This window comes from Simochromis diagramma, unplaced genomic scaffold, assembly GCF_900408965.1.
Source record: "Simochromis diagramma unplaced genomic scaffold, fSimDia1.1 OVJJ01000205.1, whole genome shotgun sequence".
In the NCBI taxonomy this organism is placed as follows: Eukaryota; Metazoa; Chordata; class Actinopteri; order Cichliformes; family Cichlidae; genus Simochromis; species Simochromis diagramma.
Window position 1 is genome coordinate 4,064,754 of NW_024386782.1, and position 286,104 is coordinate 4,350,857.

Sequence of the window (286,104 nt, forward strand, 5' to 3'; positions counted from 1 at the left end):
TAACTTTCTTCCTTCTCTCCTCCTCTCTCATTTTTATCATTCATCAGCTTCTCGAAGTACTCCTTCCATCTTCTCAGCACACTCTCTTCACTCCTTAGTACATTTCCATCTCCATCCAATCATCCTAACCAGCTGCACATCCTTTCAGATCGATCTCTGCCTTTTCTCCTTCCTTAGTGTCCAGGCTCACATTAAACTCATTATATGCCTTTTCCTTTGCCACCACCCCTGTCTACTCCCTTCATCTCATTTTGTCTTTGCTGAGCTCTTCCTTTGAAAACTTTACTGAATTTCCTTGTTCTACCACCAAATCTCCTTGTCCTCTGTCTTCTGTCCAAAATACCTTCTAGACACTGAGTGTAGTATAACTTCTGTTAGTATTAGCTTACCAAAAACGCACAGACACACACCCTCAAGACAGTTGCTTTAGCAAGCAAAATAAATTAAAGAAATGCTGTCTCATTTATGCTAGCTGAGCTCCTACCTGCAACACCTGATTGAACCTACACAAAGGACAAGTGCTTGTTTTTGCCAAAATAAAAGCATGTAACTATTCACAGCAGTTGTTTTTCACTAAAAATGGCTACCAGAGTTTCTTACTGGGAAGGTGAACTGCAGCAGATGCCAGCTGTCTGTATTAATTTAAGGATTGAGAGAAGAGGTAGTTGCTGTATGAAGATCAGGTATCACTGAAGCAGCACATTCCCACAATGCTTAGAGGAGGAAGGAGGGTTTACACAAAGGAGGCTGGGATTTGTTTTAAAACACTCCCTCCCTCCCTCCCTCATCAGCTCCATTTTTTCCTTCTCATTTGTGCACTTGTTCCTTCGGAGACATCCTCTCTGTTTGTTGTTTTTAGCGGGCGCTGCTGACAGATAAGATTGATCTCGCTTACCTTTACCTGGAAATAACAGAAAACCTGTCTTCTCGTTCTTTCGGCTTCATTTCAATAGCAGGTAAGATGAAACCGTCCTCGGAGTTAACTATTATTGTTTAGCATATGAGCATCAAGTGGATAGAAGTAGTTAACAAGCATGAAGGGATTGCGTTAGCAAGCTAACTTAGTTTACTAACCCCGTAAAACGCAACGCTGCGTCGCGAACGCGGAAAGTTTTAAGAAGACGTGAGCAGGAAAACTGACTCGACTTGAATGTCTTGAATTTGGTCGCTAAATTAGCATAACTTCAGCTCCGTATGCCAAGTAGTGGGAAAAACAGGAGTCATAAACTTTATAAACAAGGCTGGGACACGTGTTCAGTCACCTGTTGGCGCTCCCTTCTCTCTCGACTCTCCTGGCTTTACACCTATTTGTTCCTTTCGGTGAAAGCAGATTCACTATGACAGGTTCTTCAATAACATACGCACTGAATTAAAGTTACCTTGTCATTCCTCACATTCACATTAGAATGTAGTCAGAGTTTAGTTCGAGAGTTTCTAATTATCATGTTTAACTATCCTATGAAATTAAGAGTATTCTCTGAACTTTCCTTTTGGGGTGTCAAGTCACTAGCTACGCAGTGACATTAATCCATAACCGTTAAAAACGTACAAAAATACGGTTATTCCATACGCGGAGTGATATTCATATACAACGTCGAACCAATAAAACGCACAGGAATGGAACGTTTTTCCTTTGGCGGAGTGATACGTAGAGCTCTGCCAGCTGCACATATATTAAAATTAGGACGTGTTGACCAAAATAACATAAAATAAAAATAAGTAAATTTTAATAAGAAATGTATCTGAAATGACTGAAATCCATAAATTTAATCATATACAACTGAAAAACCTCAAGTAGAGCAGGGCGATATGGCCAAAAATATTTATCACGATATATATTTGAAAATTTGCGATAACGATATAACCGACGATATAATTGATGCGAGACAAAATACAACTCCACAACATTACTAGCGCAAAAAGACAACCTTCCATTTATTTTCACTTAAACAAGAAGCTGTTTTTTATGTACATTAAAGCTTTATAAAAATGTAACAGTGCAAATGCAAATTCCTTGCTGAAAGTTTAACCAAAAGGCATTTCCAGTAGAAATGGGCTGACATATCCTGAGCATAACCATGTATAATATCCACTGAAGTTAAAAAGAGGTGCTTTGCAACATTAAACTGCAGTGTGCAGTACGTATTTTTCGGACCATAAGGTGCACAGGATTATAAGGCACATTAAGCGAAACAAAGCAGTCAGATAAATCAAACTTTATTAAACTCATTCTTCTTGCTTCCTCCACTTCTGTACCATTGATTCATTAATGAATGAATTCTGCTCTATTCCCATGTTGCTGCAGTATATTAATGACTAACCTTGTATTGTGGATGGATTATCTCAGTTGTTCTCCTGACTGAAGTTTGGTCCGTTTACAGCACCCTGCCATGCGATTGCATTTGTCTCTAACTATCAGGAACTTTAACGTTAACTTTTATAAGTGGAAAAGTGTTAGTGTTCCTCCTCCAGCTTCACTGTTTATATTATGCTAACATAGCTGTGTCGCTAGCGATCACGTAGCACATCATTATATACCAGCTAGCCCAACTTCAGTAACCCTACAAACGTCACTGCTGTTTAGTTTCCTGTCTTCATTTATGTTGGAAGTGATAGCAGAGCTGTACATTTGAATTTTTCCAGAAATCTCAGTCAGAACATGCTACATCATGCTTAGGTAACTAGCGAAACTAGCGAGGTAACTTCCGCTAGCTTCCTGCTAACTTCTAACTCCGTTAAATGTAATAAATTTTGTTTTCATGGATGCCTGGAAGTTAAACTTCATAGTTTCAGCTGGTTAAGCAGCAATGCTGATCGTTTTATTAAAGATGAAAGAATTGAGACAGTTTTTAACTCTCAGTGATGCTGCAGTGTTCGTTTGACCTGAAGTATACAGAGTTTAGGACCCAGATTTAGGAGCATCTTAGTCCGACAAATACGACAATAACGACTGCCGCTTGCATGTTCTGCAAAAAAATGTGCTTTGTCGTGTATCTGACGGACAAACACCAAACCAGTTCCACATCACTGAAGTTGCACCATTTTTACAAACCAATTCTGGTTCATCTGTTTCACTCAACAATCGGCCATGTGCGTATGAAAACAAAGGCACTGCGTATGCGCATTTTACTCATATTCTATCGCGATAATTCATTTTCCTATCGTTGCCTAACATTATACCGGTATTACCGTGAACGGTATAATATGGCCCAGCCCTAACCTCAAGTGTCAGCTAAATTACAATTGCTGATAAATCTTGGTGTCCGCTGAAATGTAGGCTAGTCATAAAAGTTTTTAAACCTTGGCTGATAAAAAAAAGAAAACAAAAAAATACAGAGCATTAAGAAGCTAGTTGTATATGTAAGCATATACGTTGTAACAGTAAAAATAAAAACAATGTATGTGTGGTTTTTAAATAATGCCTCTGAAAAATATTTCTGATAGACGTGTTTATGCAGGTCTGAAACCATTAAAACTTTAGATGTAAGTTTGAACTAAGAATTTTAGACAAACCAAACATAATCAGAAAAGGAAAAATCTAAATCTGCTTAACAAAGCTTAACAGCTCTAGTTGGAAGTATAGACTGTATACGAAAGATGGAAGTAGCCATTGCAACGTCATTACACCATTTGTTTTGGTATTCGCAGCCTCAGGTCTAGCGTTTTATTGGCTACCATTTTGGGGTTTTTGAAGCCAGAAGTGGCCATATTTAGATGAGGGCAGAATGCTAAATTATTACCTAACACAAAAGAGCAAAATAAAATCATATTAAGATCTGAAAGAGTTCAGGTGTAGCAGGAAAATTACAGAAGTGGCATATTAACTTTATTATCTGAGTAAAATTGAAGCACTTGAAATTGGATTAAATGATAGAAGTAACAAATTTACCCTGCAAGTTTAAGTTCACTGAAAGGTTAATCTTTCAAAGTTTTCGTGTACATAAAGCTTAGAGCTGAAGACAATTTTTGCTGGTTTTAAAAGTGAAGATTTGAGAATTTGAAGGACTGGGCTGTAGTTACGTGCTGCAGATAATTAGTGGTAATAAAAGCCCAGAGAGGCAGACAGTAATTACTGACTTTTTAAGGGGCTTGTTCAGATTAAGTAGAACAAGATACAAAGCATTAAAATATGTTAAAAACACAACAGCCTTAATAAAAACAGAGTAGTTTGGACCTGGAAGCAGGGTTCATACGTCATCACTTGACAACTGGATGGATGTCTGTACAGGATGTGATTATTATTTATTTAGGTTTTAAAGAAGACATGAAACATTAATCATATAAAGGCAAATTTAGATCATGGAGCCCTGCTCTTGAAGACTGACGTAGATGTAACACTGTCTGTGAAGCTGGATTTAAGAAATAAATACTTCAAGTTTAAGTTTTAAAAACATGTTTATCGCCATTTCTGTCAATATTGAACTACGTCATGTGGTTGGTTGTGACTAATAGACTTAGTTTATGTTGGCTAACTAATGACAGAATCGGTAACTCAGAGGAAAATAAGGACAATAAGACCATTTTTGATCTGCACCTGGCTGCAACAATGAGTTTTGTTAATAACCAAAGATATACTGTCCACTTTGACTGTGTATTGTTTGGCTAGCTGCACTCAAACTGAAAAATGCAGCTGTTAGCGGCCATGTTTGGGTTTGTAAAGCACTTTTCATGGTTGAATCAGAAGAAAAAATATCCTGGGTATATTAACGTGCTTTTTAAGGGCTTTGTACCGTATCATTAATACATCTTTATGTGATATAAAGCTCACATCATCATGTGTTTATATATCCCAGTATGCACTGTAGGTAGGTGGATAGAGCCAAATATTGATATTATCAAATTAATATCGGCACGATAAGATCAATACTTTGTTTCTATCCTCTACCTTTAGTATGTAGTCCACTGAATTGTGTTAACATATTATTATTATTATTATTATTTAATGAAAATATATACCTCAAATTGTGGAAAGTAAAAAACTGATTTAGTTGTCATAAAAATGTTTTCAAAATTTGCAAACTGATGATTCATCTCATAAATCATGACACACTGCTCTCGCCTACATAAGCTGACTTTATAAGATAAAAGTATAAGTATTGGTATAGGCAGTACTAGCCATTGTATCAGATAACTGCCTAAATTTACAGTATTGCACAACAATGGAAAAAAGCTCAGGCGTGTCTGATAGCAAGAGTTGTGTGTTGCCCTGCGATGACGTTTTAGTATCTAAAAAGGGAGCTACTAGCAATTTCCGATAAAGCACAGAACTTTGCAAAGTATGTAAGAAATCCACTCCTGATGAATACTGGAAACAACAAACTTGTTTGGCAAAAACACACCGTACACCGAGGCTACAAAGGAGGCGATACTATCAGCTGGTGATGTGTGGCCTAAATGTAAACAAATGAATCTGCTGAGCATTACAAGCTGCATTCAGCTAGCTGCACTTCATAATGACAGGAAGTGCAAACAGTGGATGATGCGCTTACATGTTGGAAAAGCAGGGCTTTAAGCAGCTGGTTTAAAAGATAAAATAAAATAATAATCCAAGGAAGCGAATATTTTTTCAATCTTATTGTGTGACATCAAGCAGCACATTTTGTCATGTTTACAGCCGTATTCCAAAATGGAATAAATTAAATGGACCTTTGCTCAATATTTTATTGAATTACAGCATCAAGTCTTTTTGAGTGGGATGCTACAAGTTTTTTTTGTGAAGTTTCTCCCATTCTTTTTGGCAGAACCTCTAAAGGTCCATTTTCAGATCTCTCCAGAGATGTTCAGTCTGGGTCAAGTTTGGGCTCTGGCTGGGCGACCCGGGGGTATTTAGAGTGGTCCTGAAGCCACTCCTTACTGGTGCGCCTAACTTTTTTTCTTAGGTCCGCTAGCCGTAATGCTCCAACAATAAGGTACACTTTTGAGGAAATGAAAGGATTTTAAGTGCGCCTTATAATCCGAAAAATACGGTACTGAAAAAGTTCTTGTGCTTAAAGTGTTTCACTGAGCTGAAATTTAAACTCAAAATATCTCAAGATATATAAAATAAAAAGAAAGTCAAAATTAAAAGTGCTTCAAAGGCTTCGAACTGAACATCTCAGTATCTGAACATCTTACCTTGGGCATGGGCATCTGAGAGGTTCTGCCCTTGATTATCTCTGATTGGCTTAGACCAAGATATGGGCATAATGTGTGTCTGTTGTTGACCACACAGAGACATTCAGAGTTGCGGCTGGTCGTACCAACCTAGGATTTTTTTTGGCGGAACATTAGCACATTGGCGGAATGTGCAGGTGTCGCCGTACACTATTGGATTATCTTGGGAATTCTCTACGTTATTTCCCCTTTCTGCGCATCTATGCAGAGATGCACATGACACACAAATCGATCGAACAGCAGCAGCACGGAGTCAGTGCTGCGATGCTTCAGCGGCGTGTTCAGCTACTCTAAGCAGCACCTTCATGATTGGTTTAGGCCACGATATGGGCATAATGTTGTCTGCTGTTGGCCACATAGACTTTCAGAGTTGCGGAGACTGTTTTATATACTGTTGGAAGATGAACAGGTTTTCGTTAAGGATGTCTCTGTACGTTGCTACATTAATCTTTCTTTTGAAAAACATCCCCCCCAACATGATGCTGCCACCACCATGCTTCACTGTAGAGATGGCATAGGCCAGGTGACGAGCACTGCCTGGTTTCCTCCGCACATGAATTGAAGGTCAAATTGAATTGACCTACTGTTGCATTGTAATGTTGCTGCTATTTCAGTAGGTTCACACCTAAAATTAGGTATTAGGTGAGTCATCAATGACAGTAGCTCATTGAAGAATAGAAAAGGCCTTTCATTTACTTACACTTATAAATGCTGTGAGCACTGATAATGTTGAGTATTTTTGTTTCTATATCGTCAATCTTATCTTTATCACAGACTTTCTTGAAATATGATGGGATGATTAGCGGCTGTATTGCCCACCAGTCATTTGTACTACAGGTCCCACTACAGGCTCGAGATTTAGTGAAGGAAGGGCACCCGGAGTAAAGTCTATTCAATCAATTATAGTAATCCATCTGTTATAGAAAATAATGGAGCGGCTAAAAGGGCCTTTTGTTGACATTTAAGGGAGCTGCAGATGAGTGTTGGAAAGGCGTTAAAGCAGCATAATCGGTCTAATGTTTTTTAAATTGTTTTACAGTATATTCAAGTATTAAAAATTGCACATAATATACTTTAAGGTTTCTAAGGTTTATTAATTAGTCTCACACACTTTAATGAATTCAGGTGAACCAATGGCAGCTTGAAATGGTGAGAAAATACAGTAAACGTCTGTAATCTTATAAATTCAGACCACAAATGGAGCTGAAGGCCTTGAGGTTGGTGTAACATTTAAAGGTTTAGCCGTGCTCTGGGTTATCCAGGACTCTAACTCCACGATGCAGACGCATGCTCTTGCTCCAGCCTCACATTGAGGACTCGGTAAAGGTCGGATTCACCTCTTCATACTGACAGAAACACATTGGCATGCGATTACAGCACACTGCAGTGGAGTTAAAAACACCCTGTTTCTAGTCAATAAGTAAACTGTGTGTCAAGGCTGCACGAGAGAGCAAGCACTGCAGTATTTCTCTCTCTGATCATATTTTCTACTGTAGTTATGTGTGAAATGTACATTGTTTGGGTTTTATGAGGGCCAAGAGCAAATAGATCACTGGATTTGTGGCCTTTTCAGGCTCTGAGCTGTGGGTGGCCTTGCTGGGGCTGTCTTGCCAGGAGAAGTCCTCCTGTTGCTATGCTGCTGTAAAGCTACTCTTCAAACACGTCATTCACCAGTATTTTCCCGTCTCTGTCCTCTGCAGAATACTCGGCAGACTTGCCAGTCTTGTTTTTTGTTTTTATTTCCTTGCAGAGAACGACCTGTATTTCACGCTGCTCTGCTCCCTCTCCGCCCCATGTGGGTGAATCATTTGAGGTGTGGCTTCTGCCTTCAACGAGCTGTTGAATGATACAGCCACTACATAGATAACCATATGCCATGCAGCTTAAAAGCTGGTTTTTAAAGAAAGTGCTGTAACATGATACAGTAAGGCATGATGCTGTCTTTGTATTCTCACTTTTGTTTGTTTTGTAACCGTTTTGATTTATGTGGACATCATAAAAGATATCTCGCCCTTATCTGGTCTTTTGAGTAAATTGAGTAAATACAACTTCAGATGAACAACAACTGATTACATCTTATGTACATCCAATTTATTAATCAAAAAATAAACAAATATGCAGATGCAGGGTGTGATTCAGTTGCTGGTAGAGCCACCTTCAGCAGCAGTAACCTGAAGTAATGGTATCAGCCTCTCACATCACTGCAGAGGAATTTTGGCCCACTCCTCTTTATAATGTTGCTTCAGTTCATTGAGGTTTGCAGACATTCGTTTATGCACAGCTCTCTTAAAGTCCCACCACAGCATTTCAATAGGGTTGAGCTCTGGATTCTGAAAATAAAACATAAGAATCAGTGTGAGTGACTCTGTCAGTCATTCATGACCCACTTTCAGTCAGGCTTTAGCTGTTGGGCAGATGTCCTCACTCTTTGACGCTAAAATACTTTGGTATACATCATGGTGCACTCAGTGACTGCAAGGTGCCCAAATCCTCAGCTCTCTACTGATGTGCTGTGTTTGGGTTTGTTTTTTTTTTTTTTTTTTTTTACAGCCAAACATCTCTGCTGTCCAAAGGACATCTGTTCAGATGCAGTTGTGCACTCACTCTCTTGGCATACCTGACAAACAAGCCAAGTGTATTCAGTCTTTTTTTTCCAATTACTCTGTCATGAACTTTTATGAACCTTAACATTTAACATGCTAACTGAGACTTCCAGAGTCTGAGAGAGAGCTCTTGGGGTTTTTTTGCGGTTTCTCTGAGCATTGCACTGTCTGACCTTAAGATTATTATTATTATTCACATTATTACATGTGAATAATCTTTTGCACTGCAGAAAGATGCAGTTCGATTGTTTGGAAATGTCCTTATAGCCTTTCCCAGATTGATGGGCAGCAGCAATTGGTTCTTTAAGATTGCTAGCAAAAACATCTTTTTAGAGGTGCTAACACCTGCTTATTATCAATGAGTTGCTTTTTATTAGCAGACCTACGTTTCACACTCTTAATTTCTGTGGAAGCAGTAAGGGGTTACTGAGTTTTTCACACAATGCTTCTGTGTTTTGACTTTTTGTGAATTAAGTGCAATATGCCCCATTTTGTAGTTCATCCTAGATTGTATTTCCAGATTATTTTTGTTAAACACACTTATGTCCTGATATATAAAATGTTAGAAGTTAAAGGCGGTGTACCTACCTATTTACTTTGACTGTCTCTAACTTGCTTGGCTCATGCTGTAGCTCTGTATCCTAAAGATCACTTCTGGTTCTACAAATAAATAACATGATGGCAGCCAAAAGAATAATGTTGAGGCTCTGAAACTGCTTCTTTGAAGAGTGTGCTGCAAGTATAAGTTTAGATTTCTTCTTGTTTTACCAAAAAAAAAAAAGACATAAGTTTGCAGGCGAGAGCTGTGTGTGTTTATGAGTTGTGTCATAGTAACGTGTGTGTGTGTGTGTGTGTGTGTGTGTGTTTGTGTGCTTTAGGTGTGTCTGGCTTTGAACAGCTACTGCCTTTCCTCCTTAAACTGTGGGGTGAAATGATGAAACTTGGAGCTTGGGTGTGGTGGGAAACCAGTAAAATACAGATCTTTGCTGCTAAAATTGTGACTGTTTTCGATGTTTACTCCCATCATCATTTTCTTCATTGCGTTGTTCATTCTTTTGTCAGACCTCCAGCAGGCTTTGCTGCTGCTGATTAAACACATGTAGGTGTGTGCAAAGACCAGTAGATTGTTATTGCTGACACTTAAGCACCCATTAGCATGCGCACACTGCCAGCCAGCAGGCCCCCATATTCTTTTTTTCCTCCTTTTGTTTCTGTGCACTAATTTAAGTGTCTTTTCTCTGTTGCCCCCCCTTCCCCCGACCCTTGTCTCAGGGAAACGGTGACGCGCTTAAGTTGGAAAACAAGCGAGGCAGAAGTGTTAGAAGCAGATGAGTCACTCAGGGTCACAGAAAAGAATATGATAAAAAGTCATTTGAGGGACGAGGAAAAGCTGAGTGTAAAAGGATGTGTCCGTAGTCATCTCCCTGCAGAGATGCAGATCTCTGAGTCAGGAGGAAAATGCTGAGCGAAATGACCCTTCAAAGAATAAAAGGAAATGTTGATCTGTGTTTGTGCAAGCAGCTGCTGTACCTGTGTTAATTGAATAAATGACATCACTTGTGCAGCTCCACTTGTCTTGCATAATTTTTTCTTCTTTTAGTTAGCCTGAAAGCTGGTCTGACTTGAGCTGTGTTGTCACAGTTTGCTAAACCAGTTCCCTCTACACAAGACTAGATCAGTTTTGTAACCACTTGTCTGCCAATATTGTTCTTTTTCTTTGGTAGGAAGTCTTTTTGTGTAACTGTCTGAGGACAGAGAGATTTCAGAGCCGAATAATAAAGTTATATTTTACTTTATTTCCCCTAAAATGATAAACTTGTGTTTGAGTTTAAGTTGTGGCTTCACAGATGGCAATAAGCAATCACGTTGTGACCTTCAGCGGTATCATGTTGCCCTGATTCTACATAAAGTTTCTGTCTAAATTGATATTCTAGTAGTTTGCTTTAATCTCCAGTCACACAGACCTGGAGACCGGTTGATTGGACGGTTGCTTGAGGTTTAATTGCTGTTGTTACGTGAAATTACTGGCCGAAAATTGCCACTACATCGAAAGACGCCTTAACGCCCACTCACATCCTGGGCCATCTGATCTCAGGAATTCGCATGATAAGGTGGGGCCAGGTTTCACAATGAACGCACCCGAAACTCTGGCTGATTGGGACCCACACCCAGTTTCACACCTTGGCTCAGGTGATTAGAGGATCATCAGGGGGTCCTTTTGTCCCTCTGTGGGGGGATACTCCCACTAGGTTTATATCTGGGACTCTCCACCATTTGACCTCAGAACTGAAGAAGCTTCTCGGATGAGAGGTGAAACGTCTTCAAGTAACTTAAAGAAGTCCAGACGCTTTTCTTTGCAAGCTCCTTTGACATTTGTGATGCAGCAAATTTGCTAGAGATTCAGTGTTTTAACCACCTGACACTTTAGTCTGTTAAAAGTCCTCATCTTTCTGCTCATGTTTCTCACAGATTGTTTTTTGCTCTCTCACACAGCCCTGGGGAGAGTATTTCTCCCCCAGCCCACAATGGCCTTTCAGCCAACTTCCTCGGTCCACGCATGACTGCCCCCCACCCCACCCAAAAACGCCAAAATCAACCCCTCTCTTCTTACAGCAACACAAGCCCCAGGTGTGTACGTCCCCAGGTTTAGTTTTACTCCTGATACAATAAATAGGCTGTTTTCTAGTGAAGAAACTCAAACCTAACCACACATTCCAAGTTGTGTGATGTTTCTGTTATTCTTTGTGACGTTGTTCCTTTGTGGGGGGGTTTTCTTTCTTTTCACTCAGAGATTGACAAATTAGCACAGATGGAGGAGACCGATAGCTGGAGAGATCGGTTGAAGCTCTCCAGTGAGGACTTGACTGATCCCATCAACCTCGAAGGTCAGTCGGTCAAGCACGACCTGGAGCTGCTCACAGCTCCTCACTTCTGTCACAGTCGGAAAATAATGGTGGAAACTTCCTGGGTGAAAATATCTTTTATAGTCTTTGTTGTTCTTGTCCATAAATATATTTAACACAGTCCAGTGCTGCTTAGTTTTACTCACTTTTAATATTTTTGTATGCAGTTGTATATAAATAAGGAAAAGACCTAAATCTGTTGCTATATAAAGAAAAGTTATTAAAAGCAGATTCAAAAAAACCTGTGTAACCAGCAGTGAATCACTGACATGCACTCATATGACCACAAAGCACAAGCCTTGTTTCATGTAACGTGTGTGTGTGTGTGTGTGTCATCCAGACTCCCATTATACCCTGCTGCAACTCGAGCTTGAAGCCGATGCCCAGAATTTGGAGGCAGACTCCTGGAGTCTGACTGTGGACCAGAACTACCTAAAGAACCTGAGCAAAGACGAAATAAAAAGACAAGACATCATCTATGGTACGCTGAGCTATACTGAATCAAGTTGAGGCCTAAATGTTGAATGCTGTTTTGCTCTTTATGGGTATTTTTCTATAACCTGTCAAAATATATCCGCGCATAAATTCCTGTGTTTGTCAGCGTGTCAGAATCTTCTCATGTCAGTCACCCATTGAATTGAGAGCTCTTTCTAATGCCTATAATTATGATTACAACAGCGGTGGTGGATTCTCTCTTTACCTCATAGGACCTTTTGCTGAGACACACTTCTGCTGTGACAATAAGTACGATGACATTAGTAATTCTCTTGTCTGCCTTTGAACGCTGCTTTGACCTGCTGACCCTGTCTTTTACGCTGCATTGGGGAAACATTTAGAGTCACAGTGGTTGGTGCTGAGAAAGAAGAATATTTTATCAAGAGACTTTCTCTTCATGTACTTCCTAGAATTGATCAAGACCGAGGTGCACCTCGTGCACACCTTAAAAATCCTTCTCGGGGTCTTCATGCACGAGCTGAGGCAGTCCCAGCTGATAGAAGAGGGTCGGCTGAAGAGGCTCTTCCTGGGCATCGAATCCCTACTCAGAGTCCACCAGTACTTCCTCAAATGCCTCAAAATGTGCCGAAACCAGAGTCAGGAGGAAGGAAACCCGATTAACTACCAAATATCACAGATAACAGATGTCCTCATCTCTCAGGTAAGCTGGGAAAGCAGTGCGCCGTATCTGCTTACATGTTCATTATTTACTCATCCTGAGGGTAAAATGCTTTAAAAGTTTTTATGGTAACACAACACAACGCAAAGTGATGCGTAAGGTCAGCTTCCACCAAATACTTTCAGGAATCTGGAAGCCGTTTGTTAGAGGTCCAAAAGGGGAAAAAGGTCCTGAAATTGGAGAATAAACAGGTTGTTCAACATCCTGTAAGGATCAGACTTTTCCTGATTGAAATTCCAATTCCAAAAATAAGCCTGTCAGAGAGCAAAAATGTGAGGAGTGGCTAAACCAACAGTCTGGTTCATTCTTGAAAAAGGAATGCACTGACCAGCTCAGCTACTGAAAAAGGCCCTAACAACCACAGACCACAGACAGACCTTGATAGTCACAGTAGGAGTGATTATCAAGGTCTACAAACAAGAGAAGGCTTCATGAATGGAGGTATAAAGGGATTATAACAAGGTAAAAACCACAAGAACAGGAAGGCCAGATTAGACTTTTACTTTAACGAGAGCGTGCACAGTTCTGAAATAGATTTTTTTTTTTTTTTTGACAGATGACAGAAGCAGCAGGATGAATTGTGAAGCGCGCAGGGCTCTTCACTCTGCCCAGATTTAGCCCGATTATGCAAAACTGAATGGATGTTCACCCAATATTTTCTTAAGGCAAAGAAATAAGATATTCTTCAATGCGCAAATGAGTCAAATGAGTCTGACCTCAACCCAACAGGGCAGTTTTTCAGTGACTCAAGACAAAACTGAAGGCACAGACCCACGAACAAAGAGCAGTAAATACATGCAGGAACGATGCAATGCCACTGACGTCATGTTCCCACACACACTTTTTTTTTCATGCTCCCCATTTATCAACACATTTCCTGAGTGAGAAATCAGAATCCACACAGTGCCACACTGTTATAGGCCCTCAAAGTAGTTTGGGAGTGGGTCAAAAATGCTCATGTGGGATAGGTAATCTTCTTATATGTCTGACCTCAACTGGCTGTCATCAGTGTGGAGGACTAGCTGCTCTTCTCCCAAATGACAGAGCTCTTCACCCTGTCTTTAAATGAGGTGTCATTTAGAGGAAGCTCAGTTCTGCTGCTCGTATTACTCAGTCTTATTCTTTAGGTCAATACCCAAAGGTGAGCCGGAGGTGAGAGCAGGTAGATCTGCTGTCCCTGGAGCCAGGCTGGGAGCTCACTGACCTTGAGCTCACTGGCCTTAACCTGTAGAGCCCGTCTACGTGCATCCCTCTGTGAGCTGAATTTGTTGTTGGGCAAATCCAGACACCTCTGATGATTTTTACAGTCATTGGTCAACTGGGAAGCAAGAAGGAAAGCTCGGATCTGAATTTTTCTGTTTCATATTCATTTTTCACACAAGTAGAAATGTTAGTCTTCGTTCTCTAACCTCTGCTTCTGACACAGTGTATGGAAAACATTTTCCAGTGTAACTCGATGCTAACACAGAGGGTCCATGTTTATTAAAACGCCTACACCTGTTGTTGTTTTCTAGGTAAACTCACAGATCTGTGAAATCTTAACGCAAGTCAGCACATCAGCATATATCAATGTCCTTCTTTTAAAAAAAATCTTTTATTTCCAGCATCCACACACCAGGAAAATGTTGTTGCGTGAATTCAGCACATCATTGTTAGTATTAACGCCTTCATATCCCTTCCTCTCCCCCCCCCCCCCTGAATTATTTCAGTTTTCAGGTTCAATAGGAGATCAGATGGTGGCTTGTTACGGGATGTTTTGCAGCCATCACTTAGAAGCCGACCGCATCTACAAAGATCTGATCCAGAACAACAAGCGGCTGCAGGCCCTCGACAGAGTAAGAAATCCACACTCGCTGTTCGCATCAAGTCGAAATGATTTCCTTCAAGTTTTAGCTGAAGAACAAGAGCAGGTCCCCTTTGTTTATCCTTAAATTTAGATCAAGTGTTTACAGTATCAGGTCACAGGAACCATTGTGTCAGCTGCGTTCTTTAATACAAATACAAATTACTAAGTACGAGTTTTCAGGTACTGCAATGGAACTTTGCTTTTTCAGGCTGTCTTTGAATTCAGCCCCTCTGCAGGTTGATCATTTTCATTCCTATCAAACGATGCGGCATAGATATAGATATCCAGTACGATTATTTATTTATTTATTTATTTTTCTCATTGACATCTGATGTATTTTCAGCGTTTTTGACCAGTGTATTTCTTTGTAACCACACAAAGCGGCATGTTTTTTCTTATTCTTCAACATGTTGTGTGTATCACTTTCTCTGTCTTGCTGTCTACTGTCAAACAGTGTTTGAGACTTTCTCTTTAAACGAATCATACAGGGCAGTCACACATCTGGTACTCTAATGTAATCTCTTGAACAAGCAAATACAGTAACACATTTGATCAAGTTTCTAAAATGTATGAAACTTCTTTGTTTTTATTTTATTTTTTTATAAATAAGAAAATAGGTCAGCTGCCTCTGGTGCGGAGGTTGGGAATCTCCGACTGCTTACTGTTGGTGACTCAGCGCATCACAAAGTATCCCGTGCTGGTGGAGCGACTCCTACAAAACATCGACGGTAAAATCTCAACAGCCACCTTAAAGAGACTTTCAGTGTTTAACTAAGCAACATGTCTACAAGCTGAAATTAGTGAAATCTGCTCACCTTGCTGGCTGCAGGGTTTTAAAAAGAAATAAATGTGGTTGGATCGTTTATTTCTCGCTCCTTACAGCCGACACAGACGACCACAGGTCTCTCAGCGAAGCCTTGGAGTGCATCAAAAACACCATCGCCCAGGTGAACGCTCAGGTCAAAGACTATGAGAAAGCCGCTCGTGTGAGAGAGATCGGTTATCGCCTGGATCCAAAATCTGTGGGGCGGCTGAACGGAGGCGAGGTCATCCGCAGGGAGGATCTGATTCAGGGCAACAGGAAGCTGGTGCATGAAGGCGCGGTCACCTGGAAGTCATCTGGTAAACAGAAAGGTGTGTGACGAGCTCTAATGACTGTGGCCTTGCGTCTGTGTATGTCTGCGTTTTACCAAATATCCAAAGTAAACAGTGACTGACGGTCCGGTCAGTTTTCCTGAGTCCCGACCTGAAAAGGATAAAAGTCCTCAATGAAAATGTTGGTTTTCAATGTTGATTTGTTGCGATAAATTCTTCATTTTTATTTTTCTTAGTTATACGTTGTTATATGTTATAAATTTCTGTTTTATATTTTGTAGACTGTGCAGAGAGACGATAGTTTATTAAGACATTTTGATCTTCGAGCCGAGCTGCTGAGCTTGTAATATGAGATCACAAACCAGCAGGTCTCATGTTAAACAAGCCTGAAACCTGAGCTTTTGACTTTTTTTCCTCATTTTTATTCTTTCTGCTTCTCTTGGTTCAGCATGATATTCGTGTTTATGTTTATATAAATAAGATTTAGCCACACAGATTCATTTTCAACTGCAGTCCTCAGCAAGTTGGTGGTATTTAAATGAATGAACAAAACCAAATGCACAGAAGCACACGAGCAAAATTAAAACGCAGGAGCATATGTTAAATAAAACACACACGCATGTAATATATCAAAGATCAAACTTAAACTCAAACAGACAAAAGGTGTCACAATCAAACACTTTGATCTAGTAATGGCTGTTTTATCTGTGTTCCGTCTTAAGCACATTTAATTATATGTAAACTCAACGTGCTTAAGACGGAACCTGTGTAGGTTTTTACAAGGCCTTGAGGCACTGAGAGCAGCAAAATAAAACAAACCAAAAAAAACGAACATAAATGCTCAATATAAGAGGATTGTTTTGAACTGTGAGTCATGCAAAGCTGCTCTGAGCATAATAGAGACTTTAAAGCCTGCTGCTTACAGTTCAGAGTGTGTCCTGCTTTGTGAAACAGGTTTACTTCCTCGTGCTGACAGCAACATCCATTAGTGTCGTATTCGCTTTGTGCGGCTGTTGCCTTTGAGATATTGCCACAGAGTTAAATTCAGACGGGGGAAGAATTTGTAATAATACAAAGAGCATGTCACACGTCTCAGCCAAGTGTGACGCACATGAAGATTCCCACAGATTTCCACTCATGTGTCCATATTTATACTTATGCTTTACACATAACTTGGACCCGCCTTGTTTTCAAAATGCAGTGGTGACTGTGAAGCGATCAGCAGAGGTCAGATGGTAAACTGAGGTGAGCGTGTGTGTACTCTGGTGTGATTTTAATGAAACTTTGAGGATTGAGTGCTCAGTGGATTACCACTTTGACTTCTCAGTGCGGCTTTTGTCAAAATCCGAAACAATCCGACAACCTGCAAAACTACTTTTTTGTCATTAAGCGATGATGAGCAGTCCTGTTGAGTCACAGCATTAAGTGCTTGTGTTGTTTTGATGCTGAGCAGCTTTAATCTCCCCCTGCAGACGTCCATGCTGTGCTGCTGTCAGATGTGCTGCTCCTCTTACAAGAGAAAGACCAGAAGTTCGTATTTGCTGCTGTTGTGAGTTCTCCTCAAACGTTAACGGCTGACACCGTTTACACACCATTTACTGTATCATTTATACATAAAAGGTTTCACTGCATTTAATAATAAGATCGGTGTTTATGATTGCGCCTCGTGCAGGATAACAAACCTCCAGTCATCTCCCTTGAAAGACTGATAGTCAGAGAAGTGGCCATGGAGGAGAAGGCTATTTTCCTCATTTGTGCACGCACCGTCGGCTTGCCGGAGATGTATGAGATCCACATGGGCTCTCGAGAGGAGCGCATCACGTGGGTGGCCATCATACGAGAAGCGTTGGAACGGTAAGCCGAGTGCTTCTAGGAAAAACGTTCAAACGATGTACGTAGTTTCTGGAAAAAGGAAGCCAGTGCAGTCTTTGGTATGAGGTCATCTCACTAAAATGACCATAGTGTAGTATCAATAGTTCTCTATGTACCCCAGGTCCTCCTTGATGGGTGGACCAGTCTGAACTAAAGTTTGCATCATCAAACGTACAGCAAAATCATTTATTATAAATTTTATATATAAATTCGCATTCAACATATGTCACCATGTGTAAATGTGTAACCAAAATTTAGTCTCTGGGGCTGAGTTTTGCTCGAGTCACCTCTAAATATTAGAATGAAGATTTAGAAAAATTGTTGCAGGCTCAGTATCAATGTGTTCAATTAAAGATCAATTCTACTTTGGTTATTGGAGTCACACAGGAAGCTTATCCAGGGGAAGCTCATTGGCTAATGATTAGTGTTGGGATTAAATAATTTGCAGTGCCTTAATAATGCTATGCTTTTTATTAATAAGTGCTATAAAGTTGTATAGTATAGTATTAAGTGGACACAGCCCTGAAAAATAAAAGCATTGGACCATGTGTCCTTGGGGATTCACCCTTCGCTCCACCCATCGATCCTTTCTGGCTTCCTTCCAGTTAGCAAGTTAGTCAGTATAAATGTTACATTTCATTCAGAATTCAGAATTTGGTAACATCACTGATTAAATTGCCTCCTAAGGGAGATGTTTTGGGCGGGTCCTTCCAGGAGATCAGGATGGAATCATTGCTGGAGACAGTGATTCAGTTTAATTCACTTTTATTTATATATAGCTCCAAATTACAACTGTCACCTCAAGTCGCTTTATAGCGTAAATACCCTACAGTAATACACAGAACACCCCAACAATCACACAATCCCCTTTGAGATGGCTCTTGGCGGCTGTGGGAAGAAAAGAAACCCTAACAGGAAGAAACCTCCAGTTTCTCCAGGGAGAAGTTGATCTCTGTTTAGACTGACCCTGACCAGGATAAGGTACAGATGGATTTTATTTGATGCATTTTATTTCTAAATAAAACAAATTCCTTTTCTTAAATCATGGTGAGTGAAAGCCTTCCTATTAAATTAAAAACAAGTCAATTATTTAAATTGTTTTTAAATCTGGCCATTGGTTAACATCTCCCTGATCAAAGTGTGGTGTCTCTTTACTAAAGACTTGAACGCTAAAGCATTAAAGCAGCCAACAGCCAGCTTTTGTTGTCTTTGTGAGATCATACCCATTTATTTCTTAGTGTTTATATTTATTTTACAGATTATTTCTTATTGACACTTGTGCATGTGTTAAAGTGGCACGTTTCACGTCATATTCTCGTCCCTGTACAAATAAAAATGTATAAATTCTAATTAAAAATGATACATAAAAGTGGATACTGAGTAGGTTGTCTGTGTTTTTCAGTCATCAGCAAGAGGTGCAGTACAATGAAATGATCACTACTCTGCAAAGGTTTCAAGGTAAGACGGCCGAGAACATCGGCCACTTTTGTGCTCGGCAAATCCTCCGGTGTGACATTTTTGCAGTAATTAATTTGAGGGAAACTTGACCTGATTTTACTGCATACATCTTCATAAAGGAAAGGGATTTAAAGGATTTAAAAATTGCATTTTTGGAAATTGTTTTGGAGATTTGCCAGTTTTTAACTGATTTTGGGTTTGTGCTCACCCACCAGCCGGAAGATCAAAGAGTGTGGAAAACGACCTTCTTCCTTTCTCCTCTTGTTATAATGTTAGGTGTACAAAGCGAGAGTCACTGTGTGCTAAGCAGTGTTGGGCAAGTTACTTCTTCAAAAAAGTAACTGAGTTAGTAACTGAGTTACAATATTCTAAAAGTAATTAATTACTTGAAAAGTAACTATTGTGTTACTTTAAAAAAAAAAAAAAAAAAAAAACGTTTGACCCTCTGGGTATAATTGGCCATTTTTAACTACTTTTGATGTTTCCTCTACATTTCACCTTTAAAAACTATTTACTTTGCCGTGTTTGGTATCATTGTTTTCAGCACAACCTCACGTGTCTGAATTTACAGTTATGTTTTCATTTTGACATACTGTATTAACACAATTGATCTAAAATCAGACAAAAAACATAAAATCAGAGTAGAAAAAGTTTTTTTTTTTTTTTTTTTTTACTGTAACAACCACAAACATGTTTAATGAATCATATTTCATAACTTTAAATGCAAATATAAATTGTCAATTTTAAAGTTAAAGTTTTGCAAACAAAGTTATTTGCATCCATTTACCTTTTACCTCGATTTTTTTAAATAACCATTTCAAACTATTTACAGAACAATCAGCTGTTCTGCATTCAATAAGACACACACACACACACACACACACACACACACACACAAAATTATTTGTGCCACTCCAAAAAAATAATTTCTGTCCACTATGAAGGAGAACATCACAGCCTGATACCTGCAGGTCTGACAGCAGCAGGTGTATCACTCCTGTTTCTACCTGGAGACAGCAGTCGCCTCATTGTTCTGACACACAACACAAAACTATCCACAACACTACACACTAACTACACAAGACAACACATTAACTACACACCCCAAACACGCTAAACGTCACAAATCTCTCACATCTCAAAACTCGCTCTCTCTTTTTCTGCTCTCTCTCTCTCACTCCTAAAACTTCCCCTGTGTTTTTTTTTAAAATTTTTTTATTTTTTATTTTTTTTTTGTCATAAGCAGAGAGTGCTTGCTAGCGTGACGAAACTATTGAGGAAAAAACGCCGCGTATATATTGTTTATCATGACTCTGGTTTTACGTGGCCTATCAACACAATTTAAAAACTGGTATCTATCACCTTGTTGCTTTGTCTTTAAGTGGTCATGTGATTGTCTTACCACGACTACTTTATTCTTCCTCAGTCAAACAGCAGCACTCATGCGGTTGTTTTGCCTCCTTAGCTCCAGGTGTTGTGCTAGACAACGATCGTGATTACCGTCCGTGGGAGCGCGCGCAGCTGCTTAAAGCTGTAGCGTCCAGATTACTTACGTAGGCAGCTACTTCCGTGCAACTGATATAAGATGCCGTAAGCTGAACACAGCTTCAACCGTCTGTTTGTTGAAAAATAGTAACGGACCGCGTTTTCTTGTTAGTAACTGTAACGGCGTTGTAATGATAGGAATAGTAATTAGTTAGATTACTCGTTACTGAAAAAAGTAACGTCGTTACTAGTAACGCCGTTATTCCCATCACTGGTGCTAAGTCTATTTTTCTCTGAATAAAAGGTTTCCACTGATTTATTTATTTATTTTCATGGCGCAAAAAAAGTGCTTTTGTTGTGTTCTGCTGCTCTTCAGCTCATCTTAAGGAGAGGGACGACCGCATAAAGGAAAGTCTGACAGAGAAGCAGCAGCTCTTTGCTGCTCTCTATAAACTTGTGACTGGGCAGGAAACCCCCTGTGATGGACTGCATCTCGTAGGAAGCGCCAACGACCTCCAGCAGCGGGAGATGCTGTTGAACACAGCCATCGACGAAGGTGAGGGAGCGACTGAGATGGAGGTGGACTCAGTTTTGTTGTAGTTTCCGGTTGTTTTGTGTGGTGTTGCTGGAAAACAGCCGCGTTTTTAAGGTAGAAGACTTATGCTGAAGGAAAAGTGAAATTCACGTCTCACACTGTTGAATCATGAGTCAGCAGTGATCTTATCTTTTAAGGAAGAGATTAAAGAATTGTTTCTTTTTCTTTTGTCAGTGGAAATCCTGCAGAACCTGCTTGCCTTGAAGACGAGCAACACAAACGCTCCCGTGGATGAGAGTAACGCAGGGGGAGGAGTGGCAGATAGTCAATCTGCAGCTAGCACTTTGAAATGTAAGACCGATGTGCTGTCCTGCTTTGTGTGTGGCTCTTATAGGACACATGTATACTAAAGTAACACAGCTAATGCAGAATCAAAACTGTGACATGTTTAACTTGTGGTGACATCAGTGAATGGAAAGCTGCCTTGTAATTTTCTCAGTTACCTGATGGAGGTATCGGTGGAAGTGTGTGGTGCCATCTTTAATCTGTCAGCTCCCTGCTACATAGTTTTTGATTGTACCGATTAGAGCTGATGTGAGCATGACACAACTGGTCTCACATCCAAAGATCGGCAATACGCTTCTTTCAAACGTACCACAACCACTACTCATGATCTGCTAAAAACAAAGACATCCAAAACCTGCAGTGACATCGAATATGAATGATGAGAGGATTTGTTTTTCTCAGATGGCGAAGAAGCTGATGACCTTGAAAATTTCAGTCCCCCGACTATGAGCCACAGCTTTAGTGACCAGCTGCAGCAGCAGCACCACTCCTCCGAAGGCCCAGAACAGTCTGTGAGTGATGTGAGACGATGTGAGAACCTGACGTCCATCCTGTGGTGAAACATGAACATTTACACCGTTTGTGCTTTTTCTTTTTTACTTCCAGGCTGATGAAGAACCCCACGATGCCTCGCTGCTACATTTAACCGAGGCTGAGGTCAAAATCTCATATCTATCGTCTTAGTTACTGCAATCGTTTCCTCTGTTTTATTCATGAATAAATGTTACTTTTTTGCCCCCCCCCTTTTTTTTTCTCTTTACAGGTTTATGACAGGGTGATAATGCTCGGGCAGATGCTCTATAGCTTAAAAGTAAAGCAGCTTATCTTAAATTCGGATGTTTCTCTGTTTGGTATCAGCCGGCTAAATTAAACTTTCCATCGTGCAGGCAATCGTTGCTCAACAGGACAGCCAGAATGCGCTGCAGCACGCCTTCCAGTCGCAGAACCAGCGGGCCGCTACCTTCAGCAACGCTTTGTATGAGTACGAGAAGCAGCGCAGCTTGGAAAAGCAGAGGGAGGAACTCAACAGCTTGAGCAAGCAGCAGGCGCAGCTTCGAGAGGAGCAGCAGCACTGGGAGAAGGAGAAGGAGCGGTTCAGGCGCCAGATGGAGGTTCAGGAGGCTCAGCTGAAGCAGAAGGAGGAGGAGTGCAGGAAGTTGGAGGAGAAGCTCAGCGAGGAGAAGACCGAACTCGACGTGCTGAAAAAAGAATACCAGCAGGACCTGGAGAGACTGAGGGAGACCACAAGATCACTGGAAAAAGAAAAGGAGCGGCTGGAACACGACAAGGAGCGATTGGATAAATTTAAGAAGAAGTTCATGCCAAGCTACGACGATCCCACACAGGTGAGGAATGGGAGTGGAATTAGATGAATGCAACATTTATCACCATTAACGGTGTGATTGTGTATTCATGTGGCCATTTTTTTGTGTCCACTGAGCTAAACAAAAGGAAATACAATCTCCAAGTATGATCTAGTGAGGAAACATTACACCAAGGCAAATTCAAATGTGAAAGAAAATTTAAATTGCGTATTTATTTTTTTTCCCTCCGAAGTGTTTGATGTACTCGTCATTCAGGGGAAGCACAGTGAACGGAGGCACTCTGACCTCAACGCTACAACTCTACACAAAACCGCTCGATTCTCTGGAAATCCCCCCAAAAGTTCCACCGCGCAGGGAGAGCATCTGCATACACCCGGCCAAACCCAGTCTGCTCCCCAACCTGGTCAGCACCACCAACCAGGCGCTCAAACCTGAACCCGTGCAGCAGCAGATCCCCAAAAAACTGGCCAAGGAGAAGGACAAAGTCTCCAAGAAGAAAACCCACAAGAGGGCCCAGAGCGCAGGTCAGGAAATAGGTTAACGTTTAAAACCTGAAGTTTAATATCAGGAAGAAATCCAGAGATAGATAGAGATATATATATAGATATTTATTTATATATTTTTATTTTCTTTTTCTTTTTCAAATATTAGTACTGAAAAGTATTTATCAACACTTAATCCAGCCGTTACACCACATGGCTGTGAACTGAAACTATTTCTCACTTCTGTGTTTCTAATTCCAGCCTCTATAGACCTGAGCGAGGTCACGCCCATCCAGGTGACGGTGAAAGAAGGAGGAAGTCTGAGGTTCCAGGGAAAAACCAGTCCTCAAAGGATCATAAATACAGGTACGACCGGAGAAAAATTTTAAAAAAATGTTTTTACTTGGTTGGCTAAGAAATAAGTAAAATGGATCTCAGTATGTGCTAAACGTGCAGTCATGGCTGGGAAAAGCTGCAGGAGACACAATGAGCAAATCGGAGTCGAATCCCAGAGAGTATAAACAAGTTTTAAGTTTGGATTTAAAAGACTGGATGGAGGGAGCAGATTTGACTCTTCAGTATTTCACTTGTCAGTATTTTTTTTAACTAGAATTATTGTGACTGTGTGCACTGAACTTGTGAACTCGTTGCCTTTGAAATGAGACCGAGACCAGGTCTACGACCACTAGCAGTCATTTGCCATCTTCCAAGCAACTTTTCTTGTGTTAACACGGCAGTAAAATTGCAATAAGACAGGAGACATGTTCATTTTGTGTGTGTGTGTGTGTGTGTGTGTTCAGTTTGGCAGTTACTCCTGTAACTTCTGTAATCTGGTTGTGATGCGAATAACTGTGAAGAATCAGCCATCCACATCACATTAAGTAGTTGTATTCAGAGTCCAGCCAAAAGCGCAAAGATCTGAAGCAAAACTTCCTCCACAAATAGTGATGTAGTTCCTGCAGGACAGCAGTTTACCTGCAATTTGATGTGGGCCACCTTGCATTTATACAGAAATGTATCCAGAGTAAAAGCAACGAGTGGAAACGCCCGTGATCGTATTTGTAGTGTTCATCCTTAGTTTCTGAATGACTGAGCAGCACCCTCTTGTGGAGAGTTTGTACCTTTTCAGTTTGGTGGCACAGAACGGACGTGACTGAGGTCCTAATAATGAGATCCTGCTCTCATGTCTCATAAACAGGAGGGACATAAAATTAGAAATGTGGTCATTGCAGTGGGTTGCACTGCTACACCTGTACAAACTGCCGCTTCAGTAATAAACACCACTGAATTTGAGCTTTTATTTCCCTGGAGTGCTGGATTTGTCTTCTTTCTTCCTTCAGATACTTTCAGTCCTCCAGCATTTGTCCAGAACGTGAAGACGCCTCAGAACCTCAGGCGGAGGAGCAGCGACACTACTCCACCAGCTCCACCTCCTTTCCCCAAGGACATTGCCAAACAGAAAAAAGAGAAGGAAATCTTTCTTTAATCCTAAATTTCAGACCATCGGGCGAGTCTGGAATTATAGACGGAGCTGTGAGAAGACTTCAGGATGACCGTGTGTGTGTGTGTGTGTGTGTGTGTGTGTGTGTGTGTGTGTAAAGAAATAATTGTAAACAAAGCAGATGTTTGATGAATGTATACACCGTCCTGCTAGAGCATGTTGAAAGAGTGAAGACGTTTGGCCACGTTTGTACATTTGAGAAAGATCTTATTTTGTATTTTTATGGCCAAAAAAAGGTGTTGTTGTTTTTTTTTTCTTTTTTTAGTCATTTTTGTTTTAAAGTACGATCTGTAGCCATGTAGCACTCGTGTCTTAAGCTCTTGCTTTTATATAGTCAACGATGGTGTGTGAGTGAGTGAGCAGTACATCTGACCGATTTACCTATTTAAAACTGAAATGTAAAGTATTTTATTTTACTTTTGTTTGAGTGAATCAGATATCAATGATTTTAAATTTTTTTCTTTTTTTTTTAACCTGCTGAGCATGTGTACAAATTAAAAGTGTGTGTGGAAGTAGTGTGAGCGCATCGTTAAATGAACATGAACAAAGGCTCAGCAGGTTGCATCCACAACACTTACAACTCTGTTAAAATAATGTTCTGGGGATGTGAAATATTTAACCTCATGTGCCTAATTTTCTCTGGTAGAAACACTCTCGCTCCTCTTTGTTCCATGTAAAATATTTGACATGTCGTGGAATAAAAGCAGGCTGATTTTATAGTTGTGTAAATTTTTTGTTGTTGTTTGTTTAATGACTTTTGCTGAGGGTTGAGCCTCTGAAAATAAAACTAGATGTGAAAATCATTTTAGGCAGGTGGAAGTTATAATTACTTCACTTTTTACTTGGGTAAAGAGTACAAAGAACACAAACACTCATCACACAGTCCGCTACGAGCAAGCAATGGGTGATGGTGGGGAGGAAGAACTGCTTTCTAACAGGAAGATGCCTAAAAATTATCTTAAAATTCAGTTTTTCTCTTTGGTAATTTTAAGTTAAAATGTGGACTTTTTTCAGCGAGGGAGAAAAGCTAAAACAACCAAGGATCAGTAAAAGTTAATTGAGGATTATTTTGAACAGCAAAGCACGAGTTAGACTCCAAGAATAAAAGTTATCTATTAAAATATATAGCAGCACATACGTCACTAAAGGGCCTTTTGCAAAACCACTAATAGTGTGCTGGTTGATCAGATAAGTGACCCAGAGTAAATTGGACACTCTCCATCCTCCACTGATGAGGTGACAGAGGCTCTTTGTGCTTGCTGTTCATCTCTGCAGGGACTTCTCACAGCTGGAAGGCCACGAAGAAAAGACTCATTCAGAGTCTGGAAGGAAATGTGAACATAAATCACCCCGAGATCAGCTCCTGGGGCGGGGGTCCAGCTAAGCCGAGAAGGTTCCTGGCTCAAGTCTGCTGGTCCTGGCTTTCTCCTACAGCCCAAAGGCCAATTTAGACCATAACAAAAGCAGAGTCCCACCTGTCCAGCAACAACACATGGGAGGTGTGGCGGGGCGTACAAGACTTTATAATCCACAGAGGGTCTGAAAACAGAAAACCTGAGTGCTCACAGAGGAGATAAATTGCTTCTTCGCCCACTTGGAAACACCACAACAGCAGCCCTCATCTGCTTCAGGCCTGCTCCCATCCTCATCCTCACCTCGTTCCTGCACCGCTCCACTCACTTTACGGAATATGATGTCAGACGTGTATTCTTAGCAGTGAACCCCAGGAAGGCTGCCAGTCCAGACAGAGTACCTGCAAGACGCTAACAGCGTGTGGCCACCAGCTCACCCTCATCTTTACCAGAATATTCAACCTCTCACTAGACTGGGCAGCCATCCCACCCTGTCTAAAATCAGCCACAATCATCCCAGTGCCGAAGAAGTCTCCCGTTACTAACCTGAACAACTACCACCCTGTGGCCCTCACTCTGGTAATCATGAAATGCTTCGAGAGACTAGTCCTTCAGCACATCAAGGACTACCTCCCCCGAGACCTCGACCCCTACCAGTTTGCATATCATGCGAACAGATCCACAGAAGACAGCATTGTCAGAAGACAATACAGGAGCGCTGAGCCCCCTCCTGTATTGTGTCTACACCCACGACTGCAGTTCCACCCACAACAACATCATCATCAAGTTTGCTGATGACACCACGGTAGTCAGATTCATCTCAAAGGGAGACGAGGCAGACTACTGAGAGGAAGTCCTGAAATTGGCAGCATAGTGTTCAGAGAACAACCTGGCACTGAACACCAACTTGTGGACTTCAGGAGGCACTGACTTAGCCCCCCTGTACATCAAAGGGGAGTGTGTGGAGAGGGTCCACACCTTCGGGTTTCTCAGTGTCCTCATCTCCGCTGACAGACAACATCACAGGAGTCGTCAAGAAGGCCAGCAGCGGCTGCACTTCCTGAGGCTGCTGCTGAACTTCTACCGCTCATCCATTGAGAGCCTGTTGACATATTGCATCACAGTATGGTACGGGAGATAAAGTGAGGCTTCAGAGAGAAGTCAAAGCAGCACAGAAGATCATCGGCTGCCCTCTCCCCTCCACGATGGACATTTATTCCTCCCGCTGCCTCAGCAGAGCAACAAAAATGATCAAGACAGCACCCACCCTGGTTTTGACCTGTTCAACCTGCTTCCCTCAGGGAAGCGCTACAGGTGCATCAGCATAAAGACTGACAGACTCAAAAATAGTTTCTTCCCAAAAGCCATAACCACCCTGAACTCACACATGCACTGACAATACAGTCCCACCCCCAAATCCAAGGCCTTCCCTCTATAAACAGACTACACAATTATCATTACTGTGCAATAGTTTACGTGCAATAACCCTGTAACACTGTAAATATATAACACTAATTATTAATTCCCCCCATATGTATATTTTATATATTCTTTTGAATACTGCTCATATGTACATAGTGCAGCAGAACTGAGCACCTCACGCCCGTTTCTTTTACCACATGTTTGCACTGCGTAGGAGATGCTCTGTATCTCATTGTACATGTGTATAGTGACAAAAGGCATTCTATTCTATTCTATTTTAGATTCAGCAGTGTGTGGATATAGAGTATAGATAAAGTGTATAGAGTAGATCAGTCTTGAAAAGTGTGATATAAGAAACACAGCAGGCCTAATATTAAATACAATGGTTCTTTATTATACATATGCCTGTGTGGAGGCATTAAAAACCACTGGGTGACACCAAACTATCCTGGTGAATGAATAATGTCGTCCAGGAAACTGTTCAATCACATTCGGACACCGAGGCCGGACTCACTCGCAGCACGCTGCTGTCCAACATGATGCCCTCGGGTCAGACAAACAAAAGCAGAACAAATATGGGACAAGTAGGTCGTTACCATGGTTTCCGTATCTTTAAACCCTTATAATTATGCATAAACATACACGTACACACACATGAGCCGACAACAGGCCGTTTCATGAGTTAAAATGCTGTGCAAATGTTTCAATACAAACTAAAAACAACCAGAACCACATACTCTCCAGTTCACACATGAAACTGCAGCACTTTGAGTCCAGCACACGGTTTTCAGAGAGCCTCCCCCCCACTCCAGACGTGGACATGGTAAGGCCAAAAACCCAACTCTTAATATAACACGAGCACCTCCCGGGCGATGCAGACTGCAGCGCTCAGCAACATTTACAAAGTCTGAGTTATGTATCTGGGCTAAAATCAAAATAAAAGCATGCAAACACAAAATGTAACAAAAGCTTGATGAGAAAATAACAAAAGTGCTTTGGCTCAGTCAACAACCAGGTTAGCACCACATTTTAAGGGGTATGAAACTTTTCAGCGGCTTCATGCTCTGACTCTGGGACACACGCTTCAAAAGGGCTTTTTAAGGGGATTTAAGTCTCCGTGCGTTTCAAATTAAGTGCTTGAAAACTGATGGGCTTGCAGAGCTGCTGCCATCGCTTTCTCGTGTTATGACCCAAGTCATGATGCTGTGTGTTGTTTGTACTTATGTAAGTTCCAGGTGGAGGCAGATAATTGGCTAAGCATGGTATGAGGCTGGCTATATAGTGGAACTTATCAAGACTGGCTGCCCCGCCCACTTTCTATTTCCAAACAAGCTGTGCATTTAGCCATGGGTCTTGTGTTTAGTGGTGAGCTGTGTGACCAAGTTACTGTGATGAGAAGAGCTTGGTTGTCTTGTATTGACTGTAAACCTTGGTGATCTGGTTGCTGTTGGGGTTTTCTTTTAAAACCTTTTTCTCCTGTTTAGCTTAGTGATACAGGTAAGAGGCCTGCATTTTCTTTTGGGTTTCTCGTCATAGGTAAATCAGTTCTGTTTCATTTCTGGAGTGTTTTGTTTGTTGTTTTGGCCATTCCCTCCCTGATGCTTGCTATCTTTGGAGATTAATAAAATATCTGGTTGTTGTGAAACCGCAATCCTGTGGTAGCGTTGGTCTTTCCTTGGGAGCAGGCAGCGTGGGCATTACGTTTCCTTTTCTTTTTGGTTTTTTTGTGTTGCGCTCCGGTTTCCCCTTGGCTGGGTTGTAGCCAGGACCTTTAAAGCCCGGTCACACCAGAAAGATGAACAGCTAAATATTTGGGTCCGAGGCTTGGTGACTGTGGCAACAAACTGGATCAGAGTATCTTTCCACACCTCTCTGTCATCAGAGAAGTTTTAGCACTTTATTCTGAAGACTGAGCAAAATTTTATATTCGTTCGCTAACAGGAGCACCTTGAGGTCAAACACATCTGAGTCTGCTCTTCACTCGCATAGTAATTGTTCGATTTAGGATCCACTGTGGTGCAGAGAGGCAAAAACTACAAAATAAATGTGCCTTTCTCCAACAAATTATGAACCTGGCACTACCTTTAACTGCTAGATAAAAAAAAAAACTGACTGCTATTTAGAATTTTTTTCTTTTGTCCAAAAGCAGAAAACAATGTTCGAGATGCCTTATTTTACAAGTTTTGTTTGTGTGATCAACATTTCAAAACCCAAATACTCTGTTTCTTATACATAAATGAGAAGCTGGAGTAAGAATGAATATTTAAATCTTTAATTTTCTGTTTGCCACCTAATATTTTACCATTTCTCTTTTTTCGCTCCATCAGGTTAGTTGGATCCTGGAGTTATTTGTATGAGACTGATCAGGCACTAAATACATTTTTTGATTGCTCAAAGTTCATTAAAGTTTTTTTTCATGGGAGCAAAACATGCAGCTCACGGCTCATTCGGCTCACTAATTAATTCATTACCACTATTCCTTTAATAGCGATGCCAGTATTTCTACACAGCAACTACTACTATCGCTTATTTTTTTCTGCTCTAGACATGCCGTTTGAATTGTGAAGCACTAAAACCTCCACATGTGAAGTTTTTCCCCTTTTCTCTGATCTGTAACACGTCAGGGTGCTCATTATAATTTATTACGATAATACGATTTATTAAACAATAGGTCAAAAACATTTTTTACTCAGGTTTAGATCTCAGCTTTTAAAAGGTCTTTTTTTCTCCATAAACCACTTCTTAAATGTAAAGAAAACCAAAAATCAGGAGGGGTATTTTTTTTAATCTGCCATTTAGCTCTGGTGTTACTGGTCAAGTTATACATTGCACTGTTATTTGCTGGCGTGACGGGGTCTTTAGGTTGGCACAGAGCTGAGAGGAGTGGAAATATTTATTGTTTTCTCAATGGAGTAGTGTAGATTGACTTTTCACTCCCCTTTCGGGTGGTGCAGATTGTATGTTAGTAGGAGGTGGTGATGGGACCGCTTCTGTTTGTCTGTGCCCGGCTGAGCCCGACATTCAGAAAACACAGATTCGTACTTGGCACCGAGTGCAAACAAGCATGAGTATGTGAAATGTCCACTGACTCGGACACACTGTAGAAAGAAAATGAACAAAGTAAACACGGTGAAATGGAAAAGTGCCGTACTAGACGTTATTTCAGTTGGGTTTTTTTTCCTCTTCATTGCTCTCCACCGGGGGAGTTTTCTGAGGCGGGTCCTGGGGGGAGTCTTCACTCTGACTGGCTTGCTCCTCTGCGGTTGGTGACTCTGGTTTAGCTGAGGGCTCCTTGGTCGGCGGCGCGGCGGTTTGTGTGCAGTTGATCGGTGCGAGCACTATGGCAGGCTGCAAGGGACAGAAAACAAAAGCCTGCATGAGTGAAGGGCGCCAGGCTGAACACAAAATTTAATGACAGGAGCTACAGGAGAGCAGAAGGCAAACAGAACCAAACGCTACACAGGCACAAATTTAACCCCAGCTAAAGAAGCTTTGTGCCCTCAGAGGTATTCGCAGGAATAGAAACGTCCCACTGAGGTTTTTAGCCCCATCAAGCTACACAGAAATAATCTACATCAACATCAGCCCCACTAATGGAGTCAGAGTTTCCCATGTGATCACTACTTTATCATCAATGCAGAAATGAAGCAAGGTTAAGAGAGCAGAGGGAGGTACTACGAAGCAAGTTCATAAAGCCAGGCTTACTTTGTGTTAGCTGGCTCAACAACACCTAAAACCCCAGTCAGAGGTAACAGGCATCTCAACAGTGGTTTTCAGCTTCCTGTGTTAGCTCAGGTTTTCTGCTTCAGGCTCTGAGCATGCTCACAATAAAAAGCAGGCATCTGATGAAAGTTATTTTACAGATTTAATATTCTTGTTTGTAGTCCTGATAAATGGACAACAAACAAACAGACCGACTTTCTAATCTGTGTTTTTTAAGCTGGAATTTCATCAGACTTGGCAGCAGATTTAAATAAAATACAAAAACAATCGTTTTCTGCATTAGAAAATAAATGCTAACATATTCCTGCCTCTCTTTCGGGGGTTATAGTGAAACACAGCTCTACCATGTATGTAATCACTTATGTATATACAAAAATTTTTTATTCCTGTGCTAATTTTATTCTTTTTATACAGCTGCTGTCACAATAATTTCCCTTGTGGGAACATGAATGTATATATCTGCACATGGCATGTATAAAACCTATTGCTCCAGCAGAGAATCTGAATCTATCTAGAATCAGTGAAAACGTGGCACTTTTTAAATAGCTTCAGTTACCATGGTGATCAAGAAAGCCACCCCCGGGACACTGAAAACTCTGACTTAAGGCTCGACGTAGCTCACTAAGCCATTGATTTCGCTTCGTAGTACGCTCGTCGGGGTGTTTGATGGTAGAATGAAGCCCGGTTTGAATACCTGCAGTGACATTCACAGACAGCTGAGCCCTCAGCAGCAGACTAGAGCACACCCACAGTAAAATAAAGGGTGAGGAGTAGCGATGGAGGGGGACAGTGAAAACAGAAAGAAGCAGTTGGAATGGATGGAATTATTTAAAGGGGTTACTCAACTTGAAATTCTACTTTAGTCTGCATGTTATTTAAACCTAGATTTTTTTTTTCTCCTTTTTTTTTTGTTAAGTCTTTTTGTTCTTCCGTAGTAGGCAGTCATATCAAACTGGTATTCACCACAAATCCACTTCCAGTCCAGAACTGGGGCAACTCCCTGCGCCACAGCGCAATACTGAGGCTGGTGAGCAGAGTGCAAGGCACCAGGTAGAGTAACGCCGGCTGACCCATCTGCATCACGGCCAGCGCCACGAAGGTGATCAGCAGGCCGATGCCGTAAGCTGACGGGAGAGAGACAAAGACAGACGTCACTTTAGCTCCTGCAGGTGTTCTGCAAGTTGGTCTGCTGCTATATTCTTATTTACAGGTCGTCCTTGGCCTGCTTCTACCTTACTCACTGAGTTACAACCATCAGAAAAGTTATTGAAGTCTTTTGTTCCTAGACTTGTTCCTAAAGCTTGTACCAGATCTGGCAGGAAAATGAAATCATCTCTTTTTTGCTCTAAAACTGAAGTCCTCGGGAGAGGAAGTGCTGATGTTTTCTACTGGCTAGTCTTAACAATCTGTTTATTACATTACAAGCACCACGGTCATTTTTCTCGGGGTAAAACGATTAGTTGAACTACAGAGCAGAACCTCCCCTTATCAATGTCATTCCCACCTGAATGAGGTTCATCATAACATCAGCATTTCACAGAGTACAGCCCACCTCGATCCCCTCCTCCAGCCCACGTACGTACCGACTGTACAGGCCATGAAGTAGATCCTGTAGGATTGTGTTAAAATGTCAAATCTGTGACAGTACACAACCAGCAGACCTGAGAAAAGAAAATCAAAGAGGCATTCAGAACAAAGGGAAAGACTAACAGCAGTGTTTCACAAAGCTTTCTTAGCAGACTTCCATTTTTAGTATTTGTTTTAAATTCTTTGATGAAAATCTCTCATCTGTGACAGACTTACTGTTGGACACACCCTTGCTCTTATTTTCAAAGCATGTGAACTGTGTCATCATAAAACATTTGATTTGCATACCTGGTACCAAGATATCTCCGAAGCCAAGCAGGGAGAAGGGGCGGTCACAAAGAGCCAGGGGGGAGGAGTTTAACCGTGGCACTTTAAGCACCATGGGAAGCTGGAGAAAACACAAAAATTAACATTACCATCAACTACTGAGCTGAGACGGGTGTTTGGAGGACTTAACCGAGGTGTACCACGTAGGCTCACCTTTTCATGTGTGGAGGAGTCAGAGGGACCAGCTGCTACCTCCACCATTATACTTTGCCCACTCTGGAGAAAAAGTAAGGAGTAAAAACACAAAGAACACAGCAAACAACAACTAAACTAAAGAGACGTGCATGACAACCTGACATACCTTTGTGAAGGAAGGTGTAATAAATACGAAGAAAACATCATAGACGAACAGGACGGTCATTAGTAAAGTGCAAGCCTGCATCAGGGAGCAAAAGAAAACACAGTTTATGATCAAACTTTTATTAAAACAATCAAACACCGTTAAAAACCTTTCAAAAAAAAAAAAAAAAAAAAAAAAAAAATATATATATATATATATATATATATATCGCGTTGTGGTTCAGATCTGTCACCTTAAATGTGGGCAGCCTGACTGTTTTGAGCATGTAGAGACAGAAGGCGATCCCCAGGGCGTCCTGTAACACCCACGCCCACCTGGAAGACACGTAACACATTAGTCAGCCAGCACCATCACCATATCATGTACCTCAAAGGCGTCATTACACACAGACTTTACGCCACCCGACACACACACCCACAATAATTCTGCCCTCAAACCAAAATTCTTGGGTGCTGGAAGAAAGTGTGCAGCACAGCCTGTAGGAAACCAACAGCTTCAGCTCTTTTGATACTTCAGCAAAAGCATCTTTCCAAGTGAAAGTGAAAATTTTCCCCCCCAAATATAGCACCTACGGGGTCACTCTGAATTTTAAACCAGAAGATATGAACTTCTGGAGAAGCCCACAATAATAATTCCTTTCTCAAAAAGCTGAAATAGCCCGAGTGGTGACACTTCTGGATTATGTGATAAGGTATCTACTATTAGGGCTGGGCCATATCATACCGTTCACTGTAATACCGGTATAATGTTAGGAAATGATAAGAAAATTAAATATCGCAATAGAATATGGGTAAAACGCGCACGCGCAGTGCCTTTGTTTTCATATGCACATGGTGGAAAAAAGCATGGCGGCGACAGAGAATGAGAAGGGCGAAAGAGGATCGCTGAATAAAACTGATGAAGCAGAATTGGTTTGTAAAAATGCTGCAACTTCAGTGGTGTGGAACTGGTTTGGCTTTCGTGCCCTCAGATACACACCAAATCGCATTTTTTGGTAGAGCATGCAAGCGGGCCGTCGTTATTACCGAACCGATTTTATGTGGTACACGCCGCTCAAAAATCTGTCAAAAAATGTTTTAGTACGACTTTGCTAAGTTACGAAACCACACCGCTTGATGGATTGTCGGAGCATTATGGTTACCGTAGTCGGGAGCCTCGCCGAGTGATACGTACTGTGCTTGAACATAATATTACCGCACTGAGTGTGTATAACCTCTTTTTAAGTTTTGTGGATATTATACATGGTTATGCTGAGGACATGTCGGCCAATTTCCTGGAAATGCCTTATGGTTAAACTGTCAGCAAGGAATTTTCATTTGCACTGTTAAATTTTTATATAACTTTAATGCACATAAAAAACAGCTGCTTGTTTAAGTGAAATTGTAAATGGTCTGTATTTGTATAGCGCTTTACTAGTCCCTAAGGACCCCAAAGCGCTTCACACATCCAGTCATCCACCCATTCACACACACATTCACACACTGGTGATGGCAAGCTACATTGTAGCCACAGCCACCCTGGGGCGCACTGACAGAGGCGAGGCTGCCGGACACTGGCGCCACTGGGGACACTGGCGCCACCGGGCCCTCTGACCACCACCAGTAGGCAACGGGTGCCGGGTGAAGTGACATTATTAGTACAAAAAAACCCCATCAAAGTTGTGGAGTTGTAAAGTATTTTGTCTCGCATCAGTTATATCGTCATCGCAAATTTTCAAATATATATTGTGATAAATATTTTTGGCCATATTGCCCTGCCCTATCTACTATGAAACATTTAGTCACAGGTTATGGTTAAAAGTTTACTTTCTAATGCGAGCCAATTCTCATCTAAGTCGAAAGGGCTGCCTATAGATAAAGCTTAGACCCAGACAGAGGTCTAGGTTTTTATTTTTTTTATTTTTTAAGCTATCGCAGTTATTACTATCGGTATATCCTGGTTATTTCCCACCGCTGCACATGTCAATCAATAGTATTCCTTACTCCCATTCACCTCAAGTTAAACTTCGTACCTGACCTCATTTTTCGCCTCTCATGATTATTCCCCCTTTAATCGCTACAAGCTGGTGAATTTGACCTTTTCTTCTATGACTGTGAAGCCCTGCAGCGCCTTTGTCTGTAGCTGTAGTGGAATGAATTCAATTGTTTTTTAAATTTTGTGTTGTGCACTCACTGGTCTTCGTTGCGAAACACCATCCAGATGATGCTGACACCAATGCAGAGGGCCGACAGCAGCAGCATGCGGATCTGCGGCCGCTTGTGCAGGTACGGCAGGTTGTTCTCCGGGATCCTTTTTTTCCAAAACATAGGTCAGATGTCAACACTTTCTCTCAGAGAAATACAGTCACTGTTAAGCATGAAATGCAACTAAAAAGTGTTTTTATTAGCATTAATCTCCAGATAATCATGTTAACCATGTATCATTTGGTCTACAAACACAAGAAAAAAGGGTGTACAGAAGAAACAGGAAACAACTGCTCAATCCACATTGCTAAAAAAAATATTTAAAAAAAGGTTCCTAAACCGTTTACTCATCATGCTGTAAGTATAATGAGTATTTAAGTATTTATATGAGCTTTTCTGTTTCCAGGGTGGAGTGATTGTACAGCAGGCATCTTTATTGAATTTAATAAATAAGAACTGGGCGAACAAGTTTGAATTTATTTTAGATTTGAGAAGCTCAAACATATATATACCCTGACTAATATTTGGTTGAATCATCAAGTTGCACCTCGACCAGACATAGAAAACATACATGTATGGAGAGAAAAAACAAAACAAATGTCATGCTGTTTAAAGCATCGTCGCACCTGCTAATATGACCTGAAGACTCACCTGCACTTGCAGAAAGGAAGTCTCCTGACGAACGGCCACAGGCAGCTGTACAGGCCGACAGAGGAGGCCAAACAGAAGATCCTGATGACCCAAATGGCTAAACGGTGAAGAAACAGCAGACAGAAGCTGAGTAGATATTATCGTGTGAGGAAACCCGCTTCTTTGGCATCCCCCCTCCTTAAACACCTGAGTAGTGGTATTGCTTTCCCTTTTGTACACTATTGCCATCCGCAGCTTTCAGCAGCTTTTTAATCTGTTTAAAGGCGAAATGTTATCTCAGCCATTGAGCTCTTTATCAGTGCAGCCATTCTTTACACTCAGCAGGGTTTGACTCTGCTGCAGCTTAATGCCAGACAACAGGCAGCTCTGCGAGAGGAAATGATCTCTGAAGAATCTCAGTTTACCCTGGAGCTAAATGGAGAGGGGATTATTAATTTAATAAGATTAGTTTAGAAGCTTGGACCTTTTAACCAGAAATCCTGTTTTATTCATTTTGTGTATTTTCTTGTTGCACCTGTGTGTGATGTGCATTTTTTTTAAAATTTCTTCACCCTTCATTTTTTTTTTTTTTTATTCACAACCTATTCTACTGTATTGCATTTTAATCTTTACTTATTTTGCTCATTTGATTGATTTTATTTAATTTAGCTCCTTTCTATTATTTGGTTTTTACCTTAAGTAAAACACTTAAATACTTGCTTTGTCGTATTGTCTTTTTATTTTGTTAGCAAAATATTTATTCTACTTATTTAAGCTAGTTTTTAAAGGAGGAAAGAGGCAGCAATGTTAAAGGCTTAAGACACTGATGGTGAGCCTTCTATCATCATGGACAAAGTGAGACTGCACAACAACAGGATTAACAAGCCAGCGACTTTATGAGTTCAGTGCCAGTGATTCCTCCTGTGCATTTTTGTCTAATTTTTCTGGGGATTCTGGGGAATGGAGTCTAATAGACTAAGTTTCATCATCCGAGCGACATAAATGTTAAAGAGGTATGCATTTCTCAGCTGCAGTGAATAGATAGAATAAACTGTAGAAAACTAAACAGGAGAAAGAAGAAAACAATTTTAACATAAACCTGATCAACCCTGGCAGGGCCTCCTTGGATGAGGGTGTCTAGTGATAATGGCCGAAACAACCGATGAATTCAAGGTCCACCACTGACGATGTGTCTAAATTTTAATGATTTAGATCAGATCTCTAATCCCTAAACCTAACCAAGGAAAAAAGGCAGATTAGCTTGTGTAGAACGAATGTGTGCCACTGGTAAAGTTTCTGGGATGCTTTTCCTCATAACACCCATCCCTCAAGATTTTCTCCATTAAAAGCAATGCATTGTCAGGAATTGTGACATCTAGTCCTTTACCAAATCAACTTGGCTTTTAAATTTATCAGCAAGAGAGCAACAATATAGGAAATAATAACCGTATTCTTAATATAAGGACCTTCAAATATCAGTAAATTGATTGCTGAAAGTATCAGAAGTGAGATTCAGAAACGTGTAAATACGTTTTTTTTTTAAAAAAGAAAGGGAGCGATAGTTATGTTTACCTCTAAAGAAAACTGACCACAACAAGTAGCATGTACCCCCGGAGGGGAAAAAGTGCCAGCATTTTACTTGTTTCTATCTGCTGGCTCTGCATATAAAACACTGGGACACAACGAACCTCAGCTGCCGAAAACTATGCTGCACAAACATGTAAATGAGCTGTTATCAAGGATGTACTCAGGATGGGCCTGAGTGTGTTTAAGCATTAAAGTCCAGCTTGTTTGACTAACATAATTAACGTGCTGTGCCCGGGCGCGGTTCAGTTAGACTCGGTACAGTATGCATGTACCTGCATTCCCCTGCACTTCCCTCTTTAAAAATAACTCTGAAAGGAAAGCGTTCCACCGCTTTCATAATCAAGTCCCAAAATCCACAAACTCATAAAACTCATCAGGCTCTGCAACAGTGTTTTAGTAAATCAGAGAGTGACTGTGAGAGAGGAGCTGCTGCCAAGATAAATGTAAGCATCCTCTGGCACAGTGTGAGCACTGGGCAGCAGGAGGACAAGTGTCCCTAATCTGAGTAAGCTACTGCATACTGTAGATAAAAAGAATATAAACTTGCCAAGTGGTGAGGAGAAATTTGACGTTTTAAATTAGTTAAAAAAATTTGACAATGAATGCCTAGTAAGTCCAGGAATTATCCATACAGGTGTTTCAGTCAAGAAAAACAAGGAAACCTGTAAGATCCAGTTAAAAGCTGCAGGCTTGAACTAAATCAGCTGCTCTGGAACCATTTTTCTGATTCTGACAGACTGTAAAAGTAAGCACATCCTAAATTATCACTTCATTTGATTCTAAACTACAAACGCTTATTGCAAAAGCACCGTTCTGTGTTTTTTTGCACTTCAGGAGGGTTTTTTTTCAAATATGTTTTGCTCTGTGGTTTTTGTGCACATAGCAAATGCTGTTTTTTTTTTTTAGGTTTTGTCACATCTTTTGCACAACCTCAATCCAGAGAAAATCCCTACTGAGTGACGCCAAGCCACAGTGAGTAAGGACAAATTAAAAGCTTTGAGAGGCTAACCGCCCCCAACACACTAATGAATACTGGGTAGAAGGAACTGAAACCACCATCATTTACTGGTCCCATAAACGTGCTTCTGATCTAACGGATTTACTTATCTTTTAAATGTTTCCTTCAGCGCGACTAGTATAGCAGCGGTTATATTCTGTGTACGCTTCGTGTGTATCTGCATCGTACCCAGGTGGTCGTAGAAAAAGTAGAGTAGCACCAGCATGTTGCAGCACATGACGACGAACACACAAATCATGATCGGGGTTACGTCTACGGTCTCCTCCTCTTGCTTCTCGGCACTGTCGTCCCGCTTGTGCTTCATGTACCGTCTGCAGGAGGACAAGCAACAGTGAGTAACTCTAAAGACAAAGAGTATATATGCACACATGTTTGCTCTGAGGTTTTGTCTTTCACATTTTAAATTGCAGATTATGGTCCAATTTTTGGTGATTTACCAAAACACACGGGATAACCATATTGCCATTAAAAGTCTATATTTATAGTCATTTGGTCAGCTGGCTGGCATTCACTTCCATCCTGAGTTGAAAACACGCACTCATGATCCCAAATGTTTTTTTCTCTGCGGTGCTGTGCGTCAGCGACCCCATCTCACTCTGCCCTCCTTCACCTCAGAAAACTCCAAAAAGATGGACTCAGATTGGGTTAAGCCAATGAGTCACCCATACTCAAATAAACAGTGCTGCCCTTTACTGGAGTCGCAGCGGTAAGATGCAGATTGCTTGGTTTGAAAAGAAGAGAAGCACTCATAGTCACCCAAAAGGAAAGTCTTTTGCAATCATGCACTTGTATTTTGTTGCCAGGAAAACTCTGACCAATGTTCTCTGGAGCCTCTCCTGATGAAATATCTCTAATGTAAATTTAGCAACTGTGACTAAATGCACCGTTTGCACTCGCTGAAGGAATTTCTTTGATACCTAATACTTGCATCATTGTATTTTTGTATCACTTAATGCAGTTTTGTTCAACCCAGACTAAAATCACTTTTTAACTTTAATTTTTTCAAAAAGTCTGAAGACTCTGGCTGTCATACTGCAGTACAGCTGAAACTCTGACACTATGGGATTTTCCACTGAATCGCTTCCACAGAAGCACTTTTACAGGACCAGTAAACTTACTTCTTGCTGTCTCTGCTGCCGGCCCAGTAGCCTCCAATAGCCACCGTTCCTACTGCCATCAAGAAGATGATCACCATGTTATAGTCTAACACTGGCTCATTGGGTGCGTACATGGCAACCAGCTGTCCTTTACCAAAGGTCTGCAGAAGTAAGAAACAGCATTAGATTTGCCAGATGTCAACCTTCAAAACTAAATAAAACATGCCAAAATAAGGAAGTGCTACTTAATTTATATTAAATAAACCCTAATTTAGCCTACTTCAAAGTAAATTAACTCTGATGTTGTGATTATTAAGCCCAATTCAGTGCATAACACTGGACTGAAGTCATGAATTGCAACAAGAGTCTCCGTCATGGTGCTCAGTTTTAGATACACTTTTCCACTTAGATACATTTTCCACTCCACTGGAAAAACAAATCTGTCTGAAAAGGAGCATTTAACCAGTTGCTTCCAGCTGGATAGACGTGCCATGTGCCGTTTATCGTGTATCAAAGCTTAAACCATCTCTAAGTAGTTCCCTGAACATGTCAATCAGTTCACTGTACTCAAATGGACTCTGCAGTCACCAGATCTCAATCCAGCACAGCACCTTTAGGATGTGGTACAATGAGAGATTCTCATTGTGGACATGGAGTTAACAAATCTGCAGGAACTGTGTGACACCATCATGTCAATAGGGAGCAAAATCTCTGAGAAATACTTCCAGCACTTTCTTGAATCTGTACCATGAAGAATTACAGATGAAAGGTAGTTTACCCTGCTACAAACAAGGTACACATATTAAAGCATCCAGTGACACAGAATTAGAAAAGGGATAATAAGGCTAGGTGTAGAGCTTCTAAAGTGAGAAGAGAAATATCGGTTGGTAGCTGACTTCTCACCTTGCTTATATCCAACATATCAGAGTAGCTGAGCAGTGCCACGGGAATGTCAATCTCTTCATACTGAGTCTTGTTTCCTGCTGGTGGCGTCTGTAGGAAAAAAACAAAAACAAAGCACATTTCTGATTTGTCATGAACCAAAAGACCTGTTTAATTCTGACACAGAATAGCCGTGAACAGCTGTCTCACCAGTCTGTCCTTGCTGACGATGAGCAGGCCCTTGGCACCATTAATCTGGGCCAGGCGAACTTTTTCATAGAAAGTGCAGTTCCCCCTCATCACCATGGGGATGCGGTTCGGGAAGCCTCCCTCTGGGACCTCAGAGGGTGAGCACAGGACCGATGTTGTCAAGTCATGGATCTGGAGACGTGACTTTGAAACAAAAGGTTTGGAAATACTCTCAGAGGTTTCAAAATACAGTAATTAGAGATGTTGTTTGTTTGAATTAATTACTCATTACGTACTGTTTATTATTCTTTAATGGAACAAAGAAGCTTCCTCATTTAGTGTAAAAAGGGGCAGCCTTGTCATAAAAATCCTTGTACTTCTAAAAGACTAGTTTGTTTCTCATTATACACCTATATCTAAAAATAAAACCCTTGTGCGAGTATGACCTAAAAACTGTAATTCTTGTATTTATTTCTTGTTGCGTGTATTACTACAGCCTAATATATTCTGATATTCATAAAAGCTCTCCAGTGATTGCGCTTGGTTCAGAAAATAGCAGCTTGACTCTTAACAGGCAATAAAAGTAGAGATTACATTTCAGCATCCTGTCTTCCTAAGAAAAGATGTTGTACACTGAGGCTTAGGCTCATTGCACTGTGTGGCCTTGAAGCAATTTGAAATTTTACAATGTTTGGTTAACCCCCTTTGTTAGTGACTTACTGCCTTATTGAGATCCTGAGGTAAACGTGCCCACTGGGAGTTGAAGAATATGCAGTAATCCTTTCCTTTGCTCTTGCCCTTGTCACTGAAATGGGCCATGCCGTACTCTCCCACCACCTGTCAACATAAAAACAATGGCTGGATCATCTCACATGTCCAAGAAAAAGTACATTTTTATATCACAGAGTTGAGCTTTAATTCTAGCAGCCCTATAAATGTTGATGTTTCCCTGTCTGCATCAATTTGAGACGGTATAAAAATTCCCAAAAGCCTTTTTGAAGCTATGATTAAACTATTCGTACCCCTTTTAGTTGGTTTTTGTATACCCTTCTTCATATAAACGGGGTGCACACAATATGATAAACCCTTGTATGTATAATAAAGCTCAGCAGCACTACAAACTACAGCCTTCAGTGTATAAAAAGGCTCAGTAACAGCTCCTACAATCAGGGTTCCTGCAATGTACTTGAAGTTAGATTTAAGGCTTTTAAACACATTTGTCAAATACCTCTTCTTTCTTTCTCTTTCCACATGACAATCTTTAGCTAGATTAATAGTTTTTTCACTGAACACAAAACAGAAAAACCTGTTCAAATTTTAGTTTGGCTCACTCAGTTATATTGTTTCTGGCAGTGACTTGAAATATTTCACTCTTAAACTCTAATTTCAGACGCGTTCCATATTTTACAGCACTACCGCAGTCTAAGTTGTCAGTGGTTAACATCATATTCGCTGTCTCGTAATCACTGTGAAGATAAACCCAGTGTCGGTTTCAGGTGAGGTGAATCGATCGGCAATAATCCCCCTTCATTAATGCTGCATCAAAAGGTGAGTAATGTGTGGGTTTCCAGGGCCCACAGAAATCTCCGCAAGCTAACAGACATAGCATCTATGCTAACGTTCCCGGAAAACCGCAGGGAAATAAAAACCCAAATCCTTGTTTGTTAACCGCAGGCTGCTACCCGACAAAGACGCACTGAGGGACAGTTTTCGAAGAAACAGACGTGGTCTCTCTCACCTTCTGGATGAGAAAAGCGACCCAAATCAGTGTTTCGGGGACCCTCATGGTGTCTAGCTTGTTGTTGTCTCCCCCATCGACCAACCAACCAACCAAACAAACGCTTGGCTCGAACTCCCTGCACGAGAGCCCCCAACGCCGGCTCTAACAGGCCGCGCCCATTTCGTTCGGCTAGGCTTTTTAATTGGATGATATTGTCATGTGCCACTTTGCTGTTTGGATAAAAACAGACTGCCAAAAAACGATAAAAAATAGTAGCGGTCACTGACAGCACGAAAAGCCTAACATGCTTTACAGTTAAACATAATTTTTTTTTAAAAAAAAAAAAAAAAACCCAACAACAAATAAAAGAGGAGTTATAGAGTTTGGTTAAAAGTTTTTCAATTCATTAGCATGACTACATAAGTCAATCAATCAATCAATAAATAAAGGGAAACAATTTTTCTTCAATTTTTCTTCATTTTCTTCAAAAATGCAAAACTCTCAGGATGTTTAACCCAAAATTTCTAAAAAAAAAAAGAAAAAAAAAAGAAATAAAAAGAAATAAAAATACAAAAGAAAATTCCAAACAAATACCAAAAAGAAAACCCAAAAAACAAAAAAACCCATTTGTATGCAGGTGATTAATTCCAATATCTTGGAGGTAAGTGGAGCGGCTGCTCCTTGTACAGCTTCTGCCCCTGCTGAGCTCATCACTGGACCCAGTTCAGTTTGCCTACCAACCTGCTGTGGCACCGGAGTGGATGACCGTCATTCACCTCCTACATCGTTCAAAAATCATCTTCACTGAGTTATCCAGTGCCTCTAGAACCATTCTTCCCACAGTTCTGAAGGACAAGCTGGAGAACATAGAAGTGGACCATCACCTCACAACATAGATACTGGACTATCTGACCGACCACAGTATGTGAGAACTCAGGCTGTGTGTCGGACAGGGTCATCTGTAGTACGAGGGCCTCACATGGAACAGTTCTGACTCCGTTCCTCTTCACCATCTACACTGCAGGCCTCTCCCACAACTCCACCCAGTGTTTCCTGCAGAAGGACGGACAGTGTAGTTTGCTGGGGCAGCAGCATCACTGCTGAGGACAGAACGAGCCTGAACAGGCTGATCCAAAGGACCAGCTCTGTTCTAGGATGCCATCTGGACCCAGTGGAGGTGGTCAGTGACATGATGGCTAAGCTGTCATCCCTACTGAACAACAAGATAAGATAAACTAGGTTTACTAAGATAAACTAGGTTTATCTTATCTTATCTTACTTCAGTCACTTTAATTTTAAAACTGTGTAATTTTAAAACTGTATATACTGTATATTCTGTGTATTTATTATTTCAATCTTATTGCCTGTTCTTATTGTCCTTATCTTCAACGTTATGCTGCTCTGTTGTTTGTTAATTGTCCCTTGGGGATAAATAAAGTCTTCTGATCCTGATTCTCCTATCTTTGATAAAACAATTATCATCTACATCCCCACTCAGGTGAGGGATCTCCGGCTACTTGTCCACAGTCCCTGGTGGTCTAGTGGTTAGGATTCGGCGCTCTCACCGCCGCGGCCCGGGTTCGATTCCCGGTCAGGGAACTAATTTTTCAAACAATGTTAATTCTGCACATATCAAAGTCTAACTATGAACTCCTTGCCTCTTTTAACCGGATTTACGCACAAAACTAAATATCCTACTCTCAAAATTCTAGCATCATAAGACATGGACCTTATGGATACTGTCGTCCTTACTTAAACTCATAATTTCCAAGAGCAGAGTGTGGAGTATGGGCTCATGGGAAGATCCGAGAAGACATGAGGGTCTACTCGGATGTCTGCACAGAGTAGCAGATTAAAGCACTGATGAGATCTTATCTCTGCTGTACCTGCACCTAAACGTTGGAACAAACCAGAAGCTCATAGTCAAGCTCATATTCAACACATGTTCAAAACATGTTCACTCTCAACCTCCAATCAGCCTCCATCTGACGATATCAACATTATATGCAGGATTCTGAAGGCGCAAAAATGGATTCCCTCAGTCCCTGGTGGTCTAGTGGTTAGGATTCGGCGCTCTCACCGCCGCGGCCCGGGTTCGATTCCCGGTCAGGGAACTAATTTTGAAAATGTAAGGTCGATGAAAGTTCTGTTCATTCCTACCCTGCATCAACCCTCCTGCTAAAATCCCGACCTATTGCACTAACCAGATGTTAATTTCCAGAAATGTCTCTGTCATAGCTTTGAAAACATACTCGTATTGTGTCTAATTACAGTATTTTAATAAATTAGTCGTTATTAGCAAAACCCGTTGTTATGCATTCACTGTCTAATAGTGCACCTCTTCCCTGCTCTGGCCTCTCTTTAATCTTCGCTGCTGCATGCTCGGTCTTGTTGCTCACTGACGTACTGCAGCAGGCTGATTCACTCAACATGATGTCATTCCATATGTCCTCCCTTCTGTCCGGTGTTTACCTGCGTCAAGATGCGCAACGACAGCGGAACTTAAACTACTTCAACTTTCACAATAAAGGTTTTCTTACAAAATCAAGGCTAAATATTTCTATTTGCCTGATAAGATCTTAACTTAAACTTAATACAGTGCTGCCACATAGTGTGAAATGATTCTTATTAGTTTTTATGGCTGGTTGATATTGTAAACAAAAAAAAAAGATTGCTAAAGAAAAAGAACTGTGAAGCCAAACGAGAGCCTAGCTATGGTTTTGTGGGGCCTTAAATAGAATTTGACATCACCCAAGCTGACCACATCTTGATTGAATTGAAGGTTTGTTTGATGATTCTGTTGATCTTATATTACTGATAAGTATTTATGGAAACATTACTTCACGCTTCTCTCTTTTCTTTTTAGCCCCAGAGGGATAAATCCTTTTGGTAATAGAATAGAATAAAATAGATCTTTATAGTCACTGTTACAAGAAAAATGAAACATAGTTTGGCATTCTCTGTTGGCACCATGTAGATTTACATTCAGATTGTTTTAGCATAGGAGAAGGAGATAAAAATAGACATAAGTTTAAGGGCACCTTCTCAGGGAATGTGTGTAACACACAATAACGTTAGTATCTACACAGTAACACAGGCATTTACACACACACACACACACACACACACACACACACACACACACACACACACACACACACACACACACACACACACAAAATCCAAATCTACTTGCAAGTACAGTGTGCATGAATGTGATTCCAGGTCTGACAGTGAAAATGATAACATCAGTAGCATTAAGTTGTCGGTCTATTAACACACTTATGATTAATATTTTGAAAATATTTAATAATATGCTGACAAAAACACAGGCGCTGGAGGTGGCGGAATTGAAGATGTTAACACGTCAATTGGGCGTGACCAGGACGGACAAGATTATAAATGAGTACATCAGAGGGAGACTTTGAATTGAGTGGTTTGGAGACTGCATTGATTGGCGCCGAAGGTTAATGCTTTTACTTTTGAAGGACACCGGAAGCTATGTGTTCCGCCGCAGTTAGCCTGATGTTTCTCAGTCGGGAGTTCACACACAACTACTTGGCAGAGGAATGCAGCACTCGTAGCCAGCCGTACTGTAAGTATCTGTAGTAGAAATCCCTTCACTTTTGTGTGACTAAATATATGCGTTGTTGTCAGTATTTGAGTTACTATGAATCCTTTTCTTTGTCTTTATTAAGCGCTGTGTTTCTACGGGACGCTAATGTTAGCTTCACAGCTAAGCTAGCTGGTTTCCGTCGTCGGGATTCCCTTTATTTCTTTCCTTAAATTCTTTAAACAGTCTTCAGATTCTAATAAGTTAACACGACGATCCCGTTTCACGAGTTTACCTTTGTGTTTGCTTTAAATAGGTCTTCCTTTGTGCCGTTTTTCTTTTATGATGGAAAAGTGCAATATAAACGTCGCAATTTAGCATCTTTTTAAAGTCATTATCTGTGTATTGTCAGTTAAACATTGATTCATTTGGCTCGTAGTTTGTTATCTAGCCAGTGAAAGGTAACATAGTTGGTTGTGTAGTCCCTTTAATTGAGTCGGAGAGCTGATCCTGGGAAGGACATGATGTAGTAGGACTGGTATGCAGAGGTCTGACATCAGCTAAAAAGTCTCCAAAGCAGTGTTGACTCCAAATAAGGAGGGAAGAAGCCCTAAAGTGCTAACACTGTCTTATCACTTCCTCCATACTCTGTGGTGTCTGTGGCCTCTGTGTCACATATCCACGTTTAAGTTATTTTTTTTATTTTTTGACTGCAGGAAATCTGAAGGCGTTACTCCCATCATCATCATCATCGTAAGAGTCAGCACACCATGGCTGGCTTCAGGCAAGAGGATGTTGAGTTGTACTACGAGATGGGAGAGGAGCTGGGGAGGTAAGCTTTGTGGGCCTGTTTTAAAACGTTTAATTGAAAGCATTATATGTGAAAACCCTGCTTTCTTCTGCATTGCTGTCCTATCCAGCTGTTGTGCTGTGTGCTTCAGTTCATCTGAAAGTGTAAGAACACTTTTTTGCATTTGTAAGACACATTTTTTAAGTTGTGTAAGCGATGAGTTTTCAGCTTATCAATGCTTTCCATAATTAAAAACAGATCTAAATGTGAAATGCTGCTTGAGATGGATTTTAATGCCAGGTTGGGACTGATCTGAACAGGGCTAGATATTTGATATGTGTGAGCAGCACTGTATTAAATGTCATCTTTAATTCTTTTCTGCTGTGCTGGATAGTTTGTGAATGAGTCATCACATTTTTGGAGATGAAACACAACTTTCTGGCTTACCTTTTTTTTTCTGCAGTAATGCAGCAAAAGTGTGACGTCACTGCCTCTCAATGTGCCCTTGCACCTCTGCTGTAGTGTAAGAGAGGGGATGGGTGTGTGTGTGTGTGTGTGTGTGCGTGCGCGCGTGCTGTGTGCGCGCGCGCGCAGATACTAAATGGATCTAAACCACACTGTTTTATTTATAAGTCTGTTTTATTCTATGTGGAATAAAACAGAATTTTCTTGTTTTTAGTTGTGTTAATGATTGTTTTGTTGTGCTGACAACACACTGTTTTGCTTTCTTGAGCTTCAGTCAGAGATTTTAACTTCTGTTTGGATAACAGACATTTAATTTAATTCTGGATGGAGCACTTTCAGTGGCAGAAACTTTTTGTCACTCATCCAAGTAACTTCTTCAGTTCAGTCTCTGCTGACTGCAGATTGCAGTACCACTGATTAACAATGGGCTGTGAGGTCGGTTTCATGATCATTGATCAATGCCCAAGAGTACCTTTGTTAGGACGGTGTTCTCTCTGTGTTGTAGTGTCCTGATGACACATTTGTGCTCTAGTGGATGATGAGAGTCAAAACCTTAAATGCTGATCCGTGTGCGTTGGTTTACGGTACACATCGACTTTTAAGTGTGCCCCATTACTGATGGAAATTTCACAGTCTAAGAAGGCTAGCACAGCACAGTTGGATCAGGCTTAAGCAGTATTTACACTTGTAGGCCAGTGGCCAGTGACTCTTTCAATGATGAGGATGTACACATCCTGGACAGGGAACATTTATGTGAAAATGGAAAGACCATCTCAGAATTGAGGAAGGAGCTCAGGGTACATCTTTCACCATGTTACAATGCTGTGATTGCAGGCCATTGATCAGTGGCCATGATAATATGCATATCAATGATCATGAAACAATTGTTAATCAGTGGTGCTAGTTTTGATCATCATCATGTGCGGTTTGTTGGTGAATTTTGGCTCATGCTTCTTCACTATGTTGCTTTAGTTTATTGAGACATTGGACATTCATTTATCACAGCTGTCTTGAGGTCTTTTCACAGCATTTCAGTCTGGTTGAGATGTCAGTTTTAATTTGGCTGTGGCAACACCTTCATTCTTTTTCAGTCATTCTGTTGGAGATTTGTTGCTGTGCTTGGGGCCATGTCCTGCTCCATGACCCAGTTTCAGCCAAGCTTTAGCTGTTGGACAGATGGCCTCACATTTGACTCTAGAATACGTTGGTATACAGAGGAGTTTGTGGTTAAGTCAGTGACTGCAAGGTGCCCGTGTCCTGTGGCTGCATTACAAGGCTGGATCATCACCCCTCCACCACAGTGTCTGACAGTTGATGTGTTGTGTTTGATTTTGCTATATGTTGGTGTGCATTATGGCCAGATATCTCCACTTTGGTTTTGTACGTCCAAAGCAGATTGTTTCTGAAGTCCTGTGGTTTGTTCAGATGCAATTTTGCAAACCTAAGTTTTGCTGCCATGTTTTTGTTTTTTTGTTTTTCCCAAAAAATTTAACAAACTTTAACATTTAACATGTTAACTGAGCTCTCTAGAGTCTGAGATGTAGTTCTTGGGTGTGTTTTGCAGTTTACCTGAGCGTTGAATGGTCTGATGTTAGGGTGAATTTGCTAGGCTCTAAACTTATGGGATGACTTAATCCTAAAGATCAGCAAACTCCCAAAACGTCTGCTTTTATAGAGGTCCTCACACTTACTGTTGATTGGTTGATCAAGTACATTTGATGACCCTCTTAATTCCTATGGAAGCAGAAAGGGTGTGCTTTGTTTGCCATAGGACTAGGGCTGCCACGATTAGTCGACTAGACACGATTACGTCGACTATTAAAATTGTCGCTGACTAATTTAATAGTCGACGCGTCGTTTGAAGCTTTGTAAGATCCCAAAAGACGCAGGAATAAGTAGTAGGATTTAAGAGCCACCACTCTCCCAAACTTCCACCTGGACAACAAAATTGAAAAACCATATCGCAGAATTCATAGCGTGGCCCAGCCAATTCCAGTTTTAATATTACTCTTATTTCTCTTTTAACATATTTTCAGGTGAGAATGTAGCCGTGTAAACTTCAAGTATCTGAGCCGACCGACACATCGTTTTCACTACTCGGGTTAAACATGATATATAAGTCACTTTGATAACTTAAAAATGTTATTGTTTGGCTTTTTCAGTGTTTTATTTGTTCGTGAGTAAATCGGTTTGACTGAGATTAAAGTTATTAGATTAGATTAAATTAAATTTAACTTTATTAATCCCTCGGGAGGGTTCCTCTGGGGGTTTCACACAGCTGAATAAACATCAAGCAGAAAACTAATTAAAGAAAGTGTGAGACGGTCGAGAGTTTACGCCAGCGCCTGGTTATATTTTAGATAGCAAGGAGCAGACGGCAGAGTTTCACTCCACCGAGGGAGCTCGTGCCGTACTACCCGGCTTTCTTTAGACCGCGAAGGCCGGGTCCTCAGGTGGAAGCAGCCTCTGAATTTGGACACCCCCGCTGTTTCCGGGCCGGTGTTCTGGGAATCCATCCTACCTGACAAACCATCCTACCCGTTGTTTCTGCGCATGCGCACAACACGAAATTAAGTGGCGAACCATCCTACCTTTGTGAATGTGACCTACAACCATACTTTAACAGCTAAATTAAGTGGCAAATCATCCTACCTTTGTTAATAAGAGCTAGAAACATACTCTGACGGGTGAAATTAAGTGCCAAACCATGCTACCTTTGTGAATGTTACCTATAAGCATACTTTAACGGGTAAAATGAAGTGGCAAACCATCCTGGCTTTAAGAATATAAGCTACAAGCATACTCTGATGGGCAACATTAAGTGGCAAACCGTCATACCTACTTAAATTTGTGCTGGAATTACTCTGTGACTGCAGAAATGTGCATAAACTACCTACGGTAGGACGTTTTGCCAAAGTAGGATGGTTTGTCAGAACACGGGTCAATAATAACGGTGACATTTAACGTATTTTATCCGATAAATAAACACTGTAAAATGTATTTATCACCCCCCCCCCCCCCCACAGCCCTTTTGAATGTCTCCCTAATTCTGAGGTCTCAAGGTTGGCAAGTATGGCCACAACACCTCACTTTTTTGCCACATGTATCGCAAATCACGTCTCAGCTGTTTGTGGAAGTAAAATACGTCCGCACAATTACGCTCAGCCATTGTTGTGAGTGCGCACACCAAGGGGCTGCGAGACATTTATACAGCCATATTTCGCACATGACTATGAAAGGCGGAAGAGGAAGTAGTTCCTCTGAATGTAGACAATCTGAATGTTATAGTTTCTTTCCACTGTGTTCCTGTTAATGATAAACTATAAAATTTACCCTAAATTACTAAAATATCGATATTTTAATGTGAGAATCGATTCTAGAACATAAATGATTGGTATCGGAGGAATCGATATTTCAGGATCGATCCGCACATCACTAATGCTCAGTTGTCAACAATGGCGGCAGCTAGTTAGTGTTAATATTACTCTTATTATTCTTTCTGGGTCACAAAATAAACGTTTAACATATTTTCAGGTGAAAATATGTTAAAAATATGTCAGCTGTGTAAACTTCAAATATCTGCTCAGTTTATCAAGACATCACATATTTTCAAAAGCGCTCCGACGTGGGTAACAGACGTCTCACCAGCTCGATAGCTAGCCGGAGTTCAAGGCTCACTAGAGCCTGTGAGAACACCGGACTCCCGGCAAATCGTTTTCAAACCCACCGCTGTCTTTCGCTACTCAGGTTAAATATATATAAGTCACTTAGACAACTTAAAAATGTTATTGTTTGGCTTTTTTTTTTTTTTAGTATTTTATTTGTTCCTGAGTAAATCGGTTTGGCTGAGATTGAAGTTATAGTTTTTACACAGCTGAATAAACGTCAAGCAGACAGCTGATTATCAGCTGTCTGCTCTGTGTAACACTAGATACAACTGAGGTTATTAGCTAACAGCATTTAGAGGTCTTTCCTGATAAATATCTATGATGATAGACAGACATGCAGTGCCTTCTGCTTAAGAAACATCTTTTTTTTTCCCATCACAACATGAGGTAGGAGAACATTGCGTTGACATCTCTCTGATCTTTCCTCTCTGCAGCGGACAGTTTGCCATCGTCCGTAAGTGCAAGGAGAAGAGCACAGGCATCGAGTACGCAGCCAAGTTTATCAAGAAGCGGCGGCTGTCGTCCAGCCGGCGGGGGGTGAGCCGCGAAGAGATCGAGCGCGAGGTCAACATCCTGCGCGAGATCCAGCACAGCAACATCATCACCCTGCATGACATCTTTGAAAACAAGACGGATGTGATCCTGATCCTGGAGCTGGTGTCTGGAGGAGAGCTGTTCGACTTCCTGGCAGAGAAAGAATCTCTGACTGAGGAGGAGGCCACGCAGTTTCTCAAGCAGATCTTGGATGGCGTTCAGTATCTCCACTCCAAACGCATCGCTCACTTCGACCTCAAGGTCAGCACTGAGGGGAAACTTGAGGGGCTCTTATACAGCGGTGGTAGATGACATGTTGGTGAGAGCAGACAAACACGGCTGCCCTGATTCTTTTGGGCTAAAAACATGCTAAAATATATTTTGGGCTAAATATCTTAACATTAATGAAATCATATTTTCAGGGAGGACTACTCTCAATGGGGTTAATGTACTGATCTTATTTTTGATAGCTAAAAGTTAGACATAAGCTTCTAATAAAGGAAAAGACTACTAATCTTTATCAATAAAGATACTGCAACATTTAACTTCACGAGGATAGAATAAAAATCATATAATAGGATTATTTCTGTATTATTTTAGTTGGTGGATGATGGCATGTACAGGAGCAAAGCTGCTGACAGTGGTGATAAAATGCAAGTGTCACGGTTCAAAAGCTCAAGTAGAAAATGCTGCTTTGTCAGTGTCTAATGTCATCGACTCGCCCTCCTCCTCCTTTCAGTGATATAGTTTTTTTTTTTTTGTTTTGTTTTTTTTCTCCATTTGTTTTTATTTTTTATTTTTTTTATCTTTCAGCCTGAGAATATCATGCTGCTGGACAAGAATGTCCCCAACCCCAGGATCAAGCTGATAGATTTTGGGATCGCTCATCAGATCAAAGCAGGAAACGAGTTCAAGAACATCTTTGGAACACCAGAGTTTGTTGGTGAGAGCCCGTGGCCTCCTAAATATTCACTTCCAGCCTTGTGCCAGATTGTTTCCATGCAGTGAGTCAGACCCTGTGAGAGGGTGATCGTGGCTTCAGATTACATCTGCTTTGAATTAAAGGGCTCATTCCTGTGTTTTACAGCACCAGAAATAGTCAACTATGAGCCACTTGGACTGGAGGCAGACATGTGGTAAGATACCAACCTGTTTTTTGTTTTTTTTTTGTCCCCCCCACTTTCTGAAGCTGTGGTTTAACCTAACAGTTTTTACTGATCTTTATTTATCCTCTCGTCTCTGCAGGAGCATTGGTGTCATCACGTATATTCTGTGAGTGAAGCTTATAGTTTGTAAAAAAAAAAAACAGAAACCACCTGATTCTTCAAAACGGGCTCTAAAGTAAAGTTTCTGACTGGTTACAGGTTGAGCGGTGCCTCGCCGTTTCTGGGCGAGACCAAACAAGAGACGCTGACCAACATCTCAGCTGTCAACTACGACTTCGATGAGGAGTATTTCAGCAACACCAGTGAGCTGGCGAAGGACTTCATACGACGTTTGCTAGTAAAGGATCCTAAGTAAGAATATCTTTGATTTTTATCCAATGCTTGTTGAAGTCACAATTCCAGAAATGTATTAGCTATAGCTATGGCACATTGTTGTTGTCTGCTGTGATGAGCTTTTTTCTAGACTTGCAGAATTTTAACTTTTGCTTATTTACCTTGATCAATCAATCAGCGGTCGCTCAGCTGCAGCGGGAAGATAAAAAATTCTTAAATACGTAGTGTAATGATTGTAGAACATGCAGAAACTAAAAAAATGCAGCACACTAAATCAACAAACACGCGCATGGTGAATCTCTCTCTCTCTCTCTATATATATATAGATAGATAGATAGATATATCTATCTGAATGTACAATTTGCATAGAATATTTGTATACTTCATGCAGATGCTGGCACTCACAGTGCCCTGGTCTTCAGCTTTTAACCAACACTAATGGATTTTCTTTTGCAGGAAAAGAATGACCATTGATGACAGTCTTGAGCACCCCTGGATTAAGGTTTGCAGTTTAAGTCTTTGTTTACATCTTTATAGATTAAACATTCAGTGAAGTGGGAAAAAAATTGAAGAACTTCATGTGAAATTTCACATCTGATAATCAGGCCAACTGAAAATATGACTCTTTTTACTCCCATCTTTTGGTTCTTGTCATCAAATTCTTGCTCGTTTTTCAGACCTGTACCTTTTTACCTCTTCAGGTCATTAAGAGGCGGAACGTACGCCAGGAGGACAGAGATCACAAGACTGAGCGCCGGCGCCTGAAGACTACTCGTCTCAAGGAGTATACCATCAAGTCCCACTCCAGCATGCCTCCGAACAACACCTACGCCAACTTTGAGCGCTTCTCCCAGGTGCTCGAGGAGATTGCGGCGGCCGAGGAAGGCCTGAAGGAGTTGGAGCGCAACCAGCGCTCTTGCCGCGAGGACGTGGCAGCACTGCTATCGATATATGAGGAGAAGGAGGGGTGGTACAAGGAAGAGAACCAGAGCATCTCTGGCGACCTGAACCACATCCGCCAAGAGCTGCAGCGCACGCAGACGCAGCGCAAGAAGTGCCAGGAGGACGCGCGGGTCACTATGCAGTCGGCCAACATCCTCAAGCGCAAGTTTGGGCGCCTGGAGAACCGCTACGAGGTCCTGGCCGAGCAGGTGGCCTCCGAGGTCCGCTGGGTGGAGGAGCTGGTGAAGTCAATATCGGCAGAGAAGGACGGCCTCAGCTCTGGCAGCACGCCGTGAGCGGCGCTGACATCCAGCAGTGAGGGTTTCATCATCAAGCTTTCCTCTTGCCTGTCGTCTCTGCTCGTGCACTACACAGTGGAGTTTGAGAGGGTCAGTCGTCATCATAAGCTACGCCGCCGCTGTCGCCCATCAGAAAGGGAAAAAATAAATAAATAAAAATCCTACTTTTATGTCACGTTTGAGAGAACAAGAAGCAGAGAGGCAACATGTGAAAGCCATTCCTCTTTGAAAAATCATTCCTGTGTCAATGAATTTATTTATATTTTTACTAATTTCATGTACTGTAATTCAGCTGTTTGCTTGTTTTGGGGTTGTTTTTGTTTTTTACACATAGAAATGAATTAATTTGTTTACTTGGTTATTATTATACCTGGTTATTATTTTAAAAATTGGTCTTAACTTGCTGTTGCTTTAAAAGCCTTCACTCTCCAATCATCTGTTCCCGCCTCAGGTCACATGAGAAAGCTTCACAATATTCGGTGTATAGTTTCAGGTTTGTGAGGCATTAGGTGGTATTTATTTTTTGCCTTTTTACATTTCAAATGACTTTAAAATTCATATTTGGGAAGTGTAACTATAAATTATGCAAACCCTCAGCACAAAATAAAAGTTTTAGGGCTTTATTTTAATGTCTGATTATTTTTTATTTTTTTTTAATTTTAGAAGTTTATTGAACATTTCTGGGAAAAATAAACTGATTACATATTAAACAGAGGCAATTTTTAGACTTTAGGGTTAGTTTTTCACAAGTTACATTAACAAAGGTTTTTTTTTTTTTTTTTTTTTTTTTTTTTTTTTGTGCACCTCCACGACATTTTAATGCAAAAGAAATCACCAGCAAAGTATAGCAATAATTATTTTAACCAGTTTTATTTCAGAGACTTTGTGCAAATATTGCAAACGTTATTTCTTATCTTTTCCTTTTTTTCTTAAAGTCAAAATAGTCTGGAAGAGAGTCTCTGTTTTACCTGTAATTGGTATCAAATTACATGTTTTTTTTTTTCCCAGTAAGTGTCCCAGGAAACAATTTGTAAGTTGTTCTTGTTTCTTGAATGAAATGGAGCAGTGGGAAAACCAGATCTGGGAATGTATATACTCGTCTTTGCAGTGCCTGTAATCTCATTGACCTTATTGCCTCTGTGAGCACTCATCCGTCACCCAGTGAACATCATCTGCTCAGTGTCTTAAAACGCAGTGACTTTTGCACAAGCAGCCTTGTAAACCAAATAGTGTGCATGGAAACTCCGTACGTATGCTCTAAATCCCTGCGCACCTTAAATGCTCCATCGATGAGTTCCACATTCAGCCGACACATTCCACATGTACAGCATAGAAGGCATTGTTGTATAATCTGTAGTATTTTTCTGTAGAGAAATGTATCCATTTGCACTTATGAGTGTAGAGGAATTTTAATGTATTTTAAGCTGTCTGTTGATGTAAGAAAGAGCTGTAAAGCATCTGTCCAGACTCGTTTCAAGCAAATAAAAGTGACACTTCAACCAAAGCTTACCTGTGTGTAGATTATTATTCATTTTATCACGCTAGCACAACACCATGATGCATACAACATTACAGGAGTGAAATCGCTTAAAGTGAATATACCCTTTTTTTTTTTTTAAATAAAATGTCTATTCTTTTTGAGAAACTTAAAAATTATGTCCATAATTATCTGGACTATGACAAATTAGGTTTTGTCTCTGCCTTCAGCTTTGCATTTGATAACTGAAAATCATGCTGTGTTGGGCTGAAGTCAGGTGATTGGCTGTTGAAGAATATCAGTGACCCACCAGGTTGCTGTGGATTGTTAACTATCTGTACTGGAAGGTTTAGCCCTGTACACTTCAGCATTCGACCCATCATCAATATAAACACCAGCAGTCATGCATGCCCATACCATAATACCGCCTCCACCATCGCTGAAACTTGTCTGAGCCCCTCTCTGTTTATGCTCCAGGAAAAACCACGAGGTCTAGCTCAAACTTAATGCTATCCATCCCATGGACTCATCTCAAATCTCGTGGTGATAGAGCCTTCTCTGTGGCAGGTCCCAGACTTTGGAATAGTCTTCCCCTAAATATTATATTAATATAAAATAGATCTGCACAAACACTTGATCCATTTAAATCACTACTAACGACACATTTTATGCCCTGGCTTTTAACACACTATGACCCAAGCATTTGTCTTATTTAATAGTCTTAGGACAAAAGAATTAAAACAATAACTATCATTGCTTTATATTGTTATTGTTTTACATAGTTTCTTTTTAATGGCATTTTTATATTGTTAAGCACTTTGCAGCATCGTCTGTCTGGAAATGTGCTACATAAATAAATTTGACCTTAAATCAAATTTCCTGTTCTCCAGTGTAACCGGTGGCTTGCACCTTGTTGTAAACACTCTGTATTTACATCTGTGAAGTCATCTTTTGATTGTAGACCTTAACGGTAATACTAATACCTCCTAAAGAAAGTTCTTGACTTTGTTAGGTGTTGGAAGGCTGCTTTTGTTAACAGTGAAACAATTCTGTCATCATCCACTTTAGCCGTCTCCTGTGGTCTTTCTGGTCTTTGCATTCCTTCCTTTTTAAAAAAACAAACAAACAAAAAAAACCCACACGTTGCATTAACACAGCAAATCTCAGTTAGCGAGTAAGCACAGATCGCTCTGTGCGTGGGGCAGCCCCTCGCAGTTATGCCGTTAATGTCATTTTAATGAGATTAATGCTGACAACACCAGTTTAAGCAAAAAAGTGAAAAAGACAAAGAATGAATTTTAGATAAAGAAATTGACCCTAAATCTCAGTAAAAAAAAAAAAATTACACAAAGAAAACACTACTGTTTTCTAACTGTTTTATTTGTATATTAATTATGACAACAATAAATAACAATAAATAACCTTGTAGTCAGTAAAACTTTCATAAGTCAGCACAACCGTTTGCTGATGGTGAACGTATCAAATTCCATCTTGAAGACAGGAGGCAATAATCTGCTTTGTAAACAGTGAGATTGTACCGCGTTTGTCGAATGTAATGATGATCATTTGTTCTCTTTGTCTACAAATGATACAAAAAACAAAACAAAAACAAAACAAAACCATTTAAAAACCATTTTGAAACAAATGGATAACTCGAGTCAGAACTGCTACGATCACTACAGCGAAATGACAAGCGGTGAGAGAAAGAACTGCTCATCTTTGTTGCTTTGGCTCACTTCTCATCTCAAAAATAAATGAAATCTGACCGTCTCAGCGTCTGTTAACATCTTTAACTATTTTAGGACATTTAGGGAAATCACTCCTGTTTATCAGAACTAAATGAAACTCCAGTTTTAGCTGTTCTACAGCAGCTCATAGTTTGTTTTAGAACAGATTTTATGGATGACTTTTAGGGCCCTTCATGGCCTTGCTCCAGGCTATATCGCTATCCTCTGAGCACCATATGCACCAGCATGCACCTGGGGTCCTTGGGCAAAGGCGCTAACCTTGCCTGAGGAAATCATGTCAGTAGAGTCAGCCACTTCCTTTAAACCCATTTTTATGGGAAGGCTTTTTTTATATGAATTTCCTTTGAGACATCTTTTTATCTCCCACAGTTCACAATCCCTGACATTTTTACTACAATTTATTGGTCTTGGAGTTTGTTTTATTCTGTCTAATGTCAAAATCTCACCGATCTCACAGGTGTAGCGCGAGTACTGAACATACTGGAAGATATGCACAGAAAATGAGCGCCATGTCAGTGCAGAGGAAGATATCGGAGCACGTGAAAGTCAACAGACTACAGAAAGATGCAGAGGAGTTTTTCACCTTTGATATTGCAAATCAAAGCATTTGATGCAGCAGGCAAAATTTCATTGCTGTAACTGAAAAATTGTACTCAGTAGTTTGTTTCTATGGCAAATGTCACTTGGGCTCCATGGAGCCAGGCAGCGAAGAAAGGACCCATTAGAGCACGTCAGTATTCATGTTTGGATTTCTTCATGTTCTATTGTGAGTTTGATCCTTTGTTATATTTTTGAATCTGTTTTTGGTGCCCATTTGATTCCTGTCCCAGGTGAGAACTTTCAGGTTGTGTGTGTCCTTGTGTTATTTTCTCTTCATTATTCTAAACTCTTGTGTTCCTTTTGTGTAACAAATGAGTTTTCTGGTGTCTGTGTTAAGTTGGGGTGAAAAATAAAGTGAAAAACAAAAAAAAACAAAACAAAACAAACAAAAACATGTTTTTAAAATCACCTGTAGGTCAGAATTTCAACTTATCAACTCAAACTTCTGAGAAAATAATTTTCAATAAGATAATATCCCAAATTTTGACTTATTGACAGCAAAAAAAAAAAAAAAAGTTTTTGGTAGCATAAATAAACTTTCATAGATTGTGGTCTCCTGTGTGTTGCTTTGAGTTTTACCTCCTCCCCAGTGATTACCTAGTTTCTCTGCACCTGTGTATCATATCCCCAGCTGTCTCCACTTCCCTGATTACCCTGTGTGTATAAATAGTCCTTCCCCTGTTGCCTGGTTTGCTGCGAAGAGTTGGATTTTTAATATGGTACCTTTTTGGTTTAAGTATTTAAATGTAATAAAATGTTGCATTTTAATCCTTCAATATACAAAAGATGGCAAATATAGCCTTTTGCAGTTTAACTGGTTTTGAGTGATTATGGGAAACTTAAATATGCACTGCTGAGACTTGTAAACGTGAAACTATCAGGAGAAACGAGCCAGAGCAGCTGAGGTAAAACTGTAAAATCATCTGAGAGCGAATCGACTTTGAGTCCTTGGGTAATGGAAAGCTAAAACCCGGAAAAGTAGTTGGCAGTGGTCTTTTAAAAAAAACAAACAAACAAACAAACAAACAAACAAAAAAAACTGCAGTCAGTTCAACTCAGCGAGCTCTGCTCTCTTTTGTGACAGTGTTTAAAAATAGGCAGTTTAAAGATGAGCAGCACTTCCTCATTGTCTCTGCAGAGATGAGGAGATCCTTGCTTTTCTTTACATTCACTAAGAGGAGGAATGTTACGTGTTTATGCATCTTTGAGGGAGTTGATGTGCGCGCAAAGCTTCAGTGCGGGTCCCAGTTTAAGGTTCATGGTGCTGACCAGGTGATCCTCTGTGAGAAGCAGCAGAGCCTGCCCATCTATTTCCTGGGAGCGAAACTCCTCGGCTACATCAGCACCACCTGATGGAAAGAGAACCGGAGTGGTCATTCTGTGTGACCGCCTCGTTTTCCAGTTCTTAGCTGATAGATGTAGCACCCAGTGTGGTATTCTGCTGCCGAAGCCCATCTCCTTCAGTTTCAATGTGCCAACAGTGCCAAATTTAAAGTAAATCACATTTTTTGCTCAATCTGATGCTCAGCTTGAATTCAAGCAGGTCGCTGAAGATATTTGTGCTAACGAGCAATTGAACAGGTGTACCTAATGAAGTGGCTGGTGGGTGTACACTATGTGCAGTCACCCTTAATCAACCAGCACATGTCCACATGAAACTTTCATGCCTGCAAATCATATTTAACCTGTCAAAAACTGCGAGAGAGAAGCAAAACTTACCTTAAAGCAAACCCAACACACCAAACTACAAACCGACACAGACGTGCTGCGAGGTCAGAGGTCGTACTGTTAATGTTTGCCATTTCTTTAGCGATAAAAGCTGTGCCTCAGGAGTGTGAAAAACCGCATTACCTGGCAGGGTGCTGATGTAGGAAAACACTTGCTCCACGTTCCACTGAGACGGACAGCCGACGTCTTCTTCTGCGTCTGAAACGATGATCGTTTCTACGGTCCTCTGCTCCCTCACCCTCTCTTGCGCTCTCTCAGCCTGTTTTCGAAGCCTGGTCGTCATGGGAACGGGAGGTTCTTCCTCCTCTTCCTCCTCCTCCTCGTGATGCTCATCTTCCTCTCTCGGTGAACTCTGTTGGGTCTCTTTGGAGCCAAATGACCTGTGGGCCTGAGAAGCACAAAGACACAAAAATTCACAGTGTATTTCAGAGCTGGACTTCATACAGTAACAAACAGAAAGCAGGTGTTAGACCGTGTCTCAGGTGAGGTTTAATTCTTACCAGTCTCAAATAAATTTTAGTTATAGCTCATTGTAAGTATTGACTTTGAGCTGCAAACCTCGTGGTTCGAACTCAGTGGAATGTTTCAAGCATCAAATAAACATTTAAATGTCTTTTTAGAAATATTTCCAACCTGTTTCCACCAGAAAAAAACATGTATGCATAACCACCTCTGGAGTCTATCAGCCTTCAAAAATCCATTTTTGTTACACCTAACTGTAATAATCATCAGCCTGTAAGTCTGTTCTTCATATTTTTGAATGAAGAGTGATTTAAAACAGCATATAACAGGGCAACATGCTTGAAAGCTCTGCAGCCTTAACATATTTTTGCATGAGTCATTTTAATGTTTGTTTCCAGAGCTGATAGACATCTAAGAATCTGGCCACCTGCAAAGCCCATTCGGCTGTTTTCATTAGAGATCCCCATCTGCCAGCTGACCCGATTACCCCCGATATTCTGTCCAACATGCTGGTTTGCTTACGAATGTGAAGCCGTGGATCGTTTTGTGTCTGCAGTGTGTTTGTGTTGAAAACAAATTGCAAAAGAGATGACATATGTTTTTCTTTTTGGACTGTGAGAATAAGTTGACAAGATGCATACGATGTCGTTTTTACTCACAGCAAAGAGAGGCAAACCCAACACAACTACCAATAAAGTCCTTCTGGTAGATAAGTGCTATTAGTAAAACCTCCAAAGCTGTTCTTCTTTAAACAAACAGGTTTGCCTTTGTTTGTCATGTGAACATGTAGTTAGTCATTTACTGTTTGCCAAACTTGCACACAAACACTTAACTGATGAGTATTTCAGGAAAGCCAGGGGTGTAATTTCCAGGGGGAATAATCAGATCTAGCCAATATAACCCCCCCCCAATAAAATTATGAATTGTCTTGCATAAATAGGCTGCTGATTTTCTTTACTCATTTCTGTTAACACCAGCAAAATAGTTGCATGTTTAATCATCTGGGAATTTACCCAGATTTATTTATTTAGAGAGACAGAGATCCTGACCCCCCTAATGTTCAGCACAAAGTTACGCCCATGAGGAAAGCTGCAGAAAGCGCGATATATGTCGTTTTAACCCTAGAACATTAACGTGGAGTTTTAGTGACTGCAGAGCTCCAAACCTCCTCTGATTAACATCAGGATAAAAACCGTTCACAGGGAGCTTCATGCCATCCATTTCAGTGGCTGAGCAGCTCCTGCAGGTAACCCAGTATCCTTTTCGTCCATACAGTTTATACATGCATCAGGCCGACGATACTACTGACCTGCATCACGAAGTGCTCTCTGGAGGCTCCGTTGACTCGGCTGGGGGGTCGTCCTCTCCTTCCCAAGGGCCTGTGAGCCATGCGACCTGCATGCAGCACCGCGATACGCTTGGTGCAGCTCACACTGAACCTGAACAAAAACAGCCGTGAAATGTTTGATTAACCCTTAGAGCACAGGTGTGTGTCCTTGATCCAACACAGCTGATTTAAATGGCTAAACAACCTCCTTCAGGTGTCTTGACCCAGGTTGATATCTAAAACCTGCAGGACACCGGCCCTCGAGACCTGGAGTTCGACACCCCTGCCTTAGAGGATCCTGGGGACATGTTGGGCCATTCCATTTTTTTAAATATTTTTGGCGGTGCTGATATTAATTTTATCCTCAGGCCAAAAAATGTCCAATTGAAAATCACTGAAAATACAACTTTTGATGTTTTCTGCAAAAGTGCCTTGCTGCTGAAATGATAAGTGTGTGTCCTACTGATGTTGGATGATGGTGTGCATGTGTGTGCATGTGTGTGCATGTGTGCGATGTCCACCTTCAAGTCTGTTCTCTTAGAAGGCCACACTCGGTGTTATGAACTAATTCGATAACAGTGAATGATGAGAACCCTTTCAGAGCTTCAACAATATCTCAGCAGCAGGAACCAAAACAAAATTGGACTTTATTTTGGTTCTCACTCAAGTAGTTTATGCATCTGCACGGCAGCCACAGTTAGAAGTATGCGCGGCAGTGCAGGAGCAGTCATTTTGGAGATGGCAAGACTTTACAGCGCACACAGGCTCTGGAAGTGATCGTGAACCATGAGTGTTAAGATGGCATCATCCTCCTCTGAGGACTCTGAGGCTGACATGGAGGAGGCCTCAGAGGTAGAAATGGACCAGCTGGAGTCCAGCTCTGACTCATCTGAAGGTGAGAGTGGAAAGGTTTGGTTGAAGCAGTGACAGGATAGACTCCTCAATCTCTTCTCCATCTTGGTCAACCCCATATTTTGGTCCCCCACAAAAACTGCAACGCTCTGCAACGCTCTGCTACGCCCAGCTACGCCCCAGCAGCCAGAGGTTTGATCCCTGGAACTACACACTATCCCACCAGCTATGCACTGCTGCTGGATGAAATCCTGCAGCAAACTGTGGCCCTGACAAACCTCTTTTCCTTAGGGTAAAAAGAGTGAGGATTTTTTAAGGGTTATTTAAGAGTAAATAAATGCTCTAAGAGCTTGGAAGGAAATGCGTCTGGACTTCTTTAGGTTTTTTGAAAACTATGATGACCTGGATGACGGATAACCTTCACAGATGGTTAATAAGTGCATTCGTCCCTAATGTTATTATATCACATCATCCTTGAAGTCTGTGAATAAGTTGGGAAAGGTAGCATCGGGACTCTGAGCTGTCCTCTTTTTGTTGCTTTGATGGAGACTCCGGGGGAAACCTGGGAGTGATTATCTACTTGCGTCAGCGGGCTGCAGATGTCAGATGATGTAATTCAACTTTACTGACACAGACTGTAATTTTCTGTAGTTTCTGTGGAAGAAAAAAGTGCTTTGTTGTTAAAGCAGACAGTTCGTGAGTGTTGCTCATGTTTTCCACAGACTCTAAGACAGTGTGGTGAACCTCAGCCGAATGACACACACCAACACTGAAAACAACAAAATAAAAAGATTCAAAATAATGAATCATCATTGTTCTCACGGACAAAGATCAACTTTTCATAACAAACCATAAAATATTACAATTTACACAGACTTTGTATTATGCATCGGCCCTGTGTTGTGAAACGCTGATTCTTGGATTTTTCTCGCCATCATAAATTCTTATTTTGTGTTTCTTTTTAACACACCCCTTGTGTTCCTCTTGTGAGTGCTTCTTCCAGCGTACTTCCTGTTTTATTTTGAAGGTTGGATCCTAATGTGGTTTTCCACTACTACTACTACTATGTCCTTTTACTTCCCATCTTTGCTCTTTTAATTTCTGATTTAGGTTACCTGTTCCCTAAGTCTGCATGTCTTAACCCCTTTTTTATTTCATAGTTTGCAAGTGCCCAATGCATCTGCTCCATCGCTTCACATTATTTTCTCCCATCGGTGATGGGAGAGGAGGAGGTGAGGAAGAGACATGAGAACAAATGAGCTGAGGGAACAGGCACTTAGAAAATTGAGTCATCCTCACAAATGTCACACCTCATTTTAAAGAGATGCCAATGAAATGTGTCATTTTTGTTCTAGCAGACCCACAGCTGGATTTTATGACATCAGACATAACTGTGCTCATGACAATTTCTAATAAATAAATAAATAGAATTACTTTAATTTAACACATGGTGCTTTTTTGTGCATGGCAGAAACTTTGATCATGTTAAATAACGTGAAAAAAGGATGACTTGTTTAAAAAGAATCCTCCTCCCACTATGACTTGTATATTCCAGCTGTTTCCCACAACTCTTTTATATTCTAAAGGTAAATAAATGCATCCACAGTGGACACGCATTTGCATTCTCAATTATAGCTAAAGCCTCCTCTCTCCTCAGTATATTTTAGGAATTGAGATTTCCTTCAACATGGTGAACTGAGATTGATTTCATGGTCACGGGCAGCAGGATGGAGGTGATGAAGCGCCTGTTTTTTCATGCTGGAGGACCACTGAGCTTACGTGATGGTGAGGTGTCTGCATTCACGTCACAAAAATTGGTCTGATTTTAGTGAAAGTCACACACGATGACCATAATGATGGGTCTTCGTCTGAGCTGTGCTCAGGTTGCTCATATTGGTCGTTTTACTGCCACTTTTCCGTTCTGCACTTCCCAGATTACAATAACCTGTGAGTTGTGATGCATCATGAACCAAAGGAGCTACTAGATGATTAAGGTTTTGTTTTTGCTTGGTTGTTTTTTTTGTTTCAGCTGTTTCAGTGTCGTTCTTTATGTTGGCGATTGAACTGTCTTTGGCCTGGTTGTCTGTGTTGGTTATAGGTTAAAACCCCTTCTTTCTTTCTTTTTCTTTTTTTTTTGTGGCAGCAGTTTTTTAGCATATTTTTTATAAGTTTTCCCAGCAGAACTCTCACCTGGATCTCATGTTGTTAGTCTGAACTTCAAATATATCATCCAGTCATCCCCACAAAAGGTTCCCAGGGTTAAGGTAATTTCTTTTTGTTTGTTTTTTAAAACAGCTAACAGCACTGTAGCCTAACAGAACCAAAACATTAATTGTTTTGGAGCTATTTTCATCAGTGGATTAATTCAGATTTCAGTCCCTGCTGAGTATTTACTGTATGATGTACACTCACATAGCACATATATTTGTGCTAACTGGTCGTTAGCACAAATATTTAATCAGCCTAGCACACTGCAGAATGGCCAGACTGTTTCAAGTTGATAGCAAGGTAACAACTCAGATAGCCATTAACAACTCATTATAACCAAGGTATGCAGACGTAAAACCTTGAATCAGATGGGCTACAGTAGCAGGAGACCACAGTGGATACCACAGTGGATACCACAGTGGATACCACTCCTGTCAGCTAAGAACAAAACACTAAGGCTCTAGTTCACAGGAGCTCACCAAAACTTGCAATAGATGATTGTAAAACTATTGCTCGTCCTCGATTTTCTTGGTACACTTTGGGCCTCTTGTACCGACTGAGCACCATTAAAACACCACAGCCTACCCGAGCTGCAGACTATGTCTATCCCTTTATGACTATAGTGTAACAATCTAATAATAGCTTCTTTCAGCAGGATAACACCAAAACCCCAAAGCTCAAATCATCTCAAACTGGTTTCTTTAACATGACAATGACTTCACTGTAAATGCCCTCCACAGTCACCAGATCTCAGTCTAGTAGAGCACCTTTGAGATGTGGTGCAATAAGCAAAGCTTATGAGCTTATGGCTGATGAGCGTCTCGTAATAACCTACAGTTTATTCATGTTAATAGAGTGAATCACTGAAACTATGTTTCTTTTGTAATAAATAATTACACTAGAGGACAAAACTTAGTACGTTGTGTAAATGTTTTATTTACCTTCTGACACACGACATGGAGCAGAAGCGTTTGGAGCGCAGAAACGTGCAAGCGTAGCCGCTGCTTCCACAGTACTCACACTGCAACACGTCTGGCACACTCTCCCCGAGCTCTGCAACTTCAGAGGACCAGCTGTTAATCATGCATGTTCACACACACACACACACACACACACACACACACACACACACACACACACACACACACACACACACACACACACACACACACACACACACGCACACCTCTCTCACCTTCTCCTGTAGGGCCATCATTTTCCATCTCAGAGTCAGATGAATCTGACTGGTCAGCATCCAGAGGACTGTCGTCTGCTGCATCCCCATTGGTCGGTACGTCCTGGGGTTCTGGAAGGGAAGCCTGCTGCTCCGATAACAGTGATGTCCGACCCACCTGCATTGAGTAGCACATTCAAAAATTGAAAACCTTACACCAATTTTTTAAACCCAAATGGCAGAAAAAAAAGAAAAAGAAAAAAGTTTTAATTCACTGAAACAAGGTTTCACACAACTAACGTCCTGCACAACGATAACACTGCATGCTGACAGATTACAAGTTGGCACTGACCAGTTCCTCTCACTATAGCCCTAACTAGTTGCATCAAGCTTCCTTGTAAAAAGACACCTTCTGCATAAATGAGCCATGCCAGCAGCTTTGATAAAGTGACAGACATCATTTGTTGACTGTAGAGCATCACCAGTGTTATAATGTAAAGACAGTGATGCACTGTCATATTTCAATTGTCATATTTACATCTGTTTATAATATTAAAATGAGACATTTACTTAAGTTTTAAATGCCTGGAAAAGTTTTATTCCACCTTCCTCTCCTCACCTGCTCCAGAAATATTTTCATTTTGTTTATACACACATAATTAAATAATTGATTAAAGCTGATTTTAAGTGCTTTTGTAGTGCTTCCCATTAATCAGCAGTGAACTTTCTGCACAGGGCACGTCCACATACCGGGAACGGCTCCAGGCCCTCTTTGATGACAAAGCCCTCCACGAGGTGTGTGAGGACGTGGGTTGACCTCTTGGGGCTTCCTGGGAGACTTGCAGGGGCAGAAGGAGGCTGGCTGGGGACTTTTGCTGAAGCAGGGAGGAGGGGAGGAGGTAAAGGAGAAGGTGGTGGAGGAGGAGGGTTGTTGGTGCCACTATTGCCGCTATTGTCAGTGGTCGTGAGCTGGGAGGACTCCTCCACTGGAGGACTCCTCCAGTGGCTGGGGGTGATGGAGGATGAACCCGTCACTGCTACACAATAAAAAGCATAAAGAGTGAGGGGTGAGGGGGGTCTCATGGAGGCAGGTTATCCTGTTAACTGAATAATTCTGTACCTGAACCATTTTGATTGGGTGGTGTAGCGGTCCCGTCTTGTTCTGAACTTGGAGGATCTTTACTTTCCTCTGAGCTCAGACTGTTCACGTTGCACTTTTGCCCCAACTGAAAATCAAAACAAAACAAAACAAAACCTCATTCAAACCAACTCATAATCTACTCAGGAGCTCTTCAAAGCAGGACGTGCTGACTCACGGGTGTAGTTTCGTTGGGTTTGACTGGATGCACTTTCAGATCAACAGCCACCGTTTGAGGAGGTGGCAGGTTCTGGTAGGGCATCTGGACCAGAGCCTCCGCCACAGGCAGTTCCCGCTCCGTTAGCAGTACCTGTCCTGACTGGACAGCCAAAGCCCGGACTGAGTGCAGGGACACCCTGTGAAGGGAGGCCGGGGGGTTCTGGGGCAGCCTGGGGAGAATGAGAGGAGGAGGAGGAGGTGGAGGCTGCTGGCTCTGTGGGAATGAGGTCCGACGCTGTGGCGCAGCCACCAGAGGAGGTGGCTGAGGCTGAACGGCAGCAGCTGGGACTGAAGTCTGAGGTGATGATGCAAGCATGCTGGTGACTAATGGGGAGGAAGAAGAAGACAGGGCTGGGGGCTCGTTTCGTAGTTGTGAGTGGGTGCTGGAGGCGGTTAGTCTTTTAACCGACAGAGGAAGAGGATTGGAGTGGGTATCTCGGGGTGCTACTCTGAGGGCAATTGGTTGCAACTGTCTGCTGCTGGGAGCCCCTCCTGTGGCCTGCTGGACGATGAGCTGGTGGTGCGCCACCTGCTGGCCTACTGGACAGGACAGCTGCTGCTTGACTAGAGTGTGGGTTTGCACTGGAGGGTAGGCTGCAGAGGGAGCACGAGGAACATAATAACCAGCAGGTGAGCTGTCATTAAAAACTTAACCTGACAAAAAAAGCAAACATCTGCATTACATGAACATCAGTATGCTTGCTGCATGGCTTGTATCAAACCAAAACCAAGTGTCCACCCTGAGTTTGTCTCTGGCCTCTTACACTTGCAGTTATCTCAAACCGTGGAAGACACAAACTCACCTGGGGTTATAATCTGGGGTCCTGACACCAACGAGGTGGCATCAGATGGCGCTGTTTCTGTTGAGCCATCAGTCAGTTGGGTGCTCTTCAGCCCACAGACTGGAGTCTTGGATAAAGAGGTGGCTGCAGGCAGGGCCTGGGACTCGGTGGAAGGTTTTAAGATGACGCTGTGGGCTGTAGCCAGAGCTCCCGGCAAATGGGTACGCAGAGCCAGATTCTGCAGCGAGTATTAGAGGTTAACAGTTAGTCTTCGCAGTTATTAAAAGTTTCTGGTCATGGAGTAAAGAGCCAATGCTGTACCTTGTCCTAACACACTGACATCACGTAAATAAATACAGAAATAGTGGACCTATTCTGCTGTTCCTTATATTATGATCTAAAGCAGCGGTCCCCAACCCCCGAGCCTCGGACCGGTACCGGTCCGTGAGTCGTTTGGTACCGGGCCGCGAGAGTTGAGGCTCGGGTGTGAAATGTATGGTTTTCAGGGTTTTATCGGTTTTCAGTGTTATTTTGTTATCGTTTTTATAGTTAACTCTGTTTTCCTGGGTCTTTTCACGTGTGTTATGAATAAATCTTCTTTTTTCGGTACCGGTACTAGTTTTATTTTGTTGTATTTATCCGCGACACCTTAAAGGCCGGTCCGTGAAAATATTGTCGGGCATAAACCGGTCCGTGGCGCAAAAAAGGTTGGGGACCGCTGATCTAAATAATGTATGCAATGTTGAAACAAAACAAAAAACACAACCCGCTTTGCTCTTTACGATGTCAAAGAGGGGAGGGATATCCTTAATGATGAGATCAAGAGGGGCAGCAAATCAGAAGAAAGTAACTTTAAAGCTGCGGGCAGTGAGCAAAGCTACTGCGAAAGAGTCCAAGGACAATAAGATGGAGCCTGAAATGAGCATAATAGGTCCACTGTATGTTCTGTAACAGCCTGATTATGATCACATAATTGTGCAGCACTGTGGCAGGATTGTACCTGAGAGGAGGTAGGTAATGAGGAGCAGGAGGTCACAGTGGGGAGGTCTGACTGAATTGCAGCTACTGTGGCTGCAGGAGTTAGAATCAGCTGGCAAGGATAGAAGCAACAGGGAAGCTCAGACACCACGTTGGTTAAAAATCAGCCATAAAAAGTTGCTCATGCACTCAAAATGGCAACACAGTAAAGCAGCATGAATGCAGCTCGAGATCAAAGATGAAAAGGTTTCTACCATCTGAGTTCGAAGGTACATCTGAGCTTGGTTACAGCTGGCAGGTCTGTTTCCTAGAAGCATGGCCTGCTGAGATATTGTGGCTGCGCTGGCAGTGGATGTCTGAGTTCGACCAATCAGCCTTGCGGTCACTGGAGATGCTGGTAAAGTTATCTGGATGAGGGGCGGCATGATGAGAGCTGTGACAAAAACTAAATATGCTCAGGTGTGTATTTGTGCTCAGAGTGAGAACACACTTAAGCGCTTACCGAGTTTTGGGAAACACCCGCAGCCTGAACCAAACTGCCTGTAGAAGAAGAAGGTGACCTCTGACAGACTGAAGCCTGAAAAGCAGTGAGAACATGTTTTACTTTCCATTCTTGATCCTCACACAGACACACAGCACATAGACAGACACCACCCGACCTGCTGGATGGCGGCCAGACTCTGCAGATGTGCGGGATGCTGGTGCTGCTGCAGGGCTGCTGTCTGCAGCATGAAGTGCTGCTGCTGGGCTGCGTACATCTGATGCAAGTACTGGGCCGCCATGCTCTGAGGTCTGTTCATGGCATGTTGGATCACCTGTTGGATCACACGATGTACATTTTCTTCAGACTGGCTAAAAGCCTTACAAGGCTATTTATCTACTTTAACAACAAAATCTAATCACCTGTTCAAATACACTATATTGCCAAATGTATTCACCCGTCTGCCTTCACACACATATGAACTTTAGTGACTCCCATTCTAAATCTATAGGGTTTATTATGATGGGAATTTTTGGTGATTTTTCCTGAAATGTAGTTGTGAGGTCAGACACTAATGCTGGACAGTCAGATTGCCAGAAGGAGAAGGCTTCTCCACTGCTTCAGAGTCCAGTGGTGGCGTGCTTTACACCACCACATAAGACGCTTTGCATTGTGCTTGGTGATGTAAGACTTGAATGCAGCTGCCATGGAAACCCATTCAATGAAACTCTCTACACACTGCTACTGAGCTGCTCTGAAGGCCAGCATGAAGTTTGTGGCCTTCAGATTTTACTGAAGGTCACAAACTTTGTACTATAACCACTAACGGTTGAGTGAGGAATATTTAGTGACGAGGAAATTTCATGAGCGGACTGGGGCTACCTGATCTTGCACAAATGTTTGTAGAAGTAGTCTGGATGCCAGGTGTTGGATTTTATACACCTGTGGCCATGAAAGTGATTAGAACAGGTGAATTCAATGATTTGAATGGGTGAGTGAATATTTTTGACAATACAGTGTATATACTATGATGCATAATTACTACTATTGTTTATTCTTTGGACTGTCTCGTAAAAGTAATACCTGACAGCTTGACAAACGACAGTCAATAGACAATTAATATTCAGTATATCAATATGATAAATGCATACTAAGGTCAGTGGTACTGTTCATTACTTGGATCACCTTTAAATCAAGTCCTCTGTGTGCACTTTACAGAAATACTAGGTACTGCCTACAACGCTGACTGTGTGTTTTAAAAATTAAACAGTTATAGGTATTTTCCACAGCTTGGACTTTTTGCCTGTCAAGCACACCGTGCGTAGGGACTGTAAGCAGCTTCCTGTCTATTACCCCGACTCTTTACCTGTGAAGTGAAACTAAGACTAAACGAGCCACACACATATCGGTCGCAGGTGCAGTTTATTACCTGGACTGCTTGTCTGTCTGGTGGGATGATGCTGAGGGAGGTAGAGGGCGGCTGGGCGCTGGAACTGGGTGTTGCCATGGTGACGACAGATGATGACGATGCAGTGGTTACTGTCTTACTGGTGTCTGCCTGTCTGTCTCCTGGGCTCCGTCTGTCCATGTCCCAGATTACACACAGAATCAATATCAGGAAATCTGTGGAGATAAAAACAAAAAAAGGACATGCATTAACATGTGCAACTTTCTCTGATTCATGTGATTCATTCACTCTAGGCAAAAAAAAAAAACCCCTAACAGACAGGAGCTGGTGTAGAAAAATCATTTTCTATGTGAAAATATTCCCACAATTTTCAGGTTTCTTCCTGTTAAAAGGGAGTGTTTCCTTCCCACTGTTGCAAAGTGCTTGCTTTGACAGGTTGCTTGTTTTTTTTGTATTTATTTATTGTTTTTTTGTTTTGTTTTAAATACTGTTGTGTTTTTACCTTATAGCACCAGCGCTTTGAGGTGACTGTTCAGGGTGCGGGACTAGAAAATAAGCCTGAATTGAATATATTTTAATGTGTCAAAACTGAACCCTTCCCTCTTGTCTTTATTTTTTTATGACTTGCAGTGGAGTGACAGGTTTTAAATGACTCCACTTTCTTTTAAGAAAGCCAAATATAATTTTAAATCATTTATGGCAGTTTTACTTCAAGAAACATTTTAATTAAATTAAAAAAAACACCTCACACAAATAATAGACACCCTACCTCACAGGGAGCTTTGATCTTCTTGAATTAAAAATGAAATAGAATAAAATAAAACCAGGTGAACAAAACTAAACTTGGACTTTTGAAATAGAAACATAGAACCCTGACACTTATTAAATTAAGTGAATTTACAATAACAGAACAATAATAACAGTAATATTTAACATTATCACCAAGAAATACTTTTAAGTTTTTAAAATCTTGTGTGAGGTGGGGTGGCACGCACACCTCTGTAATAATTTAAGAGAATTTTAACAACAACAACAACAACAATAATAATATTAATAATAATACAGTAGCGTGGGTTGTATAAATCACGCCTGTAGCCGCGGAATATTGATTCTTTTTTTTCTGATTGATCTTCGCTGTAGATTAGTAAACGCGTGCAGGATTTCCTCGACAAAAACCCTGAACCATCGGATAATCCTGATATTTAATGTCGAGTCTGTGAACCTTCACAGACTACATCCAGCACATCTGGATGACACCCCCCGCCGCTCTGCCCCTCACCGCTCACACTGCGCATTATGCATGCACAACCATCCACCTCTTGTCGGCGATACTTGCCTGGTTTTGGAAGACATGGGCCATCAGGAGCTGACCATACCCCGACACACTGTCCCAGTCATGAAGCCCTCTGATGCGTCAGCGCTGCTTAAAATGGTGATTTAAAAAAAATCATGCGGTGTGCTGCGAAGCAGGCAGCATATGATGATAAATAAAAAAAAAAGCTTCGGCACAGCACCGCTCGCAGTGCGGGAGGACCCTCCACAGCCACAGAAGAGAGGAGAGGCGATGTCTGACGATCAAACGCTTTTTGTTTTAGAATGAATGAATTTAAATTGTAGGCTCGTGATAAGATGTGTTGTCCCCCTGTTTATCACTAATATCGCTGTCATGTCACATGACCACGTGGTCTCGTGAATTCATTGTTCTGTCACTCAATAATATGTTCAGATGAGTATGTGCTGCAAATTCGTGTCCCGTGAGTACAACAAAGTCAGTTTTCTTCTTTTTAAGTACAGTTGGTTCACTTTTTACTTTTTTAATGAAGACAAGCGGGGACCATCACCTCTGGATGTTGTATTTTTCTTTTTTAAGCTTGTTCTCGCTGCATTTGAGTCCTAGTTTATTGTTTGGTTTCTCGTGTTATTTGTCACTCCTCCCTCCAGTCCTCCATATCTGTTGTTTCATCATTTGAGTCTTGTATTTTAAAATTGCTTGAAAGCTATATATTCGTAGTAGGTTCTTGCTTTATTAGTTGAAGAATTGTTACCAGCTGACGAACATGAACATTTCTCTGGACTGTACAAGTCTAACAACCTTGAAAGACTGACATGTTATAATAACATGTCAGTCTTTAAGAGCACAGGCTGAAGATACAATTATCTTAGTTCAGTTTTTCAGACATGGTGAAGTGAAACGTTTGAACTTTGAGGGGAGAGGCCAAACGGACTGCAACTTCAGAAAACACTTGCAAAAAGAAAAATGCTGCAAAAAGAAAAATGCTCCAAAAAGAAAAATGCTGCAAAAAGAAAAATTCTGCAAAAGCACACAAAGCACAACGGAAATAGGAAAAAAGACAACGGAAATGTTTCTGGGGAGACAATAACCGGACGGACCAGTTGCACGAACCAAAACATGTATGTATGGCTGTATCCCAATTCAGGGACTGTTTCCCAATTCAGGATCTGCAGCCTTAAAGTACGCAGCCTTAACGGTCCTCAAGGGCCGCGTACTCAAAGACTGCTGAGGCCGGAAGTGCGAGGCTTGTAGGCTTGTGAAATGGGACGGTCTAGCCTCCGTCGCGCTGCCCAGGTTGCCTAGCAACCATGATACTAACAGCTGGAAACGTTTCATACAGCTTTGTTTGACAGAAATGAAGGAGAACATATTTTGTACATTTGTTTCTACATGAGCTTTGTGTGATTTGATAAGTATCTGAGGCTGAGACCACAGGACTGTAAAACATGATTGTTGGGCTTCATTTCTGTGCTGAACAGTCATTTAAGATTAGCTAGTAAATAACAATTAGCTAATGTTGTTCATGAGACTAAAGTCATCTCACTTTGGTAATGTAAATATAATATGGCCAATATTATATTAATCATTATTAGTTATTACAGCAGTGAACATGAACTCTGTGCCAAACACTGAGCTTCAGTTAAGATTCAAGTTGCAGTTATTTATATGTCCTATCACCTTAAATCTTCACTTAAACACAAGTATCTGTGACAGTGTATATATAGATGTATTATATATAAGAGACAAATATTGTTCTTTTAATATGTTAGCATTACTAAATTTGGCTCAATGCTTACATATGTGTAAAAAGCAAATGTACGAGCTGTGAAAACTGTTTCTGATAGAATGAAGAGTAGACTGATATATGAAATATTCCTTTATTGGGTGAGAAAATCAGACCATGTCATAACTGCTTTAAGTCATACAGAATAGATATCAGAGCCTTAAACAGGCTGACTTCTGCTAAATGGGTCAAACTGGGCAGAAAGTCTACAAACACATAACATCCTTATAGAATATGATATAACACTATAGATCAACTTAGCTCAGAATATATAAAGCATATAAACAATTACAGCAATATGATGCAACAAACACAGCAGTGCTACTGATCCAAAATACTCAAAGCTTCATAGAACTGAAACAAACATTTATTTTTAGCTCCATTCTGCTGCTGATACATACTTTAGGTTTCTGAACATTAAACTTGTTTCTGCCTTTCATAGTGTGTAACTTGAAGGCCCTGAGTACTTTCTCCCACACTGAAAACACTGGAATGATAAAATTATTTGAACATTACCTAATAAGACTGATTCAGGACAGACAGTTAGTTATGTTAAACTTTCCTAGCAGTCCTTCACAAACAGGGAACAGTCTGTCTATTCTCTCCATCTGTCAGCTGCTGCTGGCTCTTCCTCCTCCTCTTCCTCACACACTGCTGAGTTTGTCCTGGTGGATCATCAGGGGTGCAAAGCCTCACAGATGATGTGCAGCAGTGGGTCCCTCAGTCTGTCCTCACTCTGGACACTTGCAGTTGTCACACATGGAAATCAAATGTGTGATAAGCTGCAGGATTCAAACACAAGTATAACTTATAAATACATGTTCATACTTTTATTCCACAATCAGAGAGAAAGAAACAGAGAGAGAGTGCAGGACAGACAGACAGGTGACAGTCTCAGGTGTATACACTGCTACAAACAGGAGGATTTAGTGTTTGTGTTATTACGAGTGCTAAACAAGAAGAGTTCCAGATGGTACAGTGGACACATGTGTGACTCCTGTGATTAAAGCATCTTTCTTTCAGCTTAAGGAGTGAACCGTCAGCTCGTTCAAAGTCTGTTTGGCTCGACACCACCGAACAGAGGCAGCAATATAACATAGCTAACATTAACAGTGCAGTGAATCCTGCTTGTGCCGTGATATTCAGGACTGCAAACCGAGCAGCATCACTGACTTTCAGCTTGTTGTGTTTGTGGATATATGACTGACTTTAATTATCCACAAAATCATCACATTCGCTGTAAGATTAAGGTCGACTATCTAACGGCGTATAAAGTAAAGGCTTTAAAACAAAGTAAATGCTGAAAGTACAAACATCGCTAATGTCACATAACTTTGCCGGCATGTGGCCAACAGTAATGTTTTAATGTTCCTCATTATTAAACATTTGCACATAAATAAGTGACATAATATTCAGAACTTACTTTTGAAAGTTTACTCTTTGGCCGCCCCGCTTCCACTTCTTTGAAGTGTCTCCCAGTCCCAGTGCACTTGTTAGCATGTTTTGGTTCGTGCAACTGGTCCATCCGGTTATTGTCTCCCCAGAAACATTTCCGTTGTCTTTTTTCCTATTTCCGTTGTGCTTTGTGTGCTTTTGCAGCGTTTTTCTTTTTGCAGCATTTTTCTTTTTCCAGCGTTTTTCTTTTTGCAAGTGTTTTCTGAAGTTGCAGTCCATTTGGCCTCTCAGGGCCACTGTATAAACATAAAACAACAACAAAACAAACTATGACTAAATCTCCTGACAGAGGACATGGCCAATTTCAAATCCCCAGGATCAAAGAGGATGCTAACACACATGCGCAGAGCAAAAATGGCAGCTCTCGCTTGTTCCTGGTCCATTTTTCGATCCTGCAAAAGTCATTGAGCTTTTGAAAGCTTGAAAATAAGAAAGGAGGCAACTGGACTTTTTTGGGTTCGCAAAGGTGTTTCGCCTCTCACCCAAGAGGCTTCTTCGCGTTTTGCAGGAGGTTTCTTCCTGGTAAGAATGGAGGTTTTCCTTCCCACTGTCGCCAAGTGCTTACTAGGCGGTCATCTGTCTCTTGGGGTCTTTATAGGGTCTTTAAAGCCCCTTGAGGCGACTGTTATTGTGAATTGGCGCTATATGAATAAAACGGAACTGAATTAAAAACAAATTGTGGAGTCCCATCATCCATATTCTTCAGTCCTGTCATCTTTGTCAAAGTAGCTTCATTTCCTGTAATGACTGACCCTCTCCCAGGACCCAAAATCATCCCGGAACTCCATTTAACTGAACAAGCTAATCATCCCAGCTTTTTTAAGAAATCCCAAGCTCAGTTTCAGGGAGTTCGTGAACCCGACCTCCAGTCTACATATGTAGGCCTACTGATGTGTACCCACGTGCGTGAAAGGAGCATACTACTAATAATGACACACACACTCGGAGGTTGGTGCAAATCGTGGCTCACGTAGAGACGTCACGGTTTTTCCCAAACTTTATCTGTATTTATTAAAGATTACTTTGTTATGGTTAGGATATTTAAAATAAAATCAAGTTCACTTTGTTACAAGCAGAGGGTGGTTTGGGTTAAAATAAATATCCTTTTAAAGCTTCGTTTTACACGGTTGCTATGGTGACGAGTCCCGTAATACTGTGTTGGGAGGAGACACGAAATTTAAACACTTAACACTTAAACACCTAAAAATGTGATATTTTGCGTCAGAATAAAGTTTATTTTACTGTGATTAGATTTGGTCACGGCCGGCTCTCATACCATGACTAAATCTCAAACTCAGGAGAGACAAAAATGATGCGAAACTTTATGCTGATTTCATACAACGTTTGCTAACAAGATTATAGAAAAGCTCAAGTTAGCTCTTATATTATAATCTTGTCATAGCTTACGTCTCCTTTTTTGCTTTATCCGCATAAGATTTAAAGATTTTTATCTTCTGTTTTTGTCTTTTGTCTGAAAAAACGACTGAGCGTCCATCAGCTGGCACATGTTTTGAGCTACAGCTACTCCTTCACCACATCCATATCTGTGTGCTTCCTCGTTTCCTCCTGCCTGACAGCTCCACATATTCAGCATCCTTTGTCCAATATATCTCTTTATAAATCGGGAGACAGACATAGTTTTAATAATTATTGACCAGTATCATTGCTATCACAGTTTTCTAAAGTGCTTGAAAACCTCTTTGCACAAAGATTTGATAGTTTCATTGAAAAACATCAACTGCTAAGTGAAAGTCAGTACGGATTTCGACGGAACAGATCAACAGCAATAGCATACTATTGAAGACATTTCATCAGCAACACATCATAATAAATATACTATAGGGGTATTCATTGATTTAAGAAAAGCTTTTGACACTCTGCAACACTCCATCTTGATTTCTAAGTTAAGAACTTATGGTGTGAGAGGAATAGTATTGAACTGGTTAAGCAGCTATTTAGATAATAGGTTTCAGTATGTGCAGTGTTTAGGCAATTCATCTGATAGAATGAAAATAGAATGTGGGGTCCCTCAAGGTTCTGTTTTAGGACCAAAACTTTTTAATTTATACATAAATGACATTTGCGATGTGTCAAAAATGTTGAATTTTGTTTTGTTTGCAGACGATACAAATTTTTATTGTTCCAGAGAGAACTTGAAAGAATTGGCTAAAATTATGGTTATTGAAATGAAAAAAATTAAAAAATGGTTTGATGTAAATGAGTTATCACTGAATTTGGACAAAACAAAGTTTATGATATTCGGAAACCGTGTAAAGGAGGAAGAGATAGTATTTTCTATAGAGGGAGTATTAATTGAAAGAGTGACAGAATTCAGTTTTCTGGGTGTAATAGTGGATGACAAGTTAACATGGAAATCACATATTGAACATGTTAAAAAAAAAGTTGGCTAAAAGTATTTATATCCTGGGTAATGTTAGATATATATTAGATTACAAGACAATGAGAATATTATATTTTTCATTGTTTCTACCCTATCTGAGCTATTGTGTTGAAGTATGGGGGAATACATACGTGACTAATATGAAACCATTATACTTATTACAGAAGAGAGCGCTTCGAATTATGCATAATGTTAAATATAGAGAACACACTAATAATTTGTTTATAAAATCGAAATTGTTAAAACTAGAAGACATAGTGAAATTACAGACTTTAACTATTATGTTTAGGGCGAAAAATAAAACACTACCTCTTAAGTTACAAAGTTTATTTGTATTGTGTTCAGAAAATGGGGACAGCAGAAGGAAGTTTTATTTTAAGCACCGGTTTGCAAACCCTTCCTTCTGTCACAAATCAACCCTGACACTCGATGTTCCTCTGCTCTCCAGAACATACCTCCACCTCTCCAAGCTCTCTTCCACCTGCTCCCTACTCTCACTACAGATCACAAACACATTTCACAGAAACTACCATCAACCTGTCATCAGCATCAACCTAATCCCTGATGCAGGCCTTGTCAGGCCTGATAGGCGAGCAAAACTAGTGAACTCAAAAGCAAAACCAAGAGAGACCGTCCTAAACTTTTTTCATAAAGACTTATTTCACACAAAAAGGAATTCAGACAATAGAAGACTTGTCTAGAACTCTGGGGAAATGCACAGGTCTGATGAGGCACAGCCAGGTGGTCCTACTGGCTGAGGAGCGAGAAATCCAGAACTCCGCCCCAGGAGGGGCGCATGAACCGGATCTTGACAACCCTAACCTTGAACTCATCTGTCACTCCTACTGCATACCTCATACATGCCCTTATACGTAGATTATGAGGAACAACTTTGAAAGAAAATACAAAAAACCAAAACAAAACCCAACCATCCCCCCAATAATTGTACTCAGTCTGTTTGTAAATATAGTAAACATCTAAGTTGAATTAAAAAGAATATTCTATATTTAAAAGAAGACAAAGCATTTCACGTTATTTTAACCCCCACCCCTTCCTTTTATCACAGCAGCTAACTCGTTTCTAAAATTAGATTTTTATCTTTTTTTAGTACATGTTTTTGTCACCGGTCAATTTTGTTGTTCTTTCCAAACCAATGCGCTTGAATGCGCGACATGTCTCGAGGGTCTTTCCTTTCCGAGCTTAAATGTTTGAACACGAATGCAGCACTTACCTACATAAAAGGCCTGAGTTGGTACAGTCCAGTGATGCCAAAAGTTATATTTGACGTTTCAGAGTTTTTGACAGTATCCCACTGGTTTGTTATACTCGATAAATAATAAATCAATGTGAAATTGTGTGTTTTTGTGTTTTAACAAGACACAATTCAGGATGGAACGAATATATCAAGTTATACGCTGCCCCTGTTACATTCCGATAATGGACTGGCCCGTGGTTAGGCCTTTGCAGTGGGGAGTTGTTTGGCGGACCCCGCAAGTTTTTCTATACTTTACCTGTTATTTTTGTTTGTCTAAAGAAGGGCAAATACTCAGCTTTTGGCATCACTTGCTTCGTTATTCATTTGGTTTGTCGACGGACCGTAAAAATTAACAGTTTAGGGCGTGGTACCGGGCCAAAGTAGGAAGCAAGGTAGATAGGAAGGACGATATCGTTGAGTCGGACTGTCCACGGCTGAGCTTATGATGCCGACGTTGCGGGATAGCACCATGTCCCACCCCGGCGAGAATTCCCACCAAGTCCGGGTGAAAGCTTACTACAAAGGGTAAGAAATAACCATGTATTTTAGTATTTAATATATCCAATTGGGAATAACTTACTAGCACCAGTTGGAAAGACTGCTAGTAAGCTGGCTAACACTAGCTCAGTCAGCTAACGGCTGGCTAATGTTGGGAACCACCGGGTTTCGGTAAACTTGGGCAGGCGGACAGGTGACACTGTCCAGGCGCTCCGCCTGCGAAAAGTCAGTCTCGGTGGTATCTGAGAAATTTTTCAGCTACACGGCGAAATTGTCATGTGGTTTAAATTAGTTAAATCTGTCTCAGCATGAAAGCTTTGGAGCTAGTCTCTCAGCAGCGGGCTAACAGTTGCTATCTAAGTTGATAAGGATTTGGCGTCTTGTTATTGATCGTCTTTACATTTATTTTGTCCTATCTCTGGCAGCACAACATGTCCTAAAATACCGCTTTTGTGTCACTTCGGGAGGCACAATGTGATAGCAGGAAATCCTAATAGTTGTTGAGCTTTCACAATAACTGAGGAGCTTTGAAAATCCAAATTAAGTAGTGATGTTCATGCCTTTCCAGTTAGACAATGTAATGTAGACCTATTGTTTTCAGCCTCTTATCCAGTACTTACGTGATATTAGTTACAACAACGAAACCATGTACCACTTTTATATGTAGATATGATGAGCTCATTATAAATAAAAGTAATTAAATCTAAAGATTTGTTTTTTATTTTGTTTCAAAAAATTATCAAGCTGTAATCAGGTTATAACTGTGTCACATACAGTAAAGGACACATGAGCTGGCAGTGGGAAATCTTTTGGTTTACAATTCCGCTTCCTCAAAAACAGCAGCAACCATCATAAATGTTTCTGACTAGTTTAGGAGCAGTTTATCAACTTTTGATGTTCACACTGTAGCCAGAACTGTAATATCAGGGTTTTGCCTGGCTCAAAAAGGGGTAAAGAGACTGTGTTATTGAACTTTCCAGCATTTTGTTTCTATTTGTGGCCACTTGCTGAACAAAAATCAATTTTAAGCTTAGTGCAAAGATGCTGTTTGAACGTATTCTTATCACAGTTTCGGTGATTTTCCTTTGTGGAATGTCAGAAGCTCTCTGATAGGCGCCAACGTGTTTTCTATAGAGGAAAACCCCGGATAATCTAATATTTACATAAAGGAAAGCCTAAACCAAGTCAGTTAGCAAACAGACTTCAGCACAAGACCTGAACAATACACATCTACGTATTGTCCATTAATGTATGACATATCCAGGTGGACGGCATTGTCTTTGAGTTTCTGTCATGCTAAATAAGCATTTCGTTTCACAGTTGATTGTCATGATAGAAATAATTGATTACTCGGTTGTTTCAATTATACTTTGCCTCTGTTTGATGGAGTCAAGAGATTGGAGATCAGTCAAGACTTGAAAAGCGTGTAGTGCAAGTCATCTCAGCCATACCCGTGTAACACACCTCAGTACCTCTGTGATGTGTGTTGATTATTGGGTGGCATCTCGCAGAGAGAGGCATGTGAAATATTTCTGACGCGACGGCTGAGGAATCTCAGCTATGCTGCCAAAGAGAGATTGCAGTGTAATGGTCTCATGATTCTGCTATCGGGATGCATTAAGCCAGGATGTCATCTGAGTTGTTTTCTTTCGCTGCAGAAGTTAAGACTGAAAGATGTTAGAGCTAGTAATGCACCAAATCGATATAGTAGATTATGCAGTAGTGTCATGTCGAAGCTGTTTACCGACTGTTTTTATAAGGCCACAACAACACATCTTTATACACCTTATTGTATGAATCATCGCACAGTGTGACATATGGACGTTGAGAACGGCAATACTTCCTGTGACAAAAGACCAGAGATGGGGAAGGGAGCTTTTTGTAGAGCATAAATTTTCAACATTTTCCCCTGTGGACTTAAACACCATGTAACTTGGAAAATTTTCATAATATGAAGATAAAATTTTAAATGATGTCATTTAATACGTTCACATTATTGTTTAAAGAGAAACAAAAGAGCAGCTTCTTCTGAGGGGGTGAGGTGGGAGGCACTGATTTTATTTTGTTTTTTTAACTTCAGATCACTCTCTTGGGTTTTGGGCATTGTGACTTGCATTTTCCCGTAATTTCGTGACATTGGTACTGACACAATTCCATTAATTCTGACTGAACCGATTACAGCTAATTAATCCGAAATGAAAATAGACGGTGGCAGTGTGGCTGCTTGAAAACAAGAGCCTCTTTCATGTGACATAAAAGCGTTAAGACTTAGCAGGTTGTTCAAACACTACAACAGCTGATTTCACAGATTAATTCCATATCCGGTGCTAAAATCATTATATATGAAGTCATATGCTATAAAACGCCCACCTCCGTGACTTTATCAATGAGCTTACTCTCTTATCTGCTCTTAGTGTGGGGTGTTTTCTGGGTCTGTTCTTCACTGTTTGCATGTTTGCTGTCAGTCAGTGCCAGCAGCAGATTGGTGTCAGCCTGTAGCAGTCACCAACGCGTCTTTATTTTTCTCTCATTCAGGCTGCAAACGCACTGACCGTATGACCAGCAACTGATGGCGATGCTTTTATTTTATAGTCTGTTTCTTACGGTGGCAGAGGGTCCCAGGGGCTCAGCTGGATGAGTGGGCACTTGTTTTAGAGGGTTTTTTACTGCTCTCCCGTATGATAGAAGAGTCAGACAAAAAGACATACACAATTGAGTATGGAGAGATCTGGGGAAAAGTGACTCCTAACAGGGGGGATATGTGCATGTGTGGTGTAGACCAAGATAAATCATGAACCCAGGATTCCCCAGCATAACATAACATAGCATAACAGGTCTAGTTGCTGTAAAAATGAGCTAAAGTTCCTACATTTGAAGGTACCTTCAACAGGAGTTAAAAATAGTTGCCTTCCAGGTGAGATGGTTTGGGGATGTCCTATTTGATGTGGCCCATTACATTCTGGAGTTTCTCTCAGCTGATTCAAGAACATCTCGGTGTACCTGCAGAAGAATGCGAGGGCTGACTATGGAAAGATGGCTTTCCATCTTTTCAGTAGGCTTTAAATGCCACGGCACAGGTAAACACCTTATTAAAACACTTTGAATGTTTGAAAGCTATAGATAAAGAAAGCACTAAAAATGCATAAATTATGCAGAAACGATTTACAAATTCTAACAAAACAGTGTCTTTATATCGCTATAAATAATTAAAAATAAGTGGTCCTTAGTGTGGTAATGGACCTCTTTAAAACGTGACTTGGCAGGAGATTTTTCTGTGTTTTTAGCTTTTAACCTAGTGCTTGTCTATTTCTTTTTTTTTTCTCTAGATTTTTTTTTGTTTGTGCTGGGTTTGGAGGGCAGCCATCTGATGTTTTCCTCTTTGCTCTTGTTTTAATGATTCAGCTTATCTTGGTTGTGTATTGAAGCACAAATTTAACATTATTTTTGCTTGCCTTTCTGTAAGAAAAAAGATAACCCATAGTTTAAAATGTGTAAACCTTGTATACTTTTAGCTTGTCTTCTTAACAAAAACCTCAGTTTTTTGTTTTTTTTTAATTCACTGCACTATTTTGCCAGGAAAATTGTTTGTGCAGATTTGCCGACACAAACTAACACAAGGTTTCCTGTGTGCCAGATTAACTTCAGGATTCCTGTGTAAGGCATGTTGTTTGGCAGGAAACTAGGATTACACAGGCCTGATGGAGCAGTGGAGTTATTTTCCTCTTTTGAAAGGATTTGCTCTTCTTTGTCAAAGACTCTGCCATCTGCATCCCTGCTCGAAGGCCCGGCTTTGTTAAAAATATGGCAAGCAGTTCTTCCCTTTTCTCGTTATTTTTGGTCTGAAAGCCCCTCAAGAACTCAACCGCCGAGCCACCCACCTAAACGCCCATCTATCTACCAGAATGCTCCTCCACTGTATCTGATTCTCAGATAAATATGTGCGATTCCTGCATTGTAAGGTCTATGTTGTGTGTAGCTATGGCTCATGTTTTGCATATAGGTGTTAAGCATAATCTTGTTTCTGAGATCAGGAGGAGTGTGTTTGGCTGCTGTTGTTTTATTGCACAGAGTGACACTCCCTGTTTAGCTCTGCAGGTGAGCTATGTTGCCTGGAGACCACAGCATCCTGCGGTCAACACCAGCAAAGGCCAGACCTGACTGGGAGGATGGACTGGGAGGAATCGGGGAATTATTTGTTTGTTTTGGAGGTGGGGGGCTGTTTTGGTAAAAATTTTGCATGGCTTCATTACACGACATGTCTTTTCTTTAGTGCGTATGTGAGCGTTATGTTGGAGATTAGCATCTGTCTGTGTTTTCATGAAAAGCTTTGCTGTGCGTGTATATGTGGGTCATGTAAACTTGGATGTGGTAGCGCTGAGTGTGAGATGAATGGTTCTAGGGTCTGTGTCAGCCCTCATAGGACCCTTCTCCTCGACCCTCCTCCATGCTTGATCGCTCATCAGTGATGAATAACTTCATGCTGGGCAGTTGGGACTGCAGAGTCCTAATCACAGCTATCACCCCCTCCTCCTCCTCCTCCCTTAATTTAGCCGTGCTGTAGAACAGGGCACAGGAATGCCAGACTCGTGTGGAATGCTGTTTCCTCCTTGTTCCTCACGAGCGACGAGCTCCTAGTTGCTTATAACACAAATCTTCCACCACTCGAAGGAATCCTATAGCACGGCTTCTTTTTGAGACAGGTCACTAAATTTCTACTTTACTTCTTTACTGTGTTATTTGTCTCGTAACATGTATTTCACACAAATGGAGTAAATGTTTTGAACCAGACTGACCTACTCTCTAATGTCTGTTAATGGGGTGGGGTCTTTGAAGAGCCACTATTCCCGTAAACATGATAAATTAGCATATACTTAAGGAAAAGAGTCTGAAATGCCAGATATAACAGAAGTCTATGCAGTTTTATTTTGCCCATTCATTGAACAAAACCTGTTTGGCAGGTATCAGAATATTTTTACACCCACGAAAAAAGGGTGTAATTTGGCAAAAGGGTGTTCTGTGGCCGTTTTTATGTGTAAAATCACTCACAGAAGTGGAAACTGCAGAGTGTCTTTTGTTTTAGTCTCACACAGTGCGCAAACAAACCACAAGAACAGCAGTGTGGTTATTATAATTAACTGAAACTAAAGATTGAAATGGTGTGAGACTCCATTTTACTTAACTTAAATAAAAATAAAAAAACAAAACTGCAGCTGAAACGTGTTGTGCTAACAGAACTAAAATAAATAAATGAGAATTACTCTGCCAAGGCAGCTCACTCATTGGGCAGTATTTAATTTTAAGGGAATGGCATTGTATTTTTTTGTATATATTCTTGTTTTTTGTTCTTTTTAAACTTAAGAAATTTGGGGTGTAGTAAAAATGCCACATTTTGGGACAATTTGAATAAAGTCAGATGTGAAATTAGTCAGCGATCAGTGATATCGGAAGTCAAATGTGACTAATTGTGTGATATTTAGAATCCCATATAATAATATAATTTGCTAATTGCCAATACAAACAAAAGCAGTAATTCTAAGCGTAGTTTTAAAGATAAAATACAATTGATGAAAACTTGAACTGAGTTTCTCTTGAAGAAGAGGTCAGAGGTCCAAAGTAACATAACAATTAGAATCCCCATATACCATTCCCTTTGTGGCTGTATGTTGTCAATAGAATCAATGGCAGTTAGGTATGTAGATTTAAAAAAAAAAAAAAAAAAAAAAATCTATATAGCATTATTATCACTTTGGCCTTCAGATCACTGTTGACCTTAAAGAGAGGTCAGAGGTCAAATCTGTAAATCTTTTTACAGTACGTGCTATATGTTGATGATGAACACCACACTCATGAGAATCATAGTTATAAGGCTTTTTGTCACTTTTTGTCCAATAAATCATTAAGTTGACGTTGAAGACTAGATGTAATGGATTGTTAACATGACCCTACTCTACGCCCCACAGACAGAGTGAAACATGCAAACACTACTAAAAACACTACCTCCTCTGTGGAAGCAATAGTAGTAATAAAAAGTAAAAGTAAAACTGCTTTATTTTTAATCCTTTGTCAGTATGGTCAAACTGAAAAGCCTGAGGGGGCTTTGGTGTTTTTTTTTTTTTTTTTTTTTAATCACTCTGGCGTGTCTTTTATGTTACTTAGTCATCTGTCTCCACAAAGTGAAATGTTTGTAGTGTAATATCTGTTCTGGACATCTGAAATGTCATTCTTGAAAAATGCCACCTGTATTACAATAATTAAACTAATAAAGACAAAACTGAGTATTTTAAATTGTGGAAACTAAACTGAAACCATCATAGGTTTCTTTATTTATGTTACACATAAAAAGTAATAATGTACCTAACTGACCAGTTTTAGCTTTTAATCTTCTTGTAGTGCTTTGCCCTGACATCAGGACAGATGGGAAAATTACTAATGCAGTTAACTCAACAGCAAACTTAAAACTTAAAACTGTTAGTTAACATGTGAAGGTTTCTGTTATGAATTTGCTGAATTACTTACAAGTGAAGAATCCTAATCAAAAGAAGCAGCACGTCAGTCATCAAAGAGCTGCCTGCTTGGTGGCCTTGAAAAACAACCTCTTTCAATTAAGTTCAGCACAGTCATTATTGGTTTGGAACAATCAATAGTTTTTCAATTAAAGTTAGACTTAATGAGGACAAAAAGGGAAAATGACCAAAAGTGTTTAATAGATTTTCAAAAAAAATGCTGTAAATTTTCTGTCGACCGTCTTGTGAATTGAGTGATTGTTAGTGTCATCTTGGCTCATTGTGTCAAGTGTGAAAACACATTACCTTTGTGCTTCCTTACTTTCAGTCCTGGTGAGATTAAAAAAGAGAAACCATTCAATAACAGTCATGTTCATTATCCACAAGTCTTTTGGTTTTCTTTAGTTCATTATTTAACTGATATTTAACTGTTTATGTGAGAAATTATCTTAAATGTTGGAAATGTCTAAACTCTGAGAATCCAAGGTGAGGTCTTTTTAATTTGTTGCATCATATTTTTAAAACAAAGAATTCTGTAATGTGAGAAGTAACAGGGTTTTCCTGCATCTTTAAAATAAAAACTTTTGAAACGGAAAAAAAGTATTTCTAGCAGGACTTGTTTTTGCATTTAAAAACAAGTAACAGAAACATGATATATTGGTATTGGCATTTATAATGACTGAAAAATGATGGTTAATAAGAAAAGACAGGAGAAACACCCTTCAATCATGTTATGAGTGTTGATGTTGCATTGTCCACCAGAGGCCACTCTGCAACTTCACTCTTGGCAACACGTTTGGAACGCAACAAACACAACAACCAGCGGAGCAGAGTTGTGCTGATTGAAGTCAAGTAATCCAAGAGTTGCTGTGACTATGAAGCACGATTATTCTTAGCCTGTCATGTTATCTTGTTAGGGACTCATAAATAACTACACATAACACGTGCAAGGGAAATTTGTTTGTTTTGTGTATTGTGTCTGTGGAAGTGGCTTCAGAAGATGGGTACACTGGGGATGGACATGATCAGCAATAATACTCAGGTAGACTGTGGTGTCAAATAGTCCTTTCCCACTAGTACCTACTTGTCTTGACTCAATGCGGCTTCACTCAACTCTGTTTCGGTCATAGAACCTAATGTGTGTGGATTTGTTGTAGCACACGGCGGAAAGTCCTGTGATATCATTTGTATGCGGCATGAATGCCACAATAATGGAGGACATCAAGGCGATGGTATACCTGGTGCCCGTTGAGTGGTGTTTTGTCAGACTTGGGGACTGCTGTGTGGGGTTGTTTTTTTTTTGTTTTTTTGTTTTTTTAATGTTTAAATTTTTTTTAGAAATGGCTACTCTAAATGCCATTTAGAGTAGCCATTTCTCTTAATGCCAGGTTTAAAACATGGTGGATTTGATTCTCATGACTCTTTGAGTTATGCCACTGACTAGCCAATTGGTGGCATGTACTCTCTTGAAATCACATTTTTGAATCGTCTCAGATCACTTGGAACCCTGGCCAGGTACTACCACATAATGGAAACCCCTAAAAACTGAGTCGAACTGTTCCGAGCTGATCCGACTAGGTACTAGTGGCAAAGGGCTATTAAGCAATGCCCAAAGTGTGCCAAAAAATATCCTCCACACCATTACACCACCATCTGAACCATTGATAAAAGGCAAGCTGGATCCCTGTTTTCATGTTGTTTTGAGAGTCACAAGACTCTGTTTTTCTGTTGTCAAATTTTGGTGATTCTTTGTGAATTTCATCCTCAGTTTCCTGTTTTTAGCTGATAGGAGTGGCACATGATGTGGTCTTCTGCTGCTAAAGCCGATCTTCTTTGAGATTTGACATGTTGTGCATTAAGAGATGCTCTTTTGCATACCTTCGTTGCAGAAGACATATCTGAATGCCAGTTACTTGAGTTGTTTCTGTTGCCTTTCTTATAGCCTATAAGCAGTGTGGTGATCTGCCTCTATCATCAACAATACATTTTCACCAAGACAACTGCTGCTCAATGGATAGTTTGTTTCTGAGATTATTCTTGACAAACCCTAGAGATGGTTGTTTGGGAATACCCCAGTAGATTTCAGTAGGTTTCCGAAAGACTTGAACTGAGCAACCATGCCACATTCAACGTTGCTTAAACACCTTTCTTTCCCATTCTAATACTCAGTTTGAACTTCAGTGGCATGTCTAGATGCAGTCCATGTGACTGGCTGATTAGTTATTCACATTAACAATCATTGAAACAGGTGTACCTAATGAGGTGGCCAGTGAGTCTATTTTTGATCACTGTGTTCTACTTCTTTCCTGTATCAGCTGCAGTCTTTAGCTGAGCTCGTATCTGTGTTAATGAGGAAGTTGTTTGAAACACTGGAGATTTGGCTAAACTTTAACTACAGCATAGCCGCACAGTATTTAATGAACACCCTCAGCTCCGGTCCAGTCACACGTGACTCAGTTAGTCACTCGCTGGCATCAAAACGGCGCTTGGATCATGTACAGTCACGGTGTTGGAATTGTAGTGCGTGTGTGTGTTCATATACTCTTGAACCTTTGATGTTATCAGGGTTTTAGTAGGAAGTGGAGCTGCCATGCTGGTCCTGGAGGAGAGATCAGACTTGAGGAGTGCTGTTTCCAGTCTTTTTCTCCTCCCCCTCCTCTCACTGGTAATGATTAACACCAGCAGGATGGAGGAAGAGGGTGAGAAAATAGAGAGCGGAAGGGAAGGAGAAGAAGGCATCAGACTGTCTCTTGACGTCAGCATATTATTGCTTTATTCATTCTTGATGTGTGGTTTCGCAGACAGTTTAATACCTGCTGTGCGGAAGCTGTGCGCTGACGAATCATTTCAGATCCTCCTGTTAATGTCTTTCACCAGCTTATTGGTATTAATTATGTTTGTTCCCTTTTGAGGACTGAACCTGCATTGACCCCACACACCTCAGTCTGTCCTTGAACTTTTGTAGTAGCTGCCTTTAAAAGACTAGGATTTTATAATTGTGATAAAAAGCTTTCAAGTTGATGAAAATCTGGAACCAGCTGGGATGAAGGCTGTAAAGGGAGTAAGAGGTCTTTGTCCCCGGCTGGAGGTGGGGAGTGCATTTACACATCACTACCTTTTTCCTTGTTTTTGCCCATTCCCTCTTCTCTCTTATTCCTGATCCTGCTCCAGTAGCCGCCTGAGATCAGATCTCTTGTCGCCTGCAGACCTGTAAAAGCTTGTGTTTCACATCTCTACCCCCATCTTATTGTGTAGTAAACACAGGCAGCAGGTAACGTCTATCCTGGCGCTAACATGAAATTATGAGTGGAGTGCTGACTGCTTCCATGGGGATAACTGCTCAGCAGTTCTTATGTTTTTTTTATTTTTTTATTTAACAGGTACAACACCATGCAGTGTTAAAGAGTAAAATCCTGCATTTTAGCCAAATTGTTTATTTAAGCAGGTAGAAAAATCTATACAACCATCCAACACCTACATCCCTTTAATGACTAATTTTCCAAATGTGATGTGTCTGAATGGGACCACACAGTCCCCTCTAGTGGTGACACTTGTGCAAATAACACGACAATCTTTTGTCTAACAAATTCATTTAAAGGAAGTGGGAAAAGGCCGTCCTATACCATGTGTATAGTGCTTTGCCCCTGAGTCGTTTCCCCTCTCTCCTCTCTTACATTGTGACTAATCCTGTAAGGACATTTTCCAGTTTACTTTTTTGTGCTAATTGGTTTGTTTTTAATTTGTCACCCATTTAAAAAAATCTTATCTTTGCATCTATCTGTTTCTGCCTACTTTTTAGGGTAACTCCCCCTTTACCCCTAAATAGACGGGGCTCATAAAATTACAAAAAAACGAAAACAAAGCTGGTGTTCAGCAATGGCAAAATATTTTTGCTTTTCAGGGATTTTCAGTGTTGTAATGATGAACAACAGATGATGAACCTGTGTGCCGGGGCAGCTATGGGGTGGCAGTCATACCGAGTGATCTAAATGGTAGGGGTGCAACGATACACAAAATTTACGGTTCGGTTCGGTTCGATACTTTGGTGTCACGGTTTGATATTTTTTCGATACAAAAAAATGTTCATGCCTTTTTAATTTGTCATTTATTAAAATTATAAATATATATTTTAACTCAAAAGTACAGTTTTTAAATTTAACCCTAACCCTTGTGCGTGTTTTTTATTTTGACAGCGAATGCGCACCTGCGGACCACTTATGTGCAGCCCTGGTTATTTAGCTCGTCATATTGCAGCCACAGAAATTCTTTTGTCCATGAAACCATAAAGCTGCACTTTCTTTTTGCCTTATAGTCTGATTTGTCATAACTTCTCCGTTTTGTGGTAAGCTTTTCTTTGGCTGTCACTTCTTCACCCTGACCTGTCTTATTTGGCTCAGCAGAACTAAAATATATATCTGCCTGTGAAGGTTCTCAGTCATCCAGGTCATCGTAGTCAAATATATATCCTGCTGCTTTTACACACGCACTCACATAAGCTCAGCGATTCTCTGCGCGATCAACCTCTCACATGTTTAAGCTTGCTGCGGGAGATTTCACTTGTCATGTTTGCATAGTAAGCTAACGATTAATAAGACGATGTCAGAGGAATTGGTGCACAAATTATCATCACTCACAGATCAGTGCTGTCGCTCTCTATACACAGTTCGCACGATTGCAAAGTGAAAGCAAAAAACAAGCGCAAATTCAAACGCGATTTCAATATGTCACATATTGACAGTGGCTCACCGATGCCAATGACATAATTACCCAGCTACATTTCTGAAAGAATGCAAAAGCATTGACATGTATTTTTCCTTCCTAAAATAGCCCGACGGGCAGGGCAGAGATAGATTTTGGTAGCCCGACTGAAAAAACCGCTAGCCCCGGGACGTTGGGCTAGCGATATTGCGAGCCCTGTATCTGATTGAGGAATCACTCATCTTTGGAAAAGAGAGTTTATTACAGAGAAATGGCTCTTTCCAAAATAAAAGCTATACTATCCGCTTCTTCTGGGCTATATTCTCAGCAGCATATTAAACGTATAAGGAGAATCATGTGCTAACAGCTGTCTAAATGACTCGGGTAAAGTTTGCATGCATGCTTGCTTGTTTTTTTTCTGCTTCCACTTGTCTTTGCACTAGGATGATGTCGGCGTAAATGTGCAGTCATATTCGTTGTGTTCCCACTAGTGCTTTCAGGTTAATCTCGTTGAAATGACCTTAACGCCACAACACAGCAAATCTCCGTTAACGAGCTACCGCCGATCGCCCCGTGCATGGGGCTAGACGGCCAACACGTTAACGAGCTAACTGCGCTAACACACTAGTTCCCACCCATGTAATTGAGCATTGCGTGGCACATCCAACATACTGTTTTACTTTAGTCCATGACTCGCTTACCTTCAGGGTCATACGTCACATGAAAACCAAAATAATTCCAAACGCCAGATCTGAATGAGAGTGGGGGAGGTCCATGTTAAAAGGAGAGCTTAACTTCTGTCTCGCTAGCTTGCCCTGCGCTCTTCCTTCTGATGATGCTGTCTGTGTTGAGCGCTCAGTGAATCTGCGTTCGACTACTCCGCCTAGGCTGCACTGTCGAGCCTAGGCGGAGTAGTCGAACGCAGATTCACTGAGCGCTCAACACAGACAGCATCGTCAGAAGGAAAGTTGATAAAATAAATTACAAATGTTGTATTGTTCGATACATATGCGTACCGAACCGAAAGCACTGTATCGAACGGTTCGATATCGATACGAATATCGTTGCACCCCTACTAAATGGATGTTGTAAGACTCCTTGAGATGTCTGGAGATGTTTGAGCTTTAAGGGAGGCGTGGAAACTCATCTATGTATAGGAAAGAGGGTGCAAAAAAAACAAGAGCTTTGTAGCCAAAAATGCAAAAGAATAATTGTTTTATGCTATTTATATTGTTTTCATAATCATTAGAAGCCCAAATCGTCTGTCCATCCTTCCAGGGTTACAGGAGAGCTGGAAGCAAGAAGCAGGGTTACTCTCTGGACAGGTTCCCAGTACATTAAAGGCCAAATTAGCATCATACATGAGATGAAGGTTTGATCAGCGATTCTAGCATTGTCAGAAGTTATATTTGTTCTTGACTGAGCTTCCCTGCTTTTCCATAAAGGGACTGCAGTGGTGGACAGTGAGCCCTAAACCACAGCGGTCACGGTCCAAGAACAGCCACTATCAACTGTACCATTTTGTTTGAGTGTGCGGCTGTCTCACTCACTCCATGGCAGGCTTTCTCGCTCTTGTTTTTGCTCTTTCTCACACCCACAGTCATGCTGTACAGATGAATGCACACACAAATGTGACAGACTGTGACTCACATACAGCAGTGTTTAAAAAAAAAAAAAAAAAAAAGTGCTCTCTCACCTCTTTTCTGCCCATCATAAGTCTGACATTCTCCAGAGTTTTTGTTTGACGACATAAGCGAGAGCGGGGGACAGATTGGAGGAGTAGAGTGTTTAACAAATCTTTATGAGTAATGACTAGTGCTGATACAATCATTTATCATTTGATTAGCCAGTTATTAAATACAAATGTCAAACTTTTCTCCTTTCACACTCTCAAATCTTTCAGGGTTTCTTACATTTCAATTGAGTATTACTGTATTTTAGATTACTGGCCAGACAAAACGTCATCTTGAACCTTGGGGAGTTTTATGATAGACATTTTTTGTTCTGCATTGTGATATTTAAAGGACTGAAAAGTTTGTACAAACAGTAATCAGCAGATTATGTAATAATAACAATACATTTTCTTCAGCAGCCTTAGTAACAATATTTGATGTCTGTGAAGTGGATCATAATATTGTATCCATGTTGCAGAGAATGGATCTATGCATGCACTGATATTCAGAGTTGAAACACTAGTCATTCAGATTTGTTGACTAAGGAGGCCATTTGTATGTTTGTGGAAATTAACAAGAGGTATATAATGACATATAATAAGAAATAAATAGTGTCTGCACTCGGTTTGCACCCACAACTTTTTTTTCCTCTCTGCTTATGAAACTTGTTTCTTAAACAATACAGAACAGTGCAGAACAGTGTACTGTGCTGGTTATGGATGGATATAGATAAGATTACATTGCATGTTTTCAGCATCACTGTCTGTACAAAGTAGCAACGTAATGATTCTCTACATCAAATCATACATTGTTTTCCAGATATATTTGGTATCCAGATGGATGAGTTATAGTTTTATGAAGGGGGGCAGATGTCGTGTAGGCTGTAGACATGCTTTCTAATACTGTGAGTTTAGGCATTTTAACATGTGAGTCTATGGTGATTGGCTCACTTTTGGAATCACCCTCATATGGCCTTTAGAAGTACTACAGCTTTTGGCTTATCATTTTCTTTATTCGCTTTTAACTCCAGAGGTTCTCGGCTGTATAAAATATGGGCCTAACTTCTGGGTCTGAAATTTGAAGGCATCTGAGAAGTACCTTAGACCTGCATTCTTTTTGATGACCACCAGGGGGCGATAGCTATAATTGCAAAAAGAACTTGAAAGCTTCACTTCTCTAAATATGTTCCTGATATTTTATGGTGTAAATTTTTATTCTAAGCATCAGAGATGATTATCCAGGACATACTCATTGGCTATCAAAGACATTAACCACTGAGAGTGCAGTACAGTCAGCTCTGCCCTTTGTTGGTCGCAGCCACTTTCAAAAGATGAGGATAGTAGATATGGAGATGCCAGTCTTGGGGTTTCAGTATAGGACTTCAGAAACCAATGTATGATGGTCACATCACACCCCTAAAAGTGATATGTTGTAGCTGTATTTGTTTTTATTTATTTGGCCTTGGTATAAATAGTTAATACTGAAATTAATCTAGTGGAATGACTTTTATTGGCTGTGAGTGCGTCTAATAGAAAATGTTAGTGGCAGGAAAGTCAAATATTGACTCTGTGTTGGTATTGATCCAGAATGTCTGATTGTTTCAAGTTAAATAATGTACTTGTTTTTCTTTCCTGCAGGGACATCATGATCACACATTTTGAACCGTCCATCTCGTACGAAGGCTTGTATGGGGAGGTGAAGGACATGTGCTCCATGGACAACGACCAGCTCTTCACCATGAAGTGGATTGATGAGGAAGGTACGTTTCTAATCAGACTGCTGCCTCCACCTTAAGGTGAACAGCCATCAAAGCTGGGGCTTTTTCACAAATTAACTTATGGAAAAACAACCATTATAGAAATATGATTTAGGAGCCACGGGTTGAATTTGGCAGCATATGATGAGCGCAGGCTCACATCAGCACATATGTCATTACCACTGAATTCCATTACCATTGCATACGTCTTGTCAGTCCAGATGTATGCAGGCTGATTCAGTCCTTTGTCAGCGAGTTATTTGGCAGAAGTCATTGTGTCATAGGAAAGATGGAGATGGAACCATCAGATCATTCCACTCAGGAGAAGGTCGGCCTGCTCAAACTCATTAGACTCAGATTAGCTCCCACTGATAGCCACCCACGTAAAGTCGCTGGAGTCATTAGTCTGTGTGAGGCAGAAAAGCTGCTTGATGTTGTTACTACATACTCTGTGCTTGCTGTCTCTCCTCCTGCCCCCAAAGAGCACACCGTGAACTCAGGTCATCGTCGCTATAATTACAGAATAGACCTGGAGTTTGTCTGTATGTCTGCCTGCTGCTGATGTGTGTTTTTAAAAATACTCCACTTCGGACACTCAGTTTTCCTATAAACAAAATATAGTACTGAGTTAGATTAAGTCTTTAATCCATAAAAACGACATCTAACAACCTCCCCTTGTACCCTTAATTTCAAAACTCAGTGAATTACTTTCAGACAGTTTAATATGGCCATGGCACTTTATACTCAATGGTTACGATAATCTTTTTCACCATTGTACGTGAAAAACTTGCGATACATCGTGTATATTGGATATATCACCCAGACCTACCTGAAATATGATAAAAACTGCTCAGTTCAGAAAAGAACGCCAAGGGTTACTCCTAGTGGGCTTCAGAAGTTAAGGTGACTTCTGTATGTAGGTGGCTTTTCTTGTAAACACAAAAATGGCTTCTTAACAATTACACCTAAACCAGTAGGCTGATCTTGAGATAAAGAGTTGAGAGCCAGCAACCTGAGTAAATCATTTTGGGCTTTGGGAAATTGTGTTTATAACAAATGACTCATTTGTCAATCCAGTGAAGCAGTAATGAAAATATTTTAATTGCAGCCATAAATATCAAGGGTGCTCCTTACATACACTGTACAAGACATGCTTGAATAAGCTTAAACAATTAAATCTTTCAATATCACAAAGCATTTTAATACGTCACCTTTTTGTCCATGAACTTCAAAAACAGAAAATTCTTCACTATGTTTTAAAGCCCAGATTAGTTCAAATTTTCAGGAAACATGATAAACCTGATGAACCCATTAAAAAAACAACAACAACCCCATAATAAACCTGATAAACAAAGCGTCACTTCTGTCCTCTTCCTGAAACCAAAACTTTGTCTGTACTGATTAAACCAGACTGTCACGTTTACCTTTGACACAATAGTTGCTGCAGTCCACCCACTAATTCAACATCCACCTCCAGCAGTTTGTATCATTTTAAATTTGCACAATGTGTCATAGTTTCCATTCCTGTGCTATTTATACTATCAGCATTTAAAAAAAAAAAAAAAAAAAAAAATTTTTATGGTGATCGTTCGGGTCGAGCGGTAAGAGCAGAATTGAGCGTCGCCTTGCCCAGCCTCCTCACGAGTGACCCTGGACTTTTCCTGTAAATGATGAGGAAGTAATTAGATCTGTGTTTGAGTGGCATTTTAATTATTGATCACTGCACAAATAGGCATGTACAATTAAAAATAAAAATGTTCGAAATGGCATCATCGACGTCTGCTCACACCCACACACTTTCAGTGTTTACTTAAAAGTTCATGTGTTGCGCTTTGTATCACACCTACGATTAGAGTGAATTTTTTTGTATTTTAAATGTCAAACTGCCCCGCTGTTTCGTTCACCTTTAACTCTTACAGCCTTTTGCACCGTTTACTGGAAATACAGTTTACCTACCTCTTAATTGTCCTTTGCAGCTGCTTCCCTTGATGTAAAAAAATTAGCATCCACTTTGTGGATTTTCCTACAGGCCACATCTTAAATGCTGTGGTTTCCTTTTTATATTTCTAAGCAGGCTTTAATATTTGCATCTGGAAAATGAAATGCTGATATTTTTGAAAGAACAAAGGAGAGGGGGCGTTCAGACACACCTATTAACTAATTAAATTCCAGTAACAATTTTGGCTTCCACTAATTATTAAAACAAGATCATTGTGATGAGACAAATGTGCTAATTTTTGCCCCTTCATAAACATTTGTCTCTTTATAAAACACCAGATTTACTCCCTGTCAGACTATAGCAGGGTTATTTTGTAAAATTAGAAAAAGAAATCCACTTAAATGTGCAAAATCTACAAAAACCTTTTTGATGGCTCGGGAGATTGAGATTGGCTTTATGTGTCTCTGTGTTTCTAATCTCTATTGCTAGTATCTATTCTAGAACCATAGGAAAAAAGGTGTACATTATGTACTCTACACCGTAATTTTAATTTTTCTTTCTTTCTAAAGAGGAAGCTCATTGAAACTTAATAAATGTTGTTTTTCTTTCTGCAAGTAGTTTTACTGCAAAGGAAGTAAAAATATTCTCTTGTCCTCCCACGTGTGATTACTCCCAGTAACTTTGGTTTCTTGTGTTCATGTAAATGTGGTGAATGACATCTGGTCTCTCCTCCGCTGCTAGGTGACCCCTGCACTGTATCGTCGCAACTGGAACTGGAGGAAGCTCTGCGTCTCTATGAACTCAACAAAGACTCTGAGCTCATTATCCATGGTGAGCCTTTCTGCTTTTCACACAAGTCCTTTTTTTTTCTCTTTTTTTCGGTTACATCTACACTTTCAGCGTGTGTTCCTATATGCTGCTGTTAGAAATGTGTTAATTCAGACCAGTTCTGTAATAACTCTAAGAAAAGCCTGTTATTGTTGACTCTTTGCTTTCCCAGTGGTCTACTCACCTCCCTGTTGGGCTTTTTTATAACAAGCCAAACTGGCAGCATTACTGTTTGTTCCATTTCTGGTCATTAAGCTACAGTAGAACAGCCCTCAGGCCTGGATCATGGCTGACAGCCAGTACCAACACAGACTGCCACAATTTGACTTATTAGCAGTTAATGTCCTCCTTCATAATCAGGCTCTCCTGCTTTTACAGAGTGAAAAGCGTTAGTCCTTAATGTTGTTTTTAGTTTATAATTACAAGCACCTTAGGCACAAGACAACAGAATTAGAACAGAATTACCTTTTTTTTTTTTATTGTGAGCCTGTGTTCACTGCAATAATAGATTCTAATATATTTAGATTTTTTTTCTTGTCAGAATGAAAAACATTTCCTTGCTTTACTCATTTATCTGCAAGCAATATCATTTTTTTTTCTTTTTAGCATTTCAGAGTTTTTAACGATTTAGATATAAAAACATCAAAATAGACCATGGGACGTGAAAGACACTGACAAAGTGATTTTGCACAGTAAGTTACTGTGTAATATTCATTTGCCAAAGATCTAGTACACACTATCCGATCCATATCAAGTTATGTTGTCTTTGGATATGAATTCACAGAAACCTCCCACGTTTTTCCAAAAAGCCTTGCAAACATCTTCTGACAAGCAGCAGTGTTCATTATTTGTTAATTTTCAGTGTTGGAGTTTGAGATTCTTTCCTATTTTCGAGCTGGGTGGGGTGATCTTCGAAGAGCCAGCCACCCACCACATCGGCCGATGTGATCTATTTGCTGATAGATTGGCATTTGTAACAACCAGTAAAAGGAAAATTAAAGTAAAAGGTAAAAATGAGACAGAAGAAACGCCCGTCAACCATGTTATGAGTATTGGTGTTGTGTAGTTTGCGATCTCCACCTTCCCTGTTGGAAACAACCAGCATGCAAGCAGAGTCGGGTGGAGCGTAAATGAGTAATCGATGACTTGTTGTGATAATAAAATAACATTAATTTTAAAGTGTATGATCCTATTTTCTATTTTAAGGACTTTTAAATAACAACACGTAACAAATGTTAGAAAAATCTGTTTAGTGCATCTCTGAGGAAAAAATATATGTGTCTGCAATAAAAATCTCATATCAAACAGGCTGTAGTCATGGCTACAACATATTTCTATGAGAACTATTATTTTTTGCAGCACATAATAAAGAAAAAAAAAATCATATAGTTTGTCCAGCAGAGCATGCCTGACTACAGACAGTGTTTGACAGTAAAGTGATAATGTTAATTAAATTTTCTAGTGCAACTGCAATGCTTAAAACCGACATAACAAACAGTCAACCTAAACATCTGTCCGGTGGCTTGTAGTTTTCTTTCTTTCTTTTCTTTTTGCTTTTTATGCATCAGTAATCATGTACATTTCTGCTTATGTCTGATCACAGATGGCTAAATAATGCATACAACAAAAAGGCATCCAAACATATGTTTAATGTGCTGCTGAACTGTGAAACAGCATTACTTCTGCTGCTGGCGACTGTTTATGGGCCCCGCAGCTAGTTTACCGTCTAAGCTTAATCTGTTTGACATAGACACAACCTCATGAGTCCAGGCTGAGGGGCGATGGTTGTATATGTGGGTAGATTTGATTGGCAGGCTGTGTGTGTATGAGTATAAAACCTGGGGCTGTGGATAATGTAAAGATTTAATATAATCAGAGGTGGTGGGTCAAGAGTGCAGCAGATTCAAGTGTGATGACTGAAAGAGGATGAGTGAGACATGAAGGGGGATGTTTAGGAGAGGAAGTGAGGGCTCCGTGAGGGGCCACCAGGTCTGCTTGTTAACGAGCTCTTTGGCTGTAGCCCACGCCTCGTCTCTGACTCACGCTGCCCCCAGTCTAACTCGAGCGGTCTCTGCTGTCAACTTTGATAAAAATTGTCTTTTCCCAGTTTGTGTAGTATCATACACAAATACACATCATACACACCTGAAAAGAAGTTTTCCTTTTGCTACAGGTTCACCGTGACGATGATAGAAATGTCTGACTTTAAGACTGTCTAAAGTTAGTCATCCTTTTTCTTTCCAGTGTTCCCCTGTGTACCAGAGAAACCTGGCATGCCTTGTCCGGGAGAAGACAGTGAGTTGAACCTTTTCTTTCTTTATTTTTACCTCATTTTTAGCAGCTGAACAATCCTGCATTTAACTTGTATTTCAAATCTATCACACACCAAAGAAACCTTAAAATGGCACAGTGGTGTAATGGAGACTGTTCAATGTCTGAGTCCAAGTAAGGACGCTTAACGAGTCTGTGCAGAGAAACAGAAGTTTGTAAAAGCATAGAAACGAAGTACTGTTGCAGAAAATAAATTATCATTTGAATATGATGTATGCACAAATTATTGTCTCCTGAGGACAGGAAGCCATGTTTGAGTAACCTCGGTGTACAGTGAAAGGCCTGTAGGTTTATCCAAGTGAAAATACAGCACAATAGTTACATAACTGAAAATTAAAAGCAATACATGCGTGCAGGAGATGGGATGTCCTTACTGTATAAAGATACTTTCAGCCAAAGCAGAATGATCCCTGTGGTGGTTTGATTTAGATTTTATACCGGATGCCATAACCCTCCGATATATACAAGCTTGGGCTCAGGACTAGGAGAAAGCTTATGACCTCTAAGGCTGGGTTTGTGTCTCCTTCCAGTCTGCTTTGCATGTAAGGCAAATGGGTTAACTGCTACACCATAGAGCCACTCTGTTTTTCTATAATTTAGAAACACATCCACCTCCATTACAAACAATGTGATTCAATGGCTGCCTATGAAGCTGTGAGACAGTGTCAGGCTCACACTACATGATATTTTTGTCTGTTACCATGGTCACTGTGTGAGATTAGGTGATTATACACTCATAAAATCCTGCCTTTTCATCACCAAGAGACATGACAGACTACACGTTCCTCTCATAGGTGTAGTCCTACTGCAGAACGCGCCATAATGAGGCTCTGCCACTTTTTTCCAGAGTGAAGAAGTGGAATAATCACACTGAATAATGTGGTTCAAATTCACTGAAGTTTATTTCATGCAGGAGAGCCAGTAAAGACACATTGATGGTTAAAAGTCATAAGAGATGCCGACTGATTCACAGCTTTGACTCAACATGCAAGAAATGAATTCAATGTTTTTACCTGTCTAAAAATCAAAGAGAGAGTATCGAACCACATTTATAAACTTTAACTCAAACAGTTTTAGCACTTTTCAACAAACAAGATTACACAGAAAATCCACAAAACATTGCAGAACGTGTTGTGATGGTGGTGTTTCAAATATGGTTGTGAATTTAGAAAGTTTACATTTTTGTCCGATCACACGTGTGAAGCTGGATGCTTTTTTTTTTTCTTCTCCCCTCCCTCCACAGAGTCGATATATCGCCGTGGAGCTCGACGCTGGAGAAAGCTTTACTATGCCAGCGGTCACGCCTTTCAGGCCAAACGCTTCAACAGGGTGAGACGTAATGAATTGTGTAGTTCTCTGCACTGCTATGCCTATTTTTAAGTGGTTTTTTTTTTTGTTTTCGATCATCTAACGTGCTTTAATTCAACAGCAGTTCACCAGTAACAATCGAAATACATACTGTTTAGAGGGGCTTTGTGAGTTTCATGTGGTTGCTGGTAGGTAGCATAACAACAGCAGTGACTCCAGACATGCTTGCAAACGTATGGGACGGGTTGGACTATCATATGGACGTATGCCGAGTGTCCAGAGGGGGGCACATTGAGCACAACCATGTATTTTAAAATTGGCATTACTTAAAAACTAAAAATTTAAAATTACTGCAATCTTCCATGTAATTGTGTCATTCTTTTTGATACATCCTTTATTTCCCTTCTGTTTTGTACATTAGTGTCTAAATATTGCAATGGCTTAATGGAAGTTTTAAACCTCAGTGATTTTAAAGTAGTAAGGGGGTTGATTCTAGACGAGCAGACTCGTTCATGTTTCAGAAGTCATTGTTGTCTCTGTGCCACTCTTTGGATTATTCTGTGTACTTGATTGTGATAATGATTTTTGCTCCTCTCGCCCACCCGAGCAGCGAGCCCACTGCGCCATCTGTACAGACCGAATCTGGGGTCTGGGAAGACAAGGCTACAAATGCATCAACTGCAAGCTGTTGGTTCACAAGAAGTGCCATAAACTGGCGACAGTAGAGTGCGGCAGACCGATGATCCATGTGAGATCTGTTACCATCAATTAATCAAATACACACTGAACGTTTGTCTCTGTGATGATTGTACTTTAATGATGGATGTTATTCTGTAGGATCCAATGATGCCCAGCACACAGCCGAGTCAGCTAGACCCACATGAACAGCCAGGTAACACACACATTTAAATCATTTCAAGTTTTAAAGCACAGTTTTCTCTGTTAATTTACATAATATAGTCTGTGAAATTAGCCTCAGAGGCTCAGTTATGTAAGACGGCTCCACAGTGCGTTCGTGCGTTATCACCGATGACTGACGGCATCACCGCTGGGCATTGGGCAGGTTAAGTTGGGTTATGTTAGGTTGCGCCTGTTAGAGTAGCACTATCCACCCAACTCGGTTATGAGTGGAGATGCAATATGAAACTATAAATTTTATAATGTGATCATGTTAATTTAATGCATCAATGGTAGGGCTCTGCAATTAACCGAAATTTAATTTCGGCTCCAGCTGCGACTTGCAGTAATTTTGAAAATAAGACTGCTGAGATAAAACAATTTTTCTTTAGATTTTTTTTTTAGTTTTTTTTTTTTTTTAAAGCAGTACCACCCCCAACCACCCGAACACACACATGCACGAACATGCACCCACGCACAGGCTGTATTAGCTCAGGTAGAGACTAGGTTTGAAGCACACTACCAAACAGTAAATGCCTGTTGTTTCAGAATTTGAGGTATGTGATAAATAATCTTAACACTCACTAGATTTAAAGTAATTATTATTTTTACCACAGTTCAGTGGTCCCGTAAGAGCACCCTGTATTCCAGTGGGTGCAGCAACACACCCTAAGACAGCACTTGTACTCCACCAGAAGCACTGCAGGGCATTTCAGAAGCATCCCAAAAATGTCTTTCTGCTCTGCGTCATGAAAGATGTACACAGAGTCAGTTTTTGATTAAGCCTGTGTGCAAATTAGCACGAGGGGAAGTCAGTTTGGTTTTGTTTTTAAAATAAAAGACCTCATGCAGACTAAGACCTGATTTAGAGTTCTGTGTAGTCTTTGTTGAGCCTACGATGTAGCCTTAGTAAGTGACCGGCGTCGTCGGCATTTACACATACTGGTGTATTACATGTTATTTATCATGTGGGTGTGTCCCCAGTGTTTTATATGTGGTGCTAGCCAAATAAAATACTAGGGCTTTCCCTGGATCCCCACTCTTTGTGGTAGTCAGGTTTTTCCGGGGGCAAATGCATTCATTTAATTCTTTGTACATTCTCTTACATCAATCCTGATAGTTTCAGCAGTCTTCCTCTAGGAATTTGCTGAGTTTTGTGATTCTTTATATTGATGCCATGGTTATTCTTTATACTAGGGTGATGATTTTTTTTCTTTCATTGATAAATTTAAAAACTGCAGTGAAATGAACAGGAGAAATCAACAATGCTGAGCAGGTCAGTCACAATAGTTGCGGGCTAAGTTGACCCAACGTTACAGAAGGTTAATTTTAATCTTAATTTCCCACTGAAGCATAAATCAAACACGCCACAGACTCGCACCATGTGTAGTCCCAGGGATTAGGAACAAAATGTGGAGCTGATTTTGAGTGCCCATTATTTTATTGCCAGTGTTTAGATGACACCGAACTCAGCAAGGAGCTTGAAAACCTGGACTACACGTTGATCAGCTGATTTTGGGAGCTTACCAGCAGCTCCAGATTTAGGTGCAGTTGAGTGGTTGAGAACTTTGAAAGAGGTTAGGATCATTGTTTGCTGTTAGAGGGGCACCTAAAGCTCAGTGTGCCATTATTGAAGTGCAGATGTCCTTGCTTTACTGATATTGTGGCTTGATTAACATTAAAATAATTTATAAGGTGTAAAGGCATACTTTCCTACTTATGTATTCACAAAATGGTCTGGTTTTGTTGTATTGCTAAACAAGGGTCAATACAAACTGGCTGTTTTCTTTTCGAACCAAGGACAGAGAAATTACTCTGGTGCTGCAGAGCTGTGAACAAAGCGTGTGACTGTCTCTCACCTATTTTCTCTCATCTCTCCTATTTTCCTTTTTCCTCTCCTGCCTCCCCCTCGCCTTCTGTCTGTCTGTCACTCTGTCACTCCCCCCCCCCCCTCTCGCAGGCCCTCAGAATAAAGACTCCAGAGAAAGCTTGACTTACGATGGAGAAGAAAAAGAGGTGAGAGAGAAATCTTTTCAAACGCTCTTGATACGTGACTCATAATCTGTCAAACCTGACACGCTGACTAGATGGATATATGTATATTTAGAAATTGGTGCTGTTTGGGTGAGAGGGAGAAAGATCATCTGTAATTGGAAGCAGGTTTTCATCTGTGAGGATTTGGGCGATCCTTCTTTCACCTGCTGTGCATGCTGGATGCAGAGAGCGTGGAGACGTAGGCACCTGTGTAGTGGTGTTGGTATTGATTTCCTTTGGTAGAGCTAATAAAGTAACCTTTTATCACAGCTCTTAACACCAGAGGCTGATTAATGGCCAGGGATGCAGTTTGGAGGTTGGTAGGGAGGATTGTTGGATGAGGCAGGAGAGCTGGAAATGGATAAAGACTGAATTGAGTTGGACGCCGATAGACTGAGATAAAAGAGGGCAGGCCGAATGATGTTATCTTCAGCTCCATGTGTGACTCTGGGGATGGGGTTGTCACGTGAAGGGATGTTAGATAGATAGGTAGTCGAAACGGTTCACTACAGGATAGATTACAAGAGAGCAGAGAAGGCGGGCGAGGAAACGGTGAAGGTGGGAGTCATGTTTACAGAGAAGGACTATAATACAGCCAGGGATTGATCTAATGGTAGCAGCATGATGGTATTAAATCGAGACAAGAAAGTCATTACTAAGATTTATTGCCTAAAAGTGGTGCTGGGAGCTTTTTTAATATCATTTACAAAATCACCCAAAGGAAATCACACTCATGCTCAAACCAACTCATCAGCTCTGTCAATAGTTCAGTGAAAAAAAAATATCTTGAGAAAGTCAGAGCCAAAACCATGCGTGATTAATCGGCTCAGAGTTGAATTCATTATGTTTTTGTTATGATAGTATTTCGTGCTCGGCCCCATCACTGGGGTTCCTTACCTTTTTTTTAATTTTTATTTTTTTTATATTGCACCTCGTAGGCACGGAGTAGCAGAGACACAGGGAAATCGACTTCCAGTCTGGGCCTGGCTGACTTTGACCTGCTGCGGGTGATCGGCAGAGGTAGCTACGCCAAGGTGCTGCTGGTACAGCTGAAAAAGACGGAGCGCATCTATGCCATGAAGGTCGTCAAGAAGGAGCTGGTCAACGATGACGAGGTAAATCAGAAGAGGTGTAAAGACTGCTGATGCCTGACGTGCTTACCAGACATATAAAAGAAATCAAAGAAATCTGGATGAAATCTGATGAAATTTTTGTACTTGTGTATCAAGGGCGATCTATTATATTCTTTTTAAGATCCATATTTTTATTCTTTGGAGTCGCTAGAATAGCTTTGTATGATTCAGTTCAAAATATTTGGTTTATGCTATACGAGACTCCCTCAGATCATCCTTTGTCTCAAATTAACAGAACTGTACCATAAATATGAGAAAAGGTGGGCAGAGTAAAATGGAGATGGCCCGTCAGAATCTAGTAATAGATCCATGTCCTGATCTAGACCGCAATCCACCTGTTGGTGAACTAGGATTTAGAGCATCTGAAGCCTGAGCTTTTGGCTCACACGATCTACTTACACATATGGTGAGCATGAGTTCATAATAAAGGCTTCTTAAAGTGCGTAATTTCCACCAAAATTGGGTGATTTTTGTTGTCCTATGCAGTGGTTTGAAACACATTTTTACACAACATCATGGAAAATGATTATTTGAACCAGTGTTTTTGCTCCTTTCTGTGTAGGCGTATGTAAAGAGGACGCAGTAAGGCCGTTTTAACAGCTGCCGCTAATGATCTTCTGTTTTAGTTGCTCATTATTTTTTGTCTTTGATTAACTGTTTACACAGTAAAATGTTTGAAAAACAAGAAATTGACAGCAAAGTTTCTTAATTTACTAAAGTGGGACCTTCAGATTGTTTGTTTTGACTGTTCAGAAGTCCAAGATCCAGAGTGTTTCAGTTTTTAATGCTCACATGGAAGGATTTTCAAGCACAAAGTGGCTTTTTGTTCTTAATGGCCTTGAATGCCAGTAATTATCGAAATAGGTGCAATTATTTCCAGTCAAAACATCATTAATAGTTGACTAATCACTTGAGATTTTAATGTTCTCTTACTGACTCTTTAATAGATAATCAACTGACTCGATATTTTACTGTTTTTGATTTATTCAGACCAGCAACCTCCAGAGGTCTAAAGCTGTGTATATCTGCGAGGATGGTGCCACTGTCACTAAAGTCCATACAGTGTGACAAGACGCCAGGACTCGCTCTGTGAGGTTAATTAATAATTAAGCAATCAGTCTCCTGTCAGTCTAATTAATATGACTAGAACAATCAATGGGAGCTGTTATTGCTAACACGCTGATTGGTGTCATGTGATCCAGCATCGCTCTTATGTATCCCTTAATACTCAGAGTTAGAAAGACTGGCGGCTTCGAAGAGGTCTGTCAGCCTAAGAACGTGCAGATAAACCATCACGTCATGGAAAATTGATCTCCGTGAACACATGTAGCAGCACAGCCGGTGGCAGTGGGAGTAGTTAGCCTTGATTAGGCGCACTTAGCGTGATTGACAGATTGACAAGTGCTTCTCGATCAATGGCAAAGTGTTGTGCCGTCCCTGCCCTGTCAGCGTGAGCAGCATCCGTGTCCAGACATATTATCATCCAGCTACCGATAGAGGCCAGCCCCCGCTTCTACTGGCTCAGCCGTTTTCCCCCACCGCTGTCCACCTTACACACAAGTAACTCTCAGGCTTTGTAGGATGGTCGATGGAGCCCTGTGCTTATTCAGCTTTTAGTTAGCTCAAGGGCACTATGTCACAAACATCCCTTGATTGACATTTGGATGTTTCTTTGTGTGTTTTTGTTCCAGGACATCGACTGGGTTCAAACAGAAAAGCACGTCTTCGAGCAGGCCTCTAATCATCCCTTCCTGGTCGGCCTTCACTCCTGTTTCCAGACAGAAAGCAGGTGAGCTTTGCTATTGCACGAGTCGTGATTATTATTATTATTATTATTATTATTATTAATTTATTTATTTCGCTAGGCTTTGGAAAAATCCTCTGTAAATAAAGCTACACCAATTTACAAAGACTGTTTATAAGTCTGAGGAGGGACTGCTGCCTGAATCAGGTTGTGCTCGTCATTTATTCAGATTTTAAGTTACAGTTTTTCTTTCTTCTGATTATCAAACAAAGTGATTGAGAAAGCAGTCAGTGGGATATAAATCCAGAGCATATCTTTCCTTAAATTTTACCGTCCCAAATGAAATGAATCTAAAGACCCAGATTCATTTCTTGCTACATTTACATATTTCTAAATTTTCTAAATAAAGCTTCACAAATGCATTGCATGGCTTCTCGCAGAATTGCACTGTACTTGTGGCAGTATTGGAGCCAGGGTGCAAAAAGAGGGACACCACACTTTCTTAAATACATTAATAAATATCATTAAATATCCCCATAAGAGTTGGACAATCAGCTGTCTTTCAACTGAGTTCCTCATCACCACAACAAACATGGTGAACCAGCCGTAATGGACGGCTGCAGGTTCTAGTTTTCTGCAGGACTTCTGTCACCAGCAGCATTACACCACGATGGCGTTAGAATTTCTGAAGATTAGGCTTTTTGGGGATTGGTATGAACATAACCTGATCAATTTAGGGATGCACAAGAGGGAAGGGCTGGGGCTACCTGGTTGGCTGAAGGGGATTGTTCACTAGTAAATAATTTGCACCCTTGTTAATACACCTGGACAACACCCACCCTAGAAAAGTAAAGTTACAGTCAGTGAGTAACTATGTTGGAGTAAATACATAAATGCATCCCTGTGCCTGCATACGTTTCCTCCTGCAGCCCAAAGACAAGCATGTTAGGTGAACTGGTGGCTACAGTGGCTGCAGGATGTGAGCTAGCTCAAAGTGCTGTGTGAATGAGTGATTGGTCCTGGGGTTCAAGACTTGGCTTGTCTTCTACAAATATAAAGTTGGTGGTTCCTACCCACTCGAAAGCATCTTTGGGCAAGGTACCAAACCCCAGATGAGGTCATCAAAACACCATTGTACAACAACACAGTTAAATATGGCGCTCCTGTGGTTGAGGTATTATTACTTCTATGTAAACAAAACACTTGTTTTTAGGTCATTGAAGCATGTTCATGGTTAAGGTTATAGGAAAATCCCTGTCACGGTGAAACATGTTTTGTGACCGTAAACGTAACTAAAATGACAAAGTTTGGTTTTAGAAGCTAACACATAAACAGTCCCTTGTGTTTCATTATACCGGTACTTTAATCCCAAAGCAGCGAAGAGAGCACAAAGAACACAAGCAACACAAAATTATTAAGTGCATTTTTATTAGGTCATGTGTAAGGCCTGGGTTAGACTTCTGCAGGGAATCTATGTGGGACCTACAGTTTCGGCATGAGTGGCAAACGTCATTGCCGACATTTACGTTTGTGCTCCTCCGTTCTGTGTTAAATAGCTTGTGGTCGTGTCCTGGTATTATATGTGCGGTTACACCCACGATGTAAACAAATAAAATGCTGGGACTTTTTCCCTTCTGGGTCGCCGCTCTCTGTTGTGGACAGATTTTGTCACTCGAGTTTTTTTTTTTTCACTTCTTTGTAGATTCCCCTTTGATTCCCTTACATTCCAGTAGTTTCATCTGTCTCCCACCAGGAATTTGCTGACATTTGTGAGCCTTTATATCAATGCTATAATTATTACTCCTTATATTGAGGCGTCGATCAATATTCACTCACTGATAAATTAAAAAAACAGCGGCGAAAAAGGTATCGCGGGTCATGTTACGGTGTAGTTATGAAATGTTGGTGGATGTATATGTTTGAAATAAAAATGAACTGAACTGAAGTATAAATCAGTCAGGCTGCTAAGTTATAGTAAAATCAGTTAATTTTGGTCATTGTTGGAATCTCTTATTCACTAACTTCAAATTTAAATACAGGGTTATATGGTAGGGATTTTGGCCCTACCATATAACCCAACTGTCTGGTGGTGCAGGTAGGAGCTAAAAGAGCCTCAGGCAGCAGCAGACTCATGGGAGACTCGTGCAAACCTGCAGGTGGACTGTGAGGCCCTGAATTTTGACTGTCATCAATATTTCTCAAGTTCATCTGAGAGAGCGCCTTGAAGCGCCTTGAGGCAACTTTTGTTGTGATTTGGCGCTATATAAATAAAATTTAATTGAATTGAGAGGCAGATTTAATAGGTCTTAGTGATCGAAGGCTTGCTCTCCGTCATTACATTTTGAGCTGAACTGAAGAGCAAGTTTGAGATTTGAGTGAGGGGCAAAAGTACGCAGCTGTAAAGGAGAGATGTGTTCTTTTTTTGTGCACGAGAACTTCATAAAAGCAAGAAAAGTAATCGCTTAGTGGAAAAATGTTTTGTTATGTTTTTATCGCCTTTGGAAGTAAAAATTTAATTGAAGCTGTAGTAAATATCCACCCCAGGCTGACTGTGTTAGATGCAAGTTTTATACAGTGAGTGTAATAAAATCATTAAAGCACATTAGCAGGAAAAAAAATGAGAGCGCTCATCCAGCCACCCTGACAGATGTCTTATGGATGATTGAAAGATGACTAATTCTGTATTTAAGAGAAATTAACTTCTGTTTTCTTCTGCAGACTCTTCTTTGTTATTGAATATGTGAATGGTGGAGATCTCATGTTCCACATGCAGAGGCAAAGGAAACTCCCAGAAGAACATGCCAGGTACAGTCTGGCCATTTGCTTCACGTGTGATTAAAGGGACAGATGCGTTTTTAATTTCTTTATGCAGCCGGAGCTGAATTTAAAAACACAGTAATTTCCCTCTTTGTGTTTCAGATTCTACTCAGCAGAAATCAGTCTGGCGCTCAACTACCTCCACGAGCGGGGAATCATCTACAGAGACCTGAAACTGGACAATGTGCTGCTGGATTCTGAGGGTCACATCAAGCTTACAGACTACGGCATGTGCAAGGTGTGGTTTACGGATTAATGTAGTTTGTAATGATACCGCAGTGCACTTTGGATAAAAGCACCTGCACAGCTGCAGACGTGTCGGTTTACAGCCCTCTGAGATGATCTCACAGCTGATGATCTTTCTTTTTTTTTTTCTTCTTTCAGGAGGGCTTGAGACCTGGCGATACGACGAGCACTTTCTGCGGTACCCCCAATTACATCGCCCCCGAAATACTCAGAGGAGAGGATTACGGTGAGGATTACGACATGGAAGCACTTAGCAGAAATGCTATCTAATTCTGCAGTTAGAAAGTGTGTGAGGCAAAACTGGGTTTATCTGCACTAACACACTCAAGCTACATTATATATAAACAATTCAACAACTGTAGACAAACGTAGGAACACTTTTTCTTTGGATACATATTAGTTTTTTAAATTTAGGATATATTTAATTTATTTAAATGGTGCCCGACATACAGCAGTGATCTTAGTGCCCAAAGGAAAACTGTCACCACTGTCGCCAATACCCCACAATACACAAGTCAGGTATCTTACACTGTCACCATAAACCAGGGCTACTAGTGGGTAGTGACTGGTTTTTTGCAGAGTTTTTTGCAACCCCTGGGTTATTTATTTCTTGGTTAAAACAAACAAACAAACAAAACAAAAACACCTAGCTGAAATTTGTGTATGGTTCTGCTTTGCAATATAAGCGTGTGCAACAGTCTTTAAATGTTTTCCAACAGTTATTGAAGCTGTTATTATTTAAATCAGCTCTATTTTCAGCAAATGTAATGATAAAGTGCATTAAAAGTTTCCTAACTACACCCCGAAAACAAGTTTTAAAAAGCTGTTTTCTCCTGGAAGTTGCTCTTTTAGCACCATCTTTGCTGTTGGGGATTTCTCAACTAATCTAATCTGGGTAATTCAGGACTCCTCTAATGTCTCTAATGGTGAGGCACACCTATTTGCAGGATGGGCTTAATGTGAGAGGGGGAAAATAGGAGTGAGAGATGTTCTGTTACTCGTGTAGTCCTCTAACTTTCTTTCTGAGGTGTCATTTTAACCCCTCAAATGTAGCAGAAATCACATTCTGCCGTGCCGTTAGCTTGTCCACATGGGGATTTTTGGTCAAAGTTATGGTTTATATAGCATCCACACCCCCTTTGATGAAAAGTAAAGACCCAGTTGGGTGACATTTAATGTCTAAAAACGGTAGTTTTTAAAGTTAAATAGCGTGCTTGTCTGTTTCTCTAAATCTGCTGACCTCTGCCTGTGTATGTCTTACTTGCCTAGCAGCCATTTCTGTCTTCATTCAGCAGCTATTCAGTTAATGCTACATTAATTCAGTTAATTTGCGCGGTTTAATTATAAAGTTGAGAGACAGCCCAAAAAGAAATGCAGTAAAATGTAAAAATGTGCAGATACATTTGGGGGGGGGAAAGAGGCATTTGTAATATTCATTGAATCACAAAGAAGCAGATTGAGGGAAAAATTAAGTTGTAAAACAATTTTGTGAAGGAAAAGTTTGAGATTTTGAAATGCTGATTAAACTTCAGTAGTACTAACAGTTACTAACACAATGGGTTTGTTTGATAACATTAACTCCATTCTTTAACACTGGTTCATCTACAAAAGGCATTTTGTAGAGGCAGCCGTGCACTAACAGAAGTAGCTCGACTTGAACGGACAGCTTTATTCTCACATTTCGTCTTTATTCTTAAAATTTTTACTTTATTCTCAACGTTTAGACATAATGATAAATGAATCATAAATAAATGCTGCTCCATCTAAACTCATATAAAGAGTCCAAATTGTGTGAAGCTGGCAACTTAAAGCATCTTGTAGTTCAGATGTACTTTCAGCTTCTCGGTGAAATATCAGTTTCTACATCCTCAGTGCTGCGTGTTCGACTATCCACACACGCAATGCTGTAAAAATAGAAAAGCCTCCTTGGTCACCAAATGTGGTGTCATGGCAACAAATTTTACAGTTAAAAGAAAAAGTTTTTGATTGTTTTTCCCTCCTTTATTTAAAAAAAAAAAAAAAAACAACGCATATGAGCACAGCAGCTGTTTTTAGACACAGTAGGAACAGCACACGTGTGAATAATGAAATTAATGACGGCTGGGTTTGATTTTAGCTGCTCGCTCAGCTGTCGCGCTGCCGAGGCTGCTTACAACACCTGCGCTCTTCATACTGTGATGGCTGTAGTGGGAATTTTATTTTATTTTATTCTTTTTAAATGGGCCGAACGGCAAATTGTGTGGACATCAGAGTCACAGCAGGGGCTGTGTAGGTCCACCATTGTTCTGAATGTGATCCTCATCATTCAAACTGTTAACCCGATCAATGAGATGATTAAACTTCACTGACTCCACGATGATCACACCTGCTTGTCTTTGTGTACAGAAAAACAAATGTCAGGCCCTTTTTGGGGATTTTGGTTGTTACTTATGAAAGAAATCAGCAAAAAACAAATTCACTGGGTACCGTAAATGCATCAGTTGTTTGAGTAGAGGAAGTCATGTCAGATCTGACCTTTTTTTTTTTTTTTTTTTTTGTCTTTATTTTTAGTCTTTACACAGAAAACTGCGTTCCAGGGTTTTCTTTCCTTATTTTAATAATAATTTACATACATTAAATTATTTTTAAGTTTAAAAAAAACTTAATGAAGTCAAAGACTGCATATAAAAGATGGACTTTTATAGAAGGGGCGACTCGTGTGGCTGCAGAAACAAGTCAGATTGTATATATGATCTTCACATATTTTTATCCAGAACATGAGAGGAGGGTGTAGTTTAGGGAAGGTCTACCTTGTCCCTCAGTTTTTCGGTCTTCCCCTCATTTATCATGTCCGGTTTCAAAACATCAAGATGGCGATAGCCAAAGGAATCAGTTTGAGGATGCCACAATGGCATCTAAAATGTTCTGTTTTCTCTTTCATGTCTGCCTTACTTGTTTTACAACTTTCACATCATTACGACTTCTTTTCTGTCGTTGTTTTGACAGAAATTTTGAATTCACAGAAATTTACCCTGAGTAGATTTTAAATTTTAAGTTGTTTTTCAGCTCTATCTGTTTTCTTAACATTAGGGAGATATGGATATTTAATGTGATTGGAGGATTTCCTCCTTGTAAAGAAGAAACTGGAAGTTGTTTTTTCTGTAGCCACTTCCATTTTCGATCCAGTTTCTGGTTGGCAACATATCAGGATTACTTAAGCTTTGTTATGTCCCATATGTTGTGCTGCTCGCCTCACATTCATATTGTGAAAATGTATGCAGTTTACATTAAAAACAGCCTTATATCTCCATGTTTGCCCTTCTCCTTTCATGCTTATGTCATCAAGTCTTGTCCTGTTTTAAATCACATAGTAACACTACAGTCTTCTGAAATCTGTGCTGTGGAGCAAAACCAGATGTTTGAAAGTGCTGTTACAAGTGAAGTGACAGCTAAGATTTGGTGAAATGATGCAGCTGTTCAGTTCCAATGCACATGTGCCAAATTCAAGGCCCGCGGGCCACATGTCTCTTAATTTTTAAATACATTTGGCTCGCTCCGTTTTCTCAGCTGAGGATGAGGTTGAGCATCTTATTAGCACTATTAGCATTATTTTCTTGACTAAGTATTATAAAGACTACGGTACTTGTTTCTAGACTAGCTTAGAGCTTTATGTGGACCAAACTGTAGGTGAGAAGGTGGTGTGAGACATACAAATGAATTCACTGGAAATGCATCTGTCCTTCATTTTCTTTCAGAGTTAAACTGATTGTGACACTCCTGCCCTAATGGCTTAAAAAAGAGAGAGAGAGAAATAGGCAATCTGAATAATGTGCTTGTTGTCGAAGGTGTGATAATATACAGAAACCCCCACTTTCAAAGTGAAGGTGGTTGCTATAGTAACCCTGACATGCTGGTGTACTTTGAAGTTTTGTAAGTGGCAATTAAAAGTTCCTCTTCTCTAATTGCAATAAAGATAATTGTGCTGCTCTTTTTTTCTTTTTCTTTTCTTTTTTTTTTTTCCCCCCTGCAGTCGTCGGTCATTTGTGGTGTTTTGGCGTTTCAAAGCGTCAGAGCTGTAACGTACGATATGTGTGTGTGTGTGCGTTTGTGTGTGTCCCAGGGTTTAGCGTGGACTGGTGGGCACTAGGCGTGCTCATGTTCGAGATGATGGCGGGCCGGTCGCCCTTCGACATCGTCGGCAGCTCCGACAACCCTGACCAGAACACAGAAGACTACCTCTTCCAAGGTAACAGCATGCTTCTGCGGTTCGTAAAAAAACTGCTGAGTTCATGCAACACCTTCATGTCGACACCTTTCTATTGGCTTCTCTCAATACCAGGAACATGCCATCTGTTACAGAGAGAAGTGTGAAACCATGTGTCCCCCACCCCCCCACCCCATTATTTTAGTATAAATAGGGTTTTATATTGTGTTTGTTTCTTATAATTAACAATGAGGTGGGTTAACAAAAAGATTCATATCTTGGGCTGCTGCGAGCATACCCAGCAGGATTGAACTCATAACAGCAGCAGTGTTGGCACCATCTCATCCTCTCCTCTTCTTGTCCACCCCTTGACCCTTTTTCTGTCACCTCCTGCAGTAATATTGGAAAAACAGATCCGAATCCCACGCTCATTGTCAGTCAAAGCTGCCAGCGTCCTCAAAGGATTCCTCAACAAGGTAAGAGAGGGTCCGACAGGGCTGTAGCAGTGCCACCTCTTACTGGTTTTTTTTTTTTTTTTTTTTTTTTTTTTTTTTTTTTTTTGGGAAATGTATCCACTTTCCTTGCCAATTCTCTCTTCTCACTTTCTCCACCTTTCTTCTCGGGTATTGGACTTGTTATCTTTCCTTTCCACCATAGTCTCCCACCGTCTCTCACCCTCTTCTCGCTCTCACTCCCACAGGATCCCAAGGAGCGCCTGGGCTGCCACCCTCAGACGGGCTTTGCCGACATCATGGGCCACCCGTTCTTCCGAAACGTCGACTGGGAGCTCGTGAGTGATTCAATTTCATCCTCTGCTTTTCTCAGTCAGTTCTTTCAAATGAAGGAAATCAGCATTGGTGCATGCCGCAAGTCGGATAGGTCAAAATAAATCCATACAATTGATTGCGGGGGGAAAGGGGGAGAAAAACGAGCTGCCGCGAGACAGCAGAAGGTCAAATCTAAGTGCGCAGGGTCGCCATCTCCTGCGCTCTTTCTCCTGCCCTGCAGGTGTAGATGCTCTGTCAATACTGAGGTTATTAGCTGTGGGGTGAGACTTGTTTCTTTGTGAAGAGCAGGCAGCTAGAAACAGACAGGCCAGGCAGAAGACTGACAGCAGCAGATACGATTACACACACACACACACACACACACACACACACACACACACACACACACACACACACAGAGGAAGTTTAAAGACGGAGAGGAAACGAGAGGGGACGGATCACACGGGGCCGATATGTCGATCTCTGCGTGTCCGGATTGTCGAGCAGTGATTCATGTTGACGAAGAAGCCATTAACACTCTAATTTCAGCGCCGCTGTTTACAAATCGTTTCATTCACAAATTTCGGCATGATTACTGGAACCTCAGAGAAGCTCGTAGGTTGGCTCGGATATCGCTGATGCTTTCTCTGAAGCTGCGGTTTGCACTCGTTGCCACTAATACTGAAAACCACATGCTTGACTGGATTCTTGCTATGACTGGTATTTGTGTCTGTGTATAATCCTTATTTATAGTTTATGCCTGAAAACCAGTATGAGTGTGAATACAAATGTAGAACGCAGTGCAGGAAATGAAGATGTGGACCTGTATTTACAGATGTTAGTCACTTGTTTGGTATCTGGAAATGACTTGTAGAAAAAAAAAATACCGGTGAAATTTAAACTAGGGCTAAAAATACTTCGTTATTTCTGTTGCTTCCTGTTATCAGTTTCAGCGATGAGTAAATTATCACCCAGGAGTCTTTTTAGGTTCCTGTTTTGACCCTTAGAACCATGAAATGAGTGTCAGATGAGACTCACGGCCTCATGTTGATATTAGCTTCAACCTTACATATGAGCGCATGAATGAATGAATAATGTATGTATTGTTAATGTATCCAACTGAAGGACTGATGAGCTGATGGGGCCCGAACTGTGCTCATGGATGAGCTACAGCAGGGGTCGGCAACCTTTCTGATGATGAGTGCCATCTAAAATTTCCTCAGAAGTCAATGTGCCAATGTTATGCAATCATAACGCCCTATATTAACAGTTACACATTATATCGAACCACTTTATAGAATTATATTTGTTTGCAGATGTTTGCAGCTATCAGCAAATACTTATCAGCTATTTTGAAACAAAAAAAGACACTTTTTATCCATAACAAGAACTCCATAACAGCAAATGAACTGTACAACAGAAAATGCAAATGCTATTTATGGTCTCCCCTCAACAATAATAAGAAAAATAAACTGAGCCAATATGGCATGTTTGTTAATACAGAGATACACATGTTAATGTGATCTCTGGTCTCCCACTCAGAGACACACGTCTCAGAGTGTCCAGCATTCAGACGGCTACCTGAGGACACTCTCCGTGTGAGAAAAAATCTGCTCACACAGATCTGTAGAGCCAAATACTGTAAATAATATCCCTGCAATGTTCTGAAGACAGTTAACCTTGTCAGGTAATGATGTCCAGCAGGTGAAAATGCAAGCTCCATGAACACGCACAGCTGTGGATTCCAGCTGCGTTCGTAGTTCTGCAAACTTTGACCCCCACAGAGTCGAGCTTTTCAGTTCAATCAGCTGCATTTCAATGTCGCATTAACTGGCATTAACTCGGCCAGTTAATGCGAGACAAATCCAGCTGCTCATTAAAGCTTTCTGGTTTGATCAGTCTTGAGTCTACGGATGTATCCATGTATTTCCGTGGTGTGATCTCTGGTCTCCCCTCAGAGGCAGCACGTCTGCGTGGAGACCCGGATCACTTAAGTATCTCTGTATCAAAAACATGCCATAGCAGTTATTTTCTTATTTGTTGTGGGGACCATAAATAGTTCATTTCGTTGTAAGTCATTGCTGGGAGTTGCTGCGTACAGGGAGCTCCGAGCTTTGCGTGCAATGGAAAAATTGCACTGCCAGCTAGCAACGTCCCTCTCACCGGTAGGCTAAGTTATTTTTAGCCAATTACAAGTTGAATCTGGTAGTTGGGGTTGTTAGCTAAGATACCGTCATTAAGAAGCCAATATGGCACAACTAATGTGTTTATGCGAGCTAATTTGCGATGTGCACCGCTGGCACGGCCATTTATTTTTTATGCACCTTCTCAGATTAATTCACTGTGTGTCGTGCCCAGGGCTGGACTGGGACAAAAAACCAGCCCGGGCATTTTGACTAGAGACCAGCCCACCAGGTATTGAAGCCTTTGAATGAAAACAAACGCTGTTGTGACAGTGATGTACACTTTCTTGTTGGTATATGTATGATTTCTATACATTTTACGTCAGATAAAAACTTTGGTTGTAAGATTCAGATAATTATTGAATAAAAGCTAGATATTTTAAATGAGAATAAGAAAGTATTTCTTTGTGCCCCCCTTTCCCTGTTAATGTCCTACCTGGCCCCCTGGCAAAACTTGGCTAGACCCGCCCCTGCACAGTTACCAGCTGTCAGCTACTTAGAAAAAGATCCTGGTGTTATTTGTCTCTCAGAAACAGTTCATAGCTTTCCTTCAACTCATTCATGTCACCTAAAAGGTAAACTTGTTTCTCCATCACCTGTTCAGCTCTGATGATCCAGTAAGGACATCTCCTGGTTTCATCTTCATGTTTCCCTCTCACCACATATCCAAACCGACATCATGACCAGCAGCTTTACAGCTGTGGTTCCAACAAACATCAGCTGATACTAGAAATTAATATTAAATAAATTCTAACAACAGCTGATCAAGCTTAAACGTGCTGCTGTTGTTTAGCGCAACATCCGCTGGTTTCCTCTTTCTGGCGCAAAGTGGGCGATAAACAAAAGCCGATCAGCTGATCATTGATCAGTTTCATGATTGAAGTAGAAACAGGAGAAAATATGAGAGAAGAAGAGGCAGCTGTGCGGCGTAAATACACAGAATAACTTCAGCTTTGTGTCTTTTTCGTTGTAGCTGAAGTCCGGGACAAACTGTGTTCCTTTTCACCTCAATACGAAACGCGTATTATTTTCTCTGAATACCAGACGATTCCATTTTTTAACGGGATGGTTGGCAACTCTACTAACTAACCTTATGAATAAAATAAAGTTCACTATCAGTAACATCATAGCACCCACCCAGCTGTATAGAAACTCCGTCATGCTTGTTAGTACGCAGTACGAGTTATTGTAACTGACTAAAAGTCAGCACAACGAAAATAAACTCCACCTAAATTTGGTTTATATCTGACCCAGATAGATTGCAGGTCATAACTTCTTACCTGAAGTTCAGTTCACCTGACACTCGGACCGGCGGCCGCCACGGGTCTCTCCTCCTCCTGCCTCCCCTTTCTCTCATCCAACTGCTGGCCTCTGTGGAAGCGCCGCCATTGCCACCACCAAACAACTGAGTTATTTTTACACATTGACCAGCATCTGGCCAATCCACCACCTCTCATTGTTTATACCGTTACAAAAAAAATAAAATGCCTGGTGGGCCGATGGCCAGTCCAGCTATGGTCGTGCCATCAGTTAACCCTTGCCCAGGGTTGCCGACCCCTGAGCTACAGAGTCACTGACCTTCTAGTTTTGTGTTTTATAAAAGGTGGAGAACGCACGCAGATGAGAATTCTAAGGTCACATCTGCAGAATGTGCGTATTTCTAATCTGATTAATCACCCAAAACTCAAAGTTAAAGATGCACAAAGAGATCTTTGATGTCCTGAAACCAAGTGAATACATAACATCTGCACTTGAAAAATGACAACAATTGGAGGAGGGGGGGGGGCTTTAAGGTAAAGGATGAAAGTGAATTTTGCAGTTTAGGGCTAATTGTGTTTAATACTATTTGTTTTTGGGGGGTTTTACTTAATTAGAATGAAATTATACTGTTGTGGTATTTTTAGCAATGAGAACAAATCTGTCATATCTGAATTTGCTGTCACGTATTCGTCGTACTTTACTAAAAAAAAGTTTACATTTTCTACCCATTTATAAACTTAATTAACTCTCAAGTGACCTCTTCTAGAGTCATTTAGGACCCCGCCACATGTTTATATGTGTCGTGACATTTTTAAATTGTAAAAATACTAACCTACCTCCAATATCTTAAATTTCTCATATGAAATTGGCCCATTGATGTGGCATGGATAATGGAAAACTGTGTCATCAAAATATTACTCTGCACAACATGCATATATTACAGACACACAAGATATCTTTACCCCTTGAAAGCCTGTTAGGAGTGAGCCTTGAAGCTCTTTTGTAGAGTGATCAGCTTCTATCATATTCTGTCAATACTGTGTTAGACCTCACATTTATTGACTTTATTATAGAGTTCAAGGAGAGGGGTCTCTGCCTATGCAGCTGCCTATGGAAAACCCCAGAAACCGTTCAATGGGCATCCAACCCTCGTCTTTATTGATATACCAGGAGGTGGTCAGGTGTGATGTGTATGCTAAACAGAAGCCTGGAAGCAACAAAGGATTAATAAAGCACCCTGACTGTGAAGACTTGATTGTAATTTGTTGATCAAAGTTAGTTTCCAGTTTGGTGTTAAGCTCCCAGCAAACTGTAATACACAATTCACTCAAACACACCTTAATTATTAAATTTGTTTGTTATTGAAAAGAAAATACAGGAAATTAATATTTGACTAAATTTGTAAACTCTCTCCAGAGAAAACGACATTTAAGTACATCAGAACATTTTAGAGTGTTTCATAGATAAAGACAACTCTTAAAAGCCATTAAAAGCATTACTGTATAAATTATAGTATGGTCATTTAAGTGTTAAACTAATCCAGATTAAACCTGCTTTATATCTTATAAAGAAGACAGAGCACGTAACATCAGCTTTATCTGCACAGACAGACAGACAGGGCAGCTCGCCAGGATCACCATGACCTCTTTTCCCTGTTTGGTCTGGAGCTGAGACCCAGCACTCGGTCAGAGTGTCTGGAGGATCAGCTTACAACCCTCCCACCCCCTTTCCCCCCAATGCTGATGTTAAAGTTTGCCCCGCAGTGTGCTCTCTGGCCTGCAGAGGGAGCAGTTATTGCCCTCCAAACAAGTGCAGTAACACTCGGGACATAGAGCTGCACGTACACTGTGATAAATGAAACCACAGGCAGAGGAAATGAGTGGAAGTCCCTAATAAAAGTTTTTATTCTGTGTTCAAATTTTTTTCATTGATTGTACTTATTTGTACTTTTGTATTTCTTCATATATCTGTACCTGAGCTGAGGTGACGCAAAAATTCCCCTGTTGTGGGATCAATAAAGTCTTATCTTATCTTATCTTATCAAATGCTTTTGAGTGGAGAGGACGTCACTCAGGCCTGATTACAGCTGCGGGAGAGCTTATCCTCTCAGAAATCCTGTTGGACAAACTCATATACAACCTTGATACAGTCACTATTTGAAGCTTCTTAATAAGACTGCAAACAAGGATTGTTTCCATTATTCACAGATTATTTCTCAATAGATTCATCTCTTAGCGTATGAAAGGTGTGAAAAATATAGTCACAGTTTCTCAGAGACCAAATAGATGCTTTGAAATTAGATTTTTCTGGCCACTCTGAAAAGCTCTTTTTTTTTTCTTTTTTTTTTGGTTAATCAATCACAAAAATACTTGCAGATTAATTTTCTATTAAGCAACTAATTGGTTATTTAAAGAATTATTGAAAAACTGGGTCCTACCTTCGTCCTTTGCTTTACTTCCAGCTGGAACATAAACAGGTGGTCCCTCCGTTCAAGCCCAACATCTCAGGGGAATACGGACTGGACAACTTTGACGCCCAGTTCACCAACGAGCCAATCCAGCTCACGCCTGATGACGAGTGAGTCAGCGCTTCATTTTGTGCTCATTTCCTGTTGCAGCCTCAGTTTTCTGTCGATTTTAACCAACTTTTTGATCTTTTCTCCTCCATTTTTTTTCCTTTTTCAGGGACGTCGTGAAGAAGATCGACCAGTCTGAGTTTGAAGGCTTCGAGTACATCAACCCTCTGCTCATGTCGGCGGAAGAGTGTGTGTGAGGGGGCGTGGCGTCTGTGCACACGCACACCACACACACACACACACACACACACACACACACACACACACACACACACACACACACACACACACACATGCACGTGTTTACGTGGCGTCTCAGTGTCTTCAAGCTGCATGTTTACGAGACAACCCGATGACATCCACCTTCTGTTCGAGGGCCGCACACATGCACAAGTAGAACGCTTATTTGCCAAAACGAATCTCACACTCTGCCATTTATAGCCACTTGTCCTTAAGCCTACCTTCTTTCTTAATTATTTTTATATCATGTAAATCTGCACTGATATCAGAAATATCTCGTCGGGGCCTCTTTGTCGGTGGCCAAAGTGGCTGCTAAGTTCTTCCAGTGTCGCTGTATGTGTGGTGGGGGTGGGGGGGAAGAGGCACCGCCCCCTCACGACAGATGAACTGCGCTTCCTCTTCTTCCAGCTGGTGGGGTGTTTTCAATCCATATTTTATTTGTACATACATGAAAATACTAATGAGGATAAACGTTAGACAGCGACTTTTTAGCTTCAAGCCAGTCGGACAGCACTGACATCTTAAAGTTTTTGGAATTAGCTTTGTCACGACGTCCCCCGCCCTTCTCTTGTGAAAAAATCATAACACTAGCCTTTAAAAAAAAAAAAAAAAGAAAGAAAGGAAAAGAGTAGAAATGAAAAAATAAATAAAAACAATATATTTTTCTCATGTTTTGTTTACCATTTGTCAAAGTGTTAAATGTTCCAGCCCTGAGTAAAAAACAAAACAAAAAAAACATGAATGGTCAACGTCTGGAGGGTAAGGGGCTACTTCAGGTCCCTTCTTCCGCAGTGAAGGAACCGAAGCGGCAACGTAACACTAATAACAAGGAAATGCGCTCAAACTGTGAAATGAAGACGCTCGTTCTGGAAAAATGGCACACGATACCTGAAAGCTGGAGCACAGGTTTGTATCTTTCTGCGCGGGGGCTGTTGGTGACGCTCACATTCATACAGAACCAAAAACTAAACACATGAAATGTCTTGCTGGTACGTATTAGAGGGTACAGAATACGTAAGGAAGATGTGCTGTCATAGAAATATATATATTTAGATCCCCCTCTTATTTTAACACATCTTTCTAAAAATTTATGATCTGTTATCTGTCTTTCTTTCTTTGGTATTCATTCCATGTTTGTTTGTTTTTTTTGTTTGTTTTTTTGTTTTTTTGTGCTGCAAATCAAATATTAAAAGAAAGAAGAGCTCAAAAGAGCAGCGGACCGCACCGTGAAAAGGTTTTAAAGCTGTAACCCATATCCACTGGACTCAGTTTTTACCATGTTCGGCCCACAGTTTATTTTCTGAATTAGATATTTTATAAAACTGTTAAAAACATAAAGCATAATAAAGACTCGCTCTGTACCTGCAAACTGTAAGCGGGGGTGCACAAACCTCCGGGTCCTCCGGCGGAGCACTCTGATCTGTTACACTTGTTACTGTTGCTTTGTTGTTTCTTTCTTTTGTGGATATGGTTAGTTTTGATTGTTTTTTTTTTTTTTTTTTTTTTTTTATCACTACATTGATTCCAAAATGTTACTGGGTGATCCCAATGGAAACACTTTTTGTTGTACTTGTTGTGTTTTGAGGATGTTTGCCATCCACAGGACACTGGTGAACTTTATTATTAGCGTTCAGAGGAAAAAAAGAAAAAACAGACACTAAAATAAACATTTTATTTCTCTCCTTGTGGTAATATGTGTTTGTTGGTGTGGCTCTGTCTTTGGTTTAAAAGGCACTAGTAAGTACAAAAGCGGAAATAAATTAGAGCTCTTAATGAATTATAAAGATACTATTTAGGAGGAAAAGCCTTTAGTACGTTCAATGAAAAGCAAGAATTAAAAAAACAGAACTAGAGGAAGTGGGAGTGAATGCAGTACAGGGTTCAGAATTTCATTTTTGTGCATCAGATATTGATTGTGGTTAAAAATACAGCAACGTTTCTACTGATTTGTTTGATTCAGCCACTAAAAACATATATGTAACACTTTCTGTCCCCTGGGTTATCTTCAGAATAGTTACCATGTGGTTCAGAGGAATAATTAATATTCAGTACGAGTTTTCATTTCCCTTTGAGGAGCTTTGGCAAGTAGATCTCCGGTGACGTCACAGCAACGTCACCGCTGCTCACCGTGCAGCTGAGGATTCAGATGTTTTGATAAAAAATTTAACACAGTTGGGAGTTGGTTTTTCGTGCCAGGGATGAAACGCTGGGTATCTTTGCCTCTGCTCCTTTTCTCTCTACATTTTTTTCCTTTGAGTCTGTCTCTCACTGGTCCCTCTGATTACATCACTCGGACATCAGAGACCCTGATTAATGATGGAAATAAACCTTTTGGTTCTCGGAGGTGCATCATTTTACTCTGTAAAGCATGTACTTTACTTTCTGTTTCATATAATGTGGTTCATTTCACTTTCGGTCAGTGTGAGTGAGTGTACTTCAGCGGTTACACACCCACACACACATTAACTGATAGTTTCAGTATTGCATACAACAATTCCCATCATCCTGCTATAAATTAATCTCCTGTTCTTGAGTATAACCGGTGGTCTGCACCCTGTCATTCTTCCATTAATGAAGATGTCTGGTGATTATACACTGATAATGATACGCCTACTTCATCGAGAGTCTAGACTTGGTTAGATGTAACGTTATTTCTCTTAACCATGGAAATAATTCTGTCATCATCCACAGTCGTCCTCTGTGGTTTTTCAGGCCTTTCAATGTTGCTGAATTGTCCAGTGCATCCATTCTTTTTACAAACGTGCACCAAACATCAAATTTATTCATTCAGATAATTAATGACAAAGAAAAATGTGATTCGTATAAACAATGTACACCAATCAACTAACTTTTATTTGACCTGATTCGATTACATTTGATATTGTACATGTATAACAAAATTTAAACCTTTAATTTAAAGTGAGGATTTTGAGCTCTTTCTCTTTGAGCTCTTTTTTGCTCGCTCGCTCTCTCTGATGGGTTTATTTGATTTATTTTGGTCTTTAAGCCTAACGATGGCGTCCCTCACTTGTGCTCTCATTTGTTTGAACCTCACATTGAGAATTTAAGTAAACATTTACCAAATGCAAGCTTAAACCCTGAAATCAACTCGTATTTTGTCACTGAGTAATCAGGGAACCAAGATTATTATTGTGATCTAAAATTAAACTAAAACTAGATGTGAAAAGAGAAAACTTTCAAAAATTCTATACAGTGACCAAATTCCAGATTTTAAAGTGGTTTTAAGTGGATGAACAACTTGTATACTTTTAAGTAGAATAATACCATTTTTCACCTGTTTATTTTTCGCAGGCACGTCGTAGACTTTTTAATCTGAAACCCTTTCTCAACCTTATGCAGTCGTAGATTTCATATCGCTGGATTCAGCACAGCTGGACCTCTTCATCAAACCCCGGCTGGTGTTTTTGTGATGGTCCCAACCAAATCTGCCTGCAAATAATTAATTTATTTTTATTAATGACAAATATGTTAATGCAATAACCAATTTCACATGTGGGAGAGAATATGAAATACTGTGCTATGTGTGTTATACTAGAAGCAAAGACAAGTAGATTCTTCCTTTTGGGATTTGTGTGTGTGTGTGTGTGTTTAAATCCATCGAGTAGTTGTGAAACTTTGGCAATAAAAGTTCTAATCGAATAAATAAAGTATGCTGCACCAGTGACACCCACACTGGAGCAGTTTTTCAGGGTGGCTCTTGCACTAAAGAGGATTTTTCTTTCTTTGGTGCACTCTTGGGCTCATGAAACATCACAATGGGAATTTTCACTGCTGCCCACTCCCAAACATGAGCTCTCACCCACACGAGTGTCTGGAGAGAAGGGAAATATACTCGAGGTGCAAGGTTGTGCTCTTTTACTCCAGCTCCCTGTGGCTCTGATGGTCACATGACTCCTCTTTGACTTTTAGAAGGGTCTTGTCATCCCGAGTGGGCTAAAAGGTCACGAACACAGACAGCGCTGTGTGTTAAGAGGTGAAAGTTAGGTCATGGAAATAATGGTGTGTCAAAAATAATAAAATATATTGATTAGTGTGCTGCAATAGCTCGCACAGCAGTGGGCAGGGAACCATCCTGCTCCTCTCAACCATCGTAGAGGATGAACCAGGAAATTTTGTAGAAATTGCTCCCTTTGTGCGACTGCAGAAGACATGGTGCTGCAAGCAAGACAAGGATAAATGTCTTTTGCATAATTCTCTATTCCCGTGATGGTATATTTGACATTGTTCCTGTGCCCTCTCTGGTGGAGAACAGGGGTAGGCCTCCCCAGGCGCTGTGGCTTCACATGGCCCAGTGGAAGACACGGGGAAGGCTAACCTTGCATAATTAATGATGTAAAACAGGGAACGGGCTGAAAAAAAAACATCCTGTTCTAATTGCACTTATCTTGTTGGGTGTTTTATTCCGTCCCTGGGGGGATTAATTAAGCAACACAAAAATTATACTTAGTAAAACACACGGTGAGGTGCATCTCACTGCTTTTAGTGGCGCTCTTCACTGTAACGCTAATGACTTACTCTGAGTGACTAACATCTGCAGTCAAACATGTAGGCTTGTTTCATATTTGTCACTTAAGTGACTGTAAACGATGCCATTAAAGCTTCTTTAGCCATAGTGTAACAAAAACATGGGAGGAACACCTTCATACTGTGTGTAAATGAGTCGGGTTGACATGTGCTCAGTAAAGACAGCAAACCGACGACTGAAAAGTGAAAAAAAATCTTATCAGAGATTTCAGTTTTAGTTGGTTTGATTTAGTCGTTGGATATTACACCACACTCCACTTCAAAGATTAAAGACTAAAAGTACTTTTAATTTGTCTTCAAATTCAGCAATACTCTTAATCCATGTCGGGGGAACTGGGTGTCTGCATGTGTCTACATGCTTACATATGTCCTCCTCATTAAATCTGCTCTACCCAGCAGCAAGAAGAAACCAGAAACACAGCAACATATAATATAACCATAGAGTACAGTGCAAACGTCTGGAGCCACCCCTCATTTCTGCATATTTTGCTGGGAGAATAGGAAACGGGTGCAGTGATTTATTGAAATGTGCAAACTTCCATAATGTTGAGGACCGGACTCTGGGGAGGCCAATCGATGACTGACAGTGTCCACTGTGTGTTTCCACTGTGTGGTATGGTTTTATTGCATTGGCTGAAAAATGAAGCCGTTTCCAATCAGACACTTCCCAGATGGTTTTGAATGCTCGATCAAAATTTGATGGTACTTTTCTGCATTTATGATTTCATCAGTTTTGACAAGATCTCCAACATTGCCAGCTCAAACTATGACAGTGCCTCCACTGTGTTTTACAGATGGCTGTAGACACTCACTGCTGCACTTCTTGTGATCTCCTTCGTACATATCAACGATAAATTGATCCAAAATGTGTTGAAAGTTTAATATCTACATTCATCAAACCTGTTTCCACTCATTTTCAGCGTAATTCAGCATACCTCAGCCTTTTCTCCCTCTTTCCCTTCCTTAAGAACGGCTTCTTGACATCTGCCATAGATATTTTTGCCTACCACTTCTTCTTTTGTCCTCCAAGGTTTTTTTTAATTTAATTTTTTGGACTTTGAAGTTTTGTTTATTTAAATAATCTATTTAATTTCTGGTTTGTTCAGTGTTTCCATTTACTTCATGGATTCTTCTTCAGAGTTTTTCTTCCTCTGTCTCGTCAGCTGTGATTTAGTCCACCTGTGTCTCGTCGTCCTCAGCTGTCTCCACTTCCACTGATTGCCCTTCTGTATATTTATGGTCACTATCTCTCCTTTTATTTATCAGAGTGACCTGACCCAGTGTTACTCTGTTTTTGGTTTAAGTAAATGTATAATGTTCTGTTTTTCTCATTTTGTACTGTGTGTGTTCAGTTGATCAGTCTTCACTTTCCTCCAAGCGTCTGCATTGAGGTCCTCACTGCATTCAGTCAGTAGCCTCCACTGACCATAACAGTTTCCTCAAATTTAGTATGAAGTATAAACTGTAAATCATGCCAAGATACGTTTTTCAGCTAATAATGCTTTGGGAATCGGCTTGTTGCTCCAAAAATACTATTATATGCTATATATTATGTTATCATTAGAATTTTTAATTGATTCAACTAAAGAAATACAACAAAAATGGGTTTTTGTGACAGGTTGCTAGTAACACAGTGATTAAAGATATAATTTGAAATTGGTTCTTAGCAAAGTTGTCTGTTATTGTGTATAATCCCTTGAGTTAGGTGAATTTTTATCCTAGAATTATTCTTAGGTCAGTGTTACGTAGCTTAAAATAAGAAAATGGTCAGGTACAAGGACCGGAATGCAAATGAGTGAAAAAGCAGCCAATGTCCAAAGACAAACTTCTGAAAGCCTCCAGAAAGCCTGAAGAACTCCAGACTGCTTTTAAGAAATTAGGAAAAAGTGACTCCTTGGAAACAAAATATGAAGAAATGAGGGGTGACTCAAGATATTTGTACAGTATTGCATGTAGCATCAATTATGTTAAGTTCCCCTTAAATATCAGAGCAGTCACAGTTACAGATGTGGATCTTATTAAGCTGCGTGACAAGGTGTAGCGTTTGGAAATCCCCCGGTATGATGATGTATGCGTCTGCCACATTTCTGTCTGCTCTTTCCCCCCCACAGCAGTTTCTCATTTTAGAGTGTGTTGTCATTTTTTATTTCATTCTTAGTACATAAATCACATACTGGCTGTGCGTCATAAGGGGCTGTTGGTTTAAGGCTATTACTCAGAAGACAGCAACACCGAATACTAATTTTAACTTGACTCAAAGTACATTATCTGATGAAAGTGAGCAGCGCTGTCTTTTTTAATAATCTGTGAAACGGCTTCAAACACGGGATTATGTACGGGAGTGAATAATCCTGACCAGGACTGTTAATGTAGTTAACTTCCAGCAGAAACGCTGACATTTATGATGACAGTGATGAAGAACCTGAATGTTATTTCAGTCATTCAAGTCTGCCAGTACAGACCTGCTTATTAAAGACAGGTCCCTACTGCTGATGCAGCCTTTCTTATGTGTTGCACCTCTGCATCAAAAGAACTGTGAATTTTGAAGACCATCTCTTACAGTGAATTTGCGCAAAGGAAGGAATAACATTATTTTGGTGTTCACATGTGACATTATTGTGCATTTTTCAATAATATTCACATGCAGTCTAATTAAAGGATGCACTGGACTCCATAAAGATGTTCAGGTATTGGAGACCAGTCCAGGTTAAAGTGGACCATCTATGCTCATCTCCAGCTCTACATTTATGCAAGTCTTCTAGAGTAGCTTTGTATGATTTTAAGTATCAAAAATAAGCTTCTTTGTCTTATGCTTGGCTTTGTTGCAGCACCTCAGGTCAATCACTGTCTGAAACAAGCTGTTTGAAACCCTCTTTGCTTAAGCAGAACTGTCTTGTGGTTTACTGCCGCTCACGAACAGAAGCTTTTACCAACAGGTGGGTGGGGTTTCTGTGCCTTCAACGATCACATTAAGGATATCCTCTTTCTTTGAAGTCAAACAGAGTCAAAAACAGAGCGCACACAAGGATTTCACATACAATGATCTCATTATTTGAAGCTCTTTCTCATGATCTTACACCTCTGTAACGGTGTGTATATGACACAATACGAGGTGGAATTATTATTATTATGTACAGCTCTGTGTAAAACTCTTGAGTCACCCCTCATTTCCTTGTATTTTGTTTCTAAGAAGTCAAACTTGTAATTTTTTAAATGGTCTTGAGCAATAGCTCTCCAGGCTTCTGAAGGTCTCTCAAAAATTTTCTTTGGACACTTAATGATTCATAGGTCAGGCCAAACACAAAACTCTTGACTGCTGTAGTACACATGGCACTTTGTAACAGGCTGCCAGTAACATACATATCATTTGTTTTAGTTATCTTTAGTTAATAATTATATAAATATCTACAGTAGATGAACAGTATCTGAAAGTGGTGTCTATAAGCAAAAGGGGAAAAAAGACTTGAGAGATGCATCTGACCCTTCAGCTGATCTACTGTTTGTCTCTACTGACGCCTTGTCAGAATTGATCTCAGTGCTGGTGGCTGTCAAGAAGCTGTTCTTAGGGAAGGGACAAAAGGCTCAGGTATACCAAACTGCACCATAACTGGACTGAAAATCAGTGCCAACAGGTCTTGCAGAGGGATGAATCCAAGTTTGAACTTTTTCATTCAAATCATCATCAATATGTCAGGACACGGTGAAAGCTGTGTCATGGTTTGGGGCTGAATTTCAGCCTGTGGCGTTGGGGATCTTTTCAAAACAGATGGAATTACACTGTGTAAGACCATCTGGACAGAGTAACACTGATCTCAAACACACTGCCAATGCAGTAAAAGCATACAATGCTTAACAGGTTTATTAGACCCATTAGTAAATAACAAACTCATTCTTTATATTTCTGTTGAGAAACATAAAGCATGTGCAAGCTCTTTACCTGAAATCATGTTTTTAATGCTAAAATAATTGAATTTTCAAATTTTCCATTTTATCAGTCATGGATTGGCCTCCCCAGAGCTCGGATGTCAGCGTTATTTAAGCGGTGTGAGATCATCCTGACAGAGGAGAGAACAAAAAGTCAGCCAACATCCAAAGAAGAGCTTTGAATGTCCTTTAAGCAGCCTGACAAACGACAAGAAAGCTTGTCTAAGAGAGTTCAGGGTGCGATGAACTATAAAGGTGGTCATACCAAATATTGACATCCAATTTCCATTTATACAGCAATGAGGGTTGACTCAACACTCAACACAGAAGAGTACATTTATTCAGTCACTGCTCCCTACATAAATGACTCAGTGAACTGATTATAGAGCTGGGGAAAAGCAAACGCTGCTATCAGATCAATACTTGGTTTATTCAGATTCCATTGGCGGACTGGTCTGAGATATCAGGACAGGAAGAATCTCATGCTGTACTTTGATTATTTTAACTTTAGCAGCTGCTACATGAGTTAGAGGTGCCCTGGTTTGGATCATTTGCGATGGTTTCTGGTTTCCAGATTTTGTTCTGCTTCCCAAACTCGAATCGGGTTTCAGAGTATTCTGGTGTCTCTCAGATTTCTCCAAGTTGTGTACCAAATATGATTTAAGTTTCCAAAAAGTGGGTCATGTGATTTAGAAGGGTTTAGAGGGAGCATATTAGCGTCCAATCAGTCGGATTTAATATCAGCGTTATTTAAAGCACCTAATTGCATAAAATTTTACATAGTTCCCCGCTGCTTCGTGCTTAATTATAGGAGACAAATGATGATCTGATACCGAGGAGAAACCAGATACATGCTGACACATCACGGAGAAGAAAACCTCGCGAGTGTCCTTCTGACACTTCACACTCTGCGGTGAAGGCGCGAAGACCTCAGACCACCACTTCAGCGAGCTCCACAAACATCTGCTGAACGGCTTAGTACGTATTTCAATATCTGCTATTGATCCCAGATGAGATGTATGAAAACAACTGCGAGGTGTCTGGCCCCAGGGTCCACTTAGTACTAAGTCCAATAACGGTTAGACAGGCTCTCTGCTAATGGAGAGGCTTATCAATGCAGAAGACTGCTACTCTCTGTCTGTGAACTCAAGCTCCCCCCACCACTGTCCTCTTCATCCTTTGGATGTGTTTTTTCTTTTTGCTGCATACCCCTAATGAACAATCAGTGCTGGTCACATTATTGCACATATGAGATTAATTTACTCCCTGCAGTACACAGAGTGATGTTATTACAGGAAAATCAATGTCCCTCTTGTTGTTCTCTGGGGCTGGATGGGGTGTATGCACATCTGCTCTCATAATGCAATTGCTGACCTTGCTGTCAGAGAGCGAACCAGTGAGAGAGGCAGAGAGAGGCTGCGGCGAAACGTCCGACCGTGTTGTTTATCAAAGCTTTATCGAGCCTCTCTGTTCTCACAGACGTGTGACATCAGATTGTGGGTCAGCCAGCCAGCCACGGTGCACTCCAGCTGAGAAAACGCCAGCATGTGTCGACAGAGGAAGATAACCTTCACAGATTCCTGCAGAAAACAGGACTTTTATAAATGATAGTGTGGATTCAGATTCGAGAGTATTTAAAGTTAATACAACATGGCCGTCTTTAAATTAGAAAATGTAACGTCTAAACATCCTCGTAGTCAGATTTCATTAACTCTCACAGTGCCTAGAAGGACAATGGTGCTCCTGAATGACCTCTTGACCTTTTTTAAAAGAAAGGGCTGTATTAAAAAGGGGGGGAGGGGAGCTTTGGGAGAGGAAACCACCCTTTTTACCCAGTGAGTTTGCCCTCTATTATCCCACCCCCTCTCTCTAGCTGTGTGTGTGTGTTTTCTACTGCAAACTTGATGGGAAACCAGTGAGATAGATGAAGCAACTGGAGTGCCATTTCGTGCCAGGAAATATCAACTGAGGCCACGTCAATAACCACAAAATGATCTAAGCCATAAATAATCAGACACATGAACTGCTGTAAATGTAATTTTGGAAACTGATGACTTCTGCTTGTATCCGTTTTATATCCTTGTAAACTGAATATGTTTGAGTATTCTGGTGGGTGGCTGGATGGAAAAAGCAAGACATTTAAAGATGTCCGCACAGAATTTTTGAACTGATTTTCTACAGGAAAGTCATCCTGAAAAGTTTTGGCTTTGCTACTCTTGACTTAAAGTTGTGGTAATGCTCGTTTAAATGTCCCGTAGTACGTGTGACCTCGATCAGATGCTTTCGGTTGCCATCAACAAGCTTCTGGGATAATTCCGGCTGGATATTTGACCACTCTTCTTGGCAGAATTGCTAGAATTCATTTAAATTTGTTGGCTTCCTGTAATCTTACAGTTGCTCTTACACATAGTCAACAAATCTTCGATATGGTTGATGTTAAATTTGAGTCTCTTTCATCCATTTAAAAACTGGTTTTTATGTGTGTTTTAGATTATCGTCCTACTGGAACACCCAACTGTGTCCAAGTTTCAATTGTCTAGCTCAGAGGGGTCAAACATAAGGCTCGAGGGCCAGAACAGGCCTAGCAAAGACTCCAATCCGGCATCCAATTATGGCTTTTACTTAAAGTTACATTTTATAATTACCTTCCATAAAATTTAATTAAGACTTTCACGTCCAGGGGGCAGCGTTTTGCCACTTGGTGTGTTGAGATGTGTTTGGAGCTATCCCGCTGTTTGTGTTTTAATATTCTTCTTAGATACTCCCATATTCTCAAGAGGCGTTGACATTTGAAAGCCAGAATTGAGTATTTCTTTCTGTTCTGTTAAAAGAGGGTTTTTTCTTCCAACTGTCACCAAGTTTTTGGTTTTACATAGTAGTCCAGCACAGATCAGCTCATACATAGTATGAAATGTGATTGTAGCGTTATAGCTAGCTGGTAATGATCCCAAGTTCCAATTATATAGAAGTCTATGTGAAAATTGTCCTCAGGTCTTTTTGCTCTGGACTGTTGTAGACTGGTCATCCTTATTTTGAATTGTAAGTATGATTGTTGAGGATATGCTAATTAGCAAACGAGGGGGTGGTTTCACAGTTGCATCTACCCCTCTCTCACCACATCTAATTTCAAAGGAACAAGGTGGTGATGAAAATGCTGAACTCATAAACTCATAATGAAATTTCCCCAAATAGTGAGAGGCAGCAGAGTGACTATGTCCATCATTTATATACAGGCTATGCTTTCAGTCTACTTGGTGCAATATATGTAAGTCAAACCAGGGAACTGCAGAAAAAAAATCTTCCTTTAAATCCAAACATGGCAATCCATATAATTCAAGAAAAAATAAATAAATAAAAGAAAACCCTGTGTAATTTCTGAAGAAATAACAAACTAGCATGGCAGCATGGCTTACATTATATAACAAATAAAGCTGACCCTTTAAAAAATATATAAACTCCATCTCCAAAGGTTGACTCTGTTCATCACACGTCCAGATGAACAAAATCAGCCTTTGGAGATTTACTTACCTGGATGATTGAGAATGCATCAAGATATATAAACTCCAGTTTCCTTTTAAAAAAAGTTTCCCATACCCTTTCAAATAGTTATAATAAGGCTTATAGTAAAATACAATAAAGAAATATGTATTAAAATAATTTCTCTTATTTAGTGTGTAACATTTTCTTCCTTTTCAAAATAATGGTATTATATTTTAGGCATTTAAAAGACTGAGGTTGTATTTATAGTCAATGGTAGCTACTTCATTGATGGCTTTGGATTATTTTAAATTATACAAAAAATACCTCAGAGGGTATAAATGCTCACCACAGTTATTCAAGTTATTCAGTACAAAAGGATGCTTAAACTCTTGTACAGCCTTGCCTTATATGTATTACAACTGTATCAGGCCACAGAGCTGCTCCATTGAGCTCTATTATTGTTATTAATATTAATATTTATAATAATACATAATAATACATTAGTTATTAAGATGATCTCAAGCTGCAGCAATAAAGTGAAATGAGCATTAATTAATTAATATAGATGATTCAATATAATAAGGTATATGATTCTGAAAACAAGTGCACTTGCTTTACGTAAGACGAGATAACTCTTTATTGTCATTGCACAGTCATACATAGCACAATAGTACAGTGAAATTGGAAAACTGCCCCATGTCAGGAAGACTTGGAAAAACAATTAAAAAAATAAATAATTACACATGGCGATAACATGGAGTTAAGATTAGTGCCATTTCTGATATGACCTCACAGTCTAAATCCTTGTTTAGTCACTTTGTAAAACAGTTGTACATGTTTTTCTTTCTTTTTTCCTTTTTTTTTATTACACTGAACAGACCTGTTATAATTCTTTAACAAAAGGATGTATTTAACACATCTGTATGGGGGGTGTTTTTCAAGTTGTTTGTTAGATTTGCCCCCTCCCCCCGCCGGCTCTTACGCCCCCCTTTTAAAAAGCTGGGGCCGCCTCTGCAGCGTTACCTGCTCCTGAAGGAAACAAACCTCACAGACTGTGTGAGACAGACAGACACGCGAGCCGACAGACAGGAGGAGAGACAGGCGAGAGACACCCCCGCATAGTTTCCGTCAGCCGGGTGACGTCTCCGCCTCTCGGCCGTGTGCAGCGTGACGTTACGGCGCTGTAGTGGAGCCTCTAGCTGCATCTTGTTGACGCTCCGCCAGGCTTTTCCAGTACTGAGAGGACCCCGGGAGAGTGAGGACGGCCGATACACAGCGTCCAGGCAAGTGCTCGCCGTTTCAAAGGACGGAGCCGGTTAAACGGGCCCGTTAAGGAGGGACGGGAGGTTGGTTTGTTAGTAGCGAATCCGAGCCGGTGATTAACGGTTACGGTTGAATTCCTGCGTTTGGCCGACAGTGAGTAGCGGAGTGAAGGGGAGCGAAGCTAATCTGCTTTAGCCTGCCGTATCGGTGTCTATCTGGGGATAGCCAGTCGTGATGTTAACGCTTTCCGTGCTCTCGGTAAGCCTGCTTTATTAGTCTCTGCGCGGGGTTAGCCTGCCTTAATATGGTGGCTGTTTATCCCCCCCAACGGTCGCGGTCAATGCTTACAATGTATATGAGCGCTGAAGTCGGTTCTGCCTGCTTTACTCTGGTTGTTATTGCTGCTGGGGGAGGGAACTGGGCAAAAGTGAGCCCGTCTGTACTCAGGGGAGCTGGGTTAGCCTGCTTCACAGCCCTCTGAGCTGTTCAGACTGCTATACGAGCGGCTGTATCGGAGCAAGGCTGACTGGGGTGGTCGGGCTAGCTAGCGCTATGATGATTTAGTGTTAAAGGACCTGAGAGCTGCTTCTCAGCGGGTTTCCAGTCAAATGCGCACATTTTTTACACTCAGAACATATTCTTGTTTTAAATAATCTAGCACTCATATATTTAATATTAAACGCTTATTGCAAGTGTTTTGACCCTTAGTGACAAGTGCTCTACCTGTGTTTGGAGGGGATTGGAGAGGGGAGATTGCCACGGGTTTAAACCTCACCGTGCCCTCACCAAAATCGGCGTGTGCGCATAAATGCCCAACCGTGATGCCTTCACCACACCACAGCAGACTGTATCGCAGACAGTGAATGTCATTATCAGCACTGTCTGCATACCAGTGCCGAGCCAGCAGAGGAGGCGAGGTAGAGGCTGCAGACTGGAGGAGGAGGAGGGGGATAGTTGGCGTTATACGCGGTGTCCTTGCACCAAAAAAAAAGGGTACTAAGAAGTAGTGCGGGTGACGTGAATAAGTCCAGCTCGGGCGAGAGGCTGCGCGAGAAAAGACGGTGTGTGTCTTGGGGGAAGTAAACCGAGATAGATTTGTTTAAAAAAAACACACGAGAAAAATCGGGGCAAACGCTCCTTTATGTCAGCCACTGATTTGAATTTTGCCGTGTTTATGGCTGTTTTGCCAATCGGCCCACGGTGGTATTTGCCATTATTACGCCCACAAACATCCACCCGTTTCAGAGGTTTTGCACCGCGACAGCTTTTTTTCTTCTTCTCGTCAGTCGGTGGAAAAAAAGAGAAAACGTCGGGATGCTAAAATTTGCAGAAGCATGCAAAACCATGTCTTGTGGTTAATTAACCGAGTCTGCCTGTTTACCTTTTTGACAAGCCAAAAATTCCGTTTGGCGTGTGTGTGCGCGTGCGTGTGTGTGTGTCTGTCTCTATGCGTGTATATATAGAGAAAGAGCATTTCGTTACCACACCAGAAAGCGTATCATCAGAGCCGAAGTGCATGGAATCTGCTGTCTCTTGCTGTCATATTGCAGCACCATAATGCAGCCATTACCAACTACAAGGCGTTTTAAATTCGGTAAAGCCGCTCGGTGTTTACCTTATTAGTAAAATCCGAGAGTTAAAAACAAAAAGGGAGACGGAGGGAGAGAGAGATTGGGGGGACATCGGTTTCCACAGTGCTGAATGTCAAGCTGTGAGAGGATTGAGGGAAGGGGATGACTGCTGTTAACGCTTTTATCAGTTGTTTTTCACGGAGTTGATGGGGTCAGCGTGGGGTAAGCACACCTACGGGAGCGTACAATATGGCTGGGAAGGGCACTTTCATTTGCAAAGTGAAATGTTTTTGAGCATTGTGGATCAGCCGCTCATTAACAATGTAATGACGGGGGAGAGGGGGGGGTAAAGGTAGGGTGTTGGTGGTTGTGGTGGTGGAGGAGGATTTCTGTTTGTCTTGTGTGGTCAACTGGTTTGGCTTGTTAAAATTCTCACTCAGCGCTGAGAAGTTTTCTCGTTTGAACCTTTGGTGGATGCAAATTTCTTCCTCTGGGGTTCAATTACAAGAGCCAAGAAGAAAACCCCCGTGTTTGTGTGAAGTATGGTAATGGCCATTTGGTATAGCGGGCCAAGCTGACAGCCGATGACTTGTTCAACAACCCCGCAGGGACACCATTAAACCTTTAATGCTCCAGATATTTTTTCAGTTTGTTCATCTGTCTACAGGAAAGGTAGAAAAGACTGTGATTAATTTTTTATTTCTATTTTTTCCTTGTGTTTTCATGCTCAGGGAACAGATCAGACGATAGAAATCTTCAGTAACAATCATGCATGTGTCTCATCGCCAGAAGATTTGAGAAGAGTTAAGGAGGAAAAGAGACCCAGAGGGATACGAGAACTTGGTCAGCTCGCAGAAACGACAATAACCCTGTGCTTAGATATGGCCAGCACCCAGACCAGCCTGAAAACCCCTTTCAAAGACTTGACCTCATTCAAGGGCAACATGAAACGGCTGTACAGAGAGCGGCTGGAAGATGCGCCCATCAAGAAGCGCGTGATGGCGGAGATCAACCTGAAGCGTCGCAGCTTGGACTCCCTGCCCTCCCTCCCCAAAACTCCCAAGGTGAAGAGGGAGCAGACTGAGGACCCACGCCCCGACTGTGACATGGACATGGAAGGCCGGGCTGAACTGCACATTATGGGCTCTACTAAAGCCCTGGACCTGAGCCCTGGGCTTAAACACACACTGGCCCAGTTCACCCTCAGCAGTCAGAGCTCCCTCGGGGGCCCAGCCGCCTTCTCTGCGCGCACGGGCCATGAGCATTCCCAGGCCGGCATGCCCCCCCTGCCCTCCCCTCCTGTTTTGGGAGGGGGCCCTTTGCTGGTTCCTTGCGACAGCTCTACTGAACTCACCCACTCCCTGCTGGAGGGAGAGTCCATCTCCTGCTTCGTTGTTGGGGGCGAGAAGCGGCTCTGCCTGCCCCAGGTGCTCAACTCCGTGCTCCGCGACTTCTCACTGCAGCAGATCAACACCGTGTGCGACGAGCTGTACGTCTACTGCTCTCGCTGTGACGCCGAGCAGCTGCACATCCTAAAGGTGTTGGGCATTCTGCCGTTCAACGCGCCTTCCTGTGGCCTCATTACACTGACGGATGCACAGCGGCTCTGCAACGCTCTGCTGCGTCCTGGTGCAGCCCTGCCTGCTGACCCCAGCGGTAAGCTGTCAGCCCAGGGCCTCCTGAAGGAGAGTGAAGCCAGCTTCCAGGTGGAGCACCAGTGTCTGGGGAAGTGCCAGGGTCTCTTTGTGCCCCAGTTCTACACCCAGCCCGAGGTGCCCTGCATCCAGTGTGTGGAGTGCCAGTTGCTCTTTTCACCGCAGAAGTTTGTCATGCATTCGCACAAGTCACCTGATAAGAGGACCTGCCACTGGGGCTTTGACTCAGCCAAGTGGCCCTGCTACCTGCAGCTTGCCAGAAAGTACCAGGGGACCCCGGAGGAGCCCAGACTCAAGCAGCTGCTGGACGAGGTCAAAGAGAAGTTCCACTATCAACTCAAGAGGTCGCTAGACAAAGTAAGTGCACCTGTTAGTGATACCTGTGTAAGCTGAGTGTGTCTTTGCTTGCTATAAATCTTCATTCATCACCATTCTGCTGTTTGACTGGTGAAAGCTTTTCTGTTGAATTAAAGTCTCCATATTTGTTTGTCTAGCTGACACGTCCTCTGTCCTGCCCTCTTCCAGACTTGTGTTTTGTGTGTTGGGCTCATTTGAATAAAATGGCTGGTGTTTTCTTAAACCAGTGTTGACCTAGTGTGTGTGTCTGAGGCCTGGGACAGGTGGTGACATCTGCCTGGCCAGGTCTGATCAGACGAAGTTAGGCCAGCTGGCCACAGCTGAAGGGGAAGTGCATCATTTGTCCCCCCGGGTCACCTGGAGGTCGGTGGGAATGTCACTGAACAAAAGGCCAATATGCGAGGCTCAGGAAGCAACCCTGAAACTCTGGTACTGGAGTTATCTGTCAGCACCAAGGTTATTATAGCCAACAAAGACTTTTAAAGGGAAAAGAAAGAAAACTAAGTGACACAATATTGCACTTACAACTAACTGTAGAGGAAATGTTTAGTTTGAATTATTGTTTAGTCAAATTTGGTATCGGAACCTACCTGTATGTGGGTACATGTCTATGGGACCGAGTCAGCTGCCGTCAAAAAGTGCTTTATTCGTATTGTAATATCTAATCTGTACTTCTGAGAGAGATGCCCATGGCAAAAGCCCTCCATTTTATAAACCTAACTAGTAAAATGAATAAAATCTAAACTGAAACCTAACATTTTCAACTATTAAAAACTAAACTGAAACAGGGAAGCCCACACTGGAAACTAACTGGAGCTAAACAGAGTTAAAAAGGAAATAAGCTGGTCTCTTTTTTACTGACTAATAACTGGCCAGTTTACCCAGGTTTACTTCATCTCCATTCTTTCAGCACAGTCTGAGATAATGGCTGATGGAAAGGAAATCTCGTGCCGTTCACAGCTTAGGAGCTTTTTGGCTGGTTTAAAAAAAAGAATGTTGGAACAGTCTACACGTACTGAAAGCCACACTTTCAGTAGTGGAACATAAACCGATGTTAAGCAGGGCTGTGCAGTTAATTGAAGCTTAGTTTCAGTTATAGTTTTGTCTGGCAACATTTATTAAAAGAAATTTATCTTATTTTAACTTTCAGCAGACCACTTAGCTTTATTTAGTCACTCCCAGCACATTGGAATGGGTTTATATTTGATTTGATTGTGATTTTTTTTTTTTATTTATTTATTTTTTAATTTAAATTTACTGCTCCTATGTATTTTTTTTAAGTTGCTGTGTAGAAAGGAAAAAATCATGCCAGTGCAATATAGAAGCCACAAGGGCAGCGATCCTATTGAAAGGTCAGTGTTTAGAAGAGGAGGAGGGGGAGAAACTCCAGCTCGTTTCACTGCTATTAACTGGTTTATGTTGTCTCATGACCTCTCTGTGACCACAGCGGACTACCCCGGTTTACACTGTATTCTGGGTGAATGGCTGGTTAGCTCACACGCAAATCTATATGCATGTTTTTGGTGAAGTTAGCTGTCATTGTCAGGATTTATATGTCACTACTTGGCAGCTGGTTGCATGCAAGACTGAGCAGAGTTTGTACAGAGTGTGAGGTTTGTACGGCTCAAGACACACAACTTATGTGTGCGAGACAGAGGAATTATTTGCCTTTTGCGAATGCATCGGAAATAGCATCTACCGTCTCGCCCAGCGTCCTGACCACATTCCTGTCTCGCTTCTTCCCAGCCGGTATGCATATTGGAAGCCACAGACGTTCTTTCTGAAAGCCAGAGACATTTTTGTAGCTCAGAGGGAAACTAGCGCACAAACTACTGCACCATGTACCTAATGTCGAGGGGGCTGATGAGTCCCGCAGTATCGGTGGTGTGTGTGTTTATGTGTGAGACACATTGCCCCTGTGTGTGTGTGTGTGTGTGTGTGTGTGTGTGTGTAGGCCAGTATGACACATCTTTGTTTCTCTGTCTCACACACTCACACATTGCCAGGCCCTCTGGAGCATGTGTCTCACCACAGTTTCAGGTGCTGTCTCCTCTGTGAGGTGATGATTTTTTAAATTAATTTTTTTCTCAAAGTTTTTTTCTCTCTCTCATTTTCTTCTTCTAGTTAAAACCCCACAAACACCAGAACATGGTGTTTGTGGGGTTTTGGTTTCAGTGGAAATGGTTTTTGCAGGGTTAACAGCAGTGGTGAAATTTTATGTAACAGTTATGCTGGTGTTGACAGAGACAGACAAAGTCACAAATGGCTAAAATTCCTGGAAAGATGTTTGCATGAGAGTGTCCAGGAAGCAGGTGACTTGATAGAGGATGCCAGTATAAACTTCACACCCCTCCCTCCTGAACAGATTTACGAGTGTGTGAAAGGTCAGTGACCGGAGGAACACGATGACCTCGTACTGAAGTCAGGACACAGGGGCTCTCCCTTCACGTTCAGCCACTCTCTGTATGTGTATTCCTGTAATGAAAGTGTGCGTTAACTGAACAGGAAGCGAAACAGACGGACGTGTCTCTCACCCTGAACATCCTCCAGACTCTCTGTGTCCAGCCGCCTCCACCGCACTGGCTGCGTGACTCATAGTTTCCACATCCCAGTGGATGTTGGTGGACGGCCAGGCAGGCAAGCTCATAGTTGCGTCTTCTTTTTAGAAAGATGGCTCGCCTTCGTGCGTGTTGGTCTAACCCCAAATGTATACCGTTACCCAATGTCCCTTATTTACACACAGTGTCAATGTGCACATTTACAAGCAGTTTTAACAGAGATTTCTGGGACCTCATAGAAAACAAGAGGGGAGCTTTCTGGAATTCCCCCCCCCCCTCCCAGTCCCAAATCCTGCTCGGACTGTTTGGCTTAAAAAGGTGCAGTTAAAAACTCCAGGACCTGTGCTCCATAAAGGCGCTTTGTGCCTGGAGGCAGTGCTAGCCTGTCTACTGATCCCTGCTGTGTAAACAGTTTACTAGACACAACCAACGCACACAGCAACAAGCTGAAACCTTATCACCGGAGTCACTTTAGTATTCGACAGACAATGATTTCATTTTGACCTCAGGGTTTGTTACAGACGCTCATTCTTTAGACTGAAAATGGTTCCTCATATTTTTAAAGCCATTTTCAAATGTATTGTGTAAATAAGCTCATGCTACTAAAAAGTTTTTTTTACACTATAAGCGAGAGAGGAAAGAGCAGAAGCAATGTGATTTGATATTTTGGGCTTGTTTCCTAACGCTAATGAGCAGCCCCAACATGGTGGGTGTAGCAGTTTGCTGCTTTTCTTTTTTTGCCTCAGCCTTGTTTGTAGCGTTGTGCTGGCCCCGAGTCAGAAGTGTCAGACGGAGAGAACAGCCTTCCTCTGTCTGTCTCCCTGGCCGGGTTGACACAGTGGCTGCGGCACAGACGGCAGACAGCTGCATCTTTCTGGCTTCCTCTATTTGCTATTTGGAAACCAGTGACTTCATTACCGCAGACCGGTGCAGCTGCACTCTCTGGCTGTCTCCTGGGCTGTTTGTCTGTCTGCTTGTCAGTCTTTCTCTTGGGCGGTGTCTAATTGGATTTTGGCGAGCATGCTAATCGTTCGCTGCGCCTGCCTTCTTCATCTACCTCCCCTCGACATTCAAACTGCCTGCCTTCTCTTGGATTCCTGCCCTCAGACCCGCAGTCTGGTCTTCACGCTGCCACCCATTGCTCACCATTACCCCCTTTCTCCCAAATCAGACGTTCTCACATGTATCCGTAAACAGTCAATGCCCCCTCCCTGGCCCCAATTGGCGAACAGTAGCAAAGTAGGCAGCCAAATGACCCGATAAGTCAATCGTTACATAAGCAATAAGACCACTTGTGCGTTTCTGCGAGGTGGATGGGGAAGAAAGGCCAGCGCCTATTGATCGGGTCTCCTTGATGGATATGGCGAGTTGCCGGGTGACACGAACACTGAATAGAGTGGGGGTGGGTGGCAGGGGAGGGTGCATCAAGAGGAGAGGGAGGAAGAAGGAAACAAGAAGAGTGAAAGGAGCAGACTTTTTTTTTTTTTTTTTACAGAGGGCACAGCCAGTGTTACATAAGTTCCTGTCTGTGTTCAGACATGTGAATCAGTGTCCCAAGTTCACTTCTCTACTGCTTCTGCTGTCGCATGCATTCATTTGAAGCAGCATCGGGCAACACGGTATCTTTGACCGCCTGAGGGCAAGACACTTGAGCAAATAAGAGAAGTAAAGGCTATGAAAGGATGTGAGGTTAGAGCCAGGACACGTCACCCTGAATATGGTTTACTCAAAACTGCTCCACTTTTTATTTATTTATTTATTTATTTATTTGGGGTGGGGGGTTTGGCCTCTGACCTCAAATTTCCTTTCTTCCAACGTGAAATTAACCTCAACCTCAAATGTTGCTTGTAACAGCCCTCTTTATTGGCCAATCACATGCCTGCTAGCTTGTATTTCCCCAGCTAACAAGAAGGACACACATACACATATTTCTGTCTGTTTGTGCATTTTCCTTAGAACAATTGTCCCCTTATACTGAATACACGGCCGCGTTTTGGACGCTGGCCCACACTAACCTACAGTCTATTAGGCCTGTATGTAGTTTGGTGTGGGAGACAGTCTGTGTATAACGAGCCATGCCTTGGCCCATGTTTGCAGCCTGTTGTAAAAGGCCTAAAAGGGGCCTCTCAAGGTAGGAGGGGCTTAGCTGAGGGGCCTCTGGTATGTCATCGTCAGGTCAGTGCCAGTATCATAGCTCTATAACAGAGTTGCAGCTCGCTGGAGGAGTGCCCAAACCATTACTTCCTAGTCTTTGTCTGAAATGGATAAGAATCATCCTTTAAAGCTTTAGGTTTCACATGACCACAGGCCTCTGCCACAGTTCATCAGCCTGTGCCGTTCACCACAGCCCCACATTTAGAAATGTACCATCACTGGGCTGGAACAGCTGCTGCTCTTTATTTTGGATAATAAAGTAAAAATAAGAGGAAACTGTGCTGCTCCGGGCCTGACGTGAGCCTGCCGCAGCAGTGGGCAGAACAGACAGGTCTGTCCAGATACAGCGGAGCCTCTGCCACGTCTGCCAGCACTCACACAGACTAAACACATTTGCCAAGCCCCTCCCCGCTAAACGTCCTGCAGGCTTTTAAAAGAAGCCTCGACTGATGGCCTATTTGCATGTTCGCTGCGCTCTCGCTCGCTCCCCCTCAGGGCGCCAGACCAGTTTGCTGCTTCTGAGGAAAACGAGATTGAGAACAAAGTGAGAATAGTGGGGCTACGAGTTCAAACAAGATGCAAGCAGAGAGAGGTTTCTGGATCAAAACACGCCTGACTCGTTTGCTTAGTTGGCTTTAGAAGAAAACAGAATAATGAGGAGTTTTGGTATTAATTAATCGATCTGTTGACGAGAAGATTAACTGTCCACTGTCAGGTCTTCCTGAAAGACAGCCGGACAGGTTGTGCGTGTTGTGAGCTGCTACGCTGGTGGATATATTGTAAAGGGGCTGTGTGTGTGTTGTGTGCAAGCGGAGAGAACGCGTTTGCATTTGAAAGACTCCTCTGTGCGGCCTCCCGGTGGGAACGGTGATTAATGAAGATATAAATGGAGAACCCCGGAGACGCCGCTTTCCATAGGAGCACCATGTACACATCAGACAGTACACGTAGACGCCCGACAATATGGGCAGTGTTATAGTTTCTCCCACAGCCCCAATCTCCGAGACAAGCAGATAAACAACGGATATCAAAGGCGTGTCGTTGAATCCCAATGGGCTGCCAACCGCAATCCTGGCCAAAACGCATATCAGTCATGCATACTGCAGTTCTGTGAAAAGCAGGGGGAAATACTGACTAATAAATCCCCATTTATTTCCCTGATGGGTAACGACTTGTTGTTTCCACACAAGTGTGTGTTCCTGCCTGTTTGATTTTCTCTCCATTTGCCTCTATCAAACTGAACCTAGTTGCGATGCCTTGTTGTGACCTTAAGCTTGGAGCCTCAAATTGAAGCACAGTGAACCGCTTGCTCTATAAGTCTTTCAGTCTGTATACCCTGTAAATCCTCCTCTCTCCAGGAGCCTGGGTGATGTTGCTCCGGGCAAATCTGTGAAGTTAACAACTGGGAAATGGACTGCATTAATAAGGATGGGGGGGAAAAGGGACATTTTAAGCTTTGCCCAGTCTCCTCTCTTCCCTTTTTCTCTTGATGTGTTTATCTCTCCGCTATTCCCACCTGCAGTGACGACACTCATGGGACTCATCCATCTCTGGGATGTTTCTTAAGCCACTGGATATGCAAACATACAGTCTTCTTTATACCATATCCTCCTGGGGTCCAAACCAGCTCATCTAGATACTGTAAATGGAGGACTCCTGGATCTGGATTTCCCTCTGGATCTCCAACAGCACCACTGCAACTCTTCACAACCTAAACTAAGTAGCAGACAGTCCTTGAGGTTGTTGACCTCCAGATGCAATTAATTACTTAACAGCATCCATAAAAGGTATAGTGTGGGTTTTTATTTGAGTATACTTAAGCTATGGGAGCATAATTAAGGGTTGCATGGGTTGGGGCTTTGGAGTGCACTTCAGCATCCTTGCACGCAAGCTAAGAGAAAAGTCTCTCCATCGCCACCGAGCAATAAAGTGCCGTGTCTACAAGGTTTGACACTTATTCTTTGCGTGTCCAGCTCTTCTTTTGGGCTTTCATGTAAAAAAAAAAAAAAAACCAACAACTTTGTTATTAAAGGAGGCTCAACCTTCATGGAGATTTATTGCCCTTGACTTTATCTTCTGACGAGTTCCTTGTGGTTTACAGTCTGGCTACAGTTTAACCAATTCCTGTGACAAGTGCACTTTGTTATGCCAGAAATTTTCTCTGTCATCACTATCAAAATGTGCTGGCTGAAACGCATCCTGATTCCAGATGAGTCCGAAAGCAGAGCAGTTCTTCGTAAGAGTGACTCACGCTGAGTGAAGATTTCTAGCCTTCACAGTGTACCGATGGCAAATTTTTTGGCAAGGTTGCTTTTTCTGTCAGCTGCTCTGGCAGACATCCAATCTGCCTCATTTTCTATTCTGTAAAGCAGCAGAGGAGCGAAGGCTGACCCTGAAATTTCAAACCCCAAAACTCTCAAAGTTTGTGCCATCGGAGCTGGATGACAGAAGCCTCGACACAGGCTTTGAATGTGTTTGCGTGATATCTTTTATTAGAGCGATGAAAGCACAGGCTAGTGTTTGGATGACACAGTGCGGAGTCTGTGATTTAAAGGAAGTCAAAGGGTCATACTCAGTCAGAGAAGCAGCCAGACTCTCACACACAAACCCAACCAGAAACCAGCCACTTCCTCCCCCTCACCACGCCAACCCTATCCTGCAGCGTGAGTCACGGCGCTCCATCCGCGCTGCGGTCTGCTCTCCACTCATCAGCGTCACTGTGGAGCCAGGACAAAGATTTATCACCGCCCTGGTCTCTCACTCAGTCTGTTTGATCTGCACCCAGGTGTGTTCACTTAGAGCTCTGACTCAACCGTAATGAGATTTGCCAATCCCAACTGTGCTTTTCTTGGGCTTCTGTCAGAGCTTGCATCAGACATTGAATGTGTCTTGTGTGTTAATGAAGGAAGTCTGGCGATCGAGTTCACCTATCATAGGCTCTGGTACATGAAGCTTGGTGCAGACAGGGTGGAAATTAACAGCAGCCTTTGGCCAAATGTCGGGAAGATTTCTATGTGCAGGTTTCATCTTTTCAGTGAACCACGTTCAGGAAGAACATTTAAATTTTGCAAAGGTCTTCGGAAGGTTATTTTGAAAGCCAGAGCTTGTGAGGAAAAATGGAGGAAGAGTGACGGGAGCTGATGGATTTGCATTATGGGAGCTGTGTTTGTATGAAGGGGAGAGGGAGAGATGGAGAGGGTGTCGAGCCTGAGGGGCCCAAACAGCAAAGCCAAGCTGCCCATGCAGAGAGGGAGCAGTGGAGGCTTCAAACAAGCTCCTGCATGTAATATGGATGAGACCGGAGCTCCCTGCAGAACAGTCAGAGGACCTAGGGCCAGTTTGGATTTAACTGTCTGCTTTTCCATGTGTCTGTGATAGATTTTACCCTGCGGGTCGTTTTGGCCAGGTGGAGCTTTCTGTTTGTAGCGACTGGGATAGCCTCCTTACTCCATGTCTCTCCACCCCCCTATCCTTCCCTCCTCCTTACCACCTGCCTTCCTCTGGCCTTGTTGCAGACAACGATGGCCAGCCAAGCACTGACATTTACTGCAGTATTCCATGTTACAACTGAGCAAGAAGTAAACAAACCGCAGATCGATACGTACGCATACCAGGCCCAGTAAAAGAGGGTTTTAGTCAGGGGCGACTCCTGCAGTAAAACCTTTAAACCTCTCATTTAAACACCTACTTCACTGTGAGGCACTTGCGTTTGCTTCCCTCTTAAAAGGGCAAGTGTATTTGTTTCTATTTTTCACCAGACTTTTCTTCAAATGACAATTTGGGATAAATTAATGCAGGATTGTTTCCTATTTAGCTACCGAACGGCTGTTCGAAGCAGTCTTCAGCATTCATTAGGAGGCCTTTCAGTGGGTGCTGTGTAATTCATTGCAAAGAAAAAGGGTCGGGCAGTGTCTCCATTTTGTTTTTTGTCTCTCTCTGTCTCTGTCTCTCTCTCTCTCTGTAGTGATAGCAGTGCAATGCTGGCTTACTGACAGCCTCTCTCAGCTTTCAGTCTGCTTAGCAACGCTCGTCCTCTCTGCAGCTCTCTCACTCCCCTCTATCTCCAAGCACTCCCGAGTTGTTTCATCCAATATGAATAGTAAGCCAAGTTCCCTTATATAGAAAACCAGGCAGCTGATTTGTGGTTTTTGATGGCAACAGCAGAGTGTGTGCATCTTTGTCCCTAATTGCAGATTTGAACTAGTAACCTACCTCTGCACAGCATCCTATGGTGGCACGTTTCTCTAGAGTTTGTCTTTTGGTTTTTAAAGATGTTAAATCTCTGTCTCACACACACACACAGAGGCCCAAGTAAAGCTCACGTGATGAGTACAGTCATCCACAGAGACGACAAGGGCCCACTGGCCTCATTCTCAGTTGCTGCGTCCTCCTGGGAGAACAAAGTGTGTCTGCTCGAGTCTGCGTGCACATCGGTGCGCGACAGTTTGCTCGCAGAAACGACGTCATCCTCCTACGTTTTGCTGTTTGAAGGAGCCGCTGTTTGATCAGATGTCTGCTCACTCGCGTGCGCATATGTCTGCGGCTCCTGGCTTGGTTGACTCACTTAGGTGAGCCCCCAACAGCTTTCATAATTAACGTACTGGGGTGGGGGTGGGTGTGGGCCCTGGAGAGGAAACGTGTCGCACTGAGCTGCTGTGCTAGTGATGGTGAGCTCACGTGCGTTCAGTTTGCCCTCTGTGTTTGAGTCGGGTGAAGATTGAAAAAATAAATAAAAAAATCACACCCTCATTTCCAGGATGAATGTTACTAGACACGTTCACTACAGGCCTATAATGCATCACGTTAATCTAATGACTTACCTTGAGTAGATGGGAGTCAGAACCATCACACTCGCATAATATTGCTCTGAACGTGACATGAACCTGGTTGGAGTTTTGTTTTTAATGTTTTTCTGTCTCTGCAGCAGGGAGAGCAACTAAATTACATTTCAGATATCATAGATCTTCCTCCGAATGCTACAGCCAGTCTCTCTTTTACAAGGCTGAATCATATTTCCTTTCTAAAACAGCTGTGTGATTATGGCTAAAATTGTATTATTTAGCAACACACACTGTCTGTTCATCACTATTAATCACTGCAGTGCAGGCTGATGATTTCAAGTGTGACATAATGCAGTTGTACTTCTTGCCACTGATGCAATGTCTGTGGATAACAACCACACAATGCCTTTGAGTGTGTTTCATCATTTCTTCTGGGGACGCTAAGATTATATATGGCATACCGTGCCAGATTTCAAAGGGATTTCTTATATGTACTGCACCTTTTTCAAAGGTGAGAATTTGAAACCCAGCAAACATTTTTGTAGGTGTTTGACCTACGAGCCGTTTCTTTTTTTTCTTTTTTTTCATATATATATATATATACTGTTAAAAGTACTAGATGCTCAATAAACATGACTAAATGTTGAATTTATGAACTTTGTGCATGTAATCCCTGTGAGCCAAACGCTCAGCATTTAAACTTTAAACTGCTCTAAATGCTCAACTGCTCAAACCTTCTGTTTGCTGGGAGCAGCCAATCAGAAGAAAGCTGGTTTAAAGCTAGCGAAAAAGGAGCTAAAAAAATAGACGCTTGAACTGATGTGTTTTACCAACACCCAGTATAAGACTGACTCATTCAAAGCTACTCTAGTGGAGTCCAAGAATAAGACTAGAGCTGAAAATGAGCAAAATAGAGCTGTCCTTTTGCCCAAAACGTTGAGATATCACTTGTTTAAGGAAAGGTAGATATCTACAGGTTTATCTGTTTCTCAGGGTATTTTTTGATTATGGATTGGTCGATTAAACTATTTCAGGTCGTTTGGGGTTATACAGTTACAGAAAAATCCAGTTTTCTGTCAGCTATCACCCTCCCATTTTGACCCAGGAAAACTGGTTTTATCCACAAAGTCAGTGGCAAATTAATCATTTTCACCAGAAGTATATTTTTCACCCTCTACAATAATATATACAGTGTTATAGGGGCTGTATGTATGTGAGGTGTGGGGGTGGGGATTACCTTAGTCTGTGCAGCCTACATAGTGTATTCCAGTCAGACAATTTGTCCATTCATGAGGTAACATCATTACAACCCTCCACATACACTGCTTTGAACACACACTGGAAGCTGCCGCCTGGGAGTTGACGGTGAAACATGAGAAACGGAGAAAGGAGGGGAGGGAGATGAATAGAAAAATTGATCGAGAGAGCTTCAAGAGGCGCCTTTTTGAGAAAAATTGTAACCTTTCTTTTTTTTTTTTTTTTTTTTTTTTTATGTGACGAATCCCAGAGAAATAGTGTTGCCGCTCTCCAAATTAAACCCCCGTCTGCCGTAAAGCTACAGTCGGTGGACAGTAGATTGTGCGTTTATTAGTGGGGAGAGATGGCTTTTATAACTCGCTTCATTTTCTGCCATAGACTGCCCATTAACCGTTTCTCCACTGGGTCCCATTTGTTCTCGCAATCAAGGCTGCAGTGTGTGGATTGTAAAATGGCTGACTGGAACTGTAGCTGTTAGAGGAAGGAGTTCAGCATGTTGTCAGGGAGCGGAAAAGCTGTGTGTGTGTGTGTGTGTGTGTGTTTGACGTGCATGTGATGACTGTCTAGACAGAGTGCCTTTGTGGCGCAAAAATGTTCTCAAGGCCCGAAGCCAAACACAAGTTGGGAGTGTGTGTGTCTGTCGAGCATGACTGGTCTGGCTTATCAGTGTGCTTGTCTGGCTTTAGTCTTACTCTTTGTGTTTGGAAAGAGGGAGGAACAGGTGTGTGCGTGTCTGGGGCAAGGCACAGACAGACAAGCAGTCACATGCTGTTGTTCTTTCTCCTCATTTGTCTCGGCTGCCCCCCCTTTTTTATTTCCTGTTTCCTTCTGTCACCTGTTTGTCTCAGCGTCCACCTGTCAGACCTGTCCTCATGCGTGCCCTGCTCTGTTTTCTTTCCCGCTTATCTGGCGTTGCAGTGCCAAAGTGAATGAAAAATTTAGTTGAGCAATCTCCCAAGTATCTCAAGTTAAAATGTAACTGACATTTGTCAGGAACCAAACAGCCAGACCTCGAAGTGATCTCATTTCACTATGGTGAGTTAATCACAGAGCCTCTACTAAAAGTGTATTCCTTTAATTGCCCCACTTTGCTGCCCGGTTCCCCTGTGGGCTGTTATTGATTTGGCTGCTGAAACAAAGTGTGGCTCCCAGTCCGTGGATAAATGGCTTACTGGATTAAGACCTCCATATAAAACCCTCCAGCGCCTGTGTCTATGTATGGGGGCCAGGTGGGACCACCAGAGCACCCAGTAAAACCCAAATCAAACCCAGAAGACCAGCGTACAGTTGTCTGATCTTAATTGCAGGCAAAGGGATAAGCGGCTAAACCACAGCGGAGGTCGACGGATATAAAAAAATTGTGATTTGAGTGGGAGCTGCACAGAGAAAGTGGTGTTGCTGCAACCACAGATTATTTCTATATTTTCCCAAATGCACAGTATGTTGTTTGATCTATTAAAAACTATGGATGCACAGTTATCAGCCAGAACCCCGTGGCTGATGGCTATCTCTCGTACAGCTGAAAGATTTTAATATATGTCAGTTATTTGTTGTAAAGAACACATCTTTGTTTCCTTGGAACACAACAGGGAAATGAAGTGAATAAAAACACTCAACACTACTTTAAACATTGTGCCTACCTACTTAAAGGATCAAAAACAGTGGAAAAGTCTGAGCCGTTTGGTGATTTTTGAGTAAATAGTGACTTTATAGAGATAAATAAATGTGCCTTGTTTTTGCAGTTCAGCCAGGAAGTGTATATAAAACGATGTATCTCTTGCTCGATCTTTGACACAGTTGACGACTACAGCAGTACAGGATGTGGTCTAGAAACAGACAGGGTGTGACTGTCTCTCAGAGTGTGTCTGCGTACGTGTGTGTTCCTAGTCCTCTCTCACTGCCTAAAGAAACGCGCACACACACAATTTTCACTTCCTCCTCTGAGAGGAAAAAGGAGAATAAGCCGCATCACTTTGTCGTCGTCCTCCTCCTCCTGCTGCTGCTATCCGTTCAGCATCTCCATTCTTCTCCTGAATGCCAGGCACATGAATGATTGGAGGATGGGGGCGCACTTACGTTTACGTCCCCTGAAATAGGTTGTGGTGTTCGTTGGGGTTTTCTTTCAGTTTTCATACCCAGCAACTGATGTCACGGTTTCAGCAGATGTGAAGAGAGTGGTTCCCAGCTCTGTGTGTGTGTGTGTGAGGGCACAGAAGGGTTTTTAATAACACGCAAACACACTGCTGCTGTGGGATGAAAGGTCAGATCAAGGCTTGCCCACTCTTTATTATGGCCTAGATAAGATTTGCCATCAGGCATGTCAAGACTTGCTGTTGTGTTTGTATGAGCTTTTTATATCCTGGGCAGGCTTTTAAAGTTTTAACACATCTGTAGTGTTTTCTCTGAACAAAGAGCAAAATATTTATAATGAAGGCAAAGAAGGGATTCGGTAATAAAATTGCAGCTAATGTTTATTTGCAATGCAAGTAATTGTTCTTTCCTAGAAAATGGTGAGAAATATTACTCAAAATGATGTAATGCATCTTTTTTGTTTTTAAAGCTTTTCAGTAACACAGAAAGGGACAGTTTACTTTAACCTCCTAGGACCTGGCGTCCACATATGTGGACATCACGTTTATTATTATTTTATTTAGACCAAAATATTCAATGTTGCTCTACAAGGGCCTGATATCCACTTACGAGGACATTATACTGCTACTGTTCTATTGAAATTTTAAACGAATATCCTCATATGTGGCTCTCATTTTTCTTAGAAACAAAAATTAGGTAAAAAAAAAAAAATCAGGTAATTCTTTGTCTTTACATTCATCGGGTCCCAATCAGCCCAAATATCAAAGAGAAATTAAAAATGCATGCCGTGGAAGAGTTCAGGTCTTAGGAGGTTAAAGGTGAAACGTTACGCTTTTCTTATTTTCTTCTCTGTATATGCTGTTACAATGCTGGATACCCATATTAAACATGGTCAGACTTTGAAATAATGAGGTCAGCGTATGTGCACATAATCCCTACGAGCCTAAAGCTCAGGCTTCAGACTGCTCTAAACACTCTGTTTCAGGTAGGATTTTCTACTTTTGGCTCTGTATATTGTCAAACAGTGGGTATATTTTATTCTGTTGTCGTCACACATTCACATGGCTTTTGCTGTGAGCACACAAGCCCAAATAAACCTTCTGTTTGCGAAGAGCAGCCAGTCAGGAGGAGTTAATACAGCTTATTTCAGTGAGAGGCTCGTGATAAGATAAACAGAGATTATTTTGATCTGCGAGTTTTGCAGACCTACTCCAGTAGAGTTCACGGAGCTGGAAATGAGCTGTAACTTCTTTTTACATAAGTTCCTGAAATGGTTTTCTGTCAGCTTATCGTGCAAGTTTGAGCTGAAGTAACCTGTGACTTTCCTGAGATTTGTTAACTAACAGAGACCGCAAGTGCCAGTTTGCTCCATCTTATGTGTATGTGTTTGTTAGAGGGGTAAGCCTGGTGTGTGTTTTATTATGCATGTATGGGGACCGGATGTGTATTTATAGCAAAGAGTAACTGCACGCGTGTGTTTATGTGCACTGAGACAGCAGTCATTTAGTGGGTCCACGTGACAGGAGTGGAGTGGCGCTTGACCTCGGGCTTGTTTGCTCTCTGTGTGTGTGTGTGTGTGTGTGTGTGTGTGTGTGTGTGTGTGTGTGTGTGTGTGTGTGTGTGTGTGTGTGTGTGTTGGTTCATATAAATTACACCAAGAGTAGGAAAAACAGACTCTTCTTGTTGTCTTGTCAGGATGAGCTGAAGGAGACTCACTTAAATGAAGTACAGTCCTCAGGTATGAAGAAATTCACTGTCAACTTTTGTAGGCTGACAGCCTTCACCCCAGTCAGGCAGCAGCTCGTTGGCAACGTGGCGAGCTATGCAATCTACTTCATCTTGGTTCTAGCAAAAATGAACAAAAACCTCAACCAGCTGCAAAAATGCGCAGTTAGAGCATCTTTTCTTTTTTCCCTGCTCACAGGAGAATGTCATGCTCCCATTGAAATGCTCCTTTGCTGTGTGGGCTATCGCTTAAATACATTTGCTCTGCCAGACTGTGCATGCTAATGTACAGTCATGGGTGCCTGCGTAGTAAAGTGCCGCTTGTTACTGTTTGATTTACTGGCACTTTACAAAGACACACAGACACACATTAGAAAAACCACTTTCTACTCCATTAAAGCGTCTGCTGCAGAAATGTCACGTATGCTGAAAAAATGGGTCACTGTGAGTTCACATGGCTGCGGCTACATCCAGCTACACAGTGGTGGGACAAGCCAGCGTGAAGCTGCAGCAGCAGGCAGACTGCTGGTGATTAGGATCAACGGAGCAGAGTTCAGCCGAGTGAGTGTGTGGAATGCTAATCCACATTGTCATAAGGCGAGCTTCAGCCTGACAAAGGGTTGGAGACATAAGGGGGTTAGGTGTGTGTTTGTGTGTGTTTGTGTGTTGCAGAGGCAGCCCAGATAAGAGAGGTACTTCGTTATTGCAGATTAGGACCCAGTAGCAGTTTGGTGTGTTTTTAATAAAGCAAGGTGGAGGTGGGAAGGTGAGGAAAATGGTAGTAGTGCCAAAATGTCCAAACGTTTGCACTGGCACATATTCATTAAGGAAGAGAGAGAGTGCAGAGCAGCAGGAATAATGAGCAGGGGTGTGTGCGTGCGTGTGTGCGTGAGTGGGTGGTGGGCGTTAAGCCGTCAGCTGTCAGGTATGCAGGAGTCACTGGGAGCGACAGGCAGCCATTAGTGTAGCACACACGTGCATGTTTGTTTGGTCTGTGTGTGGATACAGAACATACAGAAGTAATGGCCCACCTGCAGCCTTGTTCTTTTACTGTGTTTTCTGGGTGTTTCTCACATTTATACTAAAACCCAGAGTTTCCTTTTGAAGGGTGACTATGCCTGTAACCACCATTAGTCACACAGACTGTATATCAGTGATTGCCAAAGTGTGGCCTGCAGCCTCTCTGTGGGCACTAAAAGTACTGCAGGTAGACCTAGCGATTTGTATTAAATTCTTAAATCATTTTTGAATTCACACCTAAACTTTTGTGACTCGATCAAATGAAAGATTGAATCAAATTATAATCCTTTTGGTGTAATTCTTATGAGATTTTATAGGATAACATTTATTGGGATACTTTTTCGTCTGCGGTTTAATAAGTAGTTTAAAATGAGAAAACAAAGCAAAACTAATGAAGCAAAGCCATGGGTTTAAATTTTATTATTTATTTATTTATTTCCTGGTGATTTTCCTTTGGTGGAAGTTCCAGACTTCTTTAGTTGGCGTCAGATATGAGGGGAAAACCCTGGACCTTAATCTGTTCTCTGTCCTTAACCATAAAACCTACAGTCTTGACCCTCAAACAGCCCCAAAATGAGCGTTGGCCAAAATGTCCTCGTTTTCCAGTAATGTCCTCGCTCTCAAGGTCTAATTGGTCCTTGCAAATACAGACACACACACATGCACACACAGACAAAGGAGGGTGCAGACCCAGCCTTTAATGAGTTGTCAGTCGTCTTAGCAGCCAAACATCTGTCGTTGTAGAGGTCAAGCAGATGAAAGACCTCTGTATGACCTGACGTTACTATCAGTTTGGCCCACGCGCTCCCTCTGTATGTGTTTGACACACACACACACACACACACACACACACACACACACACACACACACACACACACACACACACACACACACACACACACACACCATTCTTTACATTGGACAGACCCAGCTCACCGCCACACCACTGCAGTGGTTACATCGTGGTTTCTGTCAGTCCTCCTCCTCTCTGTCTCTTCCCTGTCACCCCTCTCTCTTTCTAAGCTGTTCACTCTGTCCCTTCCCCCTCCTCCACTCAGTGCTGCAGTGCTGGAAGGGGAAAAAGGGGAAAAAACCAAAAACACACTAACCATAAACATTCACAAATGATCGAGGTCCCGTCTGTATACACACAGACTAACAACCACACCTGGCTCAGACATACGGCTCCAGCCTTTTAACATTTGCATGAACATGCTCATTCATGCATGGCCTTGTAAATAAGGGACTATCCCTCTACATACATACAGTTCAGAAAACCTCTCATGCAAATCACTACTACTAGTTTTGTTTTTTTGTTTTCTTTTGCTGATGAATATAGAAGTTGTGATTTGAGGTGGAGGTACAGAGCATAAAGTCACAGGTCACATTCACTTGCGGTGAATTAATTGCTGTTAAAAATAGATGTTGGTATCGACTGTTATGTGCAAGTAAGATGGCATTTAGAGGTATCCGTGTGTCACATCAATTCTTCGAGGGCCACATGAATTCTTTTAAGAAAGACACTGTGGCTTCTCTAGGTAGCGAAACAGAAGGTGAATAGATAAATAAAAATGATCATGTGTGCTTCGTGGAATATGTAACAGGTGAATAATTGTGTTTTTTGTAAATAATACATGCTTAAGCTGCTGAATGAGGCTGCTGCTGGACCGGTATAAATGATAAGCGGCTAATGCGTGGCTGTCACAGTTATTTGCTGGCATTGTTCTGAGGCTGTTTAGCGCTGGTAATGACACAAGCTCTTAGCCGGTACAGCACAGAGGAAAATCCTTTAGTCCAGCTGATGAAAAGCTGCCTGTTTATTATTCACTGAGAGCTTGTGTGTCTGCGTTTTGTGGATAAACGTTTTATAGCGGGCTTTAAACGGGTACTAAGTCAATTATTGATGCTTTCACACTTTTCTCTTCCCCTTCTTCTTTCGTCTCCTTCCTCTTCTTACCATCTCTCTTCTCTCTGCATCTCCCTTCTCAATCCGCTGTGTGTCGGTCGCTGTGGGCTCCCTGACGACTCGCATTGCGATGCTGTGCATTGTTGTTCCTCTGCTGTCTCTGTTACCTGTCAGTTAGGTAGACCATGTTTGTGAAATGCACGGAGCATGTGTGTCAGGCCTGCCTGTCACAGATAAGCATCAGCTACATCAGCTTGTGGCCTCTCGCCGAGCGTGGCCTGGATATAAAGAAAACCTCAACCCAAAATGAAACGGTGAGATAGACAAAACTAGAGGCAGCAGGCAGTTTTTACTCAACATCCTCTGAGGGTATGACGCTGACACAGGAAACACAAACGTACATTTTCCTGTACAGCGCGTGTTTTGATTCCAGCTGCGTTGCATGTATGCCGATGTCTGACACGCTCAGAAGCGTGTAGCAACAGGCCGCGTCGACTCACAGCTAGGCTTTTTTTTCTGTTTTAGTCATAGGCCTTCCACTACGGGCTCATTCGGCTGTGACACCAGGCTTATCCATTTCCTCGCCGCCTTCGTTTTCCTCACTGCTGCATTATGGCCAGCTCAGGCTAGTTCACTCACTTCTGCACACATTTGTATCCATCCTTTACATCTTGAGTGTCATTTGTCTCCATTTCCTATCGTTTAAGTGCCGTTTGTCTCCATCTTTCCCCCTCTGCGTCTGCGCGCCTGGTGTAATTTCTCTCCTCTCCGCGTGCTTCCTCGCATTCTCACACCTCCTGACAGATATGCTCATTTTGAGTCGTTCAGACTATTCCAACAAATGTATTCGGTGCAGCACTACATCTGTCTCTTCCTCTCGCTCTCTGCTGTATTTAACCTTGGGGTGTCTTTGCTCGTCTATTTAACCACCATCTCTCTCTCTCTCCTTCTGTTTTCAGAAGGTGGTGGAGGAGGAGAGCCAGGTGAGGAAACCCTCGTTAGATATCTGCTCCACCGGCGACAAGTTGGCTGATGCTGACCCAGCGAGAAAGGTCAGTTATCATTTCCCTCCCTGTGACACCTTCCCCCATTGCTTTCCTCCACGCTCAGGTACCCCCCCCCCCCCCACTGATAGACACACCCCCTGCTCACTCATTCATAGCGGCACGCTTCTCCTCTGTTGTACCAAGCTGCTCTTCTCCTCGCCCCCTCCCCCGCCAACTTTACATGCAGGGAAGAAGCTTTATCATGATTATCTCTTTCTCTGACTCGTGCGCACACAAGCACGTGCCCAGTGTCTCAACTGATGCCTGATGGATGATCCCCCTTTCACATGTATGCATACATATTAACTATATTATGGCTCCAAGAGCGCCACGTGCAGCACATTTCTTTCTCCTTCCGCTGTCTTTCTCCACGTATTTGTGTGTGTGTGCACGTTCATGCATCTGATTGCTTTTATAATAATTTATCTAATGCGCTGTGAAGGCTGTTCACCAATCAATATATGAGGATGGAAGATGTGGCACAAAAAAAACCCTGCACATTTATATATTTGTTTGTGTTTCCAACAGGGAAAAGCATCTCCACCGACTCTTGTGTTCAACCGGCTTTTCTCAGAAATTAAGGAGGAGCCAGGACACCCCACCCTGGTCCATCCCAGGTACTACACCTTATTAACCCTAAATCAGTTATTCCAGTAAAAGCTTTGAGGCTTGTAACTATCATATTTCTGATCTCCACTGCACCAAAGAGATCAAATTTCTCCAACAAAGATATAAAGCGGAGTCGAAAAGCAGAGAGCATGTGGCATTCTGGTTTAATAAATGATGATTATCACAATATTTTCCTGTTAATAAACAGCATTAATTAACCATCTCAAACTTAGTGCCACTTTTATTTGGTGGTTTTAGAGATGTAGCAAGATGTAGAAGATTCTTCCCGTGATTATTTGTTTCATCTCTGAAATTTTAATAGCCTACAGCAGGCTGCCTTTAAAACTGTGTGCTGCATAAATAAACATATTCTGTGTGTTTTCATATAAAAGAAAGAAAAGCAGGAAATCAACATGTGTGAAGAGTTTTCTGGTTATTAGAAAATTTTTGGACTTTGTTCAAAAATCTGAAATGTCTGAAAGTATGAATATTAACTTGCATAATCAATGAATGGAGCAGTTGTTGCCCCTCACATTGTTTTATTTTTCCAGTGTAGAGAACTCTATTAAATCTTGCTGAAGGAGACGAGTGGTATTCACTTTAAAGATGGTTTTAGTTGGTTGTCCTAGACAAAATTAAAAGCTGCAGTTATTTAAGGACTTATCAATACCTGAATCTGTGCCAGATGGCCTGGTGTTATCTGTAAAAACACGGAGAAGAGATAAGACTCTCCTTGCCAGATATTATAGGTGTATGTTTTTAAGTTTTGTGTTGGCTTCGGTTTCTTCCTCTTCTTTTAATTTCTTGTGACTGCACTCCCTCGTCTCCTCCTCCTCCTCTCCCTCACTCACTCCTTCCTCATTTCGTTTCCAAGTCCTCTGCATCTCCAGCCGTCTCTCCATCCCCAGGGGACACCAGCTCTTGTTTAGATGTGGCTCACAGTAATCTGACCCAGATTAAAGCCATAGCTACATGTGACTGCCTTTGACTTACTGACTGCGTGGAGGCCTGCAGACTCCAGGCCAGACAAATTGGAGGGATTTATAGCTCTGGTCACCTGTCAGCATCACATGACTGCTACACGTACAAACCAGTCAAGACCAGTTTGCAGTGTGTCTTTTGCATCCCAGAGTTGGTAATAATGCAGCGCCCTAACAGTTGGATGTCGTGCCAGACATCCGCAGCACTTAAAGTCGAATCTGGATCGCCACAAACATCCATTAGTGCTACACTTGTCACATACAAGCCAGGCTTACATTATTCAGTTGCTTCTGAGCCGTTTCATGTAGAGGAGTGGTTTTCATTCAGGCGAGCAGACAGACCAAGCGTTGTGTGTCTGCTCTGGAAGAAAACGAAGCACAGAGTCCCACTGAGCTGCCATTCTTAACCTAGTTCACTGTTCCAGCCTCAGCCCTGCCTGGAGGGGGCTGCTGATGGGGGAGGGGTTCAAAGCTCCTCTCTTCTCCTCCTTTCTTTTTCTCCCTCTCTTTAACTTCCCTTCACACCATCATGAAACAGTGTTGGTTTAGTGGCCTGGGAGTATCTCACAGCACAATCTCTCTTTCTCCCAGTTGTATCCACTACTTGAACATTTGTGATACGCAAAAGATGTGTTTAGGCCGAGTTCCTGTAAACATGTGGCAGAGATTTTTTTTTTTTTTTCCTGCAGCCTTCCCAGCGTCCATTTACTTTGGGCTAGAGCAAACGCCACATTAGTTAAAGTAGCTGCCGAGTCAATAATTTGTTGGTACGATCATCGCTTCAAAGACAAGATTATGTAAAAGGTGACGCTAGTTCCTGTATGCCTAGAATAAAAGGGCAAAGAACAGATGCTTAATTCAGTCTTTACATATTTAGAAACCAGACAAATGTTGGTGTTAATGAAGAAAATTGTGAATTGATTCAAAATTAGATGATGTTTATTTGAGTGCTTAAATGCCTTCTCTTTTTGTTTCTTCCAGTTACTACATGTACACATACGATAAGATGGTGGCTCCCAATGTGTCACTGCGAAGGGAGGCAGAGATGAGCCCCGAGATGCTGAGCGCACTGCTCAAACACCACTACAGTCGCAGAGTGCTGGGCCACGACGAGCCGCCAATGGGTCAGTAATAATACACCCAGCAGAGCTGAATTATTAACCAGCAAAGACGCGTGTAAAGCTTTTTAATGGCTCAACATACATGCTATAACCACTTAAACACACAATCTGGTCTTCAAATTAGGATTAGAAATAAATCAGTGACAATGTTATTGTTGCCTTCTGCCTGAGGGATTTGATGTTGGATAAGCAGAGCAGGAACATGTTTGTTGTCGTGTAAACGAGAAGAAAAATCTGATCAGAGATGATGCGACTTCCTCCGACACAAAGCTGCCAAGATAATCTGACTTCATCATGCTTTTTGGAAACCATACAAATCAGCCAAATAGAACAACAAATAAGATCATACCCTGTCTTACTTGACCTTCTTGTGAAATTAAAAGCAACAGCTGACGCTCTGTAATTATGTTCAAGTGAAAAGCTGAAAATGGCAGAGCCGATAATGGGCCAAAAGGCAGGAAATTGCTTCCAGTTTATCCATTTAATAACAGGCCTTAGATCTCCAGCAGTTAATAAGAGCTGCACATCTGCAGAGACACGGAGTCTAGCTGCAGAACCCAGCGTGAGTGGGCAGGTAGAGGAAGAGTTTCTGTACACAGATTGTCTTTCTTTAATTAACGATGTCAGACATGAAGATGGAAAGTTACTTGGAGTTTGACTAATTAAAAAGCATAAAACTGACTGGAGACACACAACACACACACTCAGACTGTTTTAACAGTGCAGATTTTTTGGCTATAACAAGACAAAAAAAACATTTACATGGAGTGTGATCTCTGACAAAGTTGTGTTCCACTATTTTCTAGCTGAAAGTTGTCAAACTAGAGCTCGTATAAACGCTTTCCACAAACACTCAGCACGAATGATATTTGGGTATTCCAGTAGTTTTCAAACATTTTTGTGTCATCAAAATCGCCCTAAAAATGAGCCATATTCACAGCTGTGCAGTGTCATGTGACAAATTGGCAGTTCAGCTTTTATTTAGAGATGCATCTGTGGTGTCTGGACTGAGCATGCAGCTGCGCTCCACTAACATATAACTCGCTCACATGTTCAAACAGTCTTCTGCCACTGCTGGTGATCGGAGTAGGTTAGGTTTCTCTTAGAAAGGCGATGTTGGTTTCTGAGTACATATTAGTGTTAGCCAGCTTCTTCTCTCTCTCGGGCTGGGAGCTATTGACATCCCAAGCCCATCCAGTCGGGGCCATAACATGTGCAACTTTCACCAGCAGTTTTCCTCTTGTCATTCAGGTGGTATGTCACACTCTTGCTTGCTGTGTGGTTTGATCCATTACTTGTGTAATAATTCCCACCATCCTGCAACTGCACGAATGGACTCGGTGTTCCCTTTCATACAAAGATTTCTAAATGTAAATTCAGGGGAAAGAGCTGGTATCTGTACTGCTAAATGAGTGCAGACAAAGTCCTGACACAATATACTGCAACAATAATCACACAGAGTCTCAAAGAACACAATTTGACAACATGCCTGCTAAAAATACATGATTCGTATATATAGCAGGCATGAGCAGTGTGCATACATACAGCATGAGCAGAAGTGACATGCATGTTCATGCAACACGCTCGGCAAGTCGACACGTGCTGCACTTGACAGTGGCGCACACAAGCATGCGCTGACCTTCACAGAAAGACTCAGGGGACACCTTGGTGTTGGCCAGGTGGAAACGGCCATGACCTCCTCGTGTGTGTTTTCATGTGCATGCTTTCATGTTTTTCCCGCATTAATGAGATGTGTGTGTACTGTATATTTTTATATAATCTACGTCTATACAGAGAGAGAGAGAGAGAGAGAGAGAGAGGATGAATCACAGGAATGCTCTCTGTATGCCATTATTTCACCACATCTGACTGCCAAGCTGTCGCCCTCCCTCTCTTTCATTCCTCTCAGGCATTTTCCTCTTTTTCTTCTCCGACCAGTCCGTCTCTCCTCCCTCTTTCTCTTCCCATCAGCTGTCTCCACATCCTCCTCTCTGAGCGGGTTCTCCGTTTGCTCCTGCACTTCCTTCTTCTGCCTCTTTCATCTCAAGCCTTCTACCCCTTCATCATTTTCTTTTTTTTAAACATTTTCTCCCCTCATTTAATGCCTTCCTCCCCCTGTTATATCTGTGCCGTTCACTCTTCCTTTTGTGGTTGTCTCTCTCTCGTCTGTTTATTTCCTTTTGATCTACCACCAAATGACTCACGCCTGTTATTTGTGCGCTTCAGAGCATGGATCTGGGTGTGTGTGCAGGCACACACATGCACTAGCCAGTTTGAGTCAGTAAATGATTGTCCTCTCCGGGTCCAACATGCTGTGTACAGAGCATCCCGTTTCCTGTCACGCACATGCTGCATGATCATTACCCTCTGTTCTCCTGATGTCTTTGTCACCATTCACCATTTCGCCTTCTTCATCATTATCTTCTTCTTGTTCCCCACCTTCTTCTTCATCATCATTTTTGTCTGTCTGCGAGCTTATGGTTCAAACACACTGCCATACCTAACCTACATTTGTGCACTTGTGTTTTTGTGTGTCACTGTGCCAGTTGGATCTTGTATCTTGTATTTTGTGAGTGAAGCTAAGCCCAGCAGAGCAGCACACTAGGGCACTTTCCGCAAGTCTTGTTGGGCAAAGAAAACAACTCTATCTGTAGTCTGTGCCTTTGTGTTAAGTCTCCTCGTGGCTTATGGGATCGTAAGATTACTGCAGAGAGGCTGGAGAAAGGCTGCTTTTTTAAAAATTCCACCTTAAAAACACTGTTTTGTTTTGCGAGAACTCCACAAATGAACAACCTTGACCTCAGTGGATAAATGAAGTGCAAACGAATTTGGAAGTACAGCAAGTCTTTGTTTCTATCACCAAGCCTGAGGGAGATTCAAAAAAATGAATTTCTAACTCCACAGAATCAAAAATGTAAGAGAATTGTTAAGCACTGGTGCTGTGGAAATTCTGAAACTCACACATCACATTTGAAAACACATTAAGCGTCACTGTTTAGCTTTATAGCTTCTTGATGCTTTTTGTTTTTTAATTAATACTGATGACTTTACACTTGATAGCACATTTTCCTCCAAGTTCTTTTTCTTATTAGCCTACATAGTGGCTAAAGAGACATTGGGCACTAAACATCCATAGATGCCCAACACCTGATTCTTTTTTTTCCCACATCTCTCCAGCTCTCACATACATATCAATTTTAGTCATTATGAAACAAGTTATATTTCAAATTACATTTTCACGTCACAGTTGTCTCACAGGAAGCTGTCAGAGAGGTGCTTAAATAACTCTAACCTTTTTATTAGCCAGTCACCCACATTAAAACCAGGTCAGCTGGAACTGAACTAGAGATGAAACTAGTCTTCTCCTTCTCATTTAAGCGATTGGAATCAAATTAAATTACGATACTGCCAGAGATTACCACCCTACCCACTGTTTCCCATGATGCTCCTCCTCACAGGCCGCAGCGAGGGAACAAGCCAGGGTTTGAACAGTGGAGGAGCCCACGCAGAGCAGCGCAGCTCCCACACATGGCCCTTTATTCCTCTCTATTCTGCGTGCGTCTGAGGGCAAACACACAGAAAATTTGTGGGCGAGTGTTTGGTTCGTCAGCTGTTGCCGAGCCATACTTGTGCGCTGTGTGAGTGCACTGGTGCTGAGGAAGAATTGCAGGCGTTTGAGGTTGTGCGAGGGTGTTACTAAGCGCGGGTGGCAGTGTGCATTAGCACGGCTCGCACTTCCTGTCTTTCACCCACCATTCTTCTTCTTCTTCTTCTTCTTTTTCTTTTTAACTTCTTTCTTCATCTTCTTCATCTCCCTCCTTCCTCAGATCTTCACGCGTCGCCTGCTGTCGCTGCTGGCGCCGGGGAGGCCAAATCCCAATGTGCTGCTGCTGACTCGGCCACTGAGAGGGAATGCCAAACCCAGGCAGTTTCCATGGAGACGAGCAGCCCAGGCTACAAGAAAGCCACCCACATCACCGCCCACACCCCTCTTCCCCGTCCTCCTCCTGCGTCGCTGTTGTCATCGGTAACGGATGTAGCAGCTAAGGACGTGAGCTCTGCCACGAGCGGCATTGTGGCGGCGGTGGGGGGGCTGGAGGACGACAAGGACAGGATTGTTGTGGAGATCATGCAGATGTACAGCAGGCAGCAGGAGAAGCTCAACTCCACCCTGCACAAGCAGCTGCAGCTGGAAATGGTGAGTCGGTGGTCGGAAAGATAAACGAGGCCGAGATCAACGAGCCGATAACTGTTTCCGCCCATTAGAAGTGTCCTTGATGTGGATGTGGAGGTGATCTTCACCTTCCACTAACCCCCTCTATTACTTCCTCCCATCACGTGGAACGTGTCAGTATCAGATTGTTCCACCAGTTTTTAACACAAGTCAGCAGAACAGTTCATATAAATCAGTGTTTCACTCGTTTAGCGTATTATTAAAGCACTGGGTTTAATTTCAGTTTGGATGCATGGAAACGGAGTTGAACTAGATTATGGTGACATTCGCATCTACAGTTGAATTATGTTCTCCACTAATGGGATTTGGGGAAAATTGCATTTGTAATCTAAAATGAGATGCCACCATTAAAGAGTATTGGTGACAAAATGTCTGATGAAATAAAATGTAAGCAAACTGAAGCAAACAGCCTCCTTGTGGAGCTTCTGTAATGTGGCGGTAGAGCAGGTAGTAGTCGGAAGGTTGCTGGGTGCTCTAGCCTGCATGTTAAAGTATCCTTGCAAGATCCTGGACCCCCAAATTTCATCAGAGTGTGAATATTAGATAGAAAGACTATATATGCGAATCGGTCCATTTACCATTTGCAGGAGTCACTGAAATGTGACTTTTTCTTTGTGCCCCCAGGAGCTGGAGACTTTGCGTGGAGGCGAAGCAGCGAGGCTACGGGAGCTGAGCGCCGAGCAGCATGAGCTGCGCAGCGAGCTGGAGGCGGTGCACAGCGAGCAGGCACGGCAGCTTAGCCAGGCCCGCCAGGAGCAGCTGGAGCTGGAAACCCGTCTGGAGCAGCTCCGACAGCAGGCCTGCGCCTGCGAGCCAGGAGCGCAGCGCCAGCAAGAGGCCCACTACACAGCACAGGTACGGGCTTACAGGGGAACACATGCATGCACAGACTTTTGCATCAGAGTGAATCTCCGTGACATAAAGTGTGTTCACCGGCTTGCATCACTTAACATATGGCGTTTTTATCTTAAAGACATTAAGATTGCAAAGCTCCAGTGGGACTCAAACAAAGCACACTTTAGCACAGCACTCTGCATATTAATATTAAAGTTGAGCTCGCTAAGCATTTACAATTAGTTCTCTTTTCATTTTCATCAGCATGTATGTACAAACATTTATCTTTGGATCTGTAGTTACTAGAGTCATGATTAAATCAGGTTTTTAGGTAAAACTATTTGGAGCTGCACTTATTAAACGTACCAGTCAAATAGAAAGAATTTACTGTGATGCTGTGTGAGTCTCTGTGCGGCGCACATACTCAGACGTCTGTTTGGGTTTCAGTAGACCTAATCTTAATCTCTGTTACATCGGCCTGAGCTCTTCCACCTCCTGCCTTTGGCATCAAGCTGTCCCTCTGTTAAGAGAACGGGTGTGCGTATTTCTGTGTGGCTCTGAGAGTTCAACATGGGTTTTTTTGGGGGTTTTTTAAAGGTTTGGTGCACATTTCTTTGTTTACTGCTAAAAGGGGAAAAATACAATAAATGGTTACTCTGACTGATGGTTTAAGAGCTCTCAAAACACAGCAGTAGTTATTCTGTCTGCACCACTTTGCAGTGTGTGTTGTAAAAGCCTCTGAGCCAACTATGTGTCTAAATGCAGGGTCTCTGTTGGTTTGTTTTTGATGGTTAACACCTGCCTGATTATGGGGATTTTACTGCTTTTTGGCCTGTTGCCGGAACGAGCCACAGCAATTTGATGATGTCATGTTGGGCTTTAGTTAATTATTTGTTGGGAACATTTCTTTAAATATTTACGACCAAAGTAGTTTACAGAGGAATGAACAGTTGCGGGCCTGCTAAGAAAAATCTGAAATGAAGACTGTTGACAGATTACTATTAGATGTGGAAATGTGTGAGAGTAATGTGGCTCTTGTCTCTGTGTCTCCTTTCAGTTGTCCGACCTGCGTCAGAGGCTGGAGCGGGCGGAGGCTGACCGGCAGGAGCTGCAGGAGGAGCTGCGCATGGAGCGGGAGGCGCGCGAGAAGCTGGAGCGCACGATCGCCCAACTGAAGCAGCAGATGGCCCAGTCTGGCACAATGGGAGGCAGCCCCTCTCCTCCTCCTACTCCCTCCACCGGACCCCCCAACGCCCACTCCCCACCCTGCTCAGAGGCCCCAGCGGCTGGCCAAAAGTAACTGCCGCCCTTCCGGGTGCCTCCCCTCCCTCCCCTCATTCCTTTCCTCATCACCCGCCAAGTGTACAGACACAAAAAGATCAGCCCAAAGCTGAAAGGAGCGTCACGTCTCCTCAGGCTGATTTGAAGTTGTGCATTACGCTCTCCTTTTGCTTAGTGTAGGACTGACTTTTGTTTTTGTAATTCAATGATCATTTAAAAAAGGAGAAAAAAAAAAAGTTTTTTTTTTTTTTTTTTTTTTTTTTTAAATTTTCACTCCCCTCTCTTTAAACAGTATTTAAAGGTTTTTGGGCATGTATGTTGGGTTTAATTTATAGTTTTTACTGAACAAATAGCTGCTTCACAGACTGAAGACTGGTCCACTGAAGACCAACTCAATCCTTCACTATAACCCACCCCGACCCTCCCTGTTCTCCAATCCATATTCTCCGACCCTCCCTTCCTGCTTACTGGTTTCTGGAGCTAATAATGACTTTGACTTTTGAGATTTTGGATACAGATTCGCTGCTCCTTGTGGACGTCACATCACGCTACTACCTGGCACAGCGGCCAGTACTCCCGAACACATGGCGCCGCCTGACCCGTGCCCCTACTCTGTCTTTCTGTATGTAAAGCCCAAGTACCAGCGACCGCAGGAAACTGCACGGACATTTTATTACATTGTGTAACATGCGAAAACATCAAGTCTTTATGGGGGACAAAGACCTTTACTGTACAAAAAAAGAAAAAAAATGGACCTTATGAAAATATGCCAGTAGTGATGCTGAACTTGAAATGAGTGTTTTTGGGTGTGATCTCTACAAGGTAGCTAGCTAGGGAGTAGTGTTTCCTGCACTACAGCTGCTCCTAGCGACAGACTGGTTTTCTCCTCTCTCTGCTGGGCCACCTGGGCTCTCCTGATGTAGACCAAACAGTCTGCTAGATGAACCGCCAGCTGCCCCGCATCTCCTCTGAAGAGCGCACACCTTCCATTGTCCTCTGCTCGGAAACTCCTTAACACTGTGTATTTTTATGTTTTTATTTTTTCACCTCTAGCCTGTCTATCTTCAAGATAGAAAGGAAACACTGCTGTTTTCAGGCTCAGCTTGAAGAAGTGTTGTGCACTCCTTGCCCCCCCCCCCCCTCAGATCCCTCTGGGAAAGGAATGCGTCTGGACATGGGGGCCGTGCTGAGCCGAAAGAAGAAAGGCAGAGCCCTCGCGCGTGGTAGCTGTGCTGTGTTACTATACTTCATGCGACATCCTTACGTGCCTGCACACACTCGATCGCGTCGGTGCAGTGCAGGCATTCAGGCAGAACAATGGCCCCAGAGTTCCCAGCAGATGATCAAAGCTGTAGTCTGCCCCTCTGCTTTCAGGCTTCTTTATTGTTATCAGACCGTTGTATCCCCACCCTGCTCGCATGTGAGAAGTGGGTCGCAGGTGAAGGCAGTTAGTCCAGGGTGGTTTGGGTCCTGCTTTTCGTTATTCTGCCTGACTGAACAAACAGGACCGGGCAGGCAGGGAGAGGAAGAGCGGGAAGGATTGAGGGCCCAGAAGACTAGCGCACTCTCCCCCCACCTCACCCCTGCGGCAGGCTGGGTGGCCCGTTTGCCGGCAGGTACCGAGGGAGGCTTTTTTCTTTCTTTCTTTTTTTTTTTTTTTTTTTTTGTGCCGTCAGAATCGGGGGCAGCTGCTGTTGTCTGAGGCCCTCTGCCCACCCCCCGAGCCAGACTGTACAGGATCTCCCAGCCAGCGCCTCCCTCTCTGCCCCCTCTCCCACAGTCACTCGCTCACACAGCCCGTGCATCCGCCTCCTGCGTGAGATCAGCTGGGGGTGTGCGGCGTTTTTTTGTTTTTGCTTTTTTTGGGGTTTTTTTTGTCAGAGCCCAGGAGAGCTTATAGACGTCCAGCCAGAGGAAGAGAAAACTTTTGTGTCAGTTGCCAGGCAAAGGAGCTTTTTATTGCCACTAAGAAGATCCCGGTTAAGCGAGCGAGCTTGTCTGTGTGCGTGTGTGTAAATAATCGTGTGTGTGGGGGGGGGGGTGTGGGAGGTGGTTTGCCTCGGTTAAACTCTGAGCTTTTTTTTTTTTCTTAATGCATCTGCCATTAATGCAAATTGATAGACATTCCACTGTGCTCCATCCTGTTTTCTCACACAGCTTCCCTTTACGATGACAGAGCTGAAGAAGCGGGCAGTTGTGGTTTGTTGACAGTCAGAAAAGCAGGTGCAGGTGCACAAACCAGTAAAAATCAACCCCCATGCCACAAATGTACACTCTACTGTTGTTCCATTTAAACCTTTATTGAAATTATGAAAGAAAATATTTAACGTATTAACTAAAAGATTTATATTCACTTTGTAAATACAGTAGTCATTAATATATTAACTGTTCTTATAAATAAATAATCTTAAAAGGTTATAATATTTGGATCAGAACCGAGGCTTCAGTCAGCCCCAGTGTTTGTTTATTTTTCTTTTTTGCTTTCTTCATGAAAACTGATGTGAGAACTTGACTTTGTGTGGATGTGGGGGAGTGGAACACGTGGTTTACTGAGATGCGATGCAGGACAACGGCAAAAAATAGGAAAATATTACTTTGTTACACACTCCCCTCCCTTCTTTATGAACTGATGGAAATACTTTTTTGTGGATTTCATCATAATGGACTGTTTACTGTGTAATGTAAGCTGTTTTCCTCCCTTCCGTCTCCTCTGAGCAAAATTGAAAATGCTTTGTGGATAAAATGAAAATTTTTCTTTTCTTTGCATGGTTTACTGCCCCTTTACTTTTTGTATCTGTGGGCCACTATCGGTCTGTTTAATGTACAAAAAAAAACAAAAAACAGAAAAAGATTTCCCTGCACATAACACACAGATTATTGAGTTGGCTCATATGCATGAATATTGAACGTGTGCAAGTTTTATATCGCGAGTGGATCAGAGGCTAGCTGAATATAGAGTCAGATCATGAAGAGTATAACCTGTAGCCTAATTTGTTTGGAAAGTGTGTGTGTGTGTGTGTCTGTGGGCGGGCCTCCAATGTCTGACTGAAGCACAGCAGCTTTGAAAAGGGAAACAGGAGAAACTTGCTCATGTAGCTCTGGACGTGCGATTGTGTCCTGATTTAAGATCATATATTATCCTCGTCATTTCTCACTTAGAATATAATCAGTATTAGTTTTTATTCACTTAATTACCTCTTCAGCTGAAAAATATATCAATACATATATATAAATAAATATATATATATATATATATATAAATATATATATAAACATTCAACACACGAGCAGATATCTAAGGGAGGTCTGTACTTTCTGAGTAGTTTGCATTTTATACACATGGGGGCGCTGTTTAACTTTTTTAAACTACATAACAATGATTAAAAAAAAAAAAAAGGACTAAAGAATAATGGGGCGTGCTGGGCCTTTTTGCATTTTGCTGTGTTATGAGAACTTGGATCTAGTTTGTACAGTTTTTACAGGTGTGAACTTTGCCCAACTGACTTAAAAAAAAAAAAAAAAAAAAGTGAAAAAAAAAAAAGTGGAGGTAGCTGTGTTTTATTTACCACATGAACAGATTTGAATGCAAGATTTGCATAACCATTCGCCTATGTGACGAGAACTTGTAAATGGCTACAAGTTGACCTTTGAAGTGTTTGAAGGTGGTTTGATTTGTAGTTGGGTGTGTGATTTCTTTGTTTTCTCTTTTCTTTTCTTCAGGCTGTAATTAGCCTTTTAAGTAGAGCTGATCACACTGATGGCCGGTCACTAAAAGGAATACCCTGATTTCGTTGATACACATCCTGTTATAGATGGGGGAAAAAAGACAAACCTTTTATTTTTTCCCCCTTGATGCTGTTCTGAAACATGAAACAGTGTCTGTGTATGACCATTGCATACTATGTTGCCAATACTACAGTGTGATGAGACTTTTGTTCTTGCATGAATTGAGACACTGTTCTCCTACCTCATGTTGTGATATATATATAAAAAAAGATGTTTTTTAGGCAGAAGACACTGCATCTCTGTTTATCATCATAGATATTTGCTAGAAAGATTACATACCTGTAAATGCTTTTAGCTAATACCTCAGTTGTATCTAGTGTTTGTTTGTTTTTTTCTGTTTTTGCCCTTTCCTGATTTCAGATCTTGTAAATAAAACCCTGTATAGACAATGAACTTGGATCAAATTCAAGTAAAGTTCTGTAGTGTCAAAATCCGTCATGTCTTTTTTCTAGACCGCCTTTAAGTATAGAGCTCACCAACATTTACGGTCCTGTACATCCTTACACATAACAGTCCGGTGCTGATAATCAGATCCACTTGATTAACTGATCAGCAGTAACTCTGAGCTCTTCTGTAAAAGCAGGTCAGTGTGTTAACTCAGTGCCAAGGAAAAAAGAGGGTTATAAGGCCAGACAAGTCCATCATTCATATGTGGACATCTCAGCAAATTCACCCCAAGGTCAGATTGTGCAATGTTCAGAGAAACTGCAAATCACCCAAGAGCTATATGTCAGGCTCTACAGGCCTCAGTTCACATGTTAAAGTTCATGACAGTATATTTAGAAAAGGACTGAACTGGGGAAAGCCTCTTCTCTGTAAAAAGTACATGGCAGCATGGCTTCATCTGAACAAATTTCATTTGGGCAGATGAGAGCAAAGTGGAGATGTTTGCCAAAAACTAAACACAGCACATCAGCACAAACACATCATACCAGCTGTCAAGCACGGTGGTGGAGGGGTGATGAGTAGGCCTTGTCTTACAGCCACAGTCATTGAGTCGACCATAAACTCCTCTGTATTCTAAAGTCAAATGTGAGGTCATCTGTCTGACAGCTAAAGCTTGGGTCAAACTGGGACAGGACAACGAAACGGCAACAAATCTACAGCAGAATTGCTGAAAAATGTAAGTGGTCCAGTCAAAGTCTAGACCTCAATCTGATTGAAATGTTGTGGAGAGATCTTAACAGAGCTGTGCATAAATGACTGCCTGTGATTCTTAATGAAGTGAAGCAACGTAAAGAGGAACGGGCCAGAATTCTTCCACTATGATGTGACAGACTGATAGAGTCATACAGAAAACAGTCATTTCCAGTTATCAATGCTAAAATAAACCTGTCGCCACTTTAGAACACCAGGAGTGACATATGTGTCCAGCAGCTATTTTTGGACCTCAACGAAAGAATGTTCTACCTTTTTATAATTGGTGGTGTTGTACCTGCATAATGTCACCAGTGGTTTTGAGTTCAAACTGGTGCTACATAAAAGTCAGGGAGTTACCAAAATCATCTAGGTCCTCTGGAGATCTGGGAAATGATAATCAATTCAGCTGAGCTATTGTGATCAAAGTTTTAAGCCAACAGATAGTACCTCTCTGTAGTTTGTTACAGGGAAATCCACATTATTCCAATAAATAAAATGTTTGTTTTTTATTTCTTATAATGTAGGTTCTTTAGTAAAATGCTTTGTGCAGTCATGTTTTGTCCTCTGCAGCCAGGCTAAAATTAAATCTCCAACCACAGAAGCTGTCAGGAGGAACTGCAGCCAAGGCAAGGCTGGGCAGACGCTATCAGAAGGCTGTTGAGGAAACGCAGCCAGACCCCATTCGGATCCAGGTATGAGGGTATTCCTGCGGGTAGAAGGAAGAGAACAGCCAGAAAAACCAGGGAGGGGGTCCAAGTGTTGAGAAATATACACAGAGCTTGGTTGACAAAATTCCTCCCAGACTGAGTGCAAATTTATTCTGTAGTTTGGGGTTTCAAAGGAGGATAATTCACAGATATCTGTATGTAGCAGCTAATCTCAAGAGGATGGCGAGCACGCAGTGCAGCACAGAGTCAGGACAAGCAGCATGGCAATATGCAGGACCTGAGAGGTGTGAAAAACTCAGCACCTGTGCATGTGGTGGTGGGAAACAGGCAGTGGGAAGATGGAAAGAACAGTCTACCAGCAGGTGGATGCCAGTAGGCTAACTAATAAATAGATGAATCATTTTGGCTTGAAGGTGGAAGCTTGCAACCTCTGAGTCATGATGTAAAAATGAGCCCAACCAGCCATGAGTGCAGTGGGCCATTGCAGTGCTCTGTATGCTACTCTGAGGATTTGAACCAACGAACAAACACCTCGTCATCATTGGGTGATGATGAGGTGTCTAGGCAGAAAATAGAGTGAAAGATAACTTAACACAGATGGAGCAGGGAGTGTACACAATGATAGGGCAAGAGAGGGAAAAGTGACTTAAAGGTTTTGTGGGGGAAGAAAGAATTGAATAAATTCTATGGGAGGTTTGAAGGATCACACTTCAACACATCTGAATTAGGGAACGGCTTAAGCCTGACAAGCAAGTGATTGCAGCACTCAACGTTTTAGAAAGATCAATATTAGAAAAGCAGCCAGACCTGATGGATTAACTGGTAGTGTGGAGGGAAGAAGTGTGTTCCCAGAACCTGGAAACCATCATCAATAGCTCCTGCTTCAAAAACGTCACAACCATGGGTTTCAAATGATTATTGTCCAGTAGCATTAACTTTTGAGAGAATGATGTTCTCAATGACATGCAAGAAAAAAACTGGACCCACAAGAAGGAAGAGTACATGGTGCATGTAATACACTGTCATCTGAACTAAAACAAAAACATATGTATGTGCTCTGTTTGTGGACTTTCCATCTGGATTTCATAATGAAAGACCACTGTAAGACCACACAATGCAAAGGTGGTCACAGAAAAAGGTCAACAGCGCAGCCATCATAAGGGTTGAGTCCTTTTTCAATGATAGATCATTGAGTGATAAATAAGATAAGTATCACCCACCATTAGCACTGACACTGGAGCCCCACAGGGGAATGTTAAATCATTAGTCTTATTTACTCATACTAATGAATGCTGGCCTGGCTCATCTGATGTCTTTAATGTTGGCTTTGCTGATGATACAGAGATTGTTGGTTTGTTAGTTGGTGTAAACATCAAGAAAACTAAATAAGTTATTTTTGCGTGAGCAGGAAGACACATCAACAGATAGCCAGGAAAAATTCCTGTGAGAGCCAACAGAAGGTAGCTGTGGATGAAATGTGAGGCAAACGCACACTTATCTCACGTGGGATCACAGACTGGTTTCTTAAACCTGTGATGATCACTTTATTTAAATGTCTTCTGTGTGATGCTATCATGTCAACATGGACCAAAATCTGTAATGAATATTTTGGGATTGCTCTGAACGAAAAAAGGGAATCCAACCCTGTACTATCAAAGTGTAGCTAATAAAGTGTCCGGTGAGTGTATTTTAGTGTGCATTATGAGGGTGTAGTACTGTCTTTGACCAGCAGAGGCAGGCGTGGCGCTGTGCCTTTAAGCACGCTCAGAGAGCGGGGGTTGTAGCGCTGTCTGACAAACGGTGACGTCACCTCCCCGGTCACGCGCCGTTCTGTAACGTGCCAACTTGTACTCTTTGACAGCAGCGCTTCCGTTTTTAAAATACACGCTCGGTACCGTCTAAATATTCCCGAGCCGTGGTGAATTATCAACGACATGTGCGCGTTCGCGTGTTTGTGACACAGTAAGGCTTCACTTTGTTAAGTTTCACTGCCGATCGGACCCGTTAGCCGGTTAGCCGGTTAGCCATTGCTAGGTAACGGTAGCTGTCAACAGATCAACGGCTTCAAAGTCGTTAGTCACGGCAGGTACTGAGGTGTTTGTGTGTCTATGTGTGTCTATTAGTTTAATTTCTGCGAGCGCAATGTGTCATAAACGGACGGTTATCTCAGCCGAACTGGGCCCAAGGCCACTGCTGGAAAATAAGGGCTGAACAGAAAGTTGTACAGCTGTGTTTTCTTGACGTATATTTCACCGGTTAGGATGGAGAAGTCCATATGATTGAAATGATCAGTCATTATTTTTCTAATTAACCTGCAGTTGAACAGAGACGATTTATCAGTCAAGTAAAAATGTTTTATTTGTGATTTGTTAGGGTCATTTAGAGGTTTCAACCTCTCAGGTTGAAGGATTAGCTGCTCACTAAATACATACATATACTGGTTTACTTTATCAGGCACATTTAAAAACAATTACGTTGTGGGACTCTTGAGCTTTTATAATTTATCATCATCATTATTATTATTTGGCCTTTAAATGTCTGTCTGTCTGGTATAGGCGTTGCTGTATAGGGTAGAGAATGGCACTAACAATAAGACAGGAGGCAGAGCTGAAGGTGTGAGGATTTTCATTGGGACTGACCAGGATGGACAGGATTAAAAAAAAAAAAAGAGTACATCAGAGGGACGGCTTAGGTTAAGTGGTTTAGAGACAAATAGATGAGGCTGAGATGGTTTGGACATGTGCAGAAGAGTGATAGTGGATATACTGGCCAAATGATGTTGAATGTGGAGCTGAACAGCGGAAGACCTCAGAGAAGATTCTGAGGACAGAGAAGGAAGACATAGAAAGGGCTGATGTGACAGAGGAGGATGCTAGGGACAGGGTGAGATGGAGGCTGATTATCTGCTGTGGTGACCTCTAAAGGGAGCAGCTGAAAGAAGAAGTCTGGTATAGGCAAAGCTTCCTGTGGTCTATTCAACATGTCACAATCCTAGGAAATGAAATGTATAATTTTATAAAACAATAAAAAGCAGCAAATCCTCCGCTTTGAGAAGCTGGAATCAAGTAATAAAAAACGTAACAAAGCATTGGGTGATTTTTATTTCAAATAGTTAGGCATTGTCATTGTTTCCTTTTTTGGGGGGGGGCTCTTAAGTATTTCAGTACTGAGTGCCTCAACTCAATGAGTGCCTCCCACCTGAGTGCCTCAGTCAGATTTCTTTGTTTATAAACCTTTAATATATTTAACAAAGCTGTGCAAAATTTTTACCTTCGTGCTATGAATAGCTTAAGAATTACAATTGAAGTGCACAGGGATTTGGTAGACATTGGGAATTACTATATTTGAAAAAGTATTTAAACTTAGGAGATCATGACTAGAAGATGAGCATGTATTGAAATGTTGGTAAAAAGTAGACATTCCTTATGATATAATATGAGGACTCAAAAATGCCTGAAAAATTAATGTAATTTAAAATGTACTCCAAGATCCTGTGACTTAGAAGATTTTCATAGCATGAGGGTAAAACTTTGAATGGCTTATTGTACCAAAACCAGTCACTTGATTCCTGTGTTGTCAGATGTGAACTTTACTCAAGTTTGACTGATTTTATAAGAAATCATCCAAACCCAGTATTTATGTTCCTTGATTGCAGGATGGAAAATTCAGAGACCAATCCTCCATCGAGGCCCCTGGCAGTGCCGGACAGAGCCATGTTGCGACCCTCCGCCCCGCTCGGTCAGATGTCAGAGTCACCCAGGGCCTCTAAGCACAGGGAGCACTCGTCCAAGTCACCAAGGAAACGACGGGATGGGAAGAGGTCGCAGCGACGGGGGGGCGATCATGAACAGCTGCTGTGGGAGATCGAGCGCCGGAGGTTGCCAGGCCAACACGAGCACTTGGAGCCCTGCAGTTCAGCAAGCGACACAGCGGAAAGTTCTCCTAAGAGGTTTGCACTGCAGGTTGCCAGCTGGTCCTTCGTGCCACCCGCACAGTTCTGCTGCTTGGGACGTGAGGTGATGTTCTCTTGACTCCACTGTCTTTCCTTCTCACAGAAGAGCCCACTTTCTACATGGACCGTATCCAGCCACTCACTTCGGACCCAAAGCCTGCATTCTTCCTAACCCAACTTCAGTCATGTAAGCATGAGGGTGCTGAATGAGCCGGACTTTGTGTTTGTTAGGACATTGACACAGATGAGTTTGTGTAACTGAATGAGATAAGATAAATTTAGAATGCTGTGATTGGATATTACCTGAGATGGGAAGGCTTACAAAGTGGGCTACAGATAGTGATCGTCACCTGATCGTAAAGAGTTTCTTTGGCTTTGATTTGTGAACACGCATACAGACAGATTTACCTGCACAATGCCTGTTATCCGCCACGCAAAGAAGAAGGGAGATAAAAGGTAAAGGGGCGAGGAAAAGAGCATTTTATATATTCTTGTGTTTGGAATTTGACCCCAGCCTGTACAGACATGACCTCAACGTGACCGAGTCATTCATCACGGTTAATGAATGACTCGGCTCCTTGAGAATATTGAATCATATTTATTTAATTGAGAAGACATGGTATCAGTCGGATTTACTTCATTTGATGTCTGTCAGGATCAAAAGCAGACTGACCTAAACTATCAATACAATGTGGTAAGGTTACGTTAAACTCATTTAAATATATTATATGTGATCATTTCTTCTTTTTTGTGTGTGTTTTATAACCTGCCGCGGAGAGACGGCGTTTGTAGTTTTAGGTGTTTGTTTATTCACTTGTTTCTCTATGTCTGTGTCCGTGTCCCAGGCACATCCAAGACCCGGCCAGCCAGAGGCTCACCTGGAACAAACCTCCAGTGAATGTGCTCGTCATCAGGAAAATCAGAGATGAGAGCCTGGCTGAACCTTTCAAAGAGCTCTGCAGGTTTCTAGTAGAGGTACAGGACCCAGCGTTTATAGTGTCGTACAGTCGATAATGTACTGCACTCCCATTTTCCACAACAATAAAACTACTGACACCGATTATGTTATTACCGTGTCTGCTGTTAAGAGTATGTTAGTCAGGCAGTGATCAGACAGTTTTCAAAGTTCATGTGTCAGTGAGATAAAAGCTTCGATGCTAGGCTGCTGAGTTAGAGCATCCCCAAAATGGCAGGTGTTTTGTGGCAGTTTGAGTTAAGGGTCTACAGGTGACCTGGGGCAAAAAGGACAAAGGCACCCGAAGCTTACTAATGTTTGTGGTCAGGGAAAGCTTGCCTGCATGGTCCAGCCCTACATAAGAGCTGCTAAAGAACAAATTAATACTGACGGATCACACAGGGCGGCACAGACTGCTCTGAGTGCCACGAAACAAGGTGGCCTGGTCTGATTAAATTATCTTTTATATCCAGCGGACACTACCCTACCATGTGTCTGTGTTTTACCAGGACAACAGACTGTGTTTGTTTGTTTTTCTTTCAGAGAAGACAGACTTTTTTTTTTAACAACAAGTATCTCCAAAATTGGGCAACATACATAAATTAATAACAAAAAATAGGCCAGAACAAAAGTAGAGTTTGGGCTGAGCCGTCTCTTTAAAAGTGATTTCACTTCAGTTTTGTCTGTTGGCGGGTTGTAAACTTCACCCATGTACCTACTGAGAAACATGGCAAAGAACCAAGTGTACACTGACACACTTGTAGACCTTAAGAGCAACAAATAATCATAAAGAAGAATGCAGGAAAGCGTCCAGACATGTAAGTTATAGTCTCGTTTCAAGCAGTTACAACACCTTGTGACCAGATGTTTGTTTTAAAAAAACAAAAAAAAACAAGCTGTACTTTGTGAAACCAGACGGTCGGTGTTGGACAGTGAATCCACATATTTGCATTCCATACAGATGCTATCACTAAGCTAGCTACATGTGTTTGGCACATGTTTAACATTATTTTGAAAGGCTTACACTTAAGAGATGTCTGTGTGTGTTTTGGCTGTTGTTGTGCGTTTTTGTGTCAGGAGAAGCAGATGATGGTGTACGTGGAGCGCAGGGTCGCAGATGACGCCACGCTGTCGAAGGACGAGGCGTTCGGCTCCATCCGTAATCAGCTCTGCACCTTCAGAGAGGGTGAGACCCAAAGCAACACAAAACTTGACCATTAGAAGACCAGATATTTGTGTTTAGTAAAAGGTGCAATCTTTTGATGTTTACTGAATTATTCTTCAGTAAAAGTGTAAAAATGGCAAAGATGAAGTGTTAAATTATTGATTATGTTACCCTAAGCGCTATTCTATTTCTACTCTTAAGATGACCACATCAGCAATGCAAAGAACTTGCTGAACTTACAGTTTTCCTTTCAGAATGATTACATATTTAAAATTATTTACATTCATTTTTCATTATTTCCTGTGTTTCTGTTTAAAAAAGAAAGGGTACTGGAGATGTGTTACAAAAAACAAACACGTATAACAATGTGTTATTTCTATTGCATTTCGTCTTCTTTTTATAGTATAACTAAATGATCTTTATTTATAAAGTCATCCTTCAAACCAAGATAAAGAGCAGCTTTGCTAAATTTTCTTTCCTGATCTGTTTTTTATTGGGTTTATTAAATTATTGTTTCCATTAACTACATTAGCTACAACCGAAGTAGTGTTGTCAGTGTTGGGTTTTCTGTTTATTTATGCTTTGCATCTTTTCGTTCCTATAGCTCTTTAGTCTCATTGTCCCTACTTCATGTAGGTTTTTTATCTGAAATACCTGCCCAGGGTGTACCCCACCTCTTGCCCTGTGACAGCTATGATAGGCTCCAGCGCTCGGATCTTATATTATAGTACTTTAAAGGATGTGTCGTTGTTTGTTAAATAAGCGTGTTCAGTTTGAAGAGTTGCTATCAGAAAGAGGATGTTGCATGTTTGAACCACTGCTCTGCTTTCCTAGTTAATGTTGTGTTGGATCAGTACCTCACTACATATGGTGGCTGTTTCCTTGTCATTCATGTTATTGGATGTTCCCATGCAGCATTTTTTCCCCAATGTGTTTTTCTATTAAAAACACTTAAACTGCCATTAATGAAATATTCTGACAATCTGTGTTGTGACTGTTATAAAGTAGTGCAAAAGGTGAAACTTTAATAAGGGATCCTGAGTATTGAGTAAATATGATGAAAGATGTTGGCAGTGTCTGATGAGGGGGAAATCTTTTAATGGCTCGTGCTTGAAGTAACATTGTTGTATTTTTTTTAAGCACTTACTTTGTGTGACATCAGGTTACGATGATATATCCGACTGCATCGATCTCATCATTTGTCTGGGTGGCGACGGGACTTTGCTTTACGCCTCTTCGCTCTTCCAGGTATTGTGATTTTTTTATTTTTTATTTTTATTTTTTTTCTAAATGTCAGAAAACCTTATTGACGTTAGCCAAGACCTTTGTAGCGGTGACATAAAAGAAAAAAAAAGCGAGTTTTACATTTTCCACTGTTTCTATTTTAATGTAGCGTTTTTAACCCTGGTGAGTAATTTATGACTGTTGCTCCTTCATGTTACAGACTCAGAATAGCAAAATGAATCACATCAAAGACACACTGTGTTTTAGAAGTTGCCGTGTGTGTAATATTATAACAGATGTTCATTTTGCATTGTAATTGCATTATAACCATAACAAATCTTTCAGATTCCTTCTCTTCTGAATTAATGTTTGTTTAAAATATAAAAAGAAATGCTTGGACTTGAATATTTAATTACAGTTTTCCTGTCGATGAGCTTTTCAAAGTATAGGTTGGATCATTTCTATTGTTCTGAGTTGGTTTTAATTTTTACATAATGGCGTGCCTTCTCTTTTCCGCAGGGAAGTGTCCCTCCAGTCATGGCATTCCACCTTGGCTCTCTGGGCTTTCTGACACCGTTCAAGTTTGAGTCATACAAGACTGAAGTAGCCAAAGTGTTTGAAGGTAAACTGCAGCTCTTTCTGGATAATAATAGTTTCATTGGAAACTTTTTACCTGATCGGCAATTTTTGGGGGACTTTCAGGCAACGCAGCAATCACTCTGCGCAGTCGTCTGAAGGTGAAGGTGGTGAAGGACATGCTTCAGAGAACAGGAGAGCAGCTGTACAGCGGAGGGCCACAACAACAGCTGGAGCACAATGGACTCCTTCCTCATGGACACACCAACACCGATGCTGGCAAGGTCACCCTGCAGCTACAGGTTTGTTAAAATGGTCAGTGAGAATATCAGCTGCTGGACTGTTTACGCCCCAAAAATAAGCTTGTTGGCTTTTGTGTTCTTGTTTAGAAGCTGAGGTGGATTGTACGTCATTCTGATGATCAGATCATCAGATTAATGGTTGGACAATTCTCAAGATAAACATAAATGTAGATTACAGGCTGGAACTTTTTCATGATTTTGAAGAATAATTTTAGGAATTTAGTAGGTGGATAGAATGAGCTTTTCTGTTCTTATGAAGCACTCAGTTCCTACACCACAGGTCACATTTACCCATTCACAGTCAACCCTTCTGGGGTTTCTGGTGTGAAGAAAGTGTGCAGCTGTCAGGCAACAGATGAAACTCTTGTGGCTAGCTTGAAGACGCATGGCTGATGCAAACTTTTATTCACGCGGTTATCAGTGCCACTAAATGATAAATTAGAATATTATAATGAGGGCAAGGGTTATAAACCTTCATTGAACGACCTAACAGTTTGATGTCAAAGAGAGTGAAAAAACAGTGTCAGGGCAGGAGAGAAGCATCTGTTAATTAGCGGATTGCTTCGTTGCGTCCCTCAGCTGTTTGTGTACTTTGGAGACAGATGCGCTGAGTTTTCAGTTTACTTTTTCACAGTCATGGCTCCTTTGAATTTATCAGGGTGTCTGTGAGTCTCAAAATGTCTTAAATATACAATTACCAGTAAAAGCCCTTAAATGTACATGTATTTCCAGTATGCTGTTTACACACTTTTACCACTCAGTGTGACTGCATCTTTAATGCTGCGCTTGATAGTTTGACTAACCTTTTCAGGCAGGTTTTACCTGTGTAAAAGGCTGATAAAATACTTTATCTAACTGAACACACACTTAAAAGAAATCTTAAAACACAAAAACCACCTAAGGTTTTTGTGGGAAACCCTGAAGATGATGATGATGATAGGGTTACCAGCCAATCAGCCTGCAAAAAAAACAACAGTATGTTGAAGGATTTCAAAATTAGGACTTCTGAAAATGTGAGACTATGTATGAAAATGAATTCTTAAACAGTACTTTTGTTAAACCTTTTAAGTTAAAACTGAAAGTCTACATTCCAGTCACAACCTGATTATTTGATTTAAAATCCAGTTAACTCTCTAAAAGCCTTAGGTTTAACTTTTGTACCTGAGATCATTCAGATGCCAAGGAAAGCACTACAACCATGTTGCTGTTTCCCTCCGGGTCTCTAAAATGCAGTCCTTTTTAAAATCTATCATATGATTAATCTCTCTGATGTCCTTTAGATTCAGCAGCTGGGACCTCTTAGTTCCCAGTTAAGTTCCTGTGGTTCCTTAGTTCCTGTAAATATTTGGGCTCATGGGACTGCAGTTTGGCCTCCTTGTTAATTCCCGATCACACTCCTGCACGCCATTAAGATGATGGAACCTGACTGTGTGTGTATGTGTGTGTAGTCTAGGGCTCAGTGAGGGATCATCAGCTTGGTTGCCATGGCAACAGTCATAATAAAGCTGCTCGGGAGAGAAATTCGGATGTTATGAATGTTTGTTGAGCCAGTTTCCAAGGATACTGTGGCGTCAACAGTGGAGTCAGTGCCGAATGGATATTTAATGATTCCTGACGTTCTCGGTTTGACACACTGTGTAACTAACGAACACGACACACACACATAGCCTCTCTCTCTAAGCACAGCCCTCTCCTTAGTCCTCTCACCCCCCTGGAGTTTTTAGGCTCATCGATAAAAGACAGTGACGGATTGTTCTGATCCCTGAGCTTCAGTTTGACCTCACATTACATCATGTCTGCTTGCGCCCAGCAGGATGTTTGCGTTGTGCTCAGCTGACGTCAGTATATCTGCCAGACAGCACAGCACGGCGCTGCAGCAGGCTGTGAGACTCACTGAAGTGTGGAACATGATTTGTTTGCAGTCAGTCTGCTTGTACTTTCTTTCTTTCTGTAATGTACTAGTTTATTGTTTTATGGAGTACACTGAGCAGATTTAAGGCTGTCTTCAGGGAACACATGGATATGTCATTCTGTGTTTTACTGCTCAATGGGTGTGGAGTTTCTTTACAATTTACATGACAACCAGTTTGTTTATTAGACCTTCATCTCCAACCAGAGGCTTTCTTTTATTAGATTTGCTTGTTTGAGTGTTTGGTGGAAAAATCAACCAGATATTTTGCTGAAATTTTAGTGCCAACTTAAAAGGACAAACTGATTTAATTTTGTTGTAAACAGCACCACCATGTGGATATTAACAGCATGACACACTGGCAAGTTCATACAATCTTTTCTGCTGTCTCCATACAGTCCATACAGTTTCCTTGATCTGTAAAATCACAACCATTGCTACAGTTTTATTTTTTAACTGTGTTTTAGTGATCCCGAGCTAAAGACATTTATTTGCTTTTTCATTTTACTGCACTAAATTCACATTTATAGATAACTGCTCATATTAAGTATGTGTCATTTGGTCAAAAGATGGCACTGCAGTTGCATATTTTGGGTCTTCAGTATTCGGAGAGAGGATTTATATCCTTTCTAAGAACATGGCAGAGTTCCCTAGGCCTTCTGATCTTATCTATGGTGTGTGTGTGTGTGTGTGTGTGTGTGTGTGGGTGTGGGTGTGTGTGTGTGTGTGGGTGTACGTACGTACATGTGCAGGTGTTGAATGAGGTGGTGGTGGATCGAGGACCCTCCTCCTACCTGTCCAACGTGGACTTGTACCTTGACGGACGACTCATCACCTCAGTGCAGGGAGACGGTGGGTTTGTGCTTCTTCCAGAGCACTGATTCGGTTTCTACTAGAGCTGAAACAAAGTGTTTGTGTACAAATAAACTCAAAGTCAAAGGCAAATGTTTTAAACTGCCTCCATCTCTCTCTGTTCTCCAGGTTTGATTGTGTCCACACCTACAGGCAGCACGGCGTACGCGGCTGCAGCAGGAGCTTCTATGATCCATCCCAATGTCCCCGCCATCATGGTCACTCCCATTTGCCCCCACTCGCTCTCTTTCAGGCCCATCGTGGTTCCTGCTGGGGTGGAGCTCATGGTAAGGAGGAGGTTGGAAACATCTTTATTGTGTTTTGTATATATTAAATGTTCTCTCAGTGCTGACTGTGCACGGAAGGAAAAAACTAAATCATATTTAAATGTTGCCAAACAACAATTATGAATCTAACATAATCTATAGAAATCCATATTGCTAGAAATCCAGCATCTTTTTCCCCCCCACACAACAGTGCGCTTTCACACCACACTAATAGCCCAAACTCACTGTGTTCACCTGGAGCCAAAATAACGCGAATAGAGCCATCAACACGATCTGCCAACACAGTATAAATGATGCAGCTGCCATGAGATCAGCTACTGGTTAGTGAAGTCCTGTTTTGAAGCCTCTATTTTAGTGTTTTCACCATTGCTACCTTGGCTTAAAATAAACAAAACCAAAAGATGAACAGAGGAATGGGCGCATCTGACTGTGCAGCTGTTTGCACATACGCTAATGACATGTCAGTCACAAGTCACCAGCCAATGAGCGTACTACAGATAATCCTCCTCTCTGAAACATGATATCACCAAGATTTACAAAATAGACCTTTGGGCAAGATGATGAACCCCAAGTTGTTCTCTGATCCGACCAGAGAGTGAGTGTGTGAATCTTAGATAGGAAAAAAAGTGCTTCTATGAATGGGGGAATGAGGTATGGTTTATAAAACAAGTACAGTAGAAAAAAAGCTATAAAAGAACCAGTCCATGTACTATTTAGTGGCCGCCACCCAACCCAGCTCAGACTGTGTCTTATGGGCACAACAAATGTGCGTGTCTAACCTTACTGCACAAGAAGATCTGTTCCAAACGTGTACCACCATTCTACACAACTTAATTAGTTCTGATTGGATTTCGTATCAACAGAGTATCTTCAGCTCATTCATAAAAGTGTCGGTACATTTCATCATAGCTTTTGTCCTCGTGCATTAGTTTTTATTTAGCTATTGTTTTGTTTTTGTCAGAAAATAAGGCCATTGATGAAAACTGTGATGAAATGTATTGGTCAGTGACATTAACACTGGTCTGGAGGCATCTACAAACAAACACCAGGTAACCTAACATGCAAGTCTTTGGACTGTTAGAGAAAACCCACAATCCTCCGGGTACCAGGTCAGGCGGTTCAAACGAGCAAGCTTCTTGCTGTGAGGCTGGTGGTCTGTCCATCACTTTATTACAGGCTTAAATATCTTAATTAAATTTTCACCCCACCGTTGTGGAATAACTCCAGTGACCCTCTTACTTATACCAGCTCTAACAAGGGTTTGAATGAGAAATATTGGATATATTTCATAAAATTGTTCCTGTCAGCCGCTCTGAATTATATTCACTTTGTTTTATCTGGTAACAACAGCAGTTTTTGCATTGATGCTTTGGTTCATGGCCAGATGCTCACAAAATGAGTGATGTGCCCTTTGTTCTCATCTGTAAGTTTGTCAGTGCTGGTTAGAAAATGCTTTAAAAGTAAAATGGAGCTGCTCGCCTGGCTGATGTTGTTTTAACTCTAACACTGACAGTCTGTCCTCGCCTTCCCTGAAACAGATCACGTTGTCCCCTGATGCCAGGAACACTGCCTGGGTGTCGTTTGATGGCAGGAAGAGGCAGGAGATCCAGCATGGAGACTGGTAAGCACAAGTGTCAACTTCTGTAACAGATTTACTACAAATACTTTTTTCCTCAGTTTTAAGATGATTCTTCCGTCTGTTCTTCTACCCACAGTATTAAGATCACGACCTCCTGTTACCCGGTGCCATCGATCTGTTGTCACGACCTGGTGTATGACTGGTTTGAAAGTCTGGCTCAGTGTTTGCACTGGAACGTACGCAAGAGGCAGGCCCGACTCGCAGACACCTCTGACTCGTCAGACACAGAAAACTGACTGGTATGTTTGGGGTTCAAAGACATTCAGCTGAAGCTCTCTGCAGCAGCCCGGAGAGAACGAAGGGATCAGGTTTGTTCAGAGACGAACTGAGGAATCGTCTGCAACCAAATCAGCGTCAAATCAGCGGTGCACAGTGATCATTTGCACCCCAAGTCATCAACGCATTACAGTCCAGTGAATACACACTGTAGTTTATGTGTATCTTCCAGAAAGAAAGCATGTTTCATCTTACCCGGGAATGGAAAAAAAAAAGATCTTAACAATTGCATGATGATGACCACCCAAAGCTCCTCATGAGTACTAAACAATCATCAATGATAAGTGTAAGAGTGCTAGATGTTAGCGACATAAACGTAGAGATACACTGAAAGCTGAAATGAAGCAAACATACTCTTTGTACTCAACCTTTAAATGTAAATTTGTAAATACAAGAATCTAGGATTAATTTATTTAACGTCATATTTATGTAATATCTGAATATTTTCAGGACAGGAGTTTGAAGCAAGTTTAAGAAAACAGTCGACTTAAAATGAAATTTCTATCACGGAGTAAACCAAAGACGACTGTATGTGATTGTTTTCTACTTTATGAACGTCTTGTGGAGTTCACGGCCTACTTTCTGTTCTCACCATAAAACACTTCATGTTTCAGCTGCCTTACAAACTTCTCAGCCTGAGTTATAATGTAAGTCAGATTTCTGTGTCGCCGTCGTTATCAACAGACTGTGAAATGATTAAAAGATGTAGCAGGAGCCAAACTTAAAAATAAAGAAAAAACAAACTTTTTTTCCTTCTTTCATCTTTATGTGAACCCAAACTCTCCCTTCATCAAATCAGTTTTTTTTTTAGCTCTTATGAGAAAACTAGCAGTTCTAGTTAGCCAGTAAAAATCATTCAATAAGCACATTTTCTACAATTATGTGTCATTCACTGCTGTTCCTCTGGACTGATGTTAGCACTGCTGCTGTTTTTAGATGTAAGTCTTGCCATGTTTTGCTTCATGTTTTGGTGCGCTGCACACAGTGAGCCCGGTATTTAAAATTAATTGTCAGGAAGTGGGTGAAAGCGCAGGTAAGCAAATTAATGGAAGCATGTCTCACCCCAACCGGTCGCAGCAGATGGCCCCGCCCCTCCCTGAGCCTGGTTCTGCCGGAGGTTTCTTCCTTTTAAAAGGGAGTTTTTCCTTCCCACTGTCACCAAAGTGCTTGCTCATAGGGGGTCATATGATTGTTGGGTTTTTCTCTGTATCTATGAAGCGCCTTGAGGCGACTTTTGTTGTGATTTAGCGCTATATAAATAAAATTGAATTGAATTGAATGTTTGTGGCACTGAAATAGAAATTCGTTTATCTTAAAATCTTGACTTGTTCAGTAGGTAAGTTCAAATTTGGTATACCTCAAAATTTCAACTTTGTTCTGCCTGACTTTTTTTTTTTTTTTTTTTTTTTTTTAAATTCAAAGGCAGAAACAAGCTTTCATACAAATCTGATGATTGGGTGAAGATTTGGTGTGGTGTGGCCAAAAACACCTTGTATTTTTTTAATGTGCTAGAGCGTGCTGGCACGTACAATCAGATTAGGTCCTTTCAGGTCTCTCTTAGAAGATTCATGGCAGGACCGAAGAAGTTTGATCCTTGGGAATGCAGTCCCTCTTTGGGTTTGGAAATTCTGGAATCTGTGAAAAAAAAAAAAAAAAAGCCATTCTGTCCCTGATTTGTAGTGCTTACTCGCTCCAATGATACTTGACACAAAGGTCAGGTAGTTTGAGGGACAAGTTGAGTTGGAGTCACACATTCAAACGAGTGGCCAGAGCAGGACATTGAAGAAATAATCCCACAAAAATCCCCCACTGCCCTATAATCTGTCCAGAAGTCAAAAGTTCTTGAAGAGGAGAAGAGACGGGCCAAACTAAAACATTTTAAATTAATCAGTGCCTTTGCTACATGTATTGCAAATATTTGTGGGGGACGAAATGTGAGGCGTTAATTGTAGTTTAAAAAAAATTTGTTTTTGGTGGTCACAGATCTAATATTAGAAACAAAATCACAGTGCTCATTGTGCTTTCTATATTTTTATTGCAATGATAAGATACAGATATATTTCCAGACATCCAATTTTATTAAATTATACTCCAATATTGCAGGAGACAGTCTTGAGAATGATATCAATCCAAATGTGGACAACTAGGTGATCAAAAGACACTTTTTTTTTGTTTTGACCACAGATAAAACATGGAGGTTTTACAGTTTTTTTCCACTTTCATTATTTCTCCCGGAAATGCGTGATGAGAAGCAGCAGCAGCATAGAGTAATACTACAATATACAACGGACCGATACTGTGCAACAGTCAAGAACAACTGGGAGAATCTTTTTTTCCCCTGCTCTCTCTTTTGTGAAATATTTATGCCAATATTCAGAGAACAGCCACTGACACACTGGCAACTCAGGAAGGGGGAAAAAAAAGGACACTACCCCTTCTGGGGAAGAAAAAAAAAAAACCACATAAACAAGACGACATCGTGGTCATTAGAGAGCTAAATGGAAGTACAGCAGACAACGCAACAAACTACAAAGGCTAGAGGAGAAACTAAAAGAGTTGTAGAGAAAGCTGTGTGGATTATTTTAAAATATTACTTCATCAGAGTGTGTGGGGAACCGGCAGGTCACTGTTAGTGTTACGCAAACCTCAAGTTAATGACTGACCACTGTTTGTGAGACACATGGCACCACACAACTAACCCACCTTGTCACAAGCTCAACAGTTTTGTGGCAAATGTATTAAAAAAAAAAAAAGACAGATAAAAATGCTGATATCTAATAGACTCCCACTGTTGTTACCTTTAAATAATGAGTACACTTTATGATCATATTAAAAACAAAAATAGATACTCTGGGGATTAAAGTTACACCTCCTACAGAAAAGCAGGGGCAAACTTTGATTCTTAGACTGAGTAAATGCATATATCTGATATATCAATAGAATCCATTTATAAATGATACATTTCTATTTTATATTCTGAAATAAACTTCTCGCTATGACTAAAAACAGCATCTAAGACATTTCTAGCCAGAAGATAACGTGAAGGAACAGCTTGGACCACGGTTAGTGGGACCACAGCCGCCAGCTGGATTCACAAAGCGACGCCCGCCAACTGCTGTGTGGCGGCTTGTGCGAGACGAGACGGGGACCGACATGGTTGGAGTCTAGTGCAAATGCCTTTAAACGGTTTCATTGAGACCAACAAGTCTTTGTTTAGCTGCACACTAACGACAACCGTGCTGTGCTTTTTCTCTGTGAAAGTTGTGTTGAGTTTGACAGGACAGTAACAAAACTAATTGACCCGAACGCGCCTTGCGCTCAGCTCTCCCTCTTAAAGCGTGCGTCGTCGTGAGCTGTGTTTGGCACTAGAGTTTGCGTAACATTATTATCTGGTTCTGTTTGCAAATGAATGAGCCGACTCTACCTCTCCTTGCTTTAGTTGTACAGCAAATGTTGCAATTTTTGTTTTCAGTGAAGTAGGCCCTGCATCCCAGTTGCTCACACTAACTGTTAAAGATGAGTCCCACATTATTAAACATGAACTAGAAGTACTTCACACAGTGTGTACAGGATTGCACTATGATCATAAGCCATTAAAAAAAAACCAAAAAAAAAAAAACCCCAAAGCTGAAAATAGCAAGTACCTCAAAGAGCTGAACGCTCTGCTGTCCAGAAGCTCCATCCAGCCACATTATAGTTGATTTGCTTATTTTTTTCTTTTGAGTAAACTACAGGTTTTGGTCCATCTGGTGAGGTTCAGGTTTCAAAGCTGACCCGCTGGTCATTTTGCTGCCTGAGAAAGCTATCAGACTCGCCGCTCCTGGCACAGCTGGCTTGCTAAATTACCACAAAATGTGAGAGAACAGTGGCTTCCTGGCTTTCTCCAGAACTACCGTGGATTATACCGACAATACAGAGCTCCTATGACAAAAAGGTGGCCAAAAAACAGAACGTGTTTTATTTACTGGTCAGTTTAACACCATCGTTCTTTAAACTCATACCTAGGCTCTAGGTCTGACCTCACATACAAAACATCCAAATGAATCCATTGATGGGATATAAATAAGAGACATTGGTTTGAACTGACACAAAGAAAAAGAAAAAAGTGGAGGAGGTCTGGTCTGATGGATTCCTCAGGCAAATGTGTCCGGTGGCAGTTTCATTTATACATAAATAACATTTGGGTGGGAGAAAACTGATCCACCGTAAGGCTTCTTTTTAAACATTGTTTCCCCATTGTCGTGGGTGTTAACTTTTCAGTGTTGCGTCTATCTCGGTACTTTAGTGGAAGATCTCAACAACAAGAGATGGAACCTCTCTGCGGCCTCAGAGAGGCCGGACCAGCAGGTCTTGGGATCACAGCAGGGAGGGAGGGAAGGACAGAGAGAAGTAGAGAGTGATGGGATTGGAAGAAGTTTATGTTTGAGCAGTCTGAGGTTTAGTCTCACTCACAAACCGTTCTTTCCTTTCTTGTGTCTCTTCATCTTCCTCTTCTTCCTCCTCCTCCTCCTCCTCTGTGTGCTGCTCCAACTCCTCCCTGGTGATCATCTCAAAGTCGTTTCCGTTGCTGTGCTGTGAGCCTTCATCCTCTCGGCGGTCACTGTCTGTGTCTGACTGGCGTTCCTCCGTTCCCTCCCCTTCCGCTTCCTTACTCTCCTCCCGCCCTACCTCTTTACTCTCCTCTTCATCCTCCTCCTCTTCCTCGTAGCCATCCTTCTTTTCGCTGTCCGACTTCTCGTCGCTGTCTGACCTCTGAGCCTTGGTGGAAGTGCCGCCGTCCTTCTCGTCTGACTTGTCTGTGCCCTTCTTCTCGCTGCCTCGAGGTCCCTTGTATTCATGGGTGTAGAGCGGCCTGAACGAGTCGATGAAACCAACGTCTGCTGTCAGGTTGGGCAGGAACCAGAAGTGATGGCGCCCGCCAGTCACCAGCCAGATAATGAGGAAGAGAATGCAGCGAGCTGAGGAGACAGGAACCAAGCAGTGAGATAAACTTAACACACACCTGGCATCAAAAAGTGGAGGAGAAAGAGAGACCATATTTCTCCCTCATTAGCTTCTCATCACTGGCTCCCTGTTAAAACCACAATTTAAAGTCCTTCTCCTCATACAGTCCTGAATGATCAGGCCTGATCTTATCTTAAAGACCTCACAGTATCATATTAACCTAATGAGACACTGTTCTCAGACTGCAGGCTTAAGCTGTGTCCACACTGAAAGCTGACAGCTGGTTGCTTGCAGACACACCAGGCTACGGTTGCCTAGGCAACCCTATATTCTATTTACTAACAGGCTATATGACCATTTACAGTATCCTGCGCTCTCATTGGTAGTTGCCTCAATCAGTCTCCTGGAAGCTAAGAAAAGTTTATTATCAGGTTCCGCCCGCTTTTGGTCCCCATGGGTTATTTTGTGAATCCCTTTCAATCCTCTGCTGCAGTTTCTAAAATTAGAATGGGAGGCAGAGCCTTTAGCTTTCAGACCCCTCCATCGGTGGAACCAGCTCCCAGTCTAGATTTGGGAGAACCTTCTACTTTTAAGATTAAACTTCAAACCTTCCTTTTTGATAAAACTTATAGTTGCTGGATCAGCTGACCCTGAACCATCCTCTACTTATCTCAGCAGAAATCCAACTTAAAATTGTTCATGTGCTGCCTTAATTTTTCATAGAATATCTTTTACATTGCAAAAGTGGAGAAAAAGGGTGGGAACTGCGGAGATTTCCCTCTGACATATGGCACAGTTTTCACTAAATAAATACAGAACACAGTCTTCAGCTGTGGAAATGCGTCTCATCTACAACATGTATTGGCACAAATGTCATCACATCCCTGCCCGGACCAATGATTTTATTACTGTTTGCACTTACCGACAGCTAGAAGCAGGATGCTGGCCACAAAGCAGCCAGCTGCAACACTTAGATAATACACTCCAACACGCATTTCAGCTGGCCACAACGGAAACAGTGTGGCCGCTATCACCGCAATAACTGAAAGACAAAAACCAGGAAAATTCGTGTCAGATAACTCTTTCATTCTGTTTTTGATAGTCGAGGAGAAGAACTCCGCTGACTTACCGAGAATCAGACCCATCGCAAACGTCTTGAAGTGGACGGGATCATAAATCCACACGTACACCTGCAGGAGAGAGGCACGCTTTGAATACTTCACAAGCACTTCCTGTGTAGATTTAACAATCCTGCAAACGCACTCACCTCTGTCAGGGCGCCCCAGGGCAGCTGTGGCTACGATGTAGCTTGCCATTACCGGTGTGTGAATGTGTGTGTGAATGGGTGAATGACTGAATGTAGTGTAAAGTGCTTTGGGGTCCTTACGGACTAAGTAAAGCTCTATACAAATTACAGGCCATTTACCATTTACGTACTCACCTCATTTCCATCCAGGAACAGCTGATCTTCGTGAGGCTCCAATTTAAACTTCTTCTTCACCTCTTTCTTCTTTTTGGGGGTCCCAGGACTGTCATCCTGTCCGATCAAATCAAAAGTACATTTAAAAAATATACTTTGTTTGAACCGTTATAAGTTAATTTAAAGTGTGGAGTTTAAATTGTCAGGGTATGTTGTTAACATTCAGCTTAGTCATGCTTTCTCTTTGCCGACATAGACCAGACACCATGTAAATATGACTTTGAACTGGGCGTCTTTCCAGGGCGTCTACAGATCTGTCTCTATGCGCACTTTAAACTCTCAGAGTCAACATATCCGCCCATTTACTGTCAGGTTAGGATGATCCCATCAGCTGGGTCAAGGTAACTCGAAACAAACATGCAACTTTGGTTCCACCTGGGAACAAGCAGCTGAAGGTAAACTGTTATTATCCCAGTGAATAAGGCACATTTCATTTTGTATTCAGAGGGTCACATACACTTTTCTCTTTCTTAGTTTCAACTGCCTCGGGTTCTTTCTTCTTCTCTTTCTCCTTCTTCCCCTTTTTCTCCTCTTCTTTGCTGCTGTCACTCTTGGGCTTTTCCTTCTCCTTTTCTTTCTTGGTGTCCTTCTCTGTTTTTTTCTTCATCACCTTGAGAGCTCGGTGGAAGAACTGTTTCTTTAGAAGCCTACAAATAGAGAAAGAGGACATCAGATAATGAAAGGCTGTAAATACCGATGTGTGTGATTCACCGACAAGTAAAACGACTGGTGAGTTTACAAGAGTTGATAACTGTGCTAGATGGAAACATAGTTAAGTTAATAAAAAGGTTTTATATAAGCATATGGATAATCTTTTTTATCAGTTATTCAGCATTTTTTTTTATCATTCAAATAATTCTGTAAAAAGTTTATTCCGGTTCCAGCTTCTCAGATTTAAGTATTTGCAGGTGTTTTTAACTTTCTAACATATTAGACAAAATAAAGAAATCATCATCAGTGATGTAACAAATACAGGAAATAAACACTACTTAAACTTGTTAGTCCTTTGCACTGGTATTTGTATTCACTGAGCTCTTCTTTACTGTATGGGGTTATTTCCATCTTGTTTATATGTATAGTAAGGGTTAGCTGCAACCCCACATGTTAGTAACTCTACTGCCAGTGCTGGAAGCAAAAATACACTGTTATGTGATAAAAAACCTAGCTTGTGTGGTAGGATGTGTTCCACGGGGCAGCTACCTATTGCAGTAATCCACCGCTGACTCCCTGGTGGTGAACAGAGCCTCCTCTCCCTTCTTGGCTTTGGCCCACTTGGAGTCCAGCAGACAGTCCACAGCCTTGGAGGCTAAATGAGGAGATGCAACAGACACACAGCACTGAAGGTGTACTGAAATGACAAAACACTCTCTGGACTGTTCAACGTATTAATAAACACAATACGAGACAGAGCAGTAGGCACAACAACAACATGCATCGGTGATGTGGACGGCCTTTAACATGAAATAGTACATAGATTTTTATTTTTTCACACTCCAAAGCCTTAAACAGTCTTAACTTCTGCTTCCAAGCTATTGATCAACACAATATGAGGCACCCGAGAAGAAGCCCAACATAATCATCACTAAAAACTTCTAAATGCTGACTTTTTTTGGTCACTTTGAGAGAGTAATTTGAAAGAAGCCGCAGATTCAGATGATAAATCCCTTTTCTATTAAAAAAAAAAAAAAAAAGTGATGTGTAATTATATTGGCTCCTGTTCATCATTTTATCTATCTATCAAGCAGCTTGAAAAAAAAAAAAACAACTATGAAGATGTTAAAAAGGGGATACAGAACCAGGCAAATGTTCAGTCTTACTATAGTTTTACCTGTTCACCTGATATCCATGCACTCATGACCCCTAATGAGAACAGATGTGAGGTCATACATCTATACATTAATTTGCCCAAAACATCTTTGTTTTTGTCCTTCCTCTAACAACAGAAGTGAAAGCTGAGCTAATCTGGTTTGAGTCATGCCTACTTTCCCCCTTGTTTTGCAAAACGATTGTTGGGGTTTTCGCTTTACCTTAAAATATGAAGCACTGTGAGGCGACTGTTGTTGTGATTTGGTGCTTTATATGCATAAAGAAATGTAAAAACACACAGAAATAAATAGGTAGAGTAATAAATAGAGGCAAACACAAAAAAACAAGTGCAATATTAAACTGCACTGAATGTTGTGCACTGTTGTGGCCACTGAGTCCAAACCTTCCATTTGACTCTGCAGATTTTGGCCTAGTAGAAAATTAGATGACATTTAGTAATGACAGTGGCTGCTGTTTATCTTGGAATCAACATGAGCTATAGGCCACACTGTTATTTCAAACATGTTCATTTGGGCCCTGGAGCTACTGTAGCCCACAGCAAAGGTAAGAACTGGTAAGGTCATGAGATAGGAGGAAAAGCTGACCTCAGCAGTCACAACCTGCACAACCTACAACTACTGAGTCAACAGTACTTCCCAAAACTGACAAAAAGGTTCACCTGTGTTACAAAAACAAATCAAACATAAACACTGTGTGGGATAGTCAGGTCTGTGAGTGAAACTGCAGCAGAAACATGTGGAAAATCTCACAGCTCTTTACCAACGTGACGCACAAATACTGCTACATCCAACATGGCGCTGGTTTGTATTAATTGTGACGGAGACTCTGCTCCATCTGTGTGTTCTGCAGACAGAGGCCACAGACTTCAGGCCAGAACTAACCAATGAAGTAGTCGACTCGGTGGCCCATCATGTTTGTCGACTTGGTGGGGCAGTTAAACCGAAGGTACTTGGCCACCGCCTTCTCCTCCTTGGTGGGCTCGCTCACCTCCTGCAAGAGCAGAGGGAAAAAAACGTGTCACATGCAGTCTTCCCATCTGGTGAAATGAGGAATTGGCACAGAAATGCAGACAAGCGACCAAGAGGAAAACATCCTTATCCTAATTTATTGTAATTATGAATTTCACATATTTTGTGAAATTCAGCTGAGAATAGATACACTGGCATCAAATGAATCTGTTCAGTCTCCCAACTCACCGACTACGAGCCAGTAAAAGCAATGCACTCGTATATCACAAATCCTGTGATCTAGATTTCTAGCTAACAAGAAAATGTGACAATTTTATTAAAAGCAACATCCATAAATTTAATTTCCCATCTGTATTTCCCATCAAGTATGGTCAGCTCAGTTTTAGAGGTGGTGGAGGTCAGTGTCCCTCACTGTTATAGAAGTCATCATTTGAAGTTGGCTGTAGGATTCTACTTGAATAGAAATGTTCATTTTTCATACAGTAAGGTTAACTGGGCTACTGCCACCAATCGATAGACTCATCAGATGTGACAAAGTCGTATTTATCAGGACTTAAACCAACTCTGTCTGCCAGAATGACAAACCATTGATGAGAAGGTCAAACACAACCTCTGGTGCTAACATCTGTGGCTATGCTCTCTGTCCCAAGCTCACACACCAGCAGTGTGTCTGGGATCAAGCTGCACTAAAAGCTAGATTCCTTGTAATCATATATGACAGGTAACTAAAAGCAAGGCAGAAGCTCTCTCCACTTCTAGAGCTTCTGTCTGTTTTTAGTGCGATTTTCATAAACTGCAGAAATCTGTCAGAGCATCCAGACCCTCCTCCAACTCATCACAACATCTGCACTGTCTGCTCAGCACTGAAAAACACGCCAGTGGTACTCAGCTCTGCTTCACCCAGCCGAGTCTGCTCCGGTTCACAACGTGAGGAGGAAAAGAAGCCATCAAACAAGCCTTTGTTTGGAGAAGCAGGTATCCATCACACACAGCTCAGTTACCTGAGACTGCTACACAGGAAGCCCCTGCGTCACAGTCTATATGATCTACCTGGCTTGATCACTGGAGTATCAGCCGTTCTCTGTTAACCATGTGAACTGAACCGCTCTCAGTATGTAAACACTAACTGCTAGTGTGCCACACCAAGAATAAAACACAGGCTCTTTGTGCTGTAAAGCTGTGAAACCATAAAGTCAAGAACAAAGCAGACCATGTGCTACCTGTTTTTTGTTTTTTTTGTTTTTTTAAAAACACAGGTGAGTCACACACCTCAGCTTTTGTGGCTGCTGGTTTTGCATTAAGGGCCACATTTGTCCAGACTTCTCTTTGACTGGAGATTTGTCTTCATTGCACTGTCATCTGATTTCGAGGAAAGCCAGCCAAATGTGTCCTTTACAGGCTCCACTATGTTCTTGGTCATTCACCCTGCCTGTTCCTTTGTGCTTCTGCAGAAAATCTGGAAGGGACTGCTGATACACTCTGAGAGACCTTAAAATTGCAGCACGGCTTACAGGAACACGTATGCACTGGGGAGTTTAAATTATTTTTAGGACAAAAGCTACGACTCTTAAGTTTCCTAAAGTTCTTTATTAGCCCGCTGCTCCGGTTTGCTGTTTTTAAAAATAATAATAAAAATAGTAAAAAGCTTTTAGCTGTTCAGCTTCTAACCCACACCTTTGTGTCCACTAAGATGAGTCTGTGCTCTCCCTGTCTCCCTCCTCTCTCCTGTGCTGTTCTGTCTGAGCTATCGCATAATTTGTGGTTAACACTATAATGGGTGAATAGGACTACTTAAATTGAGTGCAAAATTATACTGAACATGTGAACGGAGCTCAGTTGTTTCCCGACAACAATTACCTGTTGCTCTGCTGTTTTAACAGACTCAGTTGGATACTAACAAACGTCTAGAAATCTAAAATAAGATATTTACTTTTGATTTTTGCAGAAGAACTAAAATGCAAATTTTTTTACCTAAACATTTTGCACAGTACTTAAAAGCACTTTACATTTTAAGCCGTATATTTATACATTTAACAACATTAAAACACAATGGGGATGCCATTTGAATAATTAAAAAAAGAAAAGCGATAACTACGGCATCATCTGGTTGATGCCCCACATGTGTGTGAATAATGTTTCACCAGGTAATGTATGTCATAAGTTACTCTGTAACTGGAAACTCATTTTAACCCAACACTGTAACCTTCTACGTAGCCTGACGTGCACGTGTGGCCGATGCATACCACAACAACTCGAATGGTGTGGAAGGTTGCGGTGTAGACATTTAAAGGGGTTTCCGGTTACTACGCAAGTTAGAAGTCTAAATCAAGGTATAAGGGAGGAAACAGCACTCCAGTATACGGACATAATAGTCTTGGCTTCAGGACATTCTGACTGTTGAAAGCTGTAAAATAAAAAGCAGGCTGGCAGGCTCGTAAATGAGATAACAGAATGTGCTGTAATAGAGCTGTTGGCTGAAACACATGGAGTGTTATCAGGTAGGATGGACCTGTTCAAGACTGTAAACTGATTCCCGTGGTCACTGATGAAAATAATCTAAGTATTAGATACATCTCACTATAATCCAATGCAGTCCACTTTCTAATCCAGGCCAGGGGGACTGCAGTTTAAGCACAGGTAGCCACATCGCTTTCTCTGCAGACACCTCTTCCAGGGCAAGGCAGCCAAGAGACTCAAGCTCTACAGTGTCCTGGGAGCTTCCCCTGGGGTCTGGAATCTGGCTGGACATACCCTAAAAAGCTCACTCAGGAGGTGGCCGGAGGCATCCTGCTCGAACCACCTCAGGGGGCATCCTATTGATATGGAGGAGTAGTGTGACAACCTCTAGAAAGACAAAGCTTATCTGGGAGGGGCTCGTCTTTGGAGGACACTCTTTTGTTGTTTGTATCTACAATGTCTTCTTTCAGTCACTACTCAGAACTCAAGCCATGAGTGGGGGTGTGAATGGAGAATAAACCAGCAAATCTACATCGTTGATTTCTCATGCAGCTCTTTCAGACCAATACATCCACATTACTGCAGACGCTGCACCAATCCATCAGTCAGTCGCCTGCTCCTTACTTCTCTCCCTGGCAAATGAGTCCCAGAGGGATCTGACCCTCAAATATTTATATTACTGAGGGAAAACAGCTCACCTTAGTTCACAGCACTACTTTTTGCTGTGTCCAAGTTCTACACCGACAGTCAGTGGAGCAGCAGCTTCTCTAACAGACTGATTCAGCTCCACTGCCATAAGGACTGATAGAGGAAGTCTTTCATAACTTATGTAAGAGCTCTTTACATCGCAACATATTCCAACAGATTATCATATGCACTCTCATTTTAACATGCTCTCTTCCACTTTTAACATATTTAACCATATATGCTAAGCCGCTTTAAATTCAGCAGCAGTGGAAATACTTGCAGGAGTCGATGTGGTTTACGCTGCAGGACAAAAATGCTACAGCCAACCAAACTGTTTTCCTCATTTATAGTTGTGAGCCTGCTTGCCAGTTCCTTTGTGAAGCAAACTGCAGGACAACAGAATTAAACTTTTCTTCTTCTTTTTTTACCTTAAAGAAATGGACCTTTTCTTTGTATGAACTTTATTTCAACTTGGACAAAGCTAGTTAACATTTTTCTTTTTTTTTTTTTAATTATTAGTATGACCATACAATTGTACCAAATCAAAAACAACCCTAAATAGCGATTATGCACATCTGGATCTCATGTACCTCTATCCAGCTTAGATAAGAGCCCCATTGTGTTCTTTTCAGGTGATTTTGTCCCCACCCCCGTCTGCCCATTCTCCTGTTTCCTACTGAGTAACTGTTACTGATCCCGCTAACCTACCAAGAGCTTATTATCATCTTCTGTTTGTCAATGCAAATCTTCTCCCGACCCGCCGCCTGTCCACACTGCGCAGGACCTTTCTTCCGTTTCAAAGGATTATTTTACCTCCCCACTGCCTCAAAGTGTGGCTCAAATGGGGTTGCTGTGTTAACTTTATTATATATATCGCAGTGAAATGACTCGTTTTAATGTTTAGGAGTTTTATAAATAAATCTGAACTGAGAAGTTTTGGTTTAGGACACGAAAAACAGACCAACAATGACCTCAGGCGTATTTCAAGTGATGCAAACGTGACCTGTAACGTCTCTAAACTGTTGCTCCTGGAGCCGATCTAATTTGCAGTCTGCTGCACAGTCAGTTATGTGGAGATGCGCTGCATAGACTCATTAATTAAGTTCCCACACGTTATGTAAACACGCTTGGTTAAAGCTGACGCAGCTTAGCCAGCCAACGTTTGCAGCCAGCCAGTTCAATCCAAGATAAAATGAAAACCGACCCCAGGAACCACTAAGCAGACACTACAACGACCTAATCGTGAAGTCTAGACAAACACATGATGGCTACTGGGAGCGCACACAAGAACCAGCTTGGAAAGGTCGCGTTAAAATACAAATCCTATCGTTTGTTTTCGCTAGCCTGCTAACGCTAGCTACCGTTTCCATCCTCTGGCTTCATCTGGCGCCTGCTCGCAGCATCCCGCGCTGACGCTGCCGTCAACAAAGATCCAGCAGTGGGTCATAAACCGGCGCCCACTTTCACCCATGCCCCCCGACCCACAGGAACCGGGGTTTTTTTATGAATTAAATTGATGTTACCTGGATCCGCTTCTTGTGCCTCCTGCGCTCCGCCATGATCCTCCAACTCAGCTCATCCGTGCTCGAGGCTGCGCACGCGCATGGAGAACGTAGTATCGCGAGACTAGCCTAAAGTTCGTTTCCCATTGATAAAATTCAAGATCTAATTTAATACATTTAATATTTTAATAATATATATTTGTAATACAGTATTAGATATAATACCGATAAGGATAATTCTATTACATAGAACTATTGTGTTTTTATTAAGAATTTGGATACAAACAATACATGGTATGACCTGCTATGATGTATGGTTTGGAGATGATGGCGCTGACAGAAAGAGACGAGTTTATTAGAATTTAGCATATCGGAGGGAAAGTCAGGTTGAACGGTTTGGACATTTGCAGAGGAGACAGTGGATAAACTGGATGGCGAATGCTGGAATTGCCAGGAAGCAAGAGAAGAGGAAGATGACAGAGTAAATTCATGGATGTAGTGAAGGAGGACATGCAGAGTAATGGTATGACAGAGGAGTTTGCTAGGGCCAGGGTGAGATGGAGGTAGATGGGCTGGTGTGAGGGTCTGTAAACAGAGCTGCCAAAAAAGGAGAAGATAACAGAATAATGTGAATGTAGTCCCGGCAAACTGGGAAAAGTATAGTGCCCCAGAGTGGAACACAAACACTGTTGCCAGCTAAAGCTTTTTCTCTAAAGCCTTCTCATTTCCATTCACAAAAAAACAACACATGACTTTTTTCAGCTTGAAAATGATTGAGCAGATAATTGCCTTGACTGTTGCAGCAACTATTTGCATCCACCAGACAATAGATGATGGAGTTATATGATTGTATAGTCATCCAGGTCATGACTCATGAAACACTAAAGAGGTTGAATTAAAGGCAACTGCCCTTCCTGTTTGATCCTAAAAACATTTAACCTCTCATTCCAGAAGCTTCGTCAGTTCTAAAAGCTGCCTCGACACGCCAGGACATGTTTGTGTGTGCTCCCCTGACTCAGTAGCTCTGGGGTGTTACAGGAGCTAGTTCTTGTTTTTAAACAAGTCATTAAAACTGAAAAAAAGAGATCAAAGAAAAAGCTAACATATTAAATTAATACTCATGACGAATGTATGCAAACTTCACACAATATTCTCATTGAGCCCAACCTATTGATTCCATGTGATGACAAGAAGATGCAGATTCCTGTGTAGAAAAAACTCCACTTTATTTACAGTATAAGAAATGCAAAAAATGTATCAAGCATCAAAATCCAGAATATTTAAATATGTCATTATTTTGTTTATAAAATATTTCCAAAATATGATTACTATGCTCTGCACATCAGCCTACAGGAGCGTTTAGCAGCTTGCAAGAATAATTCAAGAAGCTATAATCAGACTAGCAAAGAAAAGTGATGTAGGACCTTATCAGCGTCTGATACTGTATCTTAAAATCCACATCACTTTCACTCCACTGCAGCTGCTGCTGTTAAATGTATAAAACATTCAACAGGAACCTGAAATGTGGATCTTCAGTCCAGTTCAGCACAGTGTAAACAAATCCACCACAGTGGCAGTAGCAGCAGCTCACCAAAGCGTGCTGTTGTACCCTGCTTTGGTTTACATTATTCCACTGGTCAGGCAGTCTCACTGCTGGCAGATGGAGGCGAGTTGTTTTCTGCGTCGTGGAGGTGGTCAGCGGATTTTATGACATCGGGATCTCTTGGACTTGCCACCATCTCCTCACTGTTGCAGTTAATGGGAGAGCCGATCTCTGACGAGCGCTCCCCGGGCTTCTCAGGGGTGGCCTGCAGTGGGGCGGTGGAGAGTGGTAGATTCATCATGTACAACATGCTACCAAGACGTCTGGACACCTGTAGAAGAAGAAGAGCAAGAGGGAAGGAGCACGTAGATGTTAACTGAAATAATTTGTGCTATAACTGAGACATTGGCGTATAAGAATGAATGAAATACAATTGTTTCTGCAACAACAACAACTACAACGAAATGTTAGCCAAAACTCAAAATTTCAGGTTATTATCTTAAAAATTTGACTTACTGACTCAAACTTCTGAGACAATTTGAAATTTCTAGTTATTGAGTCAGAATTTTAGGATAATAGCCCAAAGCAAAAATGGTCTTTTGTCACTTGTGGAAATAAGCTTCCACACAAAGCCCATAAAACACTCATCAAGGATATTTATAAAACCTCCTCACATGGAGTTGTATAAATAAGCGGTCATGTAAATAAACCTTTATTCAAGATTTATCCTCGTACATCAGATAATCCCTTCAAATCCTGTCTTTGGTGGCTCGGGATTGCATTTCCAGTCAGAATCTGTGTTTTTGTACCTGTGAGCGGATCTTAAGAGCTGGCCCCAGCTTCAGTCCCAGTGTATCCAATAAATGCTCCTCTGATAGGAGGGGCAGCGTCTCTCCGTCAATCATGTGGTCCTTGAAAGTCTATTAAAAATAACCCAACATTAGAAAGTCACAACAGAATGAATTTAGAGGCGGCAACTACAAAAATGTGAGGCTACTAACCTGGGCATACTCTGAACACGTGGGAATACTGTTAATAAAGTTGTACACATCATTCACTGTCCACTTCCTGATGTCTTCGGGTACCTCCTCACCATTTAGAAAGAGATTTGGTGGGCCTTAAAAGACAAAAAATGCAAGTATATTAAATAACTGGCAGCAGAACATTTCACAGTTTTAAGCACAAGTGTTATTATTTAATATTTCTTAACTCACCAGGAGGAAGGAAACCATTTCCAGGGACCGGGAACATGTAAGGGATCCCTGTTAGAGTTCCTCCAGTGGAAGGATACATGAATTTCTCCTGGAATGTTGAACATTGGCTAGATATGTCTTTATCATTTGTTCCACTGTTGGCTGCATCTGAACTCCCATCTTGGCTGTTCACGCAGGCTTTCCGGAGGCCTGGCTCCCCATCTTTGTAGTTCTTCCTGCTTCCGGTGGCCAGTTCAGGGTCTACTTTGGCCTGATGATGTGTCTTACTGGTGGCACACTCCTCTCCCATGTCCCCCTTTGGCTCAAGTTCCTTCTCCTCCCCCGATGCGGCCCCTGGGCTCTGCTCTACACTTTTATCTTCAGTCTGGCCCTTCACGTTGGACACATGGCTCTCCATACTCTTGTGAACAGTTGGCCTCCGACCTGCTCTGCGCCCCCGCTCTCTGTGCAGCGTGCTTATTGCTGGATATGGGTTGGCTGACATAAGAATATTGTTGGAGTGCAGTTCATCCAGGGTGGGCCGGTGGACGAAGACATCGTGGCCGTCTGGCATGCGCTGACGACTTCTAAACATCATGGGGTTGGAAGGGTATGACATGGGATTTTCAATTCCCATCAAGCCTTTCTGGTGCGCGTTCTCCAGCTCCTTCTGATGCAGGATGGCATTCATTTCCATTCTGAAAAGAAGTGCATATAAATATTTTAGACATATTTGTGCAGCCATGATATAAAACCCTTGCTGCAGCATGGATGGGGGGGATCAAGTCTCAGTCGTATTCAGTAAAAACAATGACGCAAAGCGTGTGGGTGGAATAATTTCTGTGAGATGATGATGGTGATGATGATATACGGCACGTAATACCTGGCTATATTTTGCTTGTGAATGAGCTCTTGTCGCCGGGCAACAGTTTCCATGGGCTCTGAGGGTAAGAAGCCATACCCAGCTGAGAAACAGGAAGAAACAGACAGGCTGTCAATGCCTATCACCGCGCATTAAAAAGAGACAGGCTGTCTGGGAGTTATCTCAGGCGATATTTCTGTGGCGCTCACCTGGTGCAGGGAAACCTCTTCCAGGCAGGACGTTGGCATGAGGAGGCAGAGGTGGACCGAGGTGAGGGCCCATGTGCATCTGCCTGGCTTCAGACGGGACCATCTCGGTAGGTGGAACTAACTCCCTGATAAGAGGAATAAACAAAGAAGAAAAATTATGAACTGGAAAACACTTTAAAAAGCATATATTTGTAGGATCAAAATGTGGAGGACCAAAGTGGCCAAAAACAAAGTGTGTATTACTCTATTTATGTTTCCTTTTTAAAATTAATTTATTTGTATTTATGAATTACTGTTTTCATATTTATTTCCCCTTAATTATTTATTATTTTATTTTCTCTGACATTTCTTTATGCATTTCTGTTTCACATACATTTAGTTTTAACTGAGAGATTTTCAAAATGCTTCTTGAAGGAGGGGAAGAAATTAGGCACATAAATTAATGTATACATAATCATTTTGCCAATTTTGGAACTCCATATAAAAACAGCTGGTTTGCGAGGACTATTTTAGCCTTATAAACATTTTAATTGTCCAAAAGAACAGAAAAGAGCAGCAGATTTTTTTACACGGACACCTCTTGCAGCATTTTCTTCTACTCGTTTTCTTGTGGTTGCCCTTTTCAGACAACTATTGTTGTAAGTTTAGGACAGAATTCAGCTACAGACCTCTCCATGAACCGAGGTTCGAACTGTGCGGGGACCCCCTGTAACCTCTGCTGCCCCTGGGCAAGGATCTGCGGTGCCATAGCCATCTGGTTCCTCATTATCAGCTCCTGCCTCTGCCTCAGCTCTGCAAGAAGTGAAAAAGCACCACAGGTCACCGGGAGGCCGTTTTAGCTGCTTCACCTGGCGCATGCACTGACTGTTAAAGCTGGAGCCTGCAGGTGCTACTGAGCAATCCACCAACGTGCAAACACGGCGTGAGGGAAGGTGAAGGAAAACAGGCTTGATCACCAAATACAAATACAGAACCCAAATTGCCAAATACAGAATCAACTCTGTCTATAAATAAAACCTGAAAAGTTAAATAATATTTTCTTGGTTTTTGTTGTTACGCTGTTCATCCTCCTCACCTCCAGCAGACATCCCATTGACGAGTCGGTACCAGTGCTTCTCATCCAAAGACCCCTGCTCCCCTAGCGCTGTCATCTTCCTCAGCTGCTCCCGTGGGGTCATGACACACTCACGACCTTTGACCTCCACCTGAATGCTGTTAAGAAAGAGAGCCAATTGAAGGATTTCTATAAACTAGACAGTTTACTTGACACATTGATCCTATAACGCTTCGCGTGGCAGGTAAAATAAAATCACACAAGATTATTTCTCACAGTAGCTGAAACTGAGCCAACTACAAACCCCTCAGTGCTGGGTGCGTTTTTGTAATTCCCTCACATCACCATTAGAGAGCAGCAGTTCTCTATCTCACGTTGATTACTGAACATTGCAGGTAAATTCTGCCTAGTGTCTGTTATTACATACTTTATGACTGCAAAGATGCAGCAGTGATTTCAGCAGCATGTAAATATTTGTAAACGGCTTGTAAGCGACCTTTTTAACTACAGCTAAGTATAACTCTTACCTCACCTTTTCCACAGACCTGGCCTTAAGTATTAATCTTAAACCTACCTTAACGCTAATACCTCGCCGTAATGCAAATCAATCCCGAACCGTTAAATCCAAATCCTAACCCCGTACGAAGGCCAGAACAAACAACTGGACGATTTCCTCTTATCTTTTCTGTCCTTGCAAATGCTGCTGGTCCTCCTGTACAGGGATAGAGGCGCACTCACATGTGCGCTCACCCCAGATACCCGCATTGTTCTCGGCTGAACCAGCAGCTTGTGCAGATAAGTGCAATCGACTTAGAGACCTCCAATTAGCCTTCCACACAGCAGAAATCCCATTACAAAATATGATACTGTAAACGACAGTAATCCAGCGCTGCTAATCCAGGGCCGGTGTGCATCTGGAGACATGAATATGGATGCTCACCCCACAGAACCACCTCTTCATATGAGGTTTGCTGATTGAACTGATGAGCCTGCCAGTGCAGGGACATGTGTAAGCTGTGCACATGCACTTGGACATATTATTTCTGCCGTACCACCCTCCCCCTAGTCAAATGCTGCCATTAGATTTGCACCCAGGACTTGTGCCTTACCCACGGTCTCTCAAGTTCCCTGTGAAGCCCATCTAATCTGACGACTTTAATCCCCCTGTTAGTTCTGCAACAGTCTGCCACCTACATCTGCTGACCTGCCTACTGTCCACCCTACTGCCCCATCCAACCCCCGTCCCCACCTTCACAGGCCCCTGCTACCCTCAGGATCCTATTAGCTAAGTCCTGGCTATACAGCACTTTAAAGGGATGTGTTGGAGGTAATCCGCACGTTTAGAGTTTTACCCTCAGCAAACCTTGCCTGTAAGCATCCCGGACAATACACCCTAAGTGCTAAGCCTATTAGTCTCCATTAGCTCCCAGGATGTCCCAAAAACACCTTGGGGATAAATCTGGGGATGCAATCGGTTTATGTGGAGCTATGTGGCGGGAACACATGCCCCCTTCACCTCCCTCTCTGCCAATGTCACCGCAGCCATCAGCAAATAAGAAGAAATGTATTTACACGGCATTAATGTCCGTGTAAATCCCGAGTGGGCACTGAGCTCCGAGCCTCGCCTGAAGTGTCATCGCCTTTACACACAGCCAATATTTACACTTTCATCAGAAAGGAAGTAAACTGCAGAATTTATTTAAAGATAATTGTTTTTCAGAGTGTGGATAAACACCTAACATAGTTTAAATCAGTCAACATGTCAACGAAGGAACAGAAGTCTGATTCCAATGAGCCTGTACCTAAATACAGGTTCACTCTCAGCAGCAACACCTGTGTTTACCTGCGATCCAGTTTTTAAACAGCTGCACAGATAAATGCGGTGTGACGAAGACCTAAAATTCCTTAAAACTGCGCATGATAGTTTTTTTTTATTGCAAATTTAAATATCTCCTGGTAAATGGGGAAATATTCATTATTATCTTAAACATCAGCATCATTATCACAGTAAGCACTTTTCCTCATTTAAGTCAATTTATTACTTCAACTCACATTTCTGCACACATAGCATGTGACGCCCTGTCTCCTTCAGTTTAACAGATTAATTCACATCAAGCATCATAAACAGAAAATGTACTTTAGGTACCTAAATGTACCTGAAGTGTGTGAGGTTTGCTGTTGATATAACATTTTAAATGTGGGTTCAGCCTGTGCACCGACTATGCATAACTTCCTGCTGTGCATTTGCACTTTCTTTCTTTTCTTTCTTTCCTTTTGAGCTGACGTATAAATAAGTCTGCAGGATTCTCAGCAGAACAGCACAAAGTGTTTTTAAACAGTGAGTCTGATATTTACTGAAATTAATGCTTTGCTCTTTAAATGTGATGCATCAGAGGCAGAAACTGGAGTGTCTGTGAACTTGAGCCATTTAGAGGAATCCTTTATAAGGCCTGTTGGAAACAGCTAACACTCTGATCACGTTAAGTCTCTTAAGTGAATTCGTAGCCTGAGACTGAGTTTACTGCAGTAACAAATCTTCAAAACTGGCTTCTTTTGAAGTGAGACATGCAAATTTGAAGTGGTCGCAGTGTTTTTCTAAGTGAAACTTTAGTCAAAGGTGAGCTACGGAAACTCTTGTCATATTTCCTTGACAAGCAGAGGCCACACCGCAGCTGCCAAATCCGGGGATTGGACTCCTTGGATTTACTGTTGCCTGGTTAATCTCATTACAAGCATGAATTAAAGGGAAAAATTGCTGACAACTTAGATGGAGCCCTGAGGAGGTCATATCAGACAAGACAGAAGTATTGTCTAGCCTTTCCTAATCCCCTCACAAAACACACATGAGCTAAAGCTATGCAAATACTGTCAGTTGCATGAAGCAGATTAGATTTCGTGACAATAAGTGCCGAGTTGCAGATATCACTAGTTTAAGAAATGCTTGTGGTCATAAACTCACATGACAAAGTGTTGATTGAAAGGATGAGTATTCATTTATATGTGCAAACGCAAAAAATATGCAAGAAGCCAATCCGGAAATACTCAGTGAGCGCTATATGCAAAATCTGAGCTAGTTATCATGTTAATTATTTGGATTTCAAGGTTGTCCTTTAATCGTATTGGCCTCTAGATTATCCACATACGGAAAAAAAAATGATGCATCACAATATTTAGCATAAAAAGTTTTGCAGTTTTGTATTTTTTGTGGGTTTTGTGGGTAACAGTAGCTTTACTCATTTATGACACTTTTACAAAATGCATTGACAGAAAAGCAAAAGCAGAACGGCAAATTCCACTAGAAAGCTGGACATTAAAAACAAGGATAAAACTAAACATAAGACAGGACGTCCTATACCATCACTGAGTTTGTGACAATTAAAGACATAAAACTGTTAGATGGGAACGTACAGAGAAAATCAATGAGTGTAAAATACTGAAAGAGGATGTTTTCATCCACCTACCTTTAGGTTCACACTGCTGAGCAGAGATTGAAGATGCCGGTGTCTCAATTCCAGAAAAATGAAAAAGCCAATAAACTAAAATCAAGTTAAAAATGTTTCCCAAAAAGTTTTTGGCGAGCTCACAGATCTTCGTCTTTCCCTCTTTCACGTCCAACTAAATGGCCTCCTTGGACTTCTGGCCAAGTGGTTTGAGTTCAGTCTGCTGCCAGCTAACTGCCTTAACTAAAAAAGACCTGTTAAATACTGATTCATTTCATCTCCATTAGCTGGCCTTATCTCCTGTTTTAAGCCCTCCCTGCCCTGACATCACTATGATCTCCCATCCAACTGCTTGCTGCACCTTGCAACTGATGTGTAATTACTGAAGCAGCACTGGCCCTAAGCATGGAGTGCTAAACCTCTTTCAACGTTCACCTCACTAATCCCTTGTTAGCACTTTAGGCCATAGTTAAGACACCTAAATGCTTAGCTTCCTTTTCCAGTAGTTAAGTGACCAACCGGTCCTTAGCTGCTCTGTGGCCACCTGCAGGGAAACTGCATGGCGCAGGTTGCAGACCTCCTACTGCTCTAGTTTTTGTTGTTTGTTCACATGTCTAGTTTGAATGTCAGAAGTATTGCTCTCCACAGGGTGCCAAAGGGCTGACCCAAACATGCTTGGTGGTAATTTGGCAGAAATCCGACTAAATGTTGGCCAGATCATCCTCTCAGACCTCTTAATCTGACAGTTTGTGCTCACCAGCCGCTTACAGCATAGAGCTGCACTTCTAGGAATGATGTTTTCCTTAATGCCTGGGGTTTGTGGGGGGTGGAGGGACACAGGTGGTGGGTTGGTAGGACATTTTAAATGGAGTGGGACAGTCTGGTGCTTCTGTATCTCTTTGCAAGGAAGCAATGAGCCTCCAGAGAGCTGAGCACTCTGACTGCTCATCATATACATGCCAAATACATCAGTTAAAGGCAAAAAGGGAAAAGTAGAGACTTTTAACTATTTATTTTTATATACAGTGGACCAAAAATGTTAGAATCCACCACCAATGAGATGTTACTAATGTGTTAGGTTTTTATTTTTTAATGTAAACTCACATTTAACGGTGATAAATCAACCAAATTCCCATGCAATACTGCAGAGGTCACATCATCAGTGTAAGTGCTTCTCAGCAGTGATTGCACTGCACTATAAAGCCTGATTGTAACTGCATTACAAGTTTTTAAAAAATACAATTTAAGTGATTTAACATCAGTTTAACATGTGACAATTCTTCATTTTCCTTGTAAAGGAAGGTTTCTTCCAGAGAATTTCATCCTACCATAGTGACCAACAATCTCAGCCGTGGGCAAAAGATGGCACCCAGTTTTATTTACACGGTGCATCAGTGGTTCTGTGTCACTCCACAGCAGCAGTACTAATCAGTATAACACTCAAACTGCACATAACACTTCTTCTGTGGAGTTTGCATGTTCTCCCTGTGCCTGCGTGGGCACCAGGAGAACCCTGTGGGTACTCTAGCTATCTCCTAGAGTCCAAAGATATGCATGTTACATCAGCTGGTTATTTTAAATTAACCGTAGGTGTAAATGTGAGCATGCATAATTATCTGAGTATCGTTATCTGAGCTCTGCGATAGACTCGTGAACCTGTCCTGGGTGTATCACACCTTTCTTTCAGGGTTAGCCAGAGTTCTCAGGGCTGTCTTTAAACTTTTTTATCTGCTTTAAATACTATAACATGGACTAGCCCAGGGGTGGGCAATCTCAGTCCACGAGGGCCGGTGTCCCTGCAGGTTTTAGATGTGTCCTCGAACCAACACAGCTGATTTAAATGGCTAAATTAGCTCCTCAACATGTCCTGAAGTTCTCCAGAGGCCTGGTAACGAACTAATCATGTGATTCAGGTGTGTTGACCCAAGGTGAGATCTAAAACCTGCAGGGACACCGGCCCTCGTGGACTGAGATTGCCCACCCCTGGACTAGCCCATCGTTTTTATGCAGATGACACCCAAATTTACTCACTCATAAAAATAATTGAGGTGAACAAATACGGGTCTAAAGTGTCATGGTCCTGGGTCTTTTGACCCAGCGTTTTAAGTTTGAGTTTATTTTGTTCATTAGGTTATCTAAGTTCATTTGGTTATTAGACTCCTTGTGTTTTCTTCCCCTGTATTTAAGCTTCCCCTCATCCTTCATGTTTCATGCTGCGTGTCTTATGTTATCAAGTTTGTATTATCATGCCTAAGTGTTTCTAGTTCTTATTATTTCCCCTTCGTGTTTCCAACCATACTAAATCTCCCCTGCTCTTCCTGAGTTTCATGTCTGTGTCTTACGCTGTCAAGTTCTGGTTGTCGTTTCTAAGTCTGCATGTTTCCTGTTTTATTTTGAAAAGGGGTCTTGTGTTCTGTGCTCATGCGGTTAGTTTTACTCTTGCCTGTGCATCATTATGTTTATCCTAGTCAGCTGTTTCCTCATGTGTCTCCACTTCCCCTAATCACCTCCTGTGTATCTGTCCTCTGTTTTCAGTGTGTGATTGTCAGGTCGTCTGTTGTTCATGCCATGCTTCCAAGTTTCTTGTCTAGGTTTTTCTTATTGTTTGTTTAGATTCCCCAGTTTAGGTTTGTGTTAATTTTGCTTCAGTTTGCCTTGCCCTTTGTTTGTACCTTTTCTACCAGCCTTATTAAACGGCTCACCTTTTGTTAACATTCAAGTTCTGTTCCCTGTTCCTTGGAGTCTGCATTTTGGGTCCTTTTCTCAATTCATACAGTCTGCCCTCGCCAGACTGTGACAGAACGACCTGACAATCACACACTGAAAACAGAGGACTTAAATACACAGGAGGTGATTAGGGGAAGTGGAGACACATGAGGAAACAGCTGACTAGGATAAACATAATGATGCACAGGCAAGAGTAAAACTAACCGCATGAGCACAGAACACAAGACCCCTTTTCAAAATAAAACAGGAAACATGCAGACTTAGAAACGACAACCAGAACTTGACAGCGTAAGACACAGACATGAAACTCAGGAAGAGCAGGGGAGATTTAACATGGTTGGAAACACGAAGGGGAAATAATAAGAACTAGAAACACTTAGGCATGATAATACAAACTTGATAACATAAGACACGCAGCATGAAACATGAAGGATGAGGGGAAGCTTAAATACAGGGGAAGAAAACACAAGGAGTCTAATAACCAAATGAACTTAGATAACCTAATGAACAAAATAAACTCAAACTTAAAACGCTGGGTCAAAAGACCCAGGACCATGACACTAAAGGACATTAAAGCATGAATAGGATAATTTTTTTTAATTCTTTCAATGACAGTCTGACTGAGGTCATTGTCTTCAGACTTCAGATATCCATATCTATATTAGTAGTAGCATTTGTGTTGCCTGTCTCGTAGACCTGGGTCCTCTGCAGGTGTGTGTTAAACCCACTGGATTATGATTTACTACTTGTTTATTTATTTATTTATTTATTTATTTTTATTGTTTTGCTGCTTTGTACAGCACTTTGTCAAACCCTGCTGTTTTTTAAAAGCACCATATAAATACAATTAGATTCAATAAAATATTTAAAAAATAAAAAAATGCAACATATTGTGTTATACATCATTTTAGGTGATAAAATACACTAAACTAAGAGTATCAGATGAACCAGCTGAAGTAACATTATTTAGTATTCCTATGTTTTTAAAAAAAAATTGGGTCAGCATATTTCTTGTGTGTTTAAGCAGTGATTTGGGAGACAACTAAGTTCTTTTTTTTAATAAAAACAACAGCATCAATAAAGTACTTAAGAATTAAGAGAACAAAGCATTAGGACATCTAAACCGCTAATTTAGGAATCTCCTGGGGTAAGCTTTTTATAAGGGATTTCTGTCCAAGTTGCTTGCACCCAGTATTATGGAGTCACAGTGAGGCAAAGGGATCAGAGCAGGTTTAACCTCAAGAAACGGGTCTGGCTATAAATTCACTGGGTCAGTACAGACACCATCCATCTTCTAATTACAGCAACAATCTGGTGTCCGGATCACCTGCCTTTCCTGTCTTCTTCTCCACACCAAATGACGACTGTACCGAAGCCGTAATCCCTCTAAGTTGGAAGCATTACGTCTTTTGTGGCTGGTGGAAATCTTGTTTAGGTCTTGATTACTGTGAGATATAGTAGGATTCTTCAGGATCAAGATTCCCTGAAATAACAGTTTGTGTTGGAGTTCCTGAACATAAACTGTGAAGATGTGCTGATTTTATACATTTGAACTTAAACAATGAATCCAAAAAAGATATTGTTGTGTGTCCGACTGGAGGAAACATTGAAAAAGGTTTCAATTATTTTAGCATATCTGGAGGTTAGAGTTAGTTTTGTGTGTGACACATCAGGTATGTTGTGTCAAGGCTATCCGCAAAAATAGGTCTCTTCACATGTACACCAGAAAACTGTGTTGTTCTGCAATGACAAATTAGATGAAGTTAAAAAAATCGGCAAATTTAATAAAAAAAAAGAAAACCGATTTGTGGTATTGTGTTAATAGAACCTGACAAATAACAGATTTCTAAGACTGAAACCAACACCGATATTTAACAATTTAATATATTGGCCAGTTTTATTTCTTTCAGAGATCCGAAACATAAAACGATTTCCATAAAATTTGTCATATGCAATTATCCCACGTGGCTGATTTTTTCCTCTGAAAATGTTTTAGCAGTTAAGATGTATTTATGAATATTTTTGTTTTTATTGCATTGAAAAAAGTTTTTTGTATTATATAATAATGTTGAATGATTACTTGTTATCATTAAGTTATGATTAATCAGTAAGAGCACCTGCTGTTTTCAGACAATCCTTTGCAGCCCTCTTATCTCCTCTGCACACCAGTTCCAGCCACTAGATGGGGCACACACAAGCAAAGGAAGCCATCTTATATTATACATAATCACCTTTGGTTCCCACTATATTTTTCTTTAACTGTTATTCAACAGTCAAGTTCTGCATACTTATCTAACTTTCACACGAAACTAATCTCTTTCTGTCTGAGGCCCCAATTCTGGAGTAGTTGAGAATGGGACCAGATGTTGAGCATCTCATACCTGCTTCCTCAAAATAACCTCACATGCTAATGGCAAGGCGGGGCTGATCACGACAGGTGTATAAACATTGAATGAAAACACAGAGAGTCACTACTACCCAGTAAAACAGGCAAGTGAGTAACACCCGCATGTACCCCCTGTTCTTTATGCTTTATCTTTAAAAGCTGACAAACTTTTTTTCATTGTTCTTTACAGGTTGTGGAGAAAAATGAATGCCATCCAGGTGATTTCCCTCACTTGGCTGTCCATTGTGGCAGCCGGTGCTCAGTCTACAAAACCAGGAAGATGCCCCGTACCTGCCGTTCAGGAGAAATTTGATGCTGCAAGGGTGAATACCAAACTCCTCACTCTGAGCTGTATTTTAATTTATCTTCATTAAGGTAAACTGGGATGTCCAGTGTGCACATCTGCCTCACAAACAAAACCAATTCAACTCCCTCTACAGTATCTTGGTAAATGGCATGAGATCCAGAGACTGTCGAACAGCTTCCAGAAGGGCCAGTGCAGCACTGCCACCTACAGCCTGCAAAGCCCAGGAGTCGTTGGTGTCCTCAACAAGGAGCTGCTGTGAGTACTTCAGTGCCTGAGAGCACTTTGGATAACATCCGTTATCCGAATAATGTCTGTACAAGTCAGAGTCTTTGTCCTGCCCCATTTCTCTGGAATACATGTAAAAGATAAAGATATGGATATATCCATGGTGCTGTGTGTGGTGCTGGAAGAGCAGACAGATTTGTGTCCTCTCAGTCCTGCTCTTCAGTCTCTTCTTGGATTTAAAATATCATTCACAATAAATGGTTATTCCTCAAACCTCAGACTGCATCTGAAAAATATTTTAGGTGAGACACAGTTTAGGTTTTACCATAATGTATAACCAGTAAATGAATAAGTCTATAGAGAAGATGGATTCATCCTAAAATGAATCCAATCCATAAAAGTTTACCACTCAAGCTCAGTTTAAATGACTCTGTGCAGTCAGTGGTGCTTACTCGAGCCTTCTGCTGACACTTTTTTTCAGTTCTGTTTTAACACGATTCTCTCTTGATATTGTGTTTTAATTGTTGTGCAGTGCTTTGCGACTTTCATGTCTGTGAAAAGCGCTACATAAATGAACTTAATAAAGAAACCCCCCCCCAGCCTTGTCTGATTGTTAATGGCTGTGGTGTTCTCTGACTACCAGCCCACCCTTTAAGGAAATGACAAATCACCTGCTGACCTGAGACCTTGAGACCTGAGAAGTTGAATTTTACATGTACAAACAAATAATACTAAATAAAATGAAAAGTACTTTTGAAGAGTAAATATGTTGCTTTGACTCTGAACAGTCTGAATATAAAAAGTATTTTTCTAACTTTTAACTGTTTATCTGCTTAAGTCCTGACGGCACCATTGACAGCATCAACGGCACTGCCAAGGCCGCAAGTTCATCTGAGCCTGCCAAGCTGCTGGTCACCTTCTTTGAGAGTATGGACCCTTGTTTTTTGTTCTTACACACATATTAAACATTTTAAACTGGAGAGCTGAATTGTACAAAAATCCCTTTTACACACCTCCAGACACCCCTCCTTCCCCGTACTGGGTTCTGTCCACCGACTACGACAACTTCGCCCTGGTCTACAGCTGTACTGAAATCGAATCGTTACATGGGGAGTTCATCTGGATCCTGAGCAGAAATCCCAGCCTTCCTAAGGAGACCCTGGAGGAGCTGCAGAGCATCCTGTCATCTTTTGGAGCCAGTGTGGAGAAGCTGCTTGACACCAATCAGGACAGAGATTACTGCAGAGTCATGCATGAGTAAACATGTGCTGTGGTTATCACTGAATGTCTCCATGATAGGCCAATGCAAAAAAAAAAAAAAAAAAAAAAATTGGGCCTACTGTCAGATATAATACAAGATTAATTAATATGCTAATATAATGTCTACTTGAACTCTTTGGTCAATATTTATATTGTTGCACCAATAAAAGTGGACCATTCTCACTGCATTCCTTTTGTTTACTGTCACAATATACAGCTGCTGACACTGACACACAACTGAACCAACACACATCTTTAAGGACAGCTGCATTAGAGTGAATTAACTTTATTTGGGATAACTTTATTTCACCTAATAAATACATTCATTTAAGGCAATTTTCTATTTTTAAAGTTGTGCTTTAGTGAAGCTGGGATCAAACTGGGGTACATTTGTGTCTGTGAGCCGGGGTGGAGTCAGTGACACACATCAAGAATGACAAAAAGGGATAAAAAGGATTTTAAGCGGTGGTCAGGGTACACATTATTAATGAAGTATTTAAAATTGGGCTTTAAGTGACTTTTCTCTCCTTTTTTAGTTTCCTTCACCTTGTTCCATAGAATAGGTTTTTGCTTTTTTATGTCTAAATCTTTTAACTGGAGCTGCTCATTTGTTAGGTTTCATCCTCATCCTCTTTGCCTTCACTGTTGCTTAATGGAGATGAAATTGGGCTTTTAAAAAAAAAAAAAAAAAAGAGTCTGTTTTCCTTCATGGAGCACTTTGTTTTTTAAGTGGTAATAAAAATAAAGTGTATCATTAAGTTTTATTAGGAAAAAAGACAAAAAAAACAAAAACGTCATGTGACTGACAGCTAACTTTGCAACTCTGAAATTAACCAGTGAAAGGAAGAAGGCTAAAAACATGCTTTTAAGAAGGAGTCGAGCCCCATCAGCAGTAAGTAGAGTTGAAAAGAAAAGTGCTGAAGGTGAAAGAGAAATTGGGACTTTTGTCTTCTGGGCATTGTTGGAATTTAAATCCTAGTTTTAGATTTTAAAAGGTGCAGATTGTGTTTGCAATGTCAAAATGGACAACATGAAATTTCTTTACACAGCTTTATTGTTGCATTGTCTTTGCATGCAATCATTGTGCCTCACAGTCCTGTGGGCTGAAATAGGAGCGTACGTTAACTGGTTCACTGGTTAACTGGGCTGCAGTAAGTCTCGTCCTGGTTGGTGGGGACCATGTTTTCCACGCTGACTCCGACAGAGTACAGGATGCCTTGGAGCTTCTCGAGGGTCTCCTCAGAGAGGGTGGGCTTCCTGCTCAGGATCCAGGACAGCTCCACACGGAACAGGCCGTAGTCTGTGCAGCCGTAGACCAGAGAGTGACCGTCGTAGTCGGTAGACAGAACCCAGTAGGGGCCGGGAGGAGAGTCTGCAGGAGAGGAGAAAACAGCAGGGATATGTGGCTCACTTGAATCTGTCATGACTGAAATTGAAAGTTATTTATAACAACTTACTGTTGAAGGAGACCTCAAGCTTGGAAGGCTCAGCGGGGTTCTTGACTTTGGCAGAGCCGACGATGGCGTTAACGGTTCCATTATCACTAATAAAATGAAACATGAAATAGAAATTAATTCTACTCGTGTACTTTCCTTCAATTATATATTTTTTTCTACAAAATGCTCTCTTTGTGTAACTCTGGAACAGTACAATGGTTCAGCCAGTGACCCTGCGCGTTCATGAGGCAGTTTTGTTCAGGGACGTTGAAAACATCTGAAGCAAAAACGTCTAGAACGAGGATTTAAAAAGCAGAAGCAAGTGGTTGTACGGTAATGCTGTTTTTAGTAGAATGAAGCGTTGGTGTGAAGAATAAAAAGCCCTCCGATTATTACAATTATGTCAAGGACCATGTGTCCTTCTGAGTTTATGCAGAAGTTTTCTTAAAAATTAAAACATTTTCAAAATGTCAGATCTAAACGGAAATATTTTAGCTGCTCACAGAAGCTCAGTGTTCAGGACCTCGATGACTCCAGGACTCAGCAGGGTGTAGTTAGCAGTGGCACACTGGCCTTTCTGGAAGCTTGTGGGTAACTTATGGATCTCATACCATTTTCCAATGTACTGCAGAGGAAGCACGAGATTCAGAGAGCCCGTAATTAATATTTTGTGTTTGTAGGAAAAGCAGGTGTATAGATATCATCTGTATGTCCCACAACATAAACAGTAGAAAGGAAAAAATTTAGTATTCACCCTGTTGGCGTCAAAGTTGGCCTGAACAGCAGGCTGGGGACATTTGCCCAACCTCAAGACCTGAGCGCCGATCGCAACAACAGACAGTAGAGTCAATGCAACCACCTGTGCAGGCTTCATCTTCTCACCTCAACCTGCAGAGAATAAAAAACAAACAGCAAGAGTTCATGCTGGAGTTCACTGAGCAAAACATGATGTGAGTGTCAGTTAGTGACAGAAAGAGCCTGAGATGTGAAAAGAATGAATAAATGTAGAGAAGAAACAAAGAATCACGGCCACTGACTGTTTATTTGCAGGTAATCAGCTGTGTGAAAGAACTCAGCCTCTGAGGTTCTTTTAAAGATTCAAATGCTTGCATCACTTCATTATCGATCATGGGTCCCACCTCTGTGTCAGGATAGGGGGCCAGTGTGAGAGCTGGCACCTGTTCAAATAAATACTCTGTTCAAACAGTAACAGGTTGGTCATGTAATCACATCGTTGGGTTTGTTGGATCTTCAATTCAATTCAATTCAATTCTTTATTTATTTGTCACATGTAGTTATAACTAGTACAACACACAGTGAAATGTTTTTTCCGGCTAAAAAGTACTCCCCCCCCGACTGTGCATCTTACTAAAAAAATATCTATATAAAAGTATAAAAATGTATAATATCGTGCAAAATATTACGCTGTAATAGTTAAGAGCTATAGTGTACGTATTTACATAAATACAGATGTAAATGATAAAATACAAATAAAAATAAGGATAAAACTCAAAGGAAAATTATATACTGTGTATGGAATTGTCCATCATGTTGTCCGATTTGTGTTTTGATTGAGGAGTCTCACTGTTTGTGGGTAAAAACTCCTCCTGAACCTTTCAGTTCTTGTTTTCAGGCTACAGAGGCGTTTCCCTGACCTCAGTGGCCTGAACAGTTTGTAAGCGGGATGGCTGGAGTCGTTAGTGATCCTGATGGCCCGGGATCTGCACCTTTCAGCGTAGATGTCCTGCAGTGTTGGTAAAGATGTTCCCATAGTGCGTTCAGCTGTGCGCACGACCCTCTGCAGGGCTTTCTGTTGCTGTACTGTGCAGTTCCCGTACCACACCGTGATGTTATTACACAGGATGCTCTCAATGACCCCGGTGTAGAATCTCCTCTGGATGTTCTTGGAGATCTTAAACCTCTTTAAACGCCTCAGATGATAGAGGCGCTGTCTGCCTTTGCTGATGAGGAAGTCCGTATGTGTGTTCCAAATAAGGTCCTCGTTGATATAAACACCGAGGTATTTAAAATTAGAGACTTTCTCCACAGGGTTTCCATTGATCTGAATTGGGGTGTGAGTTTTCTCGCCTCTCTGTCTCCTAAAATCAATCACCATCTCCTTTGTTTTGCTGATATTCATGGAGAGGTGGTTTGCCACACACCACTTTGCTAATCCGTCCACCTCGCTTCGGTAGGCCCTCTCGTCATTCCCGGAGATGAGTCCTACCACCACTGTGTCGTCAGCGAACTTCACAATGGAGTTAGTGGGGTATCTGGCCGTGCAGTCCGCGGTGTAGAGGGAATAAAGAAGAGGGCTAAGCACACATCCCTGGGGGGCCCCTATGTTCAGTGAAAGGGTATGAGAGTACACATCCCCTATTCTCACCGACTGTGGTCTCGCAGTCAAAAAGCTGTGAATCCACCTGCACAAGGATGTGCTGAATCCCAGATCCCGGAGCTTATCCGTAAGGATGTGGGGCACTATGGTGTTGAACGCTGAGCTGTAGTCTATAAACAGCATTCTCACATAGTTCCCACGTCCCTCATCTAGATGGCTCAGTGTGGTGTGCAGGACCTGTGCTACAGCATCTCCAGTGGATCTATTTGTCCGGTATGCAAACTGCAATGAGTCCAAGTCGGGAGGGAGGAAAGAACTAATAAAGGGTTTCATGAGCCTCTCAAAACATTTCATCACTACAGATGTTAGGGCCACTGGGCGATAATCATTTAGGCTGGCTGGGCGGGTGTTCTTAGGGATCGGAACAATCACTGATGTTTTAAAGCAGGTGGGGACTACCTGCTGGGCCAGGGAGGCATTGAAGATGTTAGTGAAAACTGTAGTTAGCTGATCTGCACATACTCTTAGCACACGTCCCGGTATGCCATCTGGTCCCGCTGCCTTCCTGCAGTTGGTTGCCCTCAGAGCTCTCCTCACGTCATGCTCAGAGAGTATCAGTGGTGCTGGTTCAGCAGCGGGGGCGGGTGCAGGGCTCTGAGATTGAAACTGAGGCGCCTCAAAACGCGCAAAAAAAGCATTGAGTTCGTCAGCTAATTCCGGTTTCGTACATCTCACAGTGCTGGGTTTATAATCTGTGATTGTTCGTAGCCCGTCCCATATACGTCGGGAGTCGCCATATTGGAAATGCGACTCCACCTTGTCCTTGTAACGCCTTTTAGCCGCTTTCACAGTCTTCCTTAAACCATAAGAAGCTGCTTTATAGTTGGTCATATCGCCCGATGTGAGCCCCATATTGTAGGCCGTGGTCCGTGCTTTGAGAGCTCTCCTGACAGTAGAGTCAACCCAAGGTTTTTGATTGGGAAAGGTCCGAATTGTAGTCGAGGGGATGATGGTATCCACTAGCATTCCAATGAAGCTAATCGCTGTGTCCACAAACTCGTCAATGTTTGCGGAAGTATCCTGGAATATGTCCCAGTCTACATCACCGAGTACGTCCTGCAGCGTCGCCTCTGATTGGACAGTCCAACGTTTGACCTCTCGCGTCACCGGAGCTTCCTGATGAAGCCTTTGTTTATATTCCGGGGCGAGTAAAATGGCGGCGTGGTCCGATTTCCCAAAAGCCGGTAGGGAGATGGCTTTGTAGCCGCCTTTAAATGGACTGTAGCAGTGGTCCAGTGTGTTGTTTCCCCTGGTGGGACAGGTAACATGCTGGTGAAAATTAGGCATGACCTGTTTTAATTTAGCCCTATTAAAATCCCCCGCCACTATGAGGGCGGCATCTGGATGTTTAGCCTGGTGGCCGCTCAGCACATCATGGAGGTCCAATAGCGCCTTGTTGTTATCCGCTTGTGGCGGGATGTAAATCGCAGAGATAATCACAGCCGTGAACTCCCGAGGGAGGTAAAATGGCCGACAGAGGATGGTGAGAAGCTCCAGATGGGGTGAGCATGACCGGGACAGGACCGTGATATTCTGAGGGTTACACCATCTGTTATTAACCATAAAACAAACCCCACCACCCCGCAGTTTACCGGATTCCGCAGTTCTGTCCGAGCGGAAAATAGAAAATGATTCCGCCGGGGTTATCGCATGGTCCGGCACAGAGCTGGTCAGCCAGGTTTCGGTCAGGCAGAAGATGTTGCAGTCCCTGATGTCTCGCTGGTACCTGGTTCTCGCCCTGATGTCGTCCAGCTTGTTCTCAAGTGACTGGACATTAGCTAGCAATATGCTAGGCAGTGGGGGGCGGTATGCTCTGGTACGCAGCCTGTTCCGGACCCCTGCTCTTCTACCTCTGTATCGCCGTCTCCTTTGTCTCCAACATCCTCTGGAGTCATTGTTCTCGTCGCGGAGGATCTCTTCCGGCCACAACGTTGTGTCCAGTAAACCCGTAGCAGAGGTGAGTGAAAAGTGTTGTCCTATATCCAGAAGTGTGCCAAAGTCATATTGAGTCCGGCCTAGTGCAACACGAGCAAAAAAACCAATAAAAAACATAAATAAAACGAAATAAAAGCACAGTCGTCGCGGAGCTGCCAGGACGGCAGCCGAACTCAACAGCGCCATCTTGATCTCTTGGATCACTGCTCCCTCCTTCACATTTATTTTTTCCTGAAAGACAGACAACAAATATGAAGATGAAAATCAAAATTACTGAAGTTACACTCAAAAAATGATAAGTTAGCAGCTGCTTATTTGCACCTATAAATATTTTAAAAAATTGATTCCCCAAAATGTGATCATAAAACCTAATTTCCTGCACATTTTACAGAAACAGAGACAACACAAGACTGGACTTTAAACTGAGCTGTTATTTTAAACTTGATTTTACTTAACATGGTTTTATTTTTAAGTTCCTCAAATATATATATTTTTCATAGTTTTCTGCCTTCCTAATCTGTGAGGCACTTTAAAGACACTAACCTGCATGAAACTTCATGCATATTTAGTAATGGAGGAAAGGACCCCAAATGCTGACTCACAGGTAGGCGTCAAAAGAAAACAAGCTTTTATTCAAGTTGAAGGAATAAACGTGGGGGAGCTAGGAAGTAGGGAACAAAGGATCCCTGACACAGGGTGACACATGGGGCAAACGGGTGGCAGACACAACGGGAACAAATCAGGGATAATGAGACACAGGAAAGTAAAATTAAATAGAAAAAGCACGAGACCAAGGCTACAAAAATAAAACAGGAAGTGACTAAACAGGGGAACATCCTTGACTGAGTCTTGACAATACATGGGGAACACCAAGGAGGTAAGGTAAACTGAAAGAAGGAATATTATAAACAATAAACATAGCAGCAACTGGAACAAAAACTAAACACAGCAACTAAGAAACAAACTCAAGACAAAACAGTGATGAAGCCAAAAGTGTGTCAATGGCCCAGCGACTGTGACACAAAGAAAGTTTGACTTTTAGCTGTTTTAATTTTCACTTTAATTAAATCCAGACAAAAAGAGGCACAACCCTGTGGTTTGGTATGGAAAAGATCATGTCTGTGAAATTATTGTTTCTGACAGAAAACTGATGATAAACTTCTCCAGTTGAGGAGGAAACAGGCTGCCTGGCACTAAAAAACAAAAAAAAAAGAAAGAAAAGAACTGATATCCAGGAAGTCATACTTGCTAACTGCAGCCCTGCACAACTGCAAATGTTTCACAGGAAAAGAGGAACGAGACACAGGAGACTGGGGGGCACAGTCACTGCTCAAAATACAGTATATGTATTATTATGAGGGTGGCAGACAAAGGCATGGACCAGCAACAGCTTGAAAGGTCATAAATGAGGAGACCGAGTGTGGGAACATGCAACAAGGAGAGGAAACACAATGAAGATTTGTATGAAAAGAACCAGTGATTCAAATTTATTTACACCCTTAAAGCGGAGCTAAAGGTTTAGTGATAGAGTGGCTCTGCCCAGGCAGACATTTGTTTCATCTACTGAACTACATCTGACAGAGATTCCCTGGGATGTTATAAAACACATATCATCATATTGAAACATGAAATGACCCAGACTCTAAAGAGGCTATTTTCAGGGAACCTGAGATGACGTGTAAGATGAAGAGTGTCTGTGTCCTCATCCGACATCAAACAGATTTTGCAGCCAGCGTCAGTCTTTCCACCTTCAGACAAAAGTGCAGCATGAGGTCGGTGCTTACTGCATCTCCTCTCACCAAGCACACACAGGTGTGTGAAAAACACGACCCGAGCTCAGGTGTCCCCGCTTTTCTGGACGCTTTGCTCCCACTGCAGCTCTCTCTGCTTCTGGACTCACTTTTCATCTCTTTAACAAAGGGCTTTGAGTGCCTTGAAATGCACTCAGACAGGAAGTGGGTTGAGGCTGACGTAGTTTTTGCGGGTTTGTCATAAAAGGGATTTACATAAAAGAATCAGACAGGGAGCAGCAGGGCTTGAAAAACTAATTAAAAACATTTAAAATTTAGAGATCATTACATGGAGCAGAAGAATGATTGAAAACAGCAGTGTATCGTGATAAATTGCTGCGCTCATTTCGGAATATTAAATGATTAATTATTACTTTTATCTACAGTCTGCTTTGTGATTATAAAAAATTATAGAAAATAAAACTGTTGTCTCGAGATATTCCAAGTCTCATTTCAGACAGAAAAATTGCATCACATCTCTGGAGAAAGTGTTTTGCAAACCGCCGTCTGAAGCATTTTACAGCAGAGCTGCACGTTGATTCAGAGCTGTTCATTTAAATCGTCTGAGACTGAAAGATCAAACTGTGAGACTTTTATTCTTTGCAATCCAACCAGAGTCCAAAAGCTGGTGATGCTCGGCACAGTGGTTCTCTCAGCTAAGTGCTAATGCCAGCAGGCACGTTTAAGATGTTCTTGTCCTGGAGGAAATTTGACCTGATTATGAAGAATAAAGTCACCTGTGTTATTAACATCTACTGTCATGACAGTCGGACCTGAGAGGGAGGTGAATATTAGAGTATTTTACACAAGAGTTGAAAAAATATTCTCCAAAGTCAGAGCAAACTGGGGCTCAACTTTTTAGTTTTCTGGAAATGTTATAAAACTGGTGGATTAATTACACACTTGCACCACAAAACACGATGATATTCTTCCATAAAGTAATAAAAGAAACACAGTTTAACTGATTTACCTTATCTTTACTCAAAAAAAAGGTTTTCATTTAGTTCAGTTAAGCTCGATCCTGTGATGTTTTTTTCTGTATAACCTGTAAACCTGTGTTAGTTTGTGTTTTGGCAGAGAGTGGAACTCATCATCATCATCATCATCATCATCATCATCATCTCAGCCATGTTTGATATGTTAAAGACACCACATACTGTATAAGCTTAACCAAACACTCCCCAGTCTCAAATAAGTTGTTTTCAAACATGTCAACACTGCACATAAAGGAAAAATTAACATTTGATGATTTAGGTTTTCCATATTTGAATAAAAGTGGGAAGCAGTGCACAGTTAATTAATCCCACTTCATCTCCACAGGTCATCAGCTGTTATGTTTCCAGCTTCTTTATTGATGGGAATCTGAATAACAACAGGCTACATATTTCTAATTTGTTCACTATTTGAAACACTAAACATTATCATATATAGGCTTTACAGCTCCACAATTTCACTTCCACATAACAAAGACAAATTCCTCCAATTCTGGAGTGTCGATTGCAGTGAACAACACATTTGTTTAATAACTGCATAAAGGCAAAATAACCATAAGTGCTGGTAAAATCCTGTTTTTCATTTGAATAAATACATAAAAATAAGGGTGCTTTGCTATTTTTCTTATATCACATATTAAGTTTTTTATCACTTGGCCACGAGGTGTTTGTGTTTAATTTAATTTAGCCGTGAATTCTCCATTCGGTCATTTTTCATGAAAGGAATCTGCTTCATGACACTTAAAAAAAAAGGAGAAAAGTCTTTTTAAGGCCAATTAAATCCCTGAAATGACGAGCCTGTTTTAATTTTCATTAACATGAAGAAACATGCAGATTTCTTAATTAGCCGACGGCAACGGGAAGCAGCCACTTTCATTTTTAAATTATTGTTCAGGAAGATTTGAGATCATGTTCTGTGACCGTATTCTAATTATTTCATGAAATTAATGATAGAGAAAAAGTGTCGGACACAATAATGATAACAGACAATTTACTGCAGCAGAACAGACGCCCAACAGCAAAGGAATATTTGGTGTGTCTGACAGATTTTGTTGTGGTTTGTTCTTATGTTGCTCGAGGTTTTGGACTGAGCTGCCATTAAAACTTTGATTAATCCACAACCCACTCACACACAGTCGTATTCGGTCACACGTATACAGAACTGAATTTGTGTTTCTTTGTGGTTGTTTTCTATCATTCAACTGATTTTCAGACTAGAAGAGTGAAGTCAAAGCATACAAAGGCTCTGAATGCAGGGCCCTGAGGCATGAGACAGATCCCACACCAAACTCTCCTGGAGGCTGACAGTGTTTTAGTCTTCCCTGGATGTGAATGTCACACCATATAATTGTTCTCTATTAGACAAACTCAGTCAATTAAAGCAAAGAAAATGATTTCAGTTTTGTGTTCCCTCACTATATTGTCCCCTCTCAATAAATACTCTTTCTGTTAGACCAAAAGTCCCCAGTCATGTTGATGTGTTGCCAAACTTAAAGACAAAGTCTCTTTTGAATACAGCACTGGCTTCACAGCAGTGAAAGTTTGCACGTAAATTTGTGAGCTTTGTTGTTCTTCAGCAGAAGGACATTTTCTCAAACTCTAAGTACAGTGCATATGTACATTGCACTATATATAGAGCACTGTGTTCTCTTCCACATGTTTAACCCACAGCATGCTTGTGTGCACAGCTGCAGGAGCCCCAGCGTGACATGAAATGCACATAACAGCGGCTGTCACGCAATGCTGACAGATCATATTAATGTAGCTTCTGGTAAAGCTTCGTCAGCAACAACATGCGGTACAAATTATAATTTTTTATTAGCTTATAATTTCTGGGCTGAATATATTTATTTGTGAGCAGTTTGAAGATGACGCTTACGCATTTGCAGAAGCGCATTTCTCTGCAATGAACAAAAGTAACGCTGTCACTCATGACATTAGAAGAAAAAGAGGCAAAAAAAGCAGCCATGTTGGATTTCTTTTCTTATTGTTTAAACTGTCGGAAATTCACTTTTGTAACGGTAATATCTGCACAAAAGGCATCACAACAAATGCCTTTCAAAATAAAAGACACAATTCTTATAAAACAAGTCTACTGCTCAGCTTTTTAACACATTAAAAGCACTGAAAACTCATGAGCTTGAGCACATTTCTGATGCGTCCTCAGATGTAAGCCAGTATTTCATGTGACCATGGCCACACATTACATCACCATCCAGCTGTGCAGTCAGTGCTGTATATAAACCCAGCTGTTTGTTTACTATGGCTCCTCATGCTGCCCTCAAGTGGCCAAAATATCAACCAGAGCAGGTTCAGGAATAGTATTGGCCCTAAATCTACCATAATTATCATCAAAGCAGGTAGTGTACAAAATAATAATAATAATAATAATAAAATAAGCAGGAATCTCTGCTTGGCTTCTGACATCAGTGTGAGTCCAACTGCAACTTTAGCAAAACTAGTGTCAATTACATTTCACAGTTAAAAACAGCAGTTTACCTTTTCAAATATTTCAATCTCATCTATTTTGGAAGAAGTCCAACTAAATTTGTCTTTCAGTTTTACAGGGAGCAAACAGTAAAAGCAAAGTGGCAGTCGAACAGAAAGCGAGCCTTTAATGCCGGTACTTCAGAATGAAGTCCAAAGGATAATCCAAAAGCCTGAACCAGGGAATAAAGTGAAAACGGGAACCACGGCAACACGCAGCTGAGACTGACAACATGACAAAGGACAAGAGGAAACTCCCACAACATGGTAAATGGACTGGTTCTGATACAGCGCTTTTCTAATCTACCTGGGCACTCACAGCACTTTATACAACATGGCTCATTCGCCCATTTATACAAGCACTTTCTTTCAATGCTTTTTCTATCTAAGTGCTTTCTAACATTCACTCTGCAATGAATGCATCAAAGAGCAACTTGGGGTTCAGTATAATGCCCAAGGATATAGGATAGGCATGCAGATGGGAGATTGTGTGGCTAAAGCTGTCAGCTACTAATCGGTAAGCTGGTGGTTCAGTATGTGGCTGCTCCAAGGTAATGAGCACAGGGGACAACAGGTCAAAGACACAGTGGGAACAAATTAGAGATGATGAGACAGTGTATGTTCAACTAGATCCACAGAGCAAGAGACAAAAGACCGCCAAAGAAAGGCAGGGAGTAACTAAACAGAAGACAGAATCACACATGTGACCTAGACATGGAAAGACAGAAGGAAACATGAAGGGAAGGAAGAAGAAAGAAAAAAACTATCACCATCTAAAGTGCAGGACTAATGGTAAAATTAATAAAGAGATTTAATTGCAGCAGGGAATATGAAATCTTAAACAGATGATGATAAATCCTTCTCTCATGTCACGGTTCTGGGTCAGTTATGACCCAGTATTTTGAGTTTTCATGTTTTGGTTTGATTTTGTAATTTTTGGTTATCTTCTTGATCTATTTGATGATGATGTTCTATGTTCCAGCTTATTCTGGTTTATTTTTAGTTCCGCCCGTGTTAAGTCTGTGTTTCCTAGTCTGCGTCCTTGTGTATTGTTTCCTGTTTTATTTTGAAGGATTGTGTCTTATATCAGTGTGTCCAGCTTTGCTCCTCCTGTCTCGTTAGCCACAATTTCTCCCAGCTGTGTCTCCCTCCTGTTACCCATTCCCTGATTACCACCCTGTGTATATTAGCCCTGTGTTTTCCTCAACCCAGTGTTGCGTTGTACCCTCAGATCCTGCCTGTGTGTTCCTGCTTGGTTTCATGGTTTGGTTTCTGTGTTTGTTTCATGCCAGCAATAAAAGCTGTGGTTTTCAGTTACATTTCATCTCAGAGTCCTGCATTTGGATCCACATTTCCACCTGCCCGCACACAGAGCCCTGACATCTCTACCCCCAAAAGAAATCATAAACCCACAAAACTCAAAACTGAGTCCAAGATGCTTGTTTTAACTACATGTGTAAAATATCATAAAATGTATTTTATTGATTTAAAGTTTATCTTTTGAATTTGAGCTTTAGCAACAACATTTTTACCATGCAGTTTTACAGTGTCAGGAACATGCTTCAATTCCCGCTGAACTATAAGACCCGTGTGTGGGTATGTGGGATAATAGGTGCTGAAGTCGGTCGGTGAGGTCGGTGTTTCCACAGAGGTGGTGGGTTTGTCTCCACCTTTAAGTGGCTGGTTAAGGTGCATGTGTTAGGATGAGTGAAAAGTGAAAAGGGAGAGAAAAACTTCAAGACAATCCAGTTTACTCAAGACAGAAAATAGAAACTGGATTATCCTCCACAGATTATCAGAACAAAAACTTTAAATCACGTGCACCCAATCAAATCCAGAACGTCCTGTCCCTTTGCAGTGTTTACATTCTGCATCTTTAATGCACCCTTTTGAAGCGTTCGCTCTCTGTCTTGCTGCTAGTTTGCCAGTGAGGCTGATTCTTTGCCTTGATCTTCTGACCAGTCGAGCTTATTGCCTTGACCCTGGGAAAACAGGCTTTGATGCATCTGAGTGCAGCTAACAAGTCATTCCTCTCTGAAGTGTATTAGCTGGAAATTGAGCCTTTTGATCTTTTCCTTTTTTTAATTTAACCTTGTTGGTTGCCAGAACGCTTTGTCTGGGAGCCTTCCGTCGTCAGATGTAACTGTCAGCTTTTGGTTTAAGCTATTTTGAATTTTAAACAGAATATTGCAGCATTTTAAATATTTAGATGTCAAGGTATAACCAGAGATACTCACGATAAACTCTTTTTGCTTTCGTCGTGTTTTAAGCATAAAGAAAAAGCCCTACCAAGTCCGCATAGATGCTTGTGTATATTAAAATCAATTGACTGGATTGGCAGAGGCTTGGTGCTCACTGTCAAGATGCCAAATTATTTACTTTATCAGCACATGTGAGAAAATTAATCCTTTTCAGAAAGTCAGAACAATAACAGCAATACCGTGGTCGATCGTGGCTCAAAGAGTAACCGGAAGGTTGCCGGTTCGAGCCCCGGCTCGGACAGTCTCGCTCGTTGTGTCCTTGGGCAAGACACTTCACCTGCCGCCTACTGGTGATGGTTAGAGGGGCCGATGGCGCGATATGGCAGCCTCGCTTCTGTCAGTCTGCCCCAGGGCAGCTGTGGCTACAACTGTGGCTTGCCTCCACCAGTGTGTGAATGTGAGAGTGAATGAATAGTGGAATTGTAACGCGCTTTGAAGGCCCCGAAAAGCGCTATATAAATGCAATCCATTATTATTATTAATACCAGTTTTTTGGGTGTATGTGTATGTTTGATCTTTTGTTACAAAGACAAACTCAGAAGGATTTAAGTTTTTAAGTTGTTTGTCAATGTTACCAAGAAAATGCAAAAAGTACACGAGTTAATTTAAGCTGTCAAAACACGTTCTAACAGATTTTAGCTCGACGGTCCACTCCTCCTTAGACGCTGCAGGCTACATGCTTGTGACTCATCGACGGGACTGACAGGATGAGAATTACAACGGCTGAACAGAAACCGGAAGAAAGCAACAAAGATGGCAGTCGATATTCACAGACTTTTTCTATTTTTTCCCCCCCCCTTTTAATTAGGGGTCTCCCTAATGATGACATCATCACGAGGTCATGCTTGAGGTCTAGTAGTTCCAACTTTTCCAACCCACACATCTCAGTTTGAGCAAATCAGAACCAAGATACAGCCAAGATATTTTATAGATAAAATATGAAAGGAATTAGAGAAATAACATAAATAACAGAGAAATAACAGAAATAACACCAAACTGATAATTTGGTAATCCATTCAGTACACTGAGATATTTCAGTTTAATCCAGGGATGTCAAACATAGGGGGAAAGAACCAATCCACCAAAATGTGAAATCTGGCCCACCTGGAGGCTGTGAGCAGAGGTGGGCACTTAATCTTCCCAAGGAGCCACATGAGAAACGGGGACTATTGTGCACCAGCTGCACCAGTGAGCATATAAAGAGATAAAATTAATATTGAAGTCAATGAAATGAAAATGATTCCAGGTTTTTATAAAGTAGGTGCACAAATGTAACATAAAAGGGTCATTTTACCCCACTGCTGGTGGTTGCTAGGCAACATGATGATACTATATGTAATTCAGCTTTGGTGGAGAAGTTACTGTCATGAAATAAAAATCATTCAGTGCTTTTTGGAAAGTGTTGCAGGTGCATAGGTGCCAAAAACAGGTCATTTTAGCCCGTTGTTAAGTGTTTGCTGGTGGGATGAACCCGTGTGTCAAGTGTGTCTGCTGAGTTCCTGCATGTACAAGGAATGAAAGGCAAAGATTTGGTTGAACAGCCGTCTCAGTAACAACAACATAAAACACCTCAGAGAGTAAAACTTGTTTGAATCAACAGAAAATTTTGGCCTTTTAGTAAGAGAATAAAAGCTGGAAATAAGCAACTTTTCTGTAATATTTCTTTTTTGTGTACATCCTAAGAGCCGTGCTGACGGCAGTAGCATTTCTTAGTGCAGAAGGAATGAAGATGAATTACACTTGGGATATTCATCATCAGTTTTATAAATAAATGGTTCATAAAATGCGTACTTAAATTTTTTAACACTAAAAGAAAAGGAATTTCCAGGTGTCTTTTTTTAGGGAATAGGTTCAGTGATCAGGCTCACTTAAGACCAAATCAGGCTGAATGTAACCCACAAAATCATTACAGTGATTTCGACACCCTTGGTGTAAACCATGAATGCTATTATATGCTGTTGGTGCTATAGAGAAACAGAGAGTCATTAAAGAGCAGGAAATGTAAATATGTAAACCATCGACCATTTGCGAGGCCATGCAGCAAATCTGAAGGTTTCAGTCCTGCCAGACAAGATATTATTAAATCAGATCAAATCTAATCATTTTGTACATTTTCTTCATATAAACACACATGAGTATAGCACGCTTGCATTTTGTGGATCAACATTTCTGTCTTAAAGTACTTGTGTGTCTGTGTACAAAATCATGTAACCTTGGAACTTGTCATTTAAAGCAATCCTCTGATAAAAAACAAAACAAAATATATACTTTTGTGTCCATCTGGGGCAGGAGGGCATCCAGATTATTTTATTACATTCATTACGTTTCTCCTGGTATGTCCCCATGACTCCAATTTGCTAATAGCTTACTTCATGTCTGAAATAAAGCTGGCTCTAAACAAAGACGCCCATTGAGGACGCAGAACTGCAAAACCTCGCAGAGGGCTACGTCTCCAACTCAAACAGCAGAGTCGGTAAAGACAGAGCACATATCTGAACCACTGGAACACAGAGGTAAGAGAAATCTGTGGAGATACATGCGAAGGATTAAACTATAAATTAGTTAATATTAGATTATTTCTGCCAAGAAAAATGTTGCCTGAGTTGATGTAGCAGTAATCTTGTTTGCGTTGGCCATGTTTCTTTTTGGTTTGTGTTACCTTACCTGCTTTTCTTTCATACTCTCTTTAGGTAATAAAGCCACATCTTTACCATGAAGCTACCTTTGGCTCTGGTGTTTGCACTCACCCTCCCCATCATCAGGGCTCAGGTTCCCCACTGGGGCCCGTGTCCAGAGCCTGCTGTTCAACCCGCCTTCAGCCTTAAACAGGTACCAGTGACGGTGCAGACTGTGCAGAATACGCTGAACACATTAGGCGTGAATGTCATGAGATCCTTCTTCTCTCGCACAGTTTGAAAAGGAAAAAGCTGACACCACAAACATTATCAGAGATTTCTGTTTAAATATTTTCATATGTCAAAGATTTGCTGACTGTTTATGATACATTCTTATTAAGTAGCAAAACGTACATGTTTAGTAATTGCTGGCATTTGTGATATAGATCAGAATAGTGTGTGGTGGAAGCAGATAGGAGTGTTTGTCATCATATTTGTCTCTGTATCGTGTGGGCACCAAAAAGTCGAGGCTGGTAGACACATGCATATGGACATAATTAAATACAACTACTACTAATTATAATTACACCACAGTTAAACAAGAATTTATTAATATAAATATTGTTTTCATGTGAAAAAAATATAATTTAATCTATTAAAAGTACTTTTTATTTATATATATATATATATATATTTTTTCAGCATTTCAGCATAATCTTTGTTGTAAGTCAACTCAGTACCCAAAGTATTGTGTAAGTAAAGCTTTTCAGTACCTTTAATAGCATAGAAATGTGCATACATTAGTACAATAACTGAATAAATGAAGACAGACTTTTTCCCAGAGGGGAAACTTGGCAAAACATTGTGCTTAATTACTTCCTCAGCTGGTGTAGAGTAGGTTTTTATAAAACACATACCATATATCAGAGTATGTAGATTTATTCATAGTCTGCACTCACATTGCTCTGAGTTGTCTTTGAACCCGTGCGTCTTTCTGCCCTCACAGTTCATGGGGAGATGGTTTGAAATTGCCAAACTGCCAGCCCAGTTTGAGAAAGGCCGCTGCATTGAAACCAATTTCACTTTGACGACGAGCAACTCCATTCGAGTGGTCAGCTCGGAAATACTGTGAGTCCCATTGAATTTATCTGTGCAAACGTGGAGCCAGGAGGTAATGTCTGCATGTCGTGCAGCCGTTTTAGTCTAACATGAAGTTTGTCTGTGTGGAATAAAACAGAAAAGGAGAGGTGAAGAAAATCGAAGGGATCGGGGTCGTAGAGGATATAAAGAATCCAGCCAAGCTGGGAATAAGTTATTCCTACGGTGAGCAACATCTGGTGACAACACTGAGAATGACTGGCTGTGTTGTGAGTTGTTAAGAATGAAGTGGAAATGTAATGAGTTAATCAGCCTCTATAAACCACATATTAGATATACGACTTACTCTCAGTATGTGTAGCTTCAGGATAAAATACTGTGATACTTTTGTCTCTTCACTCTTACAACTTTTGTCTTGATCACAGTCCTTCCCTACTCCCCTTATTGGATCCTGTCTACTGACTACGTGAACTCGGCCTTGGTGTATTCATGCACTGACATCCTCAGGCTCTTCCACGTCGACTTCGCCTGGATCCTGGGGCGAACACGCACCCTGCCAGAATCCACCATCGAGAAAGCCAAAGAGATCTTTGCAAACAACAACATCGACGTGAGCAGGATGATCCCCAGCAGGCAGATGGGCTGTGAAAAAATGCTGTGAGCAGCGACACGGCAACACAAATTCAACACAGCATAATGTTGCTGTCGACAGAAGGGGGTAAATTATCCGAGTGTTTGTTTGCCTCGATGAATCTACGATTAATAATTTACGGTGATTGTTTCCAGCAGGATAAACTCAACTAGTTTCTCTGTTTTCTCCAGTTTTTACTTTGCACAACACTGACTGTGACAGTACAAGTTGAGAGGAATACTTTCCGTGTTAAGAGAAATGTTGTATTCGCTGCGAGCAGATGATTCTGAGTAATCTGAACACAAACTCAAAACATGAAGGATCTAATTAGTGTCAAAAAAAGTTAGTAAATCTCATTTCATGTGATCTTTACTGTGTTTTTAATGAAATCGTCAGCGTGCTGCACTGAAGCCTTCAATACACACAGGAACTGATTTGAAAGTTGAAAGGTGTCTTGCTTTATCTGTAAAACGACGACAACTAAAGGTTACGTATTTAAAATAGCGTCGATGTTTGAAGTTTACCATCTGTTTATGCTTTCTAAGTGTTTTAACATGTTCTGTATAAGCGTGCTGAAAGGCATTTTCAACTAAAAGCAGCAATAAAACCGCTATTATTTAGTAAAACATGAAATTCATTTCAATTCAATAAACCTTCAAAATGTCCAAGTTTTAAAGATTCCTATTGGCAGACATTGGAGGGTTTTTTTCAGGCTAAACATGAGAATAAAGGCCTGGGAATTCAAAGTATTTGCACCAAGATGTTCTTAAAAGTTTTAAACCCTGGTGATTCAGGTGACCTTGAAAGGAGTTAAAGTATCTTCACAACATAAAACACCACACTGCCTTACTTGAATGTTTTGTTTGTGCGTTCCACTGAGGTGGATTTTGCACTCTGAAAGGAAAAAGGTATTAGCTCTAACTAAAAAAGTAACACACTTAAAAAAAAATTAAGAGTAATTTGACCTTGGGAAGGTCGCATGAACATGTTCACAAATGTAAAAATCCCCCACCACATCCAGGTGTCCATTAAAAAGACTGAAGACTGTTGATTTTTTGTGTGTTTGTCCTCATTTATCTTGGGTTTTGTGTGTTTCACTGAGGTGAGTTTTGCCCTCTTAAAAGAGATTCTAGCGAACTGAAAGGTAGGTAGAGTTTTTTGAAGTCAATACAAAATATAAAACGATTAATGATGTAATAGAAGGTGACCGATGTCTCGATCTGTAGCTGGTGTTAAATATAATAAACAGGAGCAGGACACCTATCAATATACCTTATGTATGTACATATATATATATATATGTATATATGTATATATTAGGGGTGCAACGATACACAAAATTCACGGTTCGGTTCGGTTCGATACTTTGGTGTCACGGTTCGATATTTTTTCGATACAAAAAAAATGTTCATGCCTTTTTAATTTGTCATTTATTAAAATTATAAATATATATTTTAACTCAAAAGTACAGTTTTTAAATTTAACCCTAACCCTTGTGCGTGTTTTTTATTTTGACAGCGAATGCGCACCTGCGGACCACTTATGTGCAGCCCTGGTTATTTAGCTCGTTATATTGCAGCCACAGAAATTATTTTGTCCATGAAACCATAAAGCTGCACTTTCTTTTTGCCTTATAGTCTGATTTGTCATAACTTCTCCGTTTTGTGGTAAGCTTTTCTTTGGCTGTCACTTCTTCACCCTGACCTGTCTTATTTGGCTCAGCAGAACTAAAATATATATCTGTCTGTGAAGGTTCTCAGTCATCCAGGTCATCTTAGTCAAATATAAATCCTGCTGCTTTTACACACACACACATAACGCTCAGCGATTCTCTGCGCGATCAACCTCTCACATGTTTAAGCTTGCTGCGGGAGATTTCACTTGTCATGTTTGCATAGTAAGCTAACGATTAATAAGACGATGTCAGAGGAATTGGTGCGCAAATTATCATCACTCACAGATCAGTGCTGTCGCTCTCTATACACAGTTCGCACGATTGCAAAGGGAAAGCAAAAAAACAAGCGCAAATTCAAACGCGATTTCAATATGTCACATATTGACAGTGGCTCACCGATGCCAATGACATAATTACCCAGCTACATTTCTGAAAGAATGCAAAAGCATTGACATATATTTTTCTTCCTACAATAGCCCGACGGGCAGGGAAGAGATAGATTTTGGTAGCCCGACTGAAAAAAATCGCTAGCCCCAGGACGTCGGGCTAGCGATATTGCGAGCCCTGTATCTTATTGAGGAATCACTCATCTTTGGAAAAGAGAGTTTATTACAGAGAAATGTCTCTTTCCAAAATAAAAGCTATACTATCCGCTTCTTCTGGGCTAGATTCTCAGCAGCATAAGGAGAGTCATGTGCTAACAGCTGTCTAAATGACTCGGCTAAAGTTAGTAGCATGCTTGTTGTTTTTGTCTTTGCACTAGGATGATGTCGGCGTAAATGTGCAGTCATATTCGTTGTGTTCCCACTAGTGCTTTCAGGTTAATCTTGTTGAAATGACCTTAACACCACAACACGGCAAATCTCCGTTAACGAGCTACCGCCGATCGCCCCGTGCATGGGGCTAGACGGCCAACACGTTAACGAGCTAACTGCGCTAACACACTAGTTCCCACCCATGTAATTGAGCATTGCATGGCACATCCAACATACTGTTTTACTTTAGTCCATGACTCGCTTACCTTCAGGGTCATACGTCACATGAAAACCAAAATAATTCCAAACGCCAGATCTGAATGAGGGTGGGAGAGGTGCCCTACGCTCTTCCTTCTGACTATGCTGTCTGTGTTGAGCGCTCAGTGGATCTGCGCTCGACAGTGCAGCCTAGGTGGAGTAGTCGAACACAGATTCACTGAGCGCTCAACACAGACAGCATCGTCAGAAGGAAAATTGATAAAATAAATTACAAATGTTGTATTGTTCGATACATATGCGTACCGAACCGAAAGCACTGTATCGAACGGTTCAATATCGATACGAATATCATTGCACCCCTAGTATATATATATGTACATATATATATATATATGTATATATGTAAAAAAAACACCCAGCACGCCCCTGCGGGCAGTTTATCCTTCAAGCTCGGGTCCTCTACCAGAGGCCTGGGAGCTTGAGGGTCCTGCGCAGTATCTTAGCTGTTCCCAGGACTGCGCTCTTCTGGACAGAGATCTCCGATGTTATTCCCGGGATCTGCTGGAGCCACTCGCCTAGCTTGGGAGTCACCGCACCTAGTGCTCCGATTACCACGGGGACCACCGTTACCTTCATCCTCCACATCCTCTCGAGCTCTTCTCTGAGCCCTTGGTATTTCTCCAGCTTCTCGTGTTCCTTCTTCCTGATATTGCTGTCATTCGGAACCGCTACATCGATCACTACGGCCGTCTTCTTCTGTTTGTCTACCACCACTATGTCCGGTTGGTTAGCCACCACCATCTTGTCCGTCTGTATCTGGAAGTCCCACAGGATCTTAGCTCGGTCATTCTCCACCACCCTTGGGGGCATCTCCCATTTTGACCTCGGGACTTCCAGGTTATACTCGGCACAGATGTTCCTGTACACTATGCCGGCCACCTGGTTATGGCGTTCCATGTATGCCTTGCCTGCTAGCTTCTTGCACCCTGCTGTTATGTGCTGGATTGTCTCTGGGGCATCTTTACACAGCCTGCACCTGGGGTCTTGCCTGGTTGTGATTAGACCCCAGCCTCTATGGCTCTTGTACTCAGAGCTTGTTGCTTGTGCTGCCAGGATTAGTGCCTCTGTGCTGTCTTTCAGTCCAGCTTTGTCCAGCCACTGGTAGGATTTCTGGATATCAGCCACCTCCTCTATCTGCCGGTGGTACATACCGTGCAGGGGCCTGTCCTTCCATGATGGTTCCTCGTCTCCCTCCTCTTTCTTGGGTTTCTGCTGCCTGAGGTATTCACTGAGCACTCGGTCAGTTGGGGCCATACTTCCCAATGTATTCTTGGATGTTCATTGTCTCATCCTGACTGTGGGTGCTGACACTCACCAGTTCCCCGGCCCCATTCCTTCCGCTTAGCGTACAGCCTCAGTGTGCTGGACTTGGGGTGAAACCCTCCATGCATGGTAAGGAGCGTTCTTGTCTTTGTCAGGGCTAGCTCCTCCTTTGGCCTATGATATCGATCTATATCTTGGCATAATATAGATATCATATATATATATATATATATATATATATATATATATATAAATATATATTATATATATATATATATATATATATATATATTATATATATGTACATATATATACATATACATATATATATATATATATATATATATATGTATATATATGTATATATATATATATATATATATATATATATATATATATATATGTATATGTATATATATATATATATATATATATATATGTATGTATATGTATGTGTATATATATATAAGACATAATTTGAAATACATGGATATTTTTACCACTCTATTTTCCGCACTATAAGGCGCTCTTAAAAAATCCTTTAATTATCTCAAAAATCAACAGTGCGCCTTATAATCCGGTGCGTCCTTATGTATGAACTCTGGTTGTGCTTACTGATCTTGAAGCAATTTTATGCGGTACACAGTGCTCGAAAAGTATTTTAGTAGGACTTTGGTAAGCTATGAAGCTGCACTGCTTGATGGATTGTCAGAGCACTAAGGCTACCGTAGTCAAGAGCCTCGCGGAGTAATCCAGGTCCAAAGGTCCCAAAGTCAAACAAACACTGTGGCATCACTGAGAGTTAAAAACTGTCTAAATTCTTTCATCTTTAATAAAATGATCAGGGTTGCTGCTTTACCAGGTGCAACAATTAAGTTTAACATCCAGGCATCCATGAAAACAGAATTGATTAAATTTAATGTATTTTAGAAGTTAGTAGAAAGTTGGCTCAGAGAGATTTCTTGTGCTTGTGCTGGAATTAAAACGGTCTGCATCAGACCAGCGTGGTTTACCCTGCTGTGTCTGTGAGTTCAAAGGGTCTTACTTTCTTAAGTGTAGTGAAGGACCGAAGGTTTTACATTGTAGTGCAAGTCCTTTAAATGAATACTGCTTTATTTCTGTACAGAACTTTTTCATTTCGTTGCAACAAATATACAATGTGTGCAAGATCCAACTGATCCACAGACTCTTTCAGTTACCATAGGAACATGCTATCACATGCTACAACAATTTAACTTCACTGGGCTTGGGGAGGCACATGTACTCCACCACGCAAAGGCTGGATTCAAATTTAGCTTTTTTTTTTTGAGGTCTAATCTACATTTGGGGAATAATTATTGCTCACTTACAAAGAAATGAATAGTCTCTAAATTTTATGGTTTATTCATTTTTTATGGAGGCAACAAAAATCCAGAATAAAAACATTACATTAAAATCATAAATTGATTTGGGCATCATTGAGTGAAATAAGTACTGGATCCCCAACCATCCACCCATAGATTACAGGTGATTACAATCAAGCAATCAGTCAATCAGTTACAGATACTTGCTTTATGTATAAAGTACACTTAACATAATCAGTTTCTTTGACCTCTCCACCATCATGGGCTATCAAAGAGCCATCAAAGGATGTCAGGATTAGAAGTTAGCAGGAAGTTAGCTCGCTAGTTTCCACCTAAACATGATATAGCATGTTCTGACTGAGAGATTTCTGAAAAAATTAAAACGTACAGCTCTGCCATCTCTACTAACATAAATGAAGACAGAAAACTAAACAGCAGTGACGTTTGTAGGGTTACTGAAGTTGGACTAGCTGGTATATAATGATGTGCTATGTGATTGCTAGCGACACAGCTATGTTAGCATAACATAAACACAGTGAAGCTGGAGGATGAACGCTAACATTTTTCACTCGATAAAAGTTAACGTGAGGGTTCCTGATGGTTAGGGACAAATGCAATTGCATGTCGGGATGCTGGAAATGGACCAAAGTTAAGTCAGGAGAATAACTGAGATCATCCACCCACAATATGAGGTTAGTCATTAATATACTGCAACAACATGGAAATAGAGCAGCTGCGAGAGAATTCAACATTAATGAATCAATGGTACGGAAGTGGAGGAAGCAAGAAGAATGAGTTGAGTAAAATTTGACGTATTTGACTGTTTTGTTTCCCTTAGTGCGCCTTATAATCTGGTGTGCATTATGTATGAAAACAGACCCGTTGATCGACAGTGTGCCTTATGGTCTGAAAAATATGGTAATAATTATTGACAATAAGGGTGGGGCAGAGGTAAATTTTAAATAAGAAATATGGAATAAAAAACAAAAAACAAAATACAAGATAAAAGATAAAGAAAATACGAACTACAAAGTCCTTAATCATACCCCAAATCTCAAGACCCAGGATCCAAGTGAGGATGACTTTACTCCATAAACATTCATGAAAAGGATTATTCTTGCCTAGAGGCACTCACATGGATATGTAAATACTGCGGATTAGTGCAGTTTTTTCAAGCCAGCTTCGAGACTTGAAAAAAACTGCCTGAAGCATGTATGTGTACTTACTGCACTCTACTGCAGCATTTCAGTTCAATTCAATTTTATTTATACAGCACCAAAGCAGTTGCCCCGAGGTGCTTTATTTTGTTAGGTAAAGACCCTACAGTAACACAAAGAAAACAGAGAAAACCCAAGTGACTATGACTCTCTTTGAGCAAGTGCTGTGGCGACAGTGGGAAGGAAAAACTCCCTTTTAACAGGAAGAAACCTTCAGCAGGATCAGGCTCAGGGAGGGGCGGCCATCTGCTTCGACCGGTTGGAGGTGCCGTGAGGAAGACGGGACAAAAGACTTGCTGTGGAAGAAAAGCAGAGATTAATAATGAGTAATAAATAAATACATAATGGGTGGTAAGCAGTAATCCTGCAGAATGGGGTGATATGGTACTATAAGGTCATTAAGATAAGACAGGCTTGATTATTCAAGACCTCATATGCTCTTTTCTGTCTCTCTTTTTATTATTGTCATGTTTTTTTTCCATGCAGGCACGATTTACCCACTAAACCACTGAAAACTCCAAGAAACTTTTTTTTTTAAACAGGAGAACATTTTATTTTTTTGCTTGAACTATATCCATGATCTTAGCACCAAGACTGTGGAAATCCCATCCTGTAAAAGATTTCTTATTGCTTCTTTGCAATTAAAAACTAAAGCGAGACTACCTGCCGAAAAGTGTGCTAGTCAGCTTCAACGTCAACTACAGTAATTCTACACATGCACAGATGCATGTGGACAATTACTGTAGGCTCTTTACCTCACAATGTAAAATTCTTTGAGGCAACTGTTGGATTGAATTGATGCTAAATAATAATAAAACCAAGTTGAATTGAAAAATGGAAACAAACAAATTAGACTGTGATTCATAATCTTAACAGACATGTTGTCTAATCTTCATTATCAAGGTTTTGTGATGACAAGGCTTCGGGATGTAGTGTTAAGTAGCTTTTAAAGTGTTGGTAAGTTAAGCACATCGTGCAGCACTCAAGCCGAGGAAGGAGGAAAACCTACGTGGTCTTCACAGGACAGTAATAAATATTAAACTACCCAACGGAAAATAAAGTGCCATAAACAGTGATTGTTTCTGTTTTACGGTTGCCTTTCTGTAAAAGTCACTGATGACACATTTAAACATTTCTCACATTTAGAGCTGACTGCACATGTTGCGGCCTGCATTCAGAAATTATTGTTGAATCTTGTGTTATTTTGAGTAAACCATTTCTATTTATAGCAGTTGGATCCTTAACGACACTCTGGAGAACTTTTGTCTGCTCTCGGTTTGTTCCCACTCTCTCTGTGTTCCTCTTTTCTGTTTCCCCCCCGCCCATCACCCCCAACCAATCGAGGCAGATGGCACTCCTCCCTGATCCTGGTTCTGCCAAAGGACTTTTCCTGTTATAGAGGACTGTGTGATGGTTGGGCTCCTCTAATACTGTACAATCATCTCAAGCACCTTGAGATGATTGTACTGTACTTCCAAGAAGCTGTTTGATAAACCTTTGATATAATTTTAAAACTGAAACGCATCCACACTGAATGTGGCTCAATGTGGCTCACCTGTGGTCTTTAAGCTCCTGAGTTTAATGTCCTTGTCTCTCCACTTTACAATGTTCTCGCCGTGGCTGAGGAGCGGCTCAATCCTCAGATCCATTTCCCTGTCCTTGATGAGCTGGTCCATTCTTTCTGGAATCCCTCATTGAAAAACTCACAACCTCTGCTTGCCCACCCAGCAACCCATGACCTCAGCTGCAGTCACAAAGCAAACAACTGGCCCTCCCACAGCCTCCCCCCCGCGCATAGTGAGTAAGCTCTCTCTTATTCTCTGCAAGCTCACCTTTGGACTTTGTCTGCAGAATATCTGCGAACCAACTTACCTGGATTAACCTACCTCTCGCCCAGTGACTCGTCTCTCTGCCGCCTGCTCTGTCTGTCTGAGCCCTCCTCGCAGACATCTGCTCCTGAGTTAATAAACCAGCTGTACTGTGAAGCACTCTCTCCTGGGTCTTGCTTAAGAGACTGCCTTTTAATATTGCTACTTTCACATTTCACATGATCATTTATCACAAATAACTTCTACCATTCTGTTTTTTTCTTATAGTCTCTCAGTCTTTTGCTTGAGCCACACTGAGCATCTCAGGGAAAACAATATTCAGCTATTTCAGTTTCTTCAGTTGGATTTTCTCCTGCTTTTTGGGCTTAGGATTGGAGGCTACAAGTCAATGTGTTTTTCCTAGAGTACATATAGAAATAGGTGTGTGGTTTTATGAAGATTGCAGGCACCCGACACAACCTGTGGATTCAGAATCATTTTAAATCATTAGCATGCAAATTTATGATGTACAGCGTAGAATAGCGCTATAAAAGACAGGTAAGAACAAAACAGGCCCATGTGCACGTTTAAGGAATTAAATTGTGATTTTTAGTGTTCATGCTGTGGAAGTCAGTTGCCTCTGTGTACTATTATTTCTTCCACTTTGATTAAATATCAGAAAATCTGTTTTGGTTTCAATGCTCAGTTTATTTTCCCACACCAGTTCACTTATTTTTTTGAGCAGGGTAAGAACAGGCTGTGTTAGTATAAGCCCAACAAGGGCTGAAAACAATGACCATAAACTCTCTGTGAAGCATGCTCTATACTGGAACTATGTTAAACGGCAGTGTCCCTTTTTAAATAAATAGGAAATAGTTAATGAGGCCTAGTGTGTTTGTGTCACATGGAAAATTTCAGTGTAAGTTATCCAAATGTTGCCTTAGAAAATCATGAAAATAGCAAAAATAGCATAGGGATGAGCAAAACTGAATTTAATTCAATTTGATTCATTTCTGTAAATATCTACCTTTTTTATTTTAAGTAAAAAAGTGCTTGATGTGCTGACCTGACATGAGCTTTTTTTTTTTTTTTTGCCTGTCCCATTTGGTTCTTTAGCCATCAGAATTGTTGTCTGAAGACCAACAAGGATACCCAGTGGATTTACTTTGCCAAATGGATCATCGTGGCATTGCCGTATTGGTCCATTTGATCGACCTTTGTTTTTATTATTTATTATATTTAATTTTCAGATGTTACAGACAGGACAGACATGAGTGAGGGATAGGAAAGGGAGAAAGAAAGAGGAAGGAAAAGAAAAACAGAAGGGGAGAGGGACAGTGAGAAAGGGGGGGAGAAAAAAAAATCTCCTGGATCACCTGTTGAGAGAAGAAGAATAGAAAACAAGCAAAAAAAACAAAAAAAACAAAGCAACATACTAAACACAACACCATCGCATTAATCTAGCTAAGTGTAAACAGCAGTAAATACTAAATATTCAATGTTGTTGTGCAGCACGCAGGACAGACAGCGCACAATGTGCTTTGAAGTAGCAGCCAAGAAAGGTGTAATTTAAGTCTACGAGCAGTGAACACCCGTGTGCATACCTGTGTGGATCAGCGTGCTTGTATTCAAATGGTTTCCACATGTAATGGTCTGCAAGAGGATGTAGCGAGCCATAGCCCCGTCCCCCAGGGCATGAAGCAGGCATGGAGGAGATCCAGGCCCCAGACATCCAGAGGCCTCAGAGTGCGAGAGCCCAAGGAGGACCACCGGAGGGGCATCCGTGCCACCCTCATGGGAAGGGCTGAGGATCCCCAGACGAGGCGTCGCCCAGTAGCCACCGAGCAGAAGCTAGAGGGGGCTGCACCGGCGTGCCCGCCGGCTCTGCCGGCAGCCAGCCGTGCCAGAGTGAACCAAGCCGCAGGCCCAGAGGCCGGAGGCCCGAGGGCCCCCCGCACCCCGGAGGAGGCCTGACCGAGCAACAGGCGCCAGGCCCCGCCAGGTAGCCACCGGGAGTGAGCTGGTACATACCTGAGTGCCCAGCCCCGTACACCAAGAACCACCAATGCACCGACCCCTGAGGGCATCAGTCACCGGCAGGGAGTGTGGTGAGGGGAGATAGGCCTTGGAGGGCCTGGGAGTTCCCAGAGAGGTGGAGTCTAAGACCCAACCTGACATATAGACACAGACACACAGGCACACACAGACACAAACATGCATTCCCACCCTCATGCACACATATACAAACACTCAGCACTCACCCAACGTAAGGATTGACATAAATGGACATGTACACACAATCACACTCCCCAAACATACTATATACCCTCGGTCCAGGTACCCTCGCCCCCAGAGGGGGAAACAGAACCCAGACCCAAGAGATGTTACCCTTCCCCCCGGGGTGGAGGCAAGCAGACCGTCCCAGGCTCCGCAGCAGCAGGGAGGCCAATTGGACAGCCAACATCTCCTCCCAGCCCCCCCGCCCCAATGGCTAGCAGAGAACGGGGGTGTGTGAAGACCCCATACCTCCCTCCTCCCACTTATGTGTAGTGTTGCTGCGTGTTGTTCTAAAGTGCATTTAAAACAAGGGAGAGCATGGTGCTGCTGCCAGAGAGCAGCAGGTGTTAGCACGGCCCCTCCCGAGAACCCTCAATGTCTACATGGATTTAAAATTGAGAGGTGGGCACCAGCGCCAGAGGTAGGTTTGAGTACACAGACCGTCCACTGGACGCCGTTAACGTGCCCACCCTCAAGGCCCTATATATATGTGTGTGTTATGAGAGTGTAAGTAATGTGGATGTCTAAGTTGTGAGATAAAATTGAGGCACAGGTGGCCAGAAGGGGACAGGGGTGGGGGGGTGGGGGAATGTCTCCCCTGCACCCTTGTGACACACCCGCACCCCAAGGCCCTACCTGTGTGGGTGAGTGTGGTGGAGCGGGAAGAGGGAGGTAGCCGGGGATGGGGAGGAAAAGGAGGGAGGGGAGGATGCCCCTCCCTAGGGCCAGCTCCCCCGCTGACCCCAGTAGGCACCCCCGTCCTCTGGTACCCACCAAGGCAAAGGAGCCCAGGTCCATCCAGACCGGGGCCTACGGTAGCACTGCCAAGCCCCACAGGACCCGGGGCAGCCCACCCTACCCCACCGCAGAGGAAACTGTACCCACCCCAACATTCAATCGTCTCCCAGACTACACAAGACAACAGACACCCAGGTTAAGTTTATTCTCCACCTCTCCTATGTCTCTTCCCCACCTGCAGAGTGGACTCCTGCAAGGATGCAACAACCTCCCCGCCAGTTGAAGAGCCCCCCAGTTAGGCCGATGCACAAGAGGCCCCCTGCGCCAGGGCTGAGCCCCCGTGCACCCACCCGCTCACAACCTCGGTGACACACCGACGAGGACCGAAGCCCCCAAGGCCCAGCCAGAGCCCCAGCACGGAGGCGAGGCACCCCCGAACCCCAAACCCCCACGCCTGCCCCGGATCCACTCAGGGGCAGCCAGGCCACCAGGCCAGTAACCTACGTCCACCAGTACAGACCATCCTCCAGCCCCGCTGCACGCAGCCACAAGGAGAACAACCTCTAAGAGCGACCAGAGCCACTAACCAGGTTATGAACACAACCCCCGGGTTAAGCCCTCCAGGGATAACGTCTCTAGGGGTCCTCCAGGCGCCCTAAGCCCGTCCCAACTCCATATCAACCACAGTAGCTAAGGCGGGACCAAACCACGACCCCCTACCCCCGCTAGGTGATGGAGCCGATCAAAGGAGCCCAGAGGGATTGATCTAATGTGGTGGCAGAGGCTATATCGAGACTAATGTGATCTATTAGAAGGTTTCTATATTGGCTAGAATTAAGATTATTTTTATTTTTCCAGTTCATGAGGACCGTTTTCTTGGCGATGCATAGGGCAGTAAAAACCATGTGGACTGTATTAGTTTCTGTAGTGACCTCATCCAATTTTCCCAACAAGCATACTAAAGGGGAGGTTGGAATTTTACATTTCAGACACTTTGATAAATCTTCACATATCTCGTGCCAAAACTTCTGCACTGGTGGACAGAACCAAAGAGCATGGATGTAATTGTCTGGTGTATTGCCTTGACAGTGTGAGCAGTTGTTGGAAGATGTAAAGCCCATCTTGAACATCCGATGACCTGTATAGTGCGCTCTATGTAGTATTTTGTATTGTATTAATTGCAGACTGGGATTTTGGGACCTGACATGAGCTTAATATAACTGAAATGTTCCCCTGTGGGGAAGAATTAGAAGAATTATGCAGAGGGTCCATGAGAGCCTGAGCGCTGCAGAAAATGAAGATCATAACCAGATTTCTGTGGTAACCTTCTACCATTTGAATACATTTAATGCAACAGATTATAGCACCAAGGAGACAATAGAATTAAAACATAATCTGCAAAGCTTTTTGTAATTGTTACTACACCATTTACCCCATTGTCAGATTTACAGATTTACAAACCCTGAAGCCCATTTTAGTTAAAAAAAAATCTGAGGAGAAAACTGCAGAAGGTCAAAACTGAGAGAGAAAGATGTGTTTATAAATTTCCCCGTGGTCTCATTCTCAGTGCTTGAAGTGCTTCCTCACAAAATATACATTTCCTCCTCTGTCATGCTTATGTGGTCAGACACTGCAGCGGCTTTCATTTGAATCGCTGCAGTAACATCATGCACACACTTAAAAGCTTGAGAAGAACATAGAAATATTTGACTTCAGAGTGAAAGAGAGAACAAAAATGCTGTTAAATGTGAAAAGTGTCGCACAGGCATGTCAGAGAATTTGTAAAGGGCACCCTTTTCAAAGGTGAAGAGCCTCCTTTGACAAGGCGTTGCTGCTTCTTCCTGAACCAGGGTCGAAGGAAACCTCATGAGATTAGCAGTGATGTGCAAAAGAAGTAAGAAAGTTTTCTACTGAACAGTAGCAGAGATTCTGTTTTTTATTTTAATCATTAAAAATTAGAAGAATTGAAGAAGTTGTTGGCTGTTTTCTTCGTCTTATAACTGAGGAAATAAAGACATTAAAATGAGTATTCCCTGTTGTTAAAGATCAGGGACTTATGTTGAAAGAGGGGGTTTCTTTCTCCTGCCTGTGCGAGGAGGACATCTACATTTTTGATACCATGAATCAAACTACGCAGTCACTGTCATTCTTTTTCCTGTGTTTGTGCTGTGTCTCGATAACTAATAGGTCCTGACAGAGGCCTCTGGCTCCCTCGGTCTTTTGCTCAATATACATTAAAGACTGAGTCAAAGTGGAAACTAAGAAAATAAAGATGAGACAAGGTACAGGGAGGGACAGCAGTGTGTTGCATTAGTTTCAAGCTCTTTATTACAGTCATTCGGCTGTGAAGAGTGAAAGAACAACACTTGTGCAGCCCTTAAAGAACGAAGGACATGAGACGACCTCTGCCCACAGCACGAGATGAACCCTCTTGTCACCCTTGATCCATTCTGATTCAGTTCCAGCCTTCAACTTAAAAAGCTAAAAAAGCTGTTCTGCCAAACAATATCAGAGCCAGAAAGAAAAAAAGAGCTGTACTTACAAAACTTGGAAATTAATTTGGAAGACGTGGCAGCCAAAAAGTTTGGTTCTGTCACTCGAACTAGTAGAGCTGAAGCTTAGCAGACTGAAAACCGATATGCAGGTGTTAATCAAACACCTGCATCTTTAATGGTATCTAAACAGATGTTAGCCAATAAATACATCAATAATCACTCCCTGTACTGAAGGGGAATTTAACTACAGATAATAAAAACTATTAAAAATGCTGTGAATTTGGACTGTACAGCAGAAATCCGTTTTGGAGCAAGTCTCAAGTGGCCACTCCAGGAACTGCAGTACCTGCAATATTAGATGGATACAGATCTCGTTCAGACCACGATTGAGACCATTGCCTCCATTTTTAGTAATGCGCAAACAGATGAACTAAATGGCTAAGGCAGGATTTGCAGGGATGCAATTTACACTCTCACTTCTTATTCAGTTTCACATTGGGGTCACACTTTGCCAAATTTAGTTGTAGGCCTGTTGCTTTACTTTGCTCATGCTAAAAGTTGACAGAAATTAATTTTTAGAAGCATCAAATTGTGTTTAGTCAAATGCTCTAGTGCGACCATTGTGCCAACATTGTCTGGGAGTTGGCTGCCTGTGCACTGTGGCATCAAAATGTAGCTGCTGGTCACTGTGGCTAATTATCAGCCAGCTGTGTGTGAACAGGCAGCTAGCTTGGCTAATGCTAACTACTAATCAAAGCTTTGTGATGACTGCTTAATGCTGATGATCGATGAACAATCCATCCCTGTGAGTCCTAATAAAGTTAGAAAAGCAACTGTTTTCATTGAAACTCTGTGCTGTACTGAGTGTGATAAAACTAAAGAAATCCAGCAACAACATTCAGCAAAGCTTGTTAGTTTGCTCCTCATCACATATAAAAGAAACCAAAGGAAAGGACTGTGCTGGCAGATTTTTACCACGGTAGAATTATAAAGACAACATTAGCTAAACACTTTGCTAGCGTTAGCGGCTGCCCAGCTGGTGAGCTGCTGGCTGACTTTGTGCCTCTGAGCTGCATGTTTGCTGTCTGGCAGGCTGGGGGAACCACAGGACTGCTGATGGACCTGGCTGCCAATAAAGAGGCAGTTCATGCTTCCAGTGGGGTTTTGTGTACACACACACACACACACACACACACACACACACACACACACACACACACACACACACGCACGTACACACACAAATCTTTGCTTATATTGGAATCAAAAGATAAAATGATGCACTCTGTTCCTGGTGGACTGCAGGGTATGAATCATCTCCTCCTGGCCAGTGAGATGTGTGGTTGACAAACTGAATTCATACCACCAGATACTGAGGAGGTCTTTTGCCCTTCATGCTGTACTATGATATCAGTCAAAGAACTGGAAATATGCATAGTTTAAGTTTGATTTATTTGTTATATCGAGCATCCACCCATTTATAGAATTCTAAAACATGGATATTTCACAACACTGTTCCAGTCGCACATGTTGTGGGTGGAAGGAACAGACTACAGTTTATCAATATTAAATGTTTTTTCATCTCCTGTCTCCCAACCAACTCGCTCATTTAAATGGTTCATATGTCAACAGTTAGCTGTGTCTTTGCGCATCACCCATACAACATTTACAAAATCAATATGCTGTTTTTATTCTTCTAGATAAAGTACTGTGCAACTCCCAGAGCATGAGGAAGAGGACAATAGAAAACAAAGAACTTATTTTCTGTATCAGACAGTGCAGCAAACAAATCTGCTTTTAATGTGCACTTCAATATTAAGTGGTAAAATAACACAATATGAAATAAATGAAATGCAGACTGGTTCTTCTCTGTACCAGAAACTACATTTTTGTTAGTGGCTAAGGGAAGATTCACAGAAAGGCACGTCAGGCTTCAGCGTCACACAGACCTTGATGCTTTACTTTTCCCAGCCATTCTGTTGTTGATTTGCTGGTCTGATCGGGATCATTGTCCTGTTGCATGACATAATTTCAGCCAAGCTTTGGCTGTCAGACAGATGGCCTCACATTTGACTCTGGAATCCTTTGGTTTACAGAGGAGTTTATGGTCGACTCAATGACTGTAAGGTGCCGAGGCCCCACGGCTGCAAAACAAGCCTGAATAATCACCCCTCCACCCCAGACAGTTGGTGGTTATCCTGATATACTGTGTTTGGCTTTTGCTAAATGTGGTGCTGTGCATTATGGCCAAACATCTCCATTCTGGCCTCATCTGTATAAAGGAACTTACTCAGATGCAGCTTTGCAAATCAAAGCTGTGCTGCTGTCTTCTTTCTCCTGACCACCTGTCCAAACAAATCATACTTTTTTATTCTTTTTCTAATGGTACTGTACCGAACTTTAACCTGCTAAATGAGACCTATAGACTCTAAGATGTAGCTCTTGAATTTTGTGCAGTTTTTCTGATTAGTGCATGGTCTGATCTTACGGAGAATTTGTTAGGGTGAACCTCTGATTACAGTATTGATTATCCAAAACGGTTTAATTAGTCTGGAGTTCTGGAAAATATATATTAGATAACTTTCTAGTGTAACGATTCCCAGAAAACTGTTTGCATTTGCCAGTCATGTAATTTAAAGAGAACTGAGGGGGAGCACGTCAGTCAGGGCCGACTGAATCTGGCAGCGCATGATGTTCGTTCACCTCTGGGCATCAAGAGTGCTGCTTGTTCCACGGCAGGAAATCTCTTCACTGGCCTCAAAACATTCCTTGTCCCCCGCCTTCCCCTTTTACAAACTGTGTCTTATAATTTAACGTGAACTCTGTCCCGGGGCGCTGCTACATCAAACAGCCACGACTTCGTGCCATATGCGACACAGATTCCACGCAGACTTCACAGCAGGAGCTCTGTGGATGTGCTTTGCATGAGGCTCATTTCGTGTGGCGGTCTTTATTCCCCTCTCATAGAGACGTGTTCCACTTAACTGTCTCCAGGCCCATTGAAGCAGCTCCCAATCCGCAGCCTACATTTATAAAGGGATTTTAAATGTTCATTAATTTGAACAATCAGTGTCACACTGGCTCCATTCTTTCACATTCATAGAAATAAAACTGCTTTGACAGTTTGTGCTAATTTGCCAGGAAATATCCAGGCTACAGGAGCTCCGTGGAAAAATAACTCAATTGTGCTGTAGTTGTATGAGTCTGGCTGTAAAGCTTTAAAGTTGTTGTTGTTTTTTTCAAGAAGCTTTTATTTATTTGAGTAATTTAAAAAACAGCAGTATCAAAGATTTCTTTGAGGAAAAGAAATCTAGTTTGACAGCAACGTTCTCGCATGTTTAATCCTGCACGATTAAATTGTGTTGGCAACTTTAAAATTGAATTAGACAGGTTGGAGAAATGAATAGAATTTTGTTGTTGCCGCTCGTGTTAATCCGTTAAGAAAAAGGTTGATACAGTCTGACAGTGTACAGCTGCTTTTGCCTGTGGCTGTTTTCATGGTTTGGGTGATTCCCTTTAGTTCCAGTTAAGGTGAAAAGTTTGCAGAGCTATTTTGCATAATATAGCGTATGAAGTTATTTTGAAAAAGGAAAAGACTCAAGATATAGTAGTAAAATTTGTCTACATATCTTTGGGCAAGTATTGCAACTGGTGCATTGGCCATGGGAAAACATTGTCATCTGTCTCTTGTTGTAGGCCATGTGTTTTGTCTATATTATGATGGCTGTGATTTAGCTTAAAACTGCTTTCCATCTTATTCCAAGATTTCAGTGTTTGTGTCTGTTTGATGAGATGCTTGAAAACAGCAAATTGTTCAGGTCTGTGTTGACAAAACACAATGCCTCAAAAACTCAGGTAATCAAACTTTCTTTATCTTTAAGTCAGAAAAAAGGCCAAAAAAGGTAGTAAATCTGTGGTATTCTTATTTTTGCATCAGAAAAATTCACTATCATGAATGGTAGGAACCAAATGTAAGACTCTCAAGGCAGAAATTAAAAAAGAAGAAACTCAGTCCATCAAAAATCTAAACGCAGAAATTGAAGAGCAGAATTAAAAAGTGTCTCTGAGCATTCAAGACAAAATAAACAGAGAATAAAGAGAGACACACGAAGGCAATCAAGGCAGCGTGGACACACCTGAGCAACAAGACACAGCGCAACCAAATCTGATAATGAGACACAGCAAAGTAAACGCAAGGCACATGAGACAAAACACAACGATGTACAAAAGGTAGGAACATAAAAGAGAAACACATAACACAACAATGAAGACTACTCAAGAAGATACAAGCAGCAATGAGGAAATGTGGAATAAGCTAACGCACAGATTTATAAATACAAGCTGTGACTCCATAAGTCCAAATTTCAGGTTACTAACTCAACATTTTTAAGTCAGGTGTCTCAGAATTTCAACTTACACAAACTTCTGGGAAAAGATCTTGAAATCTCAAGATAATAACCCTAAACTTTGATTCAGTGATAAAAAAGAAAAATGCACAAAAGTAGAAAGAATTAAAAACTAAGAGTTCCAAAGACTAAACACGGCATGATAGTGAATCTGATACAAAATGCAAAGGCACTGAAAAACCCAGGAATATTAAAGAAAAACATCAACTAGAGACAAACTAAACAGAGGCAGAGGAAAACATGAACCTAATACCATTTGAGACTCATTAAGTAATGAAAGCCTGGACTATAAACTGAAGACTCTAAACAACTAAAATCAAAGATAATAACCAAATAAACTGTGATTTATAAATATAAACCTAAAAGCCCCCAAACACAGGACCAGGACACAAACAAAACATATAAGCACATCAGATCAATCTTTAAAGATCACTGTGCATATATTTTATATATTCTTTACAATATTCTACTTTTTAATTCAAGAGAAAACCATACATGATTATTTAAATTATGAGCCACACCACAATTATTTTGCAACAAATTTGTTATAAGTAGTTATTTATTAAGTTGATTTGTTTTCAGTTTCAGCAAAACACTAAAATTATTTCAGTTTAATGCAGTAGTGACACCACACACTCTACGACCTCAATAATAAACACAAACAATGTCAGGAGAACTGGTGCTGTGCATGACACAGGTTTTCCTTAACAAAAATAAAAGTAAATATTATCAGGGAGTTATTTCATCAAATAATCAATTTATTATTTTAGGTGCATTATGCATTCAGTCCATTCTTGTCTGCTTACTGAGGTCTGGGTCTAAGCAGAGATGCCCAGACCCTTCCTCTTCCCAGTCGGCTCCTTCAGTTCTTCTGGAGGAAACCCAAGAGAGGCACAAACTCTTCACCTTAGTGTATTCTAAAGTGTCCTTCCAGTTCGATGTATCCAAAACACCCCACACAGAGGGAGTCCTTACCAGATGACTGAACCATCTCAGCTGGCTCCCTGCAAACCCATACTTTATGATTGTTGAGAGTTGAAGCTGGGCCTCTGCCCATGAGCTTGGTTGGTTCACAGCAGTTCAAAACTTTGTAAAGTAAGTAAAGTTTATTTATAAATTACCTTTCACAAGCAGGGGCATTGGGTCACTTGGGTGAAAAAAGTGAAAAAAAAGTGAAAAAACAAAAACAATAAAACAGGTAAATGAGCAAGGTCATGAAGAAGGTCAGACTCAGATTATTCAAATGCCTGTCTGAATAGAAATGCCTTTAACAGTTTTTTTTAAAAGCTACCTCTGAAGCAATAAAATGCCGAAATGAGGGCAACTCATTCCAGAGTTTTGAAGCCACCGCTCAAAAGGCCCGATGTCCATGTGTTTTAAAGTGAGTATGAGGCGCCAGCAGAAATCTCTGCTCTGAAGACCTCAGGGACCAGTTAGAAGAGGTAGTAGGTCAATTAAAGTTCAGAAATACACTAGAGCCCATTGCCATTCAAAGCTTTAAACGTTAAGACAAGACAGGCAAATATGGAGCTGCAATATTCCAAGTGAGAAAAAAAGAATCAACGCTTGCATCAATTGACCTTAAAAATAACACTGAAGTCCTCCTTATATATGAAAAACTGAGGAATGAGTCAGCTTAAAGAAGAGGAGAGTCAGTCTAAAGACAGAGCTGTCCAGGATGGGATGATCTGATATCCTCGTGTTGGTGTTGTCCCCAGACCATCATGAAAATGTTGTTCCAGGTTCAACATTGCAAGTGACCAATCACATTGTTGTGACGTTATTCTTTTGCGCGCCAAGCCATTCGTGCATTTATGAAATTCCAATGTTGCAAGGACAATATCAATTCTGCTTACTGTTTATTAAAGGGTTACGGTTAGGGTTAGGGTCAGGGTCCGTTGATCGGCGGACAGAGGCGGTTTCTCGCAGCTTAAGTACAGTTTTTTGTTTTACGCCGGTTTTTCCCGAAGTAGCAAAAGTATAACGTCACAACATTCTGATTGGTCACTTGCAATGTTGATCCTGGAACAACATTTTCATGATGATCTGGGAACAACACCAACACGAGGATATCAGATCGTGCGTCCAGGATGATGATGCAAGCTAGATTTAAGGAGCCTAGAGACCCAAAGCATTGTTTTCACTATCTGGAGCAAGGATGATCTCTGCGTTGTCAGAATTTAACTGTAGCATTAATTAGCATTTAACAAAGACTTGATGGCAGTCATGAGGTATTTGAATAAGAAAGCCTAGAAAGCTACCCTCAAAGAAGGGTAGTTTCAGTCAAGTGCAGTTCATGAAAACCTGATTGAAATGAGAAAAAAATCATACAAGCTACTCAGCTACAGCCCTGGTCCTGGTCTAGTATAATTTCTGGGCAAGGAAAGGTTTGATTTTTTTTTCTTTCTTTCTTTCTTTTTTTTTTTTTTTTTAGCAGGGATTGAACAATAGGATTCTTGAAGTAGGGCTAATTTATCAAAACAACCACACAAAGGCCCAGTGTATGAAAAACCTCGTCATGGTTTCATTTTGCCTATGAGTTTAGTGATACTTGCCGATGTTACAGGAAAAAAAAAAAATCTAGATTCACATAAGATTAATGTAAATTTCTTGTTTTTGAACTAAGAATCCAGAACAAAAACATGTCCAGTTTACTTTGAAGTATAAGCAGGTGACAAATTAAAGTAAAAAAACCCAAAAAACAAAACTGTGTCCTGTTGTCAAGTCTCCATCTCTATTGTACAGAATTAGCTCCTTTATTTAAAGGAGGCAAGTGGAGCCAGTCAGAAAAATGCCCTCACATTATAGCAGATGTACAAAGGGGAGGTAGAAATAAACTTAAAACTCAAGGACCCACATATGGGTCAACCAGGAACAACTGCCGGGAGAATATAAAACTCAAAATACCTCAAACACAAGAGTTCTAAATACAAAACTCAAACCCAAGCACAAACCCCCAGGATTCATGACAGATTTAGCATTGCCCGCATTAACTGCTAACCACTAAACAGCACCTGGGTTCTAGTGAGTGTTGACTATAAGGCTGGCTGGCCTGCAGAAATCAAGGATGCACGAATACTCCTGTTCTTGCTCATTCAGTTCTCCTGCTGACCTCTGCCCTCACAAACTATCAGATCCACCAGAAGGCTACTTTGTACACGACCTAACAGATCCTTCACTTTTATCACCCTGAAGTCCTTCAAACCAACATCAATCTGCAAGATCGCTTCATGGAACCGGGCTGATAAAGAGACATGTTCTGTTCTGTAATTTCATGAGAGATTACAGATTCCAAAGAAGCAATAGATAATATTTTCACTGTTTTATCCCCGCAAACCAACCATTTACAGTCAAAAGACATATAATTTCCCTCCATATTTCTCTTAGTTTCAGGTTTCCTTATACCCCCCACCCCCCTACCTCCAGATGTTGTGAAATTCTTAACATTGCAGAGATATGGTATGTTAAAATTATGAGCTTCTATGTTGTTCATGCCTTTCACAGCTTCTGAGCTGGATTGCAGGTTTCATTGCGCTTGAGAACACCTGTTAGAGGTGTAATTACACAGCACCTATACAAGGAAACGGCACCAATCGCTGTTACCCATAAACATGTTGCAGATGGCATGTAATAAATGATGAGCTGTTCAAAATGCCTTAAATGATTTGAATGACAGTATGTCGTCATCATCACATTCTGTTCTTGTTTTAAATCTGTCTCCTATTGTCTGCAGTTGTTTTGGTGTAACACAGTCAAAAACCTCTAAAGTAGAACTTTAGTCATACAAACCAGTACATACATCAGCGTATACGATTAACTTTGTAGCAGTACTGATTGTGCCTTTCTAGATGCTTAAAGTGCTTAAAAAAATGAAAACATGCTTTCTTGCAGTATTATGTTTAAAGGTTATGTTTGAAGGTTTTCTCAGTTTAACAGCTTTTACAGCCCATGTGTGAATGGCTTGTAATGTAAGTTTAAAAAGAAAGCCTTAACTTTCTATGAAAATTCAAATGATGTGATGTTTGTGCTCACTCCAGAGCTCATTTTGTGTCTTCTGCTAACGTAATCACAATGCAGTACGTCTCCTAAGCACTTATCACAACAAAGACCCACAACGTGTACTCCACATTAGGGCAAAAAATAAAACTGGATTTGACTTTCGTTGGTAGTTTTGTATTGATAATGTAAACAGGTGTACCAGCTAGCTGACAGCCTGGGTTATGAAGAACATGAACTGGTGAAGTAACGCTAGGTCCAGCATAAGTGAAAAACAAGAGTCAACATCAGCAGGGCATTTGATCAGCAGCTTTGTTTGTTTGATCAAAAACAACCCTGAGATTTCTTTCTTTGTACTGATGGCACACTTGGCATTTTTAACAGACGCACATTTAAAGTATTCACAGTCACAAGTTGGATTGTTAGTACAATCCATGTAGTAGAATGCCGACTTTCAAGGATAGCTAATACAGGAATGTGCAGTCTTGCGCCCCTCATTTCTTCTATGAAAACAGGAAAAACAGTTGCAGCGGTTTACTGAAACATGTGCAAACACTCATGGAAATACAGTTTATAAGGCAAAAACAGAGTTTGTACAGTTCTATGTCCAAGAATCATTATCTAGACCTCTTGAAAGATATCCCAAAGCATCTTTCTGGCCATTGGCACCCACTGTTAACCTTCTCCATACATACTGACATCATTTTACCCAGAGATGTTACTGTGTAAGTGCATCCCAGTACATGGCAAACAGTTTTGACAAACTAAAAAGCTTTGAGTGCACATTTTACCAGTAACATTTAAAAAGTACCTTCCTGAGCTCTACTTGGATTGCTCTGAGATCTGAGCAAACAATGTCTAATAGCATCCAGCGCCACCTTGCTTTGTAGTGACATTTAGAAAAATCTGTTTTGATTGATGGCTTCAATACTTTCAGCCAGACACTACATCAGCTGCAGATAACAGTTATTTTTGGCTTCACGGGAAAAGGTGAGCTGTTGATATGAACGATCAAAATGAATGTTTGAGCATGTAGCAAGCTGTTTCATTCCAGCAGTGGCACCAATCTGCAAGCTAAGCAGTTTATCCATGTAAGACACCTCATTTTTTTCCACATTTGGTGAAGCTCTCACATCCGACATCCCCTCTCCTAATGACTGTCGGTCAAAGAAGCAAATATTAACAGGACTCAACAGGAACAGTCTGTGCCGTCAGATGTTAACATCAACTTACATTATGTGAGCTTGTAATTTTGAAATGAATCCAGCAACCAAAAGCATACTCTGGCAATGAATTACCTTCAACGTCATGCCTTTGAGCATGAAAGCTCTGGGACTCTTGCATCATCAAGTGTCTCTATTATTAATTAATAAAGACACCAAATTTACTAAATGGACTTCATTGAGGTTTTTCACTAATCTGAGGAGACTGGAGCTTGAGGCAAAGTTCACACCAATAATGATATGATATCATCTGGAGAAGCACTTACATGTATACTTATGTACACTCATAGACTGCTGTGTGTGTTCATACAGTCTTTATAGAGAAGATGAGAGAGACTGGAGAAATGACTGCAATGCAACAGAGAACAGAGCAGTTATTATTCTCAGTGTGGATGTCATGTGGATTTTATCATTCCAAAATTAGCTGTATAAAGAGAGACTACCTCAATATAAGCATGGATGAGAATGCTGATCTGAAGGTCACCTACTGTATGCTTTCAGTGGTGGGCAGCAGCATGATGTGGTTTTATTACTATTCAGCACAAGTTGGAGACTGATAAGAAGCTTCTGAAGAACACAAAATGCAAACTGCAGGTTTTTAAAAGCTGGCTGTACAGATTCAGAAAAACAGAGAAGTGTGCTGTCAGCAGAGGGATGTCCAATAGTTATATACAAGACACTGGTAATTGTGCATTAAGCAGCAAAATACATCAAGCTTGAAGAAGTTTCCAATGAAATGAAATGAAACACAGGCTTAAGGGGCACAGCGACTAACAAAAGTCTCAGAATGAAATCATGAGCTTTATTAAAACACCTTTGCACATTTGTGATTATCCTGCCCACTCACTGCAAAATATACACATTTAGGAATTTCAGAGTGTGCAGGATGATGTAGATCGAAAGGTCATATCTTAATGTATATTACATTCAATAGCTGAGAGCTCACAGCTCCCTCTGAAGCCTTCTTTCCACATTTGTGCCTGGAGCCAAAGGTTAACCAAACCAAAAAATTAAGGGGCTCATCTATGTTTTTCCTCATCCAGTAAAGGAATGTTTGTGCAAGATTTCACAGGTAATAGTTACTAAGATACTTTAAGCTGAAATTACATGTTAGCAGTAAATCATAGATTTGAAGCAAAAAGAAATGTTCTAACCGGACATAATGCCTGTTAAAGGTTTCACCAAAAACCGCTTCAAGACTTTCATTTGATTTAAACGCCGACTCTTTTGAGCTATAACTTTAAAACAGCTGAAGCTGTTGGTATCATCTCATCCATTAATGTGCTTCTTTCTTGTGCTGCATTAACGTATGAACTCTGTTTGAAATGTGGTAATAACCATGGCAAAAATTTGCTGTTGTTCTTTAAGTGTGACGAGTAACTCAAAGCACAGCTAAAGTATTGTAAAAACCTCTGACAGGCATCATCATTAACATGGCTCTATGTTTTTTAATGAGCTTTTTCTTCACAAGAAGCACTTTCTGGGCTCCCCACCCCCCTACCCCCCAAATTTCTCTTAAGTTGCTGTATATTTTCCACACAGACACAGAGATTGACTTGTTGTGATGGCAGATCTGTTTTAAAATGAAGAGGACAGCAATTTGCCTCCCACTGTGACAAACCTGGTAATTCAGAAATGTGCAAATTGCATGGATCATAGCCAAGGCTGAGTCACTGTCAGTCATGCGAGATGGTCACATGTCCTTGAGAACAAACTGTGCGAATGCAGGAAATATTTAGAAAATAAATGGCAACCTAGTAATTTGATTTAGTCTCGGTCTGTCTCTCTGTCAACATATATTTATGTATGTATATATAATCACAGGCTACTTTATTAAGTATGCCTAATCAATTGCTTTAACACAAATATCAAGTAGCGAATATCTAATCACATGGTGGCAAATCATAGCACTTCAGCATGTATATATGATGTCAGAATGAGTAAGAAAAACGATTTAGGTGACTTTAATCTGAGTGTCAAATTCTGCTGTCACGTTTGGATGGTAGGGTCAGAACTGAATGTCAAAGGCATGAAAGCATGGATCGATCCCACCATGCATCCATGGGCTTTTCTTGGTACACCAGTTAAACATCATTTAAACACCACAGTCCTACCTGAGTATTGCTGCAGATCATGTCCATCCCTGTATGACCACAGTGCACCCATCCATCTTCTAATGGCCGCTTCCAGCAGGTTAACACAGCAGCAACCAGATTGCAAATCCAGTAGAGCACCTGAGTGATGTGTTGGAATGGAAGATGGTCACAGCTTTCAAGGCTTAGCTAAAACAGAAAAATGATTGGAGTAAAGGGCATAAAGTCATGGATACACACAAATTATTTAAAAAGCTTTCTAAAAAGTACAATTAATTACACTGATTTCAATGAGTTGTTTTGTTTTTTAGCTTCCTATGTTGTTTGACTCTTTTAAGCTCAGTTTTCCCGTTTCCATAGCTCCCAAATCCAGTATATATATATTCCACTGACACAGGCTGCAGGCTGTGCCGGCTACGTGGCATGATCCAAGCGTCAGGATCATGTAGCAAACAGTGCTGCTGGCATGCTGGCCCTGATGGCTCTGTCTCTACAGCAGAAGCAGATTACTTCATTAGTAGCTCTCTGTATGAGACCTGCCTGTCCTAATGGCTTACATCTCCTCTGTGCTGTTTCAGAGCAGAAAATATGCCTGTGCAACAAAAGCAAGCATTTTTAATCATCTAAAAGATGTGTATTTAACATATGAAACCACCCTTTTTACCATCACTCTGGTTGGTAGGATTTAAAATCTCCATTCAGAGTTGGCTGAAGGAATTTGGCTCTGGGTTTTTTTCTCTCTCCAGCAGCAGATTTCACATCCAGTATAAAACAGCTGACTGGGTGCAGACTTTTGACACCACAGACTCACAGGAGGTTCACAAACATTATCAAATGAGCTGCAACTGTTGCTGTTTGGATGTTGCATTGCGTCACTGAGGTGAAATGAGTCATGTTCTGTCATCCTGCAAATATTGCTCACACATTAGTCAATACACTGACGCAACAGAGTAGAAATATTTTTTATTTGCAGTCAATTTTCTGCAGGAAAAGCTGTTCCTGGGGAGAGAAAGCTTGAAAAGAAAACACAGGAGACTCATTCCCTTAGTAGTGGAGGATGATTTTATCTACTAGTTTCAGAGTATATTTGGGAAGTACCAGGAAAACCAGGAGTACCTCAAGCTCTAAAGTCTCTTAAGGTTTACCTCTGTGAGTGCCCCACTTACACTACCTTTCACATTCACACCTTCCCATTTATTTTATTTTAAAATAAAATAAATCCAAACCGGTGAGGAAAGAAGCTCTAAATGGTACCTTGCAGTTATACTGTCATACTTCTCACCTTTCATAATTACAGGACCCCTATTGGTTGGATGGGTGGCAGCACAGGAGCCAATCCTGGAGCGGGCAAACTGTATCACATGCCTTTTTGTTTTTAATGATCGAGAGAGCGCCTTTAAAATGTTTTCGTGTGTGTCCGGCCCGTACAGAGAGCAAAGAGGTAGAAGGTTTAGACAGCTCAGATAACCAGTGTGCAGAGAGCCCCCTCCCCTTTCCCAAGACAGCTGCTGGACCAAGAGGCCACAACTTCAACACCTTTTGCAGGTAAGGGCCAATAATAACGCCTGGAGTTCATAATTCTGGAGTGGTCGCTTGTAGTCTCATCTGCCTTGTCTTTGTTAGAAAAGTGAGGTTGTCCAACTTTTAGAAGCCATCTGTCTTTTTGAGAACAACAGATGTAATTAAGCAGCTCTCCACGCATCGATCCAAGAGAACATCTCAAGCTTTTGGCTGTTTGAATTGTCGAGTTCATTTGCTTTATTTGATATTCTGATATTCAGAAGTGACATCTTATTTCTCTCGTTAATCTCTGAAAAGCTCTATTACAGCATGTCCTCAATCCTCTCCATTGTCTTGGCACCAGAAAGTTAAATCAAAGCGCTCTCTTTGTTCCAAGTGCATTGTCTTCTCAAGGATTTCCATATCTATCAGTTACATGAAAAATTGCCTTAAAAAAGACAAAAAAACCTCCCAAAAATAATAAAATTCTTATAAGACTCTTGTTGTATTGAAATAATAGACTATGCCTCCAGAAGTTCAGCCTGCAAACACTCTGAATATTGTTAACTGCCTTTTCCCCCGGGAAGCACAAAGAAACAACAGAAAATGGCACGTGTTGGGCGACCGTCGCTTTCCCTGATCCGCACAGGATTCCTGTTAGCAGCTGTTTTATTACCAGGTGAGAGTTTTCATAAATTGCATCTATGATATTAGGAAATATTTAACTGAGAATTTAATGAGTCGAGGAACCATTTACATCAGTTTTTGTTTTTTTGTTTTTTTAATTTTGAGATTTCAGATACAACATTTTTCAATTAGACCAGTGAAGGTGAACTAGATGCCCTTTAAACTCCTAAAGCTTGATGTCATCTACTTTATTACATACTGAACGTCTGACAAATATACTTCCTTTGCTCACAGAGATCACACAACTAAAAGACCTCTTTTAACATCAGCATATCAATAACTATTCATCACACCGACAGTCTATTGACGTATATAACGATACTTTTACTTTTGATACTGTAAGTATGTTTTGGTTTAAATAAATTACATTTTCCGATTTCCTCTGTGTCTTTACTTCAATTAAAGACCTGAGTACTGATTTTTTTTCTCCTTATTTTTGGTTTAAACAAAAATACTTTAGAAGCATTTTGACCTGGTAGTATAGTCCAACCCCGGGCACGTTAATCTCTGCCACAGAGTCATAAGAACACCATTACCCTTCTCTCTTTAGCAGTAAAATGGCTTGTCATGATGATGCCCTTTAGTACTACAAAACCTTTCTGTAGTCATAAAAAACACATCTATCACTGCCTCCCCTTTGGAAGATTTTCCACATTAATAGATGAAAGTTTCAGGGATAATCAGCTGACTTGGCTGTTTTCTTGTAGTTGTAAACCTCAGCAGGAGCAGAAGAGACCCGGAGACGTCCTTCCCCTCCCACCAGACATTTTTACAGTGTATCTGTAATTAGTTTGTGTGAGGCCTGACTTTGTAGTTTTACAGGTAAACTTTAAGAAGGCCCCCAGTACCTGCATTAATTTCACTGGGCTGGTTCAAAGCTATACGATATACAAGTTAGGGGCTGGGTGGGGGCTTGGTGTTGAGGGGGGGATTTAATCTGCAGGATGTTGCCTGGCGCTCCAGCAACTGCCGTGTTTCACCCGGGGGCTTATTAGTGGGTCAGCGTTTTCCCTGATGTTGTGGTAAAGCGGAACATCTGTTCCTAATCAGTGAACGTCTCTGCTGCTGCTAATGTGGCTGCTGCTTGTGTTTTACAGATTTTCTGGGGGCCGTTCCAGTGGAGCAGCACAAGCAGGAGGAAGGTGAGGACGTATGATGTGGCAACGTGGGGCAAAACAACTTCAACAACCTAAAAACCAACTGCAGAAACCTTAAACGCTGCTATTTATAGGGAGATAAATGCTCCACGTAGCTACTTTTCCTTTCCATTCTGCCAATTAGCACCAAATAACTCACATGTTGGTTCACAGTAAAACACAAAGTCTGAGGAGATCTAGTTTGGAGCTAAAACAATTAGTCAACAGAAACAGGATTGTGATAATGGATTAAAGTAAGAAGCTAAAGTGCTCTATGAGAACTACATCAGCCTATGATACACGATAATTAACAGTCCAAGAGATTAGGAGATTAATCTACTTATAATAGAAATAGTTGGGCCAATTAAAATTATGCCATTTTTTTGTTGATGAAAATTTCTCCTTTGAGATAAAGTTCGATGAACCTGATTTAACAACAATATGATGCAATTCACACATTTAAAATAAATATAAAAGAGCTTCTAGGCTATCTTATGGAGGTGCAGCCAGTCACAGCAGCAGCCTTCTATAGGGATGCATTTCTGGTGGCTGTAAAAGCCAGCCCATGCTTTCCCAGATTAAAGCTTCAGTGTGAAGTTCGAGCAGTAGAAAATGTTTGGTTTGCTTTAAACTTAACACAGCTTTTATATATATTACGATAAAAATGCTTCACCTGGTCTGTACCAGTGGAAAGGGACCTGCTCACTGTTAGTTGTGTGATGGCCTATATAGTAGTATATATAATTACGTTCTATAGGAACATAATTAAAATTAGTGAAGGTCCTTCTACCGGTAATATATTGTGCGCTGTTGGGGCATTGGCATCTCTGTGGGTCTCCTGTGCTGTCTGGCACCGGGACACTGAGTGCATTCTTTGGACAGCACCTTAATCCAAAGACAGACGTTTATAACGATGGTTTCAGAAATAATAACTGTGTTTAGTGTATTTTAAACTTTTGGAGCTTTTAAACACAATCACTGTCACTGTGTTGTTCTTGAAATGACTATTTAAAAGAAAGTGTGAAAAAGCTCTGCCCAATAGATTCACAGCTCAAGCTCTCCTTCACCTACAGCTGAGGGGAGCAGGGTGATCTCTCTTTGTCACCCATCTATGGACTCTGCCTCTTAACTATAACATACTGCATCCTTTGCTGCCAACAGGATTTACCGTTCCAATTATAGATGCAGTTTAATGAAGGTCAACAGTTAGTTCATCAGACTTTTGTGCACTGTGTCCTCTGCAAATACAGATTTGGCGTTTTTATTTTACATTAAACATTCCTGTCAATGAGTTCTACTGTCCTGTAATTGGTTTATAACATCTCCACTGGACCTAAAGTCTCTAATTCAGCCTACTTAACAAACAAAACTGTGGCTAATGTTTTGATCTTTTGCACCAACCTATGCATATGTATATATATATATCTATCTATCTATATACATCGATAGATATATAGTTGTATATCTATCTATACACACACACACACACACACACACATATATATATATATATATATATATATACATACTATACATATATAGATATATATATATGTATACCTATGTATATGTGTGTGTGTGTGTGTGTGTGTGTGTGTTAATAATTTCTAAAAAAATAAATAAATCAAAAAAGATCATGGAACCTTTCTTCATAACAAGCAGTAAATGATATATATAGTTTAACTACAGTCCTGTATGTTTTCTCTTCTTCCTTCCCTTCAGTGGCCGCCGTGTCTGATGATGTGAAAGCCGAGGCAATGACCAGCCTAAAAAAGCTGGTTCGTGACAGAAGGAACGTCCCCGTCGTGGCTGTGCCCCAGTTCAAACGCGTGCCTGACTTCTGGGGATGGTACAAATACTTCATGGACAGCCACAACCAGGAGGGAGTGAGTGGAGCTTGTTTCACATTAATTATTCAGATTCTCCCAGTCACGATTATGAAACTGTGCTTGTTTTTCCTTTAAAAATTGAGGCAACAATTTGCGTCACTACTCTGCACTTTGAGGAGAGCTTTTCTCTCCTTTTTAAAATTAAATATGCCACGTTTAATGCAGGAAACAGAAAGGTTCAGCCACCTTTTTAGTTTTAACAGATTCCTTATTTATGCAGTTCAGAGAACTAAATTTGCCCAGATATTTTTATAGAACAGTTTTTAATAAGCTATTAACCTCTTAATGTGTTCAGTGTGTAGTACCCGTGAAAGCTCTGTGGTTTACACAAAAGTGAAAAAGTAACTGTTTTTCTCAACAGAGGATTTGTGCAAATTTATCTTTGGAGTTCCTCTTTGTTTTACTTTTACTCTCTATGGCCTCTGTATCATTTGATTTGATTTTTGGATTTGAGGAGGTTAACTTGTTTTTCCCCTTTCCAAACATCTTCAGGTTGAGGACCTGGATCGTCTGTATGTGGCCTACCTGCAGAACAAGCACAGGTCAGAGGAGGGACCGACTTTTAACCACTACCTCAACCACCTCAGCGAAATCTACAAGACCTGTGCCGAGTCTGAAGATCCGGAGTGCATCGCCGAGTTAACTAGCAAACCAAAGGCGGCCGTGGCGATGCCTGCCCCCATCAAGTCTGCTGATGTCAGGCTATGCAACCCCTATACTGACCCCTACTGCATGTTCCCTGTTACCAGCAAATCTGCAGCCCCTGAGCCACCTTCAGCTCCAGCCAAAGTGCCAGCGCCTATCTATACCCCGGTGCCAATGAAGAGCCAAACTGATTTCTACTACTACGCTCCTGTCCTGGAGCCCTTCCTGGGTGCTGAGCAGAGGGCTGAATTGCTCAGAATCTGCCAACCTGAAGATGTAGAGTGTCTGCAGTACCACCTGAGAGCAGCCTATGGGTACCGTCCAGCCCAAGGTCCAGCTCCATCTTATGCTGCCCTCAAATGCAACCCAAAGGATCCCTACTGCATGGCTTCCCTGGTCCAGAAATCTCCTACTGGCTTCTACCACTTGATGCAACCCAGCTGTGACCCAGCTGTTGATCCTCTGTGTGCAACCAACGCTCCCGCTCCTCTGGCTGCTAAAGAGCAACACTGCAACCCCCTGTTTGATGCAAGCTGCAACCCCCTGACTGCTACCAGGCTGGCCAGCCTGACCAAGCCTGTAGTGAAGTACGCCCCCATGAATCAGCCTGCACATCCTGCTGCTCCTCTGTCCTGCGACCCTCGCTACGACCCATACTGCATACTGGCAGCTGCTGCCGCTCTGCGCAAGCCGCCTCCACAGCTACCAGAGCACCAGGTCTGAATCTGAAGTCCTGTAAACAGGCTTGAATTTTTCTGTCATTTCATCTAATCTAGTGTAATCCTTCTGACTGAATAATTCTTTAATTCATCTTTTCTTTAACATTTGGTCTGTTTAATAATGTAGTAAAATGATATTGATGTTGAATAATGCTTTCACGGTCTGCTTTGCATCTGTTTTGATCCAAAAACATATGAATCAATCAATCAATCAATCAATCAATCAACCAGGTACGCTACAAACTTGGTGTCCGTGGCAGGACCAAGGAGGGCTACGACTGCTATGTGCATTATGACAGAGACTGCATCCCAGTCGAGAGTAGTCGTGAGGCTAAGGCTGACGTCATGGCTCCAGCCAAGCTCTTCTGCCATCCATTTGACCCCAACTGCCACAAGTTTGCTCCACCCTCTGGTGTCAAGGCCATGAAATCAAGTGAGGATGGCATAATCCTGCCTGATCCAGACTGCGATCCTGAATACGACTACAACTGCCGCCTGCGTCGTGCTAAGCCCGCCGCCGCAGCCTCCGCTGCAGATGAGCCGGCCAAGGAGGCTGCTGGTCCACAGCTTGCTGTTCCACGCTTCGAAGATTTCCTCAGGGGCATCATGAACCAGTACAAATAGATTTTAAAATAAATCAGTCTCAGAACCAACACCTGCTGGGCAATGCAGCTCACTCTGCAGTCTCTAATTTTCCTCGACCACAACCTCCGACAGAAGCCTCAAGGCTTTACAAAGCTTCAGATCAATCATAAAACAATGCAGCTTTTAAATAATCCATCTCACTCTCTCAAACAAGGTGAAGGCTTCCTAGTTTTAGTCTGGTCTTATAAAGTAGGAACAAGAAAAGAGTGCCATGCCACGTATAGCATCGTGTGTTATGTTTGTATGTTTGTCGAAAAGAGGCGTTTGTATAGATGTGTGGTAGAGTTAGGTTACTTTGAATTTAAATTAGTGGGCAGGATTTTCTCTCTGTTGTACATTCCCTTTTACTTGAGTGTATTTAAAGTTAGTTTCAGTGGTTTTCTGTAACTTTGATCCTCACAGAGCTTCATTTGTTTAGATTTTGTAAAGTTCTAAATAAAGAAAAAAAATCACTTGAATGTAATTTCTAGATAATTGTTGTTTACACTGCGGTCACAGACACATCTGCTTGGCAGCTAAACATAGAAAAAGAGAAGAATCAAAACACAGAGTCAATCTATTCCAAATACTGTGATGCTTACTCCGTGATTATACACATCATTTCCATGCATCAGTCCCCAGCTGTTGCAGTGAACATGCAGGGGTGTATTGTGCCAGCTGGCAAACAGTGTTAGGCTTTCACCGGTTTGTGCCCATTATAGAAACAGCTTATTGCTGCAACATGTGCAACAATAAGCTGTTTATTTCCAAATACAATTACCATAAATACATATTATAAATATAATTATAAATATAAATATAAATATATATTTTGAAAGGTAGTAAGCAACCCTGCAAGACCCCTGATGAATGTTTTTGAGGTTAAAGGCAGTGTTTTTCTTTTCATTTTGCTTCTATTGTCAGACAAACACGAATGCAGACAGGAAATGATGAGGCTAATCATGGCAAACCCTTCCACTTCCTGTGACACCCATAGTATAGAAACTAGCTGCACCTGAGCTAGCCGTCATGGATGGAGTTAATGGAGCTAACTGCCAACATTGTTTCTTAGTTTGGGCAAGTAGAATATCCATAATATGTCTGAGTTAATCACAAATGCCCTGTTTTTCTTACAGGAAAGGTAAGTCCTTTAAAATGCTAGCATTCTGCTAATGCATGAAGATGATGGGCCAGGTAACAATTTAGGCCTGGACATGCTCACTTGATTGAACCCAATTCCAAACAACAGCTAAAACAGACATTGTTAAGTATCATTAAATCAGAGGTGGGTGAAGGTGTTTGCTGCTAGAAATTCTTCAGTTCATTCAAGTCCAAATTGCACAAGCTCTGAATGAGCTCATGCTGCGGTGACATCCCATAAATTTACAGAAATATAATTAGCAATGATTAAAACCTAGTGACTACTTTAAGGTTAGGCTTACCCCACAAAATATATTTTTTTAGGTTACAGCTCCATGGTGACCAATTCATTCATCTGAAGCGCAACCTGCTGTGTAGCTGGAAGTCCAGAGTATGGAGCTAAAAGCTTAAAGGACCAGTTATGCCAATAATGCATTAGAGCATGGATGTCATATTCATTTTAGATTGCAGGTCACATACAGCCCACTTTTGTGTTCTGGACCAGTGAAACCCTCCTTTCTGCCAGTCTAAAGAAGTTTAACTCTGCATTTCACTCGCTGGGCCCACGTCCTTAGTTGAGGTTTGACAGCGTTTTAGTAGATAGAGGTGAATGGCTTGGACACGAATTGAGCTGCGGTTTGGGGAAGGCCTCAAAGGTGACTGGTGGTGGCTCCCGGGCCTGGCAGATCCCCATGTACTAAATAGAAGTGAAGAAGTTAATGAATTGAAAAGGGGAGGAAGGGTGGGGCACGTAAACAAGAACGGACAGCTTGTAGAGCTGGGGGAACTTATATAGATGAGAAGCGAAAGGAGCTCATGGTCCGAACTCATGGTCCCGCTCCCGAAATTCAGATACTTTATCTCCAATTAATCTGTCAGAGATCTAAATATATGAAAAAAGTACAGTTTTAACAGCATATTTAAAGAAAAGCTGATGTAGTAAATAACAAATCTGTCAGCACAACTCTTTGGGTTTAAATTATAAGAAATAAATGTGTCAAATATTGTGTGTCCTGTAATTATAAAACAGAGTTTTTGTTAATTAACAGAAAATGTCCTATTTTTAATTGTTTATTTTAGTGGGGACAAACTGTACGAAGAATCAAAACACATTTCTATGTCTCTAACTGTTGTGTCATTTAATTATTTATCTTTTACTATATTACTTTGGTGTAGTATGAATGACCTCGGGGGAGGTCTCTATCAGCAGGAAAAACTTTAAAATCTATGAAAATACAATACTGGAGTCTTTGCCGTGCTGATTCTGGACCCCTAATCAGAGAAATCTTGATGGTATACATGATTTGAGATATTTTAAAGATTTCTAAACTGAATGTCACGTCATTTGTTCAGTTTATCACTAGACATGTAAAGAATCTCAGTGTGATCAAGTAATGAGAAACAGGAAATGAAACAGGAAATGAAACTGCTAGCGTAGTTGTTTTAGGATTGGTTATTCTGGCAATATTAATCAATGCAGGCTTTCTAGCCTGTATGCAGCTGCAAACTGGCATTTTTGCTCTTACTGTACAAACCCCCACATTTATTGTAAATCAAGCATATCCTAACTAAGGAGGTCTTGGAGACTCCTGCAACTTCTTGAATTTCTGTTTTCAGGTTTTATAAAGTTTTCAATTTTTTGAGCACAATTTAATCCCCAGAAGAAGACAAATGTTAGCAGTTGCTTATCTTGTTCTATTTTAAATAGAGTTGGTGTGCCTGTGCTTGTCTGGTTGTAACAGGGCTGTTGAGTTTTAAAATCTGCTTTTTTCCCCCCCTGCATTTTTATTAAATAATAGCTGTACATGTTAATATATTCAGCTTCCTGTAGACCATAAAAAGTAATATGTGTACTTCAGCACATAGATGGGGTCACTTTATATATTTCTTTATGGGTTCATACAGCTCTCTCCACACATAACAGAATCAGAGAGTCTACCAGCTGATCACAACAAAAATGAGACCCAACATTCACTTTGGATGATGAATGAAGGCATTTTTCTCAATCTTTATTTAAGAAGTAGTTGGTGTTGCCGTTTGGTGCTGTTTTTCCCTCAAAACCAGAAACTCCACATTTCAGAAATGGGCTGCAGCTGTCGGATACAAGGACTGCTTTTCAATAACAAACGTTTCAGCAGCTGAAGCACACAACAGTCACCTGGAGCAGGCAAACGCTGTTGGCGATGACAGTTTTAAAGGCAGACAATACACAGCTGGGTCCTGTAATGACTACCTGCATGCAACATGTGTGCAAGAAAGCGCTGCGTGTTGCTAATTGTAGCTGTTGTCCTGTAAAGTTTGGACTTGTGCTGAGCTCTTGTGCTTGTGATGGAATTAAAACGGTCTGCATCAGACCAGCGTGGTTTACCCTGCTGTGTCTGTGAGTTCAAAGGGTCTTAATTTCTTAAGTGTAGTGAAGGACCGAAGGTTTTACATTGTAGTGCAAGTCCTTTAAATGAATACTGCTTTATTTCTGTACAGAACTTTTTCATTTTGATATACAATATACAATATGTGCAAGATCCAACTAATCCACAGACTCTTTCAGTTACCATAGGAACATGCCTATCACATGCTGTTACAACAATTTAACTTCACTGGGCTTGGGGAGGCACATGTACTCCACCGTGCAAAGGCTGGATTAAAATCTACATTTGGGGAATAATTATTGCTCACTTACAAAGAAATGAACAGTCTCTAAATTTTATGGTTCATTCATTTTATATGGAGGCAACAAAAATCCAGAATAAAAACATTACCTTAAAGTTAGAAATAGATTTTGGCATCATTGGGTGAAATAAGTACTGGATCCCCAACCATCCACCCATAGATGACAAGTGATTACAATCAAGCAATCAGTCAATCAGTTACAGATACTTGCTTTATGTATAAAGTACACTTAACATAATCAGTTTCTTTGACCTCTCCACCATCATGGGCTACATCAAAGAGCCACCAAAGGATGTCAGGGTTAGAAGTTAGCAGGAAGTTAGCTCGCTACTTTCCACCTAAACATGATATGGCACGTTCTGACTGAGAGATTTCTGAAAAAATTAAAACGTACAGCTCTGCCATCTCTTCCAACATAAATGAAGACAGAAAACTAAACAGCAGTGACGTTTGTAGGGTTACTGAAGTTGGACTAGCTGGTATATAATGATGTGCTATGTGATCGCTAGCGACACAGTTTTGTTAGCATAACATAAACACAGTGAAGCTGGAGGATGAACGCTAACTTTTTCCACTCGATAAAAGTTAACGTGAGGGTTCCTGATGGTTAGGGACAAATGCAATTGCGGGGCAGGATGCTGTAAACGGACCAAACTTCAGTCAGGAGAACCTCTGAGATAATCCATCCACAATACACAGGTTAGTCATTAATATACTGCAACAACATAGGAACAGAGCAGCTGCAAGAGGATTCAACATTAATGAATCAATGGTACGGAAATGTCGGAAGCAAGAAGAATGAGTTGAGTAAAATTTGACTTACCTGACTGTTTTATTTTGCTTACTGCGCCTTATAATCCGGTGCGTCTTATGGTCCGAAAAATACGGTATTTGGAAGCAGATAAAATATAAAATGACCATTAATCTTCCTCAATCTGGGGATTCACACAGGATCCTGCCTCATGGCGTGAGGATGATCCTGAGAAAGGTGGTGGATCAGCCCAAAACCACAAGGGAGGAGCTTGTTGATGATCTAAAGGAATTTGGAACCACAGTCACTAAAACACCATTGGGAATAGGTTGAAATCTTGCAGCCCCTGCAATGTCCCCCTGCTCAAAAAAAACACGTGAACAGCTCTATCTAAAGTATGCCAGAAAATGTCTGACAGAGAAGGGTTGAGAAAAATCTTTATTTACTGTTACAACAAGTTGTAGATTACTCATTTATGATCTGCACGACTCAGGTCAGCTGGTTGTTGTTTGTGGCTTTCCAAACATGTGCTGCCAACAGGGAAGCTGCATAGTGCACTCTGGTTGAAGACTGTTTGTCCCATTACTACTGTACTTTTAAAATTTAGATTTACTACTCAATATAGTGAGGGCCGATATATTGGTTGGGCTCTACATAGAAAGCATAAGTACCTAAAGACAGACCGGGAAATGCTGGGGAACTAGAACTACCGGTACGACCAAAACACAGAAACTCATCAGAGAAACCACAAAGTAAAACAAGGATCCACGGATGCAATTGTATCACAATCAGATTATCAAGTTGGAATATCCTCTCCATTCATGGCCTGTTCACCCCATAGCTGGACTGGCCATCGGGCCGATGGTGATTTTTCGTTTTTATGGGCCGATGGTTTGGTTTTTTTTTTTTTTTTTTTCCATAACGGTATAAACACTGCACATGTGTCAAAGTCAAGACATCCGGTCCGGCGTACATTTATATCCGGCCCGCGAGATCATTTTATATAGATGTACTATTATTGATGTGTATATATATATATATATGTATATATATATATATATATATAGATAGATAGATAGATAGATATAGATACAGATAGATATATAGACAAGATTATATAGATAAGATTTCAACCTATATATATCTATATATATATTCTATATATATATATATATATATATATATATATATTAGGGGTGCAACGATACTCGTATCGATATTGAACCGTTCAATACAGTGCTTTCGGTTCGGTACGCATATGTATCGAACAATACAAAATTTGTAATTTATTTTATCAACTTTCCTTCTGACGATGCTGTCTGTGTTGAGCGCTCAGTGAATCTGCGTTCGACTACTCCGCCTAGGCTGCACTGTCGAGCGCAGATCCACTGAGCATTCAACACAGACAGCATTGTCAGAAGGAAGAGCGCAGGGCAAGCTAGCGAGACAGAAGTTAAGCTCTCCTTGCAACATGGCAAATTGAACCTCCCCCACCCTCATTCAGATCTGGCGTTTGGAATTATTTTGGTTTTCATGTGACGTATGACCCTGAAGGTAAGCGCGTCATGGACTAAAGTAAAACAGTATGTTGGATGTGCCACGCAATGCTCAATTACATGGGTGGGAACTAGTGTGTTAGCGCAGTTAGCTCGTTAATGTGTTGGCCGTCTAGCCCCACGCACGGGGCGATCAGGGGTAGCTCGTTAACGGAGATTTGCCGTGTTATGGCGTTAACGTCATTTCAACGAGATTAACGCTGACAGCACTAGTGGGAACACAGCGAATATGACTGCACATTTACGCCGACATCATCCTAGTGCAAAGACAAGTGGAAGCAGACAAAAACAACAAGCATGCATGCTACAAACTTTACCCGAGTCATTTAGACAGCCGTTAGCACATGATTCTCCTTATGGGGACCTGATATGTTTAATATTGTGGCGAGCTCAGACAAGGAGGAGACGGAGGTGTCGTTTGGTCTTGCTTCCCGTGAGCTAGCCAGGGAGCACAGCCGTTTATTGACATCTGCAGAAGAACACTGCCGCTAGCTAACTGCTCAGCGCGGCAACCGCACAGCAACAACAACAACAACACACAGGGTGCCCTCTGACCCCGGAAGGACACACCGTTGCAGCGAGAGGGCGTCACCCGTCACTATGGCAACATAAACAAAACATAACTGTACAAACAGAACCCCGAACAGCCCTGACCCGCTACAATATGCTGCTGAGAATATAGCCCAGAAGAAGCGTATAGTATAGCTTTTATTTTGGAAAGAGCCATTTCTCTGTAATAAACTCTCTTTTCCAAAGATGAGTGATTCCTCAATCAGATACAGGGCTTGCAATATCGCTAGCCCGACGTCCCGGAGCTAGCGATTTTTCCAGTCGGGCTACCAAAATCTATCTCTGCCCTGCCCGTCGGGCTATTGTAGGAAGGGAAAATATATGTCAATGCTTTTGCATTCTTTCGGAAATGTAGCTGGGTAATTATGTCATTGGCATCGGTGAGCCACTGTCAATATGTGACATATTGAAATCGCGTTTGAATTTGCGCTTGTTTTTTGCTTTCACTTTGCAATCACGTGAACTGTGTATAGAGAGCGACAGTACTGATTGGTGAGTGATGATAATTTGCGCACCAATTCCTCTGACATCGTCTTATCAATCGTTAGCTTACTATGCAAACATGACAAGTGAAATCTCCCGCAGCAAGCTTAAACATATGAGAGGTTGATCGCGCAGAGAATCGCTGACCGTTATGTGTGTGTGTGTGTGTGTGTGTAAAAGCAGCAGGATATATATTTTAGTTCTGCTGAGCCAAATAAGAGAGGTCAGGGTGAAGAAGTGACAGCCAAAGAAAAGCTTACCACAAAACGGAAAAGTTATGACAAATCAGACTATAAGGCAAAAAGAAAGTGCAGCTTTATGGTTTCATGGACAAAAGAATTTCTGTGGCTGCAATATGACGAGCTATATAACCGGGGCTGCACATAAGTGGTCCGCAGGTGCGCATTCGCTGTCAAAATAAAAAAAAACAAAAACGAGCACAAGATATGAAGTTGCAACGCGTGTTTGCATACATAAGATTTTCTGGTGGAGGACAGACATTTGTTTAGAACTCTTAAAGATGTCAAAGAAGCAAGCTCCTTTAAGCAATTACTTTGGTCTTCCTCCACCTCCAAACAAATGTCAGAAGGAGTCCGAACCACAAAAGAAGCGCGTATTCTCGGAAAAGTGGTCGCAGGAGGTGAGCTGGCTTCAAACAAATGATGAACGCACAGAGATGTGGTGCGGAATGTGCCGTGAAAATCCCACTCTAGCGGACAAAAACAGTGCTTTTTATATGGACGCAAACGCGCGTTGCAACTTCTTATCTGGTGCGCGTCTTTTATTTTGACAGCGAATGCGCACATGCGGACCACTTATGTGCACCCGTGTAAATAACATAATGTTCTGCCGGGTGTGTTGTTGGTTTTCTCTCGATTCCTGAGTCGACAAGCGCCTTTGTTACTGGGACCAGTCATTTTAAGAAAGGCCCCCATTAGAACCCATGAGAAATGCAAGAAATGCATTATTGCTCAGTCTGCAATATCTTTCCCAGAACAAACACCAATTGCAAATAACATACTAAAAATAAACCTGAAAAATCTGTTTAGAACAGCGTACTATGTTGCAAAGAGTGAACTACCACTGGTAAAATTTAGCAGTCTTTGCAAACTTCAAAAAGCAAATGGCCTAGATCTTGGTTCCACTTGTCTCTTACCCGTGACTTCAGTGGAAATTTCAAATTCAGGATCTGACACAGACTGATTCATGTCCTACACAGTTCTTACAAGTTCATAGAAATTTCTGTTCAATTAGAACCAAGTATTTGAGTTGATGATTGTAATTTTTATACAATGTTGTAATTTGTTTTTCAACAATTTTTTGATTAATGTTTTGTTTCCTTTACAATATTATACATTAAAGTATAATATTGTAAAGGAAACAAAACATTAATCAAAAAATTGCTCTCTTTTTTATTCGGGCTACTTACATTTATTTTGGGCTACCAAAAACTGAAGAGTCCCTGCCCGAAGGGCTACCAGGAATTTTGAAATTTTGAGAGCCCTGAGATATATTTATTTTTTAAATTACTTTTGTTTTAGCAACATTAAATTTAAAAACTGTACTTTTGAGTTAAAATATATATTTATAAGTTTAATAAATGACAAATTAAAAAGGCATGAACATTTTTTTTGTATCGAAAAAATATCGAACCGTGACACCAAAGTATCGAACCGAACCGAACCGTGAATTTTGTGTATCGTTGCACCCCTAATATATACATATATATATATACAGTGTTGGGGAGTAACGGAATACATGTACCGCTGTTACGTATTTAAAATACAAAATATGAGTAACTGTATTCCGTTACAGTTACCGTTTAAAAAGGTGGTATTTAGAATACAGTTACTTTGTTGAAATAAATGGATTACACAGCGGTACTTCCCTGTTTCATATTGTCGCGGGTCAGGACTGTTTGGGTTTTGTTTGACAGCTGTGTTCTGTTGTCCCAGGCGGCACCGTTACGGTTGCCATGGTTACAACAACAAAAAGGCGCTCTCTCACCCAGGAAACACGCGGAGAGAGAGCGCCTTTTTGTTGTTGTTGTTGTTGTTGTTGTGCTAAGCTAATAGGCAGAATACTACAGGTATAGCTCTAAAGAATGTAGCCTCATAGGCAGTGTAGTCCGTGCTGCAGGGAGAATGGACTGCCATACCCGTTATGTGTCTGTGAGCGAGGGAGGGAGAAAAAGGAAAAGTACGAGCTGTCATCCAGCAAAAACGGGAGCTGGAAGCATGTAAATATAATAATAACCACTGTAGCCAAGAAGAGTACCTGACAAGCCCAGTTGTAAGTAAGCTATTAAGACTCGACTGTACACCGTGTTCGTGTTTTCCTCCAAAAACAATATGTTCCGTTGGAGCAGCCTTTCAACGCCTCTCTCTGTCTCTCGCAAGCAAAGTTGACCCAGACAACAAAGTAAAGCTATTTTTCGGCTACGAGCCCGACACGGAACCCACCGTATTAGCCAGAGGTCCCTTTACTACGGTTCGGAGCCTCGGACCTTCAGTAACAGTAATAAATCACAGCAATAGTACATTCACGTAGTTGTAAACAGCATGATAATATATTTAAGTAATCCAAAGTATTCAGAATACGTTACTCTCATTGAGTAACTTAACGGAATACGTTACAGAATACATTTTGGGGCATGTATTCTGTAATCTGTAATGGAACACATTTTAAAAGTAACCTTCCCAACACTGTATATATATGAGGCGCTAATAATATACAAACTACAGATCCCATAATGCAGCGCTGCTGCAGCCTCCTTGCTGAACGCTAGGCTAACTGGGAACATTCCCGCGTCAATCAAGTCAAACTTCTGTTATTGTGAAGCTAGCCGCTCACAATGGTGGAGAGAAAAGTTGATTCTGAAAGCAGAGCCTTTCAGCCCCAGTGGGTGACTGAATATATGTTTACAGACATGCTGGTAAACCCGTGTGTCTTATTAGTGGAGCTAATGTGGTTGTAATGAAGGAATTAAATTTAAGACGGCACTACGAGACAAAACGTCAGGATAAGGTGAAAAACCTAAATGCAGAGCAGAAACTACAGAAAGTAGAAGAGCTAAAGAAGAATCTGACATCTCAGCAGACTTTTTTCACCAGAGCAAAATCATAAAGTGAAGCTGTTGTGAAAGCAAGTTTTATTGTAGCAGAGGAGCCAAATCAGCCAGGTGTTCTGGGAATTTCTCCTACCCCGTAAACCGTCCTACCCGTTGTTCCTGAGCATGTGCACGCATGCGCACAACACAAAAAGGGAAGCTAAGCGCATCCGGCTGTGATTTCACGCTATTCCGTTATCATATTTGCAGGACAATAGGTAAGTAGTAAGTATTAGTACTTTTTATTGACGTTGATACTTGATTTTTTTAAGCCTTTGTGATTGTTTGTCAATATTAAAGTGAAGTCGCTATCTGCTTTCTGCACAAAACTGTCGAATTTGCAGATTCGGTGAAGTCTGCTGTCAAGTTACTGGACACGTGGTATTTGCACAACACTTTTGAGTCCGCAGCTTCGGTGTTTTAAGGGTGTTTCGGTAATGTCGTTATTTAATAAGTTAAATTATCTGCATTGTTAACTGCACATATTGAAGCTCATAAGAAAATGTTTACTGACATTCGTAGATATGGAGAAGAAGTGGGAAGAGATTTACGCGTTCATTTCTGCGGGCTCCTACCCTTCAGGATATGACAAGGCTCAGAGGCAAAACCTCAGAAGATATGCCTCAAAATTCAAACAAAAGGGTCAGTAATTTATTGTTAATACTAACAACTCATATGTGGTTAAATTAATTTCTAAATATATATTGTTTTACTGCAGATGGAGAACTCTTTGTTGGAACCAGAAGAGTAGTAAAAACCATGGATGATGCCAGGAAGATATTTCATGAGTTTCATTCATCTCCAATTGGAGGACACACTGGCACACACAAAACGCTAAATGCAGTGTGTTCCAGATTTTACTGGTTTGGTATGACAGTTGACATTAAAACATGGGTATGTATTAACTGTTTGTACTGTTGTTAAATAGTGTTTAAAATAAGCAAATTTTTTGATATCAGTTAAAAGAGAAACTGTACACTTGCAAAATATAAATAAATATGGTTAATTAGTGATATTACAGTAATAACCTGTAGGCCTGGCAGAGATTTGAAGACGCGCACACAAACTATTGTTGCTAAATAGTTTGTTCGTTAGAGAATATGTCATTAAGTGTTTTTGTTTTTTGTTTTTTACAAATGAGAATGTTGAACATTTACGTGAACTCCATAAATATTTTTACCTTAAAGATTCTGGAATGTGACCAGTGTCAAAAAGTTGGGAAACCACTGACTGCTGTGCAACCGTTGCAGTGTATTCAGGTAAATATTATGTCCCGTTTACCCATCAAACTATGCTTGTAGCTCATATTCATAAAGGCAGGAGGGTTTGCCAACTAATTTTAACCATCAATGTTAATGTGTACATTATACAAACTGTTATTCAAATTATTAATTTGTCCTTGATAGGTGTCTGAAGTGTGGGAACTTATTGGTATAGATCTTACTGGACCTCTTCCTAAAACTTCAAGCGGCTTCCAGTATATACTTACTGCAACTGACTACTTTTCAAAATGGGTTGAAGCTTTCCCATTAAAAACAAAATCTGCACCTGAGGTAGCCCAGCACTTGTGCTCCATTATATATAGACATGGCTGCCCCAAAAGGATTTTGTCAGACCAAGGCAGAGAGTTTGTGAATGAAGTAAGTGTTAAATAATTTTCAGTTACATTTTTTAACTTTACTTCACTGGGGTCAAAGATTTTTTTCTTGTGTGCTTGTATAAGAAGTATAAGAACCTTGTCCTCATCTGTTGAAGCTCAACTCTGATCTTTGCAAGTTATTGCAAATTGAAAGAAGTGTCACAGCAGCATCCACAGACCAATGGTCTAGATGAAAAGACCAATGACAACATAAAAAGGTATGCCTAATTTTTATCTATCAGTTTTTAATAACATTACTTATGTTATTCAAACTTAATTGTTACTTAATAATTTATTAATTTATTTACTTCTAATTAAACTTTCATTACTGTCTTTACATATTTCTATGCCTGCATTTAGAGCCCTCCGAAAACTGGTGAATGACCAGCAGAATAACTGGGATCTGTATCTAGAGCCCACCCTGTTTTCACTTCGGTCAAAAGTACACACCACAACAAAATACACACCTTTTTTTCCTGATGTATGGAAGAGAGGCAGTATTTCCATCAGAAGTGCCTGCTCAAGTGCCGGTGAGTGTTTGTCAAATTCTCTCTATGTTAGAACTAAGAATTGAAACCATTTAAGAAAAAAAAAAAACCCAGTAATGTCTTTATGAATATGATATCATCTTGTTTTAATTGCTAATATCTACAAAATTTTAGATTTCCAACATCATTCTGCCAGATGACAAAAGGTACAGTGACTATGTACAGTCTGAAAGTGAAGCACAACATGCAGTTAAAGAAACTGCACAAGAAAACATTGCGAAGTCACAAGACAAGCAAAAGGTTGCATACGCCAAGCGGGCCCTGAAAAAGTACAAAAATGTTGTGTACAATGTAGGGGATCAAATTCTGCTAATAAATATGAGGAAACGTGGGCGAAAAGGAGGAAGACTTGAACCGGATTTTTCAGGTCCCTACACAATTGATGACTTCAGTGGAAAATGTGTTAGACTGAAAAACGCTGAGGGAAATACTTTAAAAAGTCTATACAGTATTGACCACATTAAACCCTATAGAAGAAGCCACCCTGTCCAAGTCTCAACTCCAACTGAACCTGTTGAGAGTAGTCCATCTTCTGAGATGTGGCCTTGCAGTCCTCAGCATCATCATGAAGCGCTGCAAAATAACAGATCCTCTGTCATTCAGTTTGCACCAAAAATAGCTCAGGTAAAATCAGTCCAAGCACCAGAAGAGCTTGTACCAGTGACCCCCCCAGAAACCCAGCACGCAAGAAAAAGGTGGCATAGCTAAAAATCTCATTCTGACCGGTTGGTCAATTGTTGCCTGTTTGGCTAGTCAAATGGATAGAATGTTTTATTTTTTTTTCTCCCCTCTTGCTAATTTTGACCTGTTGGTCCAATTTTGGCTAATTTCTGATTTACATAAAGCTACTCCCCTCTGGCATGTTTATGTTGTTGTCATACATGATTCCAAACAATTTTTACAAATGAATAACTGAAAGTGGGGTGTGCGTAATTATTCAGCCCCCTGAGTCAATACTTTGTAGAACCACCTTTATCTGCAATTACAGCTGCCAGTCTTTTAGGGTATGTCTCTACCAGCTAGAGACTGGTAGAGACATTGGTCTTTCACGTGGAATTCCAATAAAATTGATTCATGTTTGTGAATGCAATCTGACAAAATGTGGAAAAGTTCACGGGGGCCGAATAGTTTTGCAAGCCACTGTAGTAAGTATTTTCTCATCAAATTCGTAATGTTGGTTAACACACTTACACTTACACTTACAGTACTGTGTGTAAAATGCCATCAAAAAGTCAATTAAGTTTTATTCTTTCTCACCTGTCTTTCTGTCTCCTTTCACTTTTTAAAGGTTGCCATGTTAGAAAAAATATTTTGCCCTGCCATGCTGTTTATTGATGTGGCAAATGAATGGTTTATGAAAATATATCTAAATCTGTCATCAGTAATGATCATGTCTCATCTCTAGTCTCCTCTGTCTTAATTTCAGGTTTTCACCATGTGTTGTAGATAGTTTAGGAGGTTAACTCGACCAAGCAGTCTACTTTTGGGTACTGTTTAGAATACCAGAATAGGGAGGATGGTGTAGGTTTAAGTGTATTAAACTGATACATATATACCAACAAGACAGTGTACATCACTGTGACAACAGCGTTTGTTTTCATTCAAAGGCTTTATGGTTTTTCCTATAATACCTGGTGGGCCAGTCTCTAGTAAAAATGCCCGGGCCGATTTTTTGTCCCAGTCCAGCCCTGGTTCACCCTGATAACACATCATACATGATGCAAATTAAATGAATCTTAAAATGTGAATCTTGATATTTCTCTTTATTATTAGGTACAAAAATTACATTAAAATAAATTCTAGGGGTGTTCTGTCACACGGAGAGTGTTACTCTTTTACATGACATGGGTAACATCGGTCCTGGACTGTAGTTGTAACTTGTTTGTCATAAACACAGAACCATCTTGCTAAAATCTACTGTGTGAATTCTTTTACTGCTTTTGCTTTTATCAGATCTCATCGTGCCCTTCAGTCCTGACTGTAAAGCCGTTTCACTCAGATCATTTTAGCACAAATTCAATTTTTAAAGGTGACCTACTAATTAAATTCTCAAAATTTAATTTGCTTCATTTAAGCCTCAATCCAATAAACCATTTCCTGTGTAAATGTGTTTAACTGAGATAAAGAAGACAAAGTACAACATTTCAGAGGCGCTTTCACCTCATTTTGGGGTGTTAGGCTTCATGTTTGCATGTCACCTCCAGCAGGGGGGGCTGACCTCTCAGAGCTCATTGCTTCAGCTGCCTGACAGAATCACTCTCCATCTCAGTGTGCGTGTCAGGCCTGCCTTAATAAAGCCTTCATTGTCAATAAAAGTCCTTTCTCTTAATTAATCAATTTATCCAGCATCGGTTATGTCAGCAGTCCAACTCCTCGCTGATACAAGTGAAAACATTTTAAAATCCGAGCAGTACGAAACAATTCATCAGAGATGAAACTTTGATATCTTTCGGTGTGAGACGTGTGAGAGCGGCATAAAGTGTCAAAGCTCAAAATTGAATTTCATTAAAGGTCGTCTCGGGGGAGCAAAGATCAAACCGTGTGAGGAGGAGAAAAAGAAAATGTTTGGAATCAATTTCACGCCTCCGTGAAGAATAATTACTGTGGATTTTAAACATTATGATATTAAGATAAGCGCCTTTCAGCCTGTCACAGCGGAACGCATTTAGTCTACTGGTTTATCACGCCTGCCTGTTTTGTGTTAATTACTAAATTACTGATGAGTTTATCTGCCATGAAAACCCTTTTTTCCCCTCCTACTCCTGCCTGTGATTTAGATAGATAGATAGATAGATAGATAGATAGATAGATAGACAGACAGATAGACAGACAGACAGACAGACATGGCACTAAATGCACATAAATTCCCTTGAGATTTGTCTCTGAATTATTCACATCTAAAAATCTATATCCATGTGCAACACACGTACATTTATTATCCCTACAGGGTCCACAGCCAGCTTCAGTATTGGTGGTTAGATTTTTTATTTTTATTTTTTTAAAGGAGCTTTAACTTGCAGGTTTTCTTATGCTCGCCATTTCCAAAGCAGCCATTTTTATCCAGAGTCCATCCTTTATTTAGAGGCAGGATGACAAAACGAATGGACACGATATTTATTAATAACTCAAAGGCACAAACATGCTGCATTTGGTCAGAACTAAAGTGAAAGGTGGATATCTGAGCTTTAGTGGCTCTTCGATTAGCCTGCGCTGTTTCTGGTTGAGGTTAGTGGGATTTTGAGTTGACTAAAACCTCCCCACCAATAAACTAACTGAGTCTAAAGTAGCAATTTGAAGACAGGATTTCATTTTCTTTGCTTTGTCCACGGGATTGCTTTTTATATGAGTGAAGCAATAAAGTGAAAAGGTAGACTATAGCTATAAATCGACAAGGCCTCGACTGTAGCGGCCCGTAGGGAGCCCTGCACTTGTGCTACAGATGATAGTTATGTTTTTTTTGGACCACTCTGTGCACTCTGCATTATCTTACTGTTTCAGAGGTGATGGGAAATGCTAATGGTTAGCAGTGTGGGAGAGTAAAAGTTGTGCGAGAAAGCAAGTGTGACAAGCAGAGTGGGTGAGTCATTTGAAAGGTCAGCACTGTATTAGCTCTCTGTGTGCTTTTGAATTAAGTAATCTGATGAACTTTCTGCATATCGATGTGTTTTTTTTTTCTTTTTTTGCTGTGACTAAAGTAAAGCAGATGCTACACGATTGGTTTTAGTGCGAGTGCGAAAATTCAGCTTTTTGTTTTTGTTTTATGTTATTTTATTTCCCATTTTATTTTGGTAGGGAAATGAAAAGAATAAGCCGATTGTGTTTTTAATTTCTAATTTTGTGTGTTTCCTGTTAAATGAAAACGTATCACCTTATTCTCCCTTAAACATTTTTGTGTTTCAAGCCAGCGGTAGATGACAGAAAAAAGCACAAACATAAAGAGAAACCCCGCAGAGATTCTCAGCTGTACTGCTTCTTTTCTTAAAATGTATTTTCCTACATAAACATTCGTCCTAATATATCTAGCCTCTTTTATTGTCACACAGAAAAGAGCCCGCAGCTGCAGGGGAGTAATTGCACCAAGATATTTCAGTGCTATTTCTTCCCTGCCAAGGCTGTTTGAGCCTGTTTCATTTCTGAATTATAATACAGAGGTAATTTTTGTTTTCTCTGATGAATTAAAGTTTTATTACTCTTTATGCAGTTGTGCCTTTGGTCTACCATGTTTGCTAAGGGACCAGAGGGAGGGAACGGTAAGCTGTCGGCAGCTGCTGTACGACACGCTCAAAGACTTTTTCATAATTTCTGTCTGCATGTGAAGCTAAAACCTGTCAGTTACTCCTAAAGTTAGAATACTCAAGTTTTTCTACTATAAGCAATGAATGTTAACCTGCTCATTTTAGTATACTTTTTCCCACTAGAGTTCATCTTAGGAAGTTCTTGATTCTGGTGAATTTTTATTGCGTAAACACAGATTTGGGCTTTAGTTAAGTCTTGTAATTACTTCCAGGACTAGCTGGCTATCTGGAACAGGCTCTGACCAGTAACATAACATGAAAACATTTTTAGCCAGGTGACCACCTGCAGATTTCAGACTCCCGACAGTTAACTGTAGTTTACAGACTGTAAAGCATTACATGCAAAACGTTGCCAGAATTTGACAGCTAGCTGGGCAACTGTTGCTGTATTTAGGAGGCCGATTTAGTGGAAAATGTAAATATTGCAGTCTACTTTAAAACAAGATTCATAATGCCTCTGACCTTACATTTATTTGGTTGTAAAAAGCAACCTTTGTGATGCTAATCTAATCTTGTTCAGCAATAATTAGATTAAAATGATTTTCTGACTGGCAGTATGGATAGATGGGCAGGTTTTACTCAAACAAACAAACAAACAAACAAACAAACAAACAAACAAACAAACAAATAAATATCAGATGGCTCAGAGCATTTTGTAAAAAATGAAATGAAACTGAATGCACGTGAAACATGATGTGCATTTACTCTGATGAACCTATTTCTGCAAACAGGTTCATCAGAGTAAAATTCCTTAATTTCTTAATACCCACATAAAAACATAAATAGTATAAACAATGGACATTAAGTTCGATTCAATTCATTTATAGGGTACCAGTAACAATAATAGTCACCCAAAGACACTTTATATTAAAGCGTAAAGACCCACACATTGGAGGAGGCTACAGTTTAATAATTAGTAATACTGGGTTAAATGTCCAAATGCAACAGTGATGTACAAGTGAAGAAGAAACGGTCAGCCTATCGGAGCATGATTGAAGGATTTTCAGGGTGTCTTGGCCCTGGCCTTAAAGAAAAGCTCAATCAAAAAGGACTTCCAGTGGCTGTCTCAGTTTGAAGCCTTGAGATGAGCCTTGTCATTGTTGCTGTTTTGAAACCAGATCTGAGGAGAGAGGACCAACAATCTGTGTGTAAAACAATATTAGTACATGAATCTTCAATGAAACTTCAATCTGTCATGTATGGCTCCTGCTGTAAAAGGGATTTTTTTTTACTATTTCCAGTTGCCTACATGAGAGAGTGACTTTGCCTCCACACCTCCCAAACTCCCAGTAGCTCTTTGTGGATTTACACAACTGAATTCAACAAGATGCACAAAGTTTGACCAGCTATCACAGCTGATGTCCATCTCCTACACTGACGCTACACTGTTTAAACTGTCTTTACATTAAACAGTATACAGTTGGTATAAAGGTGGAATTCAGTGAATGAGTGCAAATTGCAAATTCGTCTCTGCTTCGCTTGATGTAACCGAAATCTGACCATGAGCACCACAGGTACTGTGTACCAGTCCAACACAGAGCTTTACACCACGTTAATGCAAGCTAAACTGTTCATCCGTAGTTTGTTTTGCAGGCTGTTTCACAATAATTTATCAAAGCACATCATATACAGATCCATACAGATCCAATATGTGATTAAAATGATGACATTATATGCAAGCTTAAAATTTGCAGTTTATCGAGCGTCACTGAGCAGTAAATCTAACCTCTCTTCTTCCTTTCCTGTCCTGTTTGTCTTCCTACATTATTCTCAGAGTGAAGTTAGCTCGCACTCTTTTCTCTCCCTGTGAAATACAGCAGCAACACGCTGTGCGACAAACTGCACACAAGCAGTTTGTGTGTTTGTGTCTGACCTGACTTGTATTATCATACAGTGCAGACTGTTCCATAAATAAACACAGTCTGAAGCAATGATGGATTATGTAAAAACTTCCCTGACAATTCAATCCAGTTATACTATCAGTCTTCTCGATAATGAACACAAAACAGCTTTGTTTAGTAGTGTTTATTAATGAGTTATTAACGTGATAGAGCGGCTTTTTGTGAATGCAAGATGAAGTATTTGAGCACTTTTCCCACCCATTAACAGGCCATTATAAAAAAAAAAACCAGAGGTGGGAAATAACGAAATAATATAAAGTACAAATAGTTACTGTACGTGAGTATTTAGTTTTCTTACAACTTGTTACTTTTACTCCCTACATTTTTAAACAAATATCTGTACTTTCTACTTCTTACATTTTCAAAAGAGGCTCGTTACCTTAGGTTTAACAGTAATCATTTAGCATTCAGTTTCTGATGGCACAAAGTTCTGCCCATATACCTAAGCTGTGGTTGCGGTGGTTACGGTGGTTGCGTCTAGCTAGCACTACAGAAGAGGAGGAAGCATGAAGGGAGTCTGTTTTGTTTTGTTTAAGTAGTTACAAATGCAATGTTTCTATCAGCTCAACAAACATCAGCCTTTGTTTTCATGCATTTAGCTTCAGAAGCTCGGTATAGAGCCACTGAAATCAGTTTATTTCAGTACAAGAGGACAATCCACTTGATGTGACTGAAGAGTCAGTATACTGAACCTTGTGTTGTCATTTTTTACCGTGCTTGTTTTTCTAAGGCCATGAATGAATCTGCAAGCTCAAAAAGTAACTGAATTTTCTCTCTTTCTTCAATCTGAAAGCGAAGCCATGAAACAAAATAAAAACTGAGCCTGTTCAGCATTGCCATAAAACAGACATCCGTTAAGTCTCTCAACAACTGCTCTTTCCTTCCATAAACCCCATAAAAAGGGAGATATTGATGGTTGTCAGCTGATCTGATCAATGTTGGCTGGCCACTTCTTTAATTCATTAACCACATGGTGCATGGGCTTTCAGATGCAATCTATCCTTGAATAACAGTGAGCTGCCCTGACAGGCTTTGTCATCGATCTGCCGCAGCTCGGCGGTTCCGCCAGCAGAGATCAAACCCGCTGGTAAACCTGGGGACGCCGGCTGTTTGTTACCGTCGACTCACACCAACAGGAACAAGGACGGGAGCGGGAAGATGAGGGAGGCAGGAGGAGACGGAGTGGGAATAAGGGACAGCTGTGGTTTTTGCTGGATATTTGCATGAAGATACAGTAAACACAGAGAGTGGAAACTAGAGACGGAGACAGACAAACACACATGGACAGATGGAGACTTAGAGAAAAGCTGACAGGAGGAGCGAAAGAAAAAAAATGAGGGATGGAAGTTGACAGATGCACAGATAAACAAACTGTGGGAGTTGGGGGTAAAGGAGCTGGAGGCACCCTGGGGTGTTCAGTGATCAAAAACCAGTAAAGTACATTGTTGTTTTGCAGGTGGCGATTTTTAGCTGACTTGCTACAAAGCTTCTTGGCCTTGGCACTCTGCCCAGGTCTGCGAGGGAGACCTGGGCAGAGTGGGAGTTTCACTGGTGCTTGAATCAGCACGGCGGAGGTTTGTGCTGACAGTGCCTCAGCAAGGCCTCGGCACCCTCTCTTCCAAAGAGCAGGGGGGATATCATTACGTCCAATCAAACCTGCAGTCCATGAATGGCAATGAAGAGAATAAGAATAAGAAGGAGACAGTGCAGGTGAATAAGCTAACTGAAATTATCTCCCCTGTACATTTATTACACCCTCAGCACAGCAGTACCAAACCGTTGCACTGCCTGAGTCTGTGAGCCACACTTTAGATTCAGGACACGAAGAGCATCTGCAGTCTGTTCATCAAAAGTTTAAAATGAAAAGCTTCAGTATGAGCGCTGCTGTTTCAAAGCAGTTTTCAAATATCCACCCTGTCTGTATGTAACTTAGAGAATTGACGGCATTTTTTTTTTTTTACTGTTTAGATGAGGATCACTGCAGATAAAATCTGCAAATATTGCATAAAGACATTCACCAAAGACGACAAACAGACTATTTGCAATGTATGCAGCGCTGCATTTGATGCACTGCTTGTCGAGAGAGCCACAGTCAACAGCTCAGAGCTTGTTTGTTGGCAGAACTGGAACAATAGATGTCACACGGCTTGTAAATTCACAAAGTTGCTCTCATTTCGTGCCACTAAATTCATGTTAGAGTATGACAAAGAGCTTAGAACTGTTTCTCGTCTCTGGAGGACTGTCAGTGTTTTTTGGGGGGAAATATTCCCTCAGCAAACCAGCTGCTTAAGATTTAAACCAAAGTAAAGAGGACTATCATGGTTTGATGGGAATTTGGCATACGTCTTTCAAGTATGTTGAATGCTTTATATTTTTTAATTTGGTGGATACAAACTTTTTTTTGTGTGTATGTTCAAAGGCGACGAGGCTGTCAAAGCGCTTCTCTGCTTCAGGGTTTAAGTATAATTTAAGATTTTAATAAGATAAGATGTTTTTTATTATTATTATTTTTTCACCACAGCTAATTTACTTTAATGTTACTGTTCTTTAAATACTTACAGAGGCTACTGATTTTTTTTTAAATTAAAAATGATATTTAAAGTGAATTTGCTAAAACAGATGTACAATCTCTTACTTTAAATTCAGAAGAGAAATTCAGACTCAAAGCGTCATAGAGTTCAGTGGTATTGACCATATTATGAATGGAAAACCACACTCACTCACACACAGATACACACTCACACCCCACAAACATCTACACAATTTGACACACACTGTTAAGCATTTGCTTTGAAGCATCTGCAATCCAGAATATTCCTCTCAGCATGAATTTCCCATGGTTGCTACATCTTAAACTCTTGTGCTCTGGCTGCGGGTTGGAACGACACTTCACAGGTCAGGCTCGAAATCTCTTTGACCCAAATACTCTCAGGTTCCTGTCACACATTGAAACAATCATCTGGGCTTTAAGGGTTTAAACCAAAGCAACATCCTTGTTTAATCTCAGGCATAGATGATGCTCTATATGAAGGAACATAAGCTTTTGGTTTTTTTGCCTTCGGGTGGTTTTTTTATATAACAAAATTAAAATAAAATAAAAAAAAGATAAATGAAAAGAAATCTGTTTTTATAGAAGAAAAGGAGTCCCAGCTTTGTCAGGTTCACATAATATTTACTGAAGGTCAGTTTGCTGCAGCTGAGCGGAAGAGAAAGGAGAGGAGAGACAAGATGACACATCTTTTGTCTGTGAAAGCAACACACCACCGTCTTTGTGAAACAAGGATAACTGGCAGAACCATCTTGTTTTGCCTTCTGCAGCAATCTTGGAAGAACAGACTTCCAGCGAGTGTTTTTATTCTGTTTTGCTCGCAGCTGGATGGCTTACTCTATCCCCCCGAGGTACACACATATCACGTATCTTGCCTTTTGTTCTTTGCTGATGAAACACTCCTCTGTAACGGCAACATATTCCACAACAGTAAATGTGATCAAATGGAAGACTAGCCTTTTTTTTTTTTGTCCACGTGCCTGATCAAATAAAAATTTTTAGTTGATGATAAGTGTGGTTGTGTGTTTCAGGAATAGTTTTAGGAGCTGAGAAGACTGTCAGTGAAATATTAAATATGTATTATAGCCAAGAGCCAGTTAGCATAGCTCAGTATAGCACAAAAACCAAAGAGTAAAAATCTCAGTGTTTGGACAAGTAACTGACAGACACGCTGCAACTCTGTGTTAAATAAATTTATTTTGGGGGTTCTGTTGTTTTCATATAGCCACTGTTGTATAAGGTACACCATACAAATGTTTCACATTAAACTCGCTGGTACAAAATGAAGAACGTCTTTGTATTATTTTGTCCTGGAAGGGTACATCAGGGAAGTTAAAGCTGGTGCACTTCAGCTACAAAG

The 286,104-nt window shown here is 41.2% G+C and overlaps 13 protein-coding genes and 2 non-coding genes across 26 annotated transcripts; 10 read left to right on the plus strand and 5 right to left on the minus strand.

Moving 5' to 3' along the window:
• The first annotated feature begins 693 nt into the window (after positions 1-693).
• arhgef18a (rho/rac guanine nucleotide exchange factor (GEF) 18a) lies at positions 694-25,506 on the plus strand. Of its 6 annotated transcripts, none has more exons than XR_005693999.1 (21): positions 694-956; positions 11,250-11,384; positions 11,546-11,641; positions 12,000-12,140; positions 12,565-12,815; positions 14,543-14,668; positions 15,290-15,407; positions 15,562-15,813; positions 17,247-17,323; positions 17,447-17,628; positions 19,049-19,104; positions 20,966-21,145; positions 21,359-21,475; positions 21,872-21,981; positions 22,076-22,126; positions 22,233-22,280; positions 22,357-22,815; positions 23,027-23,318; positions 23,538-23,642; positions 24,617-24,831; positions 24,864-25,506. XR_005693999.1 is itself a non-coding variant. In XM_040017197.1 (20 exons), exons 3-20 carry the CDS (start codon positions 11,566-11,568, stop codon positions 24,760-24,762), a joined length of 2,787 nt encoding a protein of 928 aa, XP_039873131.1. In that variant the 5' UTR covers positions 694-956; positions 11,250-11,384; positions 11,543-11,565; the 3' UTR covers positions 24,763-25,494. The 6 variants fall into 6 exon arrangements, 2 of the variants coding, with proteins under 2 accessions (XP_039873131.1, XP_039873122.1); XR_005693998.1 differs by having other exon boundaries at positions 695-956; positions 24,617-24,838; positions 24,885-25,506; XR_005693995.1 differs by having other exon boundaries at positions 695-956; positions 24,617-24,846; positions 24,885-25,494.
• A 2,418-nt stretch (positions 25,507-27,924) lies between these two features.
• On the minus strand, positions 27,925-42,968 carry sppl2 (signal peptide peptidase-like 2). The gene is made up of 15 exons (XM_040017220.1): positions 42,814-42,968; positions 41,796-41,912; positions 41,097-41,279; positions 40,908-40,997; positions 40,026-40,165; positions 39,076-39,218; positions 36,324-36,420; positions 35,662-35,778; positions 33,722-33,803; positions 33,490-33,564; positions 33,342-33,404; positions 33,150-33,249; positions 32,858-32,935; positions 32,238-32,398; positions 27,925-30,899 (listed from the first exon to the last, which is right to left on the minus strand). The coding sequence occupies exons 1-15, from the start codon at positions 42,859-42,861 to the stop codon at positions 30,714-30,716; spliced, it is 1,680 nt and encodes a 559-aa protein (XP_039873154.1). The 5' UTR covers positions 42,862-42,968; the 3' UTR covers positions 27,925-30,713.
• Positions 42,969-44,322: 1,354 nt separating this feature from the next.
• trnae-cuc lies at positions 44,323-44,394 on the plus strand. Its single transcript has one exon. It is a non-coding gene; the product is annotated as a tRNA-Glu (tRNA).
• Positions 44,395-44,837: 443 nt separating this feature from the next.
• Positions 44,838-44,909, plus strand: trnae-cuc. Its single transcript has one exon. It is a non-coding gene; the product is annotated as a tRNA-Glu (tRNA).
• Positions 44,910-46,253: 1,344 nt separating this feature from the next.
• Positions 46,254-56,049, plus strand: dapk3 (death-associated protein kinase 3). The gene is made up of 9 exons (XM_040017279.1): positions 46,254-46,390; positions 47,065-47,180; positions 51,706-52,066; positions 52,619-52,748; positions 52,893-52,941; positions 53,051-53,077; positions 53,170-53,322; positions 53,761-53,806; positions 54,006-56,049. The coding sequence occupies exons 2-9, from the start codon at positions 47,119-47,121 to the stop codon at positions 54,540-54,542; spliced, it is 1,365 nt and encodes a 454-aa protein (XP_039873213.1). The 5' UTR covers positions 46,254-46,390; positions 47,065-47,118; the 3' UTR covers positions 54,543-56,049.
• A 1,698-nt stretch (positions 56,050-57,747) lies between these two features.
• phc3 (polyhomeotic homolog 3 (Drosophila)) lies at positions 57,748-73,196 on the minus strand. 2 transcript variants are annotated; one of them, XM_040017241.1, is made up of 15 exons: positions 72,464-73,196; positions 71,149-71,342; positions 69,898-70,053; positions 69,741-69,815; positions 69,493-69,645; positions 69,261-69,350; positions 68,282-68,498; positions 67,438-68,072; positions 67,242-67,347; positions 66,872-67,158; positions 66,143-66,299; positions 65,889-66,000; positions 61,870-61,999; positions 60,222-60,486; positions 57,748-59,719 (listed from the first exon to the last, which is right to left on the minus strand). In XM_040017241.1, the coding sequence occupies exons 2-15, from the start codon at positions 71,305-71,307 to the stop codon at positions 59,565-59,567; spliced, it is 2,697 nt and encodes an 898-aa protein (XP_039873175.1). In that variant the 5' UTR covers positions 71,308-71,342; positions 72,464-73,196; the 3' UTR covers positions 57,748-59,564. The 2 variants fall into 2 exon arrangements, with proteins under 2 accessions (XP_039873175.1, XP_039873166.1); XM_040017232.1 differs by having other exon boundaries at positions 65,889-66,006.
• Positions 73,197-79,496: 6,300 nt separating this feature from the next.
• prkci (protein kinase C, iota) lies at positions 79,497-122,572 on the plus strand. 2 transcript variants are annotated; one of them, XM_040017266.1, is made up of 19 exons: positions 79,497-79,840; positions 94,325-94,446; positions 97,124-97,213; positions 99,455-99,505; positions 100,785-100,870; positions 101,460-101,597; positions 101,687-101,741; positions 103,707-103,762; positions 104,719-104,895; positions 106,605-106,702; positions 109,376-109,462; positions 109,577-109,712; positions 109,859-109,946; positions 113,820-113,945; positions 114,300-114,379; positions 114,604-114,693; positions 120,575-120,690; positions 120,798-120,919; positions 120,953-122,572. In XM_040017266.1, the coding sequence occupies exons 1-18, from the start codon at positions 79,758-79,760 to the stop codon at positions 120,883-120,885; spliced, it is 1,767 nt and encodes a 588-aa protein (XP_039873200.1). In that variant the 5' UTR covers positions 79,497-79,757; the 3' UTR covers positions 120,886-120,919; positions 120,953-122,572. The 2 variants fall into 2 exon arrangements, with proteins under 2 accessions (XP_039873200.1, XP_039873190.1); XM_040017256.1 differs by having other exon boundaries at positions 79,498-79,840; positions 120,798-122,572.
• An 11,594-nt stretch (positions 122,573-134,166) lies between these two features.
• Positions 134,167-168,782, plus strand: skila (SKI-like proto-oncogene a). Of its 2 annotated transcripts, none has more exons than XM_040017291.1 (8): positions 134,167-134,398; positions 136,443-137,723; positions 156,176-156,268; positions 156,791-156,879; positions 158,833-158,975; positions 162,800-163,170; positions 163,831-164,061; positions 165,098-168,782. In XM_040017291.1, exons 1-8 carry the CDS (start codon positions 134,375-134,377, stop codon positions 165,338-165,340), a joined length of 2,475 nt encoding a protein of 824 aa, XP_039873225.1. In that variant the 5' UTR covers positions 134,167-134,374; the 3' UTR covers positions 165,341-168,782. The 2 variants fall into 2 exon arrangements, with proteins under 2 accessions (XP_039873225.1, XP_039873232.1); XM_040017298.1 differs by lacking the exon at positions 134,167-134,398 and adding an exon at positions 134,405-135,734.
• A 3,924-nt stretch (positions 168,783-172,706) lies between these two features.
• nadkb (NAD kinase b) lies at positions 172,707-184,800 on the plus strand. Of its 4 annotated transcripts, none has more exons than XM_040017319.1 (12): positions 172,707-172,877; positions 174,571-174,864; positions 174,971-175,054; positions 175,713-175,842; positions 176,900-177,008; positions 178,150-178,235; positions 178,731-178,833; positions 178,914-179,089; positions 181,751-181,850; positions 181,980-182,137; positions 183,676-183,758; positions 183,853-184,012. In XM_040017319.1, exons 2-12 carry the CDS (start codon positions 174,572-174,574, stop codon positions 184,010-184,012), a joined length of 1,482 nt encoding a protein of 493 aa, XP_039873253.1. In that variant the 5' UTR covers positions 172,707-172,877; position 174,571. The 4 variants fall into 4 exon arrangements, with proteins under 4 accessions (XP_039873253.1, XP_039873244.1, XP_039873261.1 ...); XM_040017310.1 differs by having other exon boundaries at positions 172,708-173,001; positions 183,853-184,800; XM_040017327.1 differs by lacking the exons at positions 172,707-172,877; positions 174,571-174,864; positions 174,971-175,054 and adding an exon at positions 175,061-175,323 and having other exon boundaries at positions 183,853-184,800.
• Positions 184,801-186,070: 1,270 nt separating this feature from the next.
• sec62 (SEC62 homolog, preprotein translocation factor) lies at positions 186,071-198,050 on the minus strand. Its single transcript, XM_040017347.1, has 8 exons — positions 197,939-198,050; positions 193,185-193,293; positions 191,677-191,782; positions 190,934-191,123; positions 190,438-190,533; positions 190,126-190,186; positions 189,919-190,038; positions 186,071-189,010 (listed from the first exon to the last, which is right to left on the minus strand). The coding sequence occupies exons 1-8, from the start codon at positions 197,972-197,974 to the stop codon at positions 188,469-188,471; spliced, it is 1,260 nt and encodes a 419-aa protein (XP_039873281.1). The 5' UTR covers positions 197,975-198,050; the 3' UTR covers positions 186,071-188,468.
• Positions 198,051-199,141: 1,091 nt separating this feature from the next.
• On the minus strand, positions 199,142-206,646 carry samd7 (sterile alpha motif domain containing 7). The gene is made up of 9 exons (XM_040017359.1): positions 206,240-206,646; positions 202,800-202,936; positions 202,393-202,516; positions 201,725-201,849; positions 201,537-201,618; positions 200,675-201,351; positions 200,462-200,577; positions 200,270-200,380; positions 199,142-199,791 (listed from the first exon to the last, which is right to left on the minus strand). The coding sequence occupies exons 2-9, from the start codon at positions 202,900-202,902 to the stop codon at positions 199,555-199,557; spliced, it is 1,575 nt and encodes a 524-aa protein (XP_039873293.1). The 5' UTR covers positions 202,903-202,936; positions 206,240-206,646; the 3' UTR covers positions 199,142-199,554.
• Positions 206,647-210,940: 4,294 nt separating this feature from the next.
• LOC120724882 (apolipoprotein D-like) lies at positions 210,941-213,193 on the plus strand. The gene is made up of 4 exons (XM_040017370.1): positions 210,941-211,654; positions 211,772-211,893; positions 212,702-212,790; positions 212,883-213,193. Exons 1-4 carry the CDS (start codon positions 211,535-211,537, stop codon positions 213,122-213,124), a joined length of 573 nt encoding a protein of 190 aa, XP_039873304.1. The 5' UTR covers positions 210,941-211,534; the 3' UTR covers positions 213,125-213,193.
• A 982-nt stretch (positions 213,194-214,175) lies between these two features.
• LOC120722707 (apolipoprotein D-like) lies at positions 214,176-215,436 on the minus strand. The gene is made up of 4 exons (XM_040013803.1): positions 215,314-215,436; positions 215,063-215,184; positions 214,581-214,666; positions 214,176-214,495 (listed from the first exon to the last, which is right to left on the minus strand). The coding sequence occupies exons 1-4, from the start codon at positions 215,431-215,433 to the stop codon at positions 214,254-214,256; spliced, it is 570 nt and encodes a 189-aa protein (XP_039869737.1). The 5' UTR covers positions 215,434-215,436; the 3' UTR covers positions 214,176-214,253.
• A 13,383-nt stretch (positions 215,437-228,819) lies between these two features.
• On the plus strand, positions 228,820-231,817 carry apoda.1 (apolipoprotein Da, duplicate 1). The gene is made up of 5 exons (XM_040017384.1): positions 228,820-228,935; positions 229,113-229,251; positions 230,044-230,165; positions 230,275-230,360; positions 230,561-231,817. The coding sequence occupies exons 2-5, from the start codon at positions 229,135-229,137 to the stop codon at positions 230,794-230,796; spliced, it is 561 nt and encodes a 186-aa protein (XP_039873318.1). The 5' UTR covers positions 228,820-228,935; positions 229,113-229,134; the 3' UTR covers positions 230,797-231,817.
• Positions 231,818-257,331: 25,514 nt separating this feature from the next.
• and2 (actinodin2) lies at positions 257,332-263,937 on the plus strand. The gene is made up of 5 exons (XM_040017398.1): positions 257,332-258,513; positions 259,619-259,663; positions 261,380-261,543; positions 262,039-262,908; positions 263,142-263,937. Exons 1-5 carry the CDS (start codon positions 258,441-258,443, stop codon positions 263,532-263,534), a joined length of 1,545 nt encoding a protein of 514 aa, XP_039873332.1. The 5' UTR covers positions 257,332-258,440; the 3' UTR covers positions 263,535-263,937.
• Positions 263,938-286,104: the final 22,167 nt, after the last annotated feature.

What these genes read in the sequence shown, in the direction of transcription:
- arhgef18a (XM_040017197.1), top strand. Translation starts at nt 11,566, where the DNA reads ATGGAGGAGACCGATAGCTGGAGAGATCGGTTGAAGCTCTCCAGTGAG. An exon ending in ACTCCTACAAAACATCGACG is followed by an intron (nt 15,408 to 15,561) that starts GTAAAATCTCAA and finishes CGCTCCTTACAG; the next exon opens with CCGACACAGACGACCACAGG. An exon ending in TACATTTAACCGAGGCTGAG is followed by an intron (nt 22,127 to 22,232) that starts GTCAAAATCTCA and finishes TTCTCTTTACAG; the next exon opens with GTTTATGACAGGGTGATAAT.
- sppl2 (XM_040017220.1), bottom strand. Translation starts at nt 42,861, where the DNA reads ATGAGGGTCCCCGAAACACTGATTTGGGTCGCTTTTCTCATCCAGAAG. An exon ending in TCGCTTTTCTCATCCAGAAG is followed by an intron (nt 41,913 to 42,813) that starts GTGAGAGAGACC and finishes TTATGTTGACAG; the next exon opens with GTGGTGGGAGAGTACGGCAT. An exon ending in CTTCATGGCCTGTACAGTCG is followed by an intron (nt 32,399 to 32,857) that starts GTACGTACGTGG and finishes CTCTCCCGTCAG; the next exon opens with CTTACGGCATCGGCCTGCTG.
- dapk3 (XM_040017279.1), top strand. Translation starts at nt 47,119, where the DNA reads ATGGCTGGCTTCAGGCAAGAGGATGTTGAGTTGTACTACGAGATGGGA. An exon ending in TGGAACACCAGAGTTTGTTG is followed by an intron (nt 52,749 to 52,892) that starts GTGAGAGCCCGT and finishes TGTGTTTTACAG; the next exon opens with CACCAGAAATAGTCAACTAT. An exon ending in GGTGTCATCACGTATATTCT is followed by an intron (nt 53,078 to 53,169) that starts GTGAGTGAAGCT and finishes GACTGGTTACAG; the next exon opens with GTTGAGCGGTGCCTCGCCGT.
- phc3 (XM_040017232.1), bottom strand. Translation starts at nt 71,307, where the DNA reads ATGGACAGACGGAGCCCAGGAGACAGACAGGCAGACACCAGTAAGACA. An exon ending in ACCCCAGATTATAACCCCAG is followed by an intron (nt 68,073 to 68,281) that starts GTGAGTTTGTGT and finishes CTCCCTCTGCAG; the next exon opens with CCTACCCTCCAGTGCAAACC. An exon ending in AACCCAACGAAACTACACCC is followed by an intron (nt 67,348 to 67,437) that starts GTGAGTCAGCAC and finishes TTTGATTTTCAG; the next exon opens with TTGGGGCAAAAGTGCAACGT.
- prkci (XM_040017266.1), top strand. Translation starts at nt 79,758, where the DNA reads ATGATGCCGACGTTGCGGGATAGCACCATGTCCCACCCCGGCGAGAAT. An exon ending in GCGGCAGACCGATGATCCAT is followed by an intron (nt 101,598 to 101,686) that starts GTGAGATCTGTT and finishes GTTATTCTGTAG; the next exon opens with GATCCAATGATGCCCAGCAC. An exon ending in GAAACGTCGACTGGGAGCTC is followed by an intron (nt 114,694 to 120,574) that starts GTGAGTGATTCA and finishes CTTTACTTCCAG; the next exon opens with CTGGAACATAAACAGGTGGT.
- skila (XM_040017291.1), top strand. Translation starts at nt 134,375, where the DNA reads ATGTTAACGCTTTCCGTGCTCTCG. An exon ending in CCCACCCTGGTCCATCCCAG is followed by an intron (nt 156,880 to 158,832) that starts GTACTACACCTT and finishes TGTTTCTTCCAG; the next exon opens with TTACTACATGTACACATACG. An exon ending in AGGCCCACTACACAGCACAG is followed by an intron (nt 164,062 to 165,097) that starts GTACGGGCTTAC and finishes GTCTCCTTTCAG; the next exon opens with TTGTCCGACCTGCGTCAGAG.
- nadkb (XM_040017319.1), top strand. Translation starts at nt 174,572, where the DNA reads ATGGAAAATTCAGAGACCAATCCTCCATCGAGGCCCCTGGCAGTGCCG. An exon ending in GCGGAAAGTTCTCCTAAGAG is followed by an intron (nt 174,865 to 174,970) that starts GTTTGCACTGCA and finishes TCCTTCTCACAG; the next exon opens with AAGAGCCCACTTTCTACATG. An exon ending in GAGATCCAGCATGGAGACTG is followed by an intron (nt 183,759 to 183,852) that starts GTAAGCACAAGT and finishes TTCTACCCACAG; the next exon opens with TATTAAGATCACGACCTCCT.
- sec62 (XM_040017347.1), bottom strand. Translation starts at nt 197,974, where the DNA reads ATGGCGGAGCGCAGGAGGCACAAGAAGCGGATCCAG. An exon ending in AAACTAAGAAAGAGAAAAGT is followed by an intron (nt 190,534 to 190,933) that starts GTATGTGACCCT and finishes TTGATCGGACAG; the next exon opens with GATGACAGTCCTGGGACCCC. An exon ending in TGCGATGGGTCTGATTCTCG is followed by an intron (nt 190,039 to 190,125) that starts GTAAGTCAGCGG and finishes TTTGTCTTTCAG; the next exon opens with TTATTGCGGTGATAGCGGCC.
- samd7 (XM_040017359.1), bottom strand. Translation starts at nt 202,902, where the DNA reads ATGACCCCACGGGAGCAGCTGAGGAAGATGACAGCGCTAGGGGAGCAG. An exon ending in GAACCTCGGTTCATGGAGAG is followed by an intron (nt 201,850 to 202,392) that starts GTCTGTAGCTGA and finishes TCCTCTTATCAG; the next exon opens with GGAGTTAGTTCCACCTACCG. An exon ending in CGTGTTCAGAGTATGCCCAG is followed by an intron (nt 200,381 to 200,461) that starts GTTAGTAGCCTC and finishes TATTTTTAATAG; the next exon opens with ACTTTCAAGGACCACATGAT.
- LOC120724882 (XM_040017370.1), top strand. Translation starts at nt 211,535, where the DNA reads ATGAATGCCATCCAGGTGATTTCCCTCACTTGGCTGTCCATTGTGGCA. An exon ending in GTCCTCAACAAGGAGCTGCT is followed by an intron (nt 211,894 to 212,701) that starts GTGAGTACTTCA and finishes TATCTGCTTAAG; the next exon opens with TCCTGACGGCACCATTGACA. An exon ending in GCTGGTCACCTTCTTTGAGA is followed by an intron (nt 212,791 to 212,882) that starts GTATGGACCCTT and finishes ACACACCTCCAG; the next exon opens with ACACCCCTCCTTCCCCGTAC.
- LOC120722707 (XM_040013803.1), bottom strand. Translation starts at nt 215,433, where the DNA reads ATGAAGCCTGCACAGGTGGTTGCATTGACTCTACTGTCTGTTGTTGCG. An exon ending in GTCCTGAACACTGAGCTTCT is followed by an intron (nt 214,667 to 215,062) that starts GTGAGCAGCTAA and finishes TCATTTTATTAG; the next exon opens with TGATAATGGAACCGTTAACG. An exon ending in GCTTGAGGTCTCCTTCAACA is followed by an intron (nt 214,496 to 214,580) that starts GTAAGTTGTTAT and finishes CCTCTCCTGCAG; the next exon opens with ACTCTCCTCCCGGCCCCTAC.
- apoda.1 (XM_040017384.1), top strand. Translation starts at nt 229,135, where the DNA reads ATGAAGCTACCTTTGGCTCTGGTGTTTGCACTCACCCTCCCCATCATC. An exon ending in CCGCCTTCAGCCTTAAACAG is followed by an intron (nt 229,252 to 230,043) that starts GTACCAGTGACG and finishes CTGCCCTCACAG; the next exon opens with TTCATGGGGAGATGGTTTGA. An exon ending in GGGAATAAGTTATTCCTACG is followed by an intron (nt 230,361 to 230,560) that starts GTGAGCAACATC and finishes TCTTGATCACAG; the next exon opens with TCCTTCCCTACTCCCCTTAT.
- and2 (XM_040017398.1), top strand. Translation starts at nt 258,441, where the DNA reads ATGGCACGTGTTGGGCGACCGTCGCTTTCCCTGATCCGCACAGGATTC. An exon ending in ACAGCCACAACCAGGAGGGA is followed by an intron (nt 261,544 to 262,038) that starts GTGAGTGGAGCT and finishes AAACATCTTCAG; the next exon opens with GTTGAGGACCTGGATCGTCT. An exon ending in CACAGCTACCAGAGCACCAG is followed by an intron (nt 262,909 to 263,141) that starts GTCTGAATCTGA and finishes TCAATCAACCAG; the next exon opens with GTACGCTACAAACTTGGTGT.